The following is a 284,098-nucleotide window of genomic DNA, read 5'->3' on the forward strand; positions in this document are numbered from 1 at the left end:
ACCACACAGATATATATTCAAAATATATATGTATTTATTTCTCAAAGTAACCCCTAGTCTCTTTATGAGCACAGGAGCACAAATAGTCAAACAAGATTATAACAGAATACACAGAAGTTGCACTTTATATGGAGAGGCCCTGGTGGCCACTCGAACCATATACTAAAATAGTGGTATAAGTACCACGAACAGAAAAGGGAAAAGGCCTAGGGCCTCTAGAATCGCTGGGCCTACGAGGAGCTAACGTCAGTTAGTGACCAGGAGGTCCACGGGTGGCGTGTGCAGAGCAAATAGTCACACGCGGGCTCCCATAGGTTTCAATGGGTGCGTAAAAAGTACAAAGTTACTGCAAAAGGAATCTTCCGGATGACCTAGGAACTTAAGATTTGGAACACAGGCACTAGAGATGTATTACTACACATGGGCACCGGAGTACCAGCTTTACCTCACCCACAGGAAGCGGGTGCATAGGTGTGAGAAGTTGGCCTGGTATATGCTGTTCACTAGTTCTAGTGACCACCTTGTACCATGCCAAGCAACCCTTATGGTGTGGTTGTAAGTCAACCTTTTCGGACTAGCTGCCCTAGTGGTAGCGTAGGCTAAGCAGTCTTTGAGGCTAAACTCGTGATGCGTGTTAAGCAAGCTGTTTTACCAATAGTAACCCCCTTTTATACCAATGAAAGGACACCACACAGATATATATTCAAAATATATATGTATTTATTTCTCAAAGTAACCCCTAGTCTCTTTATGAGCACAGGAGCACAAATCGTCAAACAAGATTATCACAGAATACACAGAAGTTGCACTTTATATGGATAGGCCCTGGTGGCCACTCGAACCATATACTAAAATAGTGGTATAAGTACCACGAACAGAAAAGGGAAAAGGCCTAGGGCCTCTAGAATCGCTGGGCCTACAAGGAGCTAACGTCAGTTAGTGACCAGGAGGTCCACGGGTGGCGTGTGCAGAGCAAATAGTCACACGCGTGCTCCCATAGGTTTCAATGGGTGCGTAAAAAGTACAAAGTTACTGCAAAAGGAATCTTCCGGATGACCTAGGAACTTAAGATTTGGAACACAGGCACTAGAGATGTAATACTACACTTGGGCACAGGTGTGCCAGCTTTACCTCACCCACAGGAAGCGGGTGCATAGGCCTCGAAGTGCGTCGGGTTTCTTCTATCTGTTCCGTGGGGCCTGTAGACAAAAGTGCTGCAGGCGGTCGGTCGGGAAGAGATGCAGTGGATCCAAGAGTGGATCGGAGATGTTGAAGATCTGTAAGCAGAGGGGACAGTGTTCACAGTCACTAGCCAGTGACCAGCGTGGCACCAGGTGGGTACCAGGCGATGTCGGGTGCAAACAGGAAGGAAGGTGTAGCTTGACTCTGCAGCCACGTGGTCCCTGAAGGTCGACGACGTCCAGGAGTCGAGTCACGAGCTGTCCCACGCAGGCTCTCGCTGTCGGCGGTGTCGGCGACTTGATCGAAGCAAACAAGCCTTGGCAAAAGCAATTGTTGTAGGCAAGGAGTTTAAGCTGATGGTTCTGACCAGCAAGGTCAGAGGAACTGCTCCTTTGGAGGGGAGCAAGGGCCAGTCTGGAGCAACCAGACCAGCGGTGTTTGTCGTAGATTTCGTCGCCAAGATGGCCACTAGCCAGCGGGCCAGCAACCGGTTAGGCGCGTCGAGTGGCAAAATGCAGAAGGGCCCCACGCAGATCGTGGAGATGCTGGAGGGCTCACCTTTGGTGCAGATGCTGCTCGAGGGTTGGGCTTCTCAGGACCCAAAGCACAACTTGGAGGGAGCCTCGGTTGTTGCACTGGTCAGCTTGTCGTAGTCGTTTCAAGATGGCTGGCTCCACGTGTCTCGGTGCCTCCACGGGTCTCCTCTTTGCAGGGACTGTGGATCGGGCGGTGAGAGGTCTGGAGGTCCAGGTCTTGTCAGTCTCTGGGCTCGGGCTCCGGCGGGAGGCGGCGGCAAAGCAGACGTTGATTCGCTGGATGGTGCTTGCGTTAGCAAGGTGGTCACTCCCTGACCACAGGGGAGATTGGCTTCAGTCCTCTGTGCAGCAGAGCGTCGAAGTTCCCGTCTTCTTCTTAGTTTTAAGTTGATTCCAGGATGTCTGAAGTCTTAGGACACAGCTCCTACCTTTATTCGGATTCTAGGGGCCGGACTACCTGCTAGGTCCCTCCCTATGGGTGGGACCAGGAAGGGGGGTGGTTACACCCCCAATCCTTTGTCCAGCTCGCCCCAGGCCCGGGACTGGTGTGCCCCAGGACCGGTTTGAACTGGCATATGCACCGAGGCTCCTTGTGAGCCACAGGCATGTCTGGTTTCTTTCAAGCCCTACCTGACCAATACACAAAATCCTGTCTGGGGTGGTGCACGCACCTCCCCTGGCAGGAAACCCTTTGTCCACACCTCCCAAGCTGAAAGGACTCCCAGCAGCAGGAGGGCAGACTTGTGTCTGTGGTGGCAGCATCCATTTTGTGGAGCTGAGGCTATGTCTGATTTTACCCGGGTTTCAGGCACTGTACATGTCGTGTCCCTCTAGAAGGGTGGAATGCTAACCCCGTCGCCAGAATTGGCGAGGGGTTAGTATTCCAATTCGTATGACACCTTACTCGACATGTTTTGATAAAGCCAAACCAAAGATAGCATTTAACCGCGAGGTTCATAATGCACTTAAGAGTATATGGTATGACGATATCTGGAAACAGTAGAAGGAAGTTGTTCCGACCACTGCAGACAGGCTCAGCTCATGCCAGAGCACCATCTCACATGGAACCAAGCACTCTGCCTTCAGGATTGTTAAGGCCTGCCATAGGAGTGACTTATAGGTTACCAGGTGTCCCATTTAAGGTTAGGTATAGGTATACTACACCTAAGTAAGAGGTGATTACACCAACTTACCCCAGCTGAGTGATCAGCCAGTTGTGTCAAATTGTTAGGCCAAGCCTGGGGTGGCATAATACATGCTGCAGCCCTTGGCAGGCCTTGGGTACACCAATGCCCTGGGTACCTAGTGTACACTGGTACAGGGGCTGACAGGGTGATCCAACCAATTGGGTATGTACCTAGGGTACATGGAGTCCATTTTAAAGAGAGAACAGCCAGGCTGAGATTCTGAATAGCAGGATCTCAGGCCAACTAAGTCGAAAAACCAGCTAGACACTAGGCAAAAATTTGGGGGTAACCATAGTCAGATATCCACCTTCCTACACAACCCCCCCCCAAACGAAGGGAGATAAGGCTGACCTTGACCAGGTAAGCCTATATTGCCCAAGTGGCCATATAAGGAGGAACCAGCACTGGCATGGTTACCCCCTGTCTCATGGTCCACTAAGCAATCCCTCACCCTAAGGGTATCAGAGGGTCTCCACCATAGGGAATCTCTACCTTTGGTGTGTCTTGGCAAAGTAAAAGGCTGGTGTTGAGATGGAGTACTGAAGTGAGTGTCCTCAAAGTGAGGCCTCAGCTTCCTCCAATCCCCCTCCACCATGGATGCCTTTCTTTCCTTAACTGAGTTGCACTGTGCTCTCAGGGTCAGCCTCTGGCTACCTAAAGCTGGAGGCTGGGTCCCTTTTGTGGGCTTACTGGAGGGACAGGTCAGGTTTGGGGCCCTAAGGTCCCAGGTTTGCCTGTGCCCAACAGAATCCCTCTGGGGGAGGTCCCTAACTACCTGTAAAGGAGATCCCTCAGGAATGTTTTTACCCATCACCTGACTAGGGCTACTAGCCAGGCAATCCTCATTCTTTTGATGGGGGGGTGTGAGAAGTTGGCCTGGTATATGATGCTCACTAGTTAAAGTGATCACCTTGTACCATGCCAAGCAACCCTTATGGTGTGGTTGTAAGTCAACCTTTTCGGACTAGCTGCCCTAGTGGTAGCGTAGGCTAAGCAGTCTTTGAGGCTAAACTCGTGATGCGTGTTAAGCAAGCTGTTTTACCAATAGTAACCCCCTTTTATACCAATGAAAGGACACCACACAGATATATATTCAAAATATATATGTATTTATTTCTCAAAGTAACCCCTAGTCTCTTTATGAGCACAGGAGCACAAATCGTCAAACAAGATTATCACAGAATACACAGCAGTTGCACTTTATATGGATAGGCCCTGGTGGCCACTCGAACCATATACTAAAATAGTGGTATAAGTACCACGAACAGAAAAGGGAAAAGGCCTAGGGCCTCTAGAATCGCTGGGCCTACAAGGAGCTAACGTCAGTTAGTGACCAGGAGGTCCACGGGTGGCGTGTGCAGAGCAAATAGTCACACGCGTGCTCCCATAGGTTTCAATGGGTGCGTAAAAAGTACAAAGTTACTGCGAAAGGAATCTTCCGGATGACCTAGGAACTTAAGATTTGGAACACAGGCACTAGAGATGTAATACTACACTTGGGCACAGGTGTGCCAGCTTTACCTCACCCACAGGAAGCGGGTGCATAGGCCTCGAAGTGCGTCGGGTTTCTTCTATCTGTTCCGTGGGGCCTGTAGACAAAAGTGCTGCAGGCGGTCGGTCGGGAAGAGATGCAGTGGATCCAAGAGTGGATCGGAGATGTTGAAGACCTGTAAGCAGAGGGGACAGTGTTCACAGTCACTAGCCAGTGACCAGCGTGGCACCAGGTGGGTACCAGGCGATGTCGGGTGCAAACAGGTGATGAGGGGTAGCTTGTCTCCGCAGCCACGTGGTCCCTGAAGGTCGACGACGTCCAGGAGTCGGCTCACGAGCTGTCCCACGCAGGCTCTCGCTGTCGGCGGTGTCGGCGACTTGATCGAAGCAAACAAGCCTTGGCAAAAGCAATTGCAGGAGGATTCGGAAATCAGCTGTTGGTTCTGACCAGCAAGGTCAGAGGGATTGCTCCTTTGGAGGGGAGCAAGGGCCAGTCTGGAGCAACCAGACCAGCGGTGTTTGTCGTAGATTTCGTCGCCAAGATGGCCACTAGCCAGCGGGCCAGCAACCGGTTAGGCGCGTCGAGTGGCAAAATGCAGAAGGGCCCCACGCAGATCGTGGAGATGCTGGAGGGCTCACCTTTGGTGCAGATGCTGCTCGAGGGTTGGGCTTCTCAGGACCCAAAGCACAACTTGGAGGGAGCCTCGGTTGTTGCACTGGTCAGCTTGTCGTAGTCGTTCCAAGATGGCTGGCTCCACGTGTCTCGGTGCCTCCACGGGTCTCCTCTTTGCAGGGACTGTGGATCGGGCGGTGAGAGGTCTGGAGGTCCAGGTCTTGTCAGTCTCTGGGCTCGGGCTCCGGCGGGAGGCGGCGGCAAAGCAGACGGTGATTCGCTGGATGGTGCTTGCGTTAGCAAGGTGGTCACTCCCTGACCACAGGGGAGATTTTCTTCAGTCTTCTGTGCAGCAGAATGTCGAAGTTCCCGTCTTCTTCTTAGTTTCAAGTTGATTCCAGGATGTCTGAAGTCTTAGGACACAGCTCCTACCTTTAAGCGGATTCTAGGGGCCGGACTACCTGCTAGGTCCCTCCCTATGGGTGGGACCAGGAAGGGGGGTGGTTACACCCCCAATCCTTTGTCCAGCTCGCCCCAGGCCCGGGACTGGTGTGCCCCAGGACCGGTTTGAACTGGCATATGCACCGAGGCTCCTTGTGAGCCACAGGCATGTCTGGTTTCTTTCAAGCCCTACCTGACCAATACACAAAATCCTGTCTGGGGTGGTGCACGCACCTCCCCTGGCAGGAAACCCTTTGTCCACACCTCCCAAGCTGGAAGGACTCCCAGCAGCAGGAGGGCAGACTTGTGTCTGTGGTGGCAGCATCCATTTTGTGGAGCTGAGGCTATGTCTGATTTTACCCGGGTTTCAGGTACTGTACATGTCGTGTCCCTCTAGAAGGGTGGAATGCTAACCCCGTCGCCAGAATTGGCGAGGGGTTAGTATTCCAATTCGTATGACACCTTACTCGACATGTTTTGATAAAGCCAAACCAAAGATAGCATTTAACCGCGAGGTTCATAATGCACTTAAGAGTATATGGTATGACGATATCTGGAAACAGTAGAAGGAAGTTGTTCCGACCACTGCAGACAGGCTCAGCTCATGCCAGAGCACCATCTCACATGGAACCAAGCACTCTGCCTTCAGGATTGTTAAGGCCTGCCATAGGAGTGACTTATAGGTTACCAGGTGTCCCATTTAAGGTTAGGTATAGGTATACTACACCTAAGTAAGAGGTGATTACACCAACTTACCCCAGCTGAGTGATCAGCCAGTTGTGTCAAATTGTTAGGCCAAGCCTGGGGTGGCATAATACATGCTGCAGCCCTTGGCAGGCCTTGGGTACACCAATGCCCTGGGTACCTAGTGTACACTGGTACAGGGGCTGACAGGGTGATCCAACCAATTGGGTATGTACCTAGGGTACATGGAGTCCATTTTACAGAGAGAGCAGATAGCCTGAGAGCCTGAATGGCAGGATCTCAGGCCAACTAAGTCGAAAAACCAGCTAGACACTAGGCAAAAATTTGGGGGTAACCATAGTCAGATATCCACCTTCCTACACAACCCCCCCCCAAACGAAGGGAGATAAGGCTGACCTTGACCAGGTAAGCCTATATTGCCCAAGTGGCCATATAAGGAGGAACCAGCACTGGCATGGTTACCCCCTGTCTCATGGTCCACTAAGCAATCCCTCACCCTAAGGGTATCAGAGGGTCTCCACCATAGGGAATCTCTACCTGTGGTGTGTCTTGGCAAAGTAAAAGGCTGGTGTTGAGATGGAGTACTGAAGTGAGTGTCCTCAAAGTGAGGCCTCAGCTTCCTCCAATCATCCTCCACCATGGATGCCTTTCTTTCTTTAACTGAGTTGCACTGTGCTCTCAGGGTCAGCCTCTGGCTACCTAAAGCTGGAGGCTGGGTCCCTTTTGTGGGCTTACTGGAGGGACAGGTCAGGTTTGGGGCCCTAAGGTCCCATGTTTGCCTGTGCCCAACAGAATCCCCCTGGGGGAGGTCCCTAACTACCTGTAAAGGAGATCCCTCAGGAATGTTTTTACCCATCACCTGACTAGGGCTACTAGCCAGGCAATCCTCATTCTTTTGATGGGGGGGTTCTTGTGGACAGGGGCCCTCTGGGGGTCCACTGGCCTCCCTGACCTCTGCAGCCCTGGGCTGACTGAGGCAGGGTAGAGAGAGGCAGGCTACCTGCACCAGACTGGATCCCACCTTGGAAGGGGCCACTGACATCAGAGGCTCTGCCAGGCCAGGCCTGGCTACCTCTGGGGCAGTTCCTTCACAAGGGGTGAGGTCAGATCCCTGAGGAGGCTGACCTTTTCCTAATGTCTGGGGAGAGGGAGACTTTTCTTCCTCCCCACTACTCTCAGTTTGTGTGGAGTGATCCATTGTTTCAGGCTTCACTACACCTATGTCAGTCTGAGTATAGGCTGAGACCATTACAGCCTTGCCAACCTTTTCAGGGGGGCACTCAGTTTGTGTTTGAGCTGTGACTGTCACAGCTCTGCCAGTCCCTACAGGGAAGTCTGTCTGTGCCTGGGCTGTGGCTACCACTGCCCTTCCAACCTTTTCAGGGAGGAAATCTATTTGGACAGGGGTTGTGAATGGCACAACCCCCCTACCCTTTTGTGAAAGGCCTACCATTTTAGAATGGGTGTCTTGTTCAACTCCAGCCCAAGCTGAGAGTTCTAAGTCATTCCCCAGTAAGCAGTCTACGGGCAAGGTTGGGGACACTGCTACCCTTTTAGGGCCAGTGACCCCTCCCCAGCTGAGACATACCTCTGCCATGGGATGACTGTTCTGTTTGCCATCAATGTTAGTCACCTGGTAGGAGAAACCGGGCAAAAGCTGCTCAGAGGGAACTAGCCAATGGGCCACCATTGTGATGCTAGCCCCAGTGTCTCTGTAGGCCTCAGCTTTTGTACCATTGATGTAGGGCTCCTGTCTGTACCTACCCAAAGTGTTGGGACAGGCAGTGAAGTTGGCAAACCCCATGCCACCATCACAGACAAGAGTGGTTGCTGTAGGGGAATTGGCTAAGCCAGGGTCCCCCTGTGTTCCCCAAGTAAACCCACCCAGATTTCTGGGGGCACTCCCACCACCTGGGGGATTACTGCTGACAGTAATAGGTGGTGTGACAGGAGTAATTGGAGGAACAGTTTTGTTTTTAGCCCTTGGGCAACCGCTGTCAGTTTTCCAATGCCCAGGAGTTTTACACTCATGGCAGTAGGGCTTTTTAGCTGTGGTAGAGGAGGGAGCTTGGGACCCACCACCCTGTGTGGAGTTTTGGGGCCCTGAGGAAGGTTTCTCTTTTTCTTTATCCCCACCCTTCTCTTGAGGCTTGGTGGTATCTTTCTTTTGGTCACCACCCTGGTTTTTAGGCCTGATCCTGGTCCTGACCCATTTATCTGCCCTCTTTCCCAATTCTTGGGGAGAGGTCAAATCTGAGTCTACCAGGTGTTGATGGAGAAGCTGGTTTTGACAATTACTTAAAATCTGCTCTCTCATCATCAAATTGTACAATCCTGTATAATCCGACACCTTACTTCCCAGCAACCAACCCTCCAAAGCCTTAGTGGCACATTCCACATATTCAGACCAGTCCTGAGTCTGTGTCTTCTGGGTGTCTCTGAACATTAACCTGTACTGTTCAGTGGTTAAGCCTAACCCATCAACTAGGACACTCTTCAGGACTCTGTAATTTCTGACATCCTCTTCTCTAACAGTGAGGAGTCTATCTCTGCCTCTCCCCTCAAAGGAGAGCCATAAGATTGCTGCCCACTGGTCTTCAGGAACCTGCTGCACTTTGCAGGCTCTCTCAAGAGCAGTCATCCATTTGTGGATGTCATCCCCACTTTTGTAGGGGGGCACAATCTTGGACAGGTTCCTATTGTCAAAGACCCTATCTTTGTCCCTAGGGACATTGCTGCCACCAGTGGGTATAGACCCACTCTCTCTATGCTGCCTAGCCTTGCTCAGTTTTTCTTCCATCAGGGCTACTTCTAGCTCCTGCTTCCTGATCCTCAGCTGGGCTTCCTGCATTCTGGCCTCATGTTCCCTCCTCTGAGGGGTGGTCAGTCTCCTTCTGGAGTGACCTTGAGAGCCTCTAGAGCCATGGGAAGCATTGGAGTCACCTGAGCGATTCCTTTGCCTTCCAAGCCCTGTGTTAAGTCCACTGGGGAGATCCAATGGGGTGAACCCACTGTCAGTCCCCAATAGCCTTAGTTTAGCTGGGCCAAGTATAATACTTGGCACTGGGCTAGTTCTCCCTTCATCCTCACTACTGTCAGTATCCTTTTCACTCTCATCCTCTGTGGTAGGCATCCCATCTAAGGGGTGACTATTGGGAAGGGGTACTTCAGTGGCATCTTCAGAAGGGGGGCCTCCTGTTCCTGTCCCTAAGGGGGCTAACTGGGAAGCTTTCTTGAGTGCTCTCTGATTCTCATCATTCTGTAAGAGCTCTCTGAGCTCAGCAGAGTTTGGGTTCTTGGGCTGTTTAAGGCCTCTAAGAGTTGCCAAATGCCTGAGCTCATTCTGATTAAGGGTAGCAAAGCTGGTTGGTGCCCTCTGGGGGTCACTCTCGACAGAGATGGGTACAGTGGACCCCTCTGCCCCGGCCATTGCTCTTAAGTGTGGGTGGATGTGTTGCAATCTACCTACACTTGGGTTTACCTACTAAACCTATCTAGTAGTTGTAGTCAGGGTGTGCTACTCCCTTTGCTCTACAACAACTAAGTTCAGTAGAACTTAAGTATATCTAATCTTGTTTTATATGTACCTACAGGTACCTATGTGATCTTTCAATTGGTAACCAAGAGATTACAATGGTAAAACACAGCAAGCTCAAATCCAACCGCTGCTCACCAATGTGAGAAGTTGGCCTGGTATATGATGCTCACTAGTTAAAGTGATCACCTTGTACCATGCCAAGCAACCCTTATGGTGTGGTTGTAAGTCAACCTTTTCGGACTAGCTGCCCTAGTGGTAGCGTAGGCTAAGCAGTCTTTGAGGCTAAACTCGTGATGCGTGTTAAGCAAGCTGTTTTACCAATAGTAACCCCCTTTTATACCAATGAAAGGACACCACACAGATATATATTCAAAATATATATGTATTTATTTCTCAAAGTAACCCCTAGTCTCTTTATGAGCACAGGAGCACAAATCGTCAAACAAGATTATCACAGAATACACAGCAGTTGCACTTTATATGGATAGGCCCTGGTGGCCACTCGAACCATATACTAAAATAGTGGTATAAGTACCACGAACAGAAAAGGGAAAAGGCCTAGGGCCTCTAGAATCGCTGGGCCTACAAGGAGCTAACGTCAGTTAGTGACCAGGAGGTCCACGGGTGGCGTGTGCAGAGCAAATAGTCACACGCGTGCTCCCATAGGTTTCAATGGGTGCGTAAAAAGTACAAAGTTACTGCGAAAGGAATCTTCCGGATGACCTAGGAACTTAAGATTTGGAACACAGGCACTAGAGATGTAATACTACACTTGGGCACAGGTGTGCCAGCTTTACCTCACCCACAGGAAGCGGGTGCATAGGCCTCGAAGTGCGTCGGGTTTCTTCTATCTGTTCCGTGGGGCCTGTAGACAAAAGTGCTGCAGGCGGTCGGTCGGGAAGAGATGCAGTGGATCCAAGAGTGGATCGGAGATGTTGAAGACCTGTAAGCAGAGGGGACAGTGTTCACAGTCACTAGCCAGTGACCAGCGTGGCACCAGGTGGGTACCAGGCGATGTCGGGTGCAAACAGGTGATGAGGGGTAGCTTGTCTCCGCAGCCACGTGGTCCCTGAAGGTCGACGACGTCCAGGAGTCGGCTCACGAGCTGTCCCACGCAGGCTCTCGCTGTCGGCGGTGTCGGCGACTTGATCGAAGCAAACAAGCCTTGGCAAAAGCAATTGCAGGAGGATTCGGAAATCAGCTGTTGGTTCTGACCAGCAAGGTCAGAGGGATTGCTCCTTTGGAGGGGAGCAAGGGCCAGTCTGGAGCAACCAGACCAGCGGTGTTTGTCGTAGATTTCGTCGCCAAGATGGCCACTAGCCAGCGGGCCAGCAACCGGTTAGGCGCGTCGAGTGGCAAAATGCAGAAGGGCCCCACGCAGATCGTGGAGATGCTGGAGGGCTCACCTTTGGTGCAGATGCTGCTCGAGGGTTGGGCTTCTCAGGACCCAAAGCACAACTTGGAGGGAGCCTCGGTTGTTGCACTGGTCAGCTTGTCGTAGTCGTTCCAAGATGGCTGGCTCCACGTGTCTCGGTGCCTCCACGGGTCTCCTCTTTGCAGGGACTGTGGATCGGGCGGTGAGAGGTCTGGAGGTCCAGGTCTTGTCAGTCTCTGGGCTCGGGCTCCGGCGGGAGGCGGCGGCAAAGCAGACGGTGATTCGCTGGATGGTGCTTGCGTTAGCAAGGTGGTCACTCCCTGACCACAGGGGAGATTTTCTTCAGTCTTCTGTGCAGCAGAATGTCGAAGTTCCCGTCTTCTTCTTAGTTTCAAGTTGATTCCAGGATGTCTGAAGTCTTAGGACACAGCTCCTACCTTTAAGCGGATTCTAGGGGCCGGACTACCTGCTAGGTCCCTCCCTATGGGTGGGACCAGGAAGGGGGGTGGTTACACCCCCAATCCTTTGTCCAGCTCGCCCCAGGCCCGGGACTGGTGTGCCCCAGGACCGGTTTGAACTGGCATATGCACCGAGGCTCCTTGTGAGCCACAGGCATGTCTGGTTTCTTTCAAGCCCTACCTGACCAATACACAAAATCCTGTCTGGGGTGGTGCACGCACCTCCCCTGGCAGGAAACCCTTTGTCCACACCTCCCAAGCTGGAAGGACTCCCAGCAGCAGGAGGGCAGACTTGTGTCTGTGGTGGCAGCATCCATTTTGTGGAGCTGAGGCTATGTCTGATTTTACCCGGGTTTCAGGTACTGTACATGTCGTGTCCCTCTAGAAGGGTGGAATGCTAACCCCGTCGCCAGAATTGGCGAGGGGTTAGTATTCCAATTCGTATGACACCTTACTCGACATGTTTTGATAAAGCCAAACCAAAGATAGCATTTAACCGCGAGGTTCATAATGCACTTAAGAGTATATGGTATGACGATATCTGGAAACAGTAGAAGGAAGTTGTTCCGACCACTGCAGACAGGCTCAGCTCATGCCAGAGCACCATCTCACATGGAACCAAGCACTCTGCCTTCAGGATTGTTAAGGCCTGCCATAGGAGTGACTTATAGGTTACCAGGTGTCCCATTTAAGGTTAGGTATAGGTATACTACACCTAAGTAAGAGGTGATTACACCAACTTACCCCAGCTGAGTGATCAGCCAGTTGTGTCAAATTGTTAGGCCAAGCCTGGGGTGGCATAATACATGCTGCAGCCCTTGGCAGGCCTTGGGTACACCAATGCCCTGGGTACCTAGTGTACACTGGTACAGGGGCTGACAGGGTGATCCAACCAATTGGGTATGTACCTAGGGTACATGGAGTCCATTTTACAGAGAGAGCAGATAGCCTGAGAGCCTGAATGGCAGGATCTCAGGCCAACTAAGTCGAAAAACCAGCTAGACACTAGGCAAAAATTTGGGGGTAACCATAGTCAGATATCCACCTTCCTACAGGGGGTTCTTGTGGACAGGGGCCCTCTGGGGGTCCACTGGCCTCCCTGACCTCTGCAGCCCTGGGCTGACTGAGGCAGGGTAGAGAGAGGCAGGCTACCTGCACCAGACTGGGTCCCACCTTGGAAGGGGCCACTGACATCAGAGGCTCTGCCAGGCCAGGCCTGGCTACCTCTGGGGCAGTTCCTTCACAAGGGGTGAGGTCAGATCCCTGAGGAGGCTGACCTTTTCCTAATGTCTGGGGAGAGGGAGACTTTTCTTCCTCCCCACTACTCTCAGTTTGTGTGGAGTGATCCATTGTTTCAGGCTTCACTACACCTATGTCAGTCTGAGTATAGGCTGAGACCATTACAGCCTTGCCAACCTTTTCAGGGGGGCACTCAGTTTGTGTTTGAGCTGTGACTGTCACAGCTCTGCCAGTCTCTACAGGGAAGTCTGTCTGTGCCTGGGCTGTGGCTACCACTGCCCTTCCAACCTTTTCAGGGAGGAAATCTATTTGGACAGGGGTTGTGAATGGCACAACCCCCCTACCCTTTTGTGACAGGCCTACCATTTTAGAATGGGTGTCTTGTTCAACTCCAGCCCAAGCTGAGAGTTCTAAGTCATTCCCCAGTAAGCAGTCTACAGGCAAGGTTGGGGACACTGCCACCCTTTTAGGGCCAGTGACACCTCCCCAGCTGAGACATACCTCTGCCATGGGATGACTGTTCTGTTTGCCATCAATGTTGGTCACCTGGTAGGAGAAACCAGGCAAAAGCTGCTCAGAGGGAACTAGCCAATGGGCCACCATTGTGATGCTAGCTCCAGTGTCTCTGTAGGCCTCAGCTTTTGTACCATTGATGTAGGGCTCCTGTCTGTACCTACCCAAAGTGTTGGGACAGGCAGTGAAGTTGGCAAACCCCATGCCACCATCACAGACAAGAGTATCTGCTGTAGGGGAATTGGCTAAGCCAGGGTCCCCCTGTGTTCCCCAAGTAAACCCACCCAGATTTCTGGGGGCACTCCCACCACCTGGGGGATTACTGCTGACAGTAATAGGTGGTGTGACAGGAGTAATTGGAGGAACAGTTTTGTTTTTAGCCCTTGGGCAACCGCTGTCAGTTTTCCAATGCCCAGGAGTTTTACACTCATGGCAGTAGGGCTTTTTGGCTGTGGTAGAGGAGGGAGCTTGGGACCCACCACCCTGTGTGGAGTTTTGGGGCCCTGAGGAAGGTTTCTCTTTTTCTTTATCCCCACCCTTCTCTTGAGGCTTGGTGGTATCTTTCTTTTGGTCACCACCCTGGTTTTTAGGCCTGATCCTGGTCCTGACCCATTTATCTGCCCTCTTTCCCAATTCTTGGGGAGAGGTCAAATCTGAGTCTACCAGGTGTTGATGGAGAAGCTGGTTTTGACAATTACTTAAAATCTGCTCTCTCATCATCAAATTGTACAATCCTGTATAATCAGACACCTTACTTCCCAGCAACCAACCCTCCAAAGCCTTAGTGGCACATTCCACATATTCAGACCAGTCCTGAGTCTGTGTCTTCTGGGTGTCTCTGAACATTAACCTGTACTGTTCAGTGGTTAAGCCTAACCCATCAACTAGGACACTCTTCAGGACTCTGTAATTTCTGACATCCTCTTCTCTAACAGTGAGGAGTCTATCTCTGCCTCTCCCCTCAAAGGAGAGCCATAAGATTGCTGCCCACTGGTCTTCAGGAACCTGCTGCACTTTGCAGGCTCTCTCAAGAGCAGTCATCCATTTGTGGATGTCATCCCCACTTTTGTAGGGGGGCACAATCTTGGACAGGTTCCTATTGTCAAAGACCCTATCTTTGTCCCTAGGGACATTGCTGCCACCAGTGGGTATAGGCCCACTCTCTCTAGGCTGCCTAGCCTTGTTCAGTTTTTCTTCCATCAGGGCTACTTCTAGCTCCTGCTTCCTGATCCTCAGCTGGGCTTCCTGCATTCTGGCCTCATGTTCCCTCCTCTGAGGGGTGGTCAGTCTCCTTCTGGAGTGACCTTGAGAGCCTCTAGAGCCATGGGAAGCATTGGAGTCACCTGAGCGATTCCTTTGCCTTCCAAGCCCTGTGTTAAGTCCACTGGGGAGATCCAATGGGGTGAACCCACTGTCAGTCCCCAACAGCCTTAGTTTAGCTGGGCCAAGTATAACACTTGGCACTGGGCTAGTTCTCCCTTCATCCCCACTCACATCTGTATCCCCATCACTTTCTTCCTCTGTGGTAGGCATCCCATCTAAGGGGTGACTATTGGAAGGGGGTACCTCTGTGGCATCTTCAGAAGGGGGGCCTCCTGTTCCTGACCCTAAGGGGGCTAACTGGGAAGCTTTCCTGAGTTCTCTCTGATTCTCATCATTCTGTAAGAGTTCTCTGAGCTCAGCAGAGTTTGGGTTCTTGGGCTGTTTAAGGCCTCTAAGAGTTGCCAAATGCCTGAGCTCATTCTGATTAAGGGTAGCAAAGCTGGATGGTGCCCTCTGGGGGTCACTCTCAACAGAGATGGGTACAGTGGACCCCTCTGCCCCGGCCATTGCTCTTAAGTGTGGGTGGATGTGTTGCAATCTACCTACACTTGTGTTTACCTACTAAACCTATCTAGTAGTTGTAGTCAGGGTGTGCTACTCCCTTTGCTCTACAACAACTAAGTTCAGTAGAACTTATGTATATCTAATCTTGTTTTATATGTACCTACAGGTACCTATGTGATCTTTCAATTGGTAACCAAGAGATTACAATGGTAAAACACAGCAAGCTCAAATCCAACCGCTGCTCACCAATGTGAGAAGTTGGCCTGGTATATGCTGTTCACTAGTTCTAGTGACCACCTTGTACCATGCCAAGCAACCCTTATGGTGTGGTTGTAAGTCAACCTTTTCGGACTAGCTGCCCTAGTGGTAGCGTAGGCTAAGCAGTCTTTGAGGCTAAACTCGTGATGCGTGTTAAGCAAGCTGTTTTACCAATAGTAACCCCCTTTTATACCAATGAAAGGACACCACACAGATATATATTCAAAATATATATGTATTTATTTCTCAAAGTAACCCCTAGTCTCTTTATGAGCACAGGAGCACAAATCGTCAAACAAGATTATCACAGAATACACAGAAGTTGCACTTTATATGGATAGGCCCTGGTGGCCACTCGAACCATATACTAAAATAGTGGTATAAGTACCACGAACAGAAAAGGGAAAAGGCCTAGGGCCTCTAGAATCGCTGGGCCTACAAGGAGCTAACGTCAGTTAGTGACCAGGAGGTCCACGGGTGGCGTGTGCAGAGCAAATAGTCACACGCGTGCTCCCATAGGTTTCAATGGGTGCGTAAAAAGTACAAAGTTACTGCAAAAGGAATCTTCCGGATGACCTAGGAACTTAAGATTTGGAACACAGGCACTAGAGATGTAATACTACACTTGGGCACAGGTGTGCCAGCTTTACCTCACCCACAGGAAGCGGGTGCATAGGCCTCGAAGTGCGTCGGGTTTCTTCTATCTGTTCCGTGGGGCCTGTAGACAAAAGTGCTGCAGGCGGTCGGTCGGGAAGAGATGCAGTGGATCCAAGAGTGGATCGGAGATGTTGAAGATCTGTAAGCAGAGGGGACAGTGTTCACAGTCACTAGCCAGTGACCAGCGTGGCACCAGGTGGGTACCAGGCGATGTCGGGTGCAAACAGGAAGGAAGGTGTAGCTTGACTCTGCAGCCACGTGGTCCCTGAAGGTCGACGACGTCCAGGAGTCGAGTCACGAGCTGTCCCACGCAGGCTCTCGCTGTCGGCGGTGTCGGCGACTTGATCGAAGCAAACAAGCCTTGGCAAAAGCAATTGTTGTAGGCAAGGAGTTTAAGCTGATGGTTCTGACCAGCAAGGTCAGAGGAACTGCTCCTTTGGAGGGGAGCAAGGGCCAGTCTGGAGCAACCAGACCAGCAGTGTTTGTCGTAGATTTCGTCGCCAAGATGGCCACTAGCCAGCGGGCCAGCAACCGGTTAGGCGCGTCGAGTGGCAAAATGCAGAAGGGCCCCACGCAGATCGTGGAGATGCTGGAGGGCTCACCTTTGGTGCAGATGCTGCTCGAGGGTTGGGCTTCTCAGGACCCAAAGCACAACTTGGAGGGAGCCTCGGTTGTTGCACTGGTCAGCTTGTCGTAGTCGTTTCAAGATGGCTGGCTCCACGTGTCTCGGTGCCTCCACGGGTCTCCTCTTTGCAGGGACTGTGGATCGGGCGGTGAGAGGTCTGGAGGTCCAGGTCTTGTCAGTCTCTGGGCTCGGGCTCCGGCGGGAGGCGGCGGCAAAGCAGACGTTGATTCGCTGGATGGTGCTTGCGTTAGCAAGGTGGTCACTCCCTGACCACAGGGGAGATTGGCTTCAGTCCTCTGTGCAGCAGAGCGTCGAAGTTCCCGTCTTCTTCTTAGTTTTAAGTTGATTCCAGGATGTCTGAAGTCTTAGGACACAGCTCCTACCTTTATTCGGATTCTAGGGGCCGGACTACCTGCTAGGTCCCTCCCTATGGGTGGGACCAGGAAGGGGGGTGGTTACACCCCCAATCCTTTGTCCAGCTCGCCCCAGGCCCGGGACTGGTGTGCCCCAGGACCGGTTTGAACTGGCATATGCACCGAGGCTCCTTGTGAGCCACAGGCATGTCTGGTTTCTTTCAAGCCCTACCTGACCAATACACAAAATCCTGTCTGGGGTGGTGCACGCACCTCCCCTGGCAGGAAACCCTTTGTCCACACCTCCCAAGCTGAAAGGACTCCCAGCAGCAGGAGGGCAGACTTGTGTCTGTGGTGGCAGCATCCATTTTGTGGAGCTGAGGCTATGTCTGATTTTACCCGGGTTTCAGGCACTGTACATGTCGTGTCCCTCTAGAAGGGTGGAATGCTAACCCCGTCGCCAGAATTGGCGAGGGGTTAGTATTCCAATTCGTATGACACCTTACTCGACATGTTTTGATAAAGCCAAACCAAAGATAGCATTTAACCGCGAGGTTCATAATGCACTTAAGAGTATATGGTATGACGATATCTGGAAACAGTAGAAGGAAGTTGTTCCGACCACTGCAGACAGGCTCAGCTCATGCCAGAGCACCATCTCACATGGAACCAAGCACTCTGCCTTCAGGATTGTTAAGGCCTGCCATAGGAGTGACTTATAGGTTACCAGGTGTCCCATTTAAGGTTAGGTATAGGTATACTACACCTAAGTAAGAGGTGATTACACCAACTTACCCCAGCTGAGTGATCAGCCAGTTGTGTCAAATTGTTAGGCCAAGCCTGGGGTGGCATAATACATGCTGCAGCCCTTGGCAGGCCTTGGGTACACCAATGCCCTGGGTACCTAGTGTACACTGGTACAGGGGCTGACAGGGTGATCCAACCAATTGGGTATGTACCTAGGGTACATGGAGTCCATTTTAAAGAGAGAACAGCCAGGCTGAGATCCTGAATAGCAGGATCTCAGGCCAACTAAGTCGAAAAACCAGCTAGACACTAGGCAAAAATTTGGGGGTAACCATAGTCAGATATCCACCTTCCTACAATAGGCCTCAAAGTGCGTCGGGTTTCTTCTATCTGTTCCGTTGAGCCTGGGACAAAGATGCTGCAGGCGGTCGGTCGGGAAGAGATGCAGTGGATCCAAGAGTGGATCGGAGATGTTGAAGACCTGTAAGCAGAGGGGACAGTGTTCACAGTCACTAGCCAGTGACCAGCGTGGCACCAGGTGGGTACCAGGCGATGTCGGGTGCAAACAGGTGATGAGGGGTAGCTTGTCTCCGCAGCCACGTGGTCCCTGAAGGTCGACGACGTCCAGGAGTCGGCTCACGAGCTGTCCCACGCAGGCTCTCGCTGTCGGCGGTGTCGGCGACTTGATCGAAGCAAACAAGCCTTGGCAAAAGCAATTGTAGGAGGAATCGGAAATCAGCTGTTGGTTCTGACCAGCAAGGTCAGAGGGATTGCTCCTTTGGAGGGGAGCAAGGGCCAGTCTGGAGCAACCAGACCAGCGGTGTTTGTCGTAGATTTCGTCGCCAAGATGGCCACTAGCCAGCGGGCCAGCAACCGGTTAGGCGCGTCGAGTGGCAAAATGCAGAAGGGCCCCACGCAGATCGTGGAGATGCTGGAGGGCTCACCTTTGGTGCAGATGCTGCTCGAGGGTTGGGCTTCTCAGGACCCAAAGCACAACTTGGAGGGAGCCTCGGTTGTTGCACTGGTCAGCTTGTCGTAGTCGTTCCAAGATGGCTGGCTCCACGTGTCTCGGTGCCTCCACGGGTCTCCTCTTTGCAGGGACTGTGGATCGGGCGGTGAGAGGTCTGGAGGTCCAGGTCTTGTCAGTCTCTGGGCTCGGGCTCCGGCGGGAGGCGGCGGCAAAGCAGACGGTGGTTCGCTGGATGGTGCTTGCGTTAGCAAGGTGGTCACTCCCTGACCACAGGGGAGATTTTCTTCAGTCTTCTGTGCAGCAGAATGTCGAAGTTCCCGTCTTCTTCTTAGTTTCAAGTTGATTCCAGGATGTCTGAAGTCTTAGGACACAGCTCCTACCTTTATTCGGATTCTAGGGGCCGGACTACCTGCTAGGTCCCTCCCTATGGGTGGTACCAGGAAGGGGGGTGGTTACACCCCCAATCCTTTGTCCAGCTCGCCCCAGGCCCGGGACTGGTGTGCCCCAGGACCGGTTTGAACTGGCATATGCCCCGAGGCTCCTTGTGAGCCACAGGCATGTCTGGTTTCTTTCAAGCCCTACCTGACCAATACACAAAATCCTGTCTGGGGTGGTGCACGCACCTCCCCTGGCAGGAAACCCTTTGTCCACACCTCCCAAGCTGGAAGGACTCCCAGCAGCAGGAGGGCAGACTTGTGTCTGTGGTGGCAGCATCCATTTTGTGGAGCTGAGGCTATGTCTGATTTTACCCGGGTTTCAGGTACTGTACATGTCGTGTCCCTCTAGAAGGGTGGAATGCTAACCCCGTCGCCAGAATTGGCGAGGGGTTAGTATTCCAATTCGTATGACACCTTACTCGACATGTTTTGATAAAGCCAAACCAAAGATAGCATTTAACCGCGAGGTTCATAATGCACTTAAGAGTATATGGTATGACGATATCTGGAAACAGCAGAAGGAAGTTGTTCCGACCACTGCAGACAGGCTCAGCTCATGCCAGAGCACCATCTCACATGGAACCAAGCACTCTGCCTTCAGGATTGTTAAGGCCTGCCATAGGAGTGACTTAGAGGTTACCAGGTGTCCCATTTAAGGTTAGGTATAGGTATACTACACCTAAGTAAGAGGTGATTACACCAACTTACCCCAGCTGAGTGATCAGCCAGTTGTGTCAGATTGTTAGGCCAAGCCTGGGGTGGCATAATACATGCTGCAGCCCCTGGCAGGCCTTGGGTACACCAATGCCCTGGGTACCTAGTGTACACTGGTACAGGGGCTGACAGGGTGATCCACTTCCAATTGGTTATGCACCTAGGGTGCATAGTTTTAATTTAGTAGAGAGAACAGCAGGCTGGGGGTCTGATTGGCAGGCCCACAGCCTCAATATGTCAAAAACCAGTGAAGCAAAAAGCAAAAATTTGGGGTGACCATAGGATAGCAGACCCTACTCTCCTACACAACCCCCCCCCAAACGCTGGGACATTAAACTAGCCTTGACCAGTCTCGTCTTCATGTCCTAAGTGGAAGTACCTGGAGAGACCATCTGCATTCCCATGGTCAGTACCTGGCCGGTGCTCCACTGTAAAGTCCATCCCCTGTAGGGAAATGGACCACCTAAGCAGTTTGGGGTTTTCACCCTTCATCTGATTTAGCCACAAGAGGGGCTTATGGTCGGTCTGAATCTTGAAGTGAGTGCCAAACAAGTATGGCCTCAGCTTCTTCAGGGCCCACACCACAGCAAAGGCCTCCCTCTCAATAGATGACCAATTCTTCTCTCTGGGGGTCAACCTTCTGCTAATAAAAGCAATGGGTTGGTCTTGACCATCTACATTAAGTTGTGACAGCACAGCTCCCACACCCAACTCAGAAGCATCTGTTTGGACAATAAACTCTTTGGAGTAGTCAGGACTTTTCAGGATAGGTGCAGAGCACATGGCCTCCTTCAGGTCATCAAATGCCTTTTGACAGCTTACTGTCCACTGAACCTTTTTGGGCATCTTCTTGGATGTCAGATCATTAAGAGGAGTCACAATGGACCCATAGTTCTTAACAAACTTCCTGTAATACCCAGTCAAGCCCAAGAAAGCTCGAACTTGAGTCTGGGTGGTTGGAGGGGACCAATCCTTGATGGACTGTATCTTACTCTCCAGTGGTTGAACTTGGCCCCCACCTACAAGGTGGCCCAAATACACAACCTTACTCTGCCCTATCTGGCACTTAGTAGCCTTGATAGTGAGGCCTGCCCTTTGCAGAGCCTCAAGAGCCTTCTTCAGGTGGATCAGGTGATCCTCCCAGGTGGAACTAAAGACAGCAATGTCATCAAGATATGCTGCGCAAAAGTCATCCAACCCAGTAAGGACTTGGTTCACCAGCCTTTGGAAGGTGGCAGGTGCATTCTTCAGACCAAAGGGCATCACCACAAACTGATAATGCCCACCTGGGGTTGAGAATGCTGTTTTGGCCTTAGACTCCTCAGCTAACCTGATTTGCCAATAGCCAGCTGTCAAGTCAAATGTGCTCAAAAACTTTGCAGAAGCTAGTTGGTCTATGAGCTCATCTGCCCTTGGAATAGGGTGTGCATCTGTCCTGGTGACAGCATTGAGTCCTCTGTAGTCCACACAGAACCTCATCTCTCTCTTGCCATCTTTGGTGTGAGGTTTGGGGACCAGAACCACTGGGCTAGCCCAGGGGCTCTCTGAGGGTTCAATGACACCTAATTCCAGCATTTTATGTACCTCAGCCTTTATACAGTCCCTGACGTGGTCAGGTTGTCTGTAAAGTTTGTTCTTTACAGGCAGACTGTCACCAGTGTCCACAACATGGGTACACCAGTCAGTTTGACTAGGTATCAAGGAAAACATATGTGAAAATGATTGTAGAACCTGTCTACATTCAGTCTGCTGATGGGCAGTGAGGTTGCCTCCAAGGGTCACTCCTTCAACTGAGCCATCTTCAGGGTTCTGAGACAACAGGTCTGGGAGAGGGTCACTCTCTTCCTCCTGCCCCTCATCTGTAGCCATGAGCAAGCCCATGTCTGCCCTGTCAACATATGCTTTAAGCCTGTTAACATGGAGTACCCTGTGGGGACTCCTGGGAGTTCCTAGGTCCACCAAGTAGGTGACCTCTCCCTTCTTTTCCAGGATTGTATGGGGTCCAGACCATTTGTCTTGGAGTGCTGCTGGGGCCACTGGCTCCAACACCCATACCTTCTGTCCTGGCTGATACTCAACCAAGACAGCCTTTTGGTCATGCCAAGCTTTCTGTAAGGCCTGGCTTGCCTCAAGGTTTTTAGATGCCTTCTCCATATACTCAGCCATCCTGGAGCGGAGACCAAGTACATAGTCCACTATGTCTAGCTTAGGCTTTTTGAGAGGTAACTCCCATCCTTCCTTCACCAAACACAGTGGGCCTCTCACAGGGTGCCCAAACAACAATTCAAAGGGGCTGTAGCCAACTCCTTTTTGTGGGACCTCTCTGTAAGCAAACAGAAGGCAGGGTAGAAGGATATCCCATCTTCGCCTGAGCTTTTCAGGTAATCCTTTGATCATACCCTTTAGGGTCTTGTTGAATCTCTCAACAAGCCCATTGCATTGTGGGTGATAAGGGGTGGTGAACTTGTAGTTGACACCACATTCCTTCCACATAGCTGTCAAGTATCCTGACATAAAGTTGGTACCTCTGTCAGATACTACCTCCTTAGGAAACCCCACTCTGGAGAATACTCCCAGCAGGGCCCTGGCCACAACAGGAGCTGTAGTGGTCCTAAGGGGAATTGCCTCTGGATACCTGGTGGCATGATCCACTACCACCAGTATAAATCTGTGCCCAGATGCAGTGGGAGGATCCATGGGACCCACTATGTCTATTCCCACTCTTTCAAAGGGGACCCCCACCACAGGTAGTGGTATTAGGGGGGCCTTTGTTGTGCCACCTGATTTGCCACTGGCTTGGCATGTAACACAGGAGCGACAAAACTCCTTTGTATCTTCATTCATGTGAGGCCAGTGAAAGTGAGGGACAAGCCTGTCCCAAGTCTTGTTCTGGCCTAAGTGTCCTGCTAAAGGAATATCATGGGCCAAGGTAAGAAGGAAGCCCCTAAATTGCAGAGGTATAACCAACCTCCTGGTTGCACCAGGCTTGGGGTCTCTAGCCTCTGAATAAAGGAGCCCTTCATCCCAATACACTTTATGGGTACCTTGAGCATTCCCAGCAGCCTCAGCAGCAGCCAGCTGTCTGAGGGGTTCAAGAGAGGGACAGGATAACTGAGCCTGCCTCAAGTCAGCCCTTGAAGGTCCCCCTGTCCCCAGAAACTCAACCTGATCAGGTTCAAGCTCTTCAGGGACAGTTCCTTCAGGGTCCTCTAGATCAGCTTCCTGGGAAGGCTGATCATCACTCTGAGGCAGGGGGGAAGGCACAGCCTTGACCCTCCTGTTCTTCTTCTTGGTAGGTGCTTGGTCCATTGTTCCAGGATCCAAGACCTGAGGTTCAGTGAGGCACTTTTTGGCCTGTGACCTGGTCACAGCAAGGACATGTGATGATATACCTAACATCTCTGCATGAGTCCTGTACTCCACTTCTGACCATAGAGAACTCTCTAGGTCATTGCCCAACAAACATTCTACTGGGAGGTCTGCACTAACCACAACCCTTTTGAGGCCAGTTACCCCTCCCCATGAGAAGTTAACAACTGCCACACTATGTGAAGTAGTGGCATTGCTGGCATTGGTCACCAGGTAGTTCTCACCTGGTATGTACTGTCCAGGGTCCACAAAGTCTGGTGTCACCATAGTGACACTGGCACATGTGTCCCTGTAGGCTTGAGCCACTTTGTCATTAATTAAAGGAGTCTGTCTGTACTTGCCCAGGTTACTGGGGCTCACAGTCAGGGACAAATCAACGTCCCCATCACAGATCAAGACTGCCTGTGTAAGGGTTCTGTCTAAGTCAGAATCTCCTTCAGTTCCCATAGTGATTCCCACTACACCCTTTGTCTGGGGACCAACACTGCTAACAGTAGTACTGGGAGCAGGTGCCTTAGGGGCAACAGTGTTGGGGGCTCCACCCTTTTTGCAATCACTAGTCCAGTGAGTTGTATTTTTACAATGATTGCACCAGGGTTTCTTTTGACCTTCTTTCTTCTTTTTGGACTGTTGGGACCCACCCTCCTTAGCAGTAGTTTGGGGCCCTGTTGAAGACTTCTGGTCTTTAGGTTTCTGATCTCCACCCTTTTGGTCTGTTTTCTTCTGATCACCCCCTTGGCCCTGGTTCTGGTTCTTTTGCTTAACCCTGGTTCTGACCCATTTGTCTGCCTTCTTTCCCAATTCTTGGGGAGAGGTCAGATCAGAGTCAACCAAGTGTTGATGCAGTTGCTGGTTTTGACAGTTATTTAAAATCTGTTCTCTCATCATCAAATTATACAATCCTGTAAAATCAGATACCTTACTTCCCAGCAACCAACCCTCCAAAGCCTTAGTGGCACATTCAATGTATTCAGACCAGTCCTGAGTCTGTGTCTTTTGGGTGTCTCTGAACATTAACCTGTACTGTTCAGTGGTTAAGCCTAACCCATCTACCAGAACACTCTTCAGGACTCTGTAGTTTCTGACATCCTCTTCTCTAACAGTGAGGAGTCTGTCTCTGCCTCTTCCTTCAAAGGAGAGCCAGAGGATTGCTGCCCACTGATCTTCAGGAACCTGCTGTACCTTGCAGGCTCTCTCAAGAGCAGTTATCCACTTGTGGATGTCATCCCCACTTTTGTAGGGGGGCACAACCTTAGACAGGTTTCTATTGTCGAAAACCCTATCTTTGTCCCTAGGGACAATGCTGCCACCAGTGGGTATAGACCCACTCTCTTTATGCTGTCTAGCCTTGCTAAGTTTCTCTTCCATCAGGGCTACTTCTAGCTCCTGCTTCCTGATCCTCAGCTGGGCCTCTTGCATCTTGGCCTCATGTTCCCTCCTCTGAGGGGTGGTCATCCTTCTCCTGGAGTGACCTTGAGAGCCTCTAGAGCCATGGGAAGCATTGGAGTCACCTGAGCGATTCCTTTGCCTTCCCAGCCCTGTGTTAAGTCCACTGGGGAGATCCAGTGGGTTGAACCCACTGTCAGTCCCCAATAGCCTTGGTTTAGCTGGGCCAAGTATAACACTTGGCACTGGGCTAGTTCTCCCTTCATCCTCACTACTGTCAGTATCCTTCTCACTCTCATCCTCTGTGGTAGGCATCCCATCTAAGGGGTGACTATTGGGAAGGGGTACTTCAGTGGCATCTTTAGAAGGGGGGCCTCCTGTTCCTGTCCCTAAGGGGGCTAACTGGGAAGCTTTCTTGAGTGCTCTCTGATTCTCATCATTCTGTAAGAGCTCTCTGAGCTCAGCAGAGTTTGGGTTCTTGGGCTGTTTAAGGCCTCTAAGAGTTGCCAAATGCCTGAGCTCATTCTGATTAAGGGTAGCAAAGCTGGATGGTGCCCTCTGGGGGTCACTCTCAACAGAGATGGGTACAGTGGACCCCTCTGCCCCGGCCATTGCTCTTAAGTGTGGGTGGATGTGTTGCAATCTACCTACACTTGGGTTTACCTACTAAACCTATCTAGTAGTTGTAGTCAGGGTGTGCTACTCCCTTTGCTCTACAACAACTAAGTTCAGTAGAACTTATGTATATCTAATCTTGTTTTATATGTACCTACAGGTACCTATGTGATCTTTCAATTGGTAACCAAGAGATTACAATGGTAAAACACAGCAAGCTCAAATCCAACCGCTGCTCACCAATGTGAGAAGTTGGCCTGGTATATGATGCTCACTAGTTAAAGTGATCACCTTGTACCATGCCAAGCAACCCCTATGGTGTGGTTGTAAGTCAACCTTTTTGGACTAGCTGCCCTAGTGGTAGCGTAGGCTAAGCAGTCTTTGAGGCTAAACTCGTGAAGCGTGTTAAGCCGGCTGTTTTACCAAATGCAACCCCCTTTTATACCAATGAAAGGACACCACACAGATATATATTCAAAATATATATGTATTTATTTCTCAAAGTAACCCCTAGTCTCTTTATGAGCACAGGAGCACAAATCGTCAAACAAGATTATAACAGAATACACAGAAGTTGCACTTTATATGGATAGGCCCTGGTGGCCACTCGAACCATATACTAAAATAGTGGTATAAGTACCACGAACAGAAAAGGGAAAAGGCCTAGGGCCTCTAGAATCGCTGGGCCTACGAGGAGCTAACGTCAGTTAGTGACCAGGAGGTCCACGGGTGGCGTGTGCAGAGCAAATAGTCACACGCGGGCTCCCATAGGTTTCAATGGGTGCGTAAAAAGTACAAAGTTACTGCAAAAGGAATCTTCCGGATGACCTAGGAACTTAAGATTTGGAACACAGGCACTAGAGATGTATTACTACACATGGGCACCGGAGTACCAGCTTTACCTCACCCACAGGAAGCGGGTGCATAGGCCTCAAAGTGCGTCGGGTTTCTTCTATCTGTTCCGTTGAGCCTGGGACAAAGATGCTGCAGGCGGTCGGTCGGGAAGAGATGCAGTGGATCCAAGAGTGGATCGGAGATGTTGAAGACCTGTAAGCAGAGGGGACAGTGTTCACAGTCACTAGCCAGTGACCAGCGTGGCACCAGGTGGGTACCAGGCGATGTCGGGTGCAAACAGGTGATAAGGGGTAGCTTGTCTCCGCAGCCACGTGGTCCCTGAAGGTCGACGACGTCCAGGAGTCGGCTCACGAGCTGTCCCACGCAGGCTCTCGCTGTCGGCGGTGTCGGCGACTTGATCGAAGCAAACAAGCCTTGGCAAAAGCAATTGTAGGAGGAATCGGAAATCAGCTGTTGGTTCTGACCAGCAAGGTCAGAGGGATTGCTCCTTTGGAGGGGAGCAAGGGCCAGTCTGGAGCAACCAGACCAGCGGTGTTTGTCGTAGATTTCGTCGCCAAGATGGCCACTAGCCAGCGGGCCAGCAACCGGTTAGGCGCGTCGAGTGGCAAAATGCAGAAGGGCCCCACGCAGATCGTGGAGATGCTGGAGGGCTCACCTTTGGTGCAGTTGCTGCTCGAGGGTTGGGCTTCTCAGGACCCAAAGCACAACTTGGAGGGAGCCTCGGTTGTTGCACTGGTCAGCTTGTCGTAGTCGTTCCAAGATGGCTGGCTCCACGTGTCTCGGTGCCTCCACGGGTCTCCTCTTTGCAGGGACTGTGGATCGGGCGGTGAGAGGTCTGGAGGTCCAGGTCTTGTCAGTCTCTGGGCTCGGGCTCCGGCGGGAGGCGGCGGCAAAGCAGACGGTGATTCGCTGGATGGTGCTTGCGTTAGCAAGGTGGTCACTCCCTGACCACAGGGGAGATTTTCTTCAGTCTTCTGTGCAGCAGAATGTCGAAGTTCCCGTCTTCTTCTTAGTTTCAAGTTGATTCCAGGATGTCTGAAGTCTTAGGACACAGCTCCTACCTTTATTCGGATTCTAGGGGCCGGACTACCTGCTAGGTCCCTCCCTATGGGTGGTACCAGGAAGGGGGGTGGTTACACCCCCAATCCTTTGTCCAGCTCGCCCCAGGCCCGGGACTGGTGTGCCCCAGGACCGGTTTGAACTGGCATATGCCCCGAGGCTCCTTGTGAGCCACAGGCATGTCTGGTTTCTTTCAAGCCCTACCTGACCAATACACAAAATCCTGTCTGGGGTGGTGCACGCACCTCCCCTGGCAGGAAACCCTTTGTCCACACCTCCCAAGCTGGAAGGACTCCCAGCAGCAGGAGGGCAGACTTGTGTCTGTGGTGGCAGCATCCATTTTGTGGAGCTGAGGCTATGTCTGATTTTACCCGGGTTTCAGGTACTGTACATGTCGTGTCCCTCTAGAAGGGTGGAATGCTAACCCCGTCGCCAGAATTGGCGAGGGGTTAGTATTCCAATTCGTATGACACCTTACTCGACATGTTTTGATAAAGCCAAACCAAAGATAGCATTTAACCGCGAGGTTCATAATGCACTTAAGAGTATATGGTATGACGATATCTGGAAACAGCAGAAGGAAGTTGTTCCGACCACTGCAGACAGGCTCAGCTCATGCCAGAGCACCATCTCACATGGAACCAAGCACTCTGCCTTCAGGATTGTTAAGGCCTGCCATAGGAGTGACTTAGAGGTTACCAGGTGTCCCATTTAAGGTTAGGTATAGGTATACTACACCTAAGTAAGAGGTGATTACACCAACTTACCCCAGCTGAGTGATCAGCCAGTTGTGTCAGATTGTTAGGCCAAGCCTGGGGTGGCATAATACATGCTGCAGCCCCTGGCAGGCCTTGGGTACACCAATGCCCTGGGTACCTAGTGTACACTGGTACAGGGGCTGACAGGGTGATCCACTTCCAATTGGTTATGCACCTAGGGTGCATAGTTTTAATTTAGTAGAGAGAACAGCAGGCTGGGGGTCTGATTGGCAGGCCCACAGCCTCAATATGTCAAAAACCAGTGAAGCAAAAAGCAAAAATTTGGGGTGACCATAGGATAGCAGACCCTACTCTCCTACAGTCAGTGTCAGTCAGTCAGTGTCAGTCAGTCAGTGTCAGTCAGTGTCAATCAGTGTTAGTCAGTTAGTCAGTGTCAGTCATTGTCAGTCATTGTCAGTCAGTGTCAGTCAGTCAGTGTCAGTCAGTGTCAGTCAGTCAGTGTCAGTCAGTGTCAGTGTCAGTCAGTCAGTGTCAGTCAGTGTCAGTGTCAGTCAGTCAGTGTCAGTCAGTGTCAGTCAGTCAGTGTCAGTCAGTCAGTGTCAGTCAGTGTCAGTCAGTGTCAGTCAGTCAGTGTCAGTCAGTGTCAGCCAGTGTCAGCTCGTGTCAGTCAGCCAGTGTCAGTCAGTCAGTGTCGGTCAGTCAGTGTCAGTCAGTGTCAGTCAGTCAGTGTCAGTCAGTGTCAGTCAGTCAGTGTCAGTCAGAGTCAGTGTCAGTCAGTGTGCGTCAGAGAGTCAGTCAGTCAGTGTCAGTCAGTCAGTGTCAGTCAGTCAGTGTCTGTCAGTCAGTGTCTGTCAGTGTCAGTCAGTGTCTGTCAGTATCAGTCAGTGTCTGTCAGTGTCAGTCAGTGTCTGTCAGTGTCTGTCAGTCAGTGTCTGTCAGTCAGTGTCTGTCAGTCAGTGTCTGGCAGTCAGTGTCAGTCACTGTCAGCCAGTCAGTGTCAGCCTGTGCCAGTCAGTGTCAGTCAGTGTCAGTCAGTCAGTGTCAGTCAGTCAGTGTCAGTCAGTGTCAGTCAGTCAGTATCAGTCAGACAGTGTCAGTCAGTCGGAAAGTCAGTCAGTCAGTGTCAGTCAGTGTCAGTCAGTCAGTGTCAGTCAGTGTCAGTCAGTGTCAGTCAGTCAGTGTCAGTCAGTCAGTGTCAGTCAGTGTCAGTCAGAGTCAGTGTCAGGCAGAGTCAGTCAGTCAGTGTCAGTCAGTCAGTGTCAGTCAGTGTCAGTCAGTGTCAGTCAGTGTCAGTCAGTCAGTATCTGTCAGTCAGTGTCAGTCAGTCGGAGAGTCAGTCAGTCAGTGTCTGTCAGTCAGTGTCTGTCAGTGTCAGTCAGTGTCTGTCAGTCAGTGTGTGTCAGTATCAGTCAGTGTCAGTCAGTCAGTGTCTGTCAGTGTCAGTCAGTGTCTGTCAGTGCCTGTCAGTCAGTGTCTGTCAGTCAGTGTCTGTCAGTCAGTGTCAGTCACTGTCAGCCAGTCAGTGTCAGCCAGTGTCAGCCAGTGTCAGTCAGTGTCAGTCAGTAAGTGTCAGTCAGTGTCAGTCAGTGTCAGTCAGTCAGTGTCAGTCAGTCAGTGTCAGCCAGTCAGTGTCAGTCAGTGTCAGCCAGTGTCAGTCAGTCAGTGTCAGTCAGTCAGTGTCAGTCAGTCAGTGTCAGTCAGTGTCAGTCAGTGTCAGTCAGTCAGTGTCAGTCAGTGTCAGCCAGTGTCAGCCAGTGTTAGCCAGTGTCAGTCAGCCAGTGTCAGTCAGTCAGTGTCGGTCAGTCAGTGTCAGTCAGTCAGTGTCAGTCAGTCAGTGTCAGTCAGAGTCAGTGTCAGTCAGTGTCAGTCAGTGTGCGTCAGTCGTAGAGTCAGTCAGTCAGTGTCAGTCAGTCAGTGTCAGTCAGAGTCAGTGTCAGTCAGTGTCAGTCAGTGTGCGTCAGTCGTAGAGTCAGTCAGTCAGTGTCAGTCAGTCAGTGTCTGTCAGTCAGTGTCAGTCAGTCAGTGTCTGTCAGTCAGTGTCAATCAGTCAGTCAGTGTCAGTCAGTCAGTGTCAGTCAGTGTCAGTCAGTCAGTGTCAGTCAGTGTCAGCCAGTCTCAGCTAGTGTCAGTCAGCCAGTGTCAGTCAGTCAGTGTCGGTCAGTCAGTGTCAGTCAGTTAGTGTCAGTCAGTCAGTGTCAGTCAGTGTCAGTCAGTCAGTGTCAGTCAGAGTCAGTGTCAGTCAGTGTGCGTCAGAGAGTCAGTCAGTCAGTGTCAGTCAGTCAGTGTCAGTCAGTCAGTGTCTGTCAGTCAGTGTCTGTCAGTGTCAGTCAGTGTCTGTCAGTATCAGTCAGTGTCTGTCAGTGTCAGTCAGTGACTGTCAGTGTCTGTCAGTCAGTGTCTGTCAGTCAGTGTCTTTCAGTCAGTGTCTGGCAGTCAGTGTCAATCACTGTCAGCCAGTCAGTGTCAGCCTGTGTCAGTCAGTGTCAGTAAGTGTCAGTCAGTCAGTGTCGGTCAGTCAGTGTCAGTCAGTGTCAGTCAGTCAGTATCAGTCAGTCAGTGTCAGTCAGTCGGAAAGTCAGTCAGTCAGTGTCAGTCAGTGTCAGTCAGTCAGTGTCAGTCAGTGTCAGTCAGTCAGTATCAGTCAGTGTCAGTCAGTGTCAGTCAGTCAGTGTCAGTCAGTCAGTGTCAGTCAGTGTCAGTCAGAGTCAGTGTCAGTCAGAGTCAGTCAGTCAGTGTCAGTCAGTCAGTGTCAGTCAGTGTCAGTCAGTGTCAGTCAGTCAGTATCAGTCAGTCAGTGTCAGTCAGTCGGAGAGTCAGTCAGTCAGTTTCAGTCAGTGTCAGTCAGTCAGTGTCAGTCAGTGTCAGTCAGTCAGTGTCAGTCAGTGTCAGTCAGTCTCAGTCAGTCAGTGTCAGTCAGTCAGTGTCCGTCAGTGTCAGTCAGAGTCAGTGTCAGTCAGAGTCAGTCAGTCAGTGTCAGTCAGTCAGTGTCAGTCAGTGTCAGTCAGTGTCAGTCAGTCAGTGTCTGTCAGTCAGTGTCACTCAGTCAGTGTCGAGCAGTCAGTGTCAGTCAGTCAGTGTCAGTCACTGTCAGTGTCAGTCAGTCAGTGTCAGTCAGTGTCAGTCAGTCAGTGTCAGTCAGTGTCAGTATCAGTCAGTCAGTGTCAGTCAGTGTCAGTGTCAGTCAGTCAGTGTCAGTCAGTCAGTCAGTGTCAGTCAGTGTCAGTAAGTGTCAGTCAGTGTCAGTCAGTGTCAGTCAGTCAGTGTCAGTCAGTCAGTGTCAGCCAGTCAGTGTCAGTCAGTGTCAGTCAGTGTCAGCCAGTGTCAGTCAGTCAGTGTCAGTCAATCAGTGTCAGTCAGTCAGTGTCAGTCAGTGTCAGTCAGTGTCAGTCAGTCAGTGTCAGTCAGTGTCAGCCAGTGTCAGCCAGTGTCAGCCAGTGTCAGTCAGCCAGTGTCAGTCAGTCAGTGTCAGTCAGTCAGTGTCAGTCAGTCAGTGTCAGTCAGTCAGTGTCAGTCAGAGTCAGTATCAGTCAGTGTCAGTCAGTGTGCGTCAGTCGTAGAGTCAGTCAGTCAGTGTCAGTCAGTCAGTGTCAGTCAGAGTCAGTGTCAGTCAGTGTCAGTCAGTGTGCGTCAGTCGTAGAGTCAGTCAGTCAGTGTCAGTCAGTCAGTGTCTGTCAGTCAGTGTCAGTCAGTCAGTGTCTGTCAGTCAGTGTCAATCAGTCAGTCAGTGTCAGTCAGTCAGTGTCAGTCAGAGTCAGTGTCAGTCAGTGTCAGTCAGTCGGAGAGTCAGTCAGTGTCAGTCAGTCAGTGTCTGTCAGTCAGTGTCTGTCAGTGTCAGTCAGTGTCTGTCAGTCAGTGTGTGTCAGTATCAGTCAGTGTCAGTCAGTCAGTGTCTGTCAGTGTCAGTCAGTGTCTGTCAGTGCCTGTCAGTCAGTGTCTGTCAGTCAGTGTCTGTCAGTCAGTGTCAGTCACTGTCAGCCAGTCAGTGTCAGCCAGTGTCAGCCAGTGTCAGTCAGTGTCAGTCAGTGTCAGTCAGTCAGTGTCAGTCAGTGTCAGTCAGTGTCAGTCAGTCAGTATCAGTCAGTCAGTGTCAGTCAGTCAGTGTCAGTCAGTCAGTCAGTGTCAGTCAGTCAGTCGGTGAGTCAGTCAGTCAGTATCAGTCAGTCAGTGTCAGTCAGTGTCAGTCAGAGTCAGTCAGTCAGTGTCAGTCAGTCAGTGTCAGTCAGTGTCAGTCAGTGTCAGTCAGTGTCAGTCAGTCAGTGTCTGTCAGTCAGTGTCAGTCAGTCAGTGTCGAGCAGTCAGTGTCAGTCAGTCAGTGTCAGTCAGTGTCAGTGTCAGTCAGTCAGTGTCAGTCAGTGTCAGTCAGTCAGTGTCAGTCAGTGTCAGTATCAGTCAGTCAGTGTCAGTCAGTGTCAGTGTCAGTCAGTCAGTGTCAGTCAGTCAGTCAGTGTCAGTCAGTGTCAGTAAGTGTCAATCAGTGTCAGTCAGTGTCAGTCAGTCAGTGTCAGTCAGTCAGTGTCAGCCAGTCAGTGTCAGTCAGTGTCAGTGTAGGAAGGTGGATATCTGACTATGGTTACCCCCAAATTTTTGCAAAGTGTCTAGCTGGTTTTTCGACTTAGTTGGCCTGAGATCCTGCTATTCAGGATCTCAGCCTGGCTGTTCTCTCTTTAAAATGGACTCCATGTACCCTAGGTACATACCCAATTGGTTGGATCACCCTGTCAGCCCCTGTACCAGTGTACACTAGGTACCCAGGGCATTGGTGTACCCAAGGCCTGCCAGGGGCTGAAGCATGCATTATGCCACCCCAGGCTTGGCCTAACAATGTGACACAACTGGCTGATCACTCAGCTGGGGTAAGTTGGTGTAATCACCTCTTACTTAGGTGTAGTATACCTATACCTAACCTTAAATGGGACACCTGGTAACCTATAAGTCACTCCTATGGCAGGCCTTAACAATCCTGAAGGCAGAGTGCTTGGTTCCATGTGAGATGGTGCTCTGGCATGAGCTGAGCCTGTCTGCAGTGGTCGGAACAACTTCCTTCTACTGTTTCCAGATATCGTCATACCATATACTCTTAAGTGCATTATGAACCTCGCGGTTAAATGCTATCTTTGGTTTGGCTTTATCAAAACATGTCGAGTAAGGTGTCATACGAATTGGAATACTAACCCCTCGCCAATTCTGGCGACGGGGTTAGCATTCCACCCTTCTAGAGGGACACGACATGTACAGTACCTGAAACCCGGGTAAAATCAGACATAGCCTCAGCTCCACAAAATGGATGCTGCCACCACAGACACAAGTCTGCCCTCCTGCTGCTGGGAGTCCTTCCAGCTTGGGAGGTGTGGACAAAGGGTTTCCTGCCAGGGGAGGTGCGTGCACCACCCCAGACAGGATTTTGTGTATTGGTCAGGTAGGGCTTGAAAGAAACCAGACATGCCTGTGGCTCACAAGGAGCCTCGGTGCATATGCCAGTTCAAACCGGTCCTGGGGCACACCAGTCCCGGGCCTGGGGCGAGCTGGACAAAGGATTGGGGGTGTAACCACCCCCCTTCCTGGTCCCACCCATAGGGAGGGACCTAGCAGGTAGTCCGGCCCCTAGAATCCGCTTAAAGGTAGGAGCTGTGTCCTAAGACTTCAGACATCCTGGAATCAACTTGAAACTAAGAAGAAGACGGGAACTTCGACATTCTGCTGCACAGAAGACTGAAGAAAATCTCCCCTGTGGTCAGGGAGTGACCACCTTGCTAACGCAAGCACCATCCAGCGCATCAACGTCTGCTTTGCCGCCGCCTCCCGCCGGAGCCCGAGCCCAGAGACTGACAAGACCTGGACCTCCAGACCTCTCACCGCCCGATCCACAGTCCCTGAGAAGAAGAGACCCGTGGAGGCACCGAGACACGTGGAGCCAGCCATCTTGGAACGACTACGACAAGCTGACAAGTGCAACAACCGAGGCTCCCTCCAAGTTGTGCTTTGGGATCTGAGAAGCCCAACCCCCGAGCAGCATCTGCACTAAAGGTGAGCCCTCCAGCATCTCCACGATCTGCGTGGGGCCCTTCTGCATTTTGCCACTCGACGCGCCTAACCTGTTGCTGGCCCGCTGGCTAGTGGCCATCTTGGCGACGAACTCTACAAAATACACTGCTGGTCTGGTTGATCCAGACTGGCCCTTGCTCCCCTCCAAAGGAGCAATCCCTCTGACCTTGCTGGTCAGAACCAACAGCTGATTTCCGAATCCTCCTACAATTGCTTTTGCCAAGGCTTGTTTGCTTCGATCAAGTCGCCGACACCGCCGACAGCGAGAGCCTGCGTGGGACAGCTCGTGAGCCGACTCCTGGACGTCGTCGACCTTCAGGGACCACGTGGCTGCAGAGACAAGCTACCCCTCATCACCTGTTTGCACCCGACATCGCCTGGTACCCACCTGGTGCCACGCTGGTCACTGGCTAGTGACTGTGAACACTGTCCCCTCTGCTTACAGGTCTTCAACATCTCCGATCCACTCTTGGATCCACTGCATCTCTCCCGGACCGACCGCCTGCAGCATCTTTGTCTTCAAGCTCCACGGAACAGATAGAAGCAACCCGACGCACTTCGAGGCCTATGCACCCGCTTCCCGTGGGTGAGGTAAAGCTGGCACACCTGTGCCCAAGTGTAGTATTACATCTCTAGTGCCTGTGTTCCAAATCTTGAGTTCCTAGTCCATCCGGAAGATCCTCTTTGCAGTAACTTTGTACTTTTTACGCACCCATTGAAACCTATGGGAGCACGCGTGTGACTATTTGCTCTGCACACGCCACCCGTGGACCTCCTGGTCACTAACTGACGTTAGCTCCTTGTAGGCCCAGCGATTCTAGAGGCCCTAGGCCTTTTCCCTTTTCTGTTCGTGGTACTTATACCACTATTTTAGTATATGGTTTGAGTGGCCACCAGGGCCTATCCATATAACGTGCAACTTCTGTGTATTCTGTGATAATCTTGTTTGACGATTTGTGCTCCTGTGCTCATAAAGAGACTAGGGGTTACTTTGAGAAATAAATACATATATATTTTGAATATATATCTGTGTGGTGTCCTGCTTTCATTGGTATAAAAGGGGGTTACATTTGGTAAAACAGCTGGCTTAACACGCTTCACGAGTTTAGCCTCAAAGACTGCTTAGCCTACGCTACCACTAGGGCAGCTAGTCCGAAAAGGTTGACTTACAACCACACCATAAGGGTTGCTTGGCATGGTACAAGGTGATCACTTTAACTAGTGAGCATCATATACCAGGCCAACTTCTCACAACAGCTTACTGTCCACTGAACCTTTTTGGGCATCTTCTTGGATGTCAGATCATTAAGAGGAGTCACAATGGACCCATAGTTCTTAACAAACTTCCTGTAGTACCCAGTCAAGCCCAAGAAAGCTCGAAATTGAGTCTGGGTGGTTGGAGGGGACCAGTCCTTGATGGATTGTATCTTACTCTCCAGTGGTTGAACTTGGCCTCCACCTACAAGGTGGCCCAAATACACAACCTTACTCTGCCCTATCTGGCACTTAGTAGCCTTGATAGTGAGGCCTGCCCTCTGCAGGGCCTCAAGAGCCTTCTTCAGGTGGATCAGGTGATCCTCCCAGGTGGAGCTAAAGACAGCAATGTCATCAAGATATGCTGCAAAAAAGTCATCCAACCCAGTAAGGACTTGGTTCACCAGCCTTTGGAAGGTGGCAGGTGCATTCTTCAGACCAAAGGGCATCACCACAAACTGATAATGCCCACCTGGGGTTGAGAATGCTGTTTTGGCCTTAGACTCCTCAGCTAATCTGATTTGCCAATAGCCAGCTGTTAAGTCAAATGTGCTCAAAAACTTTGCAGAAGCTAGTTTGTCTATGAGCTCATCTGCCCTTGGAATAGGGTGTGCATCTGTCCTGGTGACAGCATTGAGTCCTCTGTAATCCACACAGAACCTCATCTCTCTCTTGCCATCTTTGGTGTGAGGTTTGGGGACCAGAACCACTGGGCTAGCCCAGGGGCTCTCTGAGGGTTCAATGACACCTAATTCCAGCATTTTATGTACCTCAGCCTTTATACAGTCCCTGACGTGGTCAGGTTGTCTGTAAAGTTTGTTCTTTACAGGCAGACTGTCACCAGTGTCCACAACATGGGTACACCAGTCAGTTTGACTAGGTATCAAGGAAAACATATGTGAAAATGATTGTAGAACCTGTCTACATTCAGTCTGCTGATGGGCAGTGAGGTTGCCTCCAAGGGTCACTCCTTCAACTGAGCCATCTTCAGGGTTCTGAGACAACAGGTCTGGGAGAGGGTCACTCTCTTCCTCCTGTCCCTCATCTGTAGCCATGAGCAAGCCCATGTCTGCCCTGTCAACATATGCTTTAAGCCTGTTAACATGGAGTACCCTGTGGGGACTCCTGGGAGTTCCTAGGTCTACCAAGTAGGTGACCTCTCCCTTCTTTTCCAGGATTGTATGGGGTCCAGACCATTTGTCTTGGAGTGCTGCTGGGGCCACTGGCTCCAACACCCATACCTTCTGTCCTGGCTGAAACTCAACCAAGACAGCCTTTTGGTCATGCCAAGCTTTCTGTAAGGCCTGGCTTGCCTCAAGGTTTTTGGATGCCTTCTCCATATACTCAGCCATCCTGGAGCGGAGACCAAGTACATAGTCCACTATGTCTAGCTTAGGCTTTTTGAGAGGTAACTCCCATCCTTCCTTCACCAAACACAGTGGGCCTCTCACAGGGTGCCCAAACAACAATTCAAAGGGGCTGTAGCCAACTCCTTTTTGTGGGACCTCTCTGTAAGCAAACAGAAGGCAGGGTAGAAGGATGTCCCATCTTCGCCTGAGCTTTTCAGGTAATCCTTTGATCATACCCTTTAGGGTCTTGTTGAATCTCTCAACAAGCCCATTGCATTGTGGGTGATAAGGGGTGGTGAACTTGTAGTTGACACCACATTCCTTCCACATAGCTGTTAAGTATCCTGACATAAAGTTGGTACCTCTGTCAGATACTACCTCCTTAGGAAACCCCACTCTGGAGAATACTCCCAGCAGGGCCCTGGCCACAACAGGTGCTGTAGTGGTCCTAAGGGGAATTGCCTCTGGATACCTGGTGGCATGATCCACTACCACCAGTATAAATCTGTGCCCAGATGCAGTGGGAGGATCCATGGGACCCACTATGTCTATTCCCACTCTTTCAAAGGGGACCCCCACCACAGGTAGTGGTATTAGGGGGGCCTTTGTTGTGCCACCTGATTTGCCACTGGCTTGGCAGGTCACACAGGAGCGACAAAACTCCTTGGTATCTTCATTCATATGAGGCCAGTGAAAGTGAGGGACAAGCCTGTCCCAAGTCTTGTTCTGGCCTAAGTGTCCTGCTAAAGGAATATCATGGGCCAAGGTAAGAAGGAAGCCCCTAAATTGCAGAGGTATGACCAACCTCCTGGTAGCACCAGGCTTGGGGTCTCTAGCCTCTGAATAAAGGAGCCCTTCATCCCAATACACTTTATGGGTACCTTGCGCATTCCCAGCAGCCTCAGCAGCAGCCAGCTGTCTGAGGGGTTCAAGAGAGGGACAGGATAACTGAGCCTGCCTCAAGTCAGCCCTTGAAGGTCCCCCTGTCCCCAGAAACTCAACCTGATCAGGTTCAAGCTCTTCAGGGACAGTTCCTTCAGGGTCCTCTAGATCAGCTTCCTGGGAAGGCTGATCATCACTCTGAGGCAGGGGGGAAGGCACAGCCTTGACCCTCCTGTTCTTCTTCTTGGTAGGTGCTTGGTCCATTGTTCCAGGATCCAAGACCTGAGGTTCAGTGAGGCACTTTTTGGCCTGTGACCTGGTCACAGCAAGGACATGTGATGATATACCTAACATCTCTGCATGAGTCCTGTACTCCACTTCTGACCATAGAGAACTCTCTAGGTCATTGCCCAACAAACATTCTACTGGGAGGTCTGCACTAACCACAACCCTTTTGAGGCCAGTTACCCCTCCCCATGAGAAGTTAACAACTGCCACACTGTGTGAAGTAGTGGCATTGCTGGCATTGGTCACCAGGTAGTTCTCACCTGGTATGTACTGTCCAGGGTCCACAAAGCCTGGTGTCACCATAGTGACACTGGCACATGTGTCCCTGTAGGCTTGAGCCACTTTGTCATTAATTAAAGGAGTCTGTCTGTACTTGCCCAGGTTACTGGGGCTCACAGTCAGGGACAAATCAATGTCCCCATCACAGATCAAGACTGCCTGTGTCAGGGTTCTGTCTAAGTCAGAATCTCCTTCAGTTCCCATAGTGATTCCCACTACACCCTTTGTCTGGGGACCAACACTGCTAACAGTAGTACTGGGAGCAGGTGCCTTAGGGGCAACAGTGTTGGGGGCTCCACCCTTTTTGCAATCACTAGTCCAGTGAGTTGTATTTTTGCAATGATTGCACCAGGGCTTCTTTTGACCTTCTTTCTTCTTTTTGGACTGTTGTTGGGACCCACCCTCCTTAGCAGTAGTTTGGGGCCCTGTTGAAGACTTCTGGTCTTTAGGTTTCTGATCTCCACCCTTTTGGTCTGTTTTCTTCTGATCACCCCCTTGGCCCTGGTTCTGGTTCTTTTGCTTAACCCTGGTTCTGACCCATTTGTCTGCCTTCTTTCCCAATTCTTGGGGAGAGGTCAGATCAGAGTCAACCAAGTGTTGATGCAGTTGCTGGTTTTGACAGTTATTTAAAATCTGTTCTCTCATCATCAAATTATACAATCCTGTAAAATCAGATACCTTACTTCCCAGCAACCAACCCTCCAAAGCCTTAGTGGCACATTCAACATATTCAGACCAGTCCTGAGTCTGTGTCTTTTGGGTGTCTCTGAACATTAACCTGTACTGTTCAGTGGTTAAGCCTAACCCATCTACCAGAACACTCTTCAGGACTCTGTAGTTTCTGACATCCTCTTCTCTAACAGTGAGGAGTCTGTCTCTGCCTCTTCCTTCAAAGGAGAGCCAGAGGATTGCTGCCCACTGGTCTTCAGGAACCTGCTGTACTTTGCAGGCTCTCTCAAGAGCAGTTATCCATTTGTGGATGTCATCCCCACTTTTGTAGGGGGGCACAACCTTAGACAGGTTCCTATTATCAAAGACCCTATCTTTGTCCTTAGGGACAATGCTGCCACCAGTGGGTATAGACCCACTCTCTCTAGGTTGCCTAGCCTTGTTCAGTTTTTCTTCCATCAGGGCTACTTCTAGCTCCTGCTTCCTGATCCTCAGCTGGGCTTCCTGCATTCTGGCCTCATGTTCCCTCCTCTGAGGGGTGGTCAGTCTCCTTCTGGAGTGACCTTGAGAGCCTCTAGAGCCATGGGAAGCATTGGAGTCACCTGAGCGATTCCTTTGCCTTCCAAGCCCTGTGTTAAGTCCACTGGGGAGATCCAATGGGGTGAACCCACTGTCAGTCCCCAATAGCCTTAGTTTAGCTGGGCCAAGTATAACACTTGGCACTGGGCTAGTTCTCCCTTCATCCCCACTCACATCTGTATCCCCATCACTTTCTTCCTCTGTGGTAGGCATCCCATCTAAGGGGTGACTATTGGAAGGGGGTACCTCTGTGGCATCTTCAGAAGGGGGGCCTCCTGTTCCTGTCCCTAAGGGGGCTAACTGGGAAGCTTTCTTGAGCTCTCTTTGATTTTCATCATCTTGCAAGAGTTCTCTGAGCACAGCAGAGGTAGGGTTCTTGGGCTGTTTAAGGCCTCTAAGAGTTGCCAAATGCCTGAGCTCATTCTGATTAAGGGTAGCAAAGATGGATGGTGCCCTCTGGGGGTCACTCTCGACAGAGATGGGTACAGTGGACCCCTCTGCCCCAGCCATTGCTCTTAAGTGTGGGTGGATGTGTTGCAATCTACCTACACTTGGGTTTACCTACTAAACCTATCTAGTAGTTGTAGTCAGGGTGTGCTACTCCCTTTGCTCTACAACAACTAAGTTCAGTAGAACTTATGTATATCTAATCTTGTTTTATATGTACCTACAGGTACCTATGTGATCTTTCAATTGGTAACCAAGAGATTACAATGGTAAAACACAGCAAGCTCAAATCCAACCGCTGCTCACCAATGTGAGAAGTTGGCCTGGTATATGATGCTCACTAGTTAAAGTGATCACCTTGTACCATGCCAAGCAACCCTTATGTTGTGGTTGTAAGTCAACCTTTTCGGACTAGCTGCCCTAGTGGTAGCGTAGGCTAAGCAGTCTTTGAGGCTAAACTCGTGAAGCGTGTTAAGCCAGCTGTTTTACCAAATGCAACCCCCTTTTATACCAATGAAAGGACACCACACAGATATATATTCAAAATATATATGTATTTATTTCTCAAAGTAACCCCTAGTCTCTTTATGAGCACAGGAGCACAAATCGTCAAACAAGATTACAGTAGAATACACAGAAGTTGCACGTTATATGGATAGGCCCTGGTGGCCACTCAAACCATATACTAAAATAGTGGTATAAGTACCACGAACAGAAAATGGAAAAGGCCTAGGGCCTCTAGAATCGCTGGGCCTACAAGGAGCTAACTTCAGTTAGTGACCAGGAGGTCCACGGGGGGCGTGTGCAGAGCAAATAGTCACACGCGTGCTCCCATAGGTTTCAATGGGTGCGTAAAAAGTACAAAGTTACTGCAAAGAGGATCTTCCGGATGGACTAGGAACTCAAGATTTGGAACACAGGCACTAGAGATGTAATACTACACTTGGGCACAGGTGTGCCAGCTTTACCTCACCCACAGGAAGCGGGTGCATAGGCCTCGAAGTGCGTCGGGTTTCTTCTATCTGTTCCGTGGAGCCTGAAGACAAAGCTGCTGCAGGCGGTCGGTCCGGGAGAGATGCAGTGGATCCAAGAGTGGATCGGAGATGTTGAAGACCTGTAAGCAGAGGGGACAGTGTTCACAGTCACTAGCCAGTGACCAGCGTGGCACCAGGTGGGTACCAGGCAATGTCGGGTGCAAACAGGAAGAAAGGTGTAGCTTGTCTCTGCAGCCACGTGGTCCCTGGAGGTCGACGACGTCCAGGAATCGAGTCACGAGCTGTCCCACGCAGGCTCTCGCTGTCGGCGGTGTCGGCGACTTGATCGAAGCAAACAAGCCTTGGCAAAAGCAATTGTTGTAGGAAAAGGAAATAAGCTGATGGTTCTGACCAGCAAGGTCAGAAGGACTGCTCCTTTGGAGGGGAGCAAGGGCCAGTCTGGAGCAACCAGACCAGTGGTGTATTTCTTGAAGTTCGTCGCCAAGATGGCTACTAGCCAGCGGGCCAGCAACCGGTTAGGCGCGTCGAGTGGCAAAATGCAGAAGGGCCCCACGCAGATCGTGGAGATGCTGGAGGGCTCACCTTTGGTGCAGATGCTGCTCGGGTGTTGGGCTTATCAGATCCCAAAGCACAACTTGGAGGGAGCCTCGGTTGTTGCACTTGTCAGCTTGTCGTAGTCGTTCCAAGATGGCTGGCTCCACGTGTCTCGGTGCCTCCACGGGTCTCCTCTTTTCAGGGACTGTGGATCGGGCGGTGAGAGGTCTGGAGGTCCAGGTCTTGTCAGACTCTGGGCTCGGGCTCCGGCGGGAGGCGGCGGCAAAGCAGACGTTGATGCGCTGGATGGTGCTTGCGTTAGCAAGGTGGTCACTCCCTGACCACAGGGGAGATTTTCTTCAGTCTTCTGTGCAGCAGAATGTCAAAGTTCCCGTCTTCTTCTTAGTTTCAAGTTGATTCCAGGATGTCTGAAGTCTTAGGACACAGCTCCTACCTTTAAGCGGATTCTAGGGGCCGGACTACCTGCTAGGTCCCTCCCTATGGGTGGGACCAGGAAGGGGGGTGGGTACACCCCCAATCCTTTGTCCAGCTCGCCCCAGGCCCGGGACTTGTGTGCCCCAGGACCGGTTTGAACTGGCATATGCACCGAGGCTCCTTGTGAGCCACAGGCATGTCTGGTTTCTTTCAAGCCCTACCTGACCAATACACAAAATCCTGTCTGGGGTGGTGCATGCACCTCCCCTGGCAGGAAACCCTTTGTCCACACCTCCCAAGCTGGAAGGACTCCCAGCAGCAGGAGGGCAGACTTGTGTCTGTGGTGGCAGCATCCATTTTGTGGAGCTGAGGCTATGTCTGATTTTACCCGGGTTTCAGGTACTGTACATGTCGTGTCCCTCTAGAAGGGTGGAATGCTAACCCTGTCGCCAGAATTGGCGAGGGGTTAGTATTCCAATTCGTATGACACCTTACTCGACATGTTTTGATAAAGCCAAACCAAAGATAGCATTTAACCGCGAGGTTCATAATGCACTTAAGAGTATATGGTATGACGATATCTGGAAACAGTAGAAGAAAGTTGTTCCGACCACTGCAGACAGGCTCAGCTCATGCCAGAGCACCATCTCACATGGAACCAAGCACTCTGCCTTCAGGATTGTTAAGGCCTGCCATAGGAGTGACTTATAGGTTACCAGGTGTCCCATTTAAGGTTAGGTATAGGTATACTACACCTAAGTAAGAGGTGATTACACCAACTTACCCCCGCTGAGTGATCAGCCAGTTGTGTCAGATTGTTAGGCCAAGCCTGGGGTGGCATAATACATGCTGCAGCCCCTGGCAGGCCTTGGGTCCACCAATGCCCTGGGTACCTAGTGTACACTGGTACAGGGGCTGACAGGGCGATCCACTTCCAATTGGTTATGCACCTAGGGTGCATAGTTGTAATTTAGTAGAGAGAACAGCAGGCTGGGGGTCTGATTGGCAGGCCCACAGCCTCAATATGTCAAAAACCAGTGAAGCAAAGAGCAAAAATTTGGGGTGACCATAGGATAGCAGACCCTACTCTCCTACAGTCAGTCAGTCAGTGTCAGTCAGTGTCAGTCAGTCAGTGTCAGTCAGTGTCAGTGTCAGTCAGTCAGTGTCAGTCAGTGTCAGTGTCAGTCAGTCAGTGTCAGTCAGTGTCAGTCAGTCAGTGTCAGTCAGTCAGTGTCAGTCAGTGTCAGTCAGTGTCAGTCAGTCAGTGTCAGTCAGTGTCAGCCAGTGTCAGCTCGTGTCAGTCAGCCAGTGTCAGTCAGTCAGTGTCGGTCAGTCAGTGTCAGTCAGTCAGTGTCAGTCAGTCAGTGTCAGTCAGTGTCAGTCAGTCAGTGTCAGTCAGAGTCAGTGTCAGTCAGTGTGCGTCAGAGAGTCAGTCAGTCAGTGTCAGTCAGTCAGTGTCAGTCAGTCAGTGTCTGTCAGTCAGTGTCTGTCAGTGTCAGTCAGTGTCTGTCAGTATCAGTCAGTGTCTGTCAGTGTCAGTCAGTGTCTGTCAGTGTCTGTCAGTCAGTGTCTGTCAGTCAGTGTCTGTCAGTCAGTGTCTGGCAGTCAGTGTCAGTCACTGTCAGCCAGTCAGTGTCAGCCTGTGCCAGTCAGTGTCAGTAAGTGTCAGTCAGTCAGTGTCAGTCAGTCAGTGTCAGTCAGTGTCAGTCAGTCAGTATCAGTCAGACAGTGTCAGTCAGTCGGAAAGTCAGTCAGTCAGTGTCAGTCAGTGTCGGTCAGTCAGTGTCAGTCAGTGTCAGTCAGTGTCAGTCAGTCAGTGTCAGTCAGTCAGTGTCAGTCAGTGTCAGTCAGAGTCAGTGTCAGTCAGAGTCAGTCAGTCAGTGTCAGTCAGTCAGTGTCAGTCAGTGTCAGTCAGTGTCAGTCAGTGTCAGTCAGTCAGTATCTGTCAGTCAGTGTCAGTCAGTCGGAGAGTCAGTCAGTCAGTGTCAGTCAGTGTCAGTCAGTCAGTGTCAGTCAGTGTCAGTCAGTCAGTCTCAGTCAGTGTCAGTCAGTCTCAGTTAGTCAGTCTCAGTCAGTGTCAGTCAGAGTCAGTGTCAGTCAGAGTCAGTCAGTCAGTGTCAGTCAGTCAGTGTCAGTGTGAGAAGTTGGCCTGGTATATGATGCTCACTAGTTAAAGTGATCACCTTGTACCATGCCAAGCAACCCTTATGGTGTGGTTGTAAGTCAACCTTTTCGGACTAGCTGCCCTAGTGGTAGCGTAGGCTAAGCAGTCTTTGAGGCTAAACTCGTGATGCGTGTTAAGCAAGCTGTTTTACCAATAGTAACCCCCTTTTATACCAATGAAAGGACACCACACAGATATATATTCAAAATATATATGTATTTATTTCTCAAAGTAACCCCTAGTCTCTTTATGAGCACAGGAGCACAAATCGTCAAACAAGATTATCACAGAATACACAGAAGTTGCACTTTATATGGATAGGCCCTGGTGGCCACTCGAACCATATACTAAAATAGTGGTATAAGTACCACGAACAGAAAAGGGAAAAGGCCTAGGGCCTCTAGAATCGCTGGGCCTACAAGGAGCTAACGTCAGTTAGTGACCAGGAGGTCCACGGGTGGCGTGTGCAGAGCAAATAGTCACACGCGTGCTCCCATAGGTTTCAATGGGTGCGTAAAAAGTACAAAGTTACTGCAAAAGGAATCTTCCGGATGACCTAGGAACTTAAGATTTGGAACACAGGCACTAGAGATGTAATACTACACTTGGGCACAGGTGTGCCAGCTTTACCTCACCCACAGGAAGCGGGTGCATAGGCCTCGAAGTGCGTCGGGTTTCTTCTATCTGTTCCGTGGGGCCTGTAGACAAAAGTGCTGCAGGCGGTCGGTCGGGAAGAGATGCAGTGGATCCAAGAGTGGATCGGAGATGTTGAAGATCTGTAAGCAGAGGGGACAGTGTTCACAGTCACTAGCCAGTGACCAGCGTGGCACCAGGTGGGTACCAGGCGATGTCGGGTGCAAACAGGAAGGAAGGTGTAGCTTGACTCTGCAGCCACGTGGTCCCTGAAGGTCGACGACGTCCAGGAGTCGAGTCACGAGCTGTCCCACGCAGGCTCTCGCTGTCGGCGGTGTCGGCGACTTGATCGAAGCAAACAAGCCTTGGCAAAAGCAATTGTTGTAGGCAAGGAGTTTAAGCTGATGGTTCTGACCAGCAAGGTCAGAGGAACTGCTCCTTTGGAGGGGAGCAAGGGCCAGTCTGGAGCAACCAGACCAGCGGTGTTTGTCGTAGATTTCGTCGCCAAGATGGCCACTAGCCAGCGGGCCAGCAACCGGTTAGGCGCGTCGAGTGGCAAAATGCAGAAGGGCCCCACGCAGATCGTGGAGATGCTGGAGGGCTCACCTTTGGTGCAGATGCTGCTCGAGGGTTGGGCTTCTCAGGACCCAAAGCACAACTTGGAGGGAGCCTCGGTTGTTGCACTGGTCAGCTTGTCGTAGTCGTTTCAAGATGGCTGGCTCCACGTGTCTCGGTGCCTCCACGGGTCTCCTCTTTGCAGGGACTGTGGATCGGGCGGTGAGAGGTCTGGAGGTCCAGGTCTTGTCAGTCTCTGGGCTCGGGCTCCGGCGGGAGGCGGCGGCAAAGCAGACGTTGATTCGCTGGATGGTGCTTGCGTTAGCAAGGTGGTCACTCCCTGACCACAGGGGAGATTGGCTTCAGTCCTCTGTGCAGCAGAGCGTCGAAGTTCCCGTCTTCTTCTTAGTTTTAAGTTGATTCCAGGATGTCTGAAGTCTTAGGACACAGCTCCTACCTTTATTCGGATTCTAGGGGCCGGACTACCTGCTAGGTCCCTCCCTATGGGTGGGACCAGGAAGGGGGGTGGTTACACCCCCAATCCTTTGTCCAGCTCGCCCCAGGCCCGGGACTGGTGTGCCCCAGGACCGGTTTGAACTGGCATATGCACCGAGGCTCCTTGTGAGCCACAGGCATGTCTGGTTTCTTTCAAGCCCTACCTGACCAATACACAAAATCCTGTCTGGGGTGGTGCACGCACCTCCCCTGGCAGGAAACCCTTTGTCCACACCTCCCAAGCTGAAAGGACTCCCAGCAGCAGGAGGGCAGACTTGTGTCTGTGGTGGCAGCATCCATTTTGTGGAGCTGAGGCTATGTCTGATTTTACCCGGGTTTCAGGCACTGTACATGTCGTGTCCCTCTAGAAGGGTGGAATGCTAACCCCGTCGCCAGAATTGGCGAGGGGTTAGTATTCCAATTCGTATGACACCTTACTCGACATGTTTTGATAAAGCCAAACCAAAGATAGCATTTAACCGCGAGGTTCATAATGCACTTAAGAGTATATGGTATGACGATATCTGGAAACAGTAGAAGGAAGTTGTTCCGACCACTGCAGACAGGCTCAGCTCATGCCAGAGCACCATCTCACATGGAACCAAGCACTCTGCCTTCAGGGTTGTTAAGGCCTGCCATAGGAGTGACTTATAGGTTACCAGGTGTCCCATTTAAGGTTAGGTATAGGTATACTACACCTAAGTAAGAGGTGATTACACCAACTTACCCCAGCTGAGTGATCAGCCAGTTGTGTCAAATTGTTAGGCCAAGCCTGGGGTGGCATAATACATGCTGCAGCCCTTGGCAGGCCTTGGGTACACCAATGCCCTGGGTACCTAGTGTACACTGGTACAGGGGCTGACAGGGTGATCCAACCAATTGGGTATGTACCTAGGGTACATGGAGTCCATTTTAAAGAGAGAACAGCCAGGCTGAGATCCTGAATAGCAGGATCTCAGGCCAACTAAGTCGAAAAACCAGCTAGACACTAGGCAAAAATTTGGGGGTAACCATAGTCAGATATCCACCTTCCTACACAACCCCCCCCCAAACGAAGGGAGATAAGGCTGACCTTGACCAGGTAAGCCTATATTGCCCAAGTGGCCATATAAGGAGGAACCAGCACTGGCATGGTTACCCCCTGTCTCATGGTCCACTAAGCAATCCCTCACCCTAAGGGTATCAGAGGGTCTCCACCATAGGGAATCTCTACCTTTGGTGTGTCTTGGCAAAGTAAAAGGCTGGTGTTGAGATGGAGTACTGAAGTGAGTGTCCTCAAAGTGAGGCCTCAGCTTCCTCCAATCCCCCTCCACCATGGATGCCTTTCTTTCCTTAACTGAGTTGCACTGTGCTCTCAGGGTCAGCCTCTGGCTACCTAAAGCTGGAGGCTGGGTCCCTTTTGTGGGCTTACTGGAGGGACAGGTCAGGTTTGGGGCCCTAAGGTCCCAGGTTTGCCTGTGCCCAACAGAATCCCTCTGGGGGAGGTCCCTAACTACCTGTAAAGGAGATCCCTCAGGAATGTTTTTACCCATCACCTGACTAGGGCTACTAGCCAGGCAATCCTCATTCTTTTGATGGGGGGGTTCTTGTGGACAGGGGCCCTCTGGGGGTCCACTGGCCTCCCTGACCTCTGCAGCCCTGGGCTGACTGAGGCAGGGTAGAGAGAGGCAGGCTACCTGCACCAGACTGGGTCCCACCTTGGAAGGGGCCACTGACATCAGAGGCTCTGCCAGGCCAGGCCTGGCTACCTCTGGGGCAGTTCCTTCACAAGGGGTGAGGTCAGATCCCTGAGGAGGCTGACCTTTTCCTAATGTCTGGGGAGAGGGAGACTTTTCTTCCTCCCCACTACTCTCAGTTTGTGTGGAGTGATCCATTGTTTCAGGCTTCACTACACCTATGTCAGTCTGAGTATAGGCTGAGACCATTACAGCCTTGCCAACCTTTTCAGGGGGGCACTCAGTTTGTGTTTGAGCTGTGACTGTCACAGCTCTGCCAGTCTCTACAGGGAAGTCTGTCTGTGCCTGGGCTGTGGCTACCACTGCCCTTCCAACCTTTTCAGGGAGGAAATCTATTTGGACAGGGGTTGTGAATGGCACAACCCCCCTACCCTTTTGTGACAGGCCTACCATTTTAGAATGGGTGTCTTGTTCAACTCCAGCCCAAGCTGAGAGTTCTAAGTCATTCCCCAGTAAGCAGTCTACAGGCAAGGTTGGGGACACTGCCACCCTTTTAGGGCCAGTGACACCTCCCCAGCTGAGACATACCTCTGCCATGGGATGACTGTTCTGTTTGCCATCAATGTTGGTCACCTGGTAGGAGAAACCAGGCAAAAGCTGCTCAGAGGGAACTAGCCAATGGGCCACCATTGTGATGCTAGCTCCAGTGTCTCTGTAGGCCTCAGCTTTTGTACCATTGATGTAGGGCTCCTGTCTGTACCTACCCAAAGTGTTGGGACAGGCAGTGAAGTTGGCAAACCCCATGCCACCATCACAGACAAGAGTATCTGCTGCAGGGGAATTGGCTAAGCCAGGGTCCCCCTGTGTTCCCCAAGTAAACCCACCCAGATTTCTGGGGGCACTCCCACCACCTGGGGGATTACTGCTGACAGTAATAGGTGGTGTGACAGGAGTAATTGGAGGAACAGTTTTGTTTTTAGCCCTTGGGCAACCGCTGTCAGTTTTCCAATGCCCAGGAGTTTTACACTCATGGCAGTAGGGCTTTTTGGCTGTGGTAGAGGAGGGAGCTTGGGACCCACCACCCTGTGTGGAGTTTTGGGGCCCTGAGGAAGGTTTCTCTTTTTCTTTATCCCCACCCTTCTCTTGAGGCTTGGTGGTATCTTTCTTTTGGTCACCACCCTGGTTTTTAGGCCTGATCCTGGTCCTGACCCATTTATCTGCCCTCTTTCCCAATTCTTGGGGAGAGGTCAAATCTGAGTCTACCAGGTGTTGATGGAGAAGCTGGTTTTGACAATTACTTAAAATCTGCTCTCTCATCATCAAATTGTACAATCCTGTATAATCAGACACCTTACTTCCCAGCAACCAACCCTCCAAAGCCTTAGTGGCACATTCCACATATTCAGACCAGTCCTGAGTCTGTGTCTTCTGGGTGTCTCTGAACATTAACCTGTACTGTTCAGTGGTTAAGCCTAACCCATCAACTAGGACACTCTTCAGGACTCTGTAATTTCTGACATCCTCTTCTCTAACAGTGAGGAGTCTATCTCTGCCTCTCCCCTCAAAGGAGAGCCATAAGATTGCTGCCCACTGGTCTTCAGGAACCTGCTGCACTTTGCAGGCTCTCTCAAGAGCAGTCATCCATTTGTGGATGTCATCCCCACTTTTGTAGGGGGGCACAATCTTGGACAGGTTCCTATTGTCAAAGACCCTATCTTTGTCCCTAGGGACATTGCTGCCACCAGTGGGTATAGACCCACTCTCTCTATGCTGCCTAGCCTTGCTCAGTTTTTCTTCCATCAGGGCTACTTCTAGCTCCTGCTTCCTGATCCTCAGCTGGGCTTCTTGCATCTTGGCCTCATGTTCCCTCCTCTGAGGGGTGGTCATCCTTCTCCTGGAGTGACCTTGAGAGCCTCTAGAGCCATGGGAAGCATTGGAGTCACCTGAGCGATTCCTTTGCCTTCCAAGCCCTGTGTTAAGTCCACTGGGGAGATCCAGTGGGGTGAACCCACTGTCAGTCCCCAATAGCCTTAGTTTAGCTGGGCCAAGTATAACACTTGGCACTGGGCTAGTTCTCCCTTCATCCTCACTACTGTCAGTATCCTTTTCACTCTCATCCTCTGTGGTAGGCATCCCATCTAAGGGGTGACTATTGGAAAGGGGTACCTCAGTGGCATCTTCAGAAGGGGGGCCTCCTGTTCCTGTCCCTAAGGGGGCTAACTGGGAAGCTTTCCTGAGCTCTTTTTGATTTTCATCTTCTTGCAAGAGCTCTCTGAGCAAAGCAGAGGTAGGGTTCTTGGGCTGTTTAAGGCCTCTAAGAGTTGCCAGCTGCCTGAGCTCATTTTGATTAAGGGTAGCATAGATGGATGGTGCCCTCGGGGGGTCACTCTCAACAGAGATGGGTACAGTGGACCCCTCTGCCCCAGCCATTGCTCTTAAGTGTGGGTGGATGTGTTGCAATCTACCTACACTTGGGTTTACCTACTAAACCTATCTAGTAGTTGTAGTCAGGGTGTGCTACTCCCTTTGCTCTACCACAACTAAGTTCAGTAGAACTTATGTATATCTAATCTTGTTTTATATGTACCTACAGGTACCTATGTGATCTTTCAATTGGTAACCAAGAGATTACAATGGTAAAACACAGCAAGCTCAAATCCAACCGCTGCTCACCAATGTGAGAAGTTGGCCTGGTATATGATGCTCACTAGTTAAAGTGATCACCTTGTACCATGCCAAGCAACCCTTATGGTGTGGTTGTAAGTCAACCTTTTCGGACTAGCTGCCCTAGTGGTAGCGTAGGCTAAGCAGTCTTTGAGGCTAAACTCGTGATGCGTGTTAAGCAAGCTGTTTTACCAATAGTAACCCCCTTTTATACCAATGAAAGGACACCACACAGATATATATTCAAAATATATATGTATTTATTTCTCAAAGTAACCCCTAGTCTCTTTATGAGCACAGGAGCACAAATCGTCAAACAAGATTATCACAGAATACACAGAAGTTGCACTTTATATGGATAGGCCCTGGTGGCCACTCGAACCATATACTAAAATAGTGGTATAAGTACCACGAACAGAAAAGGGAAAAGGCCTAGGGCCTCTAGAATCGCTGGGCCTACAAGGAGCTAACGTCAGTTAGTGACCAGGAGGTCCACGGGTGGCGTGTGCAGAGCAAATAGTCACACGCGTGCTCCCATAGGTTTCAATGGGTGCGTAAAAAGTACAAAGTTACTGCAAAAGGAATCTTCCGGATGACCTAGGAACTTAAGATTTGGAACACAGGCACTAGAGATGTAATACTACACTTGGGCACAGGTGTGCCAGCTTTACCTCACCCACAGGAAGCGGGTGCATAGGCCTCGAAGTGCGTCGGGTTTCTTCTATCTGTTCCGTGGGGCCTGTAGACAAAAGTGCTGCAGGCGGTCGGTCGGGAAGAGATGCAGTGGATCCAAGAGTGGATCGGAGATGTTGAAGATCTGTAAGCAGAGGGGACAGTGTTCACAGTCACTAGCCAGTGACCAGCGTGGCACCAGGTGGGTACCAGGCGATGTCGGGTGCAAACAGGAAGGAAGGTGTAGCTTGACTCTGCAGCCACGTGGTCCCTGAAGGTCGACGACGTCCAGGAGTCGAGTCACGAGCTGTCCCACGCAGGCTCTCGCTGTCGGCGGTGTCGGCGACTTGATCGAAGCAAACAAGCCTTGGCAAAAGCAATTGTTGTAGGCAAGGAGTTTAAGCTGATGGTTCTGACCAGCAAGGTCAGAGGAACTGCTCCTTTGGAGGGGAGCAAGGGCCAGTCTGGAGCAACCAGACCAGCGGTGTTTGTCGTAGATTTCGTCGCCAAGATGGCCACTAGCCAGCGGGCCAGCAACCGGTTAGGCGCGTCGAGTGGCAAAATGCAGAAGGGCCCCACGCAGATCGTGGAGATGCTGGAGGGCTCACCTTTGGTGCAGATGCTGCTCGAGGGTTGGGCTTCTCAGGACCCAAAGCACAACTTGGAGGGAGCCTCGGTTGTTGCACTGGTCAGCTTGTCGTAGTCGTTTCAAGATGGCTGGCTCCACGTGTCTCGGTGCCTCCACGGGTCTCCTCTTTGCAGGGACTGTGGATCGGGCGGTGAGAGGTCTGGAGGTCCAGGTCTTGTCAGTCTCTGGGCTCGGGCTCCGGCGGGAGGCGGCGGCAAAGCAGACGTTGATTCGCTGGATGGTGCTTGCGTTAGCAAGGTGGTCACTCCCTGACCACAGGGGAGATTGGCTTCAGTCCTCTGTGCAGCAGAGCGTCGAAGTTCCCGTCTTCTTCTTAGTTTTAAGTTGATTCCAGGATGTCTGAAGTCTTAGGACACAGCTCCTACCTTTATTCGGATTCTAGGGGCCGGACTACCTGCTAGGTCCCTCCCTATGGGTGGGACCAGGAAGGGGGGTGGTTACACCCCCAATCCTTTGTCCAGCTCGCCCCAGGCCCGGGACTGGTGTGCCCCAGGACCGGTTTGAACTGGCATATGCACCGAGGCTCCTTGTGAGCCACAGGCATGTCTGGTTTCTTTCAAGCCCTACCTGACCAATACACAAAATCCTGTCTGGGGTGGTGCACGCACCTCCCCTGGCAGGAAACCCTTTGTCCACACCTCCCAAGCTGAAAGGACTCCCAGCAGCAGGAGGGCAGACTTGTGTCTGTGGTGGCAGCATCCATTTTGTGGAGCTGAGGCTATGTCTGATTTTACCCGGGTTTCAGGCACTGTACATGTCGTGTCCCTCTAGAAGGGTGGAATGCTAACCCCGTCGCCAGAATTGGCGAGGGGTTAGTATTCCAATTCGTATGACACCTTACTCGACATGTTTTGATAAAGCCAAACCAAAGATAGCATTTAACCGCGAGGTTCATAATGCACTTAAGAGTATATGGTATGACGATATCTGGAAACAGTAGAAGGAAGTTGTTCCGACCACTGCAGACAGGCTCAGCTCATGCCAGAGCACCATCTCACATGGAACCAAGCACTCTGCCTTCAGGGTTGTTAAGGCCTGCCATAGGAGTGACTTATAGGTTACCAGGTGTCCCATTTAAGGTTAGGTATAGGTATACTACACCTAAGTAAGAGGTGATTACACCAACTTACCCCAGCTGAGTGATCAGCCAGTTGTGTCAAATTGTTAGGCCAAGCCTGGGGTGGCATAATACATGCTGCAGCCCTTGGCAGGCCTTGGGTACACCAATGCCCTGGGTACCTAGTGTACACTGGTACAGGGGCTGACAGGGTGATCCAACCAATTGGGTATGTACCTAGGGTACATGGAGTCCATTTTAAAGAGAGAACAGCCAGGCTGAGATCCTGAATAGCAGGATCTCAGGCCAACTAAGTCGAAAAACCAGCTAGACACTAGGCAAAAATTTGGGGGTAACCATAGTCAGATATCCACCTTCCTACAGTCAGTCAGTGTCAGTCAGTGTCAGTCAGTCAGTGTCAGTCAGTGTCAGTCAGTGTCAGTCAGTCAGTGTCAGTGTCAGTCAGTCAGTGTCAGTCAGTGTCAGTCAGTCAGTGTCAGTCAGTGTCAGTGTCAGTCAGTCAGTGTCAGTCAGTCAGTGTCAGTCAGTCAGTGTCAGTCAGTGTCAGTCAGTCAGTGTCAGTCAGTCAGTGTCAGTCAGAGTCAGTGTCAGTCAGTGTCAGTCAGTGTGCGTCAGTCGTAGAGTCAGTCAGTCAGTGTCAGTCAGTCAGTGTCAGTCAGAGTCAGTGTCAGTCAGTGTCAGTCAGTGTGGGTCAGTCATAGAGTCAGTCAGTCAGTGTCAGTCAGTCAGTGTCTGTCAGTCAGTGTCAGTCAGTCAGTGTCTGTCAGTCAGTGTCAATCAGTCAGTCAGTGTCAGTCAGTCAGTGTCAGTCAGAGTCAGTGTCAGTCAGTGTCAGTCAGTCGGAGAGTCAGTCAGTGTCAGTCAGTCAGTGTCTGTCAGTCAGTGTCTGTCAGTGTCAGTCAGTGTCTGTCAGTCAGTGTGTGTCAGTATCAGTCAGTGTCAGTCAGACAGTGTCTGTCAGTGTCAGTCAGTCAGTGTCAGTCAGTGTCAGTCAGAGTCAGTGTCAGTCAGAGTCAGTCAGTCAGTGTCAGTCAGTCAGTGTCAGTCAGTGTCAGTCAGTGTCAGTCAGTCAGTATCTGTCAGTCAGTGTCAGTCAGTCGGAGAGTCAGTCAGTCAGTGTCAGTCAGTGTCAGTCAGTGTCAGTCAGTCAGTGTCAGTCAATCAGTGTCAGTCAGTGTAAGTCAGTGTCAGTCAGTCAGTGTCAGTCAGTGTCAGCCAGTGTCAGCCAGTGTCAGTCAGCCAGTGTCAGTCAGTCAGTGTCGGTCAGTCAGTGTCAGTCAGTCAGTGTCAGTCAGTCAGTGTCAGTCAGTGTCAGTCAGTCAGTGTCAGTCAGAGTCAGTGTCAGTCAGTGTCAGTCAGTGTGCGTCAGTCGGAGAGTCAGTCAGTCAGTGTCAGTCAGTCAGTGTCTGTCAGTCAGTGTCAGTCAGGCAGTGTCTGTCAGTCAGTGTCAGTCAGTCAGAGAGTCAGTCAGTCAGTGTCAGTCAGTCAGTGTCAGTCAGTCAGTGTCTGTCATTCAGTGTCTGTCAGTGTCAGTCAGTGTCTGTCAGTCAGTGTCTTTCAGTATCAGTCAGTGTCTGTCAGTCAGTGTCTGTCAGTGTCAGTCAGTGTCTGTCAGTGTCTGTCAGTCAGTGTCTGTCAGTCAGTGTCTGGCAGTCAGTGTCTGGCAGTCAGTGTCAGTCACTGTCATCCAGTCAGTGTCAGCTAGTGTCAGTCAGTGTCAGTCAGTGTCAGTCAGTCAGTGTCAGTCAGTCAGTGTCAGTCAGTGTCAGTCAGTCAGTATCAGTCAGTCAGTGTCAGTCAGTCGGAGAGTCAGTCAGTCAGTGTCAGTCAGTGTCAGTCAGTGTCAGTCAGTCAGTGTCAGTCAGTGTCAGTCAGTCTCAGTCAGTCTTTGTCAGTCAGTCAGTGTCAGTCAGTGTCAGTCAGAGTCGGTGTAGGAGAGTAGGGTCTGCAATCCTATGATCACCCAGATTTTTTGCTTTTGCTTCATTGGTTTACGACTTTCCCTGGCTGTGGGCCTGCCAATCAGACCCACAGCCTAGCTGTTCTCTCTCCAGATTAACACACATGTACATTAGGTGCATCCACTAATTGGAACTGGGCCGCCTTATCAGTCCCTGTATCAGCATACCACAGGTATCCAGGGCATCGGCGTACCCAGGGCCTACCAGGGGCTGCAGCATGTATTATGCCACCCCTGGATGGCCACCCAAATCTGACACAACTGGCTGCACGACAGCTGGGGCAAGGTGGTGTAATCACCCGTTGCTGTAGGTGTAGTATTCCTATACCTAACCCTAAAATGGACGCATGGATTCCTATCAGTCACTCCTATGGCAGGCCTTATCAATCCTGAAGGCAGAGTGCTGGGAATCATGTGAGATGGTGCTCTGGCGTGAGCTGAGCCCGTCGACGGCTTGCGGAACCAAGTCCTAATAGCTGTTCCATGGTGACGCGTGCCATCTACCTTAAAATGCATTATAATCCTCGCGGTTATTTGCTAGCTATGGCATCGCATCACCCACACATGTCGAGTAAGGTGTCATACGAATTGGGATACGAACCCCTCGCCAATTCTGGCGACGGGGTTAGCATTCCACCCTTCTAGAGGGACACGACATGGAAGTAACCTTGAACCCCGGTTAAAGTTGACTCAAGCCTCAGCATCACAAAATGGATGCTGCCACCAGACACAAGTCTGACCTCCTGCTGCTGGGAGACCTTCCAGCGAGGGGAGCTTGGACAAAGGGTTTCCTGTCGAGGGTGGTGTTAGCACCATCCCAGACAGGGTTTGTGTATCCCAGGTAGGCAGGGCCGAAAGGAAGGTGATTGCAAGTGGCACCCCGGTGCTCACTGTGCATGTCCCGGCTCAAACCAGTTTCGGGGGCACCCCAGCCCCTGAGCTGGGGCGAAGCCGGACAAAGGATAGGGGTGTAACCACCCCCCTCCTGGTCATACCCATAGGTAGGACCTAGTCACGGGCCGGCCCCTTTTCCTAGTATAAAGGTAGGAGCGAGTCCCCTTCCCAAATTGGATAATTCTGAATCTTGAACTACTTTCCACGAAAGGAACTCTTGACTTTTTCTGATGTCTCTCCCTTGTGGCAAGGAGTAGCCACCCTGAACCAGCAGGCACCACCTAAGCGCTTGCGGTTTGCTGCACGTCTCTCCTACGGATCAAGACTGCCCAGCTCGACGAGACCCGGATTCCCCGCCATCTCTGACCTCTACCTACATCGTCAGCCCAGCTGAGATTCGTAGGTGTGACGAGACCTGCGGGACCGGCCATCTTCAGAACCTGCACGACTCTTATCTAGCACAACCACCGAGGGACCCTCGAGTGAGTGCACCTAGGGTTTGAGAAGCCCTAACCCTGAGTAGCTCCAGCACCAAAGCCTGCCTCCCCAGCATCCCCGAGATCTGCGTGGGGGCCCTTCTGCTCCTTGCTGCTCATCGCGTTGTCCGGCCACTCGCCGTCGGCTAGTGGCCCTCTTCACGACGCACCACGACAGTTTTTCATCACTGGTCTGGTTGCTCCAGACTGGCCCTTGCTCCCCTTCAACAGAGGAGTACCTCGGACCCTCCTGGTCCACTCCAGACGCCATCTTGACTCCCCCGCGTGGGCTTGCCTCTGCCAAGACCTGCTGCCGCACTCCTGGGCCCAGCATCATCGACAGCAGACACCTTCGTGGGACAGCTCGCCCTCCATCCTGGTCGCCGCCGCACCTCCTGGTCCGAGGAACAGCCGAGTCCGACGTCACCCACTCACCTGGTCGAGGTGACTTCAGTCGGTACCTTCCTGGTGCCCACACGATCGCTGGCTAGCGGTTGAGAACTGAGTCCCCTCTGCTTTCAGGTTTCCTTCATCACCGATCCAGGCTTGGATCTCGCTGAACATCGACACTGGTCGCCTGCCAGCAACTCCTTCTTTCAGGCTCCCGAGACTACAACGAGGACTCCCGACATCTTGCTGAACCCCACGCAGCCGCAGCCTCTGGGCTAGGTAACTCGAGCATTTCGGTGCTCCATCGTAGGTTCAAACTACAAGTGTCCAGCTCCTTTTCCGTTTAGTCCGACTGATCAGATTCAGTGTCAGTCAGTCAGTGTCAGTCAGTGTCAGTTGGTCAGTGTCAGTCAGTCAGTGTCAGTCAGTCAGTGTCAGTCAGTGTCAGTCAGTGTCAGTCAGTCAGTGTCAGTCAGTGTCAGCCAGTGTCAGCTAGTGTCAGTCAGCCAGTGTCAGTCAGTCAGTGTCGGTCAGTCAGTGTCAGTCAGTCAGTGTCAGTCAGTCAGTGTCAGTCAGTGTCAGTCAGTCAGTGTCAGTCAGAGTCAGTGTCAGTCAGTGTGCGTCAGTCAGAGAGTCAGTCAGTCAGTGTCAGTCAGTCAGTGTCAGTCAGTCAGTGTCAGTCAGTGTCAATCAGTGTTAGTCAGTTAGTCAGTGTCAGTCATTGTCAGTCATTGTCAGTCAGTGTCAGTCAGTCAGTGTCAGTCAGTGTCAGTCAGTCAGTGTCAGTCAGTGTCAGTGTCAGTCAGTCAGTGTCAGTCAGTGTCAGTGTCAGTCAGTCAGTGTCAGTCAGTGTCAGTCAGTGTCAGTCAGTCAGTGTCAGTCAGTCAGTGTCAGTCAGTGTCAGTCAGTGTCAGTCAGTCAGTGTCAGTCAGTGTCAGCCAGTGTCAGCTCGTGTCAGTCAGCCAGTGTCAGTCAGTCAGTGTCGGTCAGTCAGTGTCAGTCAGTCAGTGTCAGTCAGTCAGTGTCAGTCAGTGTCAGTCAGTCAGTGTCAGTCAGAGTCAGTGTCAGTCAGTGTGCGTCAGAGAGTCAGTCAGTCAGTGTCAGTCAGTCAGTGTCAGTCAGTCAGTGTCTGTCAGTCAGTGTCTGTCAGTGTCAGTCAGTGTCTGTCAGTATCAGTCAGTGTCTGTCAGTGTCAGTCAGTGTCTGTCAGTGTCTGTCAGTCAGTGTCTGTCAGTCAGTGTCTGTCAGTCAGTGTCTGGCAGTCAGTGTCAGTCACTGTCAGCCAGTCAGTGTCAGCCTGTGCCAGTCAGTGTCAGTCAGTGTCAGTCAGTCAGTGTCAGTCAGTCAGTGTCAGTCAGTGTCAGTCAGTCAGTATCAGTCAGACAGTGTCAGTCAGTCGGAAAGTCAGTCAGTCAGTGTCAGTCAGTGTCAGTCAGTCAGTGTCAGTCAGTGTCAGTCAGTGTCAGTCAGTCAGTGTCAGTCAGTCAGTGTCAGTCAGTGTCAGTCAGAGTCAGTGTCAGTCAGAGTCAGTCAGTCAGTGTCAGTCAGTCAGTGTCAGTCAGTGTCAGTCAGTGTCAGTCAGTCAGTATCTGTCAGTCAGTGTCAGTCAGTCGGAGAGTCAGTCAGTCAGTGTCAGTCAGTGTCAGTCAGTCAGTGTCAGTCAGTGTCAGTCAGTCAGTCTCAGTCAGTGTCAGTCAGTCTCAGTTAGTCAGTCTCAGTCAGTGTCAGTCAGAGTCAGTGTCAGTCAGAGTCAGTCAGTCAGTGTCAGTCAGTCAGTGTCAGTCAGTGTCAGTCAGTGTCAGTCAGTCAGTGTCAGTCAGTGTCAGTCAGTGTCAGTCAGTCAGTGTCAGTGTCAGTCAGTCAGTGTCAGTCAGTGTTAGTCAGTCAGTGTCAGTCAGTGTCAGTGTCAGTCAGTCAGTGTCAGTCAGTCAGTGTCAGTCAGTCAGTGTCAGTCAGTGTCAGTCAGTCAGTGTCAGTCAGTCAGTGTCAGTCAGAGTCAGTGTCAGTCAGTGTCAGTCAGTGTGCGTCAGTCGTAGAGTCAGTCAGTCAGTGTCAGTCAGTCAGTGTCAGTCAGAGTCAGTGTCAGTCAGTGTCAGTCAGTGTGGGTCAGTCATAGAGTCAGTCAGTCAGTGTCAGTCAGTCAGTGTCAGTCAGTCAGTGTCAGTCAGAGTCAGTGTCAGTCAGTGTCAGTCAGTCGGAGAGTCAGTCAGTGTCAGTCAGTCAGTGTCTGTCAGTCAGTGTCTGTCAGTGTCAGTCAGTGTCTGTCAGTCAGTGTGTGTCAGTATCAGTCAGTGTCAGTCAGACAGTGTCTGTCAGTGTCAGTCAGTCAGTGTCAGTCAGTGTCAGTCAGAGTCAGTGTCAGTCAGAGTCAGTCAGTCAGTGTCAGTCAGTCAGTGTCAGTCAGTGTCAGTCAGTGTCAGTCAGTCAGTATCTGTCAGTCAGTGTCAGTCAGTCGGAGAGTCAGTCAGTCAGTGTCAGTCAGTGTCAGTCAGTCAGTGTCAGTCAATCAGTGTCAGTCAGTGTAAGTCAGTGTCAGTCAGTCAGTGTCAGTCAGTGTCAGCCAGTGTCAGCCAGTGTCAGTCAGCCAGTGTCAGTCAGTCAGTGTCGGTCAGTCAGTGTCAGTCAGTCAGTGTCAGTCAGTCAGTGTCAGTCAGTGTCAGTCAGTCAGTGTCAGTCAGAGTCAGTGTCAGTCAGTGTCAGTCAGTGTGCGTCAGTCGGAGAGTCAGTCAGTCAGTGTCAGTCAGTCAGTGTCTGTCAGTCAGTGTCAGTCAGGCAGTGTCTGTCAGTCAGTGTCAGTCAGTCAGAGAGTCAGTCAGTCAGTGTCAGTCAGTCAGTGTCAGTCAGTCAGTGTCTGTCATTCAGTGTCTGTCAGTGTCAGTCAGTGTCTTTCAGTATCAGTCAGTGTCTGTCAGTCAGTGTCTGTCAGTGTCAGTCAGTGTCTGTCAGTGTCTGTCAGTCAGTGTCTGTCAGTCAGTGTCTGGCAGTCAGTGTCTGGCAGTCAGTGTCAGTCACTGTCATCCAGTCAGTGTCAGCTAGTGTCAGTCAGTGTCAGTCAGTGTCAGTCAGTCAGTGTCAGTCAGTCAGTGTCAGTCAGTGTCAGTCAGTCAGTATCAGTCAGTCAGTGTCAGTCAGTCGGAGAGTCAGTCAGTCAGTGTCATCAGTGTCAGTCAGTGTCAGTCAGTCAGTGTCAGTCAGTGTCAGTCAGTCTCAGTCAGTCTTTGTCAGTCAGTCAGTGTCAGTCAGTGTCAGTCAGAGTCGGTGTAGGAGAGTAGGGTCTGCAATCCTATGATCACCCAGATTTTTTGCTTTTGCTTCATTGGTTTACGACTTTCCCTGGCTGTGGGCCTGCCAATCAGACCCACAGCCTAGCTGTTCTCTCTCCAGATTAACACACATGTACATTAGGTGCATCCACTAATTGGAACTGGGCCGCCTTATCAGTCCCTGTATCAGCATACCACAGGTATCCAGGGCATCGGCGTACCCAGGGCCTACCAGGGGCAGCAGCATGTATTATGCCACCCCTGGATGGCCACCCAAATCTGACACAACTGGCTGCACGACAGCTGGGGCAAGGTGGTGTAATCACCCGTTGCTGTAGGTGTAGTATTCCTATACCTAACCCTAAAATGGACGTATGGATTCCTATCAGTCACTCCTATGGCAGGCCTTATCAATCCTGAAGGCAGAGTGCTGGGAATCATGTGAGATGGTGCTCTGGCGTGAGCTGAGCCCGTCGACGGCTTGCGGAACCAAGTCCTAATAGCTGTTCCATGGTGACGCGTGCCATCTACCTTAAAATGCATTATAATCCTCGCGGTTATTTGCTAGCTATGGCATCGCATCACCCACACATGTCGAGTAAGGTGTCATACGAATTGGGATACGAACCCCTCGCCAATTCTGGCGACGGGGTTAGCATTCCACCCTTCTAGAGGGACACGACATGGAAGTAACCTTGAACCCCGGTTAAAGTTGACTCAAGCCTCAGCATCACAAAATGGATGCTGCCACCAGACACAAGTCTGACCTCCTGCTGCTGGGAGACCTTCCAGCGAGGGGAGCTTGGACAAAGGGTTTCCTGTCGAGGGTGGTGTTAGCACCATCCCAGACAGGGTTTGTGTATCCCAGGTAGGCAGGGCCGAAAGGAAGGTGATTGCAAGTGGCACCCCGGTGCTCACTGTGCATGTCCCGGCTCAAACCAGTTTCGGGGGCACCCCAGCCCCTGAGCTGGGGCGAAGCCGGACAAAGGATAGGGGTGTAACCACCCCCCTCCTGGTCACACCCATAGGTAGGACCTAGTCACGGGCCGGCCCCTTTTCCTAGTATAAAGGTAGGAGCGAGTCCCCTTCCCAAATTGGATAATTCTGAATCTTGAACTACTTTCCACGAAAGGAACTCTTGACTTTTTCTGATGTCTCTCCCTTGTGGCTAAGGAGTAGCCACCCTGAACCAGCAGGCACCACCTAAGCGCTTGCGGTTTGCTGCACGTCTCTCCTACGGATCAAGACTGCCCAGCTCGACGAGACCCGGATTCCCCGCCATCTCTGACCTCTACCTACATCGTCAGCCCAGCTGAGATTCGTAGGTGTGACGAGACCTGCGGGACCGGCCATCTTCAGAACCTGCACGACGCTTATCTAGCACAACCACCGAGGGACCCTCGAGTGAGTGCACCTAGGGTTTGAGAAGCCCTAACCCTGAGTAGCTCCAGCACCGAAGCCTGCCTCCCCAGCATCCCCGAGATCTGCGTGGGGGCCCTTCTGCTTCTTCCTGCTCATCGCGTTGTCCGGCCACTCGCCGTTGGCTAGTGGCCCTCTTCACGACGCACCACGACAGTTTTTCATCACTGGTGTGGTTGCTCCAGACTGGCCCTTGCTCCCCTTCAACAGAGGAGTACCTCGGACCCTCCTGGTCCACTCCAGACGCCATCTTGACTCCCCCGCGTGGGCTTGCCTCTGCCAAGACCTGCTGCCGCACTCCTGGGCCCAGCATCATCGACAGCAGACACCTTCGTGGGACAGCTCGCCCTCCATCCTGGTCGCCGCCGCACCTCCTGGTCCGAGGAACAGCCGAGTCCGACGTCACCCACTCACCTGCTCGAGGTGACTTCAGTCGGTACCTTCCTGGTGCCCACACGATCGCTGGCTAGCGGTTGAGAACTGAGTCCCCTCTGCTTTCAGGTTTCCTTCATCACCGATCCAGGCTTGGATCTCGCTGAACATCGACACTGGTCGCCTGCCAGCAACTCCTTCTTTCAGGCTCCCGAGACTACAACGAGGACTCCCGACATCTTGCTGAACCCCACGCAGCCGCAGCCTCTGGGCTAGGTAACTCGAGCATTTCGGTGCTCCATCGTAGGTTCAAACTACAAGTGTCCAGCTCCTTTTCCGTTTAGTCCGACTGATCGGATTCCTCCGGAATCAGTAACTTTAGACTCTCTAACCTCTCCCATTCCACTTGCAGTGTAAATGGTTTCGTGCCCTTCGGGCATTTGTGTAAATTGTGCAACTAGAAGTATTTTCCCAAGAGTTTTGTATTGTGCTTAGCTCCCTGACTCATAAAGAGCCAGGGTAGTCTTGTTATAAATAAATATCCTTTATTTTCATAACAACTTGTGTGGTGTCCTTTCACTTGGTGTTCAAGGGGTATAACAGCTGGCTTAACACGCCCTCTAGAGTTTAGCCTGAAGACTGCTCTTGTCCACGCTACTAGGATATCTGGTCTACAAGGTTGACTTACAACCAAACATCAATAAGGGTCGTTTGGAATGATACACAGTGATCACTAGAATAGTGAGCACTACATATCAGGCCAACTTCTCACATTGGTGAGCAGCGGTTGGGATTTGAGCTTACTGTTGTTTTACCACACACGTATCCTAAGAATATCAAGTTGAAAGATCACATAAGTACCCAGGTACATATAACTTAACTTAGAATACTCGGAGTTCTACTGAACCAGCTGTTATAGTGAAACAGGGACTAGCACACCCTGACTATAACTCTTAGCAAGGGATCAGTAGGGAAACACATAGTGTAGGTAGGTGCATCACTTACACCTCACTAGAAAGCATGTCGGTCCGCGGAGAGTCTGCAGAGACTCCCTTAGTGGTCATTGACCCTCCACAGGTCATGTCACGATATGCAGTTCTTAGCTTCACGGAGATGAGACAACTGTGTGCCTCCAGGAAGTTAAAACAGGGTTCTAACCCTACCGTCCCATTCATGATAGGTCTCTTAGAGACTTATGATGCTAGAAGGGCTCTTAACGTAGGCCCCTCTAACCCAGATGGGAGCATGCCCCCCTTAGAGGGAACCCTTGGTGACCCAGACCTCGGCCTCCATACAGAGGAGGAAGAGGAGGAATTATCAGGAGACGAGGCAGACAAAGGTCCAGTAGTAGTCGGCAGGCTCACGAGGACCAACTTAAGCAGGTATGAGAATGGAACTGGGGGAGCCCCGGGCCCACGCTCAAGCAGGCTTAACCTTGGGAACGGACGAGCTAGGTCTCTCTCGAGAGGCTCTAACAGATCTGTTCGAACACATGTCTCTCAGGCATCTTCTCAGAGAGGAATGACGTCCCCTCAGAGAAGGGAGCACGAAGCGAAGATGAGGGAAGTCAATCTGAGGATCGAGCGGGAAGAACTTGCCCTCGCCAAAGAAAGACTTGCCTTGGCCCGAGAGCAGAAATTGAGTGGGTTAGACCCCACTGGTGGCAGCATTCCCATTAGATAGAAAGACAGGGGTATAGACACTAGACACCTGAGTAAAATAGTGCCCCCCTTTAAACAAGGGGACGACATCCACAAGTGGATAACTGCTTTGGAGAGGGCCTGCACTGTCCAGTGCGTCCCCCCAAGTCAGTGGGCAGCTATACTGTGGCTCTCCTTTGAAGGTAAAGGACGGGACAAGCTCCTCACTACAAGAGCTGAGGATGCTAACAACTACCAAGTCCTGAAAAATACACTGATTGATGGGTTCGGCTTAACCACTGAGCAGTACAGGTTGCTGTTCAGAGACACCCAGAAAATTCAGTCTCAGGATTGGACTGACTTTGTCGATTGTGCCACTAAGGCTTTGGAAGGCTGGTTGCTGGGTAGCAATGTTACTGATTACACAGGATTGTACAATCTTATCATGAGAGAACAGATTTTAAACAACTGTCAGAACCAATTGTTGCATCAGCACCTTGTCGACTCGGAGCTGACCTCTCCCCAAGAATTGGGAAAGAAGGCAGACAGATGGGTCAGAACAAGGGTCAAGCAGAACCAGACTCAGAACCAGGGTGGTCAGAAGAAAGCAGACCAAAAGGGTGGTAACAAGAACGAACAAAATGACCAGAAGTCTTCGACAGGTCCCCAACAAACCAAAGAGGGTGGGGGTCAGGCTTCACAGAAGAAGAAGACTCAAGAAGGCCAGTCAAAAAGGTGGTGCCAATACTGTAAAAGTAAGACTCACTGGTTTAGTGAGTGCACCAAGAAAGGAGGGCAAACTCCTGCCACTGCAGCCCCTAAGGCACCTGCACCCCCTAGTACAGTCAGCAGTGGTAGTGCGCCTCCCAAGGCATTAGTTGGGTTAACCTTGGGAACTGAGGGGTGTGACGACTTAGTTGGCACGCTCACTCAGGCCGTCCTTGTCTGTACAGGGGATATGGATATGTCCCCTGATGCCACTCCCAATACTTTGGGCAAATACAGGCAGACGCCTTTGATCAATGGAAAAGTGGCTCAGGCCTACAGGGACACTTGTGCCAGTGTCACAATGGTGACACCAAACTTTGTGGACCCTGGGCAGATCATGCTAGGTATCGATTACCTAGTGACCAATGCCAGCAATGTCACTACCAATCACAGTATGGCAGTTGTTGATTTCTCCTGGGGAGGGGTAAGTGGCCCAAAGAAAGTTGTGGTTAGTTCAGACCTACCCGTAGAATGTCTGTTGGGCAATGATTTGGAAACGTCACAATGGTCAGAAGTGGAGCAGAGGACTCACATGGAAATGTTAGGCTTGCCAGCACATGTGCTTGCTGTGACCAGGTCACAGGCCAAAAGATGCCCCGCTGAACAGGTGCTGGATCCTGGAAGAACGGACCAGACACCATCCAAGAAAAGGAGCAGTAAGGGTAAGGCCTCGCCTTCCCCCTTGCCCCAGGTCGTGGATCAAGTCTCTGAGGAGGCTGACCTTAAAGAACTGAGGGAAACTGAGCCAAAAGAGCTTGAACCTGGTCAGGTTGAGTTTCTGGGCTCAGGGGGACCCTCTAGGGAAGACCTGGGGAAGGCACAGTTAGACTGCCCCTCACTTGAACCCCTCAGGCAGCAAGCTGCTGCTGAGGCTGCAGGGAACGCCACAGGTACCCACAAAGTGTACTGGGACGATGGACTCCTGTACTCCGAGGCAAGAGACCCCAAGCCTGGCGCGACCAGGAGGCTGGTCGTCCCCTTGTCTCTGAGAGGTTTCCTTCTTACCTTGGCCCACGAGATTCCCCTTGCAGGTCACTTAGGCCAGAATAAGACTTGGGACAGAATTGTTCCACACTTTCACTGGCCCCACATGTCCGAAGATACGAAGGAGTTTTGTCGCTCCTGTGTCACTTGCCAAGCCAGTGGTAAGTCAGGTGGCACGACAAAGGCCCCCCTCATACCACTGCCGGTGGTGGGGGTACCCTTTGAACGAGTGGGGATCGACATTGTCGGACCAATGGAACCCCAGACAGCATCAGGGCACAAGTTTATTCTGGTGGTGGTGGACCACGCCACCAGGTATCCTGAAGCTATTCCCCTTAGGACCACTACAGCACCTGTTGTGGCACGAGCCCTAGTTGGAGTGTTCTCCAGAGTGGGCTTCCCTAAGGAGGTTGTCTCTGACAGAGGTGCAAACTTCATGTCGGGATATCTGACTGCCATATGGAAGGAGTGTGGTGTCAACTACAAGTTCACCACACCCTATCACCCACAATGCAATGGGCTTGTTGAGAGATTCAACAGGACCCTGAAAGGGATGATTCATGGTCTACCTGAAAAGCTTCGGCGGAGATGGGATGTCCTGATACCCTGCCTCTTGTTCGCCTACAGAGAGGTCCCGCAGAAGGGGGTTGGCTACAGCCCTTTTGAGCTTCTGTTCGGACATCCTGTAAGGGGACCCCTTTGTTTGGTAAAGGAAGGATGGGAGAGACCTCTCAAAAAGCCGGCATCAAACATTGTGGACTATGTGCTCGGTCTCCGCTCGCGGATGGCTGAGTACATGGAAAAGGCATCTAAATACCTTGAGGCGAGCCAAGAATTACAAAAAGCTTGGCACGACCAAAAGGCTGTCCTGACTGTGTGTCAGCCTGGACAGAAGGTGTGGGTGCTGGAGCCAGTGGCCCCAGCAGCACTCAAAGACAAATGGTCTGGGCCCCACACGATCATTGAGCAAAAGGGAGAGGTCACCTACTTGGTAGACCTGGGAACTCCCCGGAGCCCCCACCGGGTGCTCCATGTAAACAGGCTCAAAGCATATGTCGACAGGGAGGGCATGGGCTTGCTCATGGCCACAGATGAGGGACAAGAGGAGGAGAGTGACCCTCTCCCGGACCTGCTCTCTCAGAACCCTGACGATGGGTCAGTAGATGGTGTTGTCTTTTGTGGCAGCCTCTCTGGACATCAACAAAAGGATTGTAAACAGGTTCTTCAATCCTTCCGACATATGTTCTCTCTGACACCCAGTCAGACCAATTGGTGTACCCATGAGGTCGACACTGGGGACAGTCTGCCCGTAAAGAGTAAAATCTATCGACAGCCTGATCATGTCAGAGACTGCATCAAGACAGAGGTGCAGAAAATGTTGGAGCTGGGAGTCATTGAGCCCTCGGACAGCCCCTGGGCTAGTCCAGTAGTTCTCGTGCCAAAACCTCACACCCAGGGCGGTAAGAAAGAAATGAGGTTTTGCGTAGACTACAGAGGCCTCAATGCAGTCACTAAGACTGACGCCCACCCAATACCAAGAGCAGATGAACTTATAGACCGGTTGGCTTCAGCCAACTACTTAAGTACATTTGACCTGACAGCTGGGTATTGGCAAATCAGGTTAGCTGAGGAGGCCAAGCCCAAAACCGCATTTTCTACTCCGGGTGGGCATTATCAGTTCGTGGTAATGCCCTTTGGTTTGAAAAATGCACCTGCCACCTTCCAAAGGCTGGTGAATCAAGTTCTCACTGGGTTGGACGACTTCTGTGCGGCGTATCTGGACGATTTTGCTGTCTTTAGCTCCACCTGGGAGGATCACCTGGTCCACCTGAGGAAAGTGTTAGAGGCTCTGCAAAAGGCAGGCCTCACTATCAAGGCCACTAAGTGCCAGATAGGGCAGACACAGGTTGTATACCTGGGCCACCTGGTAGGTGGAGGCCAGGTTCAGCCATTGGAGAGCAAGATACAGGCCATCCAGGACTGGGCTCCTCCAACCACCCAGACTCAGGTTCGAGCTTTCTTGGGCCTGACTGGTTATTACCGGAAATTTGTCAGAAATTATGGATCCATTGTGACGCCGCTAAACGACCTGACAAGTAATAAGATGCCAAAAAAAGTTCAGTGGACAGCAAGCTGTCAAAAGGCATTCGATGAACTAAAGCAGGCCATGTGCGCAGCACCTATCCTAAAGAGTCCAGACTACTCCAAAACATTCATTGTCCAAACAGACGCTTCGGAGTTGGGTGTGGGAGCTGTTCTATCTCAGCTGAATTTTGATGGTCATGACCAGCCCATAGCTTTTATTAGCAGGAGGCTGACCCCCAGAGAGAAGAATTGGTCAGCTATTGAGAGGGAGGCCTTTGCTGTGGTTTGGGCCCTGAAGAAGTTGAGGCCATACTTGTTTGGCACTCACTTCAAGATTCAGACCGACCATAAGCCCCTCTTGTGGCTAAATCAAATGAAGGGTGAAAACCCCAAACTACTTAGGTGGTCCATTTCCCTACAGGGGATGGACTTCACAGTGGAGCATAGACCTGGCACTGATCATGGCAATGCAGATGGGCTCTCCAGGTATTTCCACTTAGAGCAAGAAGACTCACCTGGTCAAGGTTAGCTTATTGTCCCAAAGTTTGGGGGGGGGGTCATGTAGGAGAGTAGGGTCTGCAATCCTATGATCACCCAGATTTTTTGCTTTTGCTTCATTGGTTTACGACTTTCCCTGGCTGTGGGCCTGCCAATCAGACCCACAGCCTAGCTGTTCTCTCTCCAGATTAACACACATGTACATTAGGTGCATCCACTAATTGGAACTGGGCCGCCTTATCAGTCCCTGTATCAGAATACCACAGGTATCCAGGGCATCGGCGTACCCAGGGCCTACCAGGGGCTGCAGCATGTATTATGCCACCCCTGGATGGCCACCCAAATCTGACACAACTGGCTGCACGACAGCTGGGGCAAGGTGGTGTAATCACCCGTTGCTGTAGGTGTAGTATTCCTATACCTAACCCTAAAATGGACGCATGGATTCCTATCAGTCACTCCTATGGCAGGCCTTAACAATCCTGAAGGCAGAGTGCTGGGAATCATGTGAGATGGTGCTCTGGCGCGAGCTGAGCCCGTCGACGGCTTGCGGAACCAAGTCCTAATAGCTGTTCCATGGTGACGCGTGCCATCTTAAAATGCATTATAATCCTCGCGGTTATTTGCTAACTATGGCATCGCATCACCCACACATGTCGAGTAAGGTGTCATACGAATTGGGATACGAACCCCTCGCCAATTCTGGTGACGGGGTTAGCATTCCACCCTTCTAGAGGGACACGACATGGAAGTAACCTTGAACCCCGGTTAAAGTTGACTCAAGCCTCAGCATCACAAAATGGATGCTGCCACCAGACACAAGTCTGACCTCCTGCTGCTGGGAGACCTTCCAGCGAGGGGAGCTTGGACAAAGGGTTTCCTGTCGAGGGCGGTGTTAGCACCATCCCAGACAGGGTTTTTGTATCCCAGGTAGGCAGGGCTGAAAGGAAGGTGATTGCAAGTGGCACCCCGGTGCTCACTGTGCATGGCCCGGCTCAAACCAGTTTCGGGGGCACCCCATCCCCTGAGCTGGGGCGAAGCCGGACAAAGGATAGGGGTGTAACCACCCCCCTCCTGGTCCCACCCATAGGTAGGACCTAGTCATGGGCCGGCCCCTTTTCCTAGTATGAAGGTAGGAGTGAGTCCCCTTCCCAAATTGGATAATTCTGAATCTTGAACTACTTTCCACGAAAGGAACTCTTGACTTTTTCTGAAGACTCTCCCTTGTGGCTAAGGAGTAGCCACCCTGCACCAGCAGGCACCACCTAAGCGCTTGCGGTTTGCTGCACGTCTCTCCTACGGATCAAGACTGCCCAGCTCGACGAGACCCGAATTCCCCGCCATCTCTGACCTCTACCTACATCGTCAGCCCAGCTGAGATTCATAGGTGTGACGAGACCTGCGGGACCGGCCATCTTCAGAACCTGCACGACGCTTATCTAGCACAACCACCGAGGGACCCTCGAGTGAGTGCACCTAGGGTTTGAGAAGCCCTAACCCTGAGTAGCTCCAGCACCGAAGCCTGCCTCCCCAGCATCCCCGAGATCTGCGTGGGGGCCCTTCTGCTCCTTGCTGCTCACCGCGTTGTCCGGCCACTCGCCGTCGGCTAGTGGCCCTCTTCACGACGCACCACAACAGTTTTTCATCACTGGTCTGGTTGCTCCAGACTGGCCCTTGCTCCCCTTCAACAGAGGAGTACCTCGGACCCTCCTGGTCCACTCCAGACGCCATCTTGACTCCCCCGCGTGGGCTTGCCTCTGCCAAGACCTGCTGCCCCACTCCTGGGCCCAGCATCATCGACAGCAGACACCTTCGTGGGACAGCTCGCCCTCCATCCTGGTCGCCGCCACGCCTCCTGGTCCGAGGAACAGCCGAGTCCGACGTCACCCACTCACCTGGTCGAGGTGACTTCAGTCGGTACCTTCCTGGTGCCCACACGATCGCTGGCTAGCGGTTGAGAACTGAGTCCCCTCTGCTTTCAGGTTTCCTTCATCACCGATCCAGGCTTGGATCTCGCTGAACATCGACACTGGTCGCCTGCCAGCAACTCCTTCTTTCCGGCTCCCGAGACTACAATGAGGACTCCCGACATCTTGCTGAACCCCACGCAGCCGCAGCCTCTGGGCTAGGTAACTCGAGCATTTCGGTGCTCCATCATAGGTTCACACTACAAGTGTCCAGCTCCTTTTCCGTTTAGTCCGACTGATCGGATTCCTCCGGAATCAGTAACTTTAGACTCTCTAACCTCTCCCATTCCACTTGCAGTGTAAATGGTTTCGTGCCCTTCGGGCATTTGTGTAAATTGTGCAACTAGAAGTATTTTCCCAAGAGTTTTGTATTGTGCTTAGCTCCCTGACTCATAAAGAGCCAGGGTAGTCTTGTTATAAATAAATATCCTTTATTTTCATAACAACTTGTGTGGTGTCCTTTCACTTGGTGTTCAAGGGGTATATGTGATGGTAAACAGCTGGCTTAACACGCCCTCTAGAGTTTAGCCTGAAGACTGCTCTTGTCCACGCTACTATGATAGCTGGTCTACAAGGTTGACTTACAACCAATCATCAATAAGGGTCGTTTGGAATGATACACAGTGATCACTAGAATAGTGAGCACTACATATCAGGCCAACTTCTCACAGTCAGTGTCAGTCAGAGTCAGTCAGTCAGTGTCAGTCAGTCAGTGTCAGTCAATGTCAGTCAGTGTCAGTCAGTCAGTCAGTGTCAGTCAGTGTCAGTCAGTGTCAGTCAGTGTCAGTCAGTCAGTGTCAGTCAGTCAGTGTCAGTCAGTCAGTCAGTCAGTGTCAGTCAGTGTCAGTCAGTCAGTGTCAGTCAGTGTCAGTCAGTCAGTGTCAGTCAGTGTCAGTATCAGTCAGTCAGTGTCAGTCAGTGTCAGTGTCAGTCAGTCAGTCAGTGTCAGTCAGTGTCAGTCAGTCAGTGTCAGTCAGTCAGTGTCAGCCAGTCAGTGTCAGTCAGTGTCAGTCAGTGTCAGCCAGTGTCAGTCAGTCAGTGTCAGTCAGTCAGTGTCAGTCAGTGTCAGTCAGTCAGTGTCAGTCAGAGTCAGTTTCAGTCAGTGTCAGTCAGTGTCAGTCAGTCGGAGAGTCAGTCAGTCAGTGTCAGTCAGTCAGTGTCAGTCAGTCAGTGTCAGTCAGTGTCAGTCAGTGTCAGTCAGTGTCAGTCAGTCGTAGAGTCAGTCAGTCAGTGTCAGTCAGTCAGTGTCAGTCAGTGTCAGTCAGTGTCAGTCAGTCAGTGTCAGTCAGTCAGTGTCAGTCAGTGTCAGTGTGAGAAGTTGGCCTGGTATATGATGTTCACTAGTTAAAGTGACCACCTTGTACCATGCCAAGCAACCCTATGGTGTGGTTGTAAGTCAACCTTTTCGGACCAGCTGCCCTAGTGGTAGCGTAGGCTAAGCAGTCTTTGAGGCTAAACTCGTGAAACGTGTTAAGCAAGCTGTTTTACCAAATGTAACCCCCCCTTATACCAATGAAAGGACACCACACAGATATATATTGAAAATATATATGTATTTATTTCTCAAAGTATCCCCTAGACTCTTTATGAGCACAGGAGCACAAATCGTTAAACAAGAATACGTTAGAATACACAGAAGTTGCACTTTATATGGATAGGCCCTGGTGGCCACTCGAACCATATACTAAAATAGTGGTATAAGTACCACGAACAGAAAAGGGAAAAGGCCTAGGGCCTCTAGAATCGCTGGGCCTACAAGGAGCTAACTTTAGTTAGTGACCAGGAGGTCCACGGGTTGCGTGTGCAGAGCAAATAGTCACACGCGGGCTCCCATAGGTTTTCAATGGGTGCGTAAAAGTTACAAAGTTACTGCAAAAAGGATCTTCCGGATGGACTATGAACTCAAGATTGGAAACACAGACACTAGAGATGTTACTCTACACTTGGGCACCGGAGTGCCAGCTTTACCTCACCCACAGGAAGCGGGTGCATAGGTCTCGAAGTGCGTCGGGTTTCTCCTATATGTTCAATGGAGCCTGAAGACAAAGATGCTGCAGGCGGTCGGTCCGGAAGGGATGCGGTGGATCCAAGGGTGGATCGGAGTTGTAGAAGACCTGTAAGCAGAGGGGACAGTGTTCACAGTCACTAGCCAGTGACCAGCGTGGCACCAGGTGGGTACCAGGCGATATCGGGTGCAAACAGGTGGTGAAGGGTAGCTTGTCTCCGCAGCCACGTGGTCCCTGAAGGTCGACGACGTCCAGGAGTCGGTTCACGAGCTGTCCTGCGCAGGCTCTCGCTGTCGGCGACTCAAAAGAAGCAAACAAGCCTTGGCAAAAGCAATTGTTGTGGAAAACGAAAGCTGATGGTTCTGACCAGCAAGGTCAGAGGGACTGCTCCTTTGGAGGGGAGCAAGGGCCAGTCTGGAGCAACCAGACCAGCGGTGTAGTTCTTGAAGTTCGTCGCCAAGATGGCCACTAGCCAACGGGCCAGCAACCGGTTAGGCGCGTCGAGTGGCAAAATACGGAGGGGCCCCACGCAGATCGTGGAGATGCTGGAGGGCTCACCTTTGGTGCAGATGCTGCTCGGGTGTTGGGCTTCTCAGATCCCAAAGCACAACTTGGAGGGAGCCTCGGTTGTTGCACTTGCAGCTTGTCGTGGTCTTTTCAAGATAGCTGGCTCCACGTGTCTCGGTGCCTCCACGGGTTCCTTCTTTTCAGGGACTGGTGATCGGGCGGTGAGAGGTCTGGAGGTCCAGGTCTTGTCAGTCTCTGGGCTCGTGCTCTGGCGGGAGGCGGCGGCAAAGCAGACGTTGATTCGCTGGATGGTGCTTGCGTTAGCAAGGTGGTCACTCCCTGACCACAGGGGAGATTGGCTTCAGTCCTCTGTGCGGCAGAGCGTCGAAGTTCCCATCTTCTTCTTGTAGTTAAGTTGATTCCAGGATGTCTGAAGTCTTAGGACACAGCTCCTACCTGACCAATACACAAAATCCTGTCTGGGGTGGTGCACGCACCTCCCCTGGCAGGAAACCCTTTGTCCACACCTCCCAAGCTGGAAGGACTCCCAGCAGCAGGAGGGCAGACTTGTGTCTGTGGTGGCAGCATCCATTTTGTGGAGCTGAGGCTATGTCTGATTTTACCCGGGTTTCAGGTACTGTACATGTCGTGTCCCTCTAGAAGGGTGGAATGCTAACCCCGTCGCCAGAATTGGCGAGGGGTTAGTATTCCAATTCGTATGACACCTTACTCAACATGTTTTGATAAAGCCAAACCAAAGATAGCATTTAACCGCGAGGTTCATAATGCACTTAAGAGTATATGGTATGACGATATCTGGAAACAGTAGAAGGAAGTTGTTCCGACCACTGCAGACAGGCTCAGCTCATGCCAGAGCACCATCTCACATGGAACCAAGCACTCTGCCTTCAGGATTGTCAAGGCCTGCCATAGGAGTGACTGATAGGTTAACATGTGTCCCATTTAAGGTTAGGTATAGGTATACTACACCTAAGTAAGAGGTGGTTACACCAACTTACTCCAGCTGAGTGATCAGCCAGTTGTGTCAAATTTGTTAGGCCAAGCCTGGGGTGGCATAATACATGCTTCAGCCCCTGGCAGGCCTTAGATACACCAATGCCCTGGGTACCTAGTGTACACTGGTACAGGGGCTCACAGGGTGATACACTTCCAATTGGGTATGTACCTAGGGTACATGGAGTCCATTTTAAAGAGAGAACAGCCAGGCTGAGATCCTGAATGGCAGGATCTCAGGCCAACTAAGTCGAAAAACCAGCTAGACACTAGGCAAAAATTTGGAGGTAACCATAGTCAGATATCCACCTTCCTACACAACCCCCCCCCCAAACGAAGGGAGATAAGGCTGACCTTGACCAGGTAAGCCTATATTGCCCAAGTGGCCATATAAGGAGGAACCAGCACTGGCATGGTTACCCCCTGTCTCATGGTCCACTAAGCAATCCCTCACCCTAAGGGTATCAGAGGGTCTCCACCATAGGGAATCTCTACATTTGGTGTGTCTTGGCAAAGTAAAAGGCTGGTGTTGAGATGGAGTACTGAAGTGAGTGTCCTCAAAGTGAGGCCTCAGCTTCCTCCAATCATCCTCCACCATGGATCCCTTTCTTTCCTTAGCTGAGTTGCACTGTGCTCTCAGGGTCAGCCTCTGGCTACCTAAAGCTGGAGGCTGGGTCCCTTTTGTGGGCTTACTGGAGGGACAGGTCAGGTCTGGGGCCCTAAGGTCCCATGTTTGCCTGTGCCCAACAGAATCCCTCTGGGGGAGGTCCCTAACTACCTGTAAAGGAGATCCCTCAGGAATGTTTTTACCCATCACCTGGCTAGGACTACTAGCCAGGCAATCCTCATTCTTTTGATGGGGGGGTTCTTGTGGACAGGGGCCCTCTTGGGGTCCACTGGCCTCCCTGACCTCTGCAGCCCTGGGCTGACTGAGGCAGGGTAGAGAGAGGCAGGCTACCTGCACCAGACTGGGTCCCACCTTGGAAAGATCCACTGACATCAGAGGCTCTGCCAGGCCAGGCCTGGCTACCTCTGGGGCAGTTCCTTCTCAAGGGGTGGGGTCAGATCCCTGAGGAGGATGACCTTTTCCTAATGTCTGGGGAGAGGGAGACTTTTCTTCCTCCCCACTACTCTCTGTTTGTGTGGAGTGATCCATTGTTTCAGGCTTCGCTACACCTATGTCAGTCTGAGTATAGGCTGAGACCATTACAGCCTTGCCAACCTTTTCAGGGAGGCACTCAGTTTGGGTTTGAGCTGTGACTGTCACAGCTCTGCCAGTCTCTACAGGGAAGTTTGTCTGTGCCTGGGCTGTGGCTACCACTGCCCTTCCAACCCTTTCAGGGAGGAAATCTATTTGGACAGGGGTTGTGCTTGGCACAACCCCACTACCCTTTTTTGAAAGGCCTACCATTTTAGAATGGGTGTCTTGTTCAACTCCAGCCCAAGCTGAGAGTTCTAGGTCATTCCCCAGTAAGCAGTCTACAGGCAAGGTTGGGGACACTGCCACCCTTTTAGGGCCAGTGACACCTCCCCAGCTGAGACACACCTCTGCCATGGGATGACTGTTCTGTTTGCCATCAATGTTAGTTACCTGGTAGGAGCAACCAGGCAAAAGCTGCTCAGAGGGAACTAGCCAATGGGCCACCATAGTGATGCTAGCTCCAGTGTCTCTGTAGGCCTCAGCTTTTGTGCCATTGATGTAGGGCTCCTGTCTGTACCTACCCAAAGTGTTGGGACAGGCAGTGAAGTTGGCAAACCCCATGCCACCATCACAGACAAGAGTATCTGTTGTAGGGGGATTGGCTAAGCCAGGGTCCCCCTGTGTTCCCCAAGTAAACCCACCCAAATTTCTGGGGGCACTCCCACCACCTGGGGGATTGCTGCTGACAGTAATAGGTGGTGTGACAGGAGTAATTGGAGGAACAGTTTTGTTTTTAGCCTTTGGGAAACTGCTGTCAGTTTTCCAATGCCCAGGAATTTTACATTCATGGCAGTAAGGCTTTTTACCTGTGGTAGAGGAGGGAGCTTGGGACCCACCACCCTGTGTGGAGTTTTGGGGCCCTGAGGAAGATTTCACTTTTGCTTTATCCCCAACCTTCTCTTGAGGTTTGGTGGTATCTTTCTTTTGGTCACCACCCTGATTCATAGGCCTGATCCTGGTCCTGACCCATTTATCTACCCTCTTTCCCAATTCTTGGGGAGAGGTCAAATCTGAGTCTACCAGGTGTTGATGGAGGAGCTGGTTTTGACAGTTACTTAAAATCTGTTCTCTCATCATCAAATTGTACAATCCTGTATAATCAGATACCTTACTTCCCAGCAACCAACCCTCCAAAGCCTTAGTGGCACATTCAACATATTCAGACCAGTCCTGAGTCTGTGTCTTCTGGGTATCTCTGAACATTAACCTGTACTGTTCAGTGGTTAAGCCTAACCCATCAACCAGGACACTCTTCAGGGCTCTGTAGTTTCTGACATCCTCCTCTCTAACAGTGAGGAGTCTGTCTCTGCCTCTTCCTTCAAAGGAGAGCCAGAGGATTGCTGCCCACTGGTCTTCAGGAACCTGCTGCACTTTGCAGGCTCTCTCAAGAGCAGTCATCCATTTGTGGATGTCATCCCCACTTTTGTAGGGGGGCACAACCTTAGACAGGTTCCTAGTATCAAAGACCCTATCTTTGTCCTTAGGGACAATGCTGCCACCACTGGGTATAGACTCACTCTCTTTAGGTCGCCTAGCCTTACTCAGTTTCTCTTCCATCAGAGCTACTTCTAGCTCCTGTTTCCTGATTCTCAGCTGAGCTTCCTGCATTCTGGCCTCATGCTCCCTCCGCTGAGGGGTGGTCATCCTTCTCCTGGAGTGACCTTGAGAGCCTCTAGAGGCATGATAAGCATTAGATTCACCTGAGTGATTCCTTTGCCTCCCAAGCCCCTGGTTAAGTCCACTAGGGAGATCCAATGGGTGATCCAATTGTCAGTCCCCAGTAGCCTTAAGTTAGCTGGGCCACGTATAACACTTGGCACTGGGCTAGTTCTCCCTTCATCCTCACTACCTCCTGTATCCCCATCACTTTCCTCCTCTGTAGTATGATTCTCATCTAAGGGATGACTATTGGAAAGGGGTACTTCAGTAGCATCTTCAGAAGGGGGGCCTCCTGTTCCTGTCCCTAAGGGGCTTAACTGGGAGGCTTTCCTGAGAGCTTTCTGATCTTCATCAGCCTGTAAAAGCTCTCTGAGTTCAGCAGAAGTAGGATTCTTGGGCTGTTTAAGGCCCCTGATATTTGCCAACTGCCTGAGCTCATTTTGATTTAGAGTAGCAAAGATGGATGGTGCCCTCTGGGGGTCACTCTCAACAGAGATGGGTACATTGGACCCCTCTGCCCCAGCCATTGCTCTTAAGTGTGGGTGGATGTGTTGCAATCTACCTTCACTTGGGTTTACCTACTAAACCTATCTAGTAGTTGTAGTCAGGGTGTGTGTAGGAGAGTAGGGTCTGCTATCCTATGGTCACCCCAAATTTTTGCTTTTTGCTTCACTGGTTTTTGACATATTGAGGCTGTGGGCCTGCCAATCAGACCCCCAGCCTGCTGTTCTCTCTACTAAATTAAAACTATGCACCCTAGGTGCATAACCAACTGGAAGTGGATCACCCTGTCAGCCCCTGTACCAGTGTACACTAGGTACCCAGGGCATTGGTGTACCCAAGGCCTGCCAAGGGCTGCAGCATGTATTATGCCACCCCAGGCTTGGCCTAACGATTTGACACAACTGGCTGATCACTCAGCTGGGGTAAGTTGGTGTAATCACCTCTTACTTAGGTGTAGTATACCTATACCTAACCTTAAATGGGACACCTGGTAACCTATAAGTCACTCCTATGGCAGGCCTTAACAATCCTGAAGGCAGAGTGCTTGGTTCCATGTGAGATGGTGCTCTGGCATAAGCTGAGCCTGTCTGCAGTGGTCGGAACAACTTCCCTCTACTGTTTCCAGATATCGTCATACCATATACTCTTAAGTGCATTATGAACCTCGCGGTTAAATGCTATCTTTGGTTTGGCTTTATCAAAACATGTCGAGTAAGGTGTCATACGAATTGGAATACTAACCCCTCGCCAATTCTGGCGACGGGGTTAGCATTCCACCCTTCTAGAGGGACACGACATGTACAGTACCTGAAACCCGGGTAAAATCAGACATAGCCTCAGCTCCACAAAATGGATGCTGCCACCACAGACACAAGTCTGCCCTCCTGCTGCTGGGAGTCCTTCCAGCTTGGGAGGTGTGGCCAAAGGGTTTCCTGCCAGGGGAGGTGCGTGCACCACCCCAGACAGGATTTTGTGTATTGGTCAGGTAGGGCTTGAAAGAAACCAGACATGCCTGTGGCTCACAAGGAGCCTCGGTGCATATGCCAGTTCAAACCGGTCCTGGGGCACACCAGTCCCGGGCCTGGGGCGAGCTGGACAAAGGATTGGGGGTGTAACCACCCCCCTTCCTGGTCCCACCCTTAGGGAGGGACCTAGCAGGTAGTCCGGCCCCTAGAATCCGCTTAAAGGTAGGAGCTGTGTCCTAAGACTTCAGACATCCTGGAATCAACTTGAAACTAAGAAGAAGACGGGAACTTCGACGCTCTGCCGCACAGAGGACTGAAGCCAATCTCCCCTGTGGTCAGGGAGTGACCACCTTGCTAACGCAAGCACCATCCAGCGAATCAACGTCTGCTTTGCCGCCGCCTCCCGCCGGAGCCCGAGCCCAGAGACTGACAAGACCTGGACCTCCAGACCTCTCACCGCCCGATCCACAGTCCCTGCAAAGAGGAGACCCGTGGAGGCACCGAGACACGTGGAGCCAGCCATCTTGGAACGACTACGACAAGCTGACAAGTGCAACAACCGAGGCTCCCTCCAAGTTGTGCTTTGGGTCCTGAGAAGCCCAACCCTCGAGCAGCATCTGCACCAAAGGTGAGCCCTCCAGCATCTCCACGATCTGCGTGGGGCCCTTCTGCATTTTGCCACTCGACGCGCCTAACCGGTTGCTGGCCCGCTGGCTAGTGGCCATCTTGGCGACGAAATCTACGACAAACACCGCTGGTCTGGTTGCTCCAGACTGGCCCTTGCTCCCCTCCAAAGGAGCCGTTCCTCTGACCTTGCTGGTCAGAACCATCAGCTTAGACTCCTTGCCTACAACAATTGCTTTTGCCAAGGCTTGTTTGCTTCGATCAAGTCGACGACACCGCCGACAGCGAGAGCCTGCGTGGGACAGCTCGTGACTCGACTCCTGGACGTCGTCGACCTTCAGGGACCACGTGGCTGCAGAGTCAAGCTACACCTTCCTTCCTGTTTGCACCCGACATCGCCTGGTACCCACCTGGTGCCACGCTGGTCACTGGCTAGTGACTGTGAACACTGTCCCCTCTGCTTACAGGTCTTCAACATCTCCGATCCACTCTTGGGTCCACTGCATCTCTCCCGGACCGACCGCCTGCAGCATCTTTGTCTTCAAGCTCAACGGAACAGATAGAAGAAACCCGACGCACTTTGAGGCCTATGCACCTGCTTCCTGTGGGTGAGGTAAAGCTGGTACTCCGGTGCCCAAGTGTAGTAATACATCTCTAGTGCCTGTGTTCCAAATCTTAAGTTCCTAGTTAACCCGGAAGATCTCCTTTGCAGTAACTTTGTACTTTTTACGCACCCATTGAAACCTATGGGAGCACGCGTGTGACTATTTGCTCTGCACACGCCACCCGTGGACCTCCTGGTCACTAACTGACGTTAGCTCCTTGTAGGCCCAGCGATTCTAGAGGCCCTAGGCCTTTTCCCTTTTCTGTTCGTGGTACTTATACCACTATTTTAGTATATGGTTCGAGTGGCCACCAGGGCCTATCCATATAAAGTGCAACTTCTGTGTATTCTGTGATAATCTTGTTTGACGATTTGTGCTCCTGTGCTCATAAAGAGACTAGGGGTTACTTTGATAAATAAATACATATATATTTTGAATATATATCTGTGTGGTGTCCTTTCATTGGTATAAAAGGGGGTTGCATTTGGTAAAACAGCTGGCTTAACACGCTTCACGAGTTTAGCCTCAAAGACTGCTTAGCCTACGCTACCACTAGGGCAGCTAGTCCGAAAAGGTTGACTTACAACCACACCATAAGGGTTGCTTGGCATGGTACAAGGTGATCACTTTAACTAGTGAGCATCATATACCAGGCCAACTTCTCACAGTGTGCTACTCCCTTTGCTCTACAACACTAAGTCCAGTAGAACTTAAGTATATCTAATCTTGTTTTATATGTACCTACAGGTACCTATGTGATCTTTCAATTGGTAACCAAGAGATTACAATGGTAAAACACAGCAAGCTCAAATCCAACCGCTGCTCACCAATGTGAGAAGTTGGCCTGGTATATGATGTTCACTAGTTAAAGTGACCACCTTGTACCATGCCAAGCAACCCTTATGGTGTGGTTGTAAGTCAACCTTTTCGGACCAGCTGCCCTAGTGGTAGCGTAGGCTAAGCAGTCTTTGAGGCTAAACTCGTGAAACTTGTTAAGCAGGCTGTTTTACCAAATGTAACCCCCCTTATACCAATGAAAGGACACCACACAGATATATATTGAAAATATATATGTATTTATTTCTCAAAGTATCCCCTAGACTCTTTATGAGCACAGGAGCACAAATCGTTAAACAAGAATAGGTTAGAATACACAGAAGTTGCACTTTATATGGATAGGCCCTGGTGGCCACTCTAACCATATACTAAAATAGTGGTATAAGTACCACGAACAGAAAAGGGAAAAGGCCTAGGGCCTCTAGAATCGCTGGGCCTACAAGAAGCTAACTTTAGTTAGTGACCAGGAGGTCCACGGGTTGCGTGTGCAGAGCAAATAGTCACACGCGGGCTCCCATAGGTTTTCAATGGGTGCGTAAAAGTTACAAAGTTACTGCAAAAAGGATCTTCCGGATGGACTATGAACTCAAGATTGGAAACACAGACACTAGAGATGTTACTCTACACTTGGGCACCGGAGTGCCAGCTTTACCTCACCCACAGGAAGCGGGTGCATAGGTCTCGAAGTGCGTCGGGTTTCTCCTATATGTTCAATGGAGCCTGAAGACAAAGATGCTGCAGGCGGTCGGTCCGGAAGGGATGCGGTGGATCCAAGGGTGGATCGGAGTTGTAGAAGACCTGTAAGCAGAGGGGACAGTGTTCACAGTCACTAGCCAGTGACCAGCGTGGCACCAGGTGGGTACCAGGCGATGTCGGGTGCAAACAGGTGGTGAAGGGTAGCTTGTCTCCGCAGCCACGTGGTCCCTGAAGGTCGACGACATCCAGGAGTCGGTTCACGAGCTGTCCCACGCAGGCTCTCGCTGCTGGCGGTGTCGGCGACTCAAAAAAAGCAAACAAGCCTTGGCAAAAGCAATTGTTGTGGAAAACAAAATAAGCTGATGGTTCTGACCAGCAAGGTCAGAGGGACTGCTCCTTTGGCGGGGAGCAAGGGCCAATCTGAAGCAACAAGACCAGTGGTGTAGTTCTTGAAGTTCGTCGCCAAGATGGCCACTAGCCAACGGGCCAGCAACCGGTTAGGCGCGTCGAGTGGCAAAATGCAGAGGGGCCCCATGCAGATCGTGGAGATGCTGAAGGGCTCCCCTTTGGTGCAGATGCTGCTCCGGTGTTGGGCTTCTCAGATTCCAAAGCACAACTTGGAGGGAGCCTCGGTTGTTGCGTTTGCAACTTGTCGTGGTCTTTTCAAGATGGCTGGCTCCACGTGTCTCGGTGCCTCCAAGGGTTCCTTCTATTCAGGGACTGTGGATCGGGTGGTGAGAGGTCTGGAGGTCCAGGTCTTGTCAGTCTCTGGGCTCGGGCTCCGGCGGGAGGCGGCGGCAAAGCAGATGTTGATTCGCTGGATGGTGCTTGTGTTAGCAAGGTGGTCACTCCCTGACCACAGGGGAGATTGGCTTCAGTCCTCTGTGCGGCAGAGCGTCGAAGTTCCCGACTTCTTCTTGTAGTTAAGTTGATTCCAGGATGTCTGAAGTCTTAGGACACAGCTCCTACCTGACCAATACACAAAATCCTGTCTGGGGTGGTGCACGCACCTCCCCTGGCAGGAAACCCTTTGTCCACACCTCCCAAGCTGGAAGGACTCCCAGCAGCAGGAGGGCAGACTTGTGTCTGTGGTGGCAGCATCCATTTTGTGGAGCTGAGGCTATGTCTGATTTTACCCGGGTTTCAGGTACTGTACATGTCGTGTCCCTCTAGAAGGGTGGAATGCTAACCCCGTCGCCAGAATTGGCGAGGGGTTAGTATTCCAATTCGTATGACACCTTACTCGACATGTTTTGATAAAGCCAAACCAAAGATAGCATTTAACCGCGAGGTTCATAATGCACTTAAGAGTATATGGTATGACGATATCTGGAAACAGTAGAAGGAAGTTGTTCCGACCACTGCAGACAGGCTCAGCTCATGCCAGAGCACCATCTCACATGGAACCAAGCACTCTGCCTTCAGGATTGTCAAGGCCTGCCATAGGAGTGACTGATAGGTTAACATGTGTCCCATTTAAGGTTAGGTATAGGTATACTACACCTAAGTAAGAGGTGGTTACACCAACTTACTCCAGCTGAGTGATCAGCCAGTTGTGTCAAATTTGTTAGGCCAAGCCTGGGGTGGCATAATACATGCTTCAGCCCCTGGCAGGCCTTAGATACACCAATGCCCTGGGTACCTAGTGTACACTGGTACAGGGGCTCACAGGGTGATCCACTTCTAATTGGGTATGTACCTAGGGTACATGGAGTCCATTTTAAAGAGAGAACAGCCAGGCTGAGATCCTGAATGGCAGGATCTCAGGCCAACTAAGTCGAAAAACCAGCTAGACACTAGGCAAAAATTTGGAGGTAACCATAGTCAGATATCCACCTTCCTACACAACCCCCCCCCCCCAAACGAAGGGAGATAAGGCTGACCTTGACCAGGTAAGCCTATATTTCCCAAGTGGCCATATAAGGAGGAACCAGCACTGGCATGGTTACCCCCTGTCTCATGGTCCACTAAGCAATCCCTCACCCTAAGGGTATCAGAGGGTCTCCACCATAGGGAATCTCTACCTTTGGTGTGTCTTGGCAAAGTGGTCACTCCCTGACCACAGGGGAGATTGGCTTCAGTCCTCTGTGCGGCAGAGCGTCGAAGTTCCCATCTTCTTCTTGTAGTTAAGTTGATTCCAGGATGTCTGAAGTCTTAGGACACAGCTCCTACCTGACCAATACACAAAATCCTGTCTGGGGTGGTGCACGCACCTCCCCTGGCAGGAAACCCTTTGTCCACACCTCCCAAGCTGGAAGGACTCCCAGCAGCAGGAGGGCAGACTTGTGTCTGTGGTGGCAGCATCCATTTTGTGGAGCTGAGGCTATGTCTGATTTTACCCGGGTTTCAGGTACTGTACATGTCGTGTCCCTCTAGAAGGGTGGAATGCTAACCCCGTCGCCAGAATTGGCGAGGGGTTAGTATTCCAATTCGTATGACACCTTACTCGACATGTTTTGATAAAGCCAAACCAAAGATAGCATTTAACCGCGAGGTTCATAATGCACTTAAGAGTATATGGTATGACGATATCTGGAAACAGTAGAAGGAAGTTGTTCCGACCACTGCAGACAGGCTCAGCTCATGCCAGAGCACCATCTCACATTGAACCAAGCACTCTGCCTTCAGGATTGTCAAGGCCTGCCATAGGAGTGACTGATAGGTTAACATGTGTCCCATTTAAGGTTAGGTATAGGTATACTACACCTAAGTAAGAGGTGGTTACACCAACTTACCCCAGCTGAGTGATCAGCCAGTTGTGTCAAATTTGTTAGGCCAAGCCTGGGGTGGCATAATACATGCTTCAGCCCCTGGCAGGCCTTAGATACACCAATGCCCTGGGTACCTAGTGTACACTGGTACAGGGGCTCACAGGGTGATCCACTTCCAATTGGGTATGTACCTAGGGTACATGGAGTCCATTTTAAAGAGAGAACAGCAAGGCTGAGATCCTGAATGGCAGGATCTCAGGCCAACTAAGTCGAAAAACCAGCTAGACACTAGGCAAAAATTTGGAGGTAACCATAGTCAGATATCCACCTTCCTACAGTCAGTCAGTCAGTGACAGTCAGTCAGTGTCAGTCAGAGTCAGTTTCAGTCAGTGTCAGTCAGTGTCAGTCAGTCGGAGAGTCAGTCAGTCAGCGTCAGTCAGTCAGTGTCAGTCAGTAAGTGTCAGTCAGTGTCAGTCAGTGTCAGTCAGTCGGAGAGTCAGTCAGTCAGTGTCAGTCAGTCAGTGTCAGTCAGTGTCAGTCAGTGTCAGTCAGTCAGTGTCAGTCAGTCAGTGTCAGTCAGTGTCAGTCAGTCAGTGTCAGTCAGTGTCAGTGTCAGTCAGTCAGTGTCAGTCAGTGTCAGTGTCAGTCAGTCAGTGTCAGTCAGTGTCAGTGTCAGTCAGTCCGTGTCAGTCAGTCAGTGTCAGTCAGTCAGTGTCAGTCAGTGTCAGTCAGTGTCAGTTAGTCAGTGTCAGTCAGTGTCAGCCAGTGTCAGTAAGTGTCAGTCAGTGTCAGTTAGTCAGTGTCAGTCAGTGTCAGTCAGTCAGTGTCAGTCAGTGTCTGTCAGTCAGTGTCAGTCAGTCAGTGTCAGTCAGTCAGTGTCAGTCAGAGTCAGTGTCAGTCAGTGTCAGTCAGTGTCAGTCAGTCGGAGAGTCAGTCAGTCAGTGTCAGTCAGTCAGTCAGTGTCAGTCAGTTGGAGAGTCAGTCAGTCACTGTCAGCCAGTCAGTGTCAGTCAGTCAGTGTCAGTCAGTGTCAGTCAGTCAGTGTCAGTCAGTCAGTGTCAGTCAGTGTCAGTCAGTGTCAGTCAGTGTCAGTCAGTCAGTATCAGTCAGTGTCAGTCAGTCAGTCTCAGTCAGTCAGTCTCATTCAGTCAGTGTCACTCAGTCAGTCTCAGTCAGTGCCAGTCAGAGTCAGTGTCAGTCAGTGTCAGTCAGTCAGTGTCAGTCAGTCAGTGTCAGTGAGTGTCAATCAGTGTTAGTCAGTTAGTCAGTGTCAGTCAGTGTCAGTCAGTGTCAGTCAGTCAGTGTCAGTCAGTGTCAGTCAGTCAGTGTCAGTCAGTATCAGTGTCAGTCAGTCAGTGTCAGTCAGTATCAGTGTCAGTCAGTCAGTGTCAGTCAGTGTCAGTCAGTCAGTGTCAGTCAGTCAGTGTCAGTCAGTTACTGTCAGTCGGTGTCAGTCAGTGTCAGTCAGTCAGTGTCAGTCAGTGTCAGTCAGTGTCAGCCCGTGTCAGTCAGCCAGTGTCAGTCAGTCAGTGTCGGTCAGTCAGTGTCAGTTAGTCAGTGTCAGTCAGTCAGTGGCAGTCAGTGTCAGTCAGTCAGTGTCAGTCAGAGTCAGTGTCAGTCAGTGTCAGTCAGTGTGCGTCAGTCGGAGAGTCAGTCAGTCAGTGTCAGTCAGTCAGTGTATGTCAGTCAGTGTCAGTCAGGCAGTGTCTGTCAGTCAGTGTCAGTCAGGCAGAGAGTCAGTCAGTCAGTGTCAGTCAGTCAGTGTCAGTCAGTCAGTGTCTGTCAGTCAGTGTCTGTCAGTGTCAGTCAGTGTCAGTCAGTGTCTGTCAGTATCAGTCAGTGTCTGTCAGTCAGTGTCTGTCAGTGTCAGTCAGTGTCTGTCAGTGACTGTCAGTCAGTGTCTGTCAGTCAGTGTCTGTCAGTCAGTGTCAGGCAGTCAGTGTCAGTCACTGTCAGCCAGTCAGTGTCAGCTAGTGTCATTCAGTGTCAGTCAGTGTCAGTCAGTCAGTGTCAGTCAGTCAGTGTCAGTCAGTGTCAGTCAGTCAGTATCAGTCAGTCAGTGTCAGTCAGTTGGAGAGTCAGTCAGTCAGTGTCAGTCAGTGTCAGTCAGTCAGTGTCAGTCAGTGTCAGTCAGTCAGTGTCAGTCAGTGTCAGTCAGTCTCCGTCAGTCAGTGTCAGTCAGTCAGTGTCAGTCAGTGTCAGTCAGAGTCAGTGTCAGTCAGAGTCAGTCAGTCAGTGTCAGTCAGTCAGTGTCAGTCAATGTCAGTCAGTGTCAGTCAGTCAGTCAGTGTCAGTCAGTGTCAGTCAGTTTCAGTCAGTCAGTGTCAGTCAGTCAGTGTCAGTCAGTGTCAGTCAGTGTCAGTCAGTCAGTGTCAGTGTCAGTCAGTCAGTGTCAGTCAGTGTCAGTCAGTCAGTGTCAGTCAGTGTCAGTATCAGTCAGTCAGTGTCAGTCAGTGTCAGTGTTAGTCAGTCAGTCAGTGTCAGTCAGTCAGTGTCAGCCAGTCAGTGTCAGTCAGTGTCAGTCAGTGTCAGCCAGTGTCAGTCAGTCAGTGTCAGTCAGTCAGTGTCAATCAGTGTCAGTCAGTGTCAGTCAGTCAGTGTCAGTCAGAGTCAGTTTCATTCAGTGTCAGTCACTGTCAGTCAGGCGGAGAGTCAGTCAGTCAGTGTCAGTCAGTCAGTGTCTGTCAGTCAGTGTCAGTCAGTTGGAGAGTCAGTCAGTCAGTGTCAGTCAGTCAGTGTCTGTCAGTGTCTGTCAGTCAGTGTCTGTCAGTGTCAGTCAGTGTCTGTCAGTCAGTGTCTGTCAGTCAGTGTCAGTCAGTCAGTCAGTCAGTGCCTGTCAGTGTCAGTCAGTGTCTGTCAGGTTCTGTCAGTCAGTGTCTGTCAGTCAGTGTCTGTCAGTCAGTGTCAGTCACTGTCAGTCATTCATTGTCAGCCAGTGTCAGTTAGTGTCAGCCAGTGTCAGTCAGTCAGTGTCAGTCAGTGTCAGTCAGTCAGTGTCAGTCAGTCAGTGTCAGTCAGTCAGTGTCAGTCGTAGAGTCAGTCAGTCAGTGTCAGTCAGTGTCAGTCAGTGTCAGTCAGTGTCAGTCAGTCTCAGGCAGTCAGTCTCAGTCAGTCAGTCTCAGTCAGTCAGTGTCAGTCAGTCAGTGTCAGTCAGTGTCAGTCAGTCAGTCAGTGTCAGTGTCAGTCAGTGTCAGTCAGTGTCAGTCTGTCAGTGTCCGTCAGTGTCAGTCAGTCAGTGTCAGTCAGTGTCAGGGTTAGTCAGTCAGTGTCTGTCAGTTTCAGTCAGTCAGTGTAAGTCAGTGTCAGTCAGTCAGTGTCAGTCAGTCAGTGTCAGTCAGTGTCAGTCAGTGTCAGTCAGTCGAGAGTCAGTCAGTCAGTGTCAGTCAGTCAGTGTCAGTCAGTGTCAGTCCGTGTCAGTCAGTCAGTGTCAGTCAGTCAGTGTCAGTCAGTGTCAGTCAGTCAGTGTCAGTCAGTGTCAGTCAGTCAGTGTCAGTCAGTGTCAGTCAGTGTCAGTCAGTCCGTGTCAGTCAGTCAGTGTCAGTCAGTCAGTGTCAGTCAGTGTCAGTTAGTCAGTGTCAGTCAGTCACTGTCAGCCAGTCAGTGTCAGTCAGTCTCAGCAAGTGTCATTCAGTGTCAGTCAGTGTCAGTCAGTCAGTGTCAGTCAGTCAGTGTCAGTTAGTCAGTGTCAGTCAGTGTCAGTCAGTCAGTGTCAGTCAGTGTAGGAGAGTAGGGTCTGCTATCCTATGGTCACCCCAAATTTTTGCTTTTTGCTTCACTGGTTTTTGACATATTGAGGCTGTGGGCCTGCCAATCAGACCCCCAGCCTGCTGTTCTCTCTACTAAATTAAAACTATGCACCCTAGGTGCATAACCAATTGGAAGTGGATCACCCTGTCAGCCCCTGTACCAGTGTACACTAGGTACCCAGGGCATTGGTGTACCCAAGGCCTGCCAAGGGCTGCAGCATGTATTATGCCACCCCAGGCTTGGCCTAACAATCTGACACAACTGGCTGATCACTCAGCTGGGGTAAGTTGGTGTAATCACCTCTTACTTAGGTGTAGTATACCTATACCTAACCTTAAATGGGACACCTGGTAACCTATAAGTCACTCCTATGGCAGGCCTTAACAATCCTGAAGGCAGAGTGCTTGGTTCCATGTGAGATGGTGCTCTGGCATGAGCTGAGCCTGTCTGCAGTGGTCGGAACAACTTCCTTCTACTGTTTCCAGATATCGTCATACCATATACTCTTAAGTGCATTATGAACCTCGCGGTTAAATGCTATCTTTGGTTTGGCTTTATCAAAACATGTCGAGTAAGGTGTCATACGAATTGGAATACTAACCCCTTGCCAATTCTGGCGACGGGGTTAGCATTCCACCCTTCTAGAGGGACACGACATGTACAGTACCTGAAACCCGGGTAAAATCAGACATAGCCTCAGCTCCACAAAATGGATGCTGCCACCACAGACACAAGTCTGCCCTCCTGCTGCTGGGAGTCCTTCCAGCTTGGGAGGTGTGGACAAAGGGTTTCCTGCCAGGGGAGGTCCGTGCACCACCCCAGACAGGATTTTGTGTATTGGTCAGGTAGGGCTTGAAAGAAACCAGACATGCCTGTGGCTCACAAGGAGCCTCGGTGCATATGCCAGTTCAAACCGGTCCTGGGGCACACCAGTCCCGGGCCTGGGGCGAGCTGGACAAAGGATTGGGGGTGTAACCACCCCCCTTCCTGGTCCCACCCTTAGGGAGGGACCTAGCAGGTAGTCCGGCCCCTAGAATCCGCTTAAAGGTAGGAGCTGTGTCCTAAGACTTCAGACATCCTGGAATCAACTTGAAACTAAGAAGAAGACGGGAACTTCAACATTCTGCTGCACAGAAGACTGAAGAAAATCTCCCCTGTGGTCAGGGAGTGACCACCTTGCTAACGCAAGCACCATCCAGCGAATCACCGTCTGCTTTGCCGCCGCCTCCCGCCGGAGCCCGAGCCCAGAGACTGACAAGACCTGGACCTCCAGACCTCTCACCGCCCGATCCACAGTCCCTGAAAAGAGGAGACCCGTGGAGGCACCGAGATACGTGGAGCCAGCCATCTTGGAACGACTACGACAAGCTGACAAGTGCAACAACCGAGGCTCCCTCCAAGTTGTGCTTTGGGTCCTGAGAAGCCCAACCCTCGAGCAGCATCTGCACCAAAGGTGAGCCCTCCAGCATCTCCACGATCTGCGTGGGGCCCTTCTGCATTTTGCCACTCGACGCGCCTAACCGGTTGCTGGCCCGCTGGCTAGTGGCCATCTTGGCGACGAAATCTACGACAAACACCGCTGGTCTGGTTGCTCCGGACTGGCCCTTGCTCCCCTCCAAAGGAGCAATCCCTCTGACCTTGCTGGTCAGAACCAACAGCTGATTTCCGAATCCTCCTACAATTGCTTTTGCCAAGGCTTGTTTGCTTCGATCAAGTCGCCGACACCGCCGACAGCGAGAGCCTGCGTGGGACAGCTCGTGAGCCGACTCCTAGACATCGTCGACCTTCAGGGACCACGTGGCTGCGGAGACAAGCTACCCCTCATCACCTGTTTGCACCCGACATCGCCTGGTACCCACCTGGTGCCACGCTGGTCACTGGCTAGTGACTGTGAACACTGTCCCCTCTGCTTACAGGTCTTCAACATCTCCGATCCACTCTTGGATCCACTGCATCTCTCCCGGACCGACCGCCTGCAGCATCTTTGTCTTCAAGCTCCACGGAACAGATAGAAGAAACCCGACGCACTTTGAGGCCTATGCACCCGCTTCCTGTGGGTGAGGTAAAGCTGGTACTCCGGTGCCCATGTGTAGTAATACATCTCTAGTGCCTGTGTTCCAAATCTTAAGTTCCTAGTCAACCCGGAAGATCCTCTTTGCAGTAACTTTGTACTTTTTACGCACCCATTGAAACCTATGGGAGCACGCGTGTGACTATTTGCTCTGCACACGCCACCCGTGGACCTCCTGGTCACTAACTGACGTTAGCTCCTTGTAGGCCCAGCGATTCTAGAGGCCCTAGGCCTTTTCCCTTTTCTGTTCGTGGTACTTATACCACTATTTTAGTATATGGTTTGAGTGGCCACCAGGGCCTATCCATATAACGTGCAACTTCTGTGTATTCTGTGATAATCTTGTTTGACGATTTGTGCTCCTGTGCTCATAAAGAGACTAGGGGTTACTTTGAGAAATAAATACATATATATTTTGAATATATATCTGTGTGGTGTCCTTTCATTGGTATAAAAGGGGGTTACATTTGGTAAAACAGCTGGCTTAACACGCTTCACGAGTTTAGCCTCAAAGACTGCTTAGCCTACGCTACCACTAGGGCAGCTAGTCCGAAAAGGTTGACTTACAACCACACCATAAGGGTTGCTTGGCATGGTACAAGGTGATCACTTTAACTAGTGAGCATCATATACCAGGCCAACTTCTCACATTGGTGAGCAGCGGTGGGATTTGAGCTTGCTGTGTTTTACCATTGTAATCTCTTGGTTACCAATTGAAAGATCACATAGGTACCTGTAGGTACATATAAAACAAGATTAGATATACATAAGTTCTACTGAACTTAGTTGTTGTAGAGCAAAGGGAGTAGCACACCCTGACTACAACTACTAGATAGGTTTAGTAGGTAAACCCAAGTGTAGGTAGATTGCAACACATCCACCCACACTTAAGAGCAATGGCCGGGGCAGAGGGGTCCACTGTACCCATCTCTGTTGAGAGTGACCCCCAGAGGGCACCATCCAGCTTTGCTACCCTTAATCAGAATGAGCTCAGGCATTTGGCAACTCTTAGAGGCCTTAAACAGCCCAAGAACCCAAACTCTGCTGAGCTCAGAGAGCTCTTACAGAATGATGAGAATCAGAGAGCACTCAAGAAAGCTTCCCAGTTAGCCCCCTTAGGGTCAGGAACAGGAGGCCCCCCTTCTGAAGATACTACAGAGGTACCCAGTTCCAATAGCCATCCCTTAGATGAGAACCATACTACAGGGGAGGAAAGTGGTGAGGATACAGAAAGTAGTGATGATGAAGGGAGAACTAGCCCAGTGCCAAGTATTATACTTGGCCCAGCTAAACTAAGGCTATTGGGGACTGACAATGGGTTCACCCCATTGGATCTCCCCAGTGGACTTAACACAGGGCTTGGGAGGCAGAGGAATCACTCAGGTGACTCCAATGCTTCTCATGGCTCTAGAGGCTCTCAAGGTCACTCCAGGAAAAGGATGACCACCCCTCAGAAAGGGAACATGAGGCCAGAATGCAGGAAGCCCAGCTGAGGATCAGGAAGCAGGAGCTAGAAGTAGCCCTGATGGAAGAAAAACTGAACAAGGCTAGGCAACCTAGAGATAGTGGGTCTATACCCACTGGTGGCAGCATTGTCCCTAAGGACAAAGATAGGGTCTTTGACAATAGGAACCTGTCTAAGGTTGTGCCCCCCTACAAAAGTGGGGATGACATCCACAAATGGATAACTGCTCTTGAGAGAGCCTGCAAAGTACAGCAGGTTCCTGAAGACCAGTGGGCAGCAATCCTCTGGCTCTCCTTTGAAGGAAGAGGCAGAGACAGACTCCTCACTGTTAGAGAAGAGGATGTCAGAAACTACAGAGTCCTGAAGAGTGTTCTGGTAGATGGGTTAGGCTTAACCACTGAACAGTACAGGTTAATGTTCAGAGACACCCAAAAGACACAGACTCAGGACTGGTCTGAATATGTTGAATGTGCCACTAAGGCTTTGGAGGGTTGGTTGCTGGGAAGTAAGGTATCTGATTTTACAGGATTGTATAATTTGATGATGAGAGAACAGATTTTAAATAACTGTCAAAACCAGCAACTGCATCAACACTTGGTTGACTCTGATCTGACCTCTCCCCAAGAATTGGGAAAGAAGGCAGACAAATGGGTCAGAACCAGGGTTAAGCAAAAGAACCAGAACCAGGGCCAAGGGGGTGATCAGAAGAAAACAGACCAAAAGGGTGGAGATCAGAAACCTAAAGACCAGAAGTCTTCAACAGGGCCCCAAACTACTGCTAAGGAGGGTGGGTCCCAACAGTCCAAGAAGAAGAAAGAAGGTCAGAAGAAACCCTGGTGCAATCATTGTAAAAATACAACTCACTGGACTAGTGATTGCAAAAAGGGTGGAGCCCCCAACACTGTTGCCCCTAAGGCACCTGCTCCCAGTACTACTGTTAGCAGTGTTGGTCCCCAGACAAAGGGTGTAGTGGGAATCACTATGGGAACTGAAGGAGATTCTGACTTAGACAGAACCCTTACACAGGCAGTCTTGATCTGTGATGGGGACATTGATTTGTCCCTGACTGTGAGCCCCAGTAACCTGGGCAAGTACAGACAGACTCCTTTAATTAATGACAAAGTGGCTCAAGCCTACAGGGACACATGTGCCAGTGTCACTATGGTGACACCAGGCTTTGTGGACCCTGGACAGTACATACCAGGTGAGAACTACCTGGTGACCAATGCCAGCAATGCCACTACTTCACATAGTGTGGCAGTTGTTAACTTCTCATGGGGAGGGGTAACTGGCCTCAAAAGGGTTGTGGTTAGTGCAGACCTCCCAGTAGAATGTTTGTTGGGCAATGACCTAGAGAGTTCTCTATGGTCAGAAGTGGAGTACAGGACTCATGCAGAGATGTTAGGTATATCATCACATGTCCTTGCTGTGACCAGGTCACAGGCCAAAAAGTGCCTCACTGAACCTCAGGTCTTGGATCCTGGAACAATGGACCAAGCACCTACCAAGAAGAAGAACAGGAGGGTCAAGGCTGTGCCTTCCCCCCTGCCTCAGAGTGATGATCAGCCTTCCCAGGAAGCTGATCTAGAGGACCCTGAAGGAACTGTCCCTGAAGAGCTTGAACCTGATCAGGTTGAGTTTCTGGGGACAGGGGGACCTTCAAGGGCTGACTTGAGGCAGGCTCAGTTATCCTGTCCCTCTCTTGAACCCCTCAGACAGCTGGCTGCTGCTGAGGCTGCTGGGAATGCTCAAGGTACCCATAAAGTGTATTGGGATGAAGGGCTCCTTTATTCAGAGGCTAGAGACCCCAAGCCTGGTGCTACCAGGAGGTTGGTCATACCTCTGCAATTTAGGGGCTTCCTTCTTACCTTGGCCCATGACATTCCTTTAGCAGGACACTTAGGCCAGAACAAGACCTGGGACAGGCTTGTCCCTCACTTTCACTGGCCTCATATGAATGAAGATACAAAGGAGTTTTGTCGCTCCTGTGTCACCTGCCAAGCCAGTGGCAAATCAGGTGGCACAACAAAGGCCCCCCTAATACCACTACCTGTGGTGGGGGTCCCCTTTGAAAGAGTGGGAATAGACATAGTGGGTCCCATGGATCCTCCCACTGCATCTGGGCACAGATTTATACTGGTGGTAGTGGATCATGCCACCAGGTATCCAGAAGCAATTCCCCTTAGGACCACTACAGCACCTGTTGTGGCCAGGGCCCTGCTGGGAGTATTCTCCAGAGTGGGGTTTCCTAAGGAGGTAGTATCTGACAGAGGTACCAACTTTATGTCAGGATACTTGACAGCTATGTGGAAGGAATGTGGTGTCAACTACAAGTTCACCACCCCTTATCACCCACAATGCAATGGGCTTGTTGAGAGATTCAACAAGACCCTAAAGGGTATGATCAAAGGATTACCTGAAAAGCTCAGGCGAAGATGGGACATCCTTCTACCCTGCCTTCTGTTTGCTTACAGAGAGGTCCCACAAAAAGGAGTTGGCTACAGCCCCTTTGAATTGTTGTTTGGGCACCCTGTGAGAGGCCCACTGTGTTTGGTGAAGGAAGGATGGGAGTTACCTCTCAAAAAGCCTAAGCTAGACATAGTGGACTATGTACTTGGTCTCCGCTCCAGGATGGCTGAGTATATGGAGAAGGCATCCAAAAACCTTGAGGCAAGCCAGGCCTTACAGAAAGCTTGGCATGACCAAAAGGCTGTCTTGGTTGAGTTTCAGCCAGGACAGAAGGTATGGGTGTTGGAGCCAGTGGCCCCAGCAGCACTCCAAGACAAATGGTCTGGACCCCATACAATCCTGGAAAAGAAGGGAGAGGTCACCTACTTGGTGGACCTAGGAACTCCCAGGAGTCCCCACAGGGTACTCCATGTTAACAGGCTTAAAGCATATGTTGACAGGGCAGACATGGGCTTGCTCATGGCTACAGATGAGGGACAGGAGGAAGAGAGTGACCCTCTCCCAGACCTGTTGTCTCAGAACCCTGAAGATGGCTCAGTTGAAGGAGTGACCCTTGGAGGCAACCTCACTGCCCATCAGCAGACTGAATGTAGACAGGTTCTACAATCATTTTCACATATGTTTTCCTTGATACCTAGTCAAACTGACTGGTGTACCCATGTTGTGGACACTGGTGACAGTCTGCCTGTAAAGAACAAACTTTACAGACAACCTGACCACGTCAGGGACTGTATAAAGGCTGAGGTACATAAAATGCTGGAATTAGGTGTCATTGAACCCTCAGAGAGCCCCTGGGCTAGCCCAGTGGTTCTGGTCCCCAAACCTCACACCAAAGATGGCAAGAGAGAGATGAGGTTCTGTGTGGATGACAGAGGACTCAATGCTGTCACCAGGACAGATGCACACCCTATTCCAAGGGCAGATGAGCTCATAGACAAACTAGCTTCTGCAAAGTTTTTGAGCACATTTGACTTAACAGCTGGCTATTGGCAAATCAGATTAGCTGAGGAGTCTAAGGCCAAAACAGCATTCTCAACCCCAGGTGGGCATTATCAGTTTGTGGTGATGCCCTTTGGTCTGAAGAATGCACCTGCCACCTTCCAAAGGCTGGTGAACCAAGTCCTTACTGGGTTGGATGACTTTTGTGCAGCATATCTTGATGACATTGCTGTCTTTAGCTCCACCTGGGAGGATCACCTGATCCACCTGAAGAAGGCTCTTGAGGCCCTGCAGAGGGCAGGCCTCACTATCAAGGCTACTAAGTGCCAGATAGGGCAGAGTAAGGTTGTATATTTGGGCCACCTTGTAGGTGGAGGCCAAGTTCAACCACTGGAGAGTAAGATACAATCCATCAAGGACTGGTCCCCTCCAACCACCCAGACTCAAGTTCGAGCTTTCTTGGGCTTGACTGGGTACTACAGGAAGTTTGTTAAGAACTATGGGTCCATTGTGACTCCTCTTAATGATCTGACATCCAAGAAGATGCCCAAAAAGGTTCAGTGGACAGTAAGCTGTCAAAAGGCATTTGATGACCTGAAGAAGGCCATGTGCTCTGCACCTATCCTGAAAAGTCCTGACTACTCCAAAGAGTTTATTGTCCAAACAGATGCTTCTGAGTTGGGTGTGGGAGCTGTGCTGTCACAACTTAATGTAGATGGTCAAGACCAACCCATTGCTTTTATTAGCAGAAGGTTGACCCCCAGAGAGAAGAATTGGTCAGCTATTGAGAGGGAGGCCTTTGCTGTGGTGTGGGCCCTGAAGAAGCTGAGGCCATACTTGTTTGGCACTCACTTCAAGATTCAGACCGACCATAAGCCCCTCTTGTGGCTAAATCAGATGAAGGGTGAAAACCCCAAACTGCTTAGGTGGTCCATTTCCCTACAGGGGATGGACTTTACAGTGGAGCACCGGCCAGGTACTGACCATGGGAATGCAGATGGTCTCTCCAGGTACTTCCACTTAGGACATGAAGACGAGACTGGTCAAGGCTAGTTTAATGTCCCAGCGTTTGGGGGGGGGGGGTTGTGTAGGAGAGTAGGGTCTGCTATCCTATGGTCACCCCAAATTTTTGCTTTTTGCTTCACTGGTTTTTGACATATTGAGGCTGTGGGCCTGCCAATCAGACCCCCAGCCTGCTGTTCTCTCTACTAAATTAAAACTATGCACCCTAGGTGCATAACCAATTGGAAGTGGATCACCCTGTCAGCCTCTGTACCAGTGTACACTAGGTACCCAGGGCATTGGTGTACCCAAGGCCTGCCAAGGGCTGCAGCATGTATTATGCCACCCCAGGCTTGGCCTAACAATCTGACACAACTGGCTGATCACTCAGCTGGGGTAAGTTGGTGTAATCACCTCTTACTTAGGTGTAGTATACCTATACCTAACCTTAAATGGGACACCTGGTAACCTATAAGTCACTCCTATGGCAGGCCTTAACAATCCTGAAGGCAGAGTGCTTGGTTCCATGTGAGATGGTGCTCTGGCATGAGCTGAGCCTGTCTGCAGTGGTCGGAACAACTTCCTTCTACTGTTTCCAGATATCGTCATACCATATACTCTTAAGTGCATTATGAACCTCGCGGTTAAATGCTATCTTTGGTTTGGCTTTATCAAAACATGTCGAGTAAGGTGTCATACGAATTGGAATACTAACTCCTTGCCAATTCTGGCGACGGGGTTAGCATTCCACCCTTCTAGAGGGACACGACATGTACAGTACCTGAAACCCGGGTAAAATCAGACATAGCCTCAGCTCCACAAAATGGATGCTGCCACCACAGACACAAGTCTGCCCTCCTGCTGCTGGGAGTCCTTCCAGCTTGGGAGGTGTGGACAAAGGGTTTCCTGCCAGGGGAGGTGCGTGCACCACCCCAGACAGGATTTTGTGTATTGGTCAGGTAGGGCTTGAAAGAAACCAGACATGCCTGTGGCTCACAAGGAGCCTCGGTGCATATGCCAGTTCAAACCGGTCCTGGGGCACACCAGTCCCGGGCCTGGGGCGAGCTGGACAAAGGATTGGGGGTGTAACCACCCCCCTTCCTGGTCCCACCCTTAGGGAGGGACCTAGCAGGTAGTCCGGCCCCTAGAATCCGCTTAAAGGTAGGAGCTGTGTCCTAAGACTTCAGACATCCTGGAATCAACTTGAAACTAAGAAGAAGACGGGAACTTCGACATTCTGCTGCACAGAAGACTGAAGAAAATCTCCCCTGTGGTCAGGGAGTGACCACCTTGCTAACGCAAGCACCATCCAGCGAATCACCGTCTGCTTTGCCGCCGCCTCCCGCCGGAGCCCGAGCCCAGAGACTGACAAGACCTGGACCTCCAGACCTCTCACCGCCCGATCCACAGTCCCTGAAAAGAGGAGACCCGTGGAGGCACCGAGATACGTGGAGCCAGCCATCTTGGAATGACTACGACAAGCTGACAAGTGCAACAACCGAGGCTCCCTCCAAGTTGTGCTTTGGGTCCTGAGAAGCCCAACCCTCGAGCAGCATCTGCACCAAAGGTGAGCCCTCCAGCATCTCCACGATCTGCGTGGGGCCCTTCTGCATTTTGCCACTCGACGCGCCTAACCGGTTGCTGGCCCGCTGGCTAGTGGCCATCTTGGCGACGAAATCTACGACAAACACCGCTGGTCTGGTTGCTCCAGACTTGCCCTTGCTCCCCTCCAAAGGAGCAATCCCTCTGACCTTGCTGGTCAGAACCAACAGCTGATTTCCGAATCCTCCTACAATTGCTTTTGCCAAGGCTTGTTTGCTTCGATCAAGTCGCCGACACCGCCGACAGCGAGAGCCTGCGTGGGACAGCTCGTGAGCCGACTCCTGGACGTCGTCGACCTTCAGGGACCACGTGGCTGCGGAGACAGGCTACCCCTCATCACCTGTTTGCACCCGACATCGCCTGGTACCCACCTGGTGCCACGCTGGTCACTGGCTAGTGACTGTGAACACTGTCCCCTCTGCTTACAGGTCTTCAACATCTCCGATCCACTCTTGGATCCACTGCATCTCTCCCGGACCGACCGCCTGCAGCATCTTTGTCTTCAAGCTCCACGGAACAGATAGAAGAAACCCGACGCACTTTGAGGCCTATGCACCCGCTTCCTGTGGGTGAGGTAAAGCTGGTACTCCGGTGCCCATGTGTAGTAATACATCTCTAGTGCCTGTGTTCCAAATCTTAAGTTCCTAGTCAACCCGGAAGATCCTCTTTGCAGTAACTTTGTACTTTTTACGCACCCATTGAAACCTATGGGAGCACGCGTGTGACTATTTGCTCTGCACACACCACCCGTGGACCTCCTGGTCACTAACTGACGTTAGCTCCTTGTAGGCCCAGCGATTCTAGAGGCCCTAGGCCTTTTCCCTTTTCTGTTCGTGGTACTTATACCACTATTTTAGTATATGGTTTGAGTGGCCACCAGGGCCTATCCATATAACGTGCAACTTCTGTGTATTCTGTGATAATCTTGTTTGACGATTTGTGCTCCTGTGCTCATAAAGAGACTAGGGGTTACTTTGAGAAATAAATACATATATATTTTGAATATATATCTGTGTGGTGTCCTTTCATTGGTATAAAAGGGGGTTACATTTGGTAAAACAGCTGGCTTAACACGCTTCACGAGTTTAGCCTCAAAGACTGCTTAGCCTACGCTACCACTAGGGCAGCTAGTCCGAAAAGGTTGACTTACAACCACACCATAAGGGTTGCTTGGCATGGTACAAGGTGATCACTTTAACTAGTGAGCATCATATACCAGGCCAACTTCTCACAGTCAGTGTCTGTCAGTCAGTGTCAGTCAGTCAGTGTCAGTCAGTCAGTGTCAGTCAGAGTCAGTGTCAGTCAGTGTCAGTCAGTGTCAGTCAGTTGGAGAGTCAGTCAGTCAGTCAGTGTCAGTCAGTCAGTCAGTGTCTGTCAGTCAGTGTCAGTCAGTTGGAGAGTCAGTCAGTCACTGTCAGCCAGTCAGTGTCAGTCAGTCAGTGTCAGTCAGTGTCAGTCAGTCAGTGTCAGTCAGTCAGTGTCAGTCAGAGTCAATGCCAGTCAGTGTCAGTCAGTCGGAGAGTCAGTCAGTCAGTGTCTGTCAGTCAGTGTCAGTCAGTGTCAGTCAGTCAGCGTCAGTCAGTCAGTGTCAGTCAGTGTCAGTCAGTCAGTGTCAGTCAGTGTCAGTCAGTCAGTGTCAGTCAGTCAGTGTCAGTCAGAGTCAATGCCAGTCAGTGTCAGTCAGTGTCAGTCAGTCAGTGTCAGTCAGTCAGTGTCAGTCAGTGTCAGTCAGTCAGTGTCAGTCAGTGTCAGTGTCAGTCAGTCAGTGTCAGTCAGTGTCAGTGTCAGTCAGTCAGTGTCAGTCAGTGTCAGTGTCAGTCAGTCCGTGTCAGTCAGTCAGTGTCAGTCAGTCAGTGTCAGTCAGTGTCAGTCAGTGTCAGTAAGTCAGTGTCAGTCAGTGTCAGCCAGTGTCAGTCAGTGTCAGTTAGTGTCAGTCAGTCAGTCAGTGTCAGTTAGTCAGTGTCAGTCAGTGTCAGTCAGTCAGTGTCAGTCAGTGTCTGTCAGTCAGTGTCAGTCAGTCAGTGTCAGTCAGTCAGTGTCAGTCAGAGTCAGTGTCAGTCAGTGTCAGTCAGTGTCAGTCAGTCGGAGAGTCAGTCAGTCAGTGTCAGTCAGTCAGTCAGTGTCAGTCAGTTGGAGAGTCAGTCAGTCACTGTCAGCCAGTCAGTGTCAGTCAGTCAGTGTCAGTCAGTGTCAGTCAGTCAGTGTCAGTCAGTCAGTGTCAGTCAGTGTCAGTCAGTGTCAGTCAGTGTCAGTCAGTCAGTATCAGTCAGTCTCAGTCAGTCAGTCTCAGTCAGTCAGTCTCATTCAGTCAGTGTCACTCAGTCAGTCTCAGTCAGTGCCAGTCAGAGTCAGTGTCAGTCAGTGTCAGTCAGTCAGTGTCAGTCAGTCAGTGTCAGTGAGTGTCAATCAGTGTTAGTCAGTTAGTCAGTGTCAGTCAGTGTCAGTCAGTCAGTGTCAGTCAGTGTCAGTCAGTCAGTGTCAGTCAGTATCAGTGTCAGTCAGTCAGTGTCAGTCATTGTCAGTGTCAGTCAGTCAGTGTCAGTCAGTGTCAGTCAGTCAGTGTCAGTCAGTCAGTGTCAGTCAGTTAGTGTCAGTCGGTGTCAGTCAGTGTCAGTCAGTCAGTGTCAGTCAGTGTCAGTCAGTGTCAGCCCGTGTCAGTCAGCCAGTGTCAGTCAGTCAGTGTCGGTCAGTCAGTGTCAGTTAGTCAGTGTCAGTCAGTCAGTGGCAGTCAGTGTCAGTCAGTCAGTGTCAGTCAGAGTCAGTGTCAGTCAGTGTCAGTCAGTCAGTGTATGTCAGTCAGTGTCAGTCAGGCAGTGTCTGTCAGTCAGTGTCAGTCAGTCAGAGAGTCAGTCAGTCAGTGTCAGTCAGTCAGTGTCAGTCAGTCAGTGTCTGTCAGTCAGTGTCTGTCAGTGTCAGTCAGTGTCAGTCAGTGTCTGTCAGTATCAGTCAGTGTCTGTCAGTCAGTGTGAGAAGTTGGCTGGTATATGCTGTTCACTAGTTCTAGTGACCACCTTGTACCATGCCAAGCAACCCTTATGGTGTGGTTGTAAGTCAACCTTTTTGGACTAGCTGCCCTAGTGGTAGCGTAGGCTAAGCAGTCTTTGAGGCTAAACTCGTGATGCGTGTTAAGCCAGCTGTTTTACCAAATATAACCCCCTTTTATACCAATGAAAGGACACCACACAGATATATATTCAAAATATATATGTATTTATTTCTCAAAGTAACCCCTAGTCTCTTTATGAGCACAGGAGCACAAATCGTCAAACAAGATTATCACAGAATACACAGAAGTTGCACTTTATATGGATAGGCCCTGGTGGCCACTCGAACCATATACTAAAATAGTGGTATAAGTACCACGAACAGAAAAGGGAAAAGGCCTAGGGCCTCTAGAATCGCTGGGCCTACAAGGAGCTAACGTCAGTTAGTGACCAGGAGGTCCACGGGTGGCGTGTGCAGAGCAAATAGTCACACGCGGGCTCCCATAGGTTTCAATGGGTGCGTAAAAAGTACAAAGTTACTGCAAAAGGAATCTTCCGGATGACCTAGGAACTTAAGATTTGGAACACAGGCACTAGAGATGTATTACTACACATGGGCACCGGAGTACCAGCTTTACCTCACCCACAGGAAGCGGGTGCATAGGCCTCAAAGTGCGTCGGGTTTCTTCTATCTGTTCCGTTGAGCCTGGGACAAAGATGCTGCAGGCGGTCGGTCGGGAAGAGATGCAGTGGATCCAAGAGTGGATCGGAGATGTTGAAGACCTGTAAGCAGAGGGGACAGTGTTCACAGTCACTAGCCAGTGACCAGCGTGGCACCAGGTGGGTACCAGGCGATGTCGGGTGCAAACAGGTGATGAGGGGTAGCTTGTCTCCGCAGCCACGTGGTCCCTGAAGGTCGACAACGTCCAGGAGTCGGCTCACGAGCTGTCCCACGCAGGCTCTCGCTGTCGGCGGTGTCGGCGACTTGATCGAAGCAAACAAGCCTTGGCAAAAGCAATTGCAGGAGGATTCGGAAATCAGCTGTTGGTTCTGACCAGCAAGGTCAGAGGGATTGCTCCTTTGGAGGGGAGCAAGGGCCAGTCTGGAGCAACCAGACCAGCGGTGTTTGTCGTAGATTTCGTCGCCAAGATGGCCACTAGCCAGCGGGCCAGCAACCGGTTAGGCGCGTCGAGTGGCAAAATGCAGAAGGGCCCCACGCAGATCGTGGAGATGCTGGAGGGCTCACCTTTGGTGCAGATGCTGCTCGAGGGTTGGGCTTCTCAGGACCCAAAGCACAACTTGGAGGGAGCCTCGGTTGTTGCACTTGTCAGCTTGTCGTAGTCGTTCCAAGATGGCTGGCTCCACGGGTCTCGGTGCCTCCACGGGTCTCTTCTTTGCAGGGACTGTGGATCGGGCGGTGAGAGGTCTGGAGGTCCAGGTCTTGTCAGTCTCTGGGCTCGGGCTCCGGCGGGAGGCGGCGGCAAAGCAGACGGTGATTCGCTGGATGGTGCTTGCGTTAGCAAGGTGGTCACTCCCTGACCACAGGGGAGATTTTCTTCAGTCTTCTGTGCAGCAGAATGTCGAAGTTCCCGTCTTCTTCTTAGTTTCAAGTTGATTCCAGGATGTCTGAAGTCTTAGGACACAGCTCCTACCTTTAAGCGGATTCTAGGGGCCGGACTACCTGCTAGGTCCCTCCCTATGGGTGGGACCAGGAAGGGGGGTGGTTACACCCCCAATCCTTTGTCCAGCTCGCCCCAGGCCCGGGACTGGTGTGCCCCAGGACCGGTTTGAACTGGCATATGCACCGAGGCTCCTTGTGAGCCACAGGCATGTCTGGTTTCTTTCAAGCCCTACCTGACCAATACACAAAATCCTGTCTGGGGTGGTGCACGCACCTCCCCTGGCAGGAAACCCTTTGTCCACACCTCCCAAGCTGGAAGGACTCCCAGCAGCAGGAGGGCAGACTTGTGTCTGTGGTGGCAGCATCCATTTTGTGGAGCTGAGGCTATGTCTGATTTTACCCGGGTTTCAGGTACTGTACATGTCGTGTCCCTCTAGAAGGGTGGAATGCTAACCCCGTCGCCAGAATTGGCGAGGGGTTAGTATTCCAATTCGTATGACACCTTACTCGACATGTTTTGATAAAGCCAAACCAAAGATAGCATTTAACCGCGAGGTTCATAATGCACTTAAGAGTATATGGTATGACGATATCTGGAAACAGTAGAAGGAAGTTGTTCCGACCACTGCAGACAGGCTCAGCTCATGCCAGAGCACCATCTCACATGGAACCAAGCACTCTGCCTTCAGGATTGTTAAGGCCTGCCATAGGAGTGACTTAGAGGTTACCAGGTGTCCCATTTAAGGTTAGGTATAGGTATACTACACCTAAGTAAGAGGTGATTACACCAACTTACCCCAGCTGAGTGATCAGCCAGTTGTGTCAGATTGTTAGGCCAAGCCTGGGGTGGCATAATACATGCTGCAGCCCCTGGCAGGCCTTGGGTACACCAATGCCCTGGGTACCTAGTGTACACTGGTACAGGGGCTGACAGGGTGATCCACTTCCAATTGGTTATGCACCTAGGGTGCATAGTTTTAATTTAGTAGAGAGAACAGCAGGCTGGGGGTCTGATTGGCAGGCCCACAGCCTCAATATGTCAAAAACCAGTGAAGCAAAAAGCAAAAATTTGGGGTGACCATAGGATAGCAGACCCTACTCTCCTACACAACCCCCCCCCAAACGCTGGGACATTAAACTAGCCTTGACCAGTCTCGTCTTCATGTCCTAAGTGGAAGTACCTGGAGAGACCATCTGCATTCCCATGGTCAGTACCTGGCCGGTGCTCCACTGTAAAGTCCATCCCCTGTAGGGAAATGGACCACCTAAGCAGTTTGGGGTTTTCACCCTTCATCTGATTTAGCCACAAGAGGGGCTTATGGTCGGTCTGAATCTTGAAGTGAGTGCCAAACAAGTATGGCCTCAGCTTCTTCAGGGCCCACACCACAGCAAAGGCCTCCCTCTCAATAGCTGACCAATTCTTCTCTCTGGGGGTCAACCTTCTGCTAATAAAAGCAATGGGTTGGTCTTGACCATCTACATTAAGTTGTGACAGCACAGCTCCCACACCCAACTCAGAAGCATCTGTTTGGACAATAAACTCTTTGGAGTAGTCAGGACTTTTCAGGATAGGTGCAGAGCACATGGCCTCCTTCAGGTCATCAAATGCCTTTTGACAGCTTACTGTCCACTGAACCTTTTTGGGCATCTTCTTGGATGTCAGATCATTAAGAGGAGTCACAATGGACCCATAGTTCTTAACAAACTTCCTGTAATACCCAGTCAAGCCCAAGAAAGCTCGAACTTGAGTCTGGGTGGTTGGAGGGGACCAATCCTTGATGGACTGTATCTTACTCTCCAGTGGTTGAACTTGGCCCCCACCTACAAGGTGGCCCAAATACACAACCTTACTCTGCCCTATCTGGCACTTAGTAGCCTTGATAGTGAGGCCTGCCCTTTGCAGAGCCTCAAGAGCCTTCTTCAGGTGGATCAGGTGATCCTCCCAGGTGGAACTAAAGACAGCAATGTCATCAAGATATGCTGCGCAAAAGTCATCCAACCCAGTAAGGACTTGGTTCACCAGCCTTTGGAAGGTGGCAGGTGCATTCTTCAGACCAAAGGGCATCACCACAAACTGATAATGCCCACCTGGGGTTGAGAATGCTGTTTTGGCCTTAGACTCCTCAGCTAATCTGATTTGCCAATAGCCAGCTGTTAAGTCAAATGTGCTCAAAAACTTTGCAGAAGCTAGTTTGTCTATGAGCTCATCTGCCCTTGGAATAGGGTGTACATCTGTCCTGGTGACAGCATTGAGTCCTCTGTAATCCACACAGAACCTCATCTCTCTCTTGCCATCTTTGGTGTGAGGTTTGGGGACCAGAACCACTGGGCTAGCCCAGGGGCTCTCTGAGGGTTCAATGACACCTAATTCCAGCATTTTATGTACCTCAGCCTTTATACAGTCCCTGACGTGGTCAGGTTGTCTGTAAAGTTTGTTCTTTACAGGCAGACTGTCACCAGTGTCCACAACATGGGTACACCAGTCAGTTTGACTAGGTATCAAGGAAAACATATGTGAAAATGATTGTAGAACCTGTCTACATTCAGTCTGCTGATGGGCAGTGAGGTTGCCTCCAAGGGTCACTCCTTCAACTGAGCCATCTTCAGGGTTCTGAGACAACAGGTCTGGGAGAGGGTCACTCTCTTCCTCCTGTCCCTCATCTGTAGCCATGAGCAAGCCCATGTCTGCCCTGTCAACATATGCTTTAAGCCTGTTAACATGGAGTACCCTGTGGGGACTCCTGGGAGTTCCTAGGTCCACCAAGTAGGTGACCTCTCCCTTCTTTTCCAGGATTGTATGGGGTCCAGACCATTTGTCTTGGAGTGCTGCTGGGGCCACTGGCTCCAACACCCATACCTTCTGTCCTGGCTGATACTCAACCAAGACAGCCTTTTGGTCATGCCAAGCTTTCTGTAAGGCCTGGCTTGCCTCAAGGTTTTTAGATGCCTTCTCCATATACTCAGCCATCCTGGAGCGGAGACCAAGTACATAGTCCACTATGTCTAGCTTAGGCTTTTTGAGAGGTAACTCCCATCCTTCCTTCACCAAACACAGTGGGCCTCTCACAGGGTGCCCAAACAACAATTCAAAGGGGCTGTAGCCAACTCCTTTTTGTGGGACCTCTCTGTAAGCAAACAGAAGGCAGGGTAGAAGGATGTCCCATCTTCGCCTGAGCTTTTCAGGTAATCCTTTGATCATACCCTTTAGGGTCTTGTTGAATCTCTCAACAAGCCCATTGCATTGTGGGTGATAAGGGGTGGTGAACTTGTAGTTGACACCACATTCCTTCCACATAGCTGTTAAGTATCCAGACATAAAGTTGGTACCTCTGTCAGATACTACCTCCTTAGGAAACCCCACTCTGGAGAATACTCCCAGCAGGGCCCTGGCCACAACAGGTGCTGTAGTGGTCCTAAGGGGAATTGCCTCTGGATACCTGGTGGCATGATCCACTACCACCAGTATAAATCTGTGCCCAGATGCAGTGGGAGGATCCATGGGACCCACTATGTCTATTCCCACTCTTTCAAAGGGAACCCCCACCACAGGTAGTGGTATCAGGGGGGCCTTTGTTGTGCCACCTGATTTGCCACTGGCTTGGCAGGTAACACAGGAGCGACAAAACTCCTTTGTATCTTCATTCATATGAGGCCAGTGAAAGTGAGGGACAAGTCTGTCCCAGGTCTTGTTCTGGCCTAGGTGTCCTGCTAAAGGAATATCATGGGCCAAGGTAAGAAGGAAGCCCCTAAATTGCAGAGGTATAACCAACCTCCTGGTTGCACCAGGCTTGGGGTCTCTAGCCTCTGAATAAAGGAGCCCTTCATCCCAATACACTTTATGGGTACCTTGAGCATTCCCAGCAGCCTCAGCAGCAGCCAGCTGTCTGAGGGGTTCAAGAGAGGGACAGGATAACTGAGCCTGCCTCAAGTCAGCCCTTGAAGGTCCCCCTGTCCCCAGAAACTCAACCTGATCAGGTTCAAGCTCTTCAGGGACAGTTCCTTCAGGGTCCTCTAGATCAGCTTCCTGGGAAGGCTGATCATCACTCTGAGGCAGGGGGGAAGGCACAGCCTTGACCCTCCTGTTCTTCTTCTTGGTAGGTGCTTGGTCCATTGTTCCAGGATCCAAGACCTGTGGTTCAGTGAGGCACTTTTTGGCCTGTGACCTGGTCACAGCAAGGACATGTGATGATATACCTAACATCTCTGCATGAGTCCTGTACTCCACTTCTGACCATAGAGAACTCTCTAGGTCATTGCCCAACAAACATTCTACTGGGAGGTCTGCACTAACCACAACCCTTTTGAGGCCAGTTACCCCTCCCCATGAGAAGTTAACAACTGCCACACTATGTGAAGTAGTGGCATTGCTGGCATTGGTCACCAGGTAGTTCTCACCTGGTATGTACTGTCCAGGATCCACAAAGCCGGGTGTCACCATAGTGACACTGGCACATGTGTCCCTGTAGGCTTGAGCCACTTTGTCATTAATTAAAGGAGTCTGTCTGTACTTGCCCAGGTTACTGGGGCTCACAGTCAGGGACAAATCAATGTCCCCATCACAGATCAAGACTGCCTGTGTAAGGGTTCTGTCTAAGTCAGAATCTCCTTCAGTTCCCATAGTGATTCCCACTACACCCTTTGTCTGGGGACCAACACTGCTAACAGTAGTACTGGGAGCAGGTGCCTTAGGGGCAACAGTGTTGGGGGCTCCACCCTTTTTGCAATCACTAGTCCAGTGAGTTGTATTTTTACAATGATTGCACCAGGGTTTCTTCTGACCTTCTTTCTTCTTTTTGGACTGTTGGGACCCAGCCTCCTTAGTAGTAGTTTGGGGCCCTGTTGAAGACTTCTGGTCTTTAGGTTTCTGATCTCCACCCTTTTGGTCTGTTTTCTTCTGATCACCCCCTTGGCCCTGGTTCTGGTTCTTTTGCTTAACCCTGGTTCTGACCCATTTGTCTGCCTTCTTTCCCAATTCTTGGGGAGAGGTCAGATCAGAGTCAACCAAGTGTTGATGCAGTTGCTGGTTTTGACAGTTATTTAAAATCTGTTCTCTCATCATCAAATTATACAATCCTGTAAAATCAGATACCTTACTTCCCAGCAACCAACCCTCCAAAGCCTTAGTGGCACATTCAATGTATTCAGACCAGTCCTGAGTCTGTGTCTTTTGGGTGTCTCTGAACATTAACCTGTACTGCTCAGTGGTTAAGCCTAACCCATCTACCAGAACACTCTTCAGGACTCTGTAGTTTCTGACATCCTCTTCTCTAACAGTGAGGAGTCTGTCTCTGCCTCTTCCTTCAAAGGAGAGCCAGAGGATTGCTGCCCACTGGTCTTCAGGAACCTGCTGTACTTTGCAGGCTCTCTCAAGAGCAGTTATCCATTTGTGGATGTCATCCCCACTTTTGTAGGGGGGCACAACCTTAGACAGGTTCCTATTGTCAAAGACCCTATCTTTGTCCTTAGGGACAATGCTGCCACCAGTGGGTATAGACCCACTCTCTTTATGCTGTCTAGCCTTGCTAAGTTTCTCTTCCATCAGGGCTACTTCTAGCTCCTGCTTCCTGATCCTCAGCTGAGCCTCTTGCATCTTGGCCTCATGTTCCCTCCTCTGAGGGGTGGTCATCCTTCTCCTGGAGTGACCTTGAGAGCCTCTAGAGCCATGGGAAGCATTGGAGTCACCTGAGCGATTCCTTTGCCTTCCAAGCCCTGTGTTAAGTCCACTGGGGAGATCCAGTGGGTTGAACCCACTGTCAGTCCCCAATAGCCTTGGTTTAGCTGGGCCAAGTATAATACTTGGCACTGGGCTAGTTCTCCCTTCATCCTCACTACTGTCAGTATCCTTTTCACTCTCATCCTCTGTGGTAGGCATCCCATCTAAGGGGTGACTATTGGGAAGGGGTACTTCAGTGGCATCTTTAGAAGGGGGGCCTCCTGTTCCTGTCCCTAAGGGGGCTAACTGGGAAGCTTTCTTGAGTGCTCTCTGATTCTCATCATTCTGTAAGAGCTCTCTGAGCTCAGCAGAGTTTGGGTTCTTGGGCTGTTTAAGGCCTCTAAGAGTTGCCAAATGCCTGAGCTCATTCTGATTAAGGGTAGCAAAGCTGGATGGTGCCCTCTGGGGGTCACTCTCAACAGAGATGGGTACAGTGGACCCCTCTGCCCCGGCCATTGCTCTTAAGTGTGGGTGGATGTGTTGCAATCTACCTACACTTGGGTTTACCTACTAAACCTATCTAGTAGTTGTAGTCAGGGTGTGCTACTCCCTTTGCTCTACAACAACTAAGTTCAGTAGAACTTAAGTATATCTAATCTTGTTTTATATGTACCTACAGGTACCTATGTGATCTTTCAATTGGTAACCAAGAGATTACAATGGTAAAACACAGCAAGCTCAAATCCAACCGCTGCTCACCAATGTGAGAAGTTGGCCTGGTATATGCTGTTCACTAGTTCTAGTGACCACCTTGTACCATGCCAAGCAACCCTTATGGTGTGGTTGTAAGTCAACCTTTTTGGACTAGCTGCCCTAGTGGTAGCGTAGGCTAAGCAGTCTTTGAGGCTAAACTCGTGATGCGTGTTAAGCCAGCTGTTTTACCAAATATAACCCCCTTTTATACCAATGAAAGGACACCACACAGATATATATTCAAAATATATATGTATTTATTTCTCAAAGTAACCCCTAGTCTCTTTATGAGCACAGGAGCACAAATCGTCAAACAAGATTATCACAGAATACACAGAAGTTGCACTTTATATGGATAGGCCCTGGTGGCCACTCGAACCATATACTAAAATAGTGGTATAAGTACCACGAACAGAAAAGGGAAAAGGCCTAGGGCCTCTAGAATCGCTGGGCCTACAAGGAGCTAACGTCAGTTAGTGACCAGGAGGTCCACGGGTGGCGTGTGCAGAGCAAATAGTCACACGCGGGCTCCCATAGGTTTCAATGGGTGCGTAAAAAGTACAAAGTTACTGCAAAAGGAATCTTCCGGATGACCTAGGAACTTAAGATTTGGAACACAGGCACTAGAGATGTATTACTACACATGGGCACCGGAGTACCAGCTTTACCTCACCCACAGGAAGCGGGTGCATAGGCCTCAAAGTGCGTCGGGTTTCTTCTATCTGTTCCGTTGAGCCTGGGACAAAGATGCTGCAGGCGGTCGGTCGGGAAGAGATGCAGTGGATCCAAGAGTGGATCGGAGATGTTGAAGACCTGTAAGCAGAGGGGACAGTGTTCACAGTCACTAGCCAGTGACCAGCGTGGCACCAGGTGGGTACCAGGCGATGTCGGGTGCAAACAGGTGATGAGGGGTAGCTTGTCTCCGCAGCCACGTGGTCCCTGAAGGTCGACGACGTCCAGGAGTCGGCTCACGAGCTGTCCCACGCAGGCTCTCGCTGTCGGCGGTGTCGGCGACTTGATCGAAGCAAACAAGCCTTGGCAAAAGCAATTGCAGGAGGATTCGGAAATCAGCTGTTGGTTCTGACCAGCAAGGTCAGAGGGATTGCTCCTTTGGAGGGGAGCAAGGGCCAGTCTGGAGCAACCAAACCAGCGGTGTTTGTCGTAGATTTCGTCGCCAAGATGGCCACTAGCCAGCGGGCCAGCAACCGGTTAGGCGCGTCGAGTGGCAAAATGCAGAAGGGCCCCACGCAGATCGTGGAGATGCTGGAGGGCTCACCTTTGGTGCAGATGCTGCTCGAGGGTTGGGCTTCTCAGGACCCAAAGCACAACTTGGAGGGAGCCTCGGTTGTTGCACTTGTCAGCTTGTCGTAGTCGTTCCAAGATGGCTGGCTCCACGGGTCTCGGTGCCTCCACGGGTCTCTTCTTTGCAGGGACTGTGGATCGGGCGGTGAGAGGTCTGGAGGTCCAGGTCTTGTCAGTCTCTGGGCTCGGGCTCCGGCGGGAGGCGGCGGCAAAGCAGACGGTGATTCGCTGGATGGTGCTTGCGTTAGCAAGGTGGTCACTCCCTGACCACAGGGGAGATTTTCTTCAGTCTTCTGTGCAGCAGAATGTCGAAGTTCCCGTCTTCTTCTTAGTTTCAAGTTGATTCCAGGATGTCTGAAGTCTTAGGACACAGCTCCTACCTTTAAGCGGATTCTAGGGGCCGGACTACCTGCTAGGTCCCTCCCTATGGGTGGGACCAGGAAGGGGGGTGGTTACACCCCCAATCCTTTGTCCAGCTCGCCCCAGGCCCGGGACTGGTGTGCCCCAGGACCGGTTTGAACTGGCATATGCACCGAGGCTCCTTGTGAGCCACAGGCATGTCTGGTTTCTTTCAAGCCCTACCTGACCAATACACAAAATCCTGTCTGGGGTGGTGCACGCACCTCCCCTGGCAGGAAACCCTTTGTCCACACCTCCCAAGCTGGAAGGACTCCCAGCAGCAGGAGGGCAGACTTGTGTCTGTGGTGGCAGCATCCATTTTGTGGAGCTGAGGCTATGTCTGATTTTACCCGGGTTTCAGGTACTGTACATGTCGTGTCCCTCTAGAAGGGTGGAATGCTAACCCCGTCGCCAGAATTGGCGAGGGGTTAGTATTCCAATTCGTATGACACCTTACTCGACATGTTTTGATAAAGCCAAACCAAAGATAGCATTTAACCGCGAGGTTCATAATGCACTTAAGAGTATATGGTATGACGATATCTGGAAACAGTAGAAGGAAGTTGTTCCGACCACTGCAGACAGGCTCAGCTCATGCCAGAGCACCATCTCACATGGAACCAAGCACTCTGCCTTCAGGATTGTTAAGGCCTGCCATAGGAGTGACTTAGAGGTTACCAGGTGTCCCATTTAAGGTTAGGTATAGGTATACTACACCTAAGTAAGAGGTGATTACACCAACTTACCCCAGCTGAGTGATCAGCCAGTTGTGTCAGATTGTTAGGCCAAGCCTGGGGTGGCATAATACATGCTGCAGCCCCTGGCGGGCCTTGGGTACACCAATGCCCTGGGTACCTAGTGTACACTGGTACAGGGGCTGACAGGGTGATCCACTTCCAATTGGTTATGCACCTAGGGTGCATAGTTTTAATTTAGTAGAGAGAACAGCAGGCTGGGGGTCTGATTGGCAGGCCCACAGCCTCAATATGTCAAAAACCAGTGAAGCAAAAAGCAAAAATTTGGGGTGACCATAGGATAGCAGACCCTACTCTCCTACAGTCAGTGTCTGTCAGTGTCAGTCAGTGTCTGTCAGTGACTGTCAGTCAGTGTCTGTCAGTCAGTGTCTGTCAGTCAGTGTCAGGCAGTCAGTGTCAGTCACTGTCAGCCAGTCAGTGTCAGCTAGTGTCAGTCAGTGTCAGTCAGTGTCAGTCAGTCAGTGTCAGTCAGTCAGTGTCAGTCAGTGTCAGTCAGTCAGTATCAGTCAGTCAGCGTCAGTCAGTTGGAGAGTCAGTCAGTCAGTGTCAATCAGTGTCAGTCAGTCAGTGTCAGTCAGTGTCAGTCAGTCAGTGTCAGTCAGTGTCAGTCAGTCTCCGTCAGTCAGTGTCAGTCAGTCAGTGTCAGTCAGTGTCAGTCAGAGTCAGTGTCAGTCAGAGTCAGTCAGTCAGTGTCAGTCAGTCAGTGTCAGTCAATGTCAGTCAGTGTCAGTCAGTCAGTCAGTGTCAGTCAGTGTCAGTCAGTTTCAGTCAGTCAGTGTCAGTCAGTCAGTGTCAGTCAGTGTCAGTCAGTGTCAGTCAGTCAGTGTCAGTGTCAGTCAGTCAGTGTCAGTCAGTGTCAGTCAGTCAGTGTCAGTCAGTGTCAGTATCAGTCAGTCAGTGTCAGTCAGTGTCAGTGTTAGTCAGTCAGTCAGTGTCAGTCAGTCAGTGTCAGCCAGTCAGTGTCAGTCAGTGTCAGTCAGTGTCAGCCAGTGTCAGTCAGTCAGTGTCAGTCAGTCAGTGTCAATCAGTGTCAGTCAGTGTCAGTCAGTCAGTGTCAGTCAGTGTCAGTTTCATTCAGTGTCAGTCACTGTCAGTCAGGCGGAGAGTCAGTCAGTCAGTGTCAGTCAGTCAGTGTCTGTCAGTCAGTGTCAGTCAGTTGGAGAGTCAGTCAGTCAGTGTCAGTCAGTCAGTGTCTGTCAGTGTCTGTCAGTCAGTGTCTGTCAGTGTCAGTCAGTGTCTGTCAGTCAGTGTCAGTCAGTCAGTGTCAGTCAGTCAGTCAGTCAGTGCCTGTCAGTGTCAGTCAGTGTCTGTCAGGTTCTGTCAGTCAGTGTCTGTCAGTCAGTGTCTGTCAGTCAGTGTCAGTCACTGTCAGTCATTCAGTGTCAGCCAGTGTCAGTTAGTGTCAGCCAGTGTCAGTCAGTCAGTGTCAGTCAGTGTCAGTCAGTCAGTGTCAGTCAGTCTGTGTCAGTCAGTCAGTGTCAGTCGTAGAGTCAGTCAGTCAGTGTCAGTCGTAGAGTCAGTCAGTCAGTGTCAGTCAGTCTCAGGCAGTCAGTCTCAGTCAGTCAGTCTCAGTCAGTCAGTGTCAGTCAGTCAGTGTCAGTCAGTGTCAGTCAGTCAGTCAGTGTCAGTGTCAGTCAGTGTCAGTCAGTGTCAGTCTGTCAGTGTCCGTCAGTGTCAGTCAGTCAGTGTCAGTCAGTGTCAGGGTTAGTCAGTCAGTGTCTGTCAGTTTCAGTCAGTCAGTGTAAGTCAGTGTCAGTCAGTCAGTGTCAGTCAGTCAGTGTCAGTCAGTGTCAGTCAGTGTCAGTCAGTCGAGAGTCAGTCAGTCAGTGTCAGTCAGTCAGTGTCAGTCAGTGTCAGTCCGTGTCAGTCAGTCAGTGTCAGTCAGTCAGTGTCAGTCAGTGTCAGTCAGTCAGTGTCAGTCAGTGTCAGTGTCAGTCAGTCAGTGTCAGTCAGTGTCAGTCAGTGTCAGTCAGTCCTTGTCAGTCAGTCAGTGTCAGTCAGTCAGTGTCAGTCAGTGTCAGTTAGTCAGTTTCAGTCAGTCACTGTCAGCCAGTCAGTGTCAGTCAGTGTCAGCAAGTGTCATTCAGTGTCAGTCAGTGTCAGTCAGTCAGTGTCAGTCAGTCAGTGTCAGTTAGTCAGTGTCAGTCAGTGTCAGTCAGTCAGTGTCAATCAGTGTCTGTCAGTCAGTGTCAGTCAGTCAGTGTCAGTCAGTCAGTGTCAGTCAGAGTCAGTGTCAGTCAGTGTCAGTCAGTGTCAGTCAGTTGGAGAGTCAGTCAGTCAGTCAGTGTCAGTCAGTCAGTCAGTGTCTGTCAGTCAGTGTCAGTCAGTTGGAGAGTCAGTCAGTCACTGTCAGCCAGTCAGTGTCAGTCAGTCAGTGTCAGTCAGTGTCAGTCAGTCAGTGTCAGTCAGTCAGTGTCAGTCAGAGTCAATGCCAGTCAGTGTCAGTCAGTCGGAGAGTCAGTCAGTCAGTGTCTGTCAGTCAGTGTCAGTCAGTGTCAGTCAGTCAGCGTCAGTCAGTCAGTGTCAGTCAGTGTCAGTCAGTCAGTGTCAGTCAGTGTCAGTCAGTCAGTGTCAGTCAGTCAGTGTCAGTCAGAGTCAATGCCAGTCAGTGTCAGTCAGTCGGAGAGTCAGTCAGTCAGTGTCAGTCAGTCAGTGTCTGTCAGTCAGTGTCAGTCAGTGTCAGTCAGTCAGCGTCAGTCAGTCAGTGTCAGTCAGTGTCAGTCAGTGTCAGTGTCAGCCAGTGTCAGTCAGCCAGTGTCAGTCAGTGTGTGTCAGTGTGTGTCAGTCAGTGTCAGTCAGTCAGTCAGTGTCAGCCAGTGTCAGTCAGCCAGTGTCAGCCAGTGTGTGTCAGTGTGTGTCAGTCAGTGTCAGTCAGAGTCAGTGTCAGTCAGTGTCAGTCAATCAGTCAGTGTCAGTCAGTGTCAGTCAGTCAGAGAGTCAGTCACTCAGTGTCAGTCAGTCAGTCAGTGTCAGTCAGTCAGTGTCAGCCAGTCAGTGTCAGTCAGTTTCAGTCATGTTGAAAAATAAGGGGTGCACCCAATATTCCAAACTCATCTGGGTGAAAGAACTAACAAAAAACAAAATGATGCGACGGAACAGATCAAAAAGATATTTCTTTCACAACATGAAGGATACCATAAATTACTCCTTCACAAAAAATTACTTGTATGTTGAAATAAATCATCCATTGGTTATATCATTGTTCGGACACAGTTTCGCTCGATAAATCTCTTTTTATCCACATATCAAGACAATTTCAAATATTCATCTCATACAAAATTGAATAAGCAACAATCAATTACTCAAAAAATCATACAAAACAAAGGACATTTAGTCAATTCCTTATTCCCCTACAAACAATATATATATAATGGATGCAACCATTATTATCATAAGCATTCCATAGCATTAGAGTCGCCCCATGGGACAGTACTGGGGAGAGGAAAACGGTTTTACCCCCCGATATAACTTATTGGTACTGTCTATAGACAGTACCAATAAGTTATATCGGGGGTAAAACCGTTATATATATATTGTTTGTAGGGGAATAAGGAATTGACTAAATGTCCTTTGTTTTGTATGTTTTTTTGAGTAATTGATTGTTGCTTATTCAATTTTGTATGAGATGAATATTTGAAATTGTCTTGATATGTGGATAAAAAGAGATTTATCGAGCGAAACTGTGTCCGAACAATGATATAACCAATGGATGATTTATTTCAACATACAAGTAATTTTTTGTGAAGGAGTAATTTATGGTATCCTTCATGTTGTGAAAGAAATATCTTTTTGATCTGTTCCGTCGCATCATTTTGTTTTTTGTTAGTCAGTTTCAGTCAGTCAGTGTCAGTCAGTCAGTCAGTGTCAGTCAGTGTCAGTCAGTGTCAGCCAGTGTCAGTCAGCCAGTGTCAGTTAGTGTGTGTCAGTGTGTGTCAGTCAGTGTCAGTCAGTGTCAGTCAGTCTGTGTCAGTCAGTGTCAGTCAGTCAGTGTCAGTCAGTGTCAATCAGTCAGTCAGTGTCAGTCAGTCAGTGTCAGTCAGAGTCAGTGTCAGTCAGTGTCAGTCAGTCGGAGAGTCAGTCAGTGTCAGTCAGTGTCTGTCAGTCAGTGTCTGTCAGTGTCTGTCAGTCAGTGTCTGTCAGTAAAAGTCAGTGTGGGAAGTTGGCCTGGTATATGATGCTCACTAGTTAAAGTGATCACCTTGTACCATGCCAAGCAACCCTTATGGTGTGGTTGTAAGTCAACCTTTTCGGACTAGCTGCCCTAGTGGTAGCGTAGGCTAAGCAGTCTTTGAGGCTAAACTCGTGAAGCGTGTTAAGCCAGCTGTTTTACCAAATGCAACCCCCTTTTATACCAATGAAAGGACACCACACAGATATATATTCAAAATATATATGTATTTATTTCTCAAAATAACCCCTAGTCTCTTTATGAGCACAGGAGCACAAATCGTCAAACAAGATTACAGTAGAATACACAGAAGTTGCACTTTATATGGATAGGCCCTGGTGGCCGCTCAAACCATATACTTAAATAGTGGTATAAGTACCACGAACAGAAAAGGGAAAAGGCCTAGGGCCTCTAGAATCGCTGGGCCTACAAGGAGCTAACTTCAGTTAGTGACCAGGAGGTCCACGGGTGGCGTGTGCAGAGCAAATAGTCACACGCGTGCTCCCATAGGTTTCAATGGGTGCGTAAAAAGTACAAAGTTACTGCAAAGAGGATCTTCCGGATGGACTAGGAACTCAAGATTTGGAACACAAGCACTAGAGATGTAATACTACACTTGGGCACAGGAGTGCCAGCTTTACCTCACCCACAGGAAGCGGGTGCATAGGCCTCGAAGTGCGTCGGGTTTCTTCTATCTGTTCCGTGGAGCCTGAAGACAAAGATGCTGCAGGCGGTCGGTCCGGGAGAGATGCGGTGGATCCAAGAGTGGATCGGAGATGTTGAAGACCTGTAAGCAGAGGGGACAGTGTTCACAGTCAATAGCCAGTGACCAGCGTGGCACCAGGTGGGTACCAGGCAATGTCGGGTGCAAACAGGAAGAAAGGTGTAGCTTGTCTCTGCAGCCACGTGGTCCCTGGAGGTCGACGACGTCCAGGAGTCGGTTCACGAGCTGTCCCACGCAGGTTCTCGCTGTCGGCGGTGTCGGCCACTTGATCAAAGCAAACAAGCCTTGGCAAAAGCAATTGTTGTGGAGAACAAGATAAGCTGATGTTTCTGACCAGCAAGGTCAGAGGGACTGCTCCTTTGGAGGGGAGCAAGGGCCAGTCTGGAGCAACCAGACCAGCGGTGTATTTCTTGAAGGTCATTGCCAAGATGGCCACTAGCCAGCGGGCCAGCAACCGGTTAGGCGCGTCGAGTGGCAAAATGCAGAAGGGCCCCACGCAGATCGTGGAGATGCTGGAGGGCTCACCTTTGGTGCAGATGCTGCTCGAGGGTTGGGCTTCTCAGATCCCAAACCACAACTTGGAGGGAGCCTCGGTTGTTGCACTTGTCAGCTTGTCGTGGTTGTTTCAAGATGGCTGGCTCCACGTGTCTCGGTGCCTCCACGGGTCTCCTCTTTTCAGGGACTGTGGATCGGGTGGTGAGAGGTCTGGAGGTCCAGGTCTTGTCAGTCTCTGGGCTCGGGCTCTGGCGGGAGGCGGCGGCAAAGCAGATGTTGATTCGCTGGATGGTGCTTGCGTTAGCAAGGTGGTCACTCCCTGACCACAGGGGAGATTGGCTTCAGTCCTCTGTGCGGCAGAGCGTCGAAGTTCCCTTCTTCTTCTTAGTTTCAAGTTGATTCCAGGATGTCTGAAGTCTTAGGACACAGCTCCTACCTTTAAGCGGATTCTAGGGGCCGGACTACCTGCTAGGTCCCTCCCTATGGGTGGGACCAGGAAGGGGGGTGGTTACACCCCCAATCCTTTGTCCAGCTTGCCCCAGGCCCGGGACTGGTGTGCCCCAGGACCGGTTTGAACTGGCATATGCACCGAGGCTCCTTGTGAGCCACAGGCATGTCTGGTTTCTTTCAAGCCCTACCTGACCAATACACAAAATCCTGTCTGGGGTGGTGCATGCACCTCCCCTGGCAGGAAACCCTTTGTCCACACCTCCCAAGCTGGAAGGACTCCCAGCAGCAGGAGGGCAGACTTGTGTCTGTGGTGGCAGCATCCATTTTGTGGAGCTGAGGCTATGTCTGATTCTACCCGGGTTTCAGGTACTGCACATGTCGTGTCCCTCTAGAAGGGTGGAATGCTAACCCCGTCGCCAGAATTGGCGAGGGGTTAGTATTCCAATTCATATGACACCTTACTCGACATGTTTTGATAAAGCCAAACCAAAGATAGCATTTAACCGCGAGGTTCATAATGCACTTAAGAGTATATGGTATGACGATATCTGGAAACAGTGGAAGGAAGTTGTTCCGACCACTGCAGACAGGCTCAGCTCATGCCAGAGCACCATCTCACATGGAACCAAGCACTCTGCCTTCAGGATTGTTAAGGCCTGCCATAGGAGTGACTTATAGGTTAACATGTGTCCCATTTAAGGTTAGGTATAGGTATACTACACCTAAGTAAGTGGTGGTTACACCAACTTACCCCAGCTGAGTGATCAGCCAGTTGTGTCAAATTTGTTAGGCCAAGCCTGGGGTGGCATAATACATGCTTCAGCCCCTGGCAGGCCTTGGGTACACCAATGCCTTGGGTACCTAGTGTACACTGGTACAGGGGCTGACAGGGTGATCCACTTCCAATTGGTTATGCACCTAGGGTGCATAGTGTTAATTTAGTAGAGAGAACAGCAGGCTGGGGGTCTGATTGGCAGGCCCACAGCCTCAATATGTCAAAAACCAGAGAAGCAAAAAGCAAAAATTTGGCGTGACCATAGGATAGCAGACCCTACTCTCCTACACAACCCCCCCCAAACACTGGGACATTAAACTAGCCTTGACCAGTCTCGTCTTCATGTCCTAAGTGGAAGTACCTGGAGAGACCATCTGCATTCCCATGGTCAGTACCTGGCCGGTGCTCCACTGTAAAGTCCATCCCCTGTAGGGAAATGGACCACCTAAGCAGTTTGGGGTTTTCACCCTTCATCTGATTTAGCCACAAGAGTGGCTTATGGTCGGTCTGAATCTTGAAGTGAGTGCCAAACAAGTATGGCCTCAGCTTCTTCAGGGCCCACACCACAGCAAAGGCCTCCCTCTCAATAGCTGACCAATTCTTCTCTCTGGGGGTCAACCTTCTGCTAATAAAAGCAATGGGTTGGTCTTGACCATCTACATTAAGTTGTGACAGCACAGCTCCCACACCCAACTCAGAAGCATCTGTTTGGACAATAAACTCTTTGGAGTAGTCAGGACTTTTCAGGATAGGTGCAGAGCACATGGCCTCCTTCAGGTCATCAAATGCCTTTTGACAGCTTACTGTCCACTGAACCTTTTTGGGCATCTTCTTGGATGTCAGATCATTAAGAGGAGTCACAATGGACCCATAGTTCTTAACAAACTTCCTGTAGTACCCAGTCAAGCCCAAGAAAGCTCGAACTTGAGTCTGGGTGGTTGGAGGAGACCAGTCCTTGATGGATTGTATCTTACTCTCCAGTGGTTGAACTTGGCCTCCACCTACAAGGTGGCCCAAATATACAACCTTACTCTGCCCTATCTGGCACTTAGTAGCCTTGATAGTGAGGCCTGCCCTTTGCAGAGCCTCAAGAGCCTTCTTCAGGTGGATCAGGTGATCCTCCCAGGTGGAGCTAAAGACAGCAATGTCATCAAGATATGCTGCGCAAAAGTCATCCAACCCAGTAAGGACTTGGTTCACCAGCCTTTGGAAGGTGGCAGGTGCATTCTTCAGACCAAAGGGCATCACCACAAACTGGTAGTGCCCACCTGGGGTTGAGAATGCTGTTTTGGCCTTAGAATCCTCAGCTAATCTGATTTGCCAATAGCCAGCTGTCAAGTCAAATGTGCTCAAAAACTTTGCAGAAGATAGTTTGTCTATGAGCTCATCTGCCCTTGGAATAGGGTGTGCATCTGTCCTGGTGACAGCATTGAGACCCCTGTAGTCCACACAGAACCTCATCTCTCTCTTGCCATCTTTGGTGTGAGGTTTGGGGACCAGAACCACTGGGCTAGCCCAGGGGCTCTCTGAGGGTTCAATGACACCTAATTCCAGCATTTTATGTACCTCAGCCTTTATACAGTCCCTGACGTGGTCAGGTTGTCTGTAAAGCTTGTTCTTTACAGGCAGACTGTCACCAGTGTCCACCACATGGGTACACCAGTCAGTTTGACTAGGTATCAAGGAAAACATATGTGAAAATGATTGTAGAACCTGTCTACATTCAGTCTGCTGATGGGCAGTGAGGTTGCCTCCAAGGGTCACTCCTTCAACTGAGCCATCTTCAGGGTTCTGAGACAACAGGTCTGGGAGAGGGTCACTCTCTTCCTCCTGTCCCTCATCTGTAGCCATGAGCAAGCCCATGTCTACCCTGTCAACATATGCTTTTAACCTGTTAACATGGAGTACCCTGTGGTGACTCCTGGGAGTTCCTAGGTCTACCAAGTAGGTGACCTCTCCCTTCTTTTCCAGGATTGTATGGGGTCCAGACCATTTGTCTTGGAGTGCTGCTGGGGCCACTGGCTCCAACACCCATACCTTCTGTCCTGGCTGAAACTCAACCAAGACAGCCTTTTTGTCATGCCAAGCTTTCTGTAAGGCCTGGCTTGCCTCAAGGTTTTTGGATGCCTTCTCCATATACTCAGCCATCCTGGAGCGGAGACCAAGTACATAGTCCACTATGTCTTGCTTAGGCTTTTTGAGAGGTATCTCCCATCCTTCCTTCACTAAACACAGTGGGCCTCTTACAGGGTGCCCAAACAACAATTCAAAGGGGCTGTAGCCAACTCCTTTATGTGGGACCTCTCTGTAAGCAAACAGAAGGCAGGGTAGAAGGATGTCCCATCTTCGCCTGAGCTTTTCAGGTAATCCTTTGATCATACCCTTTAGGGTCTTGTTGAATCTCTCAACAAGCCCATTGCATTGTGGGTGATAAGGGGTGGTGAACTTGTAGTTGACACCACATTCCTTCCACATAGCTGTCAAGTATCCTGACATGAAGTTGGTACCTCTGTCAGAAACTACCTCCTTAGGAAACCCCACTCTGGAGAATACTCCCAGCAGGGCCCTGGCCACAACAGGAGCTGTAGTGGTCCTAAGGGGAATTGCCTCTGGATACCTGGTGGCATGATCCACTACCACCAGTATAAATCTGTGCCCAGATGCAGTGGGAGGATCCATGGGACCCACTATATCTATTCCCACTCTTTCAAAGGGGACCCCCACCACAGGTAGTGGTATTAGGGGGGCCTTTGTTGTGCCACCTGATTTGCCACTGGCTTGGCAGGTCACACAGGAGCGACAAAACTCCTTGGTATCTTCATTCATGTGAGGCCAGTGAAAGTGAGGGACAAGCCTGTCCCAAGTCTTGTTCTGTCCTAAGTGTCCTGCTAAAGGAATATCATGGGCCAAGGTAAGAAGGAAGCCCCTAAATTGCAGAGGTATAACCAACCTCCTGGTAGCACCAGGCTTGGGGTCTCTAGCCTCTGAATAAAGGAGCCCTTCATCCCAATACACTTTATGGGTACCTTGAGCATTCCCAGCAGCCTCAGCAGCAGCCAGCTGTCTGAGGGGTTCAAGAGAGGGACAGGATAACTGAGCCTGCCTCAAGTCAGCCCTTGAAGGTCCCCCTGTCCCCAGAAACTCAACCTGATCAGGTTCAAGCTCTTCAGGGACAGTTCCTTCAGGGTCCTCTAGATCAGCTTCCTGGGAAGGCTGATCATCACTCTGAGGCAGGGGGGAAGGCACAGCCTTGACCCTCCTGTTCTTCTTCTTGGTAGGTGCTTGGTCCATTGTTCCAGGATCCAAGACCTGAGGTTCAGTGAGGCACTTTTTGGCCTGTGACCTGGTCACAGCAAGGACATGTGATGATATACCTAACATCTCTGCATGAGTCCTGTACTCCACTTCTGACCATAGAGAACTCTCTAGGTCATTGCCCAACAAACATTCTACTGGGAGGTCTGCACTAACCACAACCCTTTTGAGGCCAGTTACCCCTCCCCATGAGAAGTTAACAACTGCCACACTATGTGAAGTAGTGGCATTGCTGGCATTGGTCACCAGGTAGTTCTCACCTGGTATGTACTGTCCAGGGTCCACAAAGCCTGGTGTCACCATAGTGACACTGGCACATGTGTCCCTGTAGGCTTGAGCAACTTTTTCGTTAATTAAAGGAGTCTGTCTGTACTTGCCCAGGTTACTGGGGCTCACAGTCAGGGACAAATCGATGTCCCCATCACAGATCAAGACTGCCTGTGTCAGGGTTCTGTCTAAGTCAGAATCTCCTTCAGTTCCCATAGTGATTCCCACTACACCCTTTGTCTGGGGACCAACACTGCTAACAGAAGTACTGGGAGCAGGTGCCTTAGGGGCAACAGTGTTGGGGGCTCCACCCTTCTTACAATCACTAGTCCAGTGAGTTGTATTCTTGCAATGATTGCACCAGGGTTTCTTTTGACCTTCTTTCTTCTTTCCCTTGGTTTGTTGTTGGGACCCACCCTCCTTAGCAGTAGTTTGGGGCCCTGTTGAAGACTTCTGGTCTTTAGATTTCTGATCTCCACCCTTTTGGTCTGATTTCTTCTGATCACCCCCTTGGCCCTGGTTCTGGTTCTTTTGCTTAACCCTGGTTCTGACCCATTTGTCTGCCTTCTTTCCCAATTCTTGGGGAGATGTCAGATCAGAGTCAACCAAGTGTTGATGCAGTTGCTGGTTTTGACAGTTATTTAAAATCTGTTCTCTCATCATCAAATTATACAATCCTGTAAAATCAGATACCTTACTTCCCAGCAACCAACCCTCCAAAGCCTTAGTGGCACATTCAACATATTCAGACCAGTCCTGAGTCTGTGTCTTTTGGGTGTCTCTGAACATTAACCTGTACTGTTCAGTGGTTAAGCCTAACCCATCAACCAGAACACTCTTCAGGACTCTGTAATTTCTGACATCCTCTTCTCTAACAGTGAGGAGTCTGTCTCTGCCTCTTCCTTCAAAGGAGAGCCAGAGGATTGCTGCCCACTGGTCTTCAGGAACCTGCTGCACTTTGCAGGCTCTCTCAAGAGCAGTCATCCATTTGTGGATGTCATCCCCACTTTTGTAGGGGGGCACAACCTTAGACAGGTTCCTATTATCAAAGACCCTATCTTTGTCCTTAGGGACAATGCTGCCACCAGTGGGTATAGACCCACTCTCTCTAGGTTGCCTAGCTTTGTTCAGTTTCTCTTCCATCAGGGCTACCTCTAGCTCCTGCTTCCTGATCCTCAGCTGGGCTTCCTGCATTCTGGCCTCATGTTCCCTCCTCTGAGGGGTGGTCACCCTTTTCCTGGAGTGACCTTGAGAGCCTCTAGAGGCATGAGAAGCATTAGAGTCACCTGAGCGATTCCTTTGCCTCCCAAGCCCCTGGTTAAGTCCACTGGGGAGATCCAATGGGATGATCCCATTGTCAGTCCCCAATAGCCTTAGTTTAGCTGGGCCAAGTATAACACTTGGCACTGGGCTATTTCTCCCTTCATCCTCACTACTTTCTGTATCAGTACCTTTATCAATCTCATCCTCTGTGGTATTATTGCCATCTAAGGGGTGACTATTGGAACTGGGTACCTCTGTAGCATCTTCAGAAGGGGGGCCTCCTGTTCCTGTCCCTAAGGGGGCTAATTGGGAAGCTTTCTCGAGCTCTTTCTGATTTTCATCATTCTGCAAGAGTTCTCTGAGCTCAGCAGAGGTAGGGTTCTTGGGCTGTTTAAGGCCTCTAAGAGTTGCCAAATGCCTGAGCTCATTCTGGTTAAGGGTAGCAAAGATGGATGGTGCCCTCTGGGGGTCACTCTCAACAGAGATAGGTACATTGGACCCCTCTGCCCCAGCCATTGCTCTTAAGTGTGGGTGGATGTGTTGCAATCTACCTACACTTGGGTTTACCTACTAAACCTATCTAGAAGTTGTAGTCAGGGTGTGCTACTCCCTTTGCTCTACAACAACTAAGTTCAGTAGAACTTATGTATATCTAATCTTGTTTTATATGTACCTACAGGTACCTATGTGATCTTTCAATTGGTAACCAAGAGATTACAATGGTAAAACACAGCAAGCTCAAATCCAACCGCTGCTCACCAATGTGAGAAGTTGGCCTGGTATATGATGCTCACTAGTTAAAGTGATCACCTTGTACCATGCCAAGCAACCCTTATGGTGTGGTTGTAAGTCAACCTTTTTGGACTAGCTGCCCTAGTGGTAGCGTAGGCTAAGCAGTCTTTGAGGCTAAACTCGTGAAGCGTGTTAAGCCAGCTGTTTTACCAAATGCAACCCCCTTTTATACCAATGAAAGGACACCACACAGATATATATTCAAAATATATATGTATTTATTTCTCAAAGTAACCCCTAGTCTCTTTATGAGCACAGGAGCACAAATCGTCAAACAAGATTACAGTAGAATACACAGAAGTTGCACTTTATATGGATAGGCCCTGGTGGCCGCTCAAACCATATACTAAAATAGTGGTATAAGTACCACGAACAGAAAAGGGAAAAGGCCTAGGGCCTCTAGAATCGCTGGGCCTACAAGGAGCTAACTTCAGTTAGTGACCAGGAGGTCCACGGGTGGCGTGTGCAGAGCAAATAGTCACACGCGTGCTCCCATAGGTTTCAATGGGTGCGTAAAAAGTACAAAGTTACTGCAAAGAGGATCTTCCGGATGGACTAGGAACTCAAGATTTGGAACACAAGCACTAGAGATGTAATACTACACTTGGGCACAGGAGTGCCAGCTTTACCTCACCCACAGGAAGCGGGTGCATAGGCCTCGAAGTGCGTCGGGTTTCTTCTATCTGTTCCGTGGAGCCTGAAGACAAAGATGCTGCAGGCGGTCGGTCCTGGAGAGATGCGGTGGATCCAAGAGTGGATCGGAGATGTTGAAGACCTGTAAGCAGAGGGGACAGTGTTCACAGTCACTAGCCAGTGACCAGCGTGGCACCAGGTGGGTACCAGGCAATGTCGGGTGCAAACAGGAAGAAAGGTGTAGCTTGTCTCTGCAGCGACGTGGTCCCTGGAGGTCGACGACGTCCAGGAGTTGGTTAACGAGTTGTCCCACGCAGGCTCTCGCTGTCGGCAGTGTCGGCGACTTGATCAAAGCAAACAAGCCTTGGCAAAAGCAATTGTTGTGGAGAACAAGATAAGCTGATGGTTCTGACCAGCAAGGTCAGAAGGACTGCTCCTTTGGAGGGGAGCAAGGGCCAGTCTGGAGCAACCAGACCAGTGGTGTATTTCTTGAAGTTCGTCGCCAAGATGGCCACTAGCCAGCGGGCCAGCAACCAGTTAGGCGCGTCGAGTGGCAAAATGCAGAAGGGCCCCACGCAGATCATGGAGATGCTGGAGGGCTCACCTTTGGTGCAGATGCTGCTCGAGCGTTGGGCTTTTTAGATCCCAAACCACAACTTGGAGGGAGCCTCGGTTGTTGCACTTGTCAGCTTGTCGTGGTCGTTTCAAGATGGCTGGCTCCACGTGTCTCGGTGCCTCCACGGGTCTCCTCTTTTCAGGGACTGTGGATCGGGCGGTGAGAGGTCTGGAGGTTCAGGTCTTGTCAGTCTCTGGGCTCGGGCTCTGGTGGGAGGCAGCAGCAAAGCAGACGTTGATTCGCTGGATGGTGCTTGCGTTAGCAAGGTGGTCACTCCCTGACCACAGGGGAGATTGGCTTCAGTCCTCTGTGCGGCAGAGCATCGAAGTTCCCTTCTTCTTCTTAGTTTCAAGTTGATTCCAGGATGTCTGAAGTCTTAGGACACAGCTCCTACTTTTAAGCAGATTCTAGGGGCCGGACTACCTGCTAGGTCCCTCCCTATGGGTGGGACCAGGAAGGGGCGTGGTTACACCCCCAATCCTTTGTCCAGCTCGCCCCAGGCCCGGGACTGGTGTGCCCCAGGACCGGTTTGAACTGGCATATGCACCGAGGCTCCTTGTGAGCCACAGGCATGTCTGGTTTCTTTCAAGCCCTACCTGACCAATACACAAAATCCTGTCTGGGGTGGTGCATGCACCTCCCCTGGCAGGAAACCCTTTGTCCACACCTCCCAAGCTGGAAGGACTCCCAGCAGCAGGAGGGCAGACTTGTGTCTGTGGTGGCAGCATCCATTTTGTGGAGCTGAGGCAATGTCTGATTCTACCCGGGTTTCAGGTACTGTACATGTCGTGTCCCTCTAGAAGGGTGGAATGCTAACCCCGTCGCCAGAATTGGCGAGGGGTTAGTATTCCAATTCGTATGACACCTTACTCGACATGTTTTGATAAAGCCAAACCAAAGATAGCATTTAACCGCGAGGTTCATAATGCACTTAAGAGTATATGGTATGACGATATCTGGAAACAGTAGAAGGAAGTTGTTCCGACCACTGCAGACAGGCTCAGCTCATGCCAGAGCACCATCTCACATGGAACCAAGCACTCTGCCTTCAGGATTGTTAAGGCCTGCCATAGGAGTGACTTATAGGTTAACATGTATCCCATTTAAGGTTAGGTATAGGTATACTACACCTAAGTAAGAGGTGGTTACACCAACTTACCCCAGCTGAGTGATCAGCCAGTTGTGTCAAATTTGTTAGGCCAAGCCTGGGGTGGCATAATACATGCTTCAGCCCCTGGCAGGCCTTGGGTACACCAATGCCCTGGGTACCTAGTGTACACTGGTACAGGGGCTGACAGGGTGATCCACTTCCAATTGGTTATGCACCTAGGGTGCATAGTGTTAATTTAGTAGAGAGAACAGCAGGCTGGGGGTCTGATTGGCAGGCCCCCAGCCTCAATATGTCAAAAACCAGTGAAGCAAAAAGCAAAAATTTGGGGTGACCATAGGATAGCAGACCCTACTCTCCTACAGTCAGTGTCAGTCAGTCAGTGTCTGTCAGTGTCAGTCAGTGTCTGTCAGTGTCTGTCAGTCAGTGTCTGTCAGTCAGTGTCTGTCAGTCAGTGTCAGTCACTGTCAGCCAGTCAGTGTCAGCCAGTGTCAGCCAGTGTCAGTCAGTGTCAGTCAGTCAGTGTCAGTCAGTCAGTGTCAGTCAGTGTCAGTCAGTGTCAGTCAGTGTCAGTCAGTCAGTGTCAGTCAGTCAGTGTCAGTCAGAGTCAGTGTCAGTCAGTGTCAGTCAGTGTGCATCAGTCGTAGAGTCAGTCAGTCAGTGTCAGTCAGTCAGTGTCAGTCAGTGTCAGTCAGTCAGTGTCAGTTAGTCAGTGTCAGTCAGTCAGTGTCAGTCAGAGTCAGTATCAGTCAGTGTCAGTCAGTGTGCGTCAGTCGTAGAGTCAGTCAGTCAGTGTCAGTCAGTCAGTGTCAGTCAGAGTCAGTGTCAGTCAGTGTCAGTCAGTGTGCGTCAGTCGTAGAGTCAGTCAGTCAGTGTCAGTCAGTCAGTGTCTGTCAGTCAGTGTCAGTCAGTCAGTGTCTGTCAGTCAGTGTCAATCAGTCAGTCAGTGACAGTCAGTCAGTGTCAGTCAGAGTCAGTGTCAGTCAGTGTCAGTCAGTCGGAGAGTCAGTCAGTGTCAGTCAGTCAGTGTCTGTCAGTCAGTGTCTGTCGGTGTCAGTCAGTGTCTGTCAGTCAGTGTGTGTCAGTATCAGTCAGTGTCAGTCAGTCAGTGTCTGTCAGTGTCAGTCAGTGTCTGTCAGTGTCTGTCAGTCAGTGTCTGTCAGTCAGTGTCTGTCAGTCAGTGTCAGTCACTGTCAGCCAGTCAGTGTCAGCCAGTGTCAGCCAGTGTCAGTCAGTGTCAGTCAGTCAGTGTCAGTCAGTCAGTGTCAGTCAGTGTCAGTCAGTGTCAGTCAGTGTCAGTCAGTCAGTATCAGTCAGTCAGTGTCAGTCAGTGTCAGTCAGTCAGTGTCAGTCAGTCAGTCAGTCAGTGTCAGTCAGTCGGTGAGTCAGTCAGTCAGTATCAGTCAGTGTCAGTCAGTCAGTGTCAGTCAGTGTCAGTCAGTGTCAGTCAGTCAGTATCAGTTAGTCTCAGTCAGTCAGTCTCAGTCAGTCAGTCTCATTCAGTCAGTGTCAGTCAGTCAGTCTCAGTCAGTGTCAGTCAGAGTCAGTGTCAGTCAGTGTCAGTCAGTCAGTGTCAGTCAGTCAGTGTCAGTGAGTGTCAATCAGTGTTAGTCAGTTAGTCAGTGTCAGTCAGTGTCAGTCAGTGTCAGTCAGTCAGTGTCAGTCAGTGTCAGTCAGTCAGTGTCAGTCAGTGTCAGTGTCAGTCAGTCAGTGTCAGTCAGTGTCAGTGTAGGAGAGTAGGGTCTGCTATCCTATGGTCACCCCAAAATTTTTGCTTTTTGCTTCACTGGTTTTTGACATATTGAGGCTGTGGGCCTGCCAATCAGACCCCCAGCCTGCTGTTCTCTCTACTAAATTACAACTATGCACCCTAGGTGCATAACCAATTGGAAGTGGATCACCCTGTCAGCCCCTGTACCAGTGTACACTAGGTACCCAGGGCATTGGTGTACCCAAGGCCTGCCAAGGGCTGCAGCATGTATTATGCCACACCAGGCTTGGCCTAACAATCTGACACAACTGGCTGATCACTCAGCTGGGGTAAGTTGGTGTAATCACCTCTTACTTAGGTGTAGTATACCTATACCTAACCTTAAATGGGACACCTGGAAACCTATAAGTCACTCCTATGGCAGGCCTTAACAATCCTGAAGGCAGAGTGCTTGGTTCCATGTGAGATGGTGCTCTGGCATGAGCTGAGCCTGTCTGCAGTGGTCGGAACAACTTCCTTCTACTGTTTCCAGATATCGTCATACCATATACTCTTAAGTGCATTATGAACCTCGCGGTTAAATGCTATCTTTGGTTTGGCTTTATCAAAACATGTCGAGTAAGGTGTCATACGAATTGGAATACTAACCCCTCGCCAATTCTGGCGACGGGGTTAGCATTCCACCCTTCTAGAGGGACACGACATGTACAGTACCTGAAACCCGGGTAAAATCAGACATAGCCTCAGCTCCACAAAATGGATGCTGCCACCACAGACACAAGTCTGCCCTCCTGCTGCTGGGAGTCCTTCCAGCTTGGGAGGTGTGGACAAAGGGTTTCCTGCCAGGGGAGGTGCATGCACCACCCCAGACAGGATTTTGTGTATTGGTCAGGTAGGGCTTGAAAGAAACCAGACATGCCTGTGGCTCACAAGGAGCCTCGGTGCATATGCCAGTTCAAACCGGTCCTGGGGCACACCAGTCCCGGGCCTGGGGCGAGCTGGACAAAGGATTGGGGGTGTAACCACCCCCCTTCCTGGTCCCACCCATAGGGAGGGACCTAGCAGGTAGTCCGGCCCCTAGAATCCGCTTAAAGGTAGGAGCTGTGTCCTAAGACTTCAGACATCCTGGAATCAACTTGAAACTAAGAAGAAGACGGGAACTTCGACATTCTGCTGCACAGAAGACTGAAGAAAATCTCCCCTGTGGTCAGGGAGTGACCACCTTGCTAACGCAAGCACCATCCAGCGAATCAACGTCTGCTTTGCCGCCGCCTCCCGCCGGAGCCCGAGCCCAGAGACTGACAAGACCTGGACCTCCAGACCTCTCACCGCTCGATCCACAGTCCCTGAAAAGAGGAGACCCGTGGAGGCACCGAGACACGTGGAGCCAGCCATCTTGGAACGACTACGACAAGCTGACAAGTGCAACAACCGAGGCTCCCTCCAAGTTGTGCTTTGGGTCCTGAGAAGCCCAACCCTCGAGCAGCATCTGCACCAAAGGTGAGCCCTCCAGCATCTCCACGATCTGCGTGGGGCCCTTCTGCATTTTGCCACTCGACACGCCTAACCGGTTGCTGGCCCGCTGGCTAGTGGCCATCTTGGCGACGAAATCTACGACAAACACCGCTGGTCTGGTTGCTCCAGACTGGCCCTTGCTCCCCTCCAAAGGAGCAATCCCTCTGACCTTGCTGGTCAGAACCAACATCTGATTTCCGAATCCTCCTGCAATTGCTTTTGCCAAGGCTTGTTTGCTTCGATCAAGTCGCCGACACCGCCGACAGCGGGAGCCTGCGTGGAACAGCTCGTGAGCCGACTCCTGGACGTCGTCGACCTTCAGGGACCACGTGGCTGCGGAGACAAGCTACCCCTCATCACCTGTTTGCACCCGACATCGCCTGGTACCCACCTGGTGCCACGCTGGTCACTGGCTAGTGACTGTGAACACTGTCCCCTCTGCTTACAGGTCTTCAACATCTCCGATCCACTCTTGGATCCACTGCATCTCTCCCGGGCCGACCGCCTGCAGCATCTTTGTCTTCAAGCTCCACGGAACAGATAGAAGAAACCCGACGCACTTTGAGGCCTATGCACCCGCTTCCTGTGGGTGAGGTAAAGCTGGTACTCCGGTGCCCATGTGTAGTAATACATCTCTAGTGCCTGTGTTCCAAATCTTAAGTTCCTAGTCAACCCGGAAGATCTCCTTTGCAGTAACTTTGTACTTTTTACGCACCCATTGAAACCTATGGGAGCACGCGTGTGACTATTTGCTCTGCACACGCCACCCGTGGACCTCCTGGTCACTAACTGACGTTAGCTCCTTGTAGGCCCAGCGATTCTAGAGGCCCTAGGCCTTTTCCCTTTTCTGTTCGTGGTACTTATACCACTATTTTAGTATATGGTTTGAGTGGCCACCAGGGCCTATCCATATAACGTGCAACTTCTGTGTATTCTGTGATAATCTTGTTTGACGATTTGTGCTCCTGTGCTCATAAAGAGACTAGGGGTTACTTTGAGAAATAAATACATATATATTTTGAATATATAACTGTGTGGTGTCCTTTCATTGGTATAAAAGGGGGTTGCATTTGGTAAAACAGCTGGCTTAACACGCTTCACGAGTTTAGCCTCAAAGACTGCTTAGCCTACGCTACCACTAGGGCAGCTAGTCCGAAAAGGTTGACTTAAAACCACACCATAAGGGTTGCTTGGCATGGTACAAGGTGATCACTTTAACTAGTGAGCATCATATACCAGGCCAACTTCTCACATTGGTGAGCAGCGGTTGGATTTGAGCTTGCTGTGTTTTACCATTGTAATCTCTTGGTTACCAATTGAAAGATCACATAGGTACCTGTAGGTACATATAAAACAAGATTAGATATACATAAGTTCTACTGAACTTAGTTGTTGTAGAGCAAAGGGAGTAGCACACCCTGACTACAACTACTAGATAGGTTTAGTAGGTAAACCCAAGTGTAGGTAGATTGCAACACATCCACCCACACTTAAGAGCAATGGCCGGGGCAGAGGGGTCCACTGTACCCATCTCTGTTGAGAGTGACCCCCAGAGGGCACCATCCAGCTTTGCTACCCTTAATCAGAATGAGCTCAGGCATTTGGCAACTCTTAGAGGCCTTAAACAGCCCAAGAACCCAAACTCTGCTGAGCTCAGAGAGCTCTTACAGAATGATGAGAATCAGAGAGCACTCAAGAAAGCTTCCCAGTTAGCCCCCTTAGGGTCAGGAACAGGAGGCCCCCCTTCTGAAGATACTACAGAGGTACCCAGTTCCAATAGCCATCCCTTAGATGAGAACCATACTACAGGGGAGGAAAGTGGTGAGGATACAGAAAGTAGTGATGATGAAGGGAGAACTAGCCCAGTGCCAAGTATTATACTTGGCCCAGCTAAACTAAGGCTATTGGGGACTGACAATGGGTTCACCCCATTGGATCTCCCCAGTGGACTTAACACAGGGCTTGGGAGGCAAAGGAATCACTCAGGTGACTCCAATGCTTCTCATGGCTCTAGAGGCTCTCAAGGTCACTCCAGGAAAAGGATGACCACCCCTCAGAGGAGGGAACATGAGGCCAGAATGCAGGAAGCCCAGCTGAGGATCAGGAAGCAGGAGCTAGAAGTAGCCCTGATGGAAGAAAAACTGAACAAGGCTAGGCAACCTAGAGAGAGTGGGTCTATACCCACTGGTGGCAGCATTGTCCCTAAGGACAAAGATAGGGTCTTTGATAATAGGAACCTGTCTAAGGTTGTGCCCCCCTACAAAAGTGGGGATGACATCCACAAATGGATAACTGCTCTTGAGAGAGCCTGCAAAGTACAGCAGGTTCCTGAAGACCAGTGGGCAGCAATCCTCTGGCTCTCCTTTGAAGGAAGAGGCAGAGACAGACTCCTCACTGTTAGAGAAGAGGATGTCAGAAACTACAGAGTCCTGAAGAGTGTTCTGTTAGATGGGTTAGTGTAGGAAGGTGGATATCTGACTATGGTTACCCCCAAATTTTTGCCTAGTGTCTAGCTGGTTTTTCGACTTAGTTGGCCTGAGATCCTGCCATTCAGGCTCTCAGGCTATCTGCTCTCTCTGTAAAATGGACTCCATGTACCCTAGGTACATACCCAATTGGTTGGATCACCCTGTCAGCCCCTGTACCAGTGTACACTAGGTACCCAGGGCATTGGTGTATCCAAGGCCTGCCAGGGGCTGAAGCATGTATTATGCCACCCCAGGCTTGGCCTAACAATCTGACACAACTGGCTGATCACTCAGCTGGGGTAAGTTGGTGTAATCACCTCTTACTTAGGTGTAGTATACCTATACCTAAACTTAAATGGGACACCTGGTAACCTATAAGTCACTCCTATAGCAGGCCTTAACAATCCTGAAGGCAGAGTGCTTGGTTCCATGTGAGATGGTGCTCTGGCATGAGCTGAGCCTGTCTGCAGTGGTCGGAACAACTTCCTTCTACTGTTTCCAGATATCGTCATACCATATACTCTTAAGTGCATTATGAACCTCGCGGTTAAATGCTATCTTTGGTTTGGCTTTATCAAAACATGTCGAGTAAGGTGTCATACGAATTGGAATACTAACCCCTCGCCAATTCTGGCGACGGGGTTAGCATTCCACCCTTCTAGAGGGACACGACATGTACAGTACCTGAAACCCGGGTAAAATCAGACATAGCCTCAGCTCCACAAAATGGATGCTGCCACCACAGACACAAGTCTGCCCTCCTGCTGCTGGGAGTCCTTCCAGCTTGGGAGGTGTGGACAAAGGGTTTCCTGCCAGGGGAGGTGCGTGCACCACCCCAGACAGGATTTTGTGTATTGGTCAGGTAGGGCTTGAAAGAAACCAGACATGCCTGTGGCTCACCAGGAGCCTCGGTGCATATGCCAGTTCAAACCGGTCCTGGGGCACACCAGTCCCGGGCCTGGGGCGAGCTGGACAAAGGATTGGGGGTGTAACCACCCCCCTTCCTGGTCCCACCCTTAGGGAGGGACCTAGCAGGTAGTCCGGCCCCTAGAATCCGCTTAAAGGTAGGAGCTGTGTCCTAAGACTTCAGACATCCTGGAATCAACTTGAAACTAAGAAGAAGACGGGAACTTCGACATTCTGCTGCACAGAAGACTGAAGAAAATCTCCCCTGTGGTCAGGGAGTGACCACCTTGCTAACGCAAGCACCATCCAGCGAATCACCGTCTGCTTTGCCGCCGCCTCCCGCCGGAGCCCGAGCCCAGAGACTGACAAGACCTGGACCTCCAGACCTCTCACCGCCCGATCCACAGTCCCTGCAAAGAAGAGACCCGTGGAGGCACCGAGACCCGTGGAGCCAGCCATCTTGGAACGACTACGACAAGCTGACAAGTGCAACAACCGAGGCTCCCTCCAAGTTGTGCTTTGGGTCCTGAGAAGCCCAACCCTCGAGCAGCATCTGCACCAAAGGTGAGCCCTCCAGCATCTCCACGATCTGCGTGGGGCCCTTCTGCATTTTGCCACTCGACGCGCCTAACCGGTTGCTGGCCCGCTGGCTAGTGGCCATCTTGGCGACGAAATCTCCGACAAACACCGCTGGTCTGGTTGCTCTAGACTGGCCCTTGCTCCCCTCCAAAGGAGCAATCCCTCTGACCTTGCTGGTCAGAACCAACAGCTGATTTCCGAATCCTTCTACAATTGCTTTTGCCAAGGCTTGTTTGCTTCGATCAAGTCGCCGACACCGCCGACAGCGAGAGCCTGCGTGGGACAGCTCGTGAGCCGACTCCTGGACGTCGTCGACCTTCAGGGACCACGTGGCTGCGGAGACAAGCTACCCCTCATCACCTGTTTGCACCCGACATCGCCTGGTACCCACCTGGTGCCACGCTGGTCACTGGCTAGTGACTGTGAACACTGTCCCCTCTGCTTACAGGTCTTCAACATCTCCGATCCACTCTTGGATCCACTGCATCTCTTCCCGACCGACCGCCTGCAGCACTTTTGTCTACAGGCCCCACGGAACAGATAGAAGAAACCCAACGCACTTCGAGGCCTATGCACCCGCTTCCTGTGGGTGAGGTAAAGCTGGTACTCCGGTGCCCATGTGTAGTAATACATCTCTAGTGCCTGTGTTCCAAATCTTAAGTTCCTAGTCAACCCGGAAGATCTCCTTTGCAGTAACTTTGTACTTTTTACGCACCCATTGAAACCTATGGGAGCACGCGTGTGACTATTTGCTCTGCACACGCCACCCGTGGACCTCCTGGTCACTAACTGACGTTAGCTCCTTGTAGGCCCAGCGATTCTAGAGGCCCTAGGCCTTTTCCCTTTTCTGTTCGTGGTACTTATACCACTATTTTAGTATATGGTTCGAGTGGCCACCAGGGCCTATCCATATAAAGTGCAACTTCTGTGTATTCTGTGATAATCTTGTTTGACGATTTGTGCTCCTGTGCTCATAAAGAGACTAGGGGTTACTTTGATAAATAAATACATATATATTTTGAATATATATCTGTGTGGTGTCCTTTCATTGGTATAAAAGGGGGTTGCATTTGGTAAAACAGCTGGCTTAACACGCTTCACGAGTTTAGCCTCAAAGACTGCTTAGCCTACGCTACCACTAGGGCAGCTAGTCCAAAAAGGTTGACTTACAACCACACCATAAGGGTTGCTTGGCATGGTACAAGGTGATCACTTTAACTAGTGAGCATCATATACCAGGCCAACTTCTCACATTGGTGAGCAGCGGTTGGATTTGAGCTTGCTGTGTTTTACCATTGTAATCTCTTGGTTACCAATTGAAAGATCACATAGGTACCTGTAGGTACATATAAAACAAGATTAGATATACATAAGTTCTACTGAACTTAGTTGTTGTAGAGCAAAGGGAGTAGCACACCCTGACTACAACTACTAGATAGGTTTAGTAGGTAAACCCAAGTGTAGGTAGATTGCAACACATCCACCCACACTTAAGAGCAATGGCCGGGGCAGAGGGGTCCACTGTACCCATCTCTGTTGAGAGTGACCCCCAGAGGGCACCATCCAGCTTTGCTACCCTTAATCAGAATGAGCTCAGGCATTTGGCAACTCTTAGAGGCCTTAAACAGCCCAAGAACCCAAACTCTGCTGAGCTCAGAGAGCTCTTACAGAATGATGAGAATCAGAGAGCACTCAAGAAAGCTTCCCAGTTAGCCCCCTTAGGGACAGGAACAGGAGGCCCCCCTTCTGAAGATGCCACTGAAGTACCCCTTCCCAATAGTCACCCCTTAGATGGGATGCCTACCACAGAGGATGAGAGTGAAAAGGATACTGACAGTAGTGAGGATGAAGGGAGAACTAGCCCAGTGCCAAGTGTTAAACTTGGCCCAGCTAAACCAAGGCTATTGGGGACTGACAGTGGGTTCAACCCACTGGATCTCCCCAGTGGACTTAACACAGGGCTGGGAAGGCAAAGGAATCGCTCAGGTGACTCCAATGCTTCCCATGGCTCTAGAGGCTCTCAAGGTCACTCCAGGAGAAGGATGACCACCCCTCAGAGGAGGGAACATGAGGCCAAGATGCAAGAAGCCCAGCTGAGGATCAGGAAGCAGGAGCTAGAAGTAGCCCTGATGGAAGAAAAACTGAGCAAGGCTAGGCAGCATAGAGAGAGTGGGTCTATACCCACTGGTGGCAGCAATGTCCCTAGGGACAAAGATAGGGTCTTTGACAATAGGAACCTGTCCAAGATTGTGCCCCCCTACAAAAGTGGGGATGACATCCACAAATGGATGACTGCTCTTGAGAGAGCCTGCAAAGTGCAGCAGGTTCCTGAAGACCAGTGGGCAGCAATCTTATGGCTCTCCTTTGAGGGGAGAGGCAGAGATAGACTCCTCACTGTTAGAGAAGAGGATGTCAGAAATTACAGAGTCCTGAAGAGTGTCCTAGTTGATGGGTTAGGCTTAACCACTGAACAGTACAGGTTAATGTTCAGAGACACCCAGAAGACACAGACTCAGGACTGGTCTGAATATGTGGAATGTGCCACTAAGGCTTTGGAGGGTTGGTTGCTGGGAAGTAAGGTGTCTGATTATACAGGATTGTACAATTTGATGATGAGAGAGCAGATTTTAAGTAATTGTCAAAACCAGCTTCTCCATCAACACCTGGTAGACTCAGATTTGACCTCTCCCCAAGAATTGGGAAAGAGGGCAGATAAATGGGTCAGGACCAGGATCAGGCCTAAAAACCAGGGTGGTGACCAAAAGAAAGATACCACCAAGCCTCAAGAGAAGGGTGGGGATAAAGAAAAAGAGAAACCTTCCTCAGGGCCCCAAAACTCCACCCAGGGTGGTGGGTCCCAAGCTCCCTCCTCTACCACAGCTAAAAAGCCCTACTGCCATGAGTGTAAAACTCCTGGGCATTGGAAAACTGACAGCGGTTGCCCAAGGGCTAAAAACAAAACTGTTCCTCCAATTACTCCTGTCACACCACCTATTGCTGTCAGCAGTAATCCCCCAGGTGGTGGGAGTGCCCCCAGAAATCTGGGTGGGTTTACTTGGGGAACACAGGGGGACCCTGGCTTAGCCAATTCCCCTGCAGCAGATACTCTTGTCTGTGATGGTGGCATGGGGTTTGCCAACTTCACTGCCTGTCCCAACACTTTGGGTAGGTACAGACAGGAGCCCTACATCAATGGTACAAAAGCTGAGGCCTACAGAGACACTGGAGCTAGCATCACAATGGTGGCCCATTGGCTAGTTCCCTCTGAGCAGCTTTTGCCTGGTTTCTCCTACCAGGTGACCAACATTGATGGCAAACAGAACAGTCATCCCATAGCAGAGGTATGTCTCAGCTGGGGAGGTGTCACTGGCCCTAAAAGGGTGGCAGTGTCCCCAACCTTGCCTGTAGACTGCTTACTGGGGAATGACTTAGAACTCTCAGCTTGGGCTGGAGTTGAACAAGACACCCATTCTAAAATGGTAGGCCTGTCACAAAAGGGTAGGGGGGTTGTGCCATTCACAACCCCTGTCCAAATAGATTTCCTCCCTGAAAAGGTTGGAAGGGCAGTGGTAGCCACCGCCCAGGCACAGACAGACTTCCCTGTAGAGACTGGCAGAGCTGTGACAGTCACAGCTCAAACACAAACTGAGTGCCCCCCTGAAAAGGTTGGCAAGGCTGTAATGGTCTCAGCCTATACTCAGACTGACATAGGTGTAGTGAAGCCTGAAACAATGGATCACTCCACACAAACTGAGAGTAGTGGGGAGGAAGAAAAGTCTCCCTCTCCCCAGACATTAGGAAAAGGTCAGCCTCCTCAGGGATCTGACCTCACCCCTTGTGAAGGAACTGCCCCAGAGGTAGCCAGGCCTGGCCTGGCAGAGCCTCTGATGTCAGTGGCCCCTTCCAAGGTGGGATCCAGTCTGGTGCAGGTAGCCTGCCTCTCTCTACCCTGCCTCAGTCAGCCCAGGGCTGCAGAGGTCAGGGAGGCCAGTGGACCCCCAGAGGGCCCCTGTCCACAAGAACCCCCCCATCAAAAGAATGAGGATTGCCTGGCTAGTAGCCCTAGTCAGGTGATGGGTAAAAACATTCCTGAGGGATCTCCTTTACAGGTAGTTAGGGACCTCCCCCAGGGGGATTCTGTTGGGCACAGGCAAACATGGGACCTTAGGGCCCCAAACCTGACCTGTCCCTCCAGTAAGCCCACAAAAGGGACCCAGCCTCCAGCTTTAGGTAGCCAGAGGCTGACCCTGAGAGCACAGTGCAACTCAGTTAAAGAAAGAAAGGCATCCATGGTGGAGGATGATTGGAGGAAGCTGAGGCCTCACTTTGAGGACACTCACTTCAGTACTCCATCTCAACACCAGCCTTTTACTTTGCCAAGACACACCACAGGTAGAGATTCCCTATGGTGGAGACCCTCTGATACCCTTAGGGTGAGGGATTGCTTAGTGGACCATGAGACAGGGGGTAACCATGCCAGTGCTGGTTCCTCCTTATATGGCCACTTGGGCAATATAGGCTTACCTGGTCAAGGTCAGCCTTATCTCCCTTCGTTTGGGGGGGGGGTTGTGTAGGAAGGTGGATATCTGACTATGGTTACCCCCAAATTTTTGCCTAGTGTCTAGCTGGTTTTTCGACTTAGTTGGCCTGAGATCCTGCCATTCAGGCTCTCAGGCTATCTGCTCTCTCTGTAAAATGGACTCCATGTACCCTAGGTACATACCCAATTGGTTGGATCACCCTGTCAGCCCCTGTACCAGTGTACACTAGGTACCCAGGGCATTGGTGTATCCAAGGCCTGCCAGGGGCTGAAGCATGTATTATGCCACCCCAGGCTTGGCCTAACAATCTTACACAACTGGCTGATCACTCAGCTGGGGTAAGTTGGTGTAATCACCTCTTACTTAGGTGTAGTATACCTATACCTAAACTTAAATGGGACACCTGGTAACCTATAAGTCACTCCTATAGCAGGCCTTAACAATCCTGAAGGCAGAGTGCTTGGTTCCATGTGAGATGGTGCTCTGGCATGAGCTGAGCCTGTCTGCAGTGGTCGGAACAACTTCCTTCTACTGTTTCCAGATATCGTCATACCATATACTCTTAAGTGCATTATGAACCTCGCGGTTAAATGCTATCTTTGGTTTGGCTTTATCAAAACATGTCGAGTAAGGTGTCATACGAATTGGAATACTAACCCCTCGCCAATTCTGGCGACGGGGTTAGCATTCCACCCTTCTAGAGGGACACGACATGTACAGTACCTGAAACCCGGGTAAAATCAGACATAGCCTCAGCTCCACAAAATGGATGCTGCCACCACAGACACAAGTCTGCCCTCCTGCTGCTGGGAGTCCTTCCAGCTTGGGAGGTGTGGACAAAGGGTTTCCTGCCAGGGGAGGTGCGTGCACCACCCCAGACAGGATTTTGTGTATTGGTCAGGTAGGGCTTGAAAGAAACCAGACATGCCTGTGGCTCACCAGGAGCCTCGGTGCATATGCCAGTTCAAACCGGTCCTGGGGCACACCAGTCCCGGGCCTGGGGCGAGCTGGACAAAGGATTGGGGGTGTAACCACCCCCCTTCCTGGTCCCACCCTTAGGGAGGGACCTAGCAGGTAGTCCGGCCCCTAGAATCCGCTTAAAGGTAGGAGCTGTGTCCTAAGACTTCAGACATCCTGGAATCAACTTGAAACTAAGAAGAATACGGGAACTTCGACATTCTGCTGCACAGAAGACTGAAGAAAATCTCCCCTGTGGTCAGGGAGTGACCACCTTGCTAACGCAAGCACCATCCAGCGAATCACCGTCTGCTTTGCCGCCGCCTCCCGCCGGAGCCCGAGCCCAGAGACTGACAAGACCTGGACCTCCAGACCTCTCACCGCCCAATCCACAGTCCCTGCAAAGAAGAGACCCGTGGAGGCACCGAGACCCGTGGAGCCAGCCATCTTGGAACGACTACGACAAGCTGACAAGTGCAACAACCGAGGCTCCCTCCAAGTTGTGCTTTGGGTCCTGAGAAGCCCAACCCTCGAGCAGCATCTGCACCAAAGGTGAGCCCTCCAGCATCTCCACGATCTGCGTGGGGCCCTTCTGCATTTTGCCACTCGACGCGCCTAACCGGTTGCTGGCCCGCTGGCTAGTGGCCATCTTGGCGACGAAATCTACGACAAACACCGCTGGTCTGGTTGCTCCAGACTGGCCCTTGCTCCCCTCCAAAGGAGCAATCCCTCTGACCTTGCTGGTCAGAACCAACAGCTGATTTCCGAATCCTTCTACAATTGCTTTTGCCAAGGCTTGTTTGCTTCGATCAAGTCGCCGAACCGCCGACAGCGAGAGCCTGCGTGGGACAGCTCGTGAGCCGACTCCTGGACGTCGTCGACCTTCAGGGACCACGTGGCTGCGGAGACAAGCTACCCCTCATCACCTGTTTGCACCCGACATCGCCTGGTACCCACCTGGTGCCACGCTGGTCACTGGCTAGTGACTGTGAACACTGTCCCCTCTGCTTACAGGTCTTCAACATCTCCGATCCACTCTTGGATCCACTGCATCTCTTCCCGACCGACCGCCTGCAGCACTTTTGTCTACAGGCCCCACGGAACAGATAGAAGAAACCCGACGCACTTCGAGGCCTATGCACCCGCTTCCTGTGGGTGAGGTAAAGCTGGTACTCCGGTGCCCATGTGTAGTAATACATCTCTAGTGCCTGTGTTCCAAATCTTAAGTTCCTAGTCAACCCGGAAGATCTCCTTTGCAGTAACTTTGTACTTTTTACGCACCCATTGAAACCTATGGGAGCACGCGTGTGACTATTTGCTCTGCACACGCCACCCGTGGACCTCCTGGTCACTAACTGACGTTAGCTCCTTGTAGGCCCAGCGATTCTAGAGGCCCTAGGCCTTTTCCCTTTTCTGTTCGTGGTACTTATACCACTATTTTAGTATATGGTTCGAGTGGCCACCAGGGCCTATCCATATAAAGTGCAACTTCTGTGTATTCTGTGATAATCTTGTTTGACGATTTGTGCTCCTGTGCTCATAAAGAGACTAGGGGTTACTTTGATAAATAAATACATATATATTTTGAATATATATCTGTGTGGTGTCCTTTCATTGGTATAAAAGGGGGTTGCATTTGGTAAAACAGCTGGCTTAACACGCTTCACGAGTTTAGCCTCAAAGACTGCTTAGCCTACGCTACCACTAGGGTAGCTAGTCCAAAAAGGTTGACTTACAACCACACCATAAGGGTTGCTTGGCATGGTACAAGGTGATCACTTTAACTAGTGAGCATCATATACCAGGCCAACTTCTCACAGTTAGGCTTAACCACTGAACAGTACAGGTTAATGTTCAGAGACACCCAAAAGACACAGACTCAGGACTGGTCTGAATATGTTGAATGTGCCACTAAGGCTTTGGAGGGTTGGTTGCTGGGAAGTAAGGTATCTGATTTTACAGGATTGTATAATTTGATGATGAGAGAACAGATTTTAAATAACTGTCAAAACCAGCAACTGCATCAACACTTGGTTGACTCTGATCTGACCTCTCCCCAAGAATTGGGAAAGAAGGCAGACAAATGGGTCAGAACCAGGGTTAAGCAAAAGAACCAGAACCAGGGCCAAGGGGGTGATCAGAAGAAAACAGACCAAAAGGGGGGAGATCAGAAACCTAAAGACCAGAAGTCTTCAACAGGGCCCCAAACTACTGCTAAGGAGGGTGGGTCCCAACAGTCCAAGAAGAAGAAAGAAGGTCAGAAGAAACCCTGGTGCAATCATTGTAAAAATACAACTCACTGGACTAGTGATTGCAAAAAGGGTGGAGCCCCCAACACTGTTGCCCCTAAGGCACCTGCTCCCAGTACTACTGTTAGCAGTGTTGGTCCCCAGACAAAGGGTGTAGTGGGAATCACTATGGGAACTGAAGGAGATTCTGACTTAGACAGAACCCTTACACAGGCAGTCTTGATCTGTGATGGGGACATTGATTTGTCCCTGACTGTGAGCCCCAGTAACCTGGGCAAGTACAGACAGACTCCTTTAATTAATGACAAAGTGGCTCAAGCCTACAGGGACACATGTGCCAGTGTCACTATGGTGACACCAGGCTTTGTGGACCCTGGACAGTACATACCAGGTGAGAACTACCTGGTGACCAATGCCAGCAATGCCACTACTTCACATAGTGTGGCAGTTGTTAACTTCTCATGGGGAGGGGTAACTGGCCTCAAAAGGGTTGTGGTTAGTGCAGACCTCCCAGTAGAATGTTTGTTGGGCAATGACCTAGAGAGTTCTCTATGGTCAGAAGTGGAGTACAGGACTCATGCAGAGATGTTAGGTATATCATCACATGTCCTTGCTGTGACCAGGTCACAGGCCAAAAAGTGCCTCACTGAACCTCAGGTCTTGGATCCTGGAACAATGGACCAAGCACCTACCAAGAAGAAGAACAGGAGGGTCAAGGCTGTGCCTTCCCCCCTGCCTCAGAGTGATGATCAGCCTTCCCAGGAAGCTGATCTAGAGGACCCTGAAGGAACTGTCCCTGAAGAGCTTGAACCTGATCAGGTTGAGTTTCTGGGGACAGGGGGACCTTCAAGGGCTGACTTGAGGCAGGCTCAGTTATCCTGTCCCTCTCTTGAACCCCTCAGACAGCTGGCTGCTGCTGAGGCTGCTGGGAATGCTCAAGGTACCCATAAAGTGTATTGGGATGAAGGGCTCCTTTATTCAGAGGCTAGAGACCCCAAGCCTGGTGCTACCAGGAGGTTGGTTATACCTCTGCAATTTAGGGGCTTCCTTCTTACCTTGGCCCATGACATTCCTTTAGCAGGACACTTAGGCCAGAACAAGACTTGGGACAGACTTGTCCCTCACTTTCACTGGCCTCATATGAATGAAGATACAAAGGAGTTTTGTCGCTCCTGTGTCACCTGCCAAGCCAGTGGCAAATCAGGTGGCACAACAAAGGCCCCCCTAATCCCACTACCTGTGGTGGGGGTCCCCTTTGAAAGAGTGGGAATAGACATAGTGGGTCCCATGGATCCTCCCACTGCATCTGGGCACAGATTTATACTGGTGGTAGTGGATCATGCCACCAGGTATCCAGAGGCAATTCCCCTTAGGACCACTACAGCTCCTGTTGTGGCCAGGGACCTGCTGGGAGTATTCTCCAGAGTGGGGTTTCCTAAGGAGGTAGTATCTGACAGAGGTACCAACTTTATGTCAGGATACTTGACAGCTATGTGGAAGGAATGTGGTGTCAACTACAAGTTCATCACCCCTTATCACCCACAATGCAATGGGCTTGTTGAGAGATTCAACAAGACCCTAAAGGGTATGATCAAAGGATTACCTGAAAAGCTCAGGCGAAGATGGGATATCCTTCTACCCTGCCTTCTGTTTGCTTACAGAGAGGTCCCACAAAAAGGAGTTGGCTACAGCCCCTTTGAATTGTTGTTTGGGCACCCTGTGAGAGGCCCACTGTGTTTGGTGAAGGAAGGATGGGAGTTACCTCTCAAAAAGCCTAAGCTAGACATAGTGGACTATGTACTTGGTCTCCGCTCCAGGATGGCTGAGTATATGGAGAAGGCATCTAAAAACCTTGAGGCAAGCCAGGCCTTACAGAAAGCTTGGCATGACCAAAAGGCTGTTTTGGTTGAGTATCAGCCAGGACAGAGGGTATGGGTGTTGGAGCCAGTGGCCCCAGCAGCACTCCAAGACAAATGGTCGGGACCCCATACAATCCTGGAAAAGAAGGGAGAGGTCACCTACTTGGTGGACCTAGGAACTCCCAGGAGTCCCCACAGGGTACTCCATGTTAACAGGCTTAAAGCATATGTTGACAGGGCAGACATGGGCTTGCTCATGGCTACAGATGAGGGACAGGAGGAAGAGAGTGACCCTCTCCCAGACCTGTTGTCTCAGAACCCTGAAGATGGCTCAGTTGAAGGAGTGACCCTTGGAGGCAACCTCACTGCCCATCAGCAGACTGAATGTAGACAGGTTCTACAATCATTTTCACATATGTTTTCCTTGATACCTAGTCAAACTGACTGGTGTACCCATGTTGTGGACACTGGTGACAGTCTGCCTGTAAAGAACAAACTTTACAGACAACCTGACCACGTCAGGGACTGTATAAAGGCTGAGGTACATAAAATGCTGGAATTAGGTGTCATTGAACCCTCAGAGAGCCCCTGGGCTAGCCCAGTGGTTCTGGTCCCCAAACCTCACACCAAAGATGGCAAGAGAGAGATGAGGTTCTGTGTGGATTACAGAGGACTCAATGCTGTCACCAGGACAGATGCACACCCTATTCCAAGGGCAGATGAGCTCATAGACAAACTAGCTTCTGCAAAGTTTTTGAGCACATTTGACTTAACAGCTGGCTATTGGCAAATCAGATTAGCTGAGGAGTCTAAGGCCAAAACAGCATTCTCAACCCCAGGTGGGCACTACCAGTTTGTGGTGATGCCCTTTGGTCTGAAGAATGCACCTGCCACCTTCCAAAGGCTGGTGAACCAAGTCCTTACTGGGTTGGATGACTTTTGCGCAGCATATCTTGATGACATTGCTGTCTTTAGTTCCACCTGGGAGGATCACCTGATCCACCTGAAGAAGGCTCTTGAGGCTCTGCAAAGGGCAGGCCTCACTATCAAGGCTACTAAGTGCCAGATAGGGCAGAGTAAGGTTGTGTATTTGGGCCACCTTGTAGGTGGGGGCCAAGTTCAACCACTGGAGAGTAAGATACAGTCCATCAAGGATTGGTCCCCTCCAACCACCCAGACTCAAGTTCGAGCTTTCTTGGGCTTGACTGGGTATTACAGGAAGTTTGTTAAGAACTATGGGTCCATTGTGACTCCTCTTAATGATCTGACATCCAAGAAGATGCCCAAAAAGGTTCAGTGGACAGTAAGCTGTCAAAAGGCATTTGATGACCTGAAGGAGGCCATGTGCTCTGCACCTATCCTGAAAAGTCCTGACTATTCCAAAGAGTTTATTGTCCAAACAGATGCTTCTGAGTTGGGTGTGGGAGCTGTGCTGTCACAACTTAATGTAGATGGTCAAGACCAACCCATTGCTTTTATTAGCAGACGGTTGACCCCCAGAGAGAAGAATTGGTCAGCTATTGAGAGGGAGGCCTTTGCTGTGGTGTGGGCCCTGAAGAAGCTGAGGCCATATTTGTTTGGCACTCACTTCAAGATTCAGACCGACCATAAGCCCCTCTTGTGGCTAAATCAGATGAAGGGTGAAAACCCCAAACTGCTTAGGTGGTCCATTTCCCTACAGGGGATGGACTTTACAGTGGAGCACCGGCCAGGTACTGACCATGGGAATGCAGATGGTCTCTCCAGGTACTTCCACTTAGGACATGAAGACGAGACTGGTCAAGGCTAGTTTAATGTCCCAGCGTTTGGGGGGGGGGTTGTGTAGGAGAGTAGGGTCTGCTATCCTATGGTCACCCCAAATTTTTGCTTTTTGCTTCACTGGTTTTTGACATATTGAGGCTGTGGGCCTGCCAATCAGACCCCCAGCCTGCTGTTCTCTCTACTAAATTAAAACTATGCACCCTAGGTGCATAACCAATTGGAAGTGGATCACCCTGTCAGCCCCTGTACCAGTGTACACTAGGTACCCAGGGCATTGGTGTACCCAAGGCCTGGCAGGGGCTGAAGCATGTATTATGCCACCCCAGGCTTGGCCTAACAATTTGACACAACTGGCTGATCACTCAGCTGGGGTAAGTTGGTGTAATCACCTCTTACTTAGGTGTAGTATACCTATACCGAACCTTAAATGGGACACCTGGTAACCTATAAGTCACTCCTATGGCAGGCCTTAACAATCCTGAAGGCAGAGTGCTTGGTTCCATGTGAGATGGTGCTCTGGCATGAGCTGAGCCTGTCTGCAGTGGTCGGAACAACTTCCTTCTACTGTTTCCAGATATCGTCATACCATATACTCTTAAGTGCATTATGAACCTCGCGGTTAAATGCTATCTTTGGTTTGGCTTTATCAAAACATGTCGAGTAAGGTGTCATACGAATTGGAATACTAACCCCTCGCCAATTCTGGCGACGGGGTTAGCATTCCACCCTTCTAGAGGGACACGACATGTACAGTACCTGAAACCCGGGTAAAATCAGACATAGCCTCAGCTCCACAAAATGGATGCTGCCACCACAGACACAAGTCTGCCCTCCTGCTGCTGGGAGTCCTTCCAGCTTGGGAGGTGTGGACAAAGGGTTTCCTGCCAGGGGAGGTGCATGCACCACCCCAGACAGGATTTTGTGTATTGGTCAGGTAGGGCTTGAAAGAAACCAGACATGCCTGTGGCTCACAAGGAGCCTCGGTGCATATGCCAGTTCAAACCGGTCCTGGGGCACACCAGTCCCGGGCCTGGGGCGAGCTGGACAAAGGATTGGGGGTGTAACCACCCCCCTTCCTGGTCCCACCCATAGGGAGGGACCTAGCAGGTAGTCCGGCCCCTAGAATCCGCTTAAAGGTAGGAGCTGTGTCCTAAGACTTCAGACATCCTGGAATCAACTTGAAACTAAGAAGAAGACGGGAACTTCAACATTCTGCTGCACAGAAGACTGAAGAAAATCTCCCCTGTGGTCAGGGAGTGACCACCTTGCTAACGCAAGCACCATCCAGCGAATCAACGTCTGCTTTGCCGCCGCCTCCCGCCGGAGCCCGAGCCCAGAGACTGACAAGACCTGGACCTCCAGACCTCTCACCGCCCGATCCACAGTCCCTGAAAAGAGGAGACCCGTGGAGGCACCGAGACACGTGGAGCCAGCCATCTTGGAACGACTACGACAAGCTGACAAGTGCAACAACCGAGGCTCCCTCCAAGTTTTGCTTAGGGTCCTGAGAAGCCCAACCCTCGAGCAGCATCTGCACCAAAGGTGAGCCCTCCAGCATCTCCACGATCTGCGTGGGGCCCTTCTGCATTTTGCCACTCGACGCGCCTAACCGGTTGCTGGCCCGCTGGCTAGTGGCCATCTTGGCGACGAAATCTACGACAAACACCGCTGGTCTGGTTGCTCCAGACTGGCCCTTGCTCCCCTCCAAAGGAGCAATCCCTCTGACCTTGCTGGTCAGAACCAACAGCTGATTTCTGAATCCTCCTGCAATTGCTTTTGCCAAGGCTTGTTTGCTTCGATCAAGTCGCCGACACCGCCGACAGCGAGAGCCTGCGTGGGACAGCTCGTGAGCCGATTCCTGGACGTCGTCGACCTTCAGGGACCACGTGGCTGCGGAGACAAGCTACCCCTCATCACCTGTTTGCACCCGACATCGCCTGGTACCCACCTGGTGCCACGCTGGTCACTGGCTAGTGACTGTGAACACTGTCCCCTCTGCTTACAGGTCTTCAACATCTCCGATCCACTCTTGGATCCACTGCATCTCTCCCGGGCCGACCGCCTGCAGCATCTTTGTCTTCAAGCTCCACGGAACAGATAGAAGAAACCCGACGCACTTTGAGGCCTATGCACCCGCTTCCTGTGGGTGAGGTAAAGCTGGTACTCCGGTGCCCATGTGTAGTAATACATCTCTAGTGCCTGTGTTCCAAATCTTAAGTTCCTAGTCAACCCGGAAGATCTCCTTTGCAGTAACTTTGTACTTTTTACGCACCCATTGAAACCTATGGGAGCACGCGTGTGACTATTTGCTCTGCACACACCACCCGTGGACCTCCTGGTCACTAACTGACGTTAGCTCCTTGTAGGCCCAGCGATTCTAGAGGCCCTAGGCCTTTTCCCTTTTCTGTTCGTGGTACTTATACCACTATTTTAGTATATGGTTTGAGTGGCCACCAGGGCCTATCCATATAACGTGCAACTTCTGTGTATTCTGTGATAATCTTGTTTGACGATTTGTGCTCCTGTGCTCATAAAGAGACTAGGGGTTACTTTGAGAAATAAATACATATATATTTTGAATATATATCTGTGTGGTGTCCTTTCATTGGTATAAAAGGGGGTTGCATTTGGTAAAACAGCTGGCTTAACACGCTTCACGAGTTTAGCCTCAAAGACTGCTTAGCCTACGCTACCACTAGGGCAGCTAGTCCGAAAAGGTTGACTTACAACCACACCATAAGGGTTGCTTGGCATGGTACAAGGTGATCACTTTAACTAGTGAGCATCATATACCAGGCCAACTTCTCACAGTCAGTGTCAGTCAGTCAGTGTCAGTCAGTGTCAGTCAGTGTCAGTCAGTCAGTGTCAGTCAGTCAGTGTCAGTCAATGTCAGTCAGTGTCAGTCAGTGTCAGTCAGTCAGTGTCAGTCAGTGTCAGCCAGTGTCAGCCAGTGTCAGTCAGACAGTGTCAGTCAGTCAGTGTCGGTCAGTCAGTGTCAGTCAGTCAGTGTCAGTCAGTCAGTGTCAGTCAGTGTCAGTCAGTCAGTGTCAGTCAGAGTCAGTGTCTGTCAGTGTCAGTCAGTGTGCGTCAGTCGGAAAGTCAGTCAGTCAGAGTCAGTCAGTCAGTGTCTGTCAGTCAGTGTCAGTCAGGCAGTGTCTGTCAGTCAGTGTCAGTCAGTCAGAGAGTTAGTCAGTCAGTGTCAGTCAGTCAGTGTCAGTCAGTCAGTGTTTGTCAGTCAGTGTCTGTCAGTCAGTGTCTGTCAGTATCAGTCAGTGTCTGTCTGTCAGTGTCTGTCAGTGTCAGTCAGTGTCTGTCAGTGTCTGTCAGTCAGTGTCTGTCAGTCAGTGTCTGGCAGTCAGTGTCTGGCAGTCAGTGTCAGTCACTGTCATCCAGTCAGTGTCAGCTAGTGTCAGTCAGTGTCAGTCAGTGTCAGTCAGTCAGTGTCAGTCAGTCAGTGTCAGTCAGTGTCAGTCAGTCAGTATCAGTCAGTCAGTGTCAGTCAGTCAGAGAGTCAGTCAGTCAGTGTCAGTCAGTGTCAGTCAGTCAGTGTCAGTCAGTGTCAGTCAGTCAGTGTCAGTCAGTGTCAGTCAGTGTCAGTCAGTCTGTGTCAGTCAGTCAGTGTCAGTCAGTGTCAGTCAGAGTCAGTGTCAGTCAGAGTCAGTCAGTCAGTGTCAGTCAGTCAGTGTCAGTCAATGTCAGTCAGTGTCAGTCAGTCAGTCAGTGTCAGTCAGTGTCAGTCAGTGTCAGTCAGTCAGTGTCAGTCAGTCAGTGTCAGACAGTCAGTGTCAGTCAGTGTCAGTCAGTGTCAGTCAGTCAGTGTCAGTCAGTGTCAGTCAGTGTCAGTCAGTCAGTGTCAGTCAGTCAGTGTCAGTCAGTCAGTCAGAGTCAGTGTCAGTCAGTGTCAGTCAGTGTGCGTCAGTCGTAGAGTCAGTCAGTCAGTGTCAGTCAGTCAGTGTCAGTCAGTGTCAGTCAGTCAGTGTCAGTCAGTCAGTGTCAGTCAGTCAGTGTCAGTCAGAGTCAGTGTCAGTCAGTGTCAGTCAGTGTGCGTCAGTCATAGAGTCAGTCAGTCAGTGTCAGTCAGTCAGTGTCAGTCAGAGTCAGTGTCAGTCAGTGTCAGTCAGTGTGCGTCAGTCGTAGAGTCAGTCAGTCAGTGTCAGTCAGTCAGTGTCTGTCAGTCAGTCAGTGAGTCAGTGTCTGTCAGTCAGTGTCAATCAGTCAGTCAGTATCAGTCAGTCAGTGTCAGTCAGAGTCAGTGTCAGTCAGTGTCAGTCAGTCGGAGAGTCAGTCAGTGTCAGTCAGTCAGTGTCTGTCAGTCAGTGTCTGTCGGTGTCAGTCAGTGTCTGTCAGTCAGTGTGTGTCAGTATCAGTCAGTGTCAGTAAGTCAGTGTCTGTCAGTGTCAGTCAGTGTCTGTCAGTGTCTGTCAGTCAGTGTCTGTCAGTCAGTGTCTGTCAGTCAGTGTCAGTCACTGTCAGCCAGTCAGTGTCAGCCAGTGTCAGCCAGTGTCAGTCAGTGTCAGTCAGTCAGTGTCAGTCAGTCAGTGTCAGTCAGTGTCAGTCAGTGTCAGTCAGTCAGTATCAGTCAGTCAGTATCAGTCAGTGTCAGTCAGTCAGTGTCAGTCAGTCAGTCAGTGTCAGTCAGTCGGTGAGTCAGTCAGTCAGTATCAGTCAGTGTCACTCAGTCATTGTCAGTCAGTGTCAGTCAGTGTCAGTCAGTGTCAGTCAGTCAGTATCAGTTAGTCTCAGTCAGTCAGTCTCAGTCAGTCAGTCTCATTCAGTCAGTGTCAGTCAGTCAGTCTCAGTCAGTGTCAGTCAGAGTCAGTGTCAGTCAGTGTCAGTCAGTCAGTGTCAGTCAGTCAGTGTCACTGAGTGTCAATCAGTGTTAGTCAGTTAGTCAGTGTCAGTCAGTCAGTGTCAGTCAGTCAGTGTCAGTCAGTGTCAGTCAGTCAGTGTCAGTCAGTCAGTGTCAGTCAGTGTCAGTGTCAGTCAGTCAGTGTCAGTCAGTGTCAGTGTCAGTCAGTCAGTGTCAGTCAGTGTCAGTCAGTCAGTGTCAGTCAGTCAGTGTCAGTCAGTGTCAGTCAGTTTCAGTCAGTGTCAGTCAGTCAGTGTCAGTCAGTGTCAGCCAGTGTCAGTCAGCCAGTGTCAGTCAGTGTCAGTCAGTCAGTGTCAGTCAGAGTCAGTGTCTGTCAGTGTCAGTCAGTGTGCGTCAGTCGGAGAGTCAGTCAGTCAGTGTCAGTCAGTCAGTGTCTGTCAGTCAGTGTCAGTCAGGCAGTGTCTGTCAGTCAGTGTCAGTCAGTCAGAGAGTCAGTCAGTCAGTGTCAGTCAGTCAGTGTCAGTCAGTCAGTGTCTGTCAGTCAGTGTCTGTCAGTGTCAGTCAGTGTCTGTCAGTCAGTGTCTGTCAGTGTCAGTCAGTGTCTGTCAGTGTCTGTCAGTCAGTGTCTGTCAGTCAGTGTCTGTCAGACAGTGTCTGGCAGTCAGTGTCAGTCACTGTCATCCAGTCAGTGTCAGCTAGTGTCATTCAGTGTCAGTCAGTGTCAGTCAGACAGTGTCAGTCAGTCAGTGTCAGTCAGTGTCAGTCAGTCAGTATCAGTCAGTCAGTGTCAGTCAGTCGGAGAGTCAGTCAGTCAGTGTCAGTCAGTCAGTGTCAGTCAGTGTCAGTCAGTCAGTGTCAGTCAGTGTCAGTCAGTGTCAGTCAGTCAGTGTCAGTCAGTCAGTGTCAGTCAGTGTCAGTCAGAGTCAGTGTCAGTCAGAGTCAGTCAGTCAGTGTCAGTCAGTCAGTGTCAGTCAAAGTCACTCAGTGTCAGTCAGTCAGTCAGTGTCAGTCAGTGTCAGTCAGTGTCAGTCAGTCAGTGTCAGTCAGTCAGTGTCAGTCAGTCAGTGTCAGTCAGTGTCAGTCAGTGTCAGTCAGTCAGTGTCAGTCAGTGTCAGTGTCAGTCAGTCAGTGTCAGTCAGTGTCAGTCAGTCAGTGTCAGTCAGTGTCAGTATCAGTCAGTCAGTGTCAGTGTCAATCAGTCAGTCAGTGTCAGTCAGTGTCAGTCAGTGTCAGTCAGTCAGTGTCAGTCAGTCAGTGTCAGCCAGTCAGTGTCAGTCAGTGTCAGTCAGTGTCAGCCAGTGTCAGTCAGTCAGTGTCAGTCAGTCAGTGTCAGTCAGTCAGTGTCAGTCAGTGTCAGTCAGTGTCAGTCAGTCAGTGTCAGTCAGAGTCAGTTTCAGTCAGTGTCAGTCAGTGTCAGTCAGTCGGAGAGTCAGTCAGTCAGTGTCAGTCAGTCAGTGTCAGTCAGTCAGTGTCAGTCAGTGTCAGTCAGTTACAGTCAGTCGGAGAGTCAGTCAGTCAGTGTCAGTCAGTCAGTGTCAGTCAGTGTCAGTCAGTGTCAGTCAGTCAGTGTCAGTCAGTGTCAGTCAGTCAGTGTCAGTCAGTGTCAGTGTCAGTCAGTCAGTGTCAGTCAGTGTCAGTGTCAGTCAGCCCGTGTCAGTCAGTCAGTGTCAGTCAGTCAGTGTCAGTCAGTGTCAGTTAGTCAGTGTCAGTCAGTCACTGTGTGAGAAGTTGGCCTGGTATATGCTGTTCACTAGTTCTAGTGACCACCTTGTACCATGCCAAGCAACCCTTATGGTGTGGTTGTAAGTCAACCTTTTTGGACTAGCTGCCCTAGTGGTAGCGTAGGCTAAGCAGTCTTTGAGGCTAAACTCGTGATGCGTGTTAAGCCAGCTGTTTTACCAAATGCAACCCCCTTTTATACCAATGAAAGGACACCACACAGATATATATTCAAAATATATATGTATTTATTTCTCAAAGTAACCCCTAGTCTCTTTATGAGCACAGGAGCACAAATCGTCAAACAAGATTATCACAGAATACACAGAAGTTGCACTTTATATGGATAGGCCCTGGTGGCCACTCAAACCATATACTAAAATAGTGGTATAAGTACCACGAACAGAAAAGGGAAAAGGCCTAGGGCCTCTAGAATCGCTGGGCCTACAAGGAGCTAACGTCAGTTAGTGACCAGGAGGTCCACGGGTGGCGTGTGCAGAGCAAATAGTCACACGCGTGCTCCCATAGGTTTCAATGGGTGCGTAAAAAGTACAAAGTTACTGCAAAAGGAATCTTCCGGATGACCTAGGAACTTAAGATTTGGAACACAGGCACTAGAGATGTATTACTACACTTGGGCACAGGTGTGCCAGCTTTACCTCACCCACAGGAAGCGGGTGCATAGGCCTCGAAGTGCGTCGGGTTTCTTCTATCTGTTCCGTGGAGCTTGAAGACAAAGATGCTGCAGGCGGTCGGTCCGGGAGAGATGCAGTGGATCCAAGAGTGGATCGGAGATGTTGAAGACCTGTAAGCAGAGGGGACAGTGTTCACAGTCACTAGCCAGTGACCAGCGTGGCACCAGGTGGGTACCAGGCGATGTCGGGTGCAAACAGGTGATGAGGGGTAGCTTGTCTCCGCAGCCACGTGGTCCCTGAAGGTCGACGACGTCCAGGAGTCGGCTCACGAGCTGTCCCACGCAGGCTCTCGCTGTCGGCGGTGTCGGCGACTTGATCGAAGCAAACAAGCCTTGGCAAAAGCAATTGCAGGAGGATTCGGAAATCAGCTGTTGGTTCTGACCAGCAAGGTCAGAGGGATTGCTCCTTTGGAGGGGAGCAAGGGCCAGTCTGGAGCAACCAGACCAGCGGTGTTTGTCGTAGATTTCGTCGCCAAGATGGCCACTAGCCAGCGGGCCAGCAACCGGTTAGGCGCGTCGAGTGGCAAAATGCAGAAGGGCCCCACGCAGATCGTGGAGATGCTGGAGGGCTCACCTTTGGTGCAGATGCTGCTCGAGGGTTGGGCTTCTCAGGACCCAAAGCACAACTTGGAGGGAGCCTCGGTTGTTGCACTTGTCAGCTTGTCGTAGTCGTTCCAAGATGGCTGGCTCCACGTGTCTCGGTGCCTCCACGGGTCTCCTCTTTGCAGGGACTGTGGATCGGGCGGTGAGAGGTCTGGAGGTCCAGGTCTTGTCAGTCTCTGGGCTCGGGCTCCGGCGGGAGGCGGCGGCAAAGCAGACGTTGATTCGCTGGATGGTGCTTGCGTTAGCAAGGTGGTCACTCCCTGACCACAGGGGAGATTTTCTTCAGTCTTCTGTGCAGTAGAATGTCGAAGTTCCCGTCTTCTTCTTAGTTTCAAGTTGATTCCAGGATGTCTGAAGTCTTTAGGACACAGCTCCTACCTTTAAGCGGATTCTAGGGGCCGGACTACCTGCTAGGTCCCTCCCTATGGGTGGGACCAGGAAGGGGGGTGGTTACACCCCCAATCCTTTGTCCAGCTCGCCCCAGGCCCGGGACTGGTGTGCCCCAGGACCGGTTTGAACTGGCATATGCACCGAGGCTCCTTGTGAGCCACAGGCATGTCTGGTTTCTTTCAAGCCCTACCTGACCAATACACAAAATCCTGTCTGGGGTGGTGCATGCACCTCCCCTGGCAGGAAACCCTTTGTCCACACCTCCCAAGCTGGAAGGACTCCCAGCAGCAGGAGGGCAGACTTGTGTCTGTGGTGGCAGCATCCATTTTGTGGAGCTGAGGCTATGTCTGATTTTACCCGGGTTTCAGGTACTGTACATGTCGTGTCCCTCTAGAAGGGTGGAATGCTAACCCCGTCGCCAGAATTGGCGAGGGGTTAGTATTCCAATTCGTATGACACCTTACTCGACATGTTTTGATAAAGCCAAACCAAAGATAGCATTTAACCGCGAGGTTCATAATGCACTTAAGAGTATATGGTATGACGATATCTGGAAACAGTAGAAGGAAGTTGTTCCGACCACTGCAGACAGGCTCAGCTCATGCCAGAGCACCATCTCACATGGAACCAAGCACTCTGCCTTCAGGATTGTTAAGGCCTGCCATAGGAGTGACTTATAGGTTACCAGGTGTCCCATTTAAGGTTAGGTATAGGTATACTACACCTAAGTAAGAGGTGATTACACCAACTTACCCCAGCTGAGTGATCAGCCAGTTGTGTCAAATCGTTAGGCCAAGCCTGGGGTGGCATAATACATGCTGCAGCCCTTGGCAGGCCTTGGGTACACCAATGCCCTGGGTACCTAGTGTACACTGGTACAGGGGCTGACAGGGTGATCCACTTCCAATTGGTTATGCACCTAGGGTGCATAGTTTTAATTTAGTAGAGAGAACAGCAGGCTGGGGGTCTGATTGGCAGGCCCACAGCCTCAATATGTCAAAAACCAGTGAAGCAAAAAGCAAAAATTTGGGGTGACCATAGGATAGCAGACCCTACTCTCCTACACAACCCCCCCCCAAACGCTGGGACATTAAACTAGCCTTGACCAGTCTCGTCTTCATGTCCTAAGTGGAAGTACCTGGAGAGACCATCTGCATTCCCATGGTCAGTACCTGGCCGGTGCTCCACTGTAAAGTCCATCCCCTGTAGGGAAATGGACCACCTAAGCAGTTTGGGGTTTTCACCCTTCATCTGATTTAGCCACAAGAGGGGCTTATGGTCGGTCTGAATCTTGAAGTGAGTGCCAAACAAGTATGGCCTCAGCTTCTTCAGGGCCCACACCACAGCAAAGGCCTCCCTCTCAATAGCTGACCAATTCTTCTCTCTGGGGGTCAACCTTCTGCTAATAAAAGCAATGGGTTGGTCTTGACCATCTACATTAAGTTGTGACAGCACAGCTCCCACACCCAACTCAGAAGCATCTGTTTGGACAATAAACTCTTTGGAGTAGTCAGGACTTTTCAGGATAGGTGCAGAGCACATGGCCTCCTTCAGGTCATCAAATGCCTTTTGACAGCTTACTGTCCACTGAACCTTTTTGGGCATCTTCTTGGATGTCAGATCATTAAGAGGAGTCACAATGGACCCATAGTTCTTAACAAACTTCCTGTAATACCCAGTCAAGCCCAAGAAAGCTCGAACTTGAGTCTGGGTGGTTGGAGGGGACCAGTCCTTGATGGATTGTATCTTACTCTCCAGTGGTTGAACTTGGCCTCCACCTACAAGGTGGCCCAAATATACAACCTTACTCTGCCCTATCTGGCACTTAGTAGCCTTGATAGTGAGGCCTGCCCTTTGCAGAGCCTCAAGAGCCTTCTTCAGGTGGATCAGGTGATCCTCCCAGGTGGAACTAAAGACAGCAATGTCATCAAGATATGCTGCACAAAAGTCATCCAACCCAGTAAGGACTTGGTTCACCAGCCTTTGGAAGGTGGCAGGTGCATTCTTCAGACCAAAGGGCATCACCACAAACTGATAATGCCCACCTGGGGTTGAGAATGCTGTTTTGGCCTTAGACTCCTCAGCTAACCTGATTTGCCAATAGCCAGCTGTCAAGTCAAATGTGCTCAAAAACTTTGCAGAAGCTAGTTTGTCTATGAGCTCATCTGCCCTTGGAATAGGGTGTGCATCTGTCCTGGTGACAGCATTGAGTCCTCTGTAGTCCACACAGAACCTCATCTCTCTCTTGCCATCTTTGGTGTGAGGTTTGGGGACCAGAACCACTGGGCTAGCCCAGGGGCTCTCTGAGGGTTCAATGACACCTAATTCCAGCATTTTATGTACCTCAGCCTTTATACAGTCCCTGACGTGGTCAGGTTGTCTGTAAAGTTTGTTCTTTACAGGCAGACTGTCACCAGTGTCCACAACATGGGTACACCAGTCAGTTTGACTAGGTATCAAGGAAAACATATGTGAAAATGATTGTAGAACCTGCCTACATTCAGTCTGCTGATGGGCAGTGAGGTTGCCTCCAAGGGTCACTCCTTCAACTGAGCCATCTTCAGGGTTCTGAGACAACAGGTCTGGGAGAGGGTCACTCTCTTCCTCCTGTCCCTCATCTGTAGCCATGAGCAAGCCCATGTCTGCCCTGTCAACATATGCTTTAAGCCTGTTAACATGGAGTACCCTGTGGGGACTCCTGGGAGTTCCTAGGTCCACCAAGTAGGTGACCTCTCCCTTCTTTTCCAGGATTGTATGGGGTCCAGACCATTTGTCTTGGAGTGCTGCTGGGGCCACTGGCTCCAACACCCATACCTTCTGTCCTGGCTGATACTCAACCAAGACAGCCTTTTGGTCATGCCAAGCTTTCTGTAAGGCCTGGCTTGCCTCAAGGTTTTTAGATGCCTTCTCCATATACTCAGCCATCCTGGAGCGGAGACCAAGTACATAGTCCACTATGTCTAGCTTAGGCTTTTTGAGAGGTAACTCCCATCCTTCCTTCACCAAACACAGTGGGCCTCTCACAGGGTGCCCAAACAACAATTCAAAGGGGCTGTAGCCAACTCCTTTTTGTGGGACCTCTCTGTAAGCAAACAGAAGGCAGGGTAGAAGGATATCCCATCTTCGCCTGAGCTTTTCAGGTAATCCTTTGATCATACCCTTTAGGGTCTTGTTGAATCTCTCAACAAGCCCATTGCATTGTGGGTGATAAGGGGTGGTGAACTTGTAGTTGACACCACATTCCTTCCACATAGCTGTTAAGTATCCTGACATAAAGTTGGTACCTCTGTCAGATACTACCTCCTTAGGAAACCCCACTCTGGAGAATACTCCCAGCAGGGCCCTGGCCACAACAGGAGCTGTAGTGGTCCTAAGGGGAATTGCCTCTGGATACCTGGTGGCATGATCCACTACCACCAGTATAAATCTGTGCCCAGATGCAGTGGGAGGATCCATGGGACCCACTATGTCTATTCCCACTCTTTCAAAGGGGACCCCCACCACAGGTAGTGGTATTAGGGGGGCCTTTGTTGTGCCACCTGATTTGCCACTGGCTTGGCAGGTAACACAGGAGCGACAAAACTCCTTTGTATCTTCATTCATATGAGGCCAGTGAAAGTGAGGGACAAGTCTGTCCCAGGTCTTGTTCTGGCCTAGGTGTCCTGCTAAAGGAATATCATGGGCCAAGGTAAGAAGGAAGCCCCTAAATTGCAGAGGTATAACCAACCTCCTGGTTGCACCAGGCTTGGGGTCTCTAGCCTCTGAATAAAGGAGCCCTTCATCCCAATACACTTTATGGGTACCTTGAGCATTCCCAGCAGCCTCAGCAGCAGCCAGCTGTCTGAGGGGTTCAAGAGAGGGACAGGATAACTGAGCCTGCCTCAAGTCAGCCCTTGAAGGTCCCCCTGTCCCCAGAAACTCAACCTGATCAGGTTCAAGCTCTTCAGGGACAGTTCCTTCAGGGTCCTCTAGGTCAGCTTCCTGGGAAGGCTGATCATCACTCTGAGGCAGGGGGGAAGGCACAGCCTTGACCCTCCTGTTCTTCTTCTTGGTAGGTACTTGGTCCATTGTTCCAGGATCCAAGACCTGTGGTTCAGTGAGGCACTTTTTGGCCTGTGACCTGGTCACAGCAAGGACATGTGATGATATACCTAACATCTCTGCATGAGTCCTGTACTCCACTTCTGACCATAGAGAACTCTCTAGGTCATTGCCCAACAAACATTCTACTGGGAGGTCTGCACTAACCACAACCCTTTTGAGGCCAGTTACCCCTCCCCATGAGAAGTTAACAACTGCCACACTGTGTGAAGTAGTGGCATTGCTGGCATTGGTCACCAGGTAGTTCTCACCTGGTATGTACTGTCCAGGATCCACAAAGCCTGGTGTCACCATAGTGACACTGGCACATGTGTCCCTGTAGGCTTGAGCCACTTTGTCATTAATTAAAGGAGTCTGTCTGTACTTGCCCAGGTTACTGGGGCTCACAGTCAGGGACAAATCAATGTCCCCATCACAGATCAAGACTGCCTGTGTAAGGGTTCTGTCTAAGTCAGAATCTCCTTCAGTTCCCATAGTGATTCCCACTACACCCTTTGTCTGGGGACCAACACTGCTAACAGTAGTACTGGGAGCAGGTGCCTTAGGGGCAACAGTGTTGGGGGCTCCACCCTTTTTGCAATCACTAGTCCAGTGAGTTGTATTTTTACAATGATTGCACCAGGGTTTCTTCTGACCTTCTTTCTTCTTCTTGGACTGTTGGGACCCACCCTCCTTAGCAGTAGTTTGGGGCCCTGTTGAAGACTTCTGGTCTTTAGGTTTCTGATCTCCACCCTTTTGGTCTGTTTTCTTCTGATCACCCCCTTGGCCCTGGTTCTGGTTCTTTTGCTTAACCCTGGTTCTGACCCATTTGTCTGCCTTCTTTCCCAATTCTTGGGGAGAGGTCAGATCAGAGTCAACCAAGTGTTGATGCAGTTGCTGGTTTTGACAGTTATTTAAAATCTGTTCTCTCATCATCAAATTATACAATCCTGTAAAATCAGATACCTTACTTCCCAGCAACCAACCCTCCAAAGCCTTAGTGGCACATTCAATGTATTCAGACCAGTCCTGAGTCTGTGTCTTTTGGGTGTCTCTGAACATTAACCTGTACTGCTCAGTGGTTAAGCCTAACCCATCAACTAGAACACTCTTCAGGACTCTGTAGTTTCTGACATCCTCTTCTCTAACAGTGAGGAGTCTGTCTCTGCCTCTTCCTTCAAAGGAGAGCCAGAGGATTGCTGCCCACTGATCTTCAGGAACCTGCTGTACTTTGCAGGCTCTCTCAAGAGCAGTTATCCACTTGTGGATGTCATCCCCACTTTTGTAGGGGGGCACAACCTTAGACAGGTTTCTATTGTCGAAAACCCTATCTTTGTCCTTAGGGACAATGCTGCCACCAGTGGGTATAGACCCACTCTCTTTATGCTGTCTAGCCTTGCTAAGTTTCTCTTCCATCAGGGCTACTTCTAGCTCCTGCTTCCTGATCCTCAGCTGGGCCTCTTGCATCTTGGCCTCATGTTCCCTCCTCTGAGGGGTGGTCATCCTTCTCCTGGAGTGACCTTGAGAGCCTCTAGAGCCATGGGAAGCATTGGAGTCACCTGAGCGATTCCTTTGCCTTCCAAGCCCTGTGTTAAGTCCACTGGGGAGATCCAGTGGGTTGAACCCACTGTCAGTCCCCAATAGCCTTGGTTTAGCTGGGCCAAGTATAATACTTGGCACTGGGCTAGTTCTCCCTTCATCCTCACTACTGTCAGTATCCTTTTCACTCTCATCCTCTGTGGTAGGCATCCCATCTAAGGGGTGACTATTGGGAAGGGGTACTTCAGTGGCATCTTTAGAAGGGGGGCCTCCTGTTCCTGTCCCTAAGGGGGCTAACTGGGAAGCTTTCTTGAGTGCTCTCTGATTCTCATCATTCTGTAAGAGCTCTCTGAGCTCAGCAGAGTTTGGGTTCTTGGGCTGTTTAAGGCCTCTAAGAGTTGCCAAATGCCTGAGCTCATTCTGATTAAGGGTAGCAAAGCTGGATGGTGCCCTCTGGGGGTCACTCTCAACAGAGATGGGTACAGTGGACCCCTCTGCCCCGGCCATTGCTCTTAAGTGTGGGTGGATGTGTTGCAATCTACCTACACTTGGGTTTACCTACTAAACCTATCTAGTAGTTGTAGTCAGGGTGTGCTACTCCCTTTGCTCTACAACAACTAAGTTCAGTAGAACTTAAGTATATCTAATCTTGTTTTATATGTACCTACAGGTACCTATGTGATCTTTCAATTGGTAACCAAGAGATTACAATGGTAAAACACAGCAAGCTCAAATCCAACCGCTGCTCACCAATGTGAGAAGTTGGCCTGGTATATGCTGTTCACTAGTTCTAGTGACCACCTTGTACCATGCCAAGCAACCCTTATGGTGTGGTTGTAAGTCAACCTTTTTGGACTAGCTGCCCTAGTGGTAGCGTAGGCTAAGCAGTCTTTGAGGCTAAACTCGTGATGCGTGTTAAGCCAGCTGTTTTACCAAATGCAACCCCCTTTTATACCAATGAAAGGACACCACACAGATATATATTCAAAATATATATGTATTTATTTCTCAAAGTAACCCCTAGTCTCTTTATGAGCACAGGAGCACAAATCGTCAAACAAGATTATCACAGAATACACAGAAGTTGCACTTTATATGGATAGGCCCTGGTGGCCACTCAAACCATATACTAAAATAGTGGTATAAGTACCACGAACAGAAAAGGGAAAAGGCCTAGGGCCTCTAGAATCGCTGGGCCTACAAGGAGCTAACGTCAGTTAGTGACCAGGAGGTCCACGGGTGGCGTGTGCAGAGCAAATAGTCACACGCGTGCTCCCATAGGTTTCAATGGGTGCGTAAAAAGTACAAAGTTACTGCAAAAGGAATCTTCCGGATGACCTAGGAACTTAAGATTTGGAACACAGGCACTAGAGATGTATTACTACACTTGGGCACAGGTGTGCCAGCTTTACCTCACCCACAGGAAGCGGGTGCATAGGCCTCGAAGTGCGTCGGGTTTCTTCTATCTGTTCCGTGGAGCTTGAAGACAAAGATGCTGCAGGCGGTCGGTCCGGGAGAGATGCAGTGGATCCAAGAGTGGATCGGAGATGTTGAAGACCTGTAAGCAGAGGGGACAGTGTTCACAGTCACTAGCCAGTGACCAGCGTGGCACCAGGTGGGTACCAGGCGATGTCGGGTGCAAACAGGTGATGAGGGGTAGCTTGTCTCCGCAGCCACGTGGTCCCTGAAGGTCGACGACGTCCAGGAGTCGGCTCACGAGCTGTCCCACGCAGGCTCTCGCTGTCGGCGGTGTCGGCGACTTGATCGAAGCAAACAAGCCTTGGCAAAAGCAATTGCAGGAGGATTCGGAAATCAGCTGTTGGTTCTGACCAGCAAGGTCAGAGGGATTGCTCCTTTGGAGGGGAGCAAGGGCCAGTCTGGAGCAACCAGACCAGCGGTGTTTGTCGTAGATTTCGTCGCCAAGATGGCCACTAGCCAGCGGGCCAGCAACCGGTTAGGCGCGTCGAGTGGCAAAATGCAGAAGGGCCCCACGCAGATCGTGGAGATGCTGGAGGGCTCACCTTTGGTGCAGATGCTGCTCGAGGGTTGGGCTTCTCAGGACCCAAAGCACAACTTGGAGGGAGCCTCGGTTGTTGCACTTGTCAGCTTGTCGTAGTCGTTCCAAGATGGCTGGCTCCACGTGTCTCGGTGCCTCCACGGGTCTCCTCTTTGCAGGGACTGTGGATCGGGCGGTGAGAGGTCTGGAGGTCCAGGTCTTGTCAGTCTCTGGGCTCGGGCTCCGGCGGGAGGCGGCGGCAAAGCAGACGTTGATTCGCTGGATGGTGCTTGCGTTAGCAAGGTGGTCACTCCCTGACCACAGGGGAGATTTTCTTCAGTCTTCTGTGCAGTAGAATGTCGAAGTTCCCGTCTTCTTCTTAGTTTCAAGTTGATTCCAGGATGTCTGAAGTCTTTAGGACACAGCTCCTACCTTTAAGCGGATTCTAGGGGCCGGACTACCTGCTAGGTCCCTCCCTATGGGTGGGACCAGGAAGGGGGGTGGTTACACCCCCAATCCTTTGTCCAGCTCGCCCCAGGCCCGGGACTGGTGTGCCCCAGGACCGGTTTGAACTGGCATATGCACCGAGGCTCCTTGTGAGCCACAGGCATGTCTGGTTTCTTTCAAGCCCTACCTGACCAATACACAAAATCCTGTCTGGGGTGGTGCATGCACCTCCCCTGGCAGGAAACCCTTTGTCCACACCTCCCAAGCTGGAAGGACTCCCAGCAGCAGGAGGGCAGACTTGTGTCTGTGGTGGCAGCATCCATTTTGTGGAGCTGAGGCTATGTCTGATTTTACCCGGGTTTCAGGTACTGTACATGTCGTGTCCCTCTAGAAGGGTGGAATGCTAACCCCGTCGCCAGAATTGGCGAGGGGTTAGTATTCCAATTCGTATGACACCTTACTCGACATGTTTTGATAAAGCCAAACCAAAGATAGCATTTAACCGCGAGGTTCATAATGCACTTAAGAGTATATGGTATGACGATATCTGGAAACAGTAGAAGGAAGTTGTTCCGACCACTGCAGACAGGCTCAGCTCATGCCAGAGCACCATCTCACATGGAACCAAGCACTCTGCCTTCAGGATTGTTAAGGCCTGCCATAGGAGTGACTTATAGGTTACCAGGTGTCCCATTTAAGGTTAGGTATAGGTATACTACACCTAAGTAAGAGGTGATTACACCAACTTACCCCAGCTGAGTGATCAGCCAGTTGTGTCAAATCGTTAGGCCAAGCCTGGGGTGGCATAATACATGCTGCAGCCCTTGGCAGGCCTTGGGTACACCAATGCCCTGGGTACCTAGTGTACACTGGTACAGGGGCTGACAGGGTGATCCACTTCCAATTGGTTATGCACCTAGGGTGCATAGTTTTAATTTAGTAGAGAGAACAGCAGGCTGGGGGTCTGATTGGCAGGCCCACAGCCTCAATATGTCAAAAACCAGTGAAGCAAAAAGCAAAAATTTGGGGTGACCATAGGATAGCAGACCCTACTCTCCTACACACTGAAAGCCAGTCAGTGTCAGTCAGTGTCAGCCAGTGTCAGTCAGTGTCAGTCAGTGTCAGTCAGTCAGTGTCAGTCAGTCAGTGTCAGTTAGTCAGTGTCAGTCAGTGTCAGTCAGTCAGTGTCAGTCAGTGTCTGTCAGTCAGTGTCAGTCAGTCAGTGTCAGTCAGTCAGTGTCAGTCAGAGTCAGTGTCAGTCAGTGTCAGTCAGTGTCAGTCAGTCGGAGAGTCAATCAGTCAGTGTCAGTCAGTCAGTCAGTGTCAGTCAGTTGGAGAGTCAGTCAGTCACTGTCAGCCAGTCAGTGTCAGTCAGTCAGTGTCAGTCAGTGTCAGTCAGTCAGTGTCAGTCAGTCAGTGTCAGTCAGAGTCAATGTCAGTCAGTGTCAGTGTCAGTCAGTCAGTGTCAGTCAGTGTCAGTGTCATTCAGTCAGTGTCAGTCAGTGTCAGTGTCAGTCAGCCCGTGTCAGTCAGTCAGTGTCAGTCAGTCAGTGTCAGTCAGTGTCAGTTAGTCAGTGTCAGTCAGTCACTGAAAGCCAGTCAGTGTCAGTCAGTGTCAGCCAGTGTCAGTCAGTGTCAGTCAGTGTCAGTCAGTCAGTGTCAGTCAGTCAGTGTCAGTTAGTCAGTGTCAGTCAGTGTCAGTCAGTCAGTGTCAGTCAGTGTCTGTCAGTCAGTGTTAGTCAGTCAGTGTCAGTCAGTCAGTGTCAGTCAGAGTCAGTGTCAGTCAGTGTCAGTCAGTGTCAGTCAGTCGGAGAGTCAGTCAGTCAGTGTCAGTCAGTCAGTCAGTGTCAGTCAGTTGGAGAGTCAGTCAGTCACTGTCAGCCAGTCAGTGTCAGTCAGTCAGTGTCAGTCAGTGTCAGTCAGTCAGTGTCAGTCAGTCAGTGTCAGTCAGAGTCAATGTCAGTCAGTGTCAGTCAGTCTGAGAGTCAGTCAGTCAGTGTCAGTCAGTCAGTGTCTGTCAGTCAGTGTCAGTCAGTCGGAGAGTAAGTCAGTGTCAGTCAGTCAGTGTCAGTCAGTCAGAGAGTCATTCAGTCAGTGTCTGTCAGTCAGTGTCAGTCAGTCGGAGAGTCAGTCAGTAAGTGTCAGTCAGTCAGTGTCAGTCAGTGTCAGTCAGTGTCAGTCAGTCAGTGTCAGTCAGTGTCAGTGTCAGCCAGTGTCAGTCAGCCAGTGTCAGTCAGTGTGTGTCAGTGTGTGTCAGTCAGTGTCAGTCAGTCAGTGTCAGCCAGTGTCAGTCAGCCAGTGTCAGCCAGTGTGTGTCAGTGTGTGTCAGTCAGTGTCAGTCAAAGTCAGTGTCAGTCAGTGTCAGTCAATCAGTCAGTGTCAGTCAGTGTCAGTCAGTCCAAGAGTCAGTCAGTCAGTGTCAGTCAGTCAGTCAGTGTCAGTCAGTCAGTGTCAGCCAGTCAGTGTCAGTTAGTTTCAGTCAGTCAGTGTCAGTCAGTCAGTCAGTGTCAGTCAGTGTCAGTCAGTGTCAGCCAGTGTCAGTCAGCCAGTGTCAGTTAGTGTGTGTCAGTGTGTGTCAGTCAGTGTCAGTCAGTCTGTGTCAGTCAGTGTCAGTCAGTCAGTGTCAGTCAGTGTCAATCAGTCAGTCAGTGTCAGTCAGTCAGTGTCAGTCAGAGTCAGTGTCAGTCAGTGTCAGTCAGTCGGTGAGTCAGTCAGTGTCAGTCAGTCAGTGTCTGTCAGTCAGTGTCTGTCAGTGTCAGTCAGTGTCTGTCAGTCAGTGTCTGTCAGTATCAGTCAGTGTCAGTCAGTCAGTGTCTGTCAGTGTCAGTCAGTGTCTGTCAGTGTCTGTCAGTCAGTGTCTGTCAGTCAGTGTCTGTCAGTCAGTGTCAGTCACTGTCAGCCAGTCAGTGTCAGCCATTGTCAGCCAGTGTCAGTCAGTGTCAGTCAGTCAGTGTCAGTCAGTCAGTGTCAGTCAGTGTCTGTCAGTCAGTGTCTGTCAGTCAGTGTCTGTCAGTCAGTGTCAGTCACTGTCAGCCAGTCAGTGTCAGCCATTGTCAGCCAGTGTCAGTCAGTGTCAGTCAGTCAGTGTCAGTCAGTCAGTGTCAGTCAGTGTCAGTCAGTGTCAGTCAGTGTCAGTTAGTCAGTATCAGTCAGTCAGTGTCAGTCAGTCAGTGTCAGTCAGTCGGTGAGTCAGTCAGTCAGTGTCAGTCAGTGTCAGTCAGTCAGTGTCAGTCAGTGTCAGTCAGTCAGTGTCAGTCAGTGTCAGTCAGTCAGTGTCAGTCAGTCTCAGTCAGTCAGTCTCAGTCAGTCAGTCTCATTCAGTCAGTGTCAGTCAGTCAGTCTCAGTCATTGTCAGTCAGAGTCAGTGTCAGTCAGTGTCAGTCAGTCAGTGTCAGTCAGTCAGTGTCAGTCAGTGTCAATCAGTGTTAGTCAGTTAGTCAGTGTCAGTCAGTGTCAGTCAGTGTCAGTCAGTCAGTGTCAGTCAGTGTCAGTCAGTCAGTGTCAGTCAGTGTCAGTGTCAGTCAGTCAGTGTCAGTCAGTGTCAGTGTCAGTCAGTCAGTGTCAGTCAGTGTCAGTCAGTCAGTGTCAGTCAGTCAGTGTCAGTCAGTGTCAGTCAGAGTCAGTCAGTCAGTGTCAGTCAGTGTCAGCCAGTGTCAGCTAGTGTCAGTCAGCCAGTGTCAGTCAGTCAGTGTCGGTCAGTCAGTGTCAGTCAGTCAGTGTCAGTCAGTCAGTGTCAGTCAGTGTCAGTCAGTCAGTGTCAGTCAGAGTCAGTGTCAGTCAGTGTGCGTCAGTCAGAGAGTCAGTCAGTCAGTGTCAGTCAGTCAGTGTCAGCCAGTCAGTGTCAGTCAGTCAGTGTCAGTCAGTGGCAATCAGTGTTAGTCAGTTAGTCAGTGTCAGTCATTGTCAGTCAGTGTCAGTCAGTCAGTGTCAGTCAGTGTCAGTCAGTCAGTGTCAGTCAGTGTCAGTGTCAGTCAGTCAGTGTCAGTCAGTGTCAGTGTCAGTCAGTCAGTGTCAGTCAGTGTCAGTCAGTCAGTGTCAGTCAGTCAGTGTCAGTCAGTGTCAGTCAGTCAGTGTCAGTCAGTGTCAGCCAGTGTCAGCTAGTGTCAGTCAGCCAGTGTCAGTCAGTCAGTGTCGGTCAGTCAGTGTCAGTCAGTCAGTGTCAGTCAGTCAGTGTCAGTCAGTGTCAGTCAGTCAGTGTCAGTCAGAGTCAGTCAGTCAGTGTCAGTCAGTCAGTGTCAGTCAGTCAGTGTCTGTCAGTCAGTGTCTGTCAGTGTCAGTCAGTGTCTGTCAGTATCAGTCAGTGTCTGTCAGTGTCAGTCAGTGTCTGTCAGTGTCTGTCAGTCAGTGTCTGTCAGTCAGTGTCTGGCAGTCAGTGTCAGTCACTGTCAGCCAGTCAGTGTCAGCCTGTGTCAGTCAGTTTCAGTCAGTGTCAGTCAGTCAGTGTCAGTCAGTCAGTGTAGGAGAGTAGGGTCTGCTATCCTATGGTCACCCCAAATTTTTGCTTTTTGCTTCACTGGTTTTTGACATATTGAGGCTGTGGGCCTGCCAATCAGACCCCCAGCCTGCTGTTCTCTCTACTAAATTACAACTATGCACCCTAGGTGCATAACCAATTGGAAGTGGATCACCCTGTCAGCCCCTGTACCAGTGTACACTAGGTACCCAGGGCATTGGTGTACCCAAGGCCTGCCAGGGGCTGCAGCATGTATTATGCCACCCCAGGCTTGGCCTAACAATCTGACACAACTGGCTGATCACTCAGCTGGGGTAAGTTGGTGTAATCACCTCTTACTTAGGTGTAGTATACCTATACCTAACCTTAAATGGGACACCTGGTAACCTATAAGTCACTCCTATGGCAGGCCTTAACAATCCTGAAGGCAGAGTGCTTGGTTCCATGTGAGATGGTGCTCTGGCATGAGCTGAGCCTGTCTGCAGTGGTCGGAACAACTTCCTTCTACTGTTTCCAGATATCGTCATACCATATACTCTTAAGTGCATTATGAACCTCGCGGTTAAATGCTAACTTTGGTTTGGCTTTATCAAAACATGTCGAGTAAGGTGTCATACGAATTGGAATACTAACCCCTCGCCAATTCTGGCGACGGGGTTAGCATTCCACCCTTCTAGAGGGACACGACATGTACAGTGCCTGAAACCCGGGTAAAATCAGACATAGCCTCAGCTCCACAAAATGGATGCTGCCACCACAGACACAAGTCTGCCCTCCTGCTGCTGGGAGTCCTTCCAGCTTGGGAGGTGTGGACAAAGGGTTTCCTGCCAGGGGAGGTGCGTGCACCACCCCAGACAGGATTTTGTGTATTGGTCAGGTAGGGCTTGAAAGAAACCAGACATGCCTGTGGCTCACAAGGAGCCTCGGTGCATATGCCAGTTCAAACCGGTCCTGGGGCACGCCAGTCCCGGGCCTGGGGCGAGCTGGACAAAGGATTGGGGGTGTAACCACCCCCCTTCCTGGTCCCACCCATAGGGAGGGACCTAGCAGGTAGTCCGGCCCCTAGAATCCGCTTAAAGGTAGGAGCTGTGTCCTAAGACTTCAGACATCCTGGAATCAACTTAAAACTAAGAAGAAGACGGGAACTTCGACGCTCTGCTGCACAGAGGACTGAAGCCAATCTCCCCTGTGGTCAGGGAGTGACCACCTTGCTAACGCAAGCACCATCCAGCGAATCAACGTCTGCTTTGCCGCCGCCTCCCGCCGGAGCCCGAGCCCAGAGACTGACAAGACCTGGACCTCCAGACCTCTCACCGCCCGATCCACAGTCCCTGGAAAGAGGAGACCCGTGGAGGCACCGAGACACGTGGAGCCAGCCATCTTGGAACGACTACGACAAGCTGACAAGTGCAACAACCGAGGCTCCCTCCAAGTTGTGCTTTGAGATTTGAGAAGCCCAACACCCGAGCAGCATCTGCACCAAAGGTGAGCCCTCCAGCATCTCCACGATCTGCGTGGGGCCCTTCTGCATTTTGCCACTCAACGCACCTAACCGGTTGCTGGCCCGCTGGCTAGTAGCCATCTTGGCGACGAACTTCAAGAAATACACCGCTGGTCTGGTTGCTCCAGACTGGCCCTTGCTCCCCTCCAAAGGAGCAGTCCTTCTGACCTTGCTGGTCAGAACCATCAGCTTATTTCATCTCCTACAACAATTGCTTTTGCCAAGGCTTGTTTGCTTCGATCAAGTCGCTGACACCGCCGACAGCGAGAGCCTGCGTGGGACAGCTCGTGACTTGACTCCTGGACGTCGTCGACCTCCAGGGACCACGTGGCTGCAGAGACAAGCTACCCCTTTCTTCCTGTTTGCACCCGACATTGCCTGGTACCCACCTGGTGCCACGCTGGTCACTGGCTAGTGACTGTGAACACTGTCCCCTCTGCTTACAGGTCTTCAACATCTCCGATCCACTCTTGGATCCACTGCATCTCTCCCGGACCGACCGCCTGCAGCATCTTTGTCTTCAAGCTCCACGGAACAGATAGAAGAAACCCGACGCACTTCGAGGCCTATGCACCCGCTTCCTGTGGGTGAGGTAAAGCTGGCACACCTGTGCCCAAGTGTAGTATTACATCTCTAGTGCCTGTGTTCCAAATCTTGAGTTCCTAGTCCATCCGGAAGATCCTCTTTGCAGTAACTTTGTACTTTTTACGCACCCATTGAAACCTATGGGAGCACGCGTGTGACTATTTGCTCTGCACACGCCACCCGTGGACCTCCTGGTCACTAACTGACGTTAGCTCCTTGTAGGCCCAGCGATTCTAGAGGCCCTAGGCCTTTTCCCTTTTCTGTTCGTGGTACTTATACCACTATTTTAGTATATGGTTTGAGTGGCCACCAGGGCCTATCCATATAACGTGCAACTTCTGTGTATTCTGTGATAATCTTGTTTGACGATTTGTGCTCCTGTGCTCATAAAGAGACTAGGGGTTACTTTGAGAAATAAATACATATATATTTTGAATATATATCTGTGTGGTGTCCTTTCATTGGTATAAAAGGGGGTTGCATTTGGTAAAACAGCTGGCTTAACACGCTTCACGAGTTTAGCCTCAAAGACTGCTTAGCCTACGCTACCACTAGGGCAGCTAGTCCGAAAAGGTTGACTTACAACCACACCATAAGGGTTGCTTGGCATGGTACAAGGTGATCACTTTAACTAGTGAGCATCATATACCAGGCCAACTTCTCACTTTGGTGAGCAGCGGTTGGATTTGAGCTTGCTGTGTTTTACCATTGTAATCTCTTGGTTACCAATTGAAAGATCACATAGGTACCTGTAGGTACATATAAAACAAGATTAGATATACATAAGTTCTACTGAACTTAGTTGTTGTAGAGCAAAGGGAGTAGCACACCCTGACTACAACTGCTAGATAGGTTTAGTAGGCAAACCCAAGTGTAGGTAGATTGCAACACATCCACCCACACTTAAGAGCAATGGCCGGGGCAGAGGGGTCCACTGTACCCATCTCTGTTGAGAGTGACCCCCAGAGGGCACCATCCAGCTTTGCTACCCTAATCAGAATGAGCTCAGGCATTTGGCAACTCTTAGAGGCCTTAAACAGCCCAAGAACCCTAACTCTGCTGAGCTCAGAGAACTCTTACAGAATGATGAGAATCAGAGAGAACTCAAGAAAGCTTCCCAGTTAGCCCCCTTAGGGACAGGAACAGGAGGCCCCCTTTCTGAAGATGCCACAGAGGTACCCCCTTCCAATAGTCACCCCTTAGATGGGATGCCTACCACAGAGGAAGAAAGTGATGGGGATACAGATGTGAGTGGGGATGAAGGGAGAACTAGCCCAGTGCCAAGTGTTATACTTGGCCCAGCTAAACTAAGGCTATTGGGGACTGACAGTGGGTTCACCCCATTGGATCTCCCCAGTGGACTTAACACAGGGCTTGGAAGGCAAAGGAATCGCTCAGGTGACTCCAATGCTTCCCATGGCTCTAGAGGCTCTCAAGGTCACTCCAGAAGGAGACTGACCACCCCTCAGAGGAGGGAACATGAGGCCAGAATGCAGGAAGCCCAGCTGAGGATCAGGAAGCAGGAGCTAGAAGTAGCCCTGATGGAAGAAAAACTGAACAAGGCTAGGCAACCTAGAGAGAGTGGGTCTATACCCACTGGTGGCAGCATTGTCCCTAAGGACAAAGATAGGGTCTTTGATAATAGGAACCTGTCTAAGGTTGTGCCCCCCTACAAAAGTGGGGATGACATCCACAAATGGATAACTGCTCTTGAGAGAGCCTGCAAAGTACAGCAGGTTCCTGAAGACCAGTGGGCAGCAATCCTCTGGCTCTCCTTTGAAGGAAGAGGCAGAGACAGACTCCTCACTGTTAGAGAAGAGGATGTCAGAAACTACAGAGTCCTGAAGAGTGTTCTGGTAGATGGGTTAGGCTTAACCACTGAACAGTACAGGTTAATGTTCAGAGACACCCAAAAGACACAGACTCAGGACTGGTCTGAATATGTTGAATGTGCCACTAAGGCTTTGGAGGGTTGGTTGCTGGGAAGTAAGGTATCTGATTTTACAGGATTGTATAATTTGATGATGAGAGAACAGATTTTAAACAACTGTCAAAACCAGCAACTGCATCAACACTTGGTTGACTCTGATCTGACCTCTCCCCAAGAATTGGGAAAGAAGGCAGACAAATGGGTCAGAACCAGGGTTAAGCAAAAGAACCAGAACCAGGGCCAAGGGGGTGATCAGAAGAAAACTGACCAAAAGGGTGGAGATCAGAAATCTAAAGACCAGAAGTCTTCAACAGGGCCCCAAACTACTGCTAAGGAGGGTGGGTCCCAACAACAGTCCAAAAAGAAGAAAGAAGGTCAAAAGAAACCCTGGTGCAATCATTGCAAAAATACAACTCACTGGACTAGTGATTGCAAAAAGGGTGGAGCCCCCAACACTGTTGCCCCTAAGGCACCTGCTCCCAGTACTACTGTTAGCAGTGTTGGTCCCCAGACAAAGGGTGTAGTGGGAATCACTATGGGAACTGAAGGAGATTCTGACTTAGACAGAACCCTGACACAGGCAGTCTTGATCTGTGATGGGGACATTGATTTGTCCCTGACTGTGAGCCCCAGTAACCTGGGCAAGTACAGACAGACTCCTTTAATTAATGACAAAGTGGCTCAAGCCTACAGGGACACATGTGCCAGTGTCACTATGGTGACACCAGGCTTTGTGGACCCTGGACAGTACATACCAGGTGAGAACTACCTGGTGACCAATGCCAGCAATGCCACTACTTCACACAGTGTGGCAGTTGTTAACTTCTCATGGGGAGGGGTAACTGGCCTCAAAAGGGTTGTGGTTAGTGCAGACCTCCCAGTAGAATGTTTGTTGGGCAATGACCTAGAGAGTTCTCTATGGTCAGAAGTGGAGTACAGGACTCATGCAGAGATGTTAGGTATATCATCACATGTCCTTGCTGTGACCAGGTCACAGGCCAAAAAGTGCCTCACTGAACCTCAGGTCTTGGATCCTGGAACAATGGACCAAGCACCTACCAAGAAGAAGAACAGGAGGGTCAAGGCTGTGCCTTCCCCCCTGCCTCAGAGTGATGATCAGCCTTCCCAGGAAGCTGATCTAGAGGACCCTGAAGGAACTGTCCCTGAAGAGCTTGAACCTGATCAGGTTGAGTTTCTGGGGACAGGGGGACCTTCAAGGGCTGACTTGAGGCAGGCTCAGTTATCCTGTCCCTCTCTTGAACCCCTCAGACAGCTGGCTGCTGCTGAGGCTGCTGGGAATGCTCAAGGTACCCATAAAGTGTATTGGGATGAAGGGCTCCTTTATTCAGAGGCTAGAGACCCCAAGCCTGGTGCAACCAGGAGGTTGGTTATACCTCTGCAATTTAGGGGCTTCCTTCTTACCTTGGCCCATGATATTCCCTTAGCAGGACACCTAGGCCAGAATAAGACCTGGGACAGACTTGTCCCTCACTTTCACTGGCCTCATATGAATGAAGATACAAAGGAGTTTTGTCGCTCCTGTGTTACCTGCCAAGCCAGTGGCAAATCAGGTGGCACAACAAGGGCCCCCCTGATACCACTACCTGTGGTGGGGGTCCCCTTTGAAAGAGTGGGAATAGATATAGTGGGTCCCATGGATCCTCCCACTGCATCTGGGCACAGATTTATACTGGTGGTAGTGGATCATGCCACCAGGTACCCAGAGGCAATTCCCCTTAGGACCACTACAGCACCTGTTGTGGCCAGGGCCCTGCTGGGAGTATTCTCCAGAGTGGGGTTTCCTAAGGAGGTAGTATCTGACAGAGGTACCAACTTTATGTCAGGATACTTGACAGCTATGTGGAAGGAATGTGGTGTCAACTACAAGTTCACCACCCCTTATCACCCACAATGCAATGGGCTTGTTGAGAGATTCAACAAGACCCTAAAGGGTATGATCAAAGGATTACCTGAAAAGCTCAGGCGAAGATGGGACATCCTTCTACCCTGCCTTCTGTTTGCTTACAGAGAGGTCCCACAAAAGGGGGTTGGCTACAGCCCCTTTGAATTGTTGTTTGGGCACCCTGTGAGAGGCCCACTGTGTTTGGTGAAGGAAGGATGGGAGTTACCTCTCAAAAAGCCTAAGCTAGACATAGTGGACTATGTACTTGGTCTCCGCTCCAGGATGGCTGAGTATATGGAGAAGGCATCCAAAAACCTTGAGGCAAGCCAGGCCTTACAGAAAGCTTGGCATGACCAAAAGGCTGTCTTGGTTGAGTTTCAGCCAGGACAGAAGGTATGGGTGTTGGAGCCAGTGGCCCCAGCAGCACTCCAAGACAAATGGTCTGGACCCCATACAATCCTGGAAAAGAAGGGAGAGGTCACCTACTTGGTCGACCTAGGAACTCCCAGGAGTCCCCACAGGGTACTCCATGTTAACAGGCTTAAAGCATATGTTGACAGGGCAGACATGGGCTTGCTCATGGCTACAGATGAGGGACAGGAGGAAGAGAGTGACCCTCTCCCAGACCTGTTGTCTCAGAACCCTGAAGATGGCTCAGTTGAAGGAGTGACCCTTGGAGGCAACCTCACTGCCCATCAGCAGACTGAATGTAGACAGGTTCTACAATCATTTTCACATATGTTTTCCTTGATACCTAGTCAAACTGACTGGTGTACCCATGTGGTGGACACTGGTGACAGTCTGCCTGTAAAGAACAAGCTTTACAGACAACCTGACCACGTCAGGGACTGTATAAAGGCTGAGGTACATAAAATGCTGGAATTAGGTGTCATTGAACCCTCAGAGAGCCCCTGGGCTAGCCCAGTGGTTCTGGTCCCCAAACCTCACACCAAAGATGGCAAGAGAGAGATGAGGTTCTGTGTGGATTACAGAGGACTCAATGCTGTCACCAGGACAGATGCACACCCTATTCCAAGGGCAGATGAGCTCATAGACAAACTAGCTTCTGCAAAGTTTTTGAGCACATTTGACTTAACAGCTGGCTATTGGCAAATCAGATTAGCTGAGGAGTCTAAGGCCAAAACAGCATTCTCAACCCCAGGTGGGCACTACCAGTTTGTGGTGATGCCCTTTGGTCTGAAGAATGCACCTGCCACCTTCCAAAGGCTGGTGAACCAAGTCCTTACTGGGTTGGATGACTTTTGTGCAGCATATCTTGATGACATTGCTGTCTTTAGCTCCACCTGGGAGGATCACCTGATCCACCTGAAGAAGGCTCTTGAGGCCCTGCAGAGGGCAGGTGTTGGAAAACCACTCCCACACTAGAAAGGGTGGTTGTGGACTCCCCGAACACACTGTGGTAGCTTGGCTCGAGTGGTCAGGAAACAGGCGCAGTGCTAAGCATACAATATACCCATACAATAACCATGCGTGCATCCGTTCCAAAAACGACTCTACACCGTAAAAATTATGAAAATATTCTTCTTTATCTTTTTCTCTTAGTTGCTGATTGGAAAAATAAATAGGTCAATCACAATATACAAGTTTCAATTAGTGCAGGTCAAATAAATATTGGCTGTTTGATGAAATAAATAGGGGTGATCATAAATAACAGGGCATAAATACAAGTGCAATATATACAGACAATTAAATACTTTGAGGCAATAAATACTGTACCAATAAATATTGTACACCATCAAGTCCTGTGGACCTATAAATATAGTGCCGCAATAAATAGGTCAAAATTCAATAAATACAGTACCCCCAATAAATAATTAAAAGTATACAGCAACCCTCATATAATCAGATGACACTTCAATTCTTATGGGCTGATTTGGCCCAGGCACAGCTTGTAGGGTTGTGGAAGGCTTGAGGGGGGCTACTTCCTGGCTGGGACAAGGCTGAGGCCTAAACTGAGGTAGATCAAAGGGGGGTATACCAGTGCCCTGGCTTTCTCTCTCCACACAACCTCTCTAGGTTAGTCCCAGTTCACCCCAGGCACAGTCAGGTGGGTTTCAGCACCTCCCTAGCCCCTTAGAGCAGTCTCTCAGGTCTCCACAGGGCCTTAGGCGCCCTCTACTCCACTTACTGCCCTTTTTCTGATGTTCCGACGCCGCTGGAGTCGTGTCGACGCCGTGAGGCGGTTCCGGTTCGGTCTCGGCGGCCTCGGCACAATGTCAGTTCTTTGACGACGCCGGCAGGCGGTTCCGGTCCGATGTCGGTGGCCTCGGTTCGATCTCGACCTCCGATTCGACGGCGTCGGGCAGTCTCTACTCGATGTCGACTTCGGGCGGCTCCGGTCCGATGGCGCTCTCGGCTTCGATGACGTCAGCCGGCCTGGCCTCGATGTCGTCTTCCGGCGACTCCGGGGTGCGATCCTCACCCCCGACCTCCGGTGCTCCTCCTCTCAGGTTCCGGGCGACTCCGGAGTGCGATCCTCACTCCCGACCTCCGGTACACTTCACCTCGGTCTCCGACGACTCCGGAGGGCGGACTTCACTCCTCCGATGACGCCGCTCACTCGACCTCGGTTGACTTCCTCCTCGACCTCTGGTATTCCTCACGACCTCCGTCGGCGCCCTCTTACGACCTCAGGCGGCTCCGGGTACGACGTCTGCTTCTTCAGTCAGCGCCGCTTCTCCACCTCGGGCTCCAGGTCTCAGGCTACTCGACGCCGGACTCCAGGGAAACCAGTTTCCAGGTCAGAATCTTGCTGTTTTCTTGGTTCTAAGGCCTGTTCCTGCTGTCCAGGTCCTTAGGATAAGTTTCTTCTGTCTTCTTCCCACACAGGGCTATAGGCTGGGATCCATCAGTAGGGACAAGTATCAAGGGTGGGTTTATGGACCCCACTCCAGGCACAAGTTTCCACCCCTGCTGCTTCACTCCTTCCTCCTTCACTGTTGTGCTGCTCTCTCTTCACCAGTCAGGTGCCAACTGCCAGCTCCAACTGCCAACTGCCTCTCTTATCCTCCCAACATTCTAAACGGTCTCCAACTGTCACAGAGTTCTGGAATCTCCTGGAATGTTCTGGAAGGTGCTGGTAGGTTCCAGTGGATGCTGGTGATGTCACAGGTGGCCACCATTTTGTGCTTCAGGCCCTCAGACAGAAGTTTCAGGGGTAGCTAAAATGGTTCCCTGAATCTGCAGCAACACTAAAAAGTCTGGTGGTTCCCAAAAAGGAAAAATTCAAACAGGGGTTGAGGCAAAAGTGGGACAAAATAAATAATGATGAGGAGGGACCACCCAAAGGGCTGACAGGTCTAACACGCGTCCCCCCCAGCTGAAAGTGGGGAGAGCTACCCAACCCCTTGGGAGTTCTCATCACTAAGGCGGAAATACCTTGAGAGACCGTCTGCATTGGCGTGGTCCACTCCAGGCCGATGTTCCACCTGAAAGTCCATCCCCTGTAGGGAAATAGACCACCTCAACAACTTGGGATTCTCCCCCTTCATTTGCATCAGCCAACGAAGGGGTCGGTGGTCGGTCTGAACTAGGAAGTGCGAGCCAAACAGGTATGGCCGCAACTTCTTCAGAGCCCATACCACTGCAAAGGCTTCACGCTCTATTGCACTCCACTTCTGTTCCCGGGGAAGTAGTCTCCTGGATAGGAAGACCACGGGTTGATCCAGACCCTCTTCGTTGAGTTGCGATAACACTGCCCCAATGCCATGTTCTGATGCATCTGTCTGGACAATGAACTTCTTGGAAAAGTCTGGGGCCCTTAAGACCGGGGCCTCGCACATGGCTTTCTTCAATTTCTCAAAGGCTTGCTGACAAGCCTCCGTCCAGACTACCCGTCGAGGTTGTTTCTTGTACGTGAGCTCCGTGAGGGGGGCTACGATGGTACCGTACCCCTTCACGAAGCGGCGGTAGTATCCCGTGAGGCCCAAAAATGCTCGGACCTCAGTCTGTGTCTTGGGGGGTTCCCAGGCCATGATGGCCTCGATCTTCGCCTGGAGGGGTTGCACCGCTCCCCTACCCACCAAGTGTCCAAGGTACACTACCGACCCCTGCCCGATCTGGCACTTGCTGGCCTTGATCGTCAATCCAGCTTGTCTCAGGGCCTGGAGAACAGCTTGCAGGTGACGCAAGTGATCCTCCCAGCTGTTACTGAAGACGGCTATGTCATCCAGATAAGCAGCAGAGAAACTCTCCATTCCGGTGAGGATCTGGTTTACCAGGCGCTGAAACGTGGCAGGTGCGTTCTTGAGCCCAAAGGGCATCACACAGAACTGGTAGTGGCCATTGGGCGTGGAGAAGGCTGACCTTTCCCTTGCTCCATCAGTCAAAGAGATCTGCCAGTACCCCGAAGTAAGGTCAAAGGTACTTAGATATTGGGCAGCTCCCAGCCGGTCAATTAATTCATCCGCCCTAGGGATCGGATGTGCATCAGTCTTTGTCACTGAATTCAGTCCCCGGTAGTCCACACAGAACCTCAGTTCTGGTTGGGCACCCGGTGGTGCAGCTTTCGGTACTAACACCACCGGACTGGACCAGGGGCTGCTAGAAGGTTCAATCACTCCTAGCTCCAGCATCTTAGTGACTTCACTATGAATGCTGGCCTTCACCTTGTCTGACATCCGGTAGATCTTGGACTTCACAGGTGGGCTGTCTCCTGTGTCCACGTCATGGACGCACAGGTGAGTCCTACCCGGGACAAGGGAGAACAACGCAGAGTACTGCCCCAGGGCCTGGCGACAGTCCTCCTGCTGTTCAGGAGTTAGAGATGGGGAGAGAATCACTCCCTCCACCGACCCATCCTTTTCCTGAGACGCAAACAGATCAGGGAGAGGCTCGCTTTCCACGTCCTCTCCTCCGTCAGTCACCATCATCAAGATGACTTCGGGCCTCTCGTGGTGGGGTTTGAGGCGGTTGGCATGCAGCACCCGCAGGGGCTGACGAGGGGCCTTCAGGTCCACCAAGTAGGTAGCCTTACCCTTCTTCTCCAACACCTCAAAGGGTCCTGACCAGCGATCCTGGAGGGCACTAAGCTCTCCTGGTTCGATCACCCACACCTTCTGGCCAGGCTCCAACTCCACCGGGTGAGCGTTGTGGTCATACCACGCCTTCATTACTGCTTGGCTGGCTTCCAAGTTGTCAGAAGCTTGCTTCCACAACTTAGCCATTTGGCTCCGGAAGGCCAGCATGTAGCTCACCACATCCTGGGGAAGCTTTCTGGGAGTTCTTTCCCATCCGTCTCTCACCAGGTTGAGAGGTCCACGTACAGGGTGCCCATACAGAAGCTCGAAGGGGCTGAAGCCCACTCCCTTCTGTGGCACTTCCCTGTATGAAAAAAGTAAACAGGGTAGGAGGACGTCCCATTTCCTCCGCAGGCTTTCAGGCAGACTTCTGATCATGCCTTTCAAGGTTTTATTAAACCTCTCCACCAGACCATTGGTCTGGGGGTGGTAAGGAGTCGTGAACCGGTAGGTCACTCCACACTCCTTCCACATTGCCCGCATATACGCTGACATGAAGTTGGTCCCCCTGTCGGACACAACTTCCTTGGGAAAACCCACTCGGGTAAAGATTCCCATCAGGGCCCTTGCCACAACAGGTGCTGTTATGGTCCTCAGAGGTATTGCCTCTGGGTACCGTGTGGCATGATCCACCAGAACCAGGATAAACCTGTGACCAGCTGTAGTTGGCGGATCTAATGGACCCACAATGTCGATGCCCACCCTTTCAAAGGGGGTGCTAACGACAGGAAGTGGTTCCAGGGGAGCTTTCAGCTTCACCCCTGTTTTCCCACTGGCTTGGCAAGACACACATGTCCGGCAGTAGGTATCGGACGACACTTTCATCTGAGGCCAATAAAAGTGTGGGACAAGACGGGCGAAGGTCTTGTCTTGCCCCAGGTGTCCTGCCAATGGTATCTCGTGAGCCAACTCTAAAAGGAAGGCTCGATAACGTTGAGGAACTACCAAGGCTCGTGACGATCCATGTAGGGGTGCCTTGGGTTCACTGTAGAGGAGGCCATCCTCCCAGTAAACACTGTAGTTCCCTTCAACGTTCCCTGCTGCCTGGGCTTCGGCCTGTCGCCTCAGCCCCTCAAGGGTAGGGCACTCCCTCTGGCCCTGGCAGAATTCCTCCCTGGACGGGCCTCCCTCCACGTGCCACTCGGCCGGGATGGGTAGGTCCTCCAGGTTGGTAACGTCCCCCTCCGCAGACTCCTGGTCCACCACCTCCGGTGGCCTATCCGTCCTACGGGGTGGAGACGCCGAGGCAGGCTCCTCCTGTCCTCGGTTCTTCCCTTGACTGGCAGCTGGCTGGGCCTTTGTTCCAGGCTCCAGCCGGAATGAACTCCCTCTTCGGGTAGTCTCGGACCTTGTGCTAACACAGGCCCAGTCAGGTGTACCCAGCATCTCGGTGTGAGTCCGGTATTCCACCTCCTTCCAAGCGTTGTGCTCCATGTCATTGCCCAGCAGACAATCGACTGGCACGGCAGGGCTTACGGCAACTCGAAGTGAACCTGCAACCCCCCCCCATTCAAAGGGAACCTCGGCCACTGGATAGTGACCTGTTCTGCCATCAGCCATCGCGGCTGGGTGGAGTACATCGGGAATTACCTGCTCTGGAGACACCAGTTGGCTACGCACCATAGTCATACTGGCTCCTGTGTCTCTCAGAGCCTCCCCTCTTTGGCCGTTGATGGTGATCCACTGCCCATACTTTGCGGTATTTGCGGGCACCTGGATCTTAGGAACCATCTCCCGTTCTCCCAGGGACACTAGAGTGACACCCGCCCACTCCCTTCCCTTAGTTAAGGGCATCTCCTCCCCGAGCACTACACTAGCTACTCCGGGGGGCTTTCCTCCAGTGGGAGGGGGTGATCGTTTCTGACACTTCGGATCTCCTTTATAGTGTCCAACGCCACCGCACTCGTAGCAATGGACAACCCTTGGCTGCTGACTCTGGCCAGGATTAGGGTTTCTGGGTGGGTTAGCCTTAGAGGTGAATCCTGTTCCCTTCCCTTGGAAGTTATTTTGGGGGCCTTTGGAGAACTCCTTTTTCTTTTCCCCTCCCTCTTTCTTCTGGGGGGCGCCCTGTCCGGCCTTTTGAGTATCCCCTCCAGTCCCCCTTGTGGACACCCGGGTACTAGCCCAAATGTCCGCCTCCTCAGCAAGCTTCCGGGGACTGGTCAGCTTGCTATCCACCAGGTGTTGCCGCAGTTCAGGGAAACATTTCTCGAGTAGGTGTTCCTTCAGTACTAGGTCAAACAGCTCCTCGTAGTTCCTTACTTCACTGCCCTGAATCCAACCTTCCAGTGCCTTCTTTGCATAGTCCAGGAAGTCCACCCAATTCTGTGTGCCCAGCTTGTGACTACCCCTGAACTTCTGTCTGTACTTTTCAGGTGTTAGTCCAAACTTTCTGATGAGCGCCAGTTTCATGGTGGGGTAGTGGGTCTGCTCATCCTCTTCGAGGGCCAATAAAGCATCCCTACCAGCTGGAGGCATGTACCTATACAATCCTCCTCCCCAATACTTCACTGGAACCCCATGGGCCCTCAACGAGACCTCATAGGCTGCTAGCCACTTGGCGATGTCGTCACCCGCCCCATAGCTAGCTACTATGTCCTTTGGCAGGTAAGGTTTGGATTCCCTGGTGATTTCTTGGTCTTTGCTGCCACCATTAGGAACAGTTGGTGCCCCAATTCTTAAGATCTGAAGCTCTATCTCTTTCAGTCTTATCTCATGAGCCATCCTCTCTTTCTCCGTCTCATGAGCCAACCTCTGTTCCTCCTTCTCCTTCTCCAGCTTTGCTAAATCCCATGTGAGCTGTCTTTTCTCTCTCCGATCTGCTAACTCCACGCTGGATAAGCCCCCGCTAGAGACAGTGCTGCCCTTCCTAGAAAGTGTCCTGGGCCCTGCTGACAGGTTCCCCACCTCAGGTTGGTACATCTCAGCCCCCTCGGGGTCAGGCTCTCCATCCCTGTCTTCCTCCTCAGCCTTGCTTTCTCGGCGTGCCTCCCCCCAAGCCCTTAAGCTGGTTTGGAGTGCACCCTTCTTTGCTCCTGGGGGACAGTACACCCCCTCCCGCTGGCAAAACTCCCTGAGTTGGGCCACAGTGTACGTTTCTAGATTCTCTAGTACAAACTCCATCTTGCCCACTCAGGTTAGAGGACAGGTTTTGTGCAGTAACAATGTAGGGTGGTACCTTTAGTAATACCTCCTCCCACCACCAGAGTAAATTTGGAAAAAACAAAAACCCACAATTAGGAAGGCCGCTGTGAGAAAACTCCCGGTGTAGGCCTATGGACTACCCACAGTTATTGTTGAGTATATGTAGGCACAGCTCTATCCCACCGCTGAACACCAATTTATGTTGGAAAACCACTCCCACACTAGAAAGGGTGGTTGTGGACTCCCCGAACACACTGTGGTAGCTTGGCTCGAGTGGTCAGGAAACAGGCGCAGTGCTAAGCATACAATATACCCATACAATAACCATGCGTGCATCCGTTCCAAAAACGACTCTACACCGTAAAAATTATGAAAATATTCTTCTTTATCTTTTTCTCTTAGTTGCTGATTGGAAAAATAAATAGGTCAATCACAATATACAAGTTTCAATTAGTGCAGGTCAAATAAATATTGGCTGTTTGATGAAATAAATAGGGGTGATCATAAATAACAGGGCATAAATACAAGTGCAATATATACAGACAATTAAATACTTTGAGGCAATAAATACTGTACCAATAAATATTGTACACCATCAAGTCCTGTGGACCTATAAATATAGTGCCGCAATAAATAGGTCAAAATTCAATAAATACAGTACCCCCAATAAATAATTAAAAGTATACAGCAACCCTCATATAATCAGATGACACTTCAATTCTTATGGGCTGATTTGGCCCAGGCACAGCTTGTAGGGTTGTGGAAGGCTTGAGGGGGGCTACTCCCTGGCTGGGACAAGGCTGAGGCCTAAACTGAGGTAGATCAAAGGGGGGTATACCAGTGCCCTGGCTTTCTCTCTCCACACAACCTCTCTAGGTTAGTCCCAGTTCACCCCAGGCACAGTCAGGTGGGTTTCAGCACCTCCCTAGCCCCTTAGAGCAGTCTCTCAGGTCTCCACAGGGCCTTAGGCGCCCTCTACTCCACTTACTGCCCTTTTTCTGATGTTCCGACGCCGCTGGAGTCGTGTCGACGCCGTGAGGCGGTTCCGGTTCGGTCTCGGCGGCCTCGGCACAATGTCAGTTCTTTGACGACGCCGGCAGGCGGTTCCGGTCCGATGTCGGTGGCCTCGGTTCGATCTCGACCTCCGATTCGACGGCGTCGGGCAGTCTCTACTCGATGTCGACTTCGGGCGGCTCCGGTCCGATGGCGCTCTCGGCTTCGATGACGTCAGCCGGCCTGGCCTCGATGTCGTCTTCCGGCGACTCCGGGGTGCGATCCTCACCCCCGACCTCCGGTGCTCCTCCTCTCAGGTTCCGGGCGACTCCGGAGTGCGATCCTCACTCCCGACCTCCGGTACACTTCACCTCGGTCTCCGACGACTCCGGAGGGCGGACTTCACTCCTCCGATGACGCCGCTCACTCGACCTCGGTTGACTTCCTCCTCGACCTCTGGTATTCCTCACGACCTCCGTCGGCGCCCTCTTACGACCTCAGGCGGCTCCGGGTACGACGTCTGCTTCTTCAGTCAGCGCCGCTTCTCCACCTCGGGCTCCAGGTCTCAGGCTACTCGACGCCGGACTCCAGGGAAACCAGTTTCCAGGTCAGAATCTTGCTGTTTTCTTGGTTCTAAGGCCTGTTCCTGCTGTCCAGGTCCTTAGGATAAGTTTCTTCTGTCTTCTTCCCACACAGGGCTATAGGCTGGGATCCATCAGTAGGGACAAGTATCAAGGGTGGGTTTATGGACCCCACTCCAGGCACAAGTTTCCACCCCTGCTGCTTCACTCCTTCCTCCTTCACTGTTGTGCTGCTCTCTCTTCACCAGTCAGGTGCCAACTGCCAGCTCCAACTGCCAACTGCCTCTCTTATCCTCCCAACATTCTAAACGGTCTCCAACTGTCACAGAGTTCTGGAATCTCCTGGAATGTTCTGGAAGGTGCTGGTAGGTTCCAGTGGATGCTGGTGATGTCACAGGTGGCCACCATTTTGTGCTTCAGGCCCTCAGACAGAAGTTTCAGGGGTAGCTAAAATGGTTCCCTGAATCTGCAGCAACACTAAAAAGTCTGGTGGTTCCCAAAAAGGAAAAATTCAAACAGGGGTTGAGGCAAAAGTGGGACAAAATAAATAATGATGAGGAGGGACCACCCAAAGGGCTGACAGGTCTAACAGCAGGCCTCACTATCAAGGCTACTAAGTGCCAGATAGGGCAGAGTAAGGTTGTATATTTGGGCCACCTTGTAGGTGGAGGCCAAGTTCAACCACTGGAGAGTAAGATACAATCCATCAAGGACTGGTCCCCTCCAACCACCCAGACTCAAGTTCGAGCTTTCTTGGGCTTGACTGGGTACTACAGGAAGTTTGTTAAGAACTATGGGTCCATTGTGACTCCTCTTAATGATCTGACATCCAAGAAGATGCCCAAAAAGGTTCAGTGGACAGTAAGCTGTCAAAAGGCATTTGATGACCTGAAGGAGGCCATGTGCTCTGCACCTATCCTGAAAAGTCCTGACTACTCCAAAGAGTTTATTGTCCAAACAGATGCTTCTGAGTTGGGTGTGGGAGCTGTGCTGTCACAACTTAATGTAGATGGTCAAGACCAACCCATTGCATTTATTAGCAGAAGGTTGACCCCCAAAGAGAAGAATTGGTCAGCTATTGAGAGGGAGGCCTTTGCTGTGGTGTGGGCCCTGAAGAAGCTGAGGCCATACTTGTTTGGCACTCACTTCAAGATTCAGACCGACCATAAGCCCCTCTTGTGGCTAAATCAGATGAAGGGTGAAAACCCCAAACTGCTTAGGTGGTCCATTTCCCTACAGGGGATGGACTTTACAGTGGAGCACCGGCCAGGTACTGACCATGGGAATGCAGATGGTCTCTCCAGGTACTTCCACTTAGGACATGAAGACGAGACTGGTCAAGGCTAGTTTAATGTCCCAGCGTTTGGGGGGGGTTGTGTAGGAGAGTAGGGTCTGCTATCCTATGGTCACCCCAAATTTTTGCTTTTTGCTCCACTGGTTTTTGACATATTGAGGCTGTGGGCCTGCCAATCAGACCCCCAGCCTGCTGTTCTCTCTACTAAATTACAACTATGCACCCTAGGTGCATAACCAATTGGAAGTGGATCACCCTGTCAGCCCCTGTACCAGTGTACACTAGGTACCCAGGGCATTGGTGTACCCAAGGCCTGCCAGGGGCTGCAGCATGTATTATGCCACCCCAGGCTTGGCCTAACAATCTGACACAACTGGCTGATCACTCAGCTGGGGTAAGTTGGTGTAATCACCTCTTACTTAGGTGTAGTATACCTATACCTAACCTTAAATGGGACACCTGGTAACCTATAAGTCACTCCTATGGCAGGCCTTAACAATCCTGAAGGCAGAGTGCTTGGTTCCATGTGAGATGGTGCTCTGGCATGAGCTGAGCCTGTCTGCAGTGGTCGGAACAACTTCCTTCTACTGTTTCCAGATATCGTCATACCATATACTCTTAAGTGCATTATGAACCTCGCGGTTAAATGCTAACTTTGGTTTGGCTTTATCAAAACATGTCGAGTAAGGTGTCATACGAATTGGAATACTAACCCCTCGCCAATTCTGGCGACGGGGTTAGCATTCCACCCTTCTAGAGGGACACGACATGTACAGTGCCTGAAACCCGGGTAAAATCAGACATAGCCTCAGCTCCACAAAATGGATGCTGCCACCACAGACACAAGTCTGCCCTCCTGCTGCTGGGAGTCCTTCCAGCTTGGGAGGTGTGGACAAAGGGTTTCCTGCCAGGGGAGGTGCGTGCACCACCCCAGACAGGATTTTGTGTATTGGTCAGGTAGGGCTTGAAAGAAACCAGACATGCCTGTGGCTCACAAGGAGCCTCGGTGCATATGCCAGTTCAAACCGGTCCTGGGGCACGCCAGTCCCGGGCCTGGGGCGAGCTGGACAAAGGATTGGGGGTGTAACCACCCCCCTTCCTGGTCCCACCCATAGGGAGGGACCTAGCAGGTAGTCCGGCCCCTAGAATCCGCTTAAAGGTAGGAGCTGTGTCCTAAGACTTCAGACATCCTGGAATCAACTTAAAACTAAGAAGAAGACGGGAACTTCGACGCTCTGCTGCACAGAGGACTGAAGCCAATCTCCCCTGTGGTCAGGGAGTGACCACCTTGCTAACGCAAGCACCATCCAGCGAATCAACGTCTGCTTTGCCGCCGCCTCCCGCCGGAGCCCGAGCCCAGAGACTGACAAGACCTGGACCTCCAGACCTCTCACCGCCCGATCCACAGTCCCTGGAAAGAGGAGACCCGTGGAGGCACCGAGACACGTGGAGCCAGCCATCTTGGAACGACTACGACAAGCTGACAAGTGCAACAACCGAGGCTCCCTCCAAGTTGTGCTTTGGGATCTGAGAAGCCCAACACCCGAGCAGCATCTGCGCCAAAGGTGAGCCCTCCAGCATCTCCACGATCTGCGTGGGGCCCTTCTGCATTTTGCCACTCGACGCGCCTAACCGGTTGCTGGCCCGCTGGCTAGTAGCCATCTTGGCGACGAACTTCAAGAAATACACCGCTGGTCTGGTTGCTCCAGACTGGCCCTTGCTCCCCTCCAAAGGAGCAGTCCTTCTAACCTTGCTGGTCAGAACCATCAGCTTATTTCCTTTTCCTACAACAATTGCTTTTGCCAAGGCTTGTTTGCTTCGATCAAGTTGCCGACACTGCCGACAGCGAGAGCCTGCGTGGGACAGCTCGTGACTCGACTCCTGGACGTCGTCGACCTCCAGGGACCACGTGGCTGCAGAGACAAGCTACCCCTTTCTTCCTGTTTGCACCCGACATTGCCTGGTACCCACCTGGTGCCACGCTGGTCACTGGCTAGTGACTGTGAACACTGTCCCCTCTGCTTACAGGTCTTCAACATCTCCGATCCACTCTTGGATCCACTGCATCTCTCCCGGACCGACCGCCTGCAGCATCTTTGTCTTCAAGCTCCACGGAACAGATAGAAGAAACCCGACGCACTTCGAGGCCTATGCACCCGCTTCCTGTGGGTGAGGTAAAGCTGGCACACCTGTGCCCAAGTGTAGTATTACATCTCTAGTGCCTGTGTTCCAAATCTTGAGTTCCTAGTCCATCCGGAAGATCCTCTTTGCAGTAACTTTGTACTTTTTACGCACCCATTGAAACCTAAGGGAGCACGCGTGTGACTATTTGCTCTGCACACGCCACCCGTGGACCTCCTGGTCACTAACTGACGTTAGCTCCTTGTAGGCCCAGCGATTCTAGAGGCCCTAGGCCTTTTCCCTTTTCTGTTCGTGGTACTTATACCACTATTTTAGTATATGGTTTGAGTGGCCACCAGGGCCTATCCATATAACGTGCAACTTCTGTGTATTCTGTGATAATCTTGTTTGACGATTTGTGCTCCTGTGCTCATAAAGAGACTAGGGGTTACTTTGAGAAATAAATACATATATATTTTGAATATATATCTGTGTGGTGTCCTTTCATTGGTATAAAAGGGGGTTGCATTTGGTAAAACAGCTGGCTTAACACGCTTCACGAGTTTAGCCTCAAAGACTGCTTAGCCTACGCTACCACTAGGGCAGCTAGTCCGAAAAGGTTGACTTACAACCACACCATAAGGGTTGCTTGGCATGGTACAAGGTGATCACTTTAACTAGTGAGCATCATATACCAGGCCAACTTCTCACAGTCAGTGTCAGTCAGTATCAGTCAGTCAGTGTCAGTCAGTCGGAAAGTCAGTCAGTCAGTGTCAGTCAGTGTCAGTCAGTGTCAGTCAGTGTCAGTCAGTCAGTGTCAGTCAGTCAGTGTCTGTCAGTGTCAGTCAGTGTCAGTCAGTGTCAGTCAGTCAGTGTCAGTCAGTCAGTGTCAGTCAGTGTCAGTCAGAGTCAGTGTCAGTCAGAGACAGTCAGTCAGTGTCAGTCAGTCAGTGTCAGTCAGTGTCTGTCAGTGTCAGTCAGTCAGTATCAGTCAGTCAGTGTCAGTCAGTCGGAGAGTCAGTCAGTCAGTGTCAGTCAGTGTCAGTCAGTGTCAGTCAGTCAGTGTCAGTCAGTGTCAGTCAGTCAGTGTCAGTCAGTCAGTGTCAGTCAGTGTCAGTCAGAGTCAGTGTCAGTCAGAGTCAGTCAGTCAGTGTCAGTCAGTCAGTGTCAGTCAGTGTCAGTCAGTCAGTGTCAGTCAGTGTCAGTCAGTGTCAGTCAGTCAGTGTCAGTCAGTCAGTGTCAGTCAGTGTCAGTCAGTCAGTGTCAGTGTCAGTCAGTCAGTGTCAGTCAGTGTCAGTCAGTCAGTGTCAGTGTGAGAAGTTAGCCTGGTATATGATGCTCACTAGTTAAAGTGATCACCTTGTACCATGCCAAGCAACCCTTATGGTGTGGTTGTAAGTCAACCTTTTCGGACTAGCTGCCCTAGTGGTAGCGTAGGCTAAGCAGTCTTTGAGGCTAAACTCGTGAAGCGTGTTAAGCCAGCTGTTTTACTAAATGTAACCCCCTTTTATACCAATGAAAGGACACCACACAGATATATATTCAAAATATATATGTATTTATTTCTCAAAGTAACCCCTAGTCTCTTTATGAGCACAGGAGCACAAATCGTCAAACAAGATTACAGTAGAATACACAGAAGTTGCACTTTATATGGATAGGCCCTGGTGGCCGCTCAAACCATATACTAAAATAGTGGTATAAGTACCACGAACAGAAAAGGGAAAAGGCCTAGGGCCTCTAGAATCGCTGGGCCTACAAGGAGCTAACTTCAGTTAGTGACCAGGAGGTCCACGGGGTGCGTGTGCAGAGCAAATAGTCACACGCGTGCTCCCATAGGTTTCAATGGGTGCGTAAAAAGTACAAAGTTACTGCAAAGAGGATCTTCCGGATGGACTAGGAACTCAAGATTGGAAACACAGACACTAGAGATGATACTCTACACTTGGGCACCGGAGTGCCAACTTTACCTCACCCACAGGAAGCGGGTGCATAGGTGTCGAAGTGCGTCGGGTTTCTTCTATCTGTTCCGTGGAGCCTGTGGACAAAGATGCTGCAGGCGGTCGGTCCGGGAGAGATGCGGTGGATCCAAGAGTGGATCGGAGTTGTAGAAGACCTGTAAGCAGAGGGGACAGTGACCAGCGTGGCACCAGGTGGGTACCAGGTGGGTACCAGGCAATGCCGTGTGCAAACAGGAAGAAAGGTGTAGCTTGTCTCTGCAGCCACGTGGTCCCTGGAGGTTGACGACGTCCAGGAGTCGGATCACAAGCTGTCTCACGCAGGTTCTCGCTGTCGGCGGTGTCGGCGTCTTGATTGAAGCAAACAAGCCTTGGCAAAAGCAATTGTTGTGGAGAACAAGATAAGCTGATGGTTCTGACCAGCAAGGTCAGAGGGACTGCTCCTTTAGAGGGGAGCAAGGGCCAGTCTGGAGCAACCAGACCAGTGGTGTATTTCTTGAAGTTCGTCGCCAAGATGGCTACTAGCCAGCGGGCCAGCAACCGGTTAGGTGCGTCGAGTGGAAAAATGCAGAAGGGCCCCACGCAGATCGTGGAGATGCTGGAGGGCTCACCTTTGGTGCAGATGCTGCTCGAGGGTTGGGCTTCTCAGATCCCAAAGCACAACTTGGAGGGAGCCTCGGTTGTTGCGCTTGCAGCTTGTCATCGTCGTTCCAAGATGGCTGGCTCCACGTGTCTCGGTGCCTCCACGGGTCTCCTCTTTTCAGGGACTGTGGATCGGGCGGTGAGAGGTCTGGAGGTCCAGGTCTTGTCAGTCTTTGGGCTCGGGCTCCGGCGGGAGGCGGCGGCAAAGCAGACGTTGATTTGCTGGATGGTGCTTGCGTTAGCAAGGTGGTCACTCCCTGACCACAGGGGAGATTTCCTTCAGTCTTCTGTGCAGCAGAATGTCGAAATTCCCGTCTTCTTCTTAGTTTCAAGTTGATTCTAGGATGTCTGAAGTCTTAGGACACAGCTCCTACCTTTAAGCGGATTCTAGGGGCCGGACTACCTGCTAGGTCCCTCCCTATGGGTGGGACCAGGAAGGGGGGTGGTTACACCCCCAATCCTTTGTCCAGCTCGCCCCAGGCCCGGGACTGCTGTGTCCCAGGACCGGTTTGAACTGGCATATGCACCGAGGCTCCTTGTGAGCCACAGGCATGTCTGGTTTCTTTCAAGCCCTACCTGACCAATACACAAAATCCTGTCTGGGGTGGTGCATGCACCTCCCCTGGCAGGAAACCCTTTGTCCACACCTCCCAAGCTGGAAGGACTCCCAGCAGCAGGAGGGCAGACTTGTGTCTGTGGTGGCAGCATCCATTTTGTGGAGCTGAGGCTATGTCTGATTCTACCCGGGTTTCAGGTACTGTACATGTCGTGTCCCTCTAGAAGGGTGGAATGCTAACCCCGTCCCCAGAATTGGCGAGGGGTTAGTATTCCAATTCGTATGACACCTTACTCGACATGTTTTGATAAAGCCAAACCAAAGATAGCATTTAACCGCGAGGTTCATAATGCACTTAAGAGTATATGGTATGACGATATCTGGAAACAGTAGAAGGAAGTTGTTCCGACCACTGCAGACAGGCTCAGCTCATGCCAGAGCACCATCTCACATGGAACCAAGCACTCTGCCTTCAGGATTGTTAAGGCCTGCCATAGGAGTGACTTATAGGTTAACATGTGTCCCATTTAAGGTTAGGTATAGGTATACTACACCTAAGTAAGAGGTGGTTACACCAACTTACCCCAGCTGAGTGATCAGCCAGTTGTGTCAAATTTGTTAGGCCAAGCCTGGGGTGGCATAATACATGCTTAAGCCCCTGGCAGGCCTTGGGTACACCAATGCCCTGGGTACCTAGTGTACACTGGTACAGGGGCTGACAGGGTGATCCACTTCCAATTGGTTATGCACCTAGGGTGCATAGTGTTAATTTAGTAGAGAGAACAGCAGGCTGGGGGTCTGATTGGCAGGCCCCCAGCCTCAATATGTCAAAAACCAGTGAAGCAAAAAGCAAAAATTTGGGGTGACCATAGGATAGCAGACCCTACTCTCCTACAGTCAGTGTCAGTCAGTCAGTGTCTGTCAGTGTCAGTCAGTGTCTGTCAGTGTCTGTCAGTCAGTGTCTGTCAGTCAGTGTCTGTCAGTCAGTGTCAGTCACTGTCAGCCAGTCAGTGTCAGCCAGTGTCAGCCAGTGTCAGTCAGTGTCAGTCAGTCAGTGTCAGTCAGTCAGTGTCAGTCAGTGTCAGTCAGTGTCTGTCAGTCAGTGTCTGTCAGTCAGTGTCAGTCACTGTCAGCCAGTCAGTGTCAGCCAGTGTCAGCCAGTGTCAGTCAGTGTCAGTCAGTCAGTGTCAGTCAGTCAGTGTCAGTCAGTGTCAGTCAGTGTCAGTCAGTGTCAGTCAGTCAGTGTCAGTCAGTCAGTGTCAGTCAGAGTCAGTGTCAGTCAGTGTCAGTCAGTGTGTGTCAGTCGTAGAGTCAGTCAGTCAGTGTCAGTCAGTCAGTGTCAGTCAGTGTCAGTCAGTCAGTGTCAGTTAGTCAGTGTCAGTCAGTCAGTGTCAGTCAGAGTCAGTGTCAGTCAGTGTCAGCAAGTGTGCGTCAGTCGTAGAGTCAGTCAGTCAGTGTCAGTCAGTCAGTGTCAGTCAGAGTCAGTGTCAGTCAGTGTCAGTCAGTGTCAGTGTCAGTCAGTCAGTGTCAGTCAGTGTCAGTCAGTCAGTGTCAGTCAGTCAGTGTCAGTCAGTGTCAGTCAGTTTCAGTCAGTGTTAGTCAGTCAGTGTCAGTCAGTGTCAGCCAGTGTCAGTCAGCCAGTGTCAGTCAGTCAGTGTCGGTCAGTCAGTGTCAGTCAGTCAGTGTCAGTCAGTCAGTGTCAGTCAGTGTCAGTCAGTCAGTGTCAGTCAGAGTCAGTGTCTGTCAGTGTCAGTCAGTGTGCGTCAGTCGGAGAGTCAGTCAGTCAGTGTCAGTCAGTGTCAGTCAGTTTCAGTCAGTGTCAGTCAGTCAGTGTCAGTCAGTGTCAGCCAGTGTCAGTCAGCCAGTGTCAGTCAGTCAGTGTCAGTCAGTCAGTGTCAGTCAGTCAGTGTCAGTCAGAGTCAGTGTCAGTCAGTGTCAGTCAGTGTGCGTCAGTCGTAGAGTCAGTCAGTCAGTGTCAGTCAGTCAGTGTCTGTCAGTCAGTGTCAGTCAGTCAGTGTCTGTCAGTCAGTGTCAATCAGTCAGTCAGTGTCAGTCAGTCAGTGTCAGTCAGAGTCAGTGTCAGTCAGTGTCAGTCAGTCGGAGAGTCAGTCAGTGTCAGTCAGTCAGTGTCTGTCAGTCAGTGTCTGTCGGTGTCAGTCAGTGTCTGTCAGTCAGTGTGTGTCAGTATCAGTCAGTGTCAGTCAGTCAGTGTCTGTCAGCGTCAGTCAGTGTCTGTCAGTGTCTGTCAGTCAGTGTCTGTCAGTCAGTGTCTGTCAGTCAGTGTCAGTCACTGTCAGCCAGTCAGTGTCAGCCAGTGTCAGCCAGTGTCAGTCAGTGTCAGTCAGTCAGTGTCAGTCAGTGTCAGTCAGTGTCAGTCAGTGTCAGTCAGTCAGTATCAGTCAGTCAGTGTCAGTCAGTGTCAGTCAGTCAGTGTCAGTCAGTCAGTCAGTCAGTGTCAGTCAGTCGGTGAGTCAGTCAGTCAGTATCAGTCAGTGTCAGTCAGTCAGTGTCAGTCAGTGTCAGTCAGTGTCAGTCAGTCAGTATTAGTTAGTCTCAGTCAGTCAGTCTCAGTCAGTCAGTCTCATTCAGTCAGTGTCAGTCAGTCAGTCTCAGTCAGTGTCAGTCAGAGTCAGTGTCAGTCAGTGTAAGTCAGTCAGTGTCAGTCAGTCAGTGTCAGTGAGTGTCAATCAGTGTTAGTCAGTTAGTCAGTGTCAGTCAGTGTCAGTCAGTGTCAGTCAGTCAGTGTCAGTCAGTGTCAGTCAGTCAGTGTCAGTCAGTGTCAGTGTCAGTGTCAGTCAGTCAGTGTCAGTCAGTGTCAGTGTCAGTCAATCAGTGTCAGTCAGTGTCAGTCAGTCAGTGTCAGTCAGTCAGTGTCAGTCAATGTCAGTCAGTGTCAGTCAGTGTCAGTCAGTCAGTGTCAGTCAGTGTCAGCCAGTGTCAGCCAGTGTCAGTCAGCCAGTGTCAGTCAGTCAGTGTCGGTCAGTCAGTGTCAGTCAGTCAGTGTCAGTCAGTCAGTGTCAGTCAGTGTCAGTCAGTGTCAGTCAGTCAGTGTCAGTCAGAGTCAGTGTCTGTCATTGTCAGTCAGTGTGCGTCAGTCGGAGAGTCAGTCAGTCAGTGTCAGTCAGTCAGTGTCTGTCAGTCAGTGTCAGTCAGGCAGTGTCTGTCAGTCAGTGTCAGTCAGTCAGAGAGTCAGTCAGTCAGTGTCAGTCAGTCAGTGTCAGTCAGTCAGTGTCTGTCAGTCAGTGTCTGTCAGTCAGTGTCTGTCAGTATCAGTCAGTGTCTGTCTGTCAGTGTCTGTCAGTGTCAGTCAGTGTCTGTCAGTGTCTGTCAGTCAGTGTCTGTCAGTCAGTGTCTGGCAGTCAGTGTCTGGCAGTCAGTGTCAGTCACTGTCATCCAGTCAGTGTCAGCTAGTGTCAGTCAGTGTCAGTCAGTCAGTGTCAGTCAGTCAGTGTCAGTCAGTGTCAGTCAGTCAGTATCAGTCAGTCAGTGTCAGTCAGTCGGAGAGTCAGTCAGTCAGTGTCAGTCAGTGTCAGTCAGTCAGTGTCAGTCAGTATCAGTCAGTCAGTGTCAGTCAGTGTCAGTCAGTGTCAGTCAGTCTGTGTCAGTCAGTCAGTGTCAGTCAGTGTCAGTCAGAGTCAGTGTCAGTCAGAGTCAGTCAGTCAGTGTCAGTCAGTCAGTGTCAGTCAATGTCAGTCAGTGTCAGTCAGTCAGTCAGTGTCAGTCAGTGTCAGTCAGTGTCAGTCAGTCAGTGTCAGTCAGTCAGTGTCAGACAGTCAGTGTCAGTCAGTGTCAGTCAGTGTCAGTCAGTCAGTGTCAGTCAGTGTCAGTCAGTGTCAGTCAGTCAGTGTCAGTCAGTCAGTGTCAGTCAGTCAGTCAGTCAGAGTCAGTGTCAGTCAGTGTCAGTCAGTGTGCGTCAGTCGTAGAGTCAGTCAGTCAGTGTCAGTCAGTCAGTGTCAGTCAGTGTCAGTCAGTCAGTGTCAGTCAGTCAGTGTCAGTCAGTCAGTGTCAGTCAGAGTCAGTGTCAGTCAGTGTCAGTCAGTGTGCGTCAGTCGTAGAGTCAGTCAGTCAGTGTCAGTCAGTCAGTGTCAGTCAGAGTCAGTGTCAGTCAGTGTCAGTCATTGTGCGTTAGTCGTAGAGTCAGTCAGTCAGTGTCAGTCAGTCAGTGTCTGTCAGTCAGTGTCAGTCAGTCAGTGAGTCAGTGTCTGTCAGTCAGTGTCAATTAGTCAGTCAGTATCAGTCAGTCAGTGTCAGTCAGAGTCAGTGTCAGTCAGTGTCAGTCAGTCGGAGAGTCAGTCAGTGTCAGTCAGTCAGTGTCTGTCAGTCAGTGTCTGTCTGTGTCAGTCAGTGTCTGTCAGTCAGTGTGTGTCAGTATCAGTCAGTGTCAGTAAGTCAGTGTCTGTCAGTGTCAGTCAGTGTCTGTCAGTGTCTGTCAGTCAGTGTCTGTCAGTCAGTGTCTGTCAGTCAGTGTCAGTCACTGTCAGCCAGTCAGTGTCAGCCAGTGTCAGCCAGTGTCAGTCAGTGTCAGTCAGTCAGTGTCAGTCAGTCAGTGTCAGTCAGTGTCAGTCAGTGTCAGTAAGTCAGTATCAGTCAGTCAGTATCAGTCAGTGTCAGTCAGTCAGTGTCAGTCAGTCAGTCAGTGTCAGTCAGTCGGTGAGTCAGTCAGTCAGTATCAGTCAGTGTCAGTCAGTCATTGTCAGTTAGTGTCAGTCAGTGTCAGTCAGTCAGTATCAGTTAGTCTCAGTCAGTCAGTCTCAGTCAGTCAGTCTCATTCAGTCAGTGTCAGTCAGTCAGTCTCAGTCAGTGTCAGTCAGAGTCAGTGTCAGTCAGTCAGTGTCAGTCAGTCAGTGTCACTGAGTGTCAATCAGTGTTAGTCAGTTAGTCAGTGTCAGTCAGTCAGTGTCAGTCAGTGTCAGTCAGTCAGTGTCAGTCAGTCAGTGTCAGTCAGTGTCAGTGTCAGTCAGTCAGTGTCAGTGTGAGAAGTTGGCCTGGTATATGATGCTCACTAGTTAAAGTGATCACCTTGTACCATGCCAAGCAACCCTTATGGTGTGGTTGTAAGTCAACCTTTTCGGACTAGCTGCCCTAGTGGTAGCGTAGGCTAAACAGTCTTTGAGGCTAAACTCGTGAAGCGTGTTAAGCCAGCTGTTTTACCAAATGTAACCCCCTTTTATACCAATGAAAGGACACCACACAGATATATATTCAAAATATATATGTATTTATTTCTCAAAGTAACCCCTAGTCTCTTTATGAGCACAGGAGCACAAATCGTCAAACAAGATTATCACAGAATACACAGAAGTTGCACGTTATATGGATAGGCCCTGGTGGCCACTCAAACCATATACTAAAATAGTGGTATAAGTACCACGAACAGAAAAGGAAAAAGGCCTAGGGCCTCTAGAATCGCTGGGCCTACAAGGAGCTAACGTCAGTTAGTGACCAGGAGGTCCACGGGTGGCGTGTGCAGAGCAAATAGTCACACGCGTGCTCCCATAGGTTTCAATGGGTGCGTAAAAAGTACAAAGTTACTGCAAAGGAGATCTTCCGGGTTGACTAGGAACTTAAGATTTGGAACACAGGCACTAGAGATGTATTACTACACATGGGCACCGGAGTACCAGCTTTACCTCACCCACAGGAAGCGGGTGCATAGGCCTCAAAGTGCGTCGGGTTTCTTCTATCTGTTCCGTGGAGCTTGAAGACAAAGATGCTGCAGGCGGTCGGTCCGGGAGAGATGCAGTGGATCCAAGAGTGGATCGGAGATGTTGAAGACCTGTAAGCAGAGGGGACAGTGTTCACAGTCACTAGCCAGTGACCAGCGTGGCACCAGGTGGGTACCAGGCAATGTCGGGTGCAAACAGGTGATGAGGGGTAGCTTGTCTCCGCAGCCACGTGGTCCCTGAAGGTCGACGACGTCCAGGAGTCGGCTCACGAGCTGTCCCACGCAGTCTCTCACTGTCGGCGGTGTCGGCGACTTGATCGAAGCAAACAAGCCTTGGCAAAAGCAATTGCAGGAGGATTCGGAAATCAGCTGTTGGTTCTGACCAGCAAGGTCAGAGGGATTGCTCCTTTGGAGGGGAGCAAGGGCCAGTCTGGAGCAAGCAGACCAGCGGTGTTTGTCGTAGATTTCGTTGCCAAGATGGCCACTAGCCAGCGGGCCAGCAACCGGTTAGGCGCGTCGAGTGGCAAAATGCAGAAGGGCCCCACGCAGATCGTGGAGATGCTGGAGGGCTCACCTTTGGTGCAGATGCTGCTCGAGGGTTGGGCTTCTCAGGACCCAAAGCACAACTTGGAGGGAGCCTCGGTTGTTGCACTTGTCAGCTTGTCGTAGTCGTTCCAAGATGGCTGGCTCCACGTGTCTCGGTGCCTCCACGGGTCTCCTCTTTTCAGGGACTGTGGATCGGGCGGTGAGAGGTCTGGAGGTCCAGGTCTTGTCAGTCTCTGGGCTCGGGCTCCGGCGGGAGGCGGCGGCAAAGCAGACGGTGATTCGCTGGATGGTGCTTGCGTTAGCAAGGTGGTCACTCCCTGACCACAGGGGAGATTTTCTTCAGTCTTCTGTGCAGCAGAATGTCGAAGTTCCCGTCTTCTTCTTAGTTTCAAGTTGATTCCAGGATGTCTGAAGTCTTAGGACACAGCTCCTACCTTTAAGCGGATTCTAGGGGCCGGACTACCTGCTAGGTCCCTCCCTATGGGTGGGACCAGGAAGGGGGGTGGTTACACCCCCAATCCTTTGTCCAGCTCGCCCCAGGCCCGGGACTGGTGTGCCCCAGGACCGGTTTGAACTGGCATATGCACCGAGGCTCCTTGTGAGCCTCAGGCATGTCTGGTTTCTTTCAAGCCCTACCTGACCAATACACAAAATCCTGTCGGGGGTGGTGCACGCACCTCCCCTGGCAGGAAACCCTTTGTCCACACCTCCCAAGCTGGAAGGACTCCCAGCAGCAGGAGGGCAGACTTGTGTCTGTGGTGGCAGCATCCATTTTGTGGAGCTGAGGCTATGTCTGACTTTACCCGGGTTTCAGGTACTGTACATGTCGTGTCCCTCTAGAAGGGTGGAATGCTAACCCCGTCGCCAGAATTGGCGAGGGGTTAGTATTCCAATTCGTATGACACCTTACTCGACATGTTTTGATAAAGCCAAACCAAAGATAGCATTTAACCGCGAGGTTCATAATGCACTTAAGAGTATATGGTATGACGATATCTGGAAACAGTAGAAGGAAGTTGTTCCGACCACTGCAGACAGGCTCAGCTCATGCCAGAGCACCATCTCACACGGAACCAAGCACTCTGCCTTCAGGATTGTTAAGGCCTGCCATAGGAGTGACTTAAAGGTTACCAGGTGTCCCATTTAAGGTTAGGTATATGTATACTACACCTAAGTAAGAGGTGATTACACCAACTTACCCCAGCTGAGTGATCAGCCAGTTGTGTCAGATTGTTAGGCCCAGCCTGGGGTGGCATAATACATGCTGCAGCCCTTGGCAGGCCTTGGGTACACCAATGCCCTGGGTACCTAGTGTACACTGGTACAGGGGCTGACAGGGTGATCCACTTCCAATTGTTTATGCACCTAGGGTGCATAGTTTTAATTTAGTAGAGAGAACAGCAGGCTGGGGGTCTGATTGGCAGGCCCACAGCCTCAATATGTCAAAAACCAGTGAAGCAAAAAGCAAAAATTTGGGGTGACCATAGGATAGCAGACCCTACTCTCCTACAGTCAGTCAGTGTCAGTGTCAGTCAGTCAGTGTCAGTCAGTGTCAGTCAGTTTCAGTCAGTGTCAGTCAGTCAGTGTCAGTCAGTGTCAGCCAGTGTCAGTCAGCCAGTGTCAGTCAGTCAGTGTCGGTCAGTCAGTGTCAGTCAGTCAGTGTCAGTCAGTCAGTGTCAGTCAGTGTCAGTCAGTCAGTGTCAGTCAGAGTCAGTGTCTGTGTGAGAAGTTGGCCTGGTATATGATGCTCACTAGTTAAAGTGATCACCTTGTACCATGCCAAGCAACCCTTATGGTGTGGTTGTAAGTCAACCTTTTCGGACTAGCTGCCCTAGTGGTAGCGTAGGCTAAGCAGTCTTTGAGGCTAAACTCGTGATGCGTGTTAAGCAAGCTGTTTTACCAATAGTAACCCCCTTTTATACCAATGAAAGGACACCACACAGATATATATTCAAAATATATATGTATTTATTTCTCAAAGTAACCCCTAGTCTCTTTATGAGCACAGGAGCACAAATCGTCAAACAAGATTATCACAGAATACACAGAAGTTGCACTTTATATGGATAGGCCCTGGTGGCCACTCGAACCATATACTAAAATAGTGGTATAAGTACCACGAACAGGAAAGGGAAAAGGCCTAGGGCCTCTAGAATCGCTGGGCCTACAAGGAGCTAACGTCAGTTAGTGACCAGGAGGTCCACGGGTGGCGTGTGCAGAGCAAATAGTCACACGCGTGCTCCCATAGGTTTCAATGGGTGCGTAAAAAGTACAAAGTTACTGCAAAGGAGATCTTCCGGGTTGACTAGGAACTTAAGATTTGGAACACAGGCACTAGAGATGTAATACCACACTTGGGCACCGGAGTGCCAGCTTTACCTCACCCACAGGAAGCGGGTGCATAGGCCTCGAAGTGCGTCGGGTTTCTTCTATCTGTTCCGTGGGGCCTGTAGACAAAAGTGCTGCAGGCGGTCGGTCGGGAAGAGATGCAGTGGATCCAAGAGTGGATCGGAGATGTTGAAGACCTGTAAGCAGAGGGGACAGTGTTCACAGTCACTAGCCAGTGACCAGCGTGGCACCAGGTGGGTACCAGGCGATGTCGGGTGCAAACAGGAAGGAAGGTGTAGCTTGACTCTGCAGCCACGTGGTCCCTGAAGGTCGACGACGTCCAGGAGTCGAGTCACGAGCTGTCCCACGCAGGCTCTCGCTGTCGGCGGTGTCGGCGACTTGATCGAAGCAAACAAGCCTTGGCAAAAGCAGTTGTTGTAGGCAAGGAGTTTAAGCTGATGGTTCTGACCAGCAAGGTCAGAGGAACTGCTCCTTTGGAGGGGAGCAAGGGCCAGTCTGGAGCAACCAGACCAGCGGTGTTTGTCGTAGATTTCGTCGCCAAGATGGCCACTAGCCAGCGGGCCAGCAACCGGTTAGGCGCGTCGAGTGGCAAAATGCAGAAGGGCCCCACGCAGATCGTGGAGATGCTGGAGGGCTCACCTTTGGTGCAGATGCTGCTCGAGGGTTGGGATTCTCAGGACCCGAAGCACAACTTGGAGGGAGCCTCGGTTGTTGCACTTGTCAGCTTGTCGTAGTCGTTCCAAGATGGCTGGCTCCACGTGTCTCGGTGCCTCCACGGGTCTCCTCTTTGCAGGGACTGTGGATCGGGCGGTGAGAGGTCTGGAGGTCCAGGTCTTGTCAGTCTCTGGGCTCGGGCTCCGGCGGGAGGCGGCGGCAAAGCAGACGTTGATTCGCTGGATGGTGCTTGCGTTAGCAAGGTGGTCACTCCCTGACCACAGGGGAGATTGGCTTCAGTCCTCTGTGCGGCAGAGCGTCGAAGTTCCCGTCTTCTTCTTAGTTTCAAGTTGATTCCAGGATGTCTGAAGTCTTAGGACACAGCTCCTACCTTTATTCGGATTCTAGGGGCCGGACTACCTGCTAGGTCCCTCCCTATGGGTGGGACCAGGAAGGGGGGTGGTTACACCCCCAATCCTTTGTCCAGCTCGCCCCAGGCCCGGGACTGGTGTGCCCCAGGACCGGTTTGAACTGGCATATGCCCCGAGGCTCCTTGTGAGCCACAGGCATGTCTGGTTTCTTTCAAGCCCTACCTGACCAATACACAAAATCCTGTCTGGGGTGGTGCACGCACCTCCCCTGGCAGGAAACCCTTTGTCCACACCTCCCAAGCTGGAAGGACTCCCAGCAGCAGGAGGGCAGACTTGTGTCTGTAGTGGCAGCATCCATTTTGTGGAGCTGAGGCTATGTCTGATTTTACCCGGGTTTCAGGCACTGTACATGTCGTGTCCCTCTAGAAGGGTGAAATGCTAACCCCGTCGCCAGAATTGGCGAGGGGTTAGTATTCCAATTCGTATGACACCTTACTCGACATGTTTTGATAAAGCCAAACCAAAGATAGCATTTAACCGCGAGGTTCATAATGCACTTAAGAGTATATGGTATGACGATATCTGGAAACAGTAGAAGGAAGTTGTTCCGACCACTGCAGACAGGCTCAGCTCATGCCAGAGCACCATCTCACATGGAACCAAGCACTCTGCCCTCAGGATTGTTAAGGCCTGCTATAGGAGTGACTTATAGGTTACCAGGTGTCCCATTTAAGGTTAGGTATAGGTATACTACACCTAAGTAAGAGGTGATTACACCAACTTACCCCAGCTGAGTGATCAGCCAGTTGTGTCAAATCGTTAGGCCAAGCCTGGGGTGGCATAATACATGCTGCAGCCCTTGGCAGGCCTTGGGTACACCAATGCCCTGGGTACCTAGTGTACACTGGTACAGGGGCTGACAGGGTGATCCACTTCCAATTGGTTATGCACCTAGGGTGCATAGTTTTAATTTAGTAGAGAGAACAGCAGGCTGGGGGTCTGATTGGCAGGCCCACAGCCTCAATATGTCAAAAACCAGTGAAGCAAAAAGCAAAAATTTGGGGTGACCATAGGATAGCAGACCCTACTCTCCTACACAACCCCCCCCCCAAACGCTGGGACATTAAACTAGCCTTGACCAGTCTCGTCTTCATGTCCTAAGTGGAAGTACCTGGAGAGACCATCTGCATTCCCATGGTCAGTACCTGGCCGGTGCTCCACTGTAAAGTCCATCCCCTGTAGGGAAATGGACCACCTAAGCAGTTTGGGGTTTTCACCCTTCATCTGATTTAGCCACAAGAGGGGCTTATGGTCGGTCTGAATCTTGAAGTGAGTGCCAAACAAGTATGGCCTCAGCTTCTTCAGGGCCCACACCACAGCAAAGGCCTCCCTCTCAATAGCTGACCAATTCTTCTCTCTGGGGGTCAACCTTCTGCTAATAAAAGCAATGGGTTGGTCTTGACCATCTACATTAAGTTGTGACAGCACAGCTCCCACACCCAACTCAGAAGCATCTGTTTGGACAATAAACTCTTTGGAGTAGTCAGGACTTTTCAGGATAGGTGCAGAGCACATGGCCTCCTTTAGGTCATCAAATGCCTTTTGACAGCTTACTGTCCACTGAACCTTTTTGGGCATCTTCTTGGATGTCAGATCATTAAGAGGAGTCACAATGGACCCATAGTTCTTAACAAACTTCCTGTAGTACCCAGTCAAGCCCAAGAAAGCTCGAACTTGAGTCTGGGTGGTTGGAGGGGACCAGTCCTTGATGGATTGTATCTTACTCTCCAGTGGTTGAACTTGGCCTCCACCTACAAGGTGGCCCAAATATACAACCTTACTCTGCCCTATCTGGCACTTAGTAGCCTTGATAGTGAGGCCTGCCCTCTGCAGGGCCTCAAGAGCCTTCTTCAGGTGGATCAGGTGATCCTCCCAGGTGGAGCTAAAGACAGCAATGTCATCCAGATATGCTGCACAAAAGTCATCCAACCCAGTAAGGACTTGGTTCACCAGCCTTTGGAAGGTGGCAGGTGCATTCTTCAGACCAAAGGGCATCACCACAAACTGATAATGCCCACCTGGGGTTGAGAATGCTGTTTTGGCCTTAGACTCCTCAGCTAATCTGATTTGCCAATAGCCAGCTGTTAAGTCAAATGTGCTCAAAAACTTTGCAGAAGCTAGTTTGTCTATGAGCTCATCTGCCCTTGGAATAGGGTGTGCATCTGTCCTGGTGACAGCATTGAGTCCTCTGTAATCCACACAGAACCTCATCTCTCTCTTGCCATCTTTGGTGTGAGGTTTGGGGACCAGAACCACTGGGCTAGCCCAGGGGCTCTCTGAGGGTTCAATGACACCTAATTCCAGCATTTTATGTACCTCAGCCTTTATACAGTCCCTGACGTGGTCAGGTTGTCTGTAGAGTTTGTTCTTTACAGGCAGACTGTCACCAGTGTCCACAACATGGGTACACCAGTCAGTTTGACTAGGTATCAAGGAAAACATATGTGAAAATGATTGTAGAACCTGTCTACATTCAGTCTGCTGATGGGCAGTGAGGTTGCCTCCAAGGGTCACTCCTTCAACTGAGCCATCTTCAGGGTTCTGAGACAACAGGTCTGGGAGAGGGTCACTCTCTTCCTCCTGTCCCTCATCTGTAGCCATGAGCAAGCCCATGTCTGCCCTGTCAACATATGCTTTAAGCCTGTTAACATGGAGTACCCTGTGGGGACTCCTGGGAGTTCCTAGGTCCACCAAGTAGGTGACCTCTCCCTTCTTTTCCAGGATTGTATGGGGTCCAGACCATTTGTCTTGGAGTGCTGCTGGGGCCACTGGCTCCAACACCCATACCTTCTGTCCTGGCTGATACTCAACCAAGACAGCCTTTTGGTCATGCCAAGCTTTCTGTAAGGCCTGGCTTGCCTCAAGGTTTTTAGATGCCTTCTCCATATACTCAGCCATCCTGGAGCGGAGACCAAGTACATAGTCCACTATGTCTAGCTTAGGCTTTTTGAGAGGTAACTCCCATCCTTCCTTCACCAAACACAGTGGGCCTCTCACAGGGTGCCCAAACAACAATTCAAAGGGGCTGTAGCCAACTCCTTTTTGTGGGACCTCTCTGTAAGCAAACAGAAGGCAGGGTAGAAGGATATCCCATCTTCGCCTGAGCTTTTCAGGTAATCCTTTGATCATACCCTTTAGGGTCTTGTTGAATCTCTCAACAAGCCCATTGCATTGTGGGTGATAAGGGGTGGTGAACTTGTAGTTGACACCACATTCCTTCCACATAGCTGTCAAGTATCCTGACATAAAGTTGGTACCTCTGTCAGATACTACCTCCTTAGGAAACCCCACTCTGGAGAATACTCCCAGCAGGGCCCTGGCCACAACAGGAGCTGTAGTGGTCCTAAGGGGAATTGCCTCTGGATACCTGGTGGCATGATCCACTACCACCAGTATAAATCTGTGCCCAGATGCAGTGGGAGGATCCATGGGACCCACTATGTCTATTCCCACTCTTTCAAAGGGGACCCCCACCACAGGTAGTGGTATAAGGGGGGCCTTTGTTGTGCCACCTGATTTGCCACTGGCTTGGCAGGTAACACAGGAGCGACAAAACTCCTTTGTATCTTCATTCATATGAGGCCAGTGAAAGTGAGGGACAAGCCTGTCCCAAGTCTTGTTCTGGCCTAAGTGTCCTGCTAAAGGAATGTCATGGGCCAAGGTAAGAAGGAAGCCCCTAAATTGCAGAGGTATGACCAACCTCCTGGTTGCACCAGGCTTGGGGTCTCTAGCCTCTGAATAAAGGAGCCCTTCATCCCAATACACTTTATGGGTACCTTGAGCATTCCCAGCAGCCTCAGCAGCAGCCAGCTGTCTGAGGGGTTCAAGAGAGGGACAGGATAACTGAGCCTGCCTCAAGTCAGCCCTTGAAGGTCCCCCTGTCCCCAGAAACTCAACCTGATCAGGTTCAAGCTCTTCAGGGACAGTTCCTTCAGGGTCCTCTAGATCAGCTTCCTGGGAAGGCTGATCATCACTCTGAGGCAGGGGGGAAGGCACAGCCTTGACCCTCCTGTTCTTCTTCTTGGTAGGTGCTTGGTCCATTGTTCCAGGATCCAAGACCTGTGGTTCAGTGAGGCACTTTTTGGCCTGTGACCTGGTCACAGCAAGGACATGTGATGATATACCTAACATCTCTGCATGAGTCCTGTACTCCACTTCTGACCATAGAGAACTCTCTAGGTCATTGCCCAACAAACATTCTACTGGGAGGTCTGCACTAACCACAACCCTTTTGAGGCCAGTTACCCCTCCCCATGAGAAGTTAACAACTGCCACACTATGTGAAGTAGTGGCATTGCTGGCATTGGTCACCAGGTAGTTCTCACCTGGTATGTACTGTCCAGGGTCCACAAAGCCTGGTGTCACCATAGTGACACTGGCACATGTGTCCCTGTAAGCTTGAGCCACTTTTTCATTTATTAAAGGAGTCTGTCTGTACTTGCCCAGGTTACTGGGGCTCACAGTCAGGGACAAATCAATGTCCCCATCACAGATCAAGACTGCCTGTGTAAGGGTTCTGTCTAAGTCAGAATCTCCTTCAGTTCCCATAGTGATTCCCACTACACCCTTTGTCTGGGGACCAACACTGCTAACAGTAGTACTGGGAGCAGGTGCCTTAGGGGCAACAGTGTTGGGGGCTCCACCCTTTTTGCAATCACTAGTCCAGTGAGTTGTATTTTTACAATGATTGCACCAGGGTTTCTTTTGACCTTCTTTCTTCTTTTTGGACTGTTGTTGGGACCCACCCTCCTTAGCAGTAGTTTGGGGCCCTGTTGAAGACTTCTGGTCTTTAGATTTCTGATCTCCACCCTTTTGGTCTGTTTTCTTCTGATCACCCCCTTGGCCCTGGTTCTGGTTCTTTTGCTTAACCCTGGTTCTGACCCATTTGTCTGCCTTCTTTCCCAATTCTTGGGGAGAGGTCAGATCAGAGTCAACCAAGTGTTGATGCAGTTGCTGGTTTTGACAGTTATTTAAAATCTGTTCTCTCATCATCAAATTATACAATCCTGTAAAATCAGATACCTTACTTCCCAGCAACCAACCCTCCAAAGCCTTAGTGGCACATTCAATGTATTCAGACCAGTCCTGAGTCTGTGTCTTTTGGGTGTCTCTGAACATTAACCTGTACTGCTCAGTGGTTAAGCCTAACCCATCAACTAGAACACTCTTCAGGACTCTGTAGTTTCTGACATCCTCTTCTCTAACAGTGAGGAGTCTGTCTCTGCCTCTTCCCTCAAAGGAGAGCCAGAGGATTGCTGCCCACTGATCTTCAGGAACCTGCTGTACTTTGCAGGCTCTCTCAAGAGCAGTTATCCACTTGTGGATGTCATCCCCACTTTTGTAGGGGGGCACAACCTTAGACAGGTTTCTATTGTCGAAAACCCTATCTTTGTCCTTAGGGACAATGCTGCCACCAGTGGGTATAGACCCACTCTCTTTATGCTGTCTAGCCTTGCTAAGTTTCTCTTCCATCAGGGCTACTTCTAGCTCCTGCTTCCTGATCCTCAGCTGAGCCTCTTGCATCTTGGCCTCATGTTCCCTCCTCTGAGGGGTGGTCATCCTTCTCCTGGAGTGACCTTGAGAGCCTCTAGAGCCATGGGAAGCATTGGAGTCACCTGAGCGATTCCTTTGCCTTCCCAGCCCTGTGTTAAGTCCACTGGGGAGATCCAGTGGGTTGAACCCACTGTCAGTCCCCAATAGCCTTGGTTTAGCTGGGCCAAGTTTAACACTTGGCACTGGGCTAGTTCTCCCTTCATCCTCACTACTGTCAGTATCCTTTTCACTCTCATCCTCTGTGGTAGGCATCCCATCTAAGGGGTGACTATTGGGAAGGGGTACTTCAGTGGCATCTTCAGAAGGGGGGCCTCCTGTTCCTGTCCCTAAGGGGGCTAACTGGGAAGCTTTCTTGAGTGCTCTCTGATTCTCATCATTCTGTAAGAGCTCTCTGAGCTCAGCAGAGTTTGGGTTCTTGGGCTGTTTAAGGCCTCTAAGAGTTGCCAAATGCCTGAGCTCATTCTGATTAAGGGTAGCAAAGCTGGATGGTGCCCTCTGGGGGTCACTCTCAACAGAGATGGGTACAGTGGACCCCTCTGCCCCGGCCATTGCTCTTAAGTGTGGGTGGATGTGTTGCAATCTACCTACACTTGGGTTTACCTACTAAACCTATCTAGTAGTTGTAGTCAGGGTGTGCTACTCCCTTTGCTCTACAACAACTAAGTTCAGTAGAACTTATGTATATCTAATCTTGTTTTATATGTACCTACAGGTACCTATGTGATCTTTCAATTGGTAACCAAGAGATTACAATGGTAAAACACAGCAAGCTCAAATCCAACCGCTGCTCACCAATGTGAGAAGTTGGCCTGGTATATGATGCTCACTAGTTAAAGTGATCACCTTGTACCATGCCAAGCAACCCTTATGGTGTGGTTGTAAGTCAACCTTTTCGGACTAGCTGCCCTAGTGGTAGCGTAGGCTAAGCAGTCTTTGAGGCTAAACTCGTGATGCGTGTTAAGCAAGCTGTTTTACCAATAGTAACCCCCTTTTATACCAATGAAAGGACACCACACAGATATATATTCAAAATATATATGTATTTATTTCTCAAAGTAACCCCTAGTCTCTTTATGAGCACAGGAGCACAAATCGTCAAACAAGATTATCACAGAATACACAGAAGTTGCACTTTATATGGATAGGCCCTGGTGGCCACTCGAACCATATACTAAAATAGTGGTATAAGTACCACGAACAGGAAAGGGAAAAGGCCTAGGGCCTCTAGAATCGCTGGGCCTACAAGGAGCTAACGTCAGTTAGTGACCAGGAGGTCCACGGGTGGCGTGTGCAGAGCAAATAGTCACACGCGTGCTCCCATAGGTTTCAATGGGTGCGTAAAAAGTACAAAGTTACTGCAAAGGAGATCTTCCGGGTTGACTAGGAACTTAAGATTTGGAACACAGGCACTAGAGATGTAATACCACACTTGGGCACCGGAGTGCCAGCTTTACCTCACCCACAGGAAGCGGGTGCATAGGCCTCGAAGTGCGTCGGGTTTCTTCTATCTGTTCCGTGGGGCCTGTAGACAAAAGTGCTGCAGGCGGTCGGTCGGGAAGAGATGCAGTGGATCCAAGAGTGGATCGGAGATGTTGAAGACCTGTAAGCAGAGGGGACAGTGTTCACAGTCACTAGCCAGTGACCAGCGTGGCACCAGGTGGGTACCAGGCGATGTCGGGTGCAAACAGGAAGGAAGGTGTAGCTTGACTCTGCAGCCACGTGGTCCCTGAAGGTCGACGACGTCCAGGAGTCGAGTCACGAGCTGTCCCACGCAGGCTCTCGCTGTCGGCGGTGTCGGCGACTTGATCGAAGCAAACAAGCCTTGGCAAAAGCAGTTGTTGTAGGCAAGGAGTTTAAGCTGATGGTTCTGACCAGCAAGGTCAGAGGAACTGCTCCTTTGGAGGGGAGCAAGGGCCAGTCTGGAGCAACCAGACCAGCGGTGTTTGTCGTAGATTTCGTCGCCAAGATGGCCACTAGCCAGCGGGCCAGCAACCGGTTAGGCGCGTCGAGTGGCAAAATGCAGAAGGGCCCCACGCAGATCGTGGAGATGCTGGAGGGCTCACCTTTGGTGCAGATGCTGCTCGAGGGTTGGGCTTCTCAGGACCCGAAGCACAACTTGGAGGGAGCCTCGGTTGTTGCACTTGTCAGCTTGTCGTAGTCGTTCCAAGATGGCTGGCTCCACGTGTCTCGGTGCCTCCACGGGTCTCCTCTTTGCAGGGACTGTGGATCGGGCGGTGAGAGGTCTGGAGGTCCAGGTCTTGTCAGTCTCTGGGCTCGGGCTCCGGCGGGAGGCGGCGGCAAAGCAGACGTTGATTCGCTGGATGGTGCTTGCGTTAGCAAGGTGGTCACTCCCTGACCACAGGGGAGATTGGCTTCAGTCCTCTGTGCGGCAGAGCGTCGAAGTTCCCGTCTTCTTCTTAGTTTCAAGTTGATTCCAGGATGTCTGAAGTCTTAGGACACAGCTCCTACCTTTATTCGGATTCTAGGGGCCGGACTACCTGCTAGGTCCCTCCCTATGGGTGGGACCAGGAAGGGGGGTGGTTACACCCCCAATCCTTTGTCCAGCTCGCCCCAGGCCCGGGACTGGTGTGCCCCAGGACCGGTTTGAACTGGCATATGCCCCGAGGCTCCTTGTGAGCCACAGGCATGTCTGGTTTCTTTCAAGCCCTACCTGACCAATACACAAAATCCTGTCTGGGGTGGTGCACGCACCTCCCCTGGCAGGAAACCCTTTGTCCACACCTCCCAAGCTGGAAGGACTCCCAGCAGCAGGAGGGCAGACTTGTGTCTGTGGTGGCAGCATCCATTTTGTGGAGCTGAGGCTATGTCTGATTTTACCCGGGTTTCAGGCACTGTACATGTCGTGTCCCTCTAGAAGGGTGGAATGCTAACCCCGTCGCCAGAATTGGCGAGGGGTTAGTATTCCAATTCGTATGACACCTTACTCGACATGTTTTGATAAAGCCAAACCAAAGATAGCATTTAACCGCGAGGTTCATAATGCACTTAAGAGTATATGGTATGACGATATCTGGAAACAGTAGAAGGAAGTTGTTCCGACCACTGCAGACAGGCTCAGCTCATGCCAGAGCACCATCTCACATGGAACCAAGCACTCTGCCCTCAGGATTGTTAAGGCCTGCTATAGGAGTGACTTATAGGTTACCAGGTGTCCCATTTAAGGTTAGGTATAGGTATACTACACCTAAGTAAGAGGTGATTACACCAACTTACCCCAGCTGAGTGATCAGCCAGTTGTGTCAAATCGTTAGGCCAAGCCTGGGGTGGCATAATACATGCTGCAGCCCTTGGCAGGCCTTGGGTACACCAATGCCCTGGGTACCTAGTGTACACTGGTACAGGGGCTGACAGGGTGATCCACTTCCAATTGGTTATGCACCTAGGGTGCATAGTTTTAATTTAGTAGAGAGAACAGCAGGCTGGGGGTCTGATTGGCAGGCCCACAGCCTCAATATGTCAAAAACCAGTGAAGCAAAAAGCAAAAATTTGGGGTGACCATAGGATAGCAGACCCTACTCTCCTACAGTCTGTCAGTGTCAGTCAGTGTGCGTCAGTCGGAGAGTCAGTCAGTCAGTGTCAGTCAGTCAGTGTCTGTCAGTCAGTGTCAGTCAGGCAGTGTCTGTCAGTCAGTGTCAGTCAGTCAGAGAGTCAGTCAGTCAGTGTCAGTCAGTCAGTGTCAGTCAGTCAGTGTCTGTCAGTCAGTGTCTGTCAGTGTCAGTCAGTGTCTGTCAGTCAGTGTCTGTCAGTGTCAGTCAGTGTCTGTCAGTGTCTGTCAGTCAGTGTCTGTCAGTCAGTGTCTGGCAGTCAGTGTCTGGCAGTCAGTGTCAGTCACTGTCATCCAGTCAGTGTCAGCTAGTGTCAGTCAGTGTCAGTCAGTGTCAGTCAGTCAGTATCAGTCAGTCAGTGTCAGTCAGTCGGAGAGTCAGTCAGTCAGTGTCAGTCAGTCAGTGTCAGTCAGTGTCAGTCAGTCAGTGTCAGTCAGTGTCAGTCAGAGTCAGTGTCAGTCAGAGTCAGTCAGTCAGTGTCAGTCAGTCAGTGTCAGTCAAAGTCAGTCAGTGTCAGTCAGTCAGTCAGTGTCAGTCAGTGTCAGTCAGAGTCAGTCAGTCAGTGTCAGTCAGTCAGTGTCAGTCAGTCAGTGTCAGTCAGTGTCAGTCAGTGTCAGTCAGTCAGTGTCAGTCAGTGTCAGTGTCAGTCAGTCAGTGTCAGTCAGTGTCAGTCAGTCAGTGTCAGTCAGTGTCAGTATCAGTCAGTCAGTGTCAGTCAGTGTCAGTGTCAGTCAGTCAGTCAGTGTCAGTCAGTGTCAGTCAGTGTCAGTCAGTCAGTGTCAGCCAGTCAGTGTCAGTCAGTGTCAGTCAGTGTCAGCCAGTGTCAGTCAGTCAGTGTCAGTCAGTCAGTGTCAGTCAGTCAGTGTCAGTCAGTGTCAGTCAGTGTCAGTCAGTGTCAGTCAGTGTGAGAAGTTGGCCTGGTATATGATGCTCACTAGTTAAAGTGATCACCTTGTACCATGCCAAGCAACCCTTATGGTGTGGTTGTAAGTCAACCTTTTCGGACTAGCTGCCCTAGTGGTAGCGTAGGCTAAGCAGTCTTTGAGGCTAAACTCGTGATGCGTGTTAAGCAAGCTGTTTTACCAATAGTAACCCCCTTTTATACCAATGAAAGGACACCACACAGATATATATTCAAAATATATATGTATTTATTTCTCAAAGTAACCCCTAGTCTCTTTATGAGCACAGGAGCACAAATCGTCAAACAAGATTATCACAGAATACACAGAAGTTGCACTTCATATGGATAGGCCCTGGTGGCCACTCGAACCATATACTAAAATAGTGGTATAAGTACCACGAACAGGAAAGGGAAAAGGCCTAGGGCCTCTAGAATCGCTGGGCCTACAAGGAGCTAACGTCAGTTAGTGACCAGGAGGTCCACGGGTGGCGTGTGCAGAGCAAATAGTCACACGCGTGCTCCCATAGGTTTCAATGGGTGCGTAAAAAGTACAAAGTTACTGCAAAGGAGATCTTCCGGGTTGACTAGGAACTTAGGATTTGGAACACAGGCACTAGAGATGTAATACCACACTTGGGCACCGGAGTGCCAGCTTTACCTCACCCACAGGAAGCGGGTGCATAGGCCTCGAAGTGCGTCGGGTTTCTTCTATCTGTTCCGTGGGGCCTGTAGACAAAAGTGCTGCAGGCGGTCGGTCGGGAAGAGATGCAGTGGATCCAAGAGTGGATCGGAGATGTTGAAGACCTGTAAGCAGAGGGGACAGTGTTCACAGTCACTAGCCAGTGACCAGCGTGGCACCAGGTGGGTACCAGGCGATGTCGGGTGCAAACAGGAAGGAAGGTGTAGCTTGACTCTGCAGCCACGTGGTCCCTGAAGGTCGACGACGTCCAGGAGTCAAGTCACGAGCTGTCCCACGCAGGCTCTCGCTGTCGGCGGTGTCGGCGACTTGATCGAAGCAAACAAGCCTTGGCAAAAGCAGTTGTTGTAGGCAAGGAGTTTAAGCTGATGGTTCTGACCAGCAAGGTCAGAGGAACTGCTCCTTTGGAGGGGAGCAAGGGCCAGTCTGGAGCAACCAGACCAGCGGTGTTTGTCGTAGATTTCGTCGCCAAGATGGCCACTAGCCAGCGGGCCAGCAACCGGTTAGGCGCGTCGAGTGGCAAAATGCAGAAGGGCCCCACGCAGATCGTGGAGATGCTGGAGGGCTCACCTTTGGTGCAGATGCTGCTCGAGGGTTGGGCTTCTCAGGACCCGAAGCACAACTTGGAGGGAGCCTCGGTTGTTGCACTTGTCAGCTTGTCGTAGTCGTTCCAAGATGGCTGGCTCCACGTGTCTCGGTGCCTCCACGGGTCTCCTCTTTGCAGGGACTGTGGATCGGGCGGTGAGAGGTCTGGAGGTCCAGGTCTTGTCAGTCTCTGGGCTCGGGCTCCGGCGGGAGGCGGCGGCAAAGCAGACGTTGATTCGCTGGATGGTGCTTGCGTTAGCAAGGTGGTCACTCCCTGACCACAGGGGAGATTGGCTTCAGTCCTCTGTGCGGCAGAGCGTCGAAGTTCCCGTCTTCTTCTTAGTTTCAAGTTGATTCCAGGATGTCTGAAGTCTTAGGACACAGCTCCTACCTTTATTCGGATTCTAGGGGCCGGACTACCTGCTAGGTCCCTCCCTATGGGTGGGACCAGGAAGGGGGGTGGTTACACCCCCAATCCTTTGTCCAGCTCGCCCCAGGCCCAGGACTGGTGTGCCCCAGGACCGGTTTGAACTGGCATATGCCCCGAGGCTCCTTGTGAGCCACAGGCATGTCTGGTTTCTTTCAAGCCCTACCTGACCAATACACAAAATCCTGTCTGGGGTGGTGCACGCACCTCCCCTGGCAGGAAACCCTTTGTCCACACCTCCCAAGCTGGAAGGACTCCCAGCAGCAGGAGGGCAGACTTGTGTCTGTGGTGGCAGCATCCATTTTGTGGAGCTGAGGCTATGTCTGATTTTACCCGGGTTTCAGGCACTGTACATGTCGTGTCCCTCTAGAAGGGTGGAATGCTAACCCCGTCGCCAGAATTGGCGAGGGGTTAGTATTCCAATTCGTATGACACCTTACTCGACATGTTTTGATAAAGCCAAACCAAAGATAGCATTTAACCGCGAGGTTCATAATGCACTTAAGAGTATATGGTATGACGATATCTGGAAACAGTAGAAGGAAGTTGTTCCGACCACTGCAGACAGGCTCAGCTCATGCCAGAGCACCATCTCACATGGAACCAAGCACTCTGCCTTCAGGATTGTTAAGGCCTGCCATAGGAGTGACTTATAGGTTACCAGGTGTCCCATTTAAGGTTAGGTATAGGTATACTACACCTAAGTAAGAGGTGATTACACCAACTTACCCCAGCTGAGTGATCAGCCAGTTGTGTCAGATTGTTAGGCCAAGCCTGGGGTGGCATAATACATGCTGCAGCCCCTGGCAGGCCTTGGGTACACCAATGCCCTGGGTACCTAGTGTACACTGGTACAGGGGCTGACAGGGTGATCCACTTCCAATTGGTTATGCACCTAGGGTGCATAGTTTTAATTTAGTAGAGAGAACAGCAGGCTGGGGGTCTGATTGGCAGGCCCACAGCCTCAATATGTCAAAAACCAGTGAAGCAGAAAGCAAAAATTTGGGGTGACCATAGGATAGCAGACCCTACTCTCCTACACAACCCCCCCCCAAACGCTGGGACATTAAACTAGCCTTGACCAGTCTCGTCTTCATGTCCTAAGTGGAAGTACCTGGAGAGACCATCTGCATTCCCATGGTCAGTACCTGGCCGGTGCTCCACTGTAAAGTCCATCCCCTGTAGGGAAATGGACCACCTAAGCAGTTTGGGGTTTTCACCCTTCATCTGATTTAGCCACAAGAGGGGCTTATGGTCGGTCTGAATCTTGAAGTGAGTGCCAAACAAGTATGGCCTCAGCTTCTTCAGGGCCCACACCACAGCAAAGGCCTCCCTCTCAATAGCTGACCAATTCTTCTCTCTGGGGGTCAACCTTCTGCTAATAAAAGCAATGGGTTGGTCTTGACCATCTACATTAAGTTGTGACAGCACAGCTCCCACACCCAACTCAGAAGCATCTGTTTGGACAATAAACTCTTTGGAGTAGTCAGGACTTTTCAGGATAGGTGCAGAGCACATGGCCTCCTTCAGGTCATCAAATGCCTTTTGACAGCTTACTGTCCACTGAACCTTTTTGGGCATCTTCTTGGATGTCAGATCATTAAGAGGAGTCACAATGGACCCATAGTTCTTAACAAACTTCCTGTAATACCCAGTCAAGCCCAAGAAAGCTCGAACTTGAGTCTGGGTGGTTGGAGGGGACCAATCCTTGATGGACTGTATCTTACTCTCCAGTGGTTGAACTTGGCCCCCACCTACAAGGTGGCCCAAATACACAACCTTACTCTGCCCTATCTGGCACTTAGTAGCCTTGATAGTGAGGCCTGCCCTTTGCAGAGCCTCAAGAGCCTTCTTCAGGTGGATCAGGTGATCCTCCCAGGTGGAACTAAAGACAGCAATGTCATCAAGATATGCTGCGCAAAAGTCATCCAACCCAGTAAGGACTTGGTTCACCAGCCTTTGGAAGGTGGCAGGTGCATTCTTCAGACCAAAGGGCATCACCACAAACTGATAATGCCCACCTGGGGTTGAGAATGCTGTTTTGGCCTTAGACTCCTCAGCTAACCTGATTTGCCAATAGCCAGCTGTCAAGTCAAATGTGCTCAAAAACTTTGCAGAAGCTAGTTTGTCTATGAGCTCATCCGCCCTTGGAATAGGGTGTGCATCTGTCCTGGTGACAGCATTGAGTCCTCTGTAGTCCACACAGAACCTCATCTCTCTCTTGCCATCTTTGGTGTGAGGTTTGGGGACCAGAACCACTGGGCTAGCCCAGGGGCTCTCTGAGGGTTCAATGACACCTAATTCCAGCATTTTATGTACCTCAGCCTTTATACAGTCCCTGACGTGGTCAGGTTGTCTGTAAAGTTTGTTCTTTACAGGCAGACTGTCACCAGTGTCCACAACATGGGTACACCAGTCAGTTTGACTAGGTATCAAGGAAAACATATGTGAAAATGATTGTAGAACCTGTCTACATTCAGTCTGCTGATGGGCAGTGAGGTTGCCTCCAAGGGTCACTCCTTCAACTGAGCCATCTTCAGGGTTCTGAGACAACAGGTCTGGGAGAGGGTCACTCTCTTCCTCCTGTCCCTCATCTGTAGCCATGAGCAAGCCCATGTCTGCCCTGTCAACATATGCTTTAAGCCTGTTAACATGGAGTACCCTGTGGGGACTCCTGGGAGTTCCTAGGTCCACCAAGTAGGTGACCTCTCCCTTCTTTTCCAGGATTGTATGGGGTCCAGACCATTTGTCTTGGAGTGCTGCTGGGGCCACTGGCTCCAACACCCATACCTTCTGTCCTGGCTGATACTCAACCAAGACAGCCTTTTGGTCATGCCAAGCTTTCTGTAAGGCCTGGCTTGCCTCAAGGTTTTTAGATGCCTTCTCCATATACTCAGCCATCCTGGAGCGGAGACCAAGTACATAGTCCACTATGTCTAGCTTAGGCTTTTTGAGAGGTAACTCCCATCCTTCCTTCACCAAACACAGTGGGCCTCTCACAGGGTGCCCAAACAACAATTCAAAGGGGCTGTAGCCAACTCCTTTTTGTGGGACCTCTCTGTAAGCAAACAGAAGGCAGGGTAGAAGGATATCCCATCTTCGCCTGAGCTTTTCAGGTAATCCTTTGATCATACCCTTTAGGGTCTTGTTGAATCTCTCAACAAGCCCATTGCATTGTGGGTGATAAGGGGTGGTGAACTTGTAGTTGACACCACATTCCTTCCACATAGCTGTCAAGTATCCTGACATAAAGTTGGTACCTCTGTCAGACACTACCTCCTTAGGAAACCCCACTCTGGAGAATACTCCCAGCAGGGCCCTGGCCACAACAGGAGCTGTAGTGGTCCTAAGGGGAATTGCCTCTGGATACCTGGTGGCATGATCCACTACCACCAGTATAAATCTGTGCCCAGATGCAGTGGGAGGATCCATGGGACCCACTATGTCTATTCCCACTCTTTCAAAGGGGACCCCCACCACAGGTAGTGGTATTAGGGGGGCCTTTGTTGTGCCACCTGATTTGCCACTGGCTTGGCAGGTAACACAGGAGCGACAAAACTCCTTTGTATCTTCATTCATATGAGGCCAGTGAAAGTGAGGGACAAGCCTGTCCCAAGTCTTGTTCTGGCCTAAGTGTCCTGCTAAAGGAATGTCATGGGCTAAGGTAAGAAGGAAGCCCCTAAATTGCAGAGGTATGACCAACCTCCTGGTTGCACCAGGCTTGGGGTCTCTAGCCTCTGAATAAAGGAGCCCTTCATCCCAATACACTTTATGGGTACCTTGAGCATTCCCAGCAGCCTCAGCAGCAGCCAGCTGTCTGAGGGGTTCAAGAGAGGGACAGGATAACTGAGCCTGCCTCAAGTCAGCCCTTGAAGGTCCCCCTGTCCCCAGAAACTCAACCTGATCAGGTTCAAGCTCTTCAGGGACAGTTCCTTCAGGGTCCTCTAGATCAGCTTCCTGGGAAGGCTGATCATCACTCTGAGGCAGGGGGGAAGGCACAGCCTTGACCCTCCTGTTCTTCTTCTTGGTAGGTGCTTGGTCCATTGTTCCAGGATCCAAGACCTGTGGTTCAGTGAGGCACTTTTTGGCCTGTGACCTGGTCACAGCAAGGACATGTGATGATATACCTAACATCTCTGCATGAGTCCTGTACTCCACTTCTGACCATAGAGAACTCTCTAGGTCATTGCCCAACAAACATTCTACTGGGAGGTCTGCACTAACCACAACCCTTTTGAGGCCAGTTACCCCTCCCCATGAGAAGTTAACAACTGCCACACTATGTGAAGTAGTGGCATTGCTGGCATTGGTCACCAGGTAGTTCTCACCTGGTATGTACTGTCCAGGGTCCACAAAGCCTGGTGTCACCATAGTGACACTGGCACATGTGTCCCTGTAAGCTTGAGCCACTTTTTCATTTATTAAAGGAGTCTGTCTGTACTTGCCCAGGTTACTGGGGCTCACAGTCAGGGACAAATCAATGTCCCCATCACAGATCAAGACTGCCTGTGTAAGGGTTCTGTCTAAGTCAGAATCTCCTTCAGTTCCCATAGTGATTCCCACTACACCCTTTGTCTGGGGACCAACACTGCTAACAGTAGTACTGGGAGCAGGTGCCTTAGGGGCAACAGTGTTGGGGGCTCCACCCTTTTTGCAATCACTAGTCCAGTGAGTTGTATTTTTACAATGATTGCACCAGGGTTTCTTTTGACCTTCTTTCTTCTTTTTGGACTGTTGTTGGGACCCACCCTCCTTAGCAGTAGTTTGGGGCCCTGTTGAAGACTTCTGGTCTTTAGATTTCTGATCTCCACCCTTTTGGTCTGTTTTCTTCTGATCACCCCCTTGGCCCTGGTTCTGGTTCTTTTGCTTAACCCTGGTTCTGACCCATTTGTCTGCCTTCTTTCCCAATTCTTGGGGAGAGGTCAGATCAGAGTCAACCAAGTGTTGATGCAGTTGCTGGTTTTGACAGTTATTTAAAATCTGTTCTCTCATCATCAAATTATACAATCCTGTAAAATCAGATACCTTACTTCCCAGCAACCAACCCTCCAAAGCCTTAGTGGCACATTCAATGTATTCAGACCAGTCCTGAGTCTGTGTCTTTTGGGTGTCTCTGAACATTAACCTGTACTGCTCAGTGGTTAAGCCTAACCCATCAACTAGAACACTCTTCAGGACTCTGTAGTTTCTGACATCCTCTTCTCTAACAGTGAGGAGTCTGTCTCTGCCTCTTCCCTCAAAGGAGAGCCAGAGGATTGCTGCCCACTGATCTTCAGGAACCTGCTGTACTTTGCAGGCTCTCTCAAGAGCAGTTATCCACTTGTGGATGTCATCCCCACTTTTGTAGGGGGGCACAACCTTAGACAGGTTTCTATTGTCGAAAACCCTATCTTTGTCCTTAGGGACAATGCTGCCACCAGTGGGTATAGACCCACTCTCTTTATGCTGTCTAGCCTTGCTAAGTTTCTCTTCCATCAGGGCTACTTCTAGCTCCTGCTTCCTGATCCTCAGCTGAGCCTCTTGCATCTTGGCCTCATGTTCCCTCCTCTGAGGGGTGGTCATCCTTCTCCTGGAGTGACCTTGAGAGCCTCTAGAGCCATGGGAAGCATTGGAGTCACCTGAGCGATTCCTTTGCCTTCCCAGCCCTGTGTTAAGTCCACTGGGGAGATCCAGTGGGTTGAACCCACTGTCAGTCCCCAATAGCCTTGGTTTAGCTGGGCCAAGTTTAACACTTGGCACTGGGCTAGTTCTCCCTTCATCCTCACTACTGTCAGTATCCTTTTCACTCTCATCCTCTGTGGTAGGCATCCCATCTAAGGGGTGACTATTGGGAAGGGGTACTTCAGTGGCATCTTCAGAAGGGGGGCCTCCTGTTCCTGTCCCTAAGGGGGCTAACTGGGAAGCTTTCTTGAGTGCTCTCTGATTCTCATCATTCTGTAAGAGCTCTCTGAGCTCAGCAGAGTTTGGGTTCTTGGGCTGTTTAAGGCCTCTAAGAGTTGCCAAATGCCTGAGCTCATTCTGATTAAGGGTAGCAAAGCTGGATGGTGCCCTCTGGGGGTCACTCTCAACAGAGATGGGTACAGTGGACCCCTCTGCCCCGGCCATTGCTCTTAAGTGTGGGTGGATGTGTTGCAATCTACCTACACTTGGGTTTACCTACTAAACCTATCTAGTAGTTGTAGTCAGGGTGTGCTACTCCCTTTGCTCTACAACAACTAAGTTCAGTAGAACTTATGTATATCTAATCTTGTTTTATATGTACCTACAGGTACCTATGTGATCTTTCAATTGGTAACCAAGAGATTACAATGGTAAAACACAGCAAGCTCAAATCCAACCGCTGCTCACCAATGTGAGAAGTTGGCCTGGTATATGATGCTCACTAGTTAAAGTGATCACCTTGTACCATGCCAAGCAACCCTTATGGTGTGGTTGTAAGTCAACCTTTTCGGACTAGCTGCCCTAGTGGTAGCGTAGGCTAAGCAGTCTTTGAGGCTAAACTCGTGATGCGTGTTAAGCAAGCTGTTTTACCAATAGTAACCCCCTTTTATACCAATGAAAGGACACCACACAGATATATATTCAAAATATATATGTATTTATTTCTCAAAGTAACCCCTAGTCTCTTTATGAGCACAGGAGCACAAATCGTCAAACAAGATTATCACAGAATACACAGAAGTTGCACTTTATATGGATAGGCCCTGGTGGCCACTCGAACCATATACTAAAATAGTGGTATAAGTACCACGAACAGGAAAGGGAAAAGGCCTAGGGCCTCTAGAATCGCTGGGCCTACAAGGAGCTAACGTCAGTTAGTGACCAGGAGGTCCACGGGTGGCGTGTGCAGAGCAAATAGTCACACGCGTGCTCCCATAGGTTTCAATGGGTGCGTAAAAAGTACAAAGTTACTGCAAAGGAGATCTTCCGGGTTGACTAGGAACTTAGGATTTGGAACACAGGCACTAGAGATGTAATACCACACTTGGGCACCGGAGTGCCAGCTTTACCTCACCCACAGGAAGCGGGTGCATAGGCCTCGAAGTGCGTCGGGTTTCTTCTATCTGTTCCGTGGGGCCTGTAGACAAAAGTGCTGCAGGCGGTCGGTCGGGAAGAGATGCAGTGGATCCAAGAGTGGATCGGAGATGTTGAAGACCTGTAAGCAGAGGGGACAGTGTTCACAGTCACTAGCCAGTGACCAGCGTGGCACCAGGTGGGTACCAGGCGATGTCGGGTGCAAACAGGAAGGAAGGTGTAGCTTGACTCTGCAGCCACGTGGTCCCTGAAGGTCGACGACGTCCAGGAGTCGAGTCACGAGCTGTCCCACGCAGGCTCTCGCTGTCGGCGGTGTCGGCGACTTGATCGAAGCAAACAAGCCTTGGCAAAAGCAGTTGTTGTAGGCAAGGAGTTTAAGCTGATGGTTCTGACCAGCAAGGTCAGAGGAACTGCTCCTTTGGAGGGGAGCAAGGGCCAGTCTGGAGCAACCAGACCAGTGGTGTTTGTCGTAGATTTCGTCGCCAAGATGGCCACTAGCCAGCGGGCCAGCAACCGGTTAGGCGCGTCGAGTGGCAAAATGCAGAAGGGCCCCACGCAGATCGTGGAGATGCTGGAGGGCTCACCTTTGGTGCAGATGCTGCTCGAGGGTTGGGCTTCTCAGGACCCGAAGCACAACTTGGAGGGAGCCTCGGTTGTTGCACTTGTCAGCTTGTCGTAGTCGTTCCAAGATGGCTGGCTCCACGTGTCTCGGTGCCTCCACGGGTCTCCTCTTTGCAGGGACTGTGGATCGGGCGGTGAGAGGTCTGGAGGTCCAGGTCTTGTCAGTCTCTGGGCTCGGGCTCCGGCGGGAGGCGGCGGCAAAGCAGACGTTGATTCGCTGGATGGTGCTTGCGTTAGCAAGGTGGTCACTCCCTGACCACAGGGGAGATTGGCTTCAGTCCTCTGTGCGGCAGAGCGTCGAAGTTCCCGTCTTCTTCTTAGTTTCAAGTTGATTCCAGGATGTCTGAAGTCTTAGGACACAGCTCCTACCTTTATTCGGATTCTAGGGGCCGGACTACCTGCTAGGTCCCTCCCTATGGGTGGGACCAGGAAGGGGGGTGGTTACACCCCCAATCCTTTGTCCAGCTCGCCCCAGGCCCGGGACTGGTGTGCCCCAGGACCGGTTTGAACTGGCATATGCCCCGAGGCTCCTTGTGAGCCACAGGCATGTCTGGTTTCTTTCAAGCCCTACCTGACCAATACACAAAATCCTGTCTGGGGTGGTGCACGCACCTCCCCTGGCAGGAAACCCTTTGTCCACACCTCCCAAGCTGGAAGGACTCCCAGCAGCAGGAGGGCAGACTTGTGTCTGTGGTGGCAGCATCCATTTTGTGGAGCTGAGGCTATGTCTGATTTTACCCGGGTTTCAGGCACTGTACATGTCGTGTCCCTCTAGAAGGGTGGAATGCTAACCCCGTCGCCAGAATTGGCGAGGGGTTAGTATTCCAATTCGTATGACACCTTACTCGACATGTTTTGATAAAGCCAAACCAAAGATAGCATTTAACCACGAGGTTCATAATGCACTTAAGAGTATATGGTATGACGATATCTGGAAACAGTAGAAGGAAGTTGTTCCGACCACTGCAGACAGGCTCAGCTCATGCCAGAGCACCATCTCACATGGAACCAAGCACTCTGCCTTCAGGATTGTTAAGGCCTGCCATAGGAGTGACTTATAGGTTACCAGGTGTCCCATTTAAGGTTAGGTATAGGTATACTACACCTAAGTAAGAGGTGATTACACCAACTTACCCCAGCTGAGTGATCAGCCAGTTGTGTCAGATTGTTAGGCCAAGCCTGGGGTGGCATAATACATGCTGCAGCCCCTGGCAGGCCTTGGGTACACCAATGCCCTGGGTACCTAGTGTACACTGGTACAGGGGCTGACAGGGTGATCCACTTCCAATTGGTTATGCACCTAGGGTGCATAGTTTTAATTTAGTAGAGAGAACAGCAGGCTGGGGGTCTGATTGGCAGGCCCACAGCCTCAATATGTCAAAAACCAGTGAAGCAGAAAGCAAAAATTTGGGGTGACCATAGGATAGCAGACCCTACTCTCCTACAGTCAGTCAGTGTCAGTCAGAGTCAGTTTCAGTCAGTGTCAGTCAGTGTCAGTCAGTCGGAGAGTCAGTCAGTCAGTGTCAGTCAGTCAGTGTCAGTCAGTCAGTGTCAGTCAGTGTCAGTCAGTTACAGTCAGTCGGAGAGTCAGTCAGTCAGTGTCAGTCAGTCAGTGTCAGTCAGTGTCAGTCAGTGTCAGTCAGTCAGTGTCAGTCAGTGTCAGTCAGTCAGTGTCAGTCAGTGTCAGTGTCAGTCAGTCAGTGTCAGTCAGTGTCAGTGTCAGTCAGTCAGTGTCAGTCAGTGTCAGTGTCAGTCAGTCTGTGTCAGTCAGTCAGTGTCAGTCAGTCAGTGTCAGTCAGTGTCAGTTAGTCAGTGTCAGTCAGTCACTGAAAGCCAGTCAGTGTCAGTCAGTGTCAGCCAGTGTCAGTCAGTGTCAGTCAGTGTCAGTCAGTCAGTGTCAGTCAGTCAGTGTCAGTTAGTCAGTGTCAGTCAGTGTCAGTCAGTCAGTGTCAGTCAGTGTCTGTCAGTCAGTGTCAGTCAGTCAGTGTCAGTCAGTCAGTGTCAGTCAGAGTCAGTGTCAGTCAGTGTCAGTCAGTTTCAGTCAGTCGGAGAGTCAGTCAGTCAGTGTCAGTCAGTCAGTCAGTGTCAGTCAGTTGGAGAGTCAGTCAGTCACTGTCAGCCAGTCAGTGTCAGTCAGTCAGTGTCAGTCAGTGTCAGTCAGTCAGTGTCAGTCAGTCAGTGTCAGTCAGAGTCAATGTCAGTCAGTGTCAGTCAGTCTGAGAGTCAGTCAGTCAGTGTCAGTCAGTCAGTGTCTGTCAGTCAGTGTCAGTCAGTCGGAGAGTAAGTCAGTGTCAGTCAGTCAGTGTCAGTCAGTCGGAGAGTCATTCAGTCAGTGTCTGTCAGTCAGTGTCAGTCAGTCGGAGAGTCAGTCAGTAAGTGTCAGTCAGTCAGTGTCAGTCAGTGTCAGTCAGTGTCAGTCAGTCAGTGTCAGTCAGTGTCAGTCAGTGTCAGTGTCAGCCAGTGTCAGTCAGCCAGTGTCAGTCAGTGTGTGTCAGTGTGTGTCAGTCAGTGTCAGTCAGTCAGTGTCAGCCAGTGTCAGTCAGCCAGTGTGTGTCAGTATGTGTCAGTCAGTGTCAGTCAAAGTCAGTGTCAGTCAGTGTCAGTCAATCAGTCAGTGTCAGTCAGTGTCAGTCAGTCAAAGAGTCAGTCAGTGTCAGTCAGTCAGTCAGTGTCAGTCAGTCAGTGTCAGCCAGTCAGTGTCAGTTAGTTTCAGTCAGTCAGTGTCAGTCAGTCAGTCAGTGTCAGTCAGTGTCAGTCAGTGTCAGCCAGTGTCAGTCAGCCAGTGTCAGTTAGTGTGTGTCAGTGTGTGTCAGTCAGTGTCAGTCAGTGTCAGTCAGTCTGTGTCAGTCAGTGTCAGTCAGTCAGTGTCAGTCAGTGTCAATCAGTCAGTCAGTGTAAGTCAGTCAGTGTCAGTCAGAGTCAGTGTCAGTCAGTGTCAGTCAGTCGGTGAGTCAGTCAGTGTCAGTCAGTCAGTGTCTGTCAGTCAGTGTCTGTCAGTGTCAGTCAGTGTCTGTCAGTCAGTGTCTGTCAGTATCAGTCAGTGTCAGTCAGTCAGTGTCTGTCAGTGTCAGTCAGTGTCTGTCAGTGTCTGTCAGTCAGTGTCTGTCAGTCAGTGTCAGTCACTGTCAGCCAGTCAGTGTCAGCCATTGTCAGCCAGTGTCAGTCAGTGTCAGTCAGTCAGTGTCAGTCAGTCAGTGTCAGTCAGTGTCTGTCAGTCAGTGTCTGTCAGTCAGTGTCTGTCAGTCAGTGTCAGTCACTGTCAGCCAGTCAGTGTCAGCCATTGTCAGCCAGTGTCAGTCAGTGTCAGTCAGTCAGTGTCAGTCAGTCAGTGTCAGTCAGTGTCAGTCAGTGTCAGTCAGTGTCAGTCAGTCAGTATCAGTCAGTCAGTGTCAGTCAGTGTCAGTCAGTCAGTGTCAGTCAGTCGGTGAGTCAGTCAGTCAGTGTCAGTCAGTGTCAGTCAGTCAGTGTCAGTCAGTCAGTGTCAGTCAGTCTCAGTCAGTCAGTCTCAGTCAGTCAGTCTCATTCAGTCAGTGTCAGTCAGTCAGTCTCAGTCATTGTCAGTCAGAGTCAGTGTCAGTCAGTGTCAGTCAGTCAGTGTCAGTCAGTGTCAATCAGTGTTAGTCAGTTAGTCAGTGTCAGTCAGTGTCAGTCAGTGTCAGTCAGTCAGTGTCAGTCAGTGTCAGTCGGTCAGTGTCAGTCAGTGTCAGTGTCAGTCAGTCAGTGTCAGTCAGTGTCAGTGTCAGTCAGTCAGTGTCAGTCAGTGTCAGTCAGTGTCAGTCAGTCAGTGTCAGTCAGTCAGTGTCAGTCAGTGTCAGTCAGTGTCAGTCAGTCAGTGTCAGTCAGTGTCAGCCAGTGTCAGCTAGTGTCAGTCAGCCAGTGTCAGTCAGTCAGTGTCGGTCAGTCAGTGTCAGTCAGTCAGTGTCAGTCAGTCAGTGTCAGTCAGTGTCAGTCAGTCAGTGTCAGTCAGAGTCAGTGTCAGTCAGTGTGCGTCAGTCAGAGAGTCAGTCAGTCAGTGTCAGTCAGTCAGTGTCAGTCAGTCAGTGTCAGTCAGTCAGTGTCAGTCAGTGTCAATCAGTGTTAGTCAGTTAGTCAGTGTCAGTCATTGTCAGTCAGTGTCAGTCAGTCAGTGTCAGTCAGTCAGTGTCAGTCAGTGTCAGTGTCAGTCAGTCAGTGTCAGTCAGTGTCAGTGTCAGTCAGTCAGTCAGTGTCAGTCAGTGTCAGTCAGTCAGTGTCAGTCAGTCAGTGTCAGTCAGTGTCAGTCAGTCAGTGTCAGTCAGTGTCAGCCAGTGTCGTCTAGTGTCAGTCAGCCAGTGTCAGTCAGTCAGTGTCGGTCAGTCAGTGTCAGTCAGTCAGTGTCAGTCAGTCAGTGTCAGTCAGAGTCAGTCAGTCAGTGTGAGAAGTTGGCCTGGTATATGATGCTCACTAGTTAAAGTGATCACCTTGTACCATGCCAAGCAACCCTTATGGTGTGGTTGTAAGTCAACCTTTTCGGACTAGCTGCCCTAGTGGTAGCGTAGGCTAAGCAGTCTTTGAGGCTAAACTCGTGAAGCGTGTTAAGCCAGCTGTTTTACCAAATGTAACCCCCTTTTATACCAATGAAAGGACACCACACAGATATATATTCAAAATATATATGTATTTATTTCTCAAAGTAACCCCTAGTCTCTTTATGAGCACAGGAGCACAAATCGTCAAACAAGATTACAGTAGAATACACAGAAGTTGCACTTTATATGGAAAGGCCCTGGTGGCCGCTCGAACCATATACTAAAATAGTGGTATAAGTACCACGAACAGAAAAGGGAAAAGGCCTAGGGCCTCTAGAATCGCTGGGCCTACAAGGAGCTAACGTCAGTTAGTGACCAGGAGGTCCACGGGTGGCGTGTGCAGAGCAAATAGTCACACGCGTGCCCCCATAGGTTTCAATGGGTGCGTAAAAAGTACAAAGTTACTGCAAAGAGGATCTTCCGGATGGACTAGGAACTCAAGATTTGGAACACAGGCACTAGAGATGTAATACTACACTTGGGCACAGGTGTGCCAGCTTTACCTCACCCACAGGAAGCGGGTGCATAGGCCTCGAAGTGCGTCGGGTTTCTTCTATCTGTTCCGTGGAGCCTGAAGACAAAGATGCTGCAGGCGGTCGGTCCGGGAGAGATGCAGTGGATCCAAGAGTGGATCGGAGATTTTGAAGACCTGTAAGCAGAGGGGACAGTGTTCACAGTCACTAGCCAGTGACCAGCGTGGCACCAGGTGGGTACCAGGCAATGTCGGGTGCAAACAGGAAGAAAGGTGTAGCTTGTCTCTGCAGCCACGTGGTCCCTGGAGGTTGACGACGTCCAGGAGTCGGTTCACGAGCTGTCCCACGCAGGCTCTCGCTGTCGGCGGTGTCGGCGACTTGATCGAAGCAAACAAGCCTTGGCAAAAGCAATTGTAGGAAGGTGGATATCTGACTATGGTTACCCCCAAATTTTTGCCTAGTGTCTAGCTGGTTTTTCGACTTAGTTGGCCTGAGATCCTGCCATTCAGGCTCTCAGGCTATCTGCTCTCTCTGTAAAATGGACTCCATGTACCCTAGGTACATACCCAATTGGTTGGATCACCCTGTCAGCCCCTGTACCAGTGTACACTAGGTACCCAGGGCATTGGTGTATCCAAGGCCTGCCAGGGGCTGAAGCATGTATTATGCCACCCCAGGCTTGGCCTAACAATCTGACACAACTGGCTGATCACTCAGCTGGGGTAAGTTGGTGTAATCACCTCTTACTTAGGTGTAGTATACCTATACCTAAACTTAAATGGGACACCTGGTAACCTATAAGTCACTCCTATGGCAGGCCTTAACAATCCTGAAGGCAGAGTGCTTGGTTCCATGTGAGATGGTGCTCTGGCATGAGCTGAGCCTGTCTGCAGTGGTCGGAACAACTTCCTTCTACTGTTTCCAGATATCGTCATACCATATACTCTTAAGTGCATTATGAACCTCGCGGTTAAATGCTATCTTTGGTTTGGCTTTATCAAAACATGTCGAGTAAGGTGTCATACGAATTGGAATACTAACCCCTCGCCAATTCTGGCGACGGGGTTAGCATTCCACCCTTCTAGAGGGACACGACATGTACAGTACCTGAAACCCGGGTAAAATCAGACATAGCCTCAGCTCCACAAAATGGATGCTGCCACCACAGACACAAGTCTGCCCTCCTGCTGCTGGGAGTCCTTCCAGCTTGGGAGGTGTGGACAAAGGGTTTCCTGCCAGGGGAGGTGCGTGCACCACCCCAGACAGGATTTTGTGTATTGGTCAGGTAGGGCTTGAAAGAAACCAGACATGCCTGTGGCTCACAAGGAGCCTCGGTGCATATGCCAGTTCAAACCGGTCCTGGGGCACACCAGTCCCGGGCCTGGGGCGAGCTGGACAAAGGATTGGGGGTGTAACCACCCCCCTTCCTGGTCCCACCCATAGGGAGGGACCTAGCAGGTAGTCCGGCCCCTAGAATCCGAATAAAGGTAGGAGCTGTGTCCTAAGACTTCAGACATCCTGGAATCAACTTGAAACTAAGAAGAAGACGGGAACTTCGACATTCTGCTGCACAGAAGACTGAAGAAAATCTCCCCTGTGGTCAGGGAGTGACCACCTTGCTAACGCAAGCACCATCCAGCGAATCAACGTCTGCTTTGCCGCCGCCTCCCGCCGGAGCCCGAGCCCAGAGACTGACAAGACCGGGACCTCCAGACCTCTCACCGCCCGATCCACAGTCCCTGCAAAGAGGAGACCCGTGGAGGCACCGAGACACGTGGAGCCAGCCATCTTGGAACGACTACGACAAGCTGACCAGTGCAACAACCGAGGCTCCCTCCAAGTTGTGCTTTGGGTCCTGAGAAGCCCAACCCTCGAGCAGCATCTGCACCAAAGGTGAGCCCTCCAGCATCTCCACGATCTGCGTGGGGCCCTTCTGCATTTTGCCACTCGACGCGCCTAACCGGTTGCTGGCCCGCTGGCTAGTGGCCATCTTGGCGACGAAATCTACGACAAACACCGCTGGTCTGGTTGCTCCAGACTGGCCCTTGCTCCCCTCCAAAGGAGCAATCCCTCTGACCTTGCTGGTCAGAACCAACAGCTGATTTCCGAATCCTCCTGCAATTGCTTTTGCCAAGGCTTGTTTGCTTCGATCAAGTCGCCGACACCGCCGACAGCGAGAGCCTGCGTGGGACAGCTCGTGAGCCGACTCCTGGACGTCGTCGACCTTCAGGGACCACGTGGCTGCGGAGACAAGCTACCCCTCATCACCTGTTTGCGCCCGACATCGCCTGGTACCCACCTGGTGCCACGCTGGTCACTGGCTAGTGACTGTGAACACTGTCCCCTCTGCTTACAGGTCTTCAACATCTCCGATCCACTCTTGGATCCACTGCATCTCTTCCCGACCGACCGCCTGCAGCATCTTTGTCCCAGGCTCAACGGAACAGATAGAAGAAACCCGACGCACTTTGAGGCCTATGCACCCGCTTCCTGTGGGTGAGGTAAAGCTGGTACTCCGGTGCCCAAGTGTAGTATTACATCTCTAGTGCCTGTGTTCCAAATCTTAAGTTCCTAGGTCATCCAGAAGATTCCTTTTGCAGTAACTTTGTACTTTTTACGCACCCATTGAAACCTATGGGAGCACGCGTGTGACTATTTGCTCTGCACACGCCACCCGTGGACCTCCTGGTCACTAACTGACGTTAGCTCCTTGTAGGCCCAGCGATTCTAGAGGCCCTAGGCCTTTTCCCTTTCCTGCTCGTGGTACTTATACCACTATTTTAGTATATGGTTCGAGTGGCCACCAGGGCCTATCCATATAAAGTGCAACTTCTGTGTATTCTGTGATAATCTTGTTTGACGATTTGTGCTCCTGTGCTCATAAAGAGACTAGGGGTTACTTTGAGAAATAAATACATATATATTTTGAATATATATCTGTGTGGTGTCCTTTCATTGGTATAAAAGGGGGTTACTATTGGTAAAACAGCTTGCTTAACACGCTTCACGAGTTTAGCCTCAAAGACTGCTTAGCCTACGCTACCACTAGGGCAGCTAGTCCGAAAAGGTTGACTTACAACCACACCATAAGGGTTGCTTGGCATGGTACAAGGTGATCACTTTAACTAGTGAGCATCATATACCAGGCCAACTTCTCACATTGGTGGCAGCGGTGGGATTTGAGCTTGCTGTGTTTTACCATTGTAATCTCTTGGTTACCAATTGAAAGATCACATAGGTACCTGTAGGTACATATAAAACAAGATTAGATATACTTAAGTTCTACTGAACTTAGTTGTTGTAGAGCAAAGGGAGTAGCACACCCTGACTACAACTACTAGATAGGTTTAGTAGGTAAACCCAAGTGTAGGTAGATTGCAACACATCCACCCACACTTAAGAGCAATGGCCGGGGCAGAGGGGTCCACTGTACCCATCTCTGTTGAGAGTGACCCCCAGAGGGCACCATCCAGCTTTGCTACCCTTAATCAGAATGAGCTCAGGCATTTGGCAACTCTTAGAGGCCTTAAACAGCCCAAGAACCCAAACTCTGCTGAGCTCAGAGAGCTCTTACAGAATGATGAGAATCAGAGAGCACTCAAGAAAGCTTCCCAGTTAGCCCCCTTAGGGACAGGAACAGGAGGCCCCCCTTCTGAAGATGCCACTGAAGTACCCCTTCCCAATAGTCACCCCTTAGATGGGATGCCTACCACAGAGGAAGAAAGTGATGGGGATACAGATGTGAGTGGGGATGAAGGGAGAACTAGCCCAGTGCCAAGTGTTATACTTGGCCCAGCTAAACTAAGGCTATTGGGGACTGACAGTGGGTTCACCCCATTGGATCTCCCCAGTGGACTTAACACAGGGCTTGGAAGGCAAAGGAATCGCTCAGGTGACTCCAATGCTTCCCATGGCTCTAGAGGCTCTCAAGGTCACTCCAGAAGGAGACTGACCACCCCTCAGAGGAGGGAACATGAGGCCAGAATGCAGGAAGCCCAGCTGAGGATCAGGAAGCAGGAGCTAGAAGTAGCCCTGATGGAAGAAAAACTGAGCAAGGCTAGGCAGCATAGAGAGAGTGGGTCTATACCCACTGGTGGCAGCAATGTCCCTAGGGACAAAGATAGGGTCTTTGACAATAGGAACCTGTCCAAGATTGTGCCCCCCTACAAAAGTGGGGATGACATCCACAAATGGATGACTGCTCTTGAGAGAGCCTGCAAAGTGCAGCAGGTTCCTGAAGACCAGTGGGCAGCAATCTTATGGCTCTCCTTTGAGGGGAGAGGCAGAGATAGACTCCTCACTGTTAGAGAAGAGGATGTCAGAAATTACAGAGTCCTGAAGAGTGTCCTAGTTGATGGGTTAGGCTTAACCACTGAACAGTACAGGTTAATGTTCAGAGACACCCAGAAGACACAGACTCAGGACTGGTCTGAATATGTGGAATGTGCCACTAAGGCTTTGGAGGGTTGGTTGCTGGGAAGTAAGGTGTCTGATTATACAGGATTGTACAATTTGATGATGAGAGAGCAGATTTTAAGTAATTGTCAAAACCAGCTTCTCCATCAACACCTGGTAGACTCAGATTTGACCTCTCCCCAAGAATTGGGAAAGAGGGCAGATAAATGGGTCAGGACCAGGATCAGGCCTAAAAACCAGGGTGGTGACCAAAAGAAAGATACCACCAAGCCTCAAGAGAAGGGTGGGGATAAAGAAAAAGAGAAACCTTCCTCAGGGCCCCAAAACTCCACACAGGGTGGTGGGTCCCAAGCTCCCTCCTCTACCACAGCTAAAAAGCCCTACTGCCATGAGTGTAAAACTCCTGGGCATTGGAAAACTGACAGCGGTTGCCCAAGGGCTAAAAACAAAACTGTTCCTCCAATTACTCCTGTCACACCACCTATTACTGTCAGCAGTAATCCCCCAGGTGGTGGGAGTGCCCCCAGAAATCTGGGTGGGTTTACTTGGGGAACACAGGGGGACCCTGGCTTAGCCAATTCCCCTACAGCAACCACTCTTGTCTGTGATGGTGGCATGGGATTTGCCAACTTCACTGCCTGTCCCAACACTTTGGGTAGGTACAGACAGGAGCCCTACATCAATGGTACAAAAGCTGAGGCCTACAGAGACACTGGGGCTAGCATCACAATGGTGGCCCATTGGCTAGTTCCCTCTGAGCAGCTTTTGCCCGGTTTCTCCTACCAGGTGACTAACATTGATGGCAAACAGAACAGTCATCCCATGGCAGAGGTATGTCTCAGCTGGGGAGGGGTCACTGGCCCTAAAAGGGTAGCAGTGTCCCCAACCTTGCCTGTAGACTGCTTACTGGGGAATGACTTAGAACTCTCAGCTTGGGCTGGAGTTGAACAAGACACCCATTTTAAAATGGTAGGCCTTTCACAAAAGGGTAGGGGGGTTGTGCCATTCACAACCCCTGTCCAAATAGATTTCCTCCCTGAAAAGGTTGGAAGGGCAGTGGTAGCCACAGCCCAGGCACAGACAGACTTCCCTGTAGGGACTGGCAGAGCTGTGACAGTCACAGCTCAAACACAAACTGAGTGCCCCCCTGAAAAGGTTGGCAAGGCTGTAATGGTCTCAGCCTATACTCAGACTGACATAGGTGTAGTGAAGCCTGAAACAATGGATCACTCCACACAAACTGAGAGTAGTGGGGAGGAAGAAAAGTCTCCCTCTCCCCAGACATTAGGAAAAGGTCAGCCTCCTCAGGGATCTGACCTCCCCCCTTGTGAAGGAACTGCCCCAGAGGTAGCCAGGCCTGGCCTGGCAGAGCCTCTGATGTCAGTGGCCCCTTCCAAGGTGGGATCCAGTCTGGTGCAGGTAGCCTGCCTCTCTCTACCCTGCCTCAGTCAGCCCAGGGCTGCAGAGGTCAGGGAGGCCAGTGGACCCCCAGAGGGCCCCTGTCCACAAGAACCCCCCCATCAAAAGAATGAGGATTGCCTGGCTAGTAGCCCTAGTCAGGTGATGGGTAAAAACATTCCTGAGGGATCTCCTTTACAGGTAGTTAGGGACCTCCCCCAGGGGGATTCTGTTGGGCACAGGCAAACATGGGACCTTAGGGCCCCAAACCTGACCTGTCCCTCCAGTAAGCCCACAAAAGGGACCCAGCCTCCAGCTTTAGGTAGCCAGAGGCTGACCCTGAGAGCACAGTGCAACTCAGTTAAAGGAAGAAAGGCATCCATGGTGGAGGATGATTGGAGGAAGCTGAGGCCTCACTTTGAGGACACTCACTTCAGTACTCCATCTCAACACCAGCCTTTTACTTTGCCAAGACACACCACAGGTAGAGATTCCCTATGGTGGAGACCCTCTGATACCCTTAGGGTGAGGGATTGCTTAGTGGACCATGAGACAGGGGGTAACCATGCCAGTGCTGGTTCCTCCTTATATGGCCACTTGGGCAATATAGGCTTACCTGGTCAAGGTCAGCCTTATCTCCCTTCGTTTGGGGGGGGGTTGTGTAGGAAGGTGGATATCTGACTATGGTTACCCCCAAATTTTTGCCTAGTGTCTAGCTGGTTTTTCGACTTAGTTGGCCTGAGATCCTGCCATTCAGGCTCTCAGGCTATCTGCTCTCTCTGTAAAATGGACTCCATGTACCCTAGGTACATACCCAATTGGTTGGATCACCCTGTCAGCCCCTGTACCAGTGTACACTAGGTACCCAGGGCATTGGTGTATCCAAGGCCTGCCAGGGGCTGAAGCATGTATTATGCCACCCCAGGCTTGGCCTAACAATCTGACACAACTGGCTGATCACTCAGCTGGGGTAAGTTGGTGTAATCACCTCTTACTTAGGTGTAGTATACCTATACCTAAACTTAAATGGGACACCTGGTAACCTATAAGTCACTCCTATGGCAGGCCTTAACAATCCTGAAGGCAGAGTGCTTGGTTCCATGTGAGATGGTGCTCTGGCATGAGCTGAGCCTGTCTGCAGTGGTCGGAACAACTTCCTTCTACTGTTTCCAGATATCGTCATACCATATACTCTTAAGTGCATTATGAACCTCGCGGTTAAATGCTATCTTTGGTTTGGCTTTATCAAAACATGTCGAGTAAGGTGTCATACGAATTGGAATACTAACCCCTCGCCAATTCTGGCGACGGGGTTAGCATTCCACCCTTCTAGAGGGACACGACATGTACAGTACCTGAAACCCGGGTAAAATCAGACATAGCCTCAGCTCCACAAAATGGATGCTGCCACCACAGACACAAGTCTGCCCTCCTGCTGCTGGGAGTCCTTCCAGCTTGGGAGGTGTGGACAAAGGGTTTCCTGCCAGGGGAGGTGCGTGCACCACCCCAGACAGGATTTTGTGTATTGGTCAGGTAGGGCTTGAAAGAAACCAGACATGCCTGTGGCTCACAAGGAGCCTCGGTGCATATGCCAGTTCAAACCGGTCCTGGGGCACACCAGTCCCGGGCCTGGGGCGAGCTGGACAAAGGATTGGGGGTGTAACCACCCCCCTTCCTGGTCCCACCCATAGGGAGGGACCTAGCAGGTAGTCCGGCCCCTAGAATCCGAATAAAGGTAGGAGCTGTGTCCTAAGACTTCAGACATCCTGGAATCAACTTGAAACTAAGAAGAAGACGGGAACTTCGACATTCTGCTGCACAGAAGACTGAAGAAAATCTCCCCTGTGGTCAGGGAGTGACCACCTTGCTAACGCAAGCACCATCCAGCGAATCAACGTCTGCTTTGCCGCCGCCTCCCGCCGGAGCCCGAGCCCAGAGACTGACAAGACCGGGACCTCCAGACCTCTCACCGCCCGATCCACAGTCCCTGCAAAGAGGAGACCCGTGGAGGCACCGAGACACGTGGAGCCAGCCATCTTGGAACGACTACGACAAGCTGACCAGTGCAACAACCGAGGCTCCCTCCAAGTTGTGCTTTGGGTCCTGAGAAGCCCAACCCTCGAGCAGCATCTGCACCAAAGGTGAGCCCTCCAGCATCTCCACGATCTGCGTGGGGCCCTTCTGCATTTTGCCACTCGACGCGCCTAACCGGTTGCTGGCCCGCTGGCTAGTGGCCATCTTGGCGACGAAATCTACGACAAACACCGCTGGTCTGGTTGCTCCAGACTGGCCCTTGCTCCCCTCCAAAGGAGCAATCCCTCTGACCTTGCTGGTCAGAACCAACAGCTGATTTCCGAATCCTCCTGCAATTGCTTTTGCCAAGGCTTGTTTGCTTCGATCAAGTCGCCGACACCGCCGACAGCGAGAGCCTGCGTGGGACAGCTCGTGAGCCGACTCCTGGACGTCGTCGACCTTCAGGGACCACGTGGCTGCGGAGACAAGCTACCCCTCATCACCTGTTTGCGCCCGACATCGCCTGGTACCCACCTGGTGCCACGCTGGTCACTGGCTAGTGACTGTGAACACTGTCCCCTCTGCTTACAGGTCTTCAACATCTCCGATCCACTCTTGGATCCACTGCATCTCTTCCCGACCGACCGCCTGCAGCATCTTTGTCCCAGGCTCAACGGAACAGATAGAAGAAACCCGACGCACTTTGAGGCCTATGCACCCGCTTCCTGTGGGTGAGGTAAAGCTGGTACTCCGGTGCCCAAGTGTAGTATTACATCTCTAGTGCCTGTGTTCCAAATCTTAAGTTCCTAGGTCATCCGGAAGATTCCTTTTGCAGTAACTTTGTACTTTTTACGCACCCATTGAAACCTATGGGAGCACGCGTGTGACTATTTGCTCTGCACACGCCACCCGTGGACCTCCTGGTCACTAACTGACGTTAGCTCCTTGTAGGCCCAGCGATTCTAGAGGCCCTAGGCCTTTTCCCTTTCCTGCTCGTGGTACTTATACCACTATTTTAGTATATGGTTCGAGTGGCCACCAGGGCCTATCCATATAAAGTGCAACTTCTGTGTATTCTGTGATAATCTTGTTTGACGATTTGTGCTCCTGTGCTCATAAAGAGACTAGGGGTTACTTTGAGAAATAAATACATATATATTTTGAATATATATCTGTGTGGTGTCCTTTCATTGGTATAAAAGGGGGTTACTATTGGTAAAACAGCTTGCTTAACACGCTTCACGAGTTTAGCCTCAAAGACTGCTTAGCCTACGCTACCACTAGGGCAGCTAGTCCGAAAAGGTTGACTTACAACCACACCATAAGGGTTGCTTGGCATGGTACAAGGTGATCACTTTAACTAGTGAGCATCATATACCAGGCCAACTTCTCACAGCAATTGTTGTAGGAGATGAAATAAGCTGATGGTTCTGACCAGCAAGGTCAGAAGGACTGCTCCTTTGGAGGGGAGCAAGGGCCAGTCGGGAGCAACCAGACCAGCGGTGTATTTCTTGAAGTTTGTCGCCAAGATGGCTACTAGCCAGCGGGCCAGCAACCGGTTAGGTGCGTCGAGTGGCAAAATGCAGAAGGGCCCCACGCAGATCGTGGAGATGCTGGAGGGCTCACCTTTGGTGCAGATGCTGCTCGGGTGTTGGGCTTCTCAGATCCCAAAGCAGAACTTGGAGGGAGCCTCGGTTGTTGCACTTGTCAGCTTGTCGTAGTCGTTCCAAGATGGCTGGCTCCACGTGTCTCGGTGCCTCCACGGGTCTCCTCTTTTCAGGGACTGTGGATCGGGCGGTGAGAGGTCTGGAGGTCCAGGTCTTGTCAGTCTCTGGGCTCGGGCTCCGGCGGGAGGCGGCGGCAAAGCAGACGTTGATTCGCTGGATGGTGCTTGCGTTAGCAAGGTGGTCACTCCCTGACCACAGGGGAGATTGGCTTCAGTCCTCTGTGCAGCAGAGCGTCGAAGTTCCCGTCTTCTTCTTAGTGTTAAGTTGATTCCAGGATGTCTGAAGTCTTAGGACACAGCTCCTACCTTTAAGCGGATTCTAGGGGCCGGACTACCTGCTAGGTCCCTCCCTAAGGGTGGGACCAGGAAGGGGGGTGGTTACACCCCCAATCCTTTGTCCAGCTCGCCCCAGGCCCGGGACTGGTGTGCCCCAGGACCGGTTTGAACTGGCATATGCACCGAGGCTCCTTGTGAGCCACAGGCATGTCTGGTTTCTTTCAAGCCCTACCTGACCAATACACAAAATCCTGTCTGGGGTGGTGCACGCACCTCCCCTGGCAGGAAACCCTTTGTCCACACCTCCCAAGCTGGAAGGACTCCCAGCAGCAGGAGGGCAGACTTGTGTCTGTGGTGGCAGCATCCATTTTGTGGAGCTGAGGCTATGTCTGATTTTACCCGGGTTTCAGGTACTGTACATGTCGTGTCCCTCTAGAAGGGTGGAATGCTAACCCCGTCGCCAGAATTGGCGAGGGGTTAGTATTCCAATTTGTATGACACCTTACTCGACATGTTTTGATAAAGCCAAACCAAAGATAGCATTTAACCGCGAGGTTCATAATGCACTTAAGAGTATATGGTATGACGATATCTGGAAACAGTAGAAGGAAGTTGTTCCGACCACTGCAGACAGGCTCAGCTCATGCCAGAGCACCATCTCACATGGAACCAAGCACTCTGCCTTCAGGATTGTTAAGGCCTGCCATAGGAGTGACTTATAGGTTACCAGGTGTCCCATTTAAGGTTAGGTATAGGTATACTACACCTTAGTAAGAGGTGATTACACCAACTTACCCCAGCTGAGTGATCAGCCAGTTGTGTCAAATTGTTAGGCCAAGCCTGGGGTGGCATAATACATGCTTCAGCCCTTGGCAGGCCTTGGGTACACCAATGCCCTGGGTACCTAGTGTACACTGGTACAGGGGCTGACAGGGTGATCCAACCAATTGGGTATGTACCTAGGGTACATGGAGTCCATTTTAAAGAGAGAACAGCCAGGCTGAGATCCTGAATAGCAGGATCTCAGGCCAACTAAGTCGGAAAAACCAGCTAGACACTAGGCAAAAATTTGGGGGTAACCATAGTCAGATATCCACCTTCCTACACAACCCCCCCCCAAACGAAGGGAGATAAGGCTGACCTTGACCAGGTAAGCCTATATTGCCCAAGTGGCCATATAAGGAGGAACCAGCACTGGCATGGTTACCCCCTGTCTCATGGTCCACTAGGCAATCCCTCACCCTAAGGGTATCAGAGGGTCTCCACCATAGGGAATCTCTACCTTTGGTGTGTCTTGGCAAAGTAAAAGGCTGGTGTTGAGATGGAGTACTGAAGTGAGTGTCCTCAAAGTGAGGCCTCACCTTCCTCCAATCCCCCTCCACCATGGATGCCTTTCTTTCCTTAACTGAGTTGCACTGTGCTCTCAGGGTCAGCCTCTGGCTACCTAAAGCTGGAGGCTGGGTCCCTTTTGTGGGCTTACTGGAGGGACAGGTCAGGTCTGGGGCCCTAAGGTCCCATGGTTGCCTGTACCCAACAGAATCCCTCTGGGGGAGGTCCCTAACTACCTGTAAAGGAGATCCCTCAGGAATGTTTTTACCCATCACCTGACTAGGGCTACTAGCCAGGCAATCCTCATTCTTTTGATGGGGGGGTTCTTGTGGACAGGGGCCCTCTTGGGGTCCACTGGCCTCCCTGACCTCTGCAGCCCTGGGCTGACTGAGGCAGGGTAGAGAGAGGCAGGCTACCTGCACCAGACTGGGTCCCACCTTGGAAGGGGCCACTGACATCAGAGGCTCTGCCAGGCCAGGCCTGGCTACCTCTGGGGCAGTTCCTTCACAAGGGGTGAGGTCAGCTCCCTGAGGAGGCTGACTTTTTCCTAATGTCTGGGGAGAGGGAGACTTTTCTTCCTCCCCACTACTCTCTGTTTGTGTGGAGTGATCCATAGTTTCAGGCTTCACTACACCTATGTCAGTCTGAGTATAGGCTGAGACCATTACAGCCTTGCCAACCTTTTCAGGGGGGCACTCAGTTTGTGTTTGAGCTGTGACTGTCACAGCTCTGCCAGTCTCTACAGGGAAGTCTGTCTGTGCCTGGGCTGTGGCTACCACTGCCCTTCCAACCTTTCCAGGGAGGAAATCTATTTGGACAGGGGTTGTGAATGGCACAACCCCACTACCCTTTTGTGAAAGGCCTACCATTTTAGAATGGGTGTCTTGTTCAACTCCAGCCCAAGCTGAGAGTTCTAAGTCATTCCCCAGTAAGCAGTCTACAGGCAAGGTTGGGGACACTGCCACCCTTTTAGGGCCAGTGACACCTCCCCAGCTGAGACATACCTCTGCCATGGGATGACTGTTCTGTTTGCCATCAATGTTGGTCACCTGGTAGGAGAAACCAGGCAAAAGCTGCTCAGAGGGAACTAGCCAATGGGCCACCATTGTGATGCTAGCTCCAGTGTCTCTGTAGGCCTCAGCTTTTGTACCATTGATGTAGGGCTCCTGTCTGTACCTACCCAAAGTGTTGGGACAGGCAGTGAAGTTGGCAAACCCCATGCCACCATCATAGACAAGAGTATCTGCTGCAGGGGAATTGGCTAAGCCAGGGTCCCCCTGTGTTCCCCAAGTAAACCCACCCAAATTTTTGGGGGCACTCCCACCACCTGGGGGATTACTGCTGACAGTAATAGGTGGTGTGACAGGAGTAATTGGAGGAACAGTTTTGTTTGTAGCCCTTGGGCAACTGCTGTCAGTTTTCCAATGCCCAGGAGTTTTACACTCATGGCAGTAAGGCTTTTTACCTGTGGTAGAGGAGGGAGCTTAGGACCCACCACCCTGTGTGGAGTTTTGGGGCCCTGAGGAAGATTTCTCTTTTGCCTTATCCCCTCCCTTCTCTTGAGGTTGGGTGGTATCTTTCTTTTGGTCACCACCCTGATTCTTAGGCCTGATCCTGGTCCTGACCCATTTATCTGCCCTCTTTCCCAATTCTTGGGGAGAGGTCAAATCTGAGTCTACCAGGTGTTGATGGAGGAGCTGGTTTTGACAGTTACTTAAAATCTGTTCTCTCATCATCAAATTGTACAATCCTGTATAATCAGATACCTTACTTCCCAGCAACCAACCCTCCAAAGCCTTAGTGGCACATTCAACATATTCAGACCAGTCCTGAGTCTGTGTCTTTTGGGTGTCTCTGAACATTAACCTGTACTGTTCAGTGGTTAAGCCTAACCCATCAACCAGAACACTCTTCAGGACTCTGTAGTTTCTGACATCCTCTTCTCTAACAGTGAGGAGTCTGTCTCTGCCTCTTCCTTCAAAGGAGAGCCAGAGGATTGCTGCCCACTGGTCTTCAGGAACCTTCTGTACTTTGCAGGCTCTCTCAAGAGCAGTTATCCATTTGTGGATGTCATCCCCACTTTTGTAGGGGGGCACAACCTTAGACAGGTTCCTATTATCAAAGACCCTATCTTTGCCCTTAGGGACAATGCTGCCACCAGTGGGTATAGACCCACTCTCTCTAGGTTGCCTAGCCTTCCTCAGTTTTTCTTCCATCAGGGCTACCTCTAGCTCCTGCTTCCTGATCCTCAGCTGGGCTTCCTGCATTCTGGCCTCATGTTCCCTCCTCTGAGGGGTGGTCATCCTTTTCCTGGAGTGACCTTGAGAGCCTCTAGAGCCATGAGAAGCATTGGAGTCACCTGAGCGATTCCTTTGCCTCCCAAGCCCTGTGTTAAGTCCACTGGGGAGATCCAATGGGGTAAACCCATTGTCAGTCCCCAATAGCCTTAGTTTAGCTGGGCCAAGTATAATACTTGGCACTGGGCTAGTTCTCCCTTCATCATCACTACTTTCTGTATCCTCACCACTTTCCTCCCCTGTAGTATGATTCTCATCTAAGGGATGGCTATTGGAACTGGGTACCTCTGTAGCATTTTCAGAAGGGGGGCCTCCTGTTCCTGACCCTAAGGGGGCTAACTGGGAAGCTTTCTTGAGTTCTCTCTGATTCTCATCATTTTGTAAGAGTTCTCTGAGCTCAGCAGAGGTAGGGTTCTTGGGCTGTTTAAGGCCTCTAAGAGTTGCCAAATGCCTGAGCTCATTCTGGTTAAGGGTAGCAAAGCTGGATGGTGCCCTCTGGGGGTCACTCTCAACAGAGATGGGTACAGTGGACCCCTCTGCCCCGGCCATTGCTCTTAAGTGTGGGTGGATGTGTTGCAATCTACCTACACTTGGGTTTACCTACTAAACCTATCTAGTAGTTGTAGTCAGGGTGTGCTACTCCCTTTGCTCTACAACAACTAAGTTCAGTAGAACTTATGTATATCTAATCTTGTTTTATATGTACCTACAGGTACCTATGTGATCTTTCAATTGGTAACCAAGAGATTACAATGGTAAAACACAGCAAGCTCAAATCCAACCGCTGCTCACCAATGTGAGAAGTTGGCCTGGTATATGATGCTCACTAGTTAAAGTGATCACCTTGTACCATGCCAAGCAACCCTTATGGTGTGGTTGTAAGTCAACCTTTTCGGACTAGCTGCCCTAGTGGTAGCGTAGGCTAAGCAGTCTTTGAGGCTAAACTCGTGAAGCGTGTTAAGCCAGCTGTTTTACCAAATGTAACCCCCTTTTATACCAATGAAAGGACACCACACAGATATATATTCAAAATATATATGTATTTATTTCTCAAAGTAACCCCTAGTCTCTTTATGAGCACAGGAGCACAAATCGTCAAACAAGATTACAGTAGAATACACAGAAGTTGCACTTTATATGGATAGGCCCTGGTGGCCGCTCGAACCATATACTAAAATAGTGGTATAAGTACCACGAACAGAAAAGGGAAAAGGCCTAGGGCCTCTAGAATCGCTGGGCCTACAAGGAGCTAACGTCAGTTAGTGACCAGGAGGTCCACGGGTGGCGTGTGCAGAGCAAATAGTCACACACGTGCCCCCATAGGTTTCAATGGGTGCATAAAAAGTACAAAGTTACTGCAAAGAGGATCTTCCGGATGGACTAGGAACTCAAGATTTGGAACACAGGCACTAGAGATGTAATACTACACTTGGGCACAGGTGTGCCAGCTTTACCTCACCCACAGGAAGCGGGTGCATAGGCCTCGAAGTGCGTCGGGTTTCTTCTATCTGTTCCGTGGAGCCTGAAGACAAAGATGCTGCAGGCGGTCGGTCCGGGAGAGATGCAGTGGATCCAAGAGTGGATCGGAGATGTTGAAGACCTGTAAGCAGAGGGGACAGTGTTCACAGTCACTAGCCAGTGACCAGCGTGGCACCAGGTGGGTACCAGGCAATGTCGGGTGCAAACAGGAAGAAAGGTGTAGCTTGTCTCTGCAGCCACGTGGTCCCTGGAGGTCGACGACGTCCAGGAGTCGGTTCACCAGCTGTCCCACGCAGGCTCTCGCTGTCGGCGGTGTCGGCGACTTGATCGAAGCAAACAAGCCTTGGCAAAAGCAATTGTTGTAGGAGATGAAATAAGCTGATGGTTCTGACCAGCAAGGTCAGAAGGACTGCTCCTTTAGAGGGGAGCAAGGGCCAGTTGGGAGCAACCAGACCAGTGGTGTATTCCTTGAAGTTCGTCGCCAAGATGGCTACTAGCCAGCGGGCCAGCAACCGGTTAGGCGCGTCGAGTGGCAAAATGCAGAAGGGCCCCACGCAGATTGTGGAGATGCTGGAGGGCTCACCTTTGGTGCAGATGCTGCTCTGGTGTTTGGCTTCTCAGATCCCAAAGCACAACTTGGAGGGAGCCTCGGTTGTTGCACTTGTCAGCTTGTCGTAGTCGATCCAAGATGGCTGGCTCCACGTGTCTCGGTGCCTCCACGGGTCTCCTCTTTTCAGGGACTGTGGATCGGGCGGTGAGAGGTCTGGAGGTCCAGGTCTTGTCAGTCTCTGGGCTCGGGCTCCGGCGGGAGGCGGCGGCAAAGCAGACGTTGATTCGCTGGATGGTGCTTGCGTTAGCAAGGTGGTCACTCCCTGACCACAGGGGAGATTGGCTCCAGTCCTCTGTGCAGCAGAGCGTCGAAGTTCCCGTCTTCTTCTTAGTGTTAAGTTGATTCCAGGATGTCTGAAGTCTTAGGACACAGCTCCTACCTTTAAGCGGATTCTAGGGGCCGGACTACCTGCTAGGTCCCTCCCTAAGGGTGGGACCAGGAAGGGGGGTGGTTACACCCCCAATCCTTTGTCCAGCTCGCCCCAGGCCCGGGACTGGTGTGCCCCAGGACCGGTTTGAACTGGCATATGCACCGAGGCTCCTTGTGAGCCACAGGCATGTCTGGTTTCTTTCAAGCCCTACCTGACCAATACACAAAATCCTGTCTGGGGTGGTGCACGCACCTCCCCTGGCAGGAAACCCTTTGTCCACACCTCCCAAGCTGGAAGGACTCCCAGCAGCAGGAGGGCAGACTTGTGTCTGTGGTGGCAGCATCCATTTTGTGGAGCTGAGGCTATGTCTGATTTTACCCGGGTTTCCGGTACTGTACATGTCGTGTCCCTCTAGAAGGGTGGAATGCTAACCCCGTCGCCAGAATTGGCGAGGGGTTAGTATTCCAATTTGTATGACACCTTACTCGACATGTTTTGATAAAGCCAAACCAAAGATAGCATTTAACCGCGAGGTTCATAATGCACTTAAGAGTATATGGTATGACGATATCTGGAAACAGTAGAAGGAAGTTGTTCCGACCACTGCAGACAGGCTCAGCTCATGCCAGAGCACCATCTCACATGGAACCAAGCACTCTGCCTTCAGGATTGTTAAGGCCTGCCATAGGAGTGACTTATAGGTTACCAGGTGTCCCATTTAAGGTTAGGTATAGGTATACTACACCTTAGTAAGAGGTGATTACACCAACTTACCCCAGCTGAGTGATCAGCCAGTTGTGTCAAATTGTTAGGCCAAGCCTGGGGTGGCATAATTCATGCTTCAGCCCTTGGCAGGCCTTGGGTACACCAATGCCCTGGGTACCTAGTGTACACTGGTACAGGGGCTGACAGGGTGATCCAACCAATTGGGTATGTACCTAGGGTACATGGAGTCCATTTTAAAGAGAGAACAGCCAGGCTGAGATCCTGAATAGCAGGATCTCAGGCCAACTAAGTCGAAAAACCAGCTAGACACTAGGCAAAAATTTGGGGGTAACCATAGTCAGATATCCACCTTCCTACACAACCCCCCCCCCAAACGAAGGGAGATAAGGCTGACCTTGACCAGGTAAGCCTATATTGCCCAAGTGGCCATATAAGGAGGAACCAGCACTGGCATGGTTACCCCCTGTCTCATGGTCCACTAGGCAATCCCTCACCCTAAGGGTATCAGAGGGTCTCCACCATAGGGAATCTCTACCTTTGGTGTGCCTTGGCAAAGTAAAAGGCTGGTGTTGAGATGGAGTACTGAAGTGAGTGTCCTCAAAGTGAGGCCTCACCTTCCTCCAATCCCCCTCCACCATGGATGCCTTTCTTTCCTTAACTGAGTTGCACTGTGCTCTCAGGGTCAGCCTCTGGCTACCTAAAGCTGGAGGCTGGGTCCCTTTTGTGGGCTTACTGGAGGGACAGGTCAGGTCTGGGGCCCTAAGGTCCCATGGTTGCCTGTACCCAACAGAATCCCTCTGGGGGAGGTCCCTAACTACCTGTAAAGGAGATCCCTCAGGAATGTTTTTACCCATCACCTAACTAGGGCTACTAGCCAGGCAATCCTCATTCTTTTGATGGGGGGGTTCTTGTGGACAGGGGCCCTCTTGGGGTCCACTGGCCTCCCTGACCTCTGCAGCCCTGGGCTGACTGAGGCAGGGTAGAGAGAGGCAGGCTACCTGCACCAGACTGGGTCCCACCTTGGAAGGGGCCACTGACATCAGAGGCTCTGCCAGGCCAGGCCTGGCTACCTCTGGGGCAGTTCCTTCACAAGGGGTGAGGTCAGCTCCCTGAGGAGGCTGACTTTTTCCTAATGTCTGGGGAGAGGGAGACTTTTCTTCCTCCCCACTACTCTCTGTTTGTGTGGAGTGATCCATAGTTTCAGGCTTCACTACACCTATGTCAGTCTGAGTATAGGCTGAGACCATTACAGCCTTGCCAACCTTTTCAGGGGGGCACTCAGTTTGTGTTTGAGCTGTGACTGTCACAGCTCTGCCAGTCTCTACAGGGAAGTCTGTCTGTGCCTGGGCTGTGGCTACCACTGCCCTTCCAACCTTTCCAGGGAGGAAATCTATTTGGACAGGGGTTGTGAATGGCACAACCCCACTACCCTTTTGTGAAAGGCCTACCATTTTAGAATGGGTGTCTTGTTCAACTCCAGCCCAAGCTGAGAGTTCTAAGTCATTCCCCAGTAAGCAGTCTACAGGCAAGGTTGGGGACACTGCCACCCTTTTAGGGCCAGTGACACCTCCCCAGCTGAGACATACCTCTGCCATGGGATGACTGTTCTGTTTGCCATCAATGTTGGTCACCTGGTAGGAGAAACCAGGCAAAAGCTGCTCAGAGGGAACTAGCCAATGGGCCACCATTGTGATGCTAGCTCCAGTGTCTCTGTAGGCCTCAGCTTTTGTACCATTGATGTAGGGCTCCTGTCTGTACCTACCCAAAGTGTTGGGACAGGCAGTGAAGTTGGCAAACCCCATGCCACCATCATAGACAAGAGTATCTGCTGCAGGGGAATTGGCTAAGCCAGGGTCCCCCTGTGTTCCCCAAGTAAACCCACCCAAATTTTTGGGGGCACTCCCACCACCTGGGGGATTACTGCTGACAGTAATAGGTGGTGTGACAGGAGTAATTGGAGGAACAGTTTTGTTTGTAGCCCTTGGGCAACTGCTGTCAGTTTTCCAATGCCCAGGAGTTTTACACTCATGGCAGTAAGGCTTTTTACCTGTGGTAGAGGAGGGAGCTTGGGACCCACCACCCTGTGTGGAGTTTTGGGGCCCTGAGGAAGATTTCTCTTTTGCCTTATCCCCTCCCTTCTCTTGAGGTTGGGTGGTATCTTTCTTTTGGTCACCACCCTGATTCTTAGGCCTGATCCTGGTCCTGACCCATTTATCTGCCCTCTTTCCCAATTCTTGGGGAGAGGTCAAATCTGAGTCTACCAGGTGTTGATGGAGGAGCTGGTTTTGACAGTTACTTAAAATCTGTTCTCTCATCATCAAATTGTACAATCCTGTATAATCAGATACCTTACTTCCCAGCAACCAACCCTCCAAAGCCTTAGTGGCACATTCAACATATTCAGACCAGTCCTGAGTCTGTGTCTTTTGGGTGTCTCTGAACATTAACCTGTACTGTTCAGTGGTTAAGCAAAACCCATCAACCAGAACACTCTTCAGGACTCTGTAGTTTCTGACATCCTCTTCTCTAACAGTGAGGAGTCTGTCTCTGCCTCTTCCTTCAAAGGAGAGCCAGAGGATTGCTGCCCACTGGTCTTCAGGAACCTGCTGTACTTTGCAGGCTCTCTCAAGAGCAGTTATCCATTTGTGGATGTCATCCCCACTTTTGTAGGGGGGCACAACCTTAGACAGGTTCCTATTATCAAAGACCCTATCTTTGCCCTTAGGGACAATGCTGCCACCAGTGGGTATAGACCCACTCTCTCTAGGTTGCCTAGCCTTCCTCAGTTTTTCTTCCATCAGGGCTACCTCTAGCTCCTGCTTCCTGATCCTCAGCTGGGCTTCCTGCATTCTGGCCTCATGTTCCCTCCTCTGAGGGGTGGTCATCCTTTTCCTGGAGTGACCTTGAGAGCCTCTAGAGCCATGAGAAGCATTGGAGTCACCTGAGCGATTCCTTTGCCTCCCAAGCCCTGTGTTAAGTCCACTGGGGAGATCCAATGGGGTAAACCCATTGTCAGTCCCCAATAGCCTTAGTTTAGCTGGGCCAAGTATAATACTTGGCACTGGGCTAGTTCTCCCTTCATCATCACTACTTTCTGTATCCTCACCACTTTCCTCCCCTGTAGTATGATTCTCATCTAAGGGATGGCTATTGGAACTTGGTACCTCTGTAGCATCTTCAGAAGGGGGGCCTCCTGTTCCTGACCCTAAGGGGGCTAACTGGGAAGCTTTCTTGAGTTCTCTCTGATTCTCATCATTTTGTAAGAGTTCTCTGAGCTCAGCAGAGGTAGGGTTCTTGGGCTGTTTAAGGCCTCTAAGAGTTGCCAAATGCCTGAGCTCATTCTGGTTAAGGGTAGCTGTGAGAAGTTGGCCTGGTATATGCTGTTCACTAGTTCTAGTGACCACCTTGTACCATGCCAAGCAACCCTTATGGTGTGGTTGTAAGTCAACCTTTTTGGACTAGCTGCCCTAGTGGTAGCGTAGGCTAAGCAGTCTTTGAGGCTAAACTCGTGATGCGTGTTAAGCCAGCTGTTTTACCAAATATAACCCCCTTTTATACCAATGAAAGGACACCACACAGATATATATTCAAAATATATATGTATTTATTTCTCAAAGTAACCCCTAGTCTCTTTATGAGCACAGGAGCACAAATCGTCAAACAAGATTATCACAGAATACACAGAAGTTGCACTTTATATGGATAGGCCCTGGTGGCCACTCGAACCATATACTAAAATAGTGGTATAAGTACCACGAACAGAAAAGGGAAAAGGCCTAGGGCCTCTAGAATCGCTGGGCCTACAAGGAGCTAACGTCAGTTAGTGACCAGGAGGTCCACGGGTGGCGTGTGCAGAGCAAATAGTCACACGCGGGCTCCCATAGGTTTCAATGGGTGCGTAAAAAGTACAAAGTTACTGCAAAAGGAATCTTCCGGATGACCTAGGAACTTAAGATTTGGAACACAGGCACTAGAGATGTATTACTACACATGGGCACCGGAGTACCAGCTTTACCTCACCCACAGGAAGCGGGTGCATAGGCCTCAAAGTGCGTCGGGTTTCTTCTATCTGTTCCGTTGAGCCTGGGACAAAGATGCTGCAGGCGGTCGGTCGGGAAGAGATGCAGTGGATCCAAGAGTGGATCGGAGATGTTGAAGACCTGTAAGCAGAGGGGACAGTGTTCACAGTCACTAGCCAGTGACCAGCGTGGCACCAGGTGGGTACCAGGCGATGTCGGGTGCAAACAGGTGATGAGGGGTAGCTTGTCTCCGCAGCCACGTGGTCCCTGAAGGTCGACGACGTCCAGGAGTCGGCTCACGAGCTGTCCCACGCAGGCTCTCGCTGTCGGCGGTGTCGGCGACTTGATCGAAGCAAACAAGCCTTGGCAAAAGCAATTGCAGGAGGATTCCGAAATCAGCTGTTGGTTCTGACCAGCAAGGTCAGAGGGATTGCTCCTTTGGAGGGGAGCAAGGGCCAGTCTGGAGCAACCAGACCAGCGGTGTTTGTCGTAGATTTCGTCGCCAAGATGGCCACTAGCCAGCGGGCCAGCAACCGGTTAGGCGCGTCGAGTGGCAAAATGCAGAAGGGCCCCACGCAGATTGTGGAGATGCTGGAGGGCTCACCTTTGGTGCAGATGCTGCTCGAGGGTTGGGCTTCTCAGGACCCAAAGCACAACTTGGAGGGAGCCTCGGTTGTTGCACTTGTCAGCTTGTCGTAGTCGTTCCAAGATGGCTGGCTCCACGGGTCTCGGTGCCTCCACGGGTCTCTTCTTTGCAGGGACTGTGGATCGGGCGGTGAGAGGTCTGGAGGTCCAGGTCTTGTCAGTCTCTGGGCTCGGGCTCCGGCGGGAGGCGGCGGCAAAGCAGACGGTGATTCGCTGGATGGTGCTTGCGTTAGCAAGGTGGTCACTCCCTGACCACAGGGGAGATTTTCTTCAGTCTTCTGTGCAGCAGAATGTCGAAGTTCCCGTCTTCTTCTTAGTTTCAAGTTGATTCCAGGATGTCTGAAGTCTTAGGACACAGCTCCTACCTTTATTCGGATTCTAGGGGCCGGACTACCTGCTAGGTCCCTCCCTATGGGTGGGACCAGGAAGGGGGGTGGTTACACCCCCAATCCTTTGTCCAGCTCGCCCCAGGCCCGGGACTGGTGTGCCCCAGGACCGGTTTGAACTGGCATATGCACCGAGGCTCCTTGTGAGCCACAGGCATGTCTGGTTTCTTTCAAGCCCTACCTGACCAATACACAAAATCCTGTCTGGGGTGGTGCACGCACCTCCCCTGGCAGGAAACCCTTTGTCCACACCTCCCAAGCTGGAAGGACTCCCAGCAGCAGGAGGGCAGACTTGTGTCTGTGGTGGCAGCATCCATTTTGTGGAGCTGAGGCTATGTCTGATTTTACCCGGGTTTCAGGCACTGTACATGTCGTGTCCCTCTAGAAGGGTGGAATGCTAACCCCGTCGCCAGAATTGGCGAGGGGTTAGTATTCCAATTCGTATGACACCTTACTCGACATGTTTTGATAAAGCCAAACCAAAGATAGCATTTAACCGCGAGGTTCATAATGCACTTAAGAGTATATGGTATGACGATATCTGGAAACAGTAGAAGGAAGTTGTTCCGACCACTGCAGACAGGCTCAGCTCATGCCAGAGCACCATCTCACATGGAACCAAGCACTCTGCCTTCAGGATTGTTAAGGCCTGCCATAGGAGTGACTTATAGGTTACCAGGTGTCCCATTTAAGTTTAGGTATAGGTATACTACACCTAAGTAAGAGGTGATTACACCAACTTACCCCAGCTGAGTGATCAGCCAGTTGTGTCAGATTGTTAGGCCAAGCCTGGGGTGGCATAATACATGCTTCAGCCCCTGGCAGGCCTTGGATATACCAATGCCCTGGGTACCTAGTGTACACTGGTACAGGGGCTGACAGGGTGATCCAACCAATTGGGTATGTACCTAGGGTACATGGAGTCCATTTTACAGAGAGAGCAGATAGCCTGAGAGCCTGAATGGCAGGATCTCAGGCCAACTAAGTCGAAAAACCAGCTAGACACTAGGCAAAAATTTGGGGGTAACCATAGTCAGATATCCACCTTCCTACACAACCCCCACCCAAACGAAGGGAGATAAGGCTGACCTTGACCAGGTAAGCCTATATTGCCCAAGTGGCCATATAAGGAGGAACCAGCACTGGCATGGTTACCCCCTGTCTCATGGTCCACTAAGCAATCCCTCACACTAAGGGTATCAGAGGGTCTCCACCATAGGGAATCTCTACCTGTGGTGTGTCTTGGCAAAGTAAAAGGCTGGTGTTGAGATGGAGTACTGAAGTGAGTGTCCTCAAAGTGAGGCCTCAGCCTCCTCCAATCATCCTCCACCATGGATGCCTTTCTTTCTTTAACTGAGTTGCACTGTGCTCTCAGGGTCAGCCTCTGGCTACCTAAAGCTGGAGGCTGGGTCCCTTTTGTGGGCTTACTGGAGGGACAGGTCAGGTTTGGGGCCCTAAGGTCCCATGTTTGCCTGTGCCCAACAGAATCCCCCTGGGGGAGGTCCCTAACTACCTGTAAAGGAGATCCCTCAGGAATGTTTTTACCCATCACCTGACTAGGGCTACTAGCCAGGCAATCCTCATTCTTTTGATGGGGGGGTTCTTGTGGACAGGGGCCCTCTGGGGGTCCACTGGCCTCCCTGACCTCTGCAGCCCTGGGCTGACTGAGGCAGGGTAGAGAGAGGCAGGCTACCTGCACCAGACTGGATCCCACCTTGGAAGGGGCCACTGACATCAGAGGCTCTGCCAGGCCAGGCCTGGCTACCTCTGGGGCAGTTCCTTCACAAGGGGTGAGGTCAGATCCCTGAGGAGGCTGACCTTTTCCTAATGTCTGGGGAGAGGGAGACTTTTCTTCCTCCCCACTACTCTCAGTTTGTGTGGAGTGATCCATTGTTTCAGGCTTCACTACACCTATGTCAGTCTGAGTATAGGCTGAGACCATTACAGCCTTGCCAACCTTTTCAGGGGGGCACTCAGTTTGTGTTTGAGCTGTGACTGTCACAGCTCTGCCAGTCCCTACAGGGAAGTCTGTCTGTGCCTGGGCTGTGGCTACCACTGCCCTTCCAACCTTTTCAGGGAGGAAATCTATTTGGACAGGGGTTGTGAATGGCACAACCCCCCTACCCTTTTGTGAAAGGCCTACCATTTTAGAATGGGTGTCTTGTTCAACTCCAGCCCAAGCTGAGAGTTCTAAGTCATTCCCCAGTAAGCAGTCTACAGGCAAGGTTGGGGACACTGCTACCCTTTTAGGGCCAGTGACCCCTCCCCAGCTGAGACATACCTCTGCCATGGGATGACTGTTCTGTTTGCCATCAATGTTAGTCACCTGGTAGGAGAAACCGGGCAAAAGCTGCTCAGAGGGAACTAGCCAATGGGCCACCATTGTGATGCTAGCCCCAGTGTCTCTGTAGGCCTCAGCTTTTGTACCATTGATGTAGGGCTCCTGTCTGTACCTACCCAAAGTGTTGGGACAGGCAGTGAAGTTGGCAAACCCCATGCCACCATCACAGACAAGAGTGGTTGCTGTAGGGGAATTGGCTAAGCCAGGGTCCCCCTGTGTTCCCCAAGTAAACCCACCCAGATTTCTGGGGGCACTCCCACCACCTGGGGGATTACTGCTGACAGTAATAGGTGGTGTGACAGGAGTAATTGGAGGAACAGTTTTGTTTTTAGCCCTTGGGCAACCGCTGTCAGTTTTCCAATGCCCAGGAGTTTTACACTCATGGCAGTAGGGCTTTTTAGCTGTGGTAGAGGAGGGAGCTTGGGACCCACCACCCTGTGTGGAGTTTTGGGGCCCTGAGGAAGGTTTCTCTTTTTCTTTATCCCCACCCTTCTCTTGAGGCTTGGTGGTATCTTTCTTTTGGTCACCACCCTGGTTTTTAGGCCTGATCCTGGTCCTGACCCATTTATCTGCCCTCTTTCCCAATTCTTGGGGAGAGGTCAAATCTGAGTCTACCAGGTGTTGATGGAGAAGCTGGTTTTGACAATTACTTAAAATCTGCTCTCTCATCATCAAATTGTACAATCCTGTATAATCCGACACCTTACTTCCCAGCAACCAACCCTCCAAAGCCTTAGTGGCACATTCCACATATTCAGACCAGTCCTGAGTCTGTGTCTTCTGGGTGTCTCTGAACATTAACCTGTACTGTTCAGTGGTTAAGCCTAACCCATCAACTAGGACACTCTTCAGGACTCTGTAATTTCTGACATCCTCTTCTCTAACAGTGAGGAGTCTATCTCTGCCTCTCCCCTCAAAGGAGAGCCATAAGATTGCTGCCCACTGGTCTTCAGGAACCTGCTGCACTTTGCAGGCTCTCTCAAGAGCAGTCATCCATTTGTGGATGTCATCCCCACTTTTGTAGGGGGGCACAATCTTGGACAGGTTCCTATTGTCAAAGACCCTATCTTTGTCCCTAGGGACATTGCTGCCACCAGTGGGTATAGACCCACTCTCTCTATGCTGCCTAGCCTTGCTCAGTTTTTCTTCCATCAGGGCTACTTCTAGCTCCTGCTTCCTGATCCTCAGCTGGGCTTCCTGCATTCTGGCCTCATGTTCCCTCCTCTGAGGGGTGGTCAGTCTCCTTCTGGAGTGACCTTGAGAGCCTCTAGAGCCATGGGAAGCATTGGAGTCACCTGAGCGATTCCTTTGCCTTCCAAGCCCTGTGTTAAGTCCACTGGGGAGATCCAATGGGGTGAACCCACTGTCAGTCCCCAATAGCCTTAGTTTAGCTGGGCCAAGTATAACACTTGGCACTGGGCTAGTTCTCCCTTCATCCCCACTCACATCTGTATCCCCATCACTTTCTTCCTCTGTGGTAGGCATCCCATCTAAGGGGTGACTATTGAAAGGGGGTACCTCTGTGGCATCTTCAGAAGGGGGGCCTCCTGTTCCTGACCCTAAGGGGGCTAACTGGGAAGCTTTCCTGAGTTCTCTCTGATTCTCATCATTTTGTAAGAGTTCTCTGAGCTCAGCAGAGGTAGGGTTCTTGGGCTGTTTAAGGCCTCTAAGAGTTGCCAAATGCCTGAGCTCATTCTGATTAAGGGTAGCAAAGCTGGATGTTGCCCTCTGGGGGTCACTCTCAACAGAGATGGGTACAGTGGACCCCTCTGCCCCGGCCATTGCTCTTAAGTGTGGGTGGATGTGTTGCAATCTACCTACACTTGTGTTTACCTACTAAACCTATCTAGTAGTTGTAGTCAGGGTGTGCTACTCCCTTTGCTCTACAACAACTACGTTCAGTAGAACTTATGTATATCTAATCTTGTTTTATATGTACCTACAGGTACCTATGTGATCTTTCAATTGGTAACCAAGAGATTACAATGGTAAAACACAGCAAGCTCAAATCCAACCGCTGCTCACCAATGTGAGAAGTTGGCCTGGTATATGCTGTTCACTAGTTCTAGTGACCACCTTGTACCATGCCAAGCAACCCTTATGGTGTGGTTGTAAGTCAACCTTTTTGGACTAGCTGCCCTAGTGGTAGCGTAGGCTAAGCAGTCTTTGAGGCTAAACTCGTGATGCGTGTTAAGCCAGCTGTTTTACCAAATATAACCCCCTTTTATACCAATGAAAGGACACCACACAGATATATATTCAAAATATATATGTATTTATTTCTCAAAGTAACCCCTAGTCTCTTTATGAGCACAGGAGCACAAATCGTCAAACAAGATTATCACAGAATACACAGAAGTTGCACTTTATATGGATAGGCCCTGGTGGCCACTCGAACCATATACTAAAATAGTGGTATAAGTACCACGAACAGAAAAGGGAAAAGGCCTAGGGCCTCTAGAATCGCTGGGCCTACAAGGAGCTAACGTCAGTTAGTGACCAGGAGGTCCACGGGTGGCGTGTGCAGAGCAAATAGTCACACGCGGGCTCCCATAGGTTTCAATGGGTGCGTAAAAAGTACAAAGTTACTGCAAAAGGAATCTTCCGGATGACCTAGGAACTTAAGATTTGGAACACAGGCACTAGAGATGTATTACTACACATGGGCACCGGAGTACCAGCTTTACCTCACCCACAGGAAGCGGGTGCATAGGCCTCAAAGTGCGTCGGGTTTCTTCTATCTGTTCCGTTGAGCCTGGGACAAAGATGCTGCAGGCGGTCGGTCGGGAAGAGATGCAGTGGATCCAAGAGTGGATCGGAGATGTTGAAGACCTGTAAGCAGAGGGGACAGTGTTCACAGTCACTAGCCAGTGACCAGCGTGGCACCAGGTGGGTACCAGGCGATGTCGGGTGCAAACAGGTGATGAGGGGTAGCTTGTCTCCGCAGCCACGTGGTCCCTGAAGGTCGACGACGTCCAGGAGTCGGCTCACGAGCTGTCCCACGCAGGCTCTCGCTGTCGGCGGTGTCGGCGACTTGATCGAAGCAAAAAAAACTTGGCAAAAGCAATTGCAGGAGGATTCGGAAATCAGCTGTTGGTTCTGACCAGCAAGGTCAGAGGGATTGCTCCTTTGGAGGGGAGCAAGGGCCAGTCTGGAGCAACCAGACCAGCGGTGTTTGTCGTAGATTTCGTCGCCAAGATGGCCACTAGCCAGCGGGCCAGCAACCGGTTAGGCGCGTCGAGTGGCAAAATGCAGAAGGGCCCCACGCAGATCGTGGAGATGCTGGAGGGCTCACCTTTGGTGCAGATGCTGCTCGAGGGTTGGGCTTCTCAGGACCCAAAGCACAACTTGGAGGGAGCCTCGGTTGTTGCACTTGTCAGCTTGTCGTAGTCGTTCCAAGATGGCTGGCTCCACGGGTCTCGGTGCCTCCACGGGTCTCTTCTTTGCAGGGACTGTGGATCGGGCGGTGAGAGGTCTGGAGGTCCAGGTCTTGTCAGTCTCTGGGCTCGGGCTCCGGCGGGAGGCGGCGGCAAAGCAGACGGTGATTCGCTGGATGGTGCTTGCGTTAGCAAGGTGGTCACTCCCTGACCACAGGGGAGATTTTCTTCAGTCTTCTGTGCAGCAGAATGTCGAAGTTCCCGTCTTCTTCTTAGTTTCAAGTTGATTCCAGGATGTCTGAAGTCTTAGGACACAGCTCCTACCTTTATTCGGATTCTAGGGGCCGGACTACCTGCTAGGTCCCTCCCTATGGGTGGGACCAGGAAGGGGGGTGGTTACACCCCCAATCCTTTGTCCAGCTCGCCCCAGGCCCGGGACTGGTGTGCCCCAGGACCGGTTTGAACTGGCATATGCACCGAGGCTCCTTGTGAGCCACAGGCATGTCTGGTTTCTTTCAAGCCCTACCTGACCAATACACAAAATCCTGTCTGGGGTGGTGCACGCACCTCCCCTGGCAGGAAACCCTTTGTCCACACCTCCCAAGCTGGAAGGACTCCCAGCAGCAGGAGGGCAGACTTGTGTCTGTGGTGGCAGCATCCATTTTGTGGAGCTGAGGCTATGTCTGATTTTACCCGGGTTTCAGGCACTGTACATGTCGTGTCCCTCTAGAAGGGTGGAATGCTAACCCCGTCGCCAGAATTGGCGAGGGGTTAGTATTCCAATTCGTATGACACCTTACTCGACATGTTTTGATAAAGCCAAACCAAAGATAGCATTTAACCGCGAGGTTCATAATGCACTTAAGAGTATATGGTATGACGATATCTGGAAACAGTAGAAGGAAGTTGTTCCGACCACTGCAGACAGGCTCAGCTCATGCCAGAGCACCATCTCACATGGAACCAAGCACTCTGCCTTCAGGATTGTTAAGGCCTGCCATAGGAGTGACTTATAGGTTACCAGGTGTCCCATTTAAGTTTAGGTATAGGTATACTACACCTAAGTAAGAGGTGATTACACCAACTTACCCCAGCTGAGTGATCAGCCAGTTGTGTCAGATTGTTAGGCCAAGCCTGGGGTGGCATAATACATGCTTCAGCCCCTGGCAGGCCTTGGATATACCAATGCCCTGGGTACCTAGTGTACACTGGTACAGGGGCTGACAGGGTGATCCAACCAATTGGGTATGTACCTAGGATACATGGAGTCCATTTTACAGAGAGAGCAGATAGCCTGAGAGCCTGAATGGCAGGATCTCAGGCCAACTAAGTCGAAAAACCAGCTAGACACTAGGCAAAAATTTGGGGGTAACCATAGTCAGATATCCACCTTCCTACAGTAGCAAAGCTGGATAGTGCCCTCTGGGGGTCACTCTCAACAGAGATGGGTACAGTGGACCCCTCTGCCCCGGCCATTGCTATTAAGTGTGGGTGGATGTGTTGCAATCTACCTACACTTGGGTTTACCTACTAAACCTATCTAGTAGTTGTAGTCAGGGTGTGCTACTCCCTTTGCTCTACAACAACTAAGTTCAGTAGAACTTATGTATATCTAATCTTGTTTTATATGTACCTACAGGTACCTATGTGATCTTTCAATTGGTAACCAAGAGATTACAATGGTAAAACACAGCAAGCTCAAATCCAACCGCTGCTCACCAATGTGAGAAGTTGGCCTGGTATATGATGCTCACTAGTTAAAGTGATCACCTTGTACCATGCCAAGCAACCCTTATGGTGTGGTTGTAAGTCAACCTTTTCGGACTAGCTGCCCTAGTGGTAGCGTAGGCTAAGCAGTCTTTGAGGCTAAACTCGTGAAGCGTGTTAAGCCAGCTGTTTTACCAAATGTAACCCCCTTTTATACCAATGAAAGGACACCACACAGATATATATTCAAAATATATATGTATTTATTTCTCAAAGTAACCCCTAGTCTCTTTATGAGCACAGGAGCACAAATCGTCAAACAAGATTACAGAAGAATACACAGAAGTTGCACTTTATATGAATAGGCCCTGGTGGCCGCTCGAACCATATACTAAAATAGTGGTATAAGTACCACGAACAGAAAAGGGAAAAGGCCTAGGGCCTCTAGAATCGCTGGGCCTACAAGGAGCTAACGTCAGTTAGTGACCAGGAGGTCCACGGGTGGCGTGTGCAGAGCAAATAGTCACACGCGTGCCCCCATAGGTTTCAATGGGTGCGTAAAAAGTACAAAGTTACTGCAAAGAGGATCTTCCGGATGGACTAGGAACTCAAGATTTGGAACACAGGCACTAGAGATGTAATGCTACACTTGGGCACAGGTGTGCCAGCTTTACCTCACCCACAGGAAGCGGGTGCATAGGCCTCGAAGTGCGTCGGGTTTCTTCTATCTGTTCCGTGGAGCCTGAAGACAAAGATGCTGCAGGCGGTCGGTCCGGGAGAGATGCAGTGGATCCAAGAGTGGATCAGAGATGTTGAAGACCTGTAAGCAGAGGGGACAGTGTTCACAGTCACTAGCCAGTGACCAGCGTGGCACCAGGTGGGTACCAGGCAATGTCGGGTGCAAACAGGAAGAAAGGTGTAGCTTGTCTCTGCAGCCACGTGGTCCCTGGAGGTCGACGACGTCCAGGAGTCGGTTCACGAGCTGTCCCACGCAGGCTCTCGCTGTCGGCGGTGTCGGCGACTTGATCGAAGCAAACAAGCCTTGGCAAAAGCAATTGTTGTAGGAGATGAAATAAGCTGATGGTTCTGACCAGCAAGGTCAGAAGGACTGCTCCTTTGGAGGGGAGCAAGGGCCAGTCGGGAGCAACCAGACCAGTGGTGTATTTCTTGAAGTTCGTCGCCAAGATGGCTACTAGCCAGCGGGCCAGCAACCGGTTAGGCGCGTCGAGTGGCAAAATGCAGAAGGGCCCCACGCAGATCGTGGAGATGCTGGAGGGCTCACCTTTTGTGCAGATGCTGCTCGGGTGTTGGGCTTCTCAGATCCCAAAGCACAACTTGGAGGGAGCCTCGGTTGTTGCACTTGTCAGCTTGTCGTAGTCGTTCCAAGATGGCTGGCTCCACGTGTCTCGGTGCCTCCACGGGTCTCCTCTTTTCAGGGACTGTGGATCGGGCGGTGAGAGGTCTGGAGGTCCAGTTCTTGTCAGTCTCTGGGCTCGGGCTCCGGCGGGAGGCGGCGGCAAAGCAGACGTTGATTCGCTGGATGGTGCTTGCGTTAGCAAGGTGGTCACTCCCTGACCACAGGGGAGATTGGCTTCAGTCCTCTGTGCAGCAGAGCGTCGAAGTTCCCGTCTTCTTCTTAGTGTTAAGTTGATTCCAGGATGTCTGAAGTCTTAGGACACAGCTCCTACCTTTAAGCGGATTCTAGGGGCCGGACTACCTGCTAGGTCCCTCCCTAAGGGTGGGACCAGGAAGGGGGGTGGTTACACCCCCAATCCTTTGTCCAGCTCGCCCCAGGCCCGGGACTGGTGTGCCCCAGGACCGGTTTGAACTGGCATATGCACCGAGGCTCCTTGTGAGCCACAGGCATGTCTGGTTTCTTTCAAGCCCTACCTGACCAATACACAAAATCCTGTCTGGGGTGGTGCACGCACCTCCCCTGGCAGGAAACCCTTTGTCCACACCTCCCAAGCTGGAAGGACTCCCAGCAGCAGGAGGGCAGACTTGTGTCTGTGGTGGCAGCATCCATTTTGTGGAGCTGAGGCTATGTCTGATTTTACCCGGGTTTCAGGTACTGTACATGTCGTGTCCCTCTAGAAGGGTGGAATGCTAACCCCGTCGCCAGAATTGGCGAGGGGTTAGTATTCCAATTTGTATGACACCTTACTCGACATGTTTTGATAAAGCCAAACCAAAGATAGCATTTAACCGCGAGGTTCATAATGCACTTAAGAGTATATGGTATGACGATATCTGGAAACAGTAGAAGGAAGTTGTTCCGACCACTGCAGACAGGCTCAGCTCATGCCAGAGCACCATCTCACATGGAACCAAGCACTCTGCCTTCAGGATTGTTAAGGCCTGCCATAGGAGTGACTTATAGGTTACCAGGTGTCCCATTTAAGGTTAGGTATAGGTATACTACACCTTAGTAAGAGGTGATTACACCAACTTACCCCAGCTGAGTGATCAGCCAGTTGTGTCAAATTGTTAGGCCAAGCCTGGGGTGGCATAATACATGCTTCAGCCCTTGGCAGGCCTTGGGTACACCAATGCCCTGGGTACCTAGTGTACACTGGTACAGGGGCTGACAGGGTGATCCAACCAATTGGGTATGTACCTAGGGTACATGGAGTCCATTTTAAAGAGAGAACAGCCAGGCTGAGATCCTGAATAGCAGGATCTCAGGCCAACTAAGTCGAAAAACCAGCTAGACACTAGGCAAAAATTTGGGGGTAACCATAGTCAGATATCCACCTTCCTACAGTCAGTGTCAGTCAGTCAGTGTCAGTCAGTCAGTGTCTGTCAGTCAGTGTCTGTCAGTGTCAGTCAGTGTCTGTCAGTATCAGTCAGTGTCTGTCAGTGTCAGTCAGTGTCTGTCAGTGTCTGTCAGTCAGTGTCTGTCAGTCAGTGTCTGGCAGTCAGTGTCAGTCACTGTCAGCCAGTCAGTGTCAGCCTGTGTCAGTCAGTTTCAGTCAGTGTCAGTCAGTCAGTGTCAGTCAGTCAGTGTCAGTCAGTATCAGTCAGTCAGTGTCAGTCAGTGTCAGCCAGTGTCAGCTAGTGTCAGTCAGCCAGTGTCAGTCAGTCAGTGTCGGTCAGTCAGTGTCAGTCAGTCAGTGTCAGTCAGTCAGTGTCAGTCAGAGTCAGTCAGTCAGTGTCAGTCAGTCAGTGTCAGTCAGTCAGTGTCTGTCAGTCAGTGTCTGTCAGTGTCAGTCAGTGTCTGTCAGTATCAGTCAGTGTCTGTCAGTGTCAGTCAGTGTCTGTCAGTGTCTGTCAGTCAGTGTCTGGCAGTCAGTGTCTGGCAGTCAGTGTCAGTCACTGTCAGCCAGTCAGTGTCAGCCTGTGTCAGTCAGTTTCAGTCAGTGTCAGTCAGTCAGTGTCAGTCAGTCAGTGTCAGTCAGAGTCAGTGTCAGTCAGTGTGCGTCAGTCAGAGAGTCAGTCAGTCAGTGTCAGTCAGTCAGTGTCAGTCAGTCAGTGTCAGTCAGTCAGTGTCAGTCAGTGTCAATCAGTGTTAGTCAGTTAGTCAGTGTCAGTCATTGTCAGTCAGTGTCAGTCAGTCAGTGTCAGTCAGTGTCAGTCAGTCAGTGTCAGTCAGTGTCAGTGTCAGTCAGTCAGTGTCAGTCAGTGTCAGTGTCAGTCAGTCAGTGTCAGTCAGTGTCAGTCAGTCAGTGTCAGTCAGTCAGTGTCAGTCAGTGTCAGTCAGTCAGTGTCAGTCAGTGTCAGCCAGTGTCAGCTAGTGTCAGTCAGCCAGCGTCAGTCAGTCAGTGTCGGTCAGTCAGTGTCAGTCAGTCAGTGTCAGTCAGTCAGTGTCAGTCAGAGTCAGTCAGTCAGTGTCAGTCAGTCAGTGTCAGTCAGTCAGTGTCTGTCAGTCAGTGTCTGTCAGTGTCAGTCAGTGTCTGTCAGTATCAGTCAGTGTCTGTCAGTGTCAGTCAGTGTCTGTCAGTGTCTGTCAGTCAGTGTCTGTCAGTCAGTGTCTGGCAGTCAGTGTCAGTCACTGTCAGCCAGTCAGTGTCAGCCTGTGTCAGTCAGTTTCAGTCAGTGTCAGTCAGTCAGTGTCAGTCAGTCAGTGTCTGTCAGTATCAGTCAGTCAGTGTCAGTCAGTCAGAAAGTCAGTCAGTCAGTGTCAGTCAGTGTCAGTCAGTCAGTGTCAGTCAGTGTCAGTCAGTCAGTGTCAGTCAGTCAGTGTCAGTCAGTATCAGTCAGTCAGTGTCAGTCAGTCGGAAAGTCAGTCAGTCGGTGTCAGTCAGTGTCAGTCAGTCAGTGTCAGTCAGTGTCTGTCAGTCAGTGTCTGTCAGTCAGTGTCTGGCAGTCAGTGTCTGGCAGTCAGTGTCAGTCACTGTCATCCAGTCAGTGTCAGCTAGTGTCAGTCAGTGTCAGTCAGTGTCAGTCAGTCAGTATCAGTCAGTCAGTGTCAGTCAGTCGGAGAGTCAGTCAGTCAGTGTCAGTCAGTCAGTGTCAGTCAGTGTCAGTCAGTGTCAGTCAGTGTCAGTCAGTCAGTGTCAGTCAGTCAGTGTCAGTCAGTGTCAGTCAGAGTCAGTGTCAGTCAGAGTCAGTCAGTCAGTGTCAGTCAGTCAGTGTCAGTCAAAGTCAGTCAGTGTCAGTCAGTCAGTCAGTGTCAGTCAGTGTCAGTCAGTGTCAGTCAGTCAGTGTCAGTCAGTCAGTGTCAGTCAGTCAGTGTCAGTCAGTGTCAGTCAGTGTCAGTCAGTCAGTGTCAGTCAGTGTCAGTGTCAGTCAGTCAGTGTCAGTCAGTGTCAGTCAGTCAGTGTCAGTCAGTGTCAGTATCAGTCAGTCAGTGTCAGTCAGTGTCAGTGTCAGTCAGTCAGTCAGTGTCAGTCAGTGTCAGTCAGTGTCAGTCAGTCAGTGTCAGTCAGTCAGTGTCAGCCAGTCAGTGTCAGTCAGTGTCAGTCAGTGTCAGCCAGTGTCAGTCAGTCAGTGTCAGTCAGTCAGTGTCAGTCAGTCAGTGTCAGTCAGTGTCAGTCAGTGTCAGTCAGTGTCAGTCAGTCAGTGTCAGTCAGAGTCAGTTTCAGTCAGTGTCAGTCAGTGTCAGTCAGTCGGAGAGTCAGTCAGTCAGTGTCAGTCAGTCAGTGTCAGTCAGTCTCAGTCAGTTACAGTCAGTCGGAGAGTCAGTCAGTCAGTGTCAGTCAGTCAGTGTCAGTCAGTGTCAGTCAGTGTCAGTCAGTCAGTGTCAGTCAGTGTCAGTCAGTCAGTGTCAGTCAGTGTCAGTGTCAGTCAGTCAGTGTCAGTCAGTGTCAGTGTCAGTCAGTGTCAGTCAGTCAGTGTCAGTCAGTGTCAGTCAGTCAGTGTCAGTCAGTGTCAGTCAGTGTCAGTGTCAGTCAGTCAGTGTCAGTCAGTGTCAGTCAGTGTCAGTCAGACAGTGTCAGTCAGTGTCAGTGTCAGTCAGTCCGTGTCAGTCAGTCAGTGTCAGTCAGTCAGTGTCAGTCAGTGTCAGTTAGTCAGTGTCAGTCAATCACTGAAAGCCAGTCAGTGTCAGTCAGTGTCAGCCAGTGTCAGTCAGTGTCAGTCAGTGTCAGTCAGTCAGTGTCAGTCAGTCAGTGTCAGTTAGTCAGTGTCAGTCAGTGTCAGTCAGTCAGTGTCAGTCAGTGTCTGTCAGTCAGTGTCAGTCAGTCAGTGTCAGTCAGTCAGTGTCAGTCAGAGTCAGTGTCAGTCAGTGTCAGTCAGTTTCAGTCAGTCGGAGAGTCAGTGTCAGTCAGTCAGTCAGTGTCAGTCAGTTGGAGAGTCAGTCAGTCACTGTCAGCCAGTCAGTGTCAGTCAGTCAGTGTCAGTCAGTGTCAGTCAGTCAGTGTCAGTCAGTCAGTGTCAGTCAGAGTCAATGTCAGTCAGTGTCAGTCAGTCTGAGAGTCAGTCAGTCAGTGTCAGTCAGTCAGTGTCTGTCAGTCCGTGTCAGTCAGTCGGAGAGTAAGTCAGTGTCAGTCAGTCAGTGTCAGTCAGTCGGAGAGTCATTCAGTCAGTGTCTGTCAGTCAGTGTCAGTCTGTCGGAGAGTCAGTCAGTAAGTGTCAGTCAGTCAGTGTCAGTCAGTGTCAGTCAGTGTCAGTCAGTCAGTGTCAGTCAGTGTCAGTCAGTGTCAGCCAGTGTCAGTCAGCCAGTGTCAGTCAGTGTGTGTCAGTGTGTGTCAGTCAGTGTCAGTCAGTCAGTGTCAGCCAGTGTCAGTCAGCCAGTGTCAGCCAGTGTGTGTCAGTGTGTGTCAGTCAGTGTCAGTCAAAGTCAGTGTCAGTCAGTGTCAGTCAATCAGTCAGTGTCAGTCAGTGTCAGTCAGTCAAAGAGTCAGTCAGTCAGTGTCAGTCAGTCAGTCAGTGTCAGTCAGTCTGTGTCAGCCAGTCAGTGTCAGTTAGTTTCAGTCAGTCAGTGTCAGTCAGTCAGTCAGTGTCAGTCAGTGTCAGTCAGTGTCAGCCAGTGTCAGTCAGCCAGTGTCAGTTAGTGTGTGTCAGTGTGTGTCAGTCAGTGTCAGTCAGTGTCAGTCAGTCTGTGTCAGTCAGTGTCAATCAGTCAGTGTCAGTCAGTGTCAATCAGTCAGTCAGTGTCAGTCAGTCAGTGTCAGTCAGAGTCAGTGTCAGTCAGTGTCAGTCAGTCGGTGAGTCAGAAAGTGTCAGTCAGTCAGTGTCTGTCAGTCAGTGTCTGTCAGTGTCAGTCAGTGTCTGTCAGTCAGTGTCTGTCAGTATCAGTCAGTGTCAGTCAGTCAGTGTCTGTCAGTGTCAGTCAGTGTCTGTCAGTGTCTGTCAGTCAGTGTCTGTCAGTCAGTGTCTGTCAGTCAGTGTCAGTCACTGTCAGCCAGTCAGTGTCAGCCATTGTCAGCCAGTGTCAGTCAGTGTCAGTCAGTCAGTGTCAGTCAGTCAGTGTCAGTCAGTGTCTGTCAGTCAGTGTCTGTCAGTCAGTGTCTGTCAGTCAGTGTCAGTCACTGTCAGCCAGTCAGTGTCAGCCATTGTCAGCCAGTGTCAGTCAGTGTCAGTCAGTCAGTGTCAGTCAGTCAGTGTCAGTCAGTGTCAGTCAGTGTCAGTCAGTGTCAGTCAGTCAGTATCAGTCAGTCAGTGTCAGTCAGTGTCAGTCAGTCAGTGTCAGTCAGTCGGTGAGTCAGTCAGTCAGTGTCAGTCAGTGTCAGTCAGTCAGTGTCAGTCAGTGTCAGTCAGTCAGTGTCAGTCAGTCTCAGTCAGTCAGTGTCAGTCAGTCAGTGTCAGTCAGTCAGTGTCAGTCAGTGTCAATCAGTGTTAGTCAGTTAGTCAGTGTCAGTCAGTGTCAGTCAGTGTCAGTCAGTCAGTGTCAGTCAGTGTCAGTCAGTCAGTGTCAGTCAGTGTCAGTGTCAGTCAGTCAGTGTCAGTCAGTGTCAGTGTCAGTCAGTCAGTGTCAGTCAGTGTCAGTCAGTGTCAGTCAGTGTCAGTCAGTCAGTGTCAGTCAGTCAGTGTCAGTCAGTGTCAGTCAGTGTCAGTCAGTCAGTGTCAGTCAGTGTCAGCCAGTGTCAGCTAGTGTCAGTCAGTCAGTGTCAGTCAGTGTCAGTCAGTGTCAGTCAGTCAGTGTCAGTCAGTCAGTGTCAGTCATTGTCAGTCAGTCAGTGTCAGTCAGTGTCAGCCAGTGTCAGCTAGTGTCAGTCAGCCAGTGTCAGTCAGTCAGTGTCGGTCAGTCAGTGTCAGTCAGTCAGTGTCAGTCAGTCAGTGTCAGTCAGAGTCAGTCAGTCAGTGTCAGTCAGTCAGTGTCAGTCAGTCAGTGTCTGTCAGTCAGTGTCTGTCAGTGTCAGTCAGTGTCTGTCAGTATCAGTCAGTGTCTGTCAGTGTCAGTCAGTGTCTGTCAGTGTCTGTCAGTCAGTGTCTGTCAGTCAGTGTCTGTCAGTCAGTGTCAGTCACTGTCAGCCAGTCAGTGTCAGCCTGTGTCAGTCAGTTTCAGTCAGTGTCAGTCAGTCAGTGTCAGTCAGTATCAGTCAGTCAGTGTCAGTCAGTCGGAAAGTCAGTCAGTCAGTGTCAGTCAGTGTCAATCAGTCAGTGTCAGTCAGTGTCAGTCAGTCAGTGTCAGTCAGTGTCAGTCAGTGTCAGTCAGTCAGTGTCAGTCAGTCAGTGTCAGTCAGTGTCAGTCAGAGTCAGTGTCAGTCAGAGTCAGTCAGTCAGTGTCAGTCAGTCAGTGTCAGTCAGTGTCTGTCAGTGTCAGTCAGTCAGTATCAGTCAGTCAGTGTCAGTCAGTCGGAGAGTCAGTCAGTCAGTGTCAGTCAGTGTCAGTCAGTCAGTGTCAGTCAGTGTCAGTCAGTCAGTGTCAGTCAGTGTCAGTCAGAGTCAGTGTCAGTCAGAGTCAGTCAGTCAGTGTCAGTCAGTCAGTGTCAGTCAGTGTCAGTCAGTCTGTGTCAGTCAGTGTCAGTCAGTGTCAGTCAGTCAGTGTCAGTCAGTCAGTGTCAGTCAGTGTCAGTCAGTCAGTGTCAGTGTCAGTCAGTCAATGTCAGTCAGTGTCAGTCAGTCAGTGTCAGTGTGAGAAGTTAGCCTGGTATATGATGCTCACTAGTTAAAGTGATCACCTTGTACCATGCCAAGCAACCCTTATGGTGTGGTTGTAAGTCAACCTTTTCGGACTAGCTGCCCTAGTGGTAGCGTAGGCTAAGCAGTCTTTGAGGCTAAACTCGTGAAGCGTGTTAAGCCAGCTGTTTTACCAAATGTAACCCCCTTTTATACCAATGAAAGGACACCACACAGATATATATTCAAAATATATATGTATTTATTTCTCAAAGTAACCCCTAGTCTCTTTATGAGCACAGGAGCACAAATCGTCAAACAAGATTACAGTAGAATACACAGAAGTTGCACTTTATATGGATAGGCCCTGGTGGCCGCTCGAACCATATACTAAAATAGTGGTATAAGTGCCACGAACAGAAAAGGGAAAAGGCCTAGGGCCTCTAGAATCGCTGGGCCTACAAGGAGCTAACTTCAGTTAGTGACCAGGAGGTCCACGGGGTGCGTGTGCAGAGCAAATAGTCACACGCGTGCTCCCATAGGTTTCAATGGGTGCGTACAAAGTACAAAGTTACTGCAAAGAGGATCTTCCGGATGGACTAGGAACTCAAGATTGGAAACACAGACACTAGAGATGATACTCTACACTTGGGCACCGGAGTGCCAACTTTACCTCACCCACAGGAAGCGGGTGCATAGGTGTCGAAGTGCGTCGGGTTTCTTCTATCTGTTCCGTGGAGCCTGTGGACAAAGATGCTGCAGGCGGTCGGTCCGGGAGAGATGCGGTGGATCCAAGAGTGGATCGGAGTTGTAGAAGACCTGTAAGCAGAGGGGACAGTGTTCACAGTCACTAGCCAGTGACCAGCGTGGCACCAGGTGGGTACCAGGCAATGTCGGGTGCAAACAGGAAGAAAGGTGTAGCTTGTCTCTGCAGCCACGTGGTCCCTGGAGGTCGACGACGTCCAGGAGTCGGTTCACAAGCTGTCCCACGCAGGTTCTCGCTGTCGGCGGTGTCGGCGACTTGATTGAAGCAAACAAGCCTTGGCAAAAGCAATTGTTGTGGAGAACAAGATAAGCTGATGGTTCTGACCAGCAAGTTCAGAGGGACTGCTCCTTTGGAGGGGAGCAAGGGCCAGTCTGGAGCAACCAGACCAGCGGTGTATTTCTTGAAGTTCGTCGCAAAGATGGCTACTAGCCAGCGGGCCAGCAACCGGTTAGGCGCGTCGAGTGGCAAAATGCAGAAGGGCCCCACGCAGATCGTGGAGATGCTGGAGGGCTCACCTTTGGTGCAGATGCTGCTCGAGGGTTGGGCTTCTCAGATCCCAAAGCACAACTTGGAGGGAGCCTCGGTTGTTGCGCTTGCAGCTTGTCGTCGTCGTTCCAAGATGGCTGGCTCCACATGTCTCGGTGCCTCCACGGGTCTCTTCTTTTCAGGGACTGTGGATCGGGCGGTGAGAGGTCTGGAGGTCCAGGTCTTGTCAGTCTCTGGGCTCGGGCTCCGGCGGGAGGCGGCAGCAAAGCAGACGTTGATTTGCTGGATGGTGCTTGCGTTAGCAAGGTGGTCACTCCCTGACCACAGGGGAGTTTTCCTTCAGTCTTCTGTGCAGCAGAATGTCGAAGTTCCCGTCTTCTTCTTAGTTTCAAGTTGATTCTAGGATGTCTGAAGTCTTAGGACACAGCTCCTACCTTTAAGCGGATTCTAGGGGCCGGACTACCTGCTAGGTCCCTCCCTATGGGTGGGACCAGGAAGGGGGGTGGTTACACCCCCAATCCTTTGTCCAGCTCGCCCCAGGCCCGGGACTGGTGTGCCCCAGGACCGGTTTGAACTGGCATATGCACCGAGGCTCCTTGTGAGCCACAGGCATGTCTGGTTTCTTTCAAGCCCTACCTGACCAATACACAAAATCCTGTCTGGGGTGGTGCATGCACCTCCCCTGGCAGGAAACCCTTTGTCCACACCTCCCAAGCTGGAAGGACTCCCAGCAGCAGGAGGGCAGACTTGTGTCTGTGGTGGCAGCATCCATTTTGTGGAGCTGAGGCTATGTCTGATTCTACCCGGGTTTCAGGTACTGTACATGTCGTGTCCCTCTAGAAGGGTGGAATGCTAACCCCGTCGCCAGAATTGGCGAGGGGTTAGTATTCCAATTCGTATGACACCTTACTCGACATGTTTTGATAAAGCCAAACCAAAGATAGCATTTAACCGTGAGGTTCATAATGCACTTAAGAGTATATGGTATGACGATATCTGGAAACAGTAGAAGGAAGTTGTTCCGACCACTGCAGACAGGCTCAGCTCATGCCAGAGCACCATCTCACATGGAACCAAGCACTCTGCCTTCAGGATTGTTAAGGCCTGCCATAGGAGTGACTTATAGGTTAACATGTGTCCCATTTAAGGTTAGGTATAGGTATACTACACCTAAGTAAGAGGTGGTTACACCAACTTACCCCAGCTGAGTGATCAGCCAGTTGTGTCAAATTTGTTAGGCCAAGCCTGGGGTGGCATAATACATGCTTCAGCCCCTGGCAGGCCTTGGGTACACCAATGCCCTGGGTACCTAGTGTACACTGGTACAGGGGCTGACAGGGTGATCCACTTCCAATTGGTTATGCACCTAGGGTGCATAGTGTTAATTTAGTAGAGAGAACAGCAGGCTGGGGGTCTGATTGGCAGGCCCCCAGCCTCAATATGTCAAAAACCAGTGAAGCAAAAAGCAAAAATTTGGGGTGACCATAGGATAGCAGACCCTACTCTCCTACAGTCAGTGTCAGTCAGTCAGTGTCTGTCAGTGTCAGTCAGTGTCTGTCAGTGTCTGTCAGTCAGTGTCTGTCAGTCAGTGTCCGTCAGTCAGTGTCAGTCACTGTCAGCCAGTCAGTGTCAGCCAGTGTCAGCCAGTGTCAGTCAGTGTCAGTCAGTCAGTGTCAGTCAGTCAGTGTCAGTCAGTGTCAGTCAGTGTCAGTCAGTCAGTGTCAGTCAGTCAGTGTCAGTCAGAGTCAGTGTCAGTCAGTGTCAGTCAGTGTGCATCAGTCGTAGAGTCAGTCAGTCAGTGTCAGTCAGTCAGTGTCAGTCAGTGTCAGTCAGTCAGTGTCAGTTAGTCAGTGTCAGTCAGTCAGTGTCAGTCAGAGTCAGTGTCAGTCAGTGTCAGTCAGTGTGCGTCAGTCGTAGAGTCAGTCAGTCAGTGTCAGTCAGTCAGTGTCAGTCAGAGTCAGTGTCAGTCAGTGTCAGTCAGTGTGCGTCAGTCGTAGAGTCAGTCAGTCAGTGTCAGTCAGTCAGTGTCTGTCAGTCAGTGTCAGTCAGTCAGTGTCTGTCAGTCAGTGTCAATCAGTCAGTCAGTGTCAGTCAGTCAGTGTCAGTCAGAGTCAGTGTCAGTCAGTGTCAGTCAGTCGGAGAGTCAGTCAGTGTCAGTCAGTCAGTGTCTGTCAGTCAGTGTCTGTCGGTGTCAGTCAGTGTCTGTCAGTCAGTGTGTGTCAGTATCAGTCAGTGTCAGTCAGTCAGTGTCTGTCAGTGTCAGTCAGTGTCTGTCAGTGTCTGTCAGTCAGTGTCTGTGAGTCAGTGTCTGTCAGTCAGTGTCAGTCACTGTCAGCCAGTCAGTGTCAGCCAGTGTCAGCCAGTGTCAGTCAGTGTCAGTCAGTCAGTGTCAGTCAGTCAGTGTCAGTCAGTGTCAGTCAGTGTCAGTCAGTGTCAGTCAGTCAGTATCAGTCAGTCAGTGTCAGTCAGTGTCAGTCAGTCAGTGTCAGTCAGTCAGTCAGTCAGTGTCAGTCAGTCGGTGAGTCAGTCAGTCAGTATCAGTCAGTGTCAGTCAGTCAGTGTCAGTCAGTGTCAGTCAGTTTCAGTCAGTCAGTATCAGTTAGTCTTAGTCAGTCAGTCTCAGTCAGTCAGTCTCATTCAGTCAGTGTCAGTCAGTCAGTCTCAGTCAGTGTCAGTCAGAGTCAGTGTCAGTCAGTGTCAGTCAGTCAGTGTCAGTCAGTCAGTGTCAGTGAGTGTCAATCAGTGTTAGTCAGTTAGTCAGTGTCAGTCAGTGTCAGTCAGTGTCAGTCAGTCAGTGTCAGTCAGTGTCAGTCAGTCAGTGTCAGTCAGTGTCAGTGTCAGTCAGTCAGTGTCAGTCAGTGTCAGTGTCAGTCAGTCAGTGTCAGTCAGTGTCAGTCAGTCAGTGTCAGTCAGTCAGTGTCAGTCAATGTCAGTCAGTGTCAGTCAGTGTCAGTCAGTCAGTGTCAGTCAGTGTCAGCCAGTGTCAGCCAGTGTCAGTCAGCCAGTGTCAGTCAGTCAGTGTCGGTCAGTCAGTGTCAGTCAGTCAGTGTCAGTCAGTCAGTGTCAGTCAGTGTCAGTCAGTCAGTGTCAGTCAGAGTCAGTGTCTGTCAGTGTCAGTCAGTGTGCGTCAGTCGGAGAGTCAGTCAGTCATTGTCAGTCAGTCAGTGTCTGTCAGTCAGTGTCAGTCAGGCAGTGTCTGTCAGTCAGTGTCAGTCAGTCAGAGAGTCAGTCAGTCAGTGTCAGTCAGTCAGTGTCAGTAAGTCAGTGTCTGTCAGTCAGTGTCTTTCAGTGTCAGTCAGTGTCTGTCAGTCAGTGTCTGTCAGTATCAGTCAGTGTCTGTCTGTCAGTGTCTGTCAGTGTCAGTCAGTGTGCGTCAGTCGGAGAGTCAGTCAGTCAGTGTCAGTCAGTCAGTGTCTGTCAGTCAGTATCATTCAGGCAGTGTCTGTCAGTCAGTGTCAGTCAGTCAGAGAGTCAGTCAGTCAGTGTCAGTCAGTCAGTGTCAGTCAGTCAGTGTCTGTCAGTCAGTGTCTGTCAGTGTCTGTCAGTCAGTGTCTGTCAGTGTCTGTCAGTGTCTGTCAGTCAGTGTCTGTCAGTCAGTGTCTGGCAGTCAGTGTCTGGCAGTCAGTGTCAGTCACTGTCATCCAGTCAGTGTCAGCTAGTGTCAGTCAGTGTCAGTCAGTGTCAGTCAGTCAGTGTCAGTCAGTCAGTGTCAGTCAGTGTCAGTCAGTCAGTATCAGTCAGTCAGTGTCAGTCAGTCGGAGAGTCAGTCAGTCAGTGTCAGTCAGTGTCAGTCAGTCAGTGTCAGTCAGTGTCAGTCAGTCAGTGTCAGTCAGTGTCAGTCAGAGTCAGTGTCAGTCAGAGTCAGTCAGTCAGTGTCAGTCAGTCAGTGTCAGTCAATGTCAGTCAGTGTCAGTCAGTCAGTCAGTGTCAGTCAGTGTCAGTCAGTGTCAGTCAGTCAGTGTCAGTCAGTCAGTGTCAGACAGTGTGAGAAGTTGGCCTGGTATATGATGCTCACTAGTTAAAGTGATCACCTTGTACCATGCCTGTGAGAAGTTGGCCTGATATGTAGTGCTCACTATTCTAGTGATCACTGTGTATCATTCCAAACGACCCTTATTGATGATTGGTTGTAAGTCAACCTTTTAGACCAGCTATCCTAGTAGCGTGGATACGAGCAGTCTTAGGCTAAACTCTAGAGGGCGTGTTAAGCCAGCTGTTTACCATCACATATACCCCTTGAACACCAAGTGAAAGGACACCACACAAGTTGTTATGAAAATAAAAGGATATTTATTTATGACAAGACTACCCTGGCTCTTTATGAGTCAGGGAGCTAAGCACACTACAAAACTCTTAGGAAAATACTTCAGTTGCACAATTTACACAAATGCCCGAGGGGCACGAGGAACCATCTACACTAACAGTGAAATGCGAATGGTTAGAGTCTGGAGATACTGATTCCGGAGTGATCCGATCAGTGGGACTAAACGAAAAAGGAACTGGACACTTGTAGAGCGAACCTGCGATGGAGCACCGAGATGCTCGAGTTACCTAGCCCGGAGGCTGCGGCTGCGTGAAGTTCGTCAAGATGTCGGGAGTCCTCGTGTAGTCTCAGGAGCCTGAAAGAAGAAGTTGCTGGCAGGCGACCAGTGACGATGTTCAGAGCGATCCAAGCCTGGATCGGTGGTGAAGGAAAACCTGAAAGCAGAGGGGACTCAGTTCTCAACCGCTAGCCAGCGATCGTGTGGGTACCAGGAGGGTACCGGCTGAAGTCACCTCGACCAGGTGAGTGGGTGACGTCGGACTCGGCTGTTCCTCGGACCAGGAGGCGCGGCGGCGACCAAGATGGAGGGCGAGCTGTCCCACGAAGGTGTCTGCTGTCGATGATGCTGGGCCCAGGAAGGGGCAGCGGATCTTGGCAGTGGCCACCCAAGCGGGGGAGTCAAGATGGCGTCGGGAGTGGACCAGGAGGGTCCGTGGTACTCCTCCGTTGAAGGGGAGCAAGAGCCAGTCTGGAGCAACCAGACTAGTGATGAAACAATCGTGGTGCGTCGTGAAGAGGGCCACAAGCCGGTCGGCAAGTGGTCGAACAACGCGGTGAACAACAAGGAGCGGAAGGGCCCCCACGCAGATCTCGGGGATGCTGGGGAGGCAGACTTCGATGCTGGAGCTGCTCAGGGTTAGGGCTTCTCAAACCCTAGGTGCACTCACTCGAGGGTCCCTCGGTGGGCGTGCTAGATAAGCGTCGTGCAGTTTCTGAAGATAGCCGGTCCCGCAGGTCTCGTCACACCTACGACTCTCAGCTGAGCTGATGAGGGAGGTAAAAGGTCAGAGATGGCAGGGAACTCGGGTCTCGTCGAGCTGGGCAGTCTTGATCCGTAGGAGAGACTTACAGCAAACCGCAAGCGCTTAGATGGTGCCTGCTGGTGCAGGGTGGCTACTCCTTAGCCACAAGGGAGAGTCTTCAGAAATAGTCAAGAGTTCCTTTCGTGGAAAGTAGTTCGTGATTCGGAGTTATCCGATTATCTGATTATCCAATTTGGGAAGGGGACTCGCTCCTACCTTTATTCTAAGAAAAAGGGGCTGGCCCGTGACTAGGTTCTACCTATGGGTGGAGCCAGGAGGGGGGTGGTTACACCCCTATCCTTTGTCCGGCTTCGCGCCAGCTCAGGGGCTGGTGTGCCCCCGAAACTGGTTTGAGCCGGGCTATGCACAGTGAGCACCGGGGTGCCACTTGCAGTCACCTTCCTTTCAGCCCTGCCTACCTGGGATACACAAACCCTGTCTGGGACGGTGCTAACACCGCCCTCGACAGGAAACCCTTTGTCCAAGCTCCCCTTGCTGGAAGGTCCCCCAGCAGCAGGAGGTCAGACTTGTGTCTGGTGGCAGCATCCATTTTGTGATGCTGAGGCTTGAGTCAACTTTAACCGGGGTTCAAGGTTACTTCCATGTCGTGTCCCTCTAAAAGGGGGGAATGCTAACCCCGTCACCAGGACTGGCGAGGGGTTCGTATTCCCATTCGTATGACACCTTACTCGACATGTATAGGTGATGCGATGCCAAAGTTAGCAAATAACCGCAAGGATTATAATGCCTTAAAAGTAGTTGGCCCGCGTCACCATGGAACGGCTATTAGGGCTTGGTTCCGCAAGCCGTCGACGGGCTCAGCTCGCGCCAGAGCACCGTCCCACATGATTCCCTGCACTCTGCCTTCAGGATTGATAAGGCCTGCTATAGGAGTGACTGATAGGAATCCATGTGTCCATTTTAGGGTTTAGGTGTAGGAATACTACACCTACAGCAACGGGTGATTACACCACGTGGCCCCAGCTGTCGTGCAGCCAGTTGTGTCAGATTTGGGCGGCCATTCCAGGGGTGGCATAATACATGCTTCAGCCCCTGGTAGGCCCTGCGTACACCGATGCCCTGGATACCTGTGGTATGCTGAGACAGGGACTGACAAGGTGGCCCAGTTCCAATTAGTGGATGCACCTAACGTACATGTGTGTTAATTTCGAGAGAGAACAGCTAGGCTGTGGGTCTGATTGGCAGGCCCACAGCCGGAGAAAGTCGTAACCCAATGAAGCAAAAGCAAAAAATCTGGGTGATCATAGGATTGCAGACCCTACTCTCCTACATGACCCCCCCCCAAACTTTGGGACAATAAGCTAACCTTGACCAGGTGAGTCTTCTTGCTCTAAGTGGAAATACCTGGAGAGCCCATCTGCATTGCCATGATCAGTGCCAGGTCTATGCTCCACTGTGAAGTCCATCCCCTGTAGGGAAATGGACCACCTAAGTAGCTTGGGGTTTTCACCCTTCATTTGATTTAGCCACAAGAGGGGCTTATGGTCGGTCTGAATCTTGAAGTGAGTGCCAAACAAGTATGGCCTCAACTTCTTCAGGGCCCAAACCACAGCAAAGGCCTCCCTCTCAATAGCTGACCAATTCTTCTCTCTGGGGGTCAGCCTCCTGCTAATAAAAGCTATGGGCTGGTCATGACCATCAAAATTCAGTTGCGATAGAACAGCTCCCACACCCAGCTCCGAAGCGTCTGTTTGGACAATGAATGGTTTGGAGTAGTCTGGACTCTTTAGGATAGGTGCTGTGCACATGGCCCGCTTTAGGTCATCGAACGCCTTCTGACAGCTTGCTGTCCACTGAACTTTTTTTGGCATCTTTTTACTTGTCAGGTCGTTTAGCGGGGTCACAATGGATCCATAATTTCTGACAAATTTCCGGTAATAACCAGTCAGGCCCAAGAAAGCTCGAACCTGAGTCTGGGTGGTTGGAGGAGCCCAGTCCAGGATGGCCTGTATTTTGCTCTCCAACGGTTGAACCTGGCCTCCACCTACAAGGTGGCCCAGGTATACAACCTGTGTCTGCCCTATCTGGCACTTGGTGGCCTTGATAGTGAGGCCTGCCTTCTGCAGGGCCTCTAACACTTTCCTCAGGTGGACCAGGTGATCCTCCCAGGTGGAGCTAAAGACAGCGATATCGTCCAGATACGCCGCACAGAAGTCGTCCAACCCAGTGAGAACTCCATTCACCAGCCTTTGGAAGGTGGCAGGTGCATTTTTCAAACCAAAGGGCATTACCACGAACTGATAATGCCTACCCGGGGTAGAAAATGCTGTTTTGGGCTTTGCCTCCTCAGCTAACCTGATTTGCCAATACCCAGCTGTCAGGTCAAACGTACTTAAGTAGTTGGCCGAGGCCAACCGGTCGATAAGTTCGTCTGCTCTTGGTATCGGGTGGGCGTCGGTCTTAGTGACCGCATTGAGACCTCTGTAGTCCACGCAAAACCTCATCTCTTTCTTACCGCCCTGGGTGTGAGGTTTCGGCACGAGCACTACGGGACTAGCCCAGGGGCTGTCCGAGGGTTCAATGACTCCCAGCTCCAACATTTTCTGCACCTCTGTCTTGATGCAGTCTCTGACATGATCAGGTTGTCGATAGATTTTATTCTTTACGGGCAGACTGTCCCCAGTGTCGACCTCGTGGGTACACCACTTGGTCTGACTGGGTGTCAGAGAGAACATATGTCGAAAGGATTGAAGAACCTGTTTACAATCCTCTTGTTGATGTCCAGAGAGGCTGCCACAAAAGACAACACCATCTACTGATCCATCGTCAGGGTTCTGAGAGAGCAGGTCCGGGAGAGGGTCACTCTCCTCCTCCTGTCCCTCATCTGTGGCCATGAGCAAGCCCATGCCCTCCCTGTCGACATATGCCTTGAGCCTGTTTACGTGGAGCACCCTGTGGGGGCTCCGGGGAGTTCCCAGGTCTACCAGGTAGGTGACCTCTCCCTTTTGCTCAATGATCGTGTGGGGCCCAGACCATTTGTCTTTGAGTGCTGCTGGGGCCACTGGCTCCAGCACCCACACCTTCTGTCCAGGCTGATACACAGTCAGGACAGCCTTTTGGTCGTGCCAAGTTTTCTGTAATTCTTGGCTCGCCTCAAGGTTTTTAGACGCCTTTTCCATGTACTCCGCCATCCGCGAGCGGAGACCGAGCACATAGTCCACAATGTTTGATGCCGGCTTTCTGAGAGGTCTCTCCCATCCTTCCTTTACCAAACAAAGGGGTCCCCTTACAGGATATCCGAACAGAAGCTCAAAAGGGCTGTAGCCAACCCCCTTCTGCGGGACCTCTCTGTAGGCGAACAAGAGGCAGGGTATCAGGACATCCCATCTCCGCCGAAGCTTTTCAGGTAGTCCGTGAATCATCCCTTTTAGGGTCCGGTTGAATCTCTCAACCAGCCCATTGCATTGTGGGTGATAGGGTGTGGTGAACTTGTAGTTGACACCACATTCCTTCCACATAGCAGTCAGATATCCCGACATGAAGTTTGCACCTCTGTCTGAGACGACCTCCTTAGGGAAGCCCACTCTGGACAACACTCCAAGTAGGGCCCGTGCCACCACAGGTGCCGTAGTGGTCCTAAGGGGAATAGCTTCAGGATACCTGGTGGCGTGGTCCACCACCACCAGTATAAACTTGTGCCCTGATGCTGTCTGGGGTTCCATTGGTCCGACAATGTCGATCCCCACTCGTTCAAAGGGTACCCCCACCACTGGTAGTGGTATGAGGGGGGCCTTTGTCGTGCCACCTGACTTACCACTGGCTTGGCAAGTGACACAGGAGCGGCAAAACTCCTTCGTATCTTCGGACATGTGGGGCCAGTGAAAGTGTGGAACAATTCTGTCCCAAGTCTTACTCTGGCCTAAGTGACCTGCAAGGGGAATCTCGTGGGCCAAGGTGAGAAGGAAACCTCTCAGAGACAAGGGGATGACCAGCCTCCTGGTCGCACCAGGTTTGGGGTCTCTTGCCTCAGAGTACAGGAGTCCATCGTCCCAGTACACTTTGTGGGTACCCGTGGCGTTCCCTGCAGCCTCAGCAGCGGCCTGCTGTCTGAGGGGTTCAAGTGAGGGGCAGTCTAACTGTGCCTTCCCCAGGTCTTCCCTGGAGGGTCCCCCTGAGCCCAGAAACTCAACCTGACCAGGTTCAAGCTCTTGCGGCTCAGTTTCCCTCAGTTCTTTAAGGTCAGCCTCCTCGGAGACTTGATCCACGACCTGGGGCAAGGGGGAAGGCGAAGCCTTACCCTTACTGCTCCTTTGCTTGGAAGGTGTCTGGTCCGTTCTTCCAGGATCCAGCACCTGTTCAGTGGGGCATCTTTTGGCCTGTGACCTGGTCACAGCAAGGACATGTGCTGGCAAACCTAACATTTCCATGTGAGTCCTCTGCTCCACTTCTGACCATTGTGACATTTCCAAATCATTGCCCAACAGACATTCTACGGGGAGGTCTGAACTAACCACAACCTTTTTCGGGCCACTTACCCCTCCCCAGGAGAAATCAACAACTGCCATACTGTGATTGGTAGTGACGTTGCTGGCATTGGTCACTAGGTAACTGGTACCTAGCATGATCTGTCCAGGGTCCACGAAGTTAGGCGTCACCATGGTGACACTGGCACACGTGTCCCTGTAGGCCTGGGCCACTCTTCCATTTATCAAAGGTGTCTGTCTGTATTTGCCCAAAGTGTTGGGACTGGCATCAGGGGACATATCCATATCCCCTGTACAGACAAGGACGGCCTGAGTGAGCGTGCCGACTAAGTCGTCACTCCCCTCGGTTCCCAAGGTTAACCCAACTAATGCCTTGGAAGGCGCACTACCACTGCTGACTGTACTAGGGGGCGCAGGTGCCTTAGGGGCTGCAGTGGTAGGAGTTTGCCCTCCTTTCTTGGTGCACTCACTAAACCAGTGAGTCTTACTTTTACAGTATTGGCACCACCTTTTTGACTGGCCTTCTTGAGTCTTCTTCTTCTGTGAAGCCTGACCCCCACCCTCTTTGGTTTGTTGGGGACCTGTCGAAGACTTCTGGTCATTTTGTTCGTTCTTGTTACCCTTTTGGTCTGCTTTCTTCTGACCACCCTGGTTCTGATTCTGGTTCTGCTTGACCCTTGTTCTGACCCATCTGTCTGCCTTCTTTCCCAATTCTTGGGGAGAGGTCAGATCCGAGTCGACAAGGTGCTGATGCAACAATTGGTTCTGACAGTTGTTTAAAATCTGTTCTCGCATGATAAGATTGTACAATCCTGTGTAATCAGTAACCTTGCTACCCAGCAACCAGCCTTCCAAAGCCTTAGTGGCACAATCGACAAAGTCAGCCCAATCCTGAGACTGAATTTTCTGGGTGTCCCGGAACAGCACCCGGTACTGTTCCGTGGTTAAGCCGAACCCATCAATCAGTGTGTTCTTCAGGACTTGGTAGTTGTTAGCATCCTCAGCTCTTGTAGTGAGGAGCTTGTCCCTTCCTTTACCTTCAAAGGAAAGCCACAGTATAGCTGCCCACTGACTTGGGGGGACGCACTGGACAGTGCAGGCCCTCTCCAAGGCAGTTATCCACTTGTGGATGTCGTCCCCTTGTTTAAAGGGGGGCACTATTTTACTCAGGTGTCTAGTGTCTATACCCCTGTCTTTCTCTCTATTGAGAATGCTGCCACCAGTGGGATCTAACCCACTTAATTTCTGCTCTCGGGCTAAGGCAAGTCTTTCTTTGGCGAGGGCAAGTTCTTCCCGCTCGATCCTCAGATTGACCTCCCGCATCTTCGCTTCATGCTCCCTCCTCTGAGGGGAAGTCATTCCTCTCTGAGAAGGTGCCTGAGAGATATGTGTATGAACCGATCTGCCAGAGCCCCTGGAGAGAGACCTAGCTCGTCCGTTCCCAAGGTTAAGCCTGCTTGAGCGTGGGCCCGGGGCTCCCCCAGTTCCATTCTCATGCCTGCTTAAGTTGGTCCTTGTAAGCCTGCCGACTACCACTGGACCTTTGTCTGCCTCGTCTCCCGATAACTCGTCCTCGTCCTCCTCCTCTGTGTGGAGGTCGAGGTCTGGGTCACCGAGGGATCCCTCTAAGGGAGGCATGTTCCCATCTGCACTGGGGGGACCTGGGTTAGAGGACCTCCTAGCATCGTACGCCTCTAAGAGACCTATCAGTATTGCGATGGTAGGGTTAGAACCCTGGTTTAGCTTCCTGGAGGCTCACAGTTGTCTCATCTCCTTGAAGCTAAGAGTTGCATACCGTGACACGACCTGTGGAGGGTCACTGACCACTAGGGGAGTCCCTGCAGACTCTCCGTGGACCGACATGCTTTTCTAGTGAGGTGTAAGTGTTGCACCTACCTACACTATGGGTTTACCTACTGATCCCTTGCTAAGAGTTGTAGTCAGGGTGTGCTAAGCCCTGTTACACTACAACAGCCGGTTCAGTAGAACTCGGAGTATTCTAAGTTAAGTTATATGTACCTGGGTACTTATGTGATCTTTCACTGCGATATTCTTAGGATACGTGTGTGGAAAAACAACAGCAAGCTCAAATCCCAACCGCTGCTCACCAATGTGAGAAGTTGGCCTGATATGTAGTGCTCACTATTCTAGTGATCACTGTGTATCATTCCAAACGACCCTTATTGATGATTGGTTGTAAGTCAACCTTTTAGACCAGCTATCCTAGTAGCGTGGATACGAGCAGTCTTAGGCTAAACTCTAGAGGGCGTGTTAAGCCAGCTGTTTACCATCACATATACCCCTTGAACACCAAGTGAAAGGACACCACACAAGTTGTTATGAAAATAAAAGGATATTTATTTATGACAAGACTACCCTGGCTCTTTATGAGTCAGGGAGCTAAGCACACTACAAAACTCTTAGGAAAATACTTCAGTTGCACAATTTACACAAATGCCCGAGGGGCACGAGGAACCATCTACACTAACAGTGAAATGCGAATGGTTAGAGTCTGGAGATACTGATTCCGGAGTGATCCGATCAGTGGGACTAAACGAAAAAGGAACTGGACACTTGTAGAGCGAACCTGCGATGGAGCACCGAGATGCTCGAGTTACCTAGCCCGGAGGCTGCGGCTGCGTGAAGTTCGTCAAGATGTCGGGAGTCCTCGTGTAGTCTCAGGAGCCTGAAAGAAGAAGTTGCTGGCAGGCGACCAGTGACGATGTTCAGAGCGATCCAAGCCTGGATCGGTGGTGAAGGAAAACCTGAAAGCAGAGGGGACTCAGTTCTCAACCGCTAGCCAGCGATCGTGTGGGTACCAGGAGGGTACCGGCTGAAGTCACCTCGACCAGGTGAGTGGGTGACGTCGGACTCGGCTGTTCCTCGGACCAGGAGGCGCGGCGGCGACCAAGATGGAGGGCGAGCTGTCCCACGAAGGTGTCTGCTGTCGATGATGCTGGGCCCAGGAAGGGGCAGCGGATCTTGGCAGTGGCCACCCAAGCGGGGGAGTCAAGATGGCGTCGGGAGTGGACCAGGAGGGTCCGTGGTACTCCTCCGTTGAAGGGGAGCAAGAGCCAGTCTGGAGCAACCAGACTAGTGATGAAACAATCGTGGTGCGTCGTGAAGAGGGCCACAAGCCGGTCGGCAAGTGGTCGAACAACGCGGTGAACAACAAGGAGCGGAAGGGCCCCCACGCAGATCTCGGGGATGCTGGGGAGGAAGACTTCGATGCTGGAGCTGCTCAGGGTTAGGGCTTCTCAAACCCTAGGTGCACTCACTCGAGGGTCCCTCGGTGGGCGTGCTAGATAAGCGTCGTGCAGTTTCTGAAGATAGCCGGTCCCGCAGGTCTCGTCACACCTACGACTCTCAGCTGAGCTGATGAGGGAGGTAAAAGGTCAGAGATGGCAGGGAACTCGGGTCTCGTCGAGCTGGGCAGTCTTGATCCGTAGGAGAGACTTACAGCAAACCGCAAGCGCTTAGATGGTGCCTGCTGGTGCAGGGTGGCTACTCCTTAGCCACAAGGGAGAGTCTTCAGAAATAGTCAAGAGTTCCTTTCGTGGAAAGTAGTTCGTGATTCGGAGTTATCCGATTATCTGATTATCCAATTTGGGAAGGGGACTCGCTCCTACCTTTATTCTAAGAAAAAGGGGCTGGCCCGTGACTAGGTTCTACCTATGGGTGGAGCCAGGAGGGGGGTGGTTACACCCCTATCCTTTGTCCGGCTTCGCGCCAGCTCAGGGGCTGGTGTGCCCCCGAAACTGGTTTGAGCCGGGCTATGCACAGTGAGCACCGGGGTGCCACTTGCAGTCACCTTCCTTTCAGCCCTGCCTACCTGGGATACACAAACCCTGTCTGGGACGGTGCTAACACCGCCCTCGACAGGAAACCCTTTGTCCAAGCTCCCCTTGCTGGAAGGTCCCCCAGCAGCAGGAGGTCAGACTTGTGTCTGGTGGCAGCATCCATTTTGTGATGCTGAGGCTTGAGTCAACTTTAACCGGGGTTCAAGGTTACTTCCATGTCGTGTCCCTCTAAAAGGGGGGAATGCTAACCCCGTCACCAGGACTGGCGAGGGGTTCGTATTCCCATTCGTATGACACCTTACTCGACATGTATAGGTGATGCGATGCCAAAGTTAGCAAATAACCGCAAGGATTATAATGCCTTAAAAGTAGTTGGCCCGCGTCACCATGGAACGGCTATTAGGGCTTGGTTCCGCAAGCCGTCGACGGGCTCAGCTCGCGCCAGAGCACCGTCCCACATGATTCCCTGCACTCTGCCTTCAGGATTGATAAGGCCTGCTATAGGAGTGACTGATAGGAATCCATGTGTCCATTTTAGGGTTTAGGTGTAGGAATACTACACCTACAGCAACGGGTGATTACACCACGTGGCCCCAGCTGTCGTGCAGCCAGTTGTGTCAGATTTGGGCGGCCATTCCAGGGGTGGCATAATACATGCTTCAGCCCCTGGTAGGCCCTGGGTACACCGATGCCCTGGATACCTGTGGTATGCTGAGACAGGGACTGACAAGGTGGCCCAGTTCCAATTAGTGGATGCACCTAACGTACATGTGTGTTAATTTCGAGAGAGAACAGCTAGGCTGTGGGTCTGATTGGCAGGCCCACAGCCGGAGAAAGTCGTAACCCAATGAAGCAAAAGCAAAAAAATCTGGGTGATCATAGGATTGCAGACCCTACTCTCCTACAATGCCAAGCAACCCTTATGGTGTGGTTGTAAGTCAACCTTTTCGGACTAGCTGCCCTAGTGGTAGCGTAGGCTAAGCAGTCTTTGAGGCTAAACTCGTGAAGCGTGTTAAGCCAGCTGTTTTACCAAATGCAACCCCCTTTTATACCAATGAAAGGACACCACACAGATATATATTCAAAATATATATGTATTTATTTCTCAAAGTAACCCCTAGTCTCTTTATGAGCACAGGAGCACAAATCGTCAAACAAGATTATCACAGAATACACAGAAGTTGCACGTTATATGGATAGGCCCTGGTGGCCACTCAAACCATATACTAAAATAGTGGTATAAGTACCACGAACAGAAAAGGGAAAAGGCCTAGGGCCTCTAGAATCGCTGGGCCTACAAGGAGCTAACGTCAGTTAGTGACCAGGAGGTCCACGGGTGGCGTGTGCAGAGCAAATAGTCACACGCGTGCTCCCATAGGTTTCAATGGGTGCGTAAAAAGTACAAAGTTACTGCAAAGGAGATCTTCCGGGTTGACTAGGAACTTAAGATTTGGAACACAGGCACTAGAGATGTAATACTACACTTGGGCACAGGTGTGCCAGCTTTACCTCACCCACAGGAAGCGGGTGCATAGGCCTCGAAGTGCGTCGGGTTTCTTCTATCTGTTCCGTGGAGCTTGAAGACAAAGATGCTGCAGGCGGTCGGTCCGGGAGAGATGCAGTGGATCCAAGAGTGGATCGGAGATGTTGAAGACCTGTAAGCAGAGGGGACAGTGTTCACAGTCACTAGCCAGTGACCAGCGTGGCACCAGGTGGGTACCAGGCGATGTCGGGTGCAAACAGGTGATGAGGGGTAGCTTGTCTCCGCAGCCACGTGGTCCCTGAAGGTCGACGACGTCCAGGAGTCGGCTCACGAGCTGTCCCACGCAGGCTCTCGCTGTCGGCGGTATTGGCGACTTGATCGAAGCAAACAAGCCTTGGCAAAAGCAATTGTAGGAGGATTCGGAAATCAGCTGTTGGTTCTGACCAGCAAGGTCAGAGGGATTGCTCCTTTGGAGGGGAGCAAGGGCTAGTCTGGAGCAACCAGACCAGCAGTGTATTTCGTAGAGTTCGTCGCCAAGATGGCCACTAGCCAGCGGGCCAGCAACCGGTTAGGCGCGTCGAGTGGCAAAATGCAGAAGGGCCCCACGCAGATCGTGGAGATGCTGGAGGGCTCACCTTTGGTGCAGATGCTGCTCGGGTGTTAGGCTTCTCAGATCCCAAAGCACAACTTGGAGGGAGCCTCGGTTGTTGCACTTGTCAGCTTGTCGTAGTCGTTCCAAGATGGCTGGCTCCACGTGTCTCGGTGCCTCCACGGGTCTCTTCTTTTCAGGGACTGTGGATCGGGCGGTGAGAGGTCTGGAGGTCCAGGTCTTGTCAGTCTCTGGGCTCGGGCTCCGGCGGGAGGCGGCGGCAAAGCAGACGTTGATGCGCTGGATGGTGCTTGCGTTAGCAAGGTGGTCACTCCCTGACCACAGGGGAGATTTTCTTCAGTCTTCTGTGCAGCAGAATGTCGAAGTTCCCGTCTTCTTCTTAGTTTCAAGTTGATTCCAGGATGTCTGAAGTCTTAGGACACAGCTCCTACCTTTAAGCGGATTCTAGGGGCCGGACTACCTGCTAGGTCCCTCCCTAAGGGTGGGACCAGGAAGGGGGGTGGTTACACCCCCAATCCTTTGTCCAGCTCGCCCCAGGCCCGGGACTGGTGTGCCCCAGGACCGGTTTGAACTGGCATATGCACCGAGGCTCCTTGTGAGCCACAGGCATGTCTGGTTTCTTTCAAGCCCTACCTGACCAATACACAAAATCCTGTCTGGGGTGGTGCACGCACCTCCCCTGGCAGGAAACCCTTTGTCCACACCTCCCAAGCTGGAAGGACTCCCAGCAGCAGGAGGGCAGACTTGTGTCTGTGGTGGCAGCATCCATTTTGTGGAGCTGAGGCTATGTCTGATTTTACCCGGGTTTCAGGCACTGTACATGTCGTGTCCCTCTAGAAGGGTGGAATGCTAACCCCGTCGCCAGAATTGGCGAGGGGTTAGTATTCCAATTCGTATGACACCTTACTCGACATGTTTTGATAAAGCCAAACCAAAGATAGCATTTAACCGCGAGGTTCATAATGCACTTAAGAGTATATGGTATGACGATATCTGGAAACAGTAGAAGGAAGTTGTTCCGACCACTGCAGACAGGCTCAGCTCATGCCAGAGCACCATCTCACATGGAACCAAGCACTCTGCCTTCAGGATTGTTAAGGCCTGCCATAGGAGTGACTTATAGGTTACCAGGTGTCCCATTTAAGGTTAGGTATAGGTATACTACACCTAAGTAAGAGGTGATTACACCAACTTACCCCAGCTGAGTGATCAGCCAGTTGTGTCAGATTGTTAGGCCAAGCCTGGGGTGGCATAATACATGCTGCAGCCCTTGGCAGGCCTTGGGTACACCAATGCCCTGGGTACCTAGTGTACACTGGTACAGGGGCTGACAGGGTGATCCACTTCCAATTGGTTATGCACCTAGGGTGCATAGTTTTAATTTAGTAGAGAGAACAGCAGGCTGGGGGTCTGATTGGCAGGCCCACAGCCTCAATATGTCAAAAACCAGTGAAGCAAAAAGCAAAAATTTGGGGTGACCATAGGATAGCAGACCCTACTCTCCTACACAACCCCCCCCAAACGCTGGGACATTAAACTAGCCTTGACCAGTCTCGTCTTCATGTCCTAAGTGGAAGTACCTGGAGAGACCATCTGCATTCCCATGGTCAGTACCTGGCCGGTGCTCCACTGTAAAGTCCATCCCCTGTAGGGAAATGGACCACCTAAGCAGTTTGGGGTTTTCACCCTTCATCTGATTTAGCCACAAGAGGGGCTTATGGTCGGTCTGAATCTTGAAGTGAGTGCCAAACAAGTATGGCCTCAGCTTCTTCAGGGCCCACACCACAGCAAAGGCCTCCCTCTCAATAGCTGACCAATTCTTCTCTCTGGGGGTCAACCTTCTGCTAATAAAAGCAATGGGTTGGTCTTGACCATCTACATTAAGTTGTGACAGCACAGCTCCCACACCCAACTCAGAAGCATCTGTTTGGACAATAAACTCTTTGGAGTAGTCAGGACTTTTCAGGATAGGTGCAGAGCACATGGCCTCCTTCAGGTCATCAAATGCCTTTTGACAGCTTACTGTCCACTGAACCTTTTTGGGCATCTTCTTGGATGTCAGATCATTAAGAGGAGTCACAATGGACCCATAGTTCTTAACAAACTTCCTGTAATACCCAGTCAAGCCCAAGAAAGCTCGAACTTGAGTCTGGGTGGTTGGAGGGGACCAGTCCTTGATGGATTGTATCTTACTCTCCAGTGGTTGAACTTGGCCTCCACCTACAAGGTGGCCCAAATATACAACCTTACTCTGCCCTATCTGACACTTAGTAGCCTTGATAGTGAGGCCTGCCCTCTGCAGGGCCTCAAGAGCCTTCTTCAGGTGGATCAGGTGATCCTCCCAGGTGGAGCTAAAGACAGCAATGTCATCAAGATATGCTGCACAAAAGTCATCCAACCCAGTAAGGACTTGGTTCACCAGCCTTTGGAAGGTGGCAGGTGCATTCTTCAGACCAAAGGGCATCACCACAAACTGATAATGCCCACCTGGGGTTGAGAATGCTGTTTTGGCCTTAGACTCCTCAGCTAATCTGATTTGCCAATAGCCAGCTGTTAAGTCAAATGTGCTCAAAAACTTTGCAGAAGCTAGTTTGTCTATGAGCTCATCTGCCCTTGGAATAGGGTGTGCATCTGTCCTGGTGACAGCATTGAGTCCTCTGTAATCCACACAGAACCTCATCTCTCTCTTGCCATCTTTGGTGTGAGGTTTGGGGACCAGAACCACTGGGCTAGCCCAGGGGCTCTCTGAGGGTTCAATGACACCTAATTCCAGCATTTTATGTACCTCAGCCTTTATACAGTCCCTGACGTGGTCAGGTTGTCTGTAAAGCTTGTTCTTTACAGGCAGACTGTCACCAGTGTCCACCACATGGGTACACCAGTCAGTTTGACTAGGTATCAAGGAAACATATGTGAAAATGATTGTAGAACCTGTCTACATTCAGTCTGCTGATGGGCAGTGAGGTTGCCTCCAAGGGTCACTCCTTCAACTGAGCCATCTTCAGGGTTCTGAGACAACAGGTCTGGGAGAGGGTCACTCTCTTCCTCCTGTCCCTCATCTGTAGCCATGAGCAAGCCCATGTCTGCCCTGTCAACATATGCTTTAAGCCTGTTAACATGGAGTACCCTGTGGGGACTCCTGGGAGTTCCTAGGTCCACCAAGTAGGTGACCTCTCCCTTCTTTTCCAGGATTGTATGGGGTCCAGACCATTTGTCTTGGAGTGCTGCTGGGGCCACTGGCTCCAACACCCATACCTTCTGTCCTGGCTGAAACTCAACCAAGACAGCCTTTTGGTCATGCCAAGCTTTCTGTAAGGCCTGGCTTGCCTCAAGGTTTTTGGATGCCTTCTCCATATACTCAGCCATCCTGGAGCGGAGACCAAGTACATAGTCCACTATGTCTAGCTTAGGCTTTTTGAGAGGTAACTCCCATCCTTCCTTCACCAAACACAGTGGGCCTCTCACAGGGTGCCCAAACAACAATTCAAAGGGGCTGTAGCCAACTCCTTTTTGTGGGACCTCTCTGTAAGCAAACAGAAGGCAGGGTAGAAGGATGTCCCATCTTCGCCTGAGCTTTTCAGGTAATCCTTTGATCATACCCTTTAGGGTCTTGTTGAATCTCTCAACAAGCCCATTGCATTGTGGGTGATAAGGGGTGGTGAACTTGTAGTTGACACCACATTCCTTCCACATAGCTGTCAAGTATCCTGACATAAAGTTGGTACCTCTGTCAGATACTACCTCCTTAGGAAACCCCACTCTGGAGAATACTCCCAGCAGGGCCCTGGCCACAACAGGTGCTGTAGTGGTCCTAAGGGGAATTGCCTCTGGATACCTGGTGGCATGATCCACTACCACCAGTATAAATCTGTGCCCAGATGCAGTGGGAGGATCCATGGGACCCACTATGTCTATTCCCACTCTTTCAAAGGGGACCCCCACCACAGGTAGTGGTATTAGGGGGGCCTTTGTTGTGCCACCTGATTTGCCACTGGCTTGGCAGGTGACACAGGAGCGACAAAACTCCTTTGTATCTTCATTCATATGAGGCCAGTGAAAGTGAGGGACAAGCCTGTCCCAGGTCTTGTTCTGGCCTAAGTGTCCTGCTAAAGGAATGTCATGGGCCAAGGTAAGAAGGAAGCCCCTAAATTGCAGAGGTATGACCAACCTCCTGGTTGCACCAGGCTTGGGGTCTCTAGCCTCTGAATAAAGGAGCCCTTCATCCCAATACACTTTATGGGTACCTTGAGCATTCCCAGCAGCCTCAGCAGCAGCCAGCTGTCTGAGGGGTTCAAGAGAGGGACAGGATAACTGAGCCTGCCTCAAGTCAGCCCTTGAAGGTCCCCCTGTCCCCAGAAACTCAACCTGATCAGGTTCAAGCTCTTCAGGGACAGTTCCTTCAGGGTCCTCTAGATCAGCTTCCTGGGAAGGCTGATCATCACTCTGAGGCAGGGGGGAAGGCACAGCCTTGACCCTCCTGTTCTTCTTCTTGGTAGGTGCTTGGTCCATTGTTCCAGGATCCAAGACCTGAGGTTCAGTGAGGCACTTTTTGGCCTGTGACCTGGTCACAGCAAGGACATGTGATGATATACCTAACATCTCTGCATGAGTCCTGTACTCCACTTCTGACCATAGAGAACTCTCTAGGTCATTGCCCAACAAACATTCTACTGGGAGGTCTGCACTAACCACAACCCTTTTGAGGCCAGTTACCCCTCCCCATGAGAAGTTAACAACTGCCACACTATGTGAAGTAGTGGCATTGCTGGCATTGGTCACCAGGTAGTTCTCACCTGGTATGTACTGTCCAGGGTCCACAAAGCCTGGTGTCACCATAGTGACACTGGCACATGTGTCCCTGTAGGCTTGAGCCACTTTGTCATTAATTAAAGGAGTCTGTCTGTACTTGCCCAGGTTACTGGGGCTCACAGTCAGGGACAAATCAATGTCCCCATCACAGATCAAGACTGCCTGTGTAAGGGTTCTGTCTAAGTCAGAATCTCCTTCAGTTCCCATAGTGATTCCCACTACACCCTTTGTCTGGGGACCAACACTGCTAACAGTAGTACTGGGAGCAGGTGCCTTAGGGGCAACAGTGTTGGGGGCTCCACCCTTTTTGCAATCACTAGTCCAGTGAGTTGTATTTTTACAATGATTGCACCAGGGTTTCTTCTGACCTTCTTTCTTCTTCTTGGACTGTTGGGACCCACCCTCCTTAGCAGTAGTTTGGGGCCCTGTTGAAGACTTCTGGTCTTTAGGTTTCTGATCTCCACCCTTTTGGTCTGTTTTCTTCTGATCACCCCCTTGGCCCTGGTTCTGGTTCTTTTGCTTAACCCTGGTTCTGACCCATTTGTCTGCCTTCTTTCCCAATTCTTGGGGAGAGGTCAGATCAGAGTCAACCAAGTGTTGATGCAGTTGCTGGTTTTGACAGTTATTTAAAATCTGTTCTCTCATCATCAAATTATACAATCCTGTAAAATCAGATACCTTACTTCCCAGCAACCAACCCTCCAAAGCCTTAGTGGCACATTCAACATATTCAGACCAGTCCTGAGTCTGTGTCTTTTGGGTGTCTCTGAACATTAACCTGTACTGTTCAGTGGTTAAGCCTAACCCATCTACCAGAACACTCTTCAGGACTCTGTAGTTTCTGACATCCTCTTCTCTAACAGTGAGGAGTCTGTCTCTGCCTCTTCCTTCAAAGGAGAGCCAGAGGATTGCTGCCCACTGGTCTTCAGGAACCTGCTGTACTTTTCAGGCTCTCTCAAGAGCAGTTATCCATTTGAGGATGTCATCCCCACTTTTGTAGGGGGGCACAACCTTAGACAGGTTCCTATTGTCAAAGACCCTATCTTTGTCCTTAGGGACAATGCTGCCACCAGTGGGTATAGACCCACTCTCTCTAGGTTGCCTAGCCTTGTTCAGTTTTTCTTCCATCAGGGCTACTTCTAGCTCCTGCTTCCTGATCCTCAGCTGGGCTTCCTGCATTCTGGCCTCATGTTCCCTCCTCTGAGGGGTGGTCATCCTTTTCCTGGAGTGACCTTGAGAGCCTCTAGAGCCATGAGAAGCATTGGAGTCACCTGAGCGATTCCTTTGCCTCCCAAGCCCTGTGTTAAGTCCACTGGGGAGATCCAATGGGGTGAACCCATTGTCAGTCCCCAATAGCCTTAGTTTAGCTGGGCCAAGTATAATACTTGGCACTGGGCTAGTTCTCCCTTCATCATCACTACTTTCTGTATCCTCACCACTTTCCTCCCCTGTAGTATGGTTCTCATCTAAGGGATGGCTATTGGAACTGGGTACCTCTGTAGTATCTTCAGAAGGGGGGCCTCCTGTTCCTGACCCTAAGGGGGCTAACTGGGAAGCTTTCTTGAGTGCTCTCTGATTCTCATCATTCTGTAAGAGCTCTCTGAGGTCAGCAGAGTTTGGGTTCTTGGGCTGTTTAAGGCCTCTAAGAGTTGCCAAATGCCTGAGCTCATTCTGATTAAGGGTAGCAAAGCTGGATGGTGCCCTCTGGGGGTCACTCTCAACAGAGATGGGTACAGTGGAGCCCTCTGCCCCGGCCATTGCTCTTAAGTGTGGGTGGATGTGTTGCAATCTACCTACACTTGTGTTTACCTACTAAACCTATCTAGTAGTTGTAGTCAGGGTGTGCTACTCCCTTTGCTCTACAACAACTAAGTTCAGTAGAACTTATGTATATCTAATCTTGTTTTATATGTACCTACAGGTACCTATGTGATCTTTCAATTGGTAACCAAGAGATTACAATGGTAAAACACAGCAAGCTCAAATCCAACCGCTGCTCACCAATGTGAGAAGTTGGCCTGGTATATGATGCTCACTAGTTAAAGTGATCACCTTGTACCATGCCAAGCAACCCTTATGGTGTGGTTGTAAGTCAACCTTTTCGGACTAGCTGCCCTAGTGGTAGCGTAGGCTAAGCAGTCTTTGAGGCTAAACTCGTGAAGCGTGTTAAGCCAGCTGTTTTACCAAATGCAACCCCCTTTTATACCAATGAAAGGACACCACACAGATATATATTCAAAATATATATGTATTTATTTCTCAAAGTAACCCCTAGTCTCTTTATGAGCACAGGAGCACAAATCGTCAAACAAGATTATCACAGAATACACAGAAGTTGCACGTTATATGGATAGGCCCTGGTGGCCACTCAAACCATATACTAAAATAGTGGTATAAGTACCACGAACAGAAAAGGGAAAAGGCCTAGGGCCTCTAGAATCGCTGGGCCTACAAGGAGCTAACGTCAGTTAGTGACCAGGAGGTCCACGGGTGGCGTGTGCAGAGCAAATAGTCACACGCGTGCTCCCATAGGTTTCAATGGGTGCGTAAAAAGTACAAAGTTACTGCAAAGGAGATCTTCCGGGTTGATTAGTGTGAGAAGTTGGCCTGGTATATGCTGTTCACTAGTTCTAGTGACCACCTTGTACCATGCCAAGCAACCCTTATGGTGTGGTTGTAAGTCAACCTTTTTGGACTAGCTGCCCTAGTGGTAGCGTAGGCTAAGCAGTCTTTGAGGCTAAACTCGTGATGCGTGTTAAGCAAGCTGTTTTACCAATAGTAACCCCCTTTTATACCAATGAAAGGACACCACACAGATATATATTCAAAATATATATGTATTTATTTCTCAAAGTAACCCCTAGTCTCTTTATGAGCACAGGAGCACAAATCGTCAAACAAGATTATCACAGAATACACAGAAGTTGCACTTTATATGGATAGGCCCTGGTGGCCACTCGAACCATATACTAAAATAGTGGTATAAGTACCACGAACAGAAAAGGGAAAAGGCCTAGGGCCTCTAGAATCGCTGGGCCTACAAGGAGCTAACGTCAGTTAGTGACCAGGAGGTCCACGGGTGGCGTGTGCAGAGCAAATAGTCACACGCGGGCTCCCATAGGTTTCAATGGGTGCGTAAAAAGTACAAAGTTACTGCAAAGAGGATCTTCCGGATGGACTAGGAACTCAAGATTTGGAACACAGGCACTAGAGATGTAATACTACACTTGGGCACAGGTGTGCCAGCTTTACCTCACCCACAGGAAGCGGGTGCATAGGCCTCGAAGTGCGTCGGGTTTCTTCTATCTGTTCCGTGGAGCCTGAAGACAAAGATGCTGCAGGCGGTCGGTCCGGGAGAGATGCAGTGGATCCAAGAGCGGATCGGAGATGTTGAAGACCTGTAAGCAGAGGGGACAGTGTTCACAGTCACTAGCCAGTGACCAGCGTGGCACCAGGTGGGTACCAGGCAATGTCGGGTGCAAACAGGAAGAAAGGTGTAGCTTGTCTCTGCAGCCACGTGGTCCCTGGAGGTCGACGACGTCCAGGAGTCGGTTCACGAGCTGTCCCACGCAGGCTCTCGCTGTCGGCGGTGTCGGCGACTTGATCGAAGCAAACAAGCCTTGGCAAAAGCAATTGTTGTAGGAGATGAAATAAGCTGATGGTTCTGACCAGCAAGGTCAGAAGGGCTGCTCCTTTGGAGGGGAGCAAGGGCCAGTCTGGAGCAACCAGACCAGTGGTGTATTTCTTGAAGTTCGTCGCCAAGATGGCTACTAGCCAGCGGGCCAGCAACCGGTTAGGCGCGTCGAGTGGCAAAATGCAGAAGGGCCCCACGCAGATCGTGGAGATGCTGGAGGGCTCACCTTTGGTGCAGATGCTGCTCGAGGGTTGGGCTTCTCAGATCCCAAAGCACAACTTGGAGGGAGCCTCGGTTGTTGCACTTGTCAGCTTGTCGTGGTCGTTTCAAGATGGCTGGCTCCACGTGTCTCGGTGCCTCCACGGGTCTCTTCTTTTCAGGGACTGTGGATCGGGCGGTGAGAGGTCTGGAGGTCCAGGTCTTGTCAGTCTCTGGGCTCGGGCTCCGTCGGGAGGCGGCGGCAAAGCAGACGTTGATTCGCTGGATGGTGCTTGCGTTAGCAAGGTGGTCACTCCCTGACCACAGGGGAGATTGGCTTCAGTCCTCTGTGCAGCAGAGCGTCGAAGTTCCCGTCTTCTTCTTAGTGTTAAGTTGATTCCAGGATGTCTAAAGTCTTAGGACACAGCTCCTACCTTTATTCGGATTCTAGGGGCCGGACTACCTGCTAGGTCCCTCCCTATGGGTGGGACCAGGAAGGGGGGTGGTTACACCCCCAATCCTTTGTCCAGCTCGCCCCAGGCCCGGGACTGGTGTGCCCCAGGACCGGTTTGAACTGGCATATGCACCGAGGCTCCTTGTGAGCCACAGGCATGTCTGGTTTCTTTCAAGCCCTACCTGACCAATACACAAAATCCTGTCTGGGGTGGTGCACGCACCTCCCCTGGCAGGAAACCCTTTGTCCACACCTCCCAAGCTGGAAGGACTCCCAGCAGCAGGAGGGCAGACTTGTGTCTGTGGTGGCAGCATCCATTTTGTGGAGCTGAGGCTATGTCTGATTTTACCCGGGTTTCAGGTACTGTACATGTCGTGTCCCTCTAGAAGGGTGGAATGCTAACCCCGTCGCCAGAATTGGCGAGGGGTTAGTATTCCAATTCGTATGACACCTTACTCGACATGTTTTGATAAAGCCAAACCAAAGATAGCATTTAACCGCGAGGTTCATAATGCACTTAAGAGTATATGGTATGACGATATCTGGAAACAGTAGAAGGAAGTTGTTCCGACCACGGCAGACAGGCTCAGCTCATGCCAGAGCACCATCTCACATGGAACCAAGCACTCTGCCTTCAGGATTGTTAAGGCCTGCCATAGGAGTGACTTATAGGTTACCAGGTGTCCCATTTAAGGTTAGGTATAGGTATACTACACCTAAGTAAGAGGTGATTACACCAACTTACCCCAGCTGAGTGATCAGCCAGTTGTGTCAAATTGTTAGGCCAAGCCTGGGGTGGCATAATACATGCTGCAGCCCTTGGCAGGCCTTGGGTACACCAATGCCCTGGGTACCTAGTGTACACTGGTACAGGGGCTGACAGGGTGATCCAACCAATTGGGTATGTACCTAGGGTACATGGAGTCCATTTTAAAGAGAGAACAGCCAGGCTGAGATCCTGAATAGCAGGATCTCAGGCCAACTAAGTCGAAAAACCAGCTAGACACTAGGCAAAAATTTGGGGGTAACCATAGTCAGATATCCACCTTCCTACACAACCCCCCCCCAAACGAAGGGAGATAAGGCTGACCTTGACCAGGTAAGCCTATATTGCCCAAGTGGCCATATAAGGAGGAACCAGCACTGGCATGGTTACCCCCTGTCTCATGGTCCACTAAGCAATCCCTCACCCTAAGGGTATCAGAGGGTCTCCACCATAGGGAATCTCTACCTTTGGTGTGTCTTGGCAAAGTAAAAGGCTGGTGTTGAGATGGAGTACTGAAGTGAGTGTCCTCAAAGTGAGGCCTCAGCT

This window comes from Triturus cristatus, unplaced genomic scaffold (assembly GCF_964204655.1).
Source record: "Triturus cristatus unplaced genomic scaffold, aTriCri1.1 SCAFFOLD_157, whole genome shotgun sequence".
Classification (NCBI taxonomy): Eukaryota; Metazoa; Chordata; class Amphibia; order Caudata; family Salamandridae; genus Triturus; species Triturus cristatus.